At 51.1% G+C, this 214,243-nt stretch overlaps 12 protein-coding genes and 1 long non-coding RNA gene across 35 annotated transcripts in view; 7 read left to right on the top strand and 6 right to left on the bottom strand.

Moving 5' to 3' along the window:
• Positions 1 to 3,577, top strand: part of LOC106032128 (uncharacterized) — a 6,093-nt gene extending 2,516 nt beyond the window's left edge. Inside the window, exons 1-4 of one of the 5 annotated variants that reach the window (XR_010825135.1) lie at positions 1 to 204; positions 1,260 to 1,375; positions 1,496 to 1,615; positions 2,471 to 3,577. The exon at positions 1 to 204 is cut by the window's left edge and continues 2,516 nt beyond it. This is a non-coding gene — a long non-coding RNA (uncharacterized lncRNA). The remainder of the gene's footprint in view (positions 205 to 1,259; positions 1,376 to 1,495; positions 1,616 to 2,470) is intronic. The other 4 variants (XR_010825132.1, XR_010825134.1, XR_010825133.1 and 1 more) reach the window with 4 other exon arrangements.
• Positions 3,578 to 22,599: 19,022 nt separating this feature from the next.
• Positions 22,600 to 37,476, top strand: LOC106032129 (uncharacterized). Its single transcript, XM_066977768.1, has 20 exons — positions 22,600 to 22,640; positions 23,001 to 23,135; positions 23,383 to 23,512; positions 23,675 to 23,768; positions 24,617 to 24,767; positions 25,140 to 25,302; positions 25,786 to 25,911; positions 27,108 to 27,170; positions 28,542 to 28,664; positions 28,999 to 29,154; positions 29,851 to 29,904; positions 30,160 to 30,377; positions 30,670 to 30,746; positions 31,465 to 31,575; positions 32,155 to 32,241; positions 33,165 to 33,272; positions 33,455 to 33,576; positions 34,739 to 34,861; positions 36,235 to 36,277; positions 36,451 to 37,476. Exons 2-20 carry the CDS (start codon positions 23,030 to 23,032, stop codon positions 36,526 to 36,528), a joined length of 2,133 nt encoding a protein of 710 aa, XP_066833869.1. The 5' UTR covers positions 22,600 to 22,640; positions 23,001 to 23,029; the 3' UTR covers positions 36,529 to 37,476.
• Positions 37,477 to 38,081: 605 nt separating this feature from the next.
• On the top strand, positions 38,082 to 45,697 carry GNG13 (G protein subunit gamma 13). 3 transcript variants are annotated; one of them, XM_048061050.2, is made up of 3 exons: positions 38,082 to 38,133; positions 44,456 to 44,596; positions 45,473 to 45,697. In XM_048061050.2, exons 2-3 carry the CDS (start codon positions 44,499 to 44,501, stop codon positions 45,576 to 45,578), a joined length of 204 nt encoding a protein of 67 aa, XP_047917007.1. In that variant the 5' UTR covers positions 38,082 to 38,133; positions 44,456 to 44,498; the 3' UTR covers positions 45,579 to 45,697. The 3 variants fall into 3 exon arrangements, with proteins under 3 accessions (XP_047917007.1, XP_047916993.1, XP_047916998.2); XM_048061036.2 differs by lacking the exon at positions 38,082 to 38,133 and adding an exon at positions 42,613 to 43,309; XM_048061041.2 differs by lacking the exon at positions 38,082 to 38,133 and adding an exon at positions 43,319 to 44,291.
• A 336-nt stretch (positions 45,698 to 46,033) lies between these two features.
• On the bottom strand, positions 46,034 to 56,999 carry CHTF18 (chromosome transmission fidelity factor 18). Its single transcript, XM_048060950.2, has 22 exons — positions 56,817 to 56,999; positions 56,351 to 56,521; positions 56,074 to 56,215; positions 55,757 to 55,952; positions 55,540 to 55,629; positions 55,395 to 55,447; positions 55,098 to 55,233; positions 54,693 to 54,905; positions 53,909 to 54,006; positions 53,694 to 53,817; positions 53,414 to 53,541; positions 52,695 to 52,788; positions 52,520 to 52,618; positions 52,096 to 52,226; positions 51,668 to 51,830; positions 51,309 to 51,533; positions 51,055 to 51,204; positions 50,377 to 50,507; positions 48,773 to 48,917; positions 47,366 to 47,482; positions 46,702 to 46,759; positions 46,034 to 46,344 (listed from the first exon to the last, which is right to left on the bottom strand). The coding sequence occupies exons 1-22, from the start codon at positions 56,932 to 56,934 to the stop codon at positions 46,208 to 46,210; spliced, it is 2,919 nt and encodes a 972-aa protein (XP_047916907.2). The 5' UTR covers positions 56,935 to 56,999; the 3' UTR covers positions 46,034 to 46,207.
• A 99-nt stretch (positions 57,000 to 57,098) lies between these two features.
• RPUSD1 (RNA pseudouridine synthase domain containing 1) lies at positions 57,099 to 61,078 on the top strand. 3 transcript variants are annotated; one of them, XM_048060997.2, is made up of 6 exons: positions 57,099 to 57,181; positions 57,351 to 57,542; positions 57,620 to 57,743; positions 57,890 to 57,992; positions 58,073 to 58,174; positions 58,463 to 61,078. In XM_048060997.2, exons 2-6 carry the CDS (start codon positions 57,361 to 57,363, stop codon positions 58,861 to 58,863), a joined length of 912 nt encoding a protein of 303 aa, XP_047916954.2. In that variant the 5' UTR covers positions 57,099 to 57,181; positions 57,351 to 57,360; the 3' UTR covers positions 58,864 to 61,078. The 3 variants fall into 3 exon arrangements, with proteins under 3 accessions (XP_047916954.2, XP_047916945.2, XP_066833867.1); XM_048060988.2 differs by lacking the exon at positions 57,099 to 57,181 and having other exon boundaries at positions 57,198 to 57,542; XM_066977766.1 differs by lacking the exons at positions 57,099 to 57,181; positions 58,073 to 58,174 and having other exon boundaries at positions 57,212 to 57,542.
• Positions 61,079 to 63,240: 2,162 nt separating this feature from the next.
• On the top strand, positions 63,241 to 71,700 carry LOC106032197 (mesothelin-like protein). 3 transcript variants are annotated; one of them, XM_066977763.1, is made up of 17 exons: positions 63,241 to 63,448; positions 63,725 to 63,960; positions 64,200 to 64,231; positions 64,615 to 64,664; positions 65,286 to 65,406; positions 65,487 to 65,572; positions 65,980 to 66,106; positions 66,197 to 66,387; positions 66,477 to 66,567; positions 66,648 to 66,792; positions 67,321 to 67,505; positions 67,913 to 68,068; positions 68,224 to 68,357; positions 68,597 to 68,727; positions 68,904 to 68,998; positions 69,222 to 70,257; positions 70,995 to 71,700. In XM_066977763.1, the coding sequence occupies exons 2-17, from the start codon at positions 63,879 to 63,881 to the stop codon at positions 71,075 to 71,077; spliced, it is 2,745 nt and encodes a 914-aa protein (XP_066833864.1). In that variant the 5' UTR covers positions 63,241 to 63,448; positions 63,725 to 63,878; the 3' UTR covers positions 71,078 to 71,700. The 3 variants fall into 3 exon arrangements, with proteins under 3 accessions (XP_066833864.1, XP_066833863.1, XP_066833862.1); XM_066977762.1 differs by having other exon boundaries at positions 63,241 to 63,457; XM_066977761.1 differs by having other exon boundaries at positions 63,302 to 63,409; positions 63,757 to 63,960.
• A 500-nt stretch (positions 71,701 to 72,200) lies between these two features.
• On the bottom strand, positions 72,201 to 96,601 carry MSLN (mesothelin). The gene is made up of 25 exons (XM_048060951.2): positions 96,483 to 96,601; positions 89,189 to 89,658; positions 88,036 to 88,141; positions 87,660 to 87,745; positions 85,414 to 85,454; positions 84,801 to 84,822; positions 84,659 to 84,686; positions 83,655 to 83,826; positions 83,091 to 83,306; positions 82,815 to 82,985; positions 81,643 to 81,789; positions 81,440 to 81,489; positions 80,500 to 80,620; positions 80,092 to 80,177; positions 79,383 to 79,512; positions 79,061 to 79,251; positions 78,208 to 78,298; positions 77,592 to 77,703; positions 77,163 to 77,347; positions 76,217 to 76,363; positions 75,850 to 75,983; positions 75,122 to 75,249; positions 74,400 to 74,494; positions 73,615 to 73,804; positions 72,201 to 73,056 (listed from the first exon to the last, which is right to left on the bottom strand). The coding sequence occupies exons 4-25, from the start codon at positions 87,727 to 87,729 to the stop codon at positions 72,962 to 72,964; spliced, it is 2,622 nt and encodes an 873-aa protein (XP_047916908.2). The 5' UTR covers positions 87,730 to 87,745; positions 88,036 to 88,141; positions 89,189 to 89,658; positions 96,483 to 96,601; the 3' UTR covers positions 72,201 to 72,961.
• A 31-nt stretch (positions 96,602 to 96,632) lies between these two features.
• Positions 96,633 to 109,826, top strand: CIAO3 (cytosolic iron-sulfur assembly component 3). Of its 2 annotated transcripts, none has more exons than XM_066977764.1 (11): positions 96,633 to 96,786; positions 98,166 to 98,261; positions 99,619 to 99,762; positions 100,102 to 100,234; positions 100,600 to 100,734; positions 101,081 to 101,199; positions 102,260 to 102,389; positions 102,601 to 102,673; positions 106,428 to 106,565; positions 107,620 to 107,777; positions 108,418 to 109,826. In XM_066977764.1, the coding sequence occupies exons 1-11, from the start codon at positions 96,721 to 96,723 to the stop codon at positions 108,654 to 108,656; spliced, it is 1,431 nt and encodes a 476-aa protein (XP_066833865.1). In that variant the 5' UTR covers positions 96,633 to 96,720; the 3' UTR covers positions 108,657 to 109,826. The 2 variants fall into 2 exon arrangements, with proteins under 2 accessions (XP_066833865.1, XP_047916930.2); XM_048060973.2 differs by lacking the exon at positions 96,633 to 96,786 and adding an exon at positions 97,059 to 97,974.
• Positions 109,827 to 110,335: 509 nt separating this feature from the next.
• On the bottom strand, positions 110,336 to 115,450 carry HAGHL (hydroxyacylglutathione hydrolase like). Its single transcript, XM_066977767.1, has 8 exons — positions 115,261 to 115,450; positions 114,424 to 114,488; positions 114,198 to 114,315; positions 113,812 to 113,920; positions 113,570 to 113,673; positions 113,309 to 113,410; positions 113,144 to 113,223; positions 110,336 to 112,776 (listed from the first exon to the last, which is right to left on the bottom strand). The coding sequence occupies exons 1-8, from the start codon at positions 115,363 to 115,365 to the stop codon at positions 112,611 to 112,613; spliced, it is 849 nt and encodes a 282-aa protein (XP_066833868.1). The 5' UTR covers positions 115,366 to 115,450; the 3' UTR covers positions 110,336 to 112,610.
• A 685-nt stretch (positions 115,451 to 116,135) lies between these two features.
• HAGH (hydroxyacylglutathione hydrolase) lies at positions 116,136 to 127,756 on the bottom strand. 8 transcript variants are annotated; one of them, XM_066977548.1, is made up of 11 exons: positions 127,738 to 127,756; positions 126,740 to 126,781; positions 124,999 to 125,029; positions 123,394 to 123,575; positions 122,878 to 122,942; positions 121,213 to 121,330; positions 120,050 to 120,158; positions 119,296 to 119,399; positions 118,729 to 118,830; positions 118,172 to 118,251; positions 116,136 to 117,620 (listed from the first exon to the last, which is right to left on the bottom strand). In XM_066977548.1, the coding sequence occupies exons 4-11, from the start codon at positions 123,496 to 123,498 to the stop codon at positions 117,521 to 117,523; spliced, it is 783 nt and encodes a 260-aa protein (XP_066833649.1). In that variant the 5' UTR covers positions 123,499 to 123,575; positions 124,999 to 125,029; positions 126,740 to 126,781; positions 127,738 to 127,756; the 3' UTR covers positions 116,136 to 117,520. The 8 variants fall into 8 exon arrangements, with proteins under 8 accessions (XP_066833649.1, XP_066833648.1, XP_066833650.1 ...); XM_066977547.1 differs by lacking the exon at positions 127,738 to 127,756 and adding an exon at positions 127,105 to 127,207; XM_066977549.1 differs by lacking the exons at positions 124,999 to 125,029; positions 127,738 to 127,756 and adding an exon at positions 127,191 to 127,269.
• On the top strand, positions 127,419 to 128,682 carry FAHD1 (fumarylacetoacetate hydrolase domain containing 1). The gene has a single exon (XM_013174962.3). It carries the CDS (start codon positions 127,591 to 127,593, stop codon positions 128,260 to 128,262), a length of 672 nt encoding a protein of 223 aa, XP_013030416.3. The 5' UTR covers positions 127,419 to 127,590; the 3' UTR covers positions 128,263 to 128,682.
• Positions 128,683 to 131,070: 2,388 nt separating this feature from the next.
• Positions 131,071 to 145,047, bottom strand: MEIOB (meiosis specific with OB-fold). Of its 5 annotated transcripts, none has more exons than XM_048060963.2 (16): positions 144,881 to 145,047; positions 144,433 to 144,541; positions 144,094 to 144,203; positions 143,266 to 143,338; positions 140,103 to 140,160; positions 138,607 to 138,738; positions 137,779 to 137,851; positions 136,850 to 137,045; positions 136,443 to 136,543; positions 134,710 to 134,762; positions 134,528 to 134,623; positions 134,031 to 134,132; positions 133,421 to 133,574; positions 132,900 to 133,083; positions 132,299 to 132,385; positions 131,075 to 131,750 (listed from the first exon to the last, which is right to left on the bottom strand). In XM_048060963.2, exons 4-16 carry the CDS (start codon positions 143,332 to 143,334, stop codon positions 131,640 to 131,642), a joined length of 1,416 nt encoding a protein of 471 aa, XP_047916920.2. In that variant the 5' UTR covers positions 143,335 to 143,338; positions 144,094 to 144,203; positions 144,433 to 144,541; positions 144,881 to 145,047; the 3' UTR covers positions 131,075 to 131,639. The 5 variants fall into 5 exon arrangements, with proteins under 5 accessions (XP_013030422.3, XP_047916920.2, XP_066833644.1 ...); XM_066977543.1 differs by lacking the exon at positions 144,881 to 145,047 and adding an exon at positions 144,636 to 144,760; XM_066977544.1 differs by lacking the exon at positions 144,094 to 144,203.
• Positions 145,048 to 163,777: 18,730 nt separating this feature from the next.
• On the bottom strand, positions 163,778 to 194,169 carry HS3ST6 (heparan sulfate-glucosamine 3-sulfotransferase 6). Its single transcript, XM_066977727.1, has 2 exons — positions 193,646 to 194,169; positions 163,778 to 164,525 (listed from the first exon to the last, which is right to left on the bottom strand). The coding sequence occupies exons 1-2, from the start codon at positions 194,014 to 194,016 to the stop codon at positions 163,907 to 163,909; spliced, it is 990 nt and encodes a 329-aa protein (XP_066833828.1). The 5' UTR covers positions 194,017 to 194,169; the 3' UTR covers positions 163,778 to 163,906.
• Between the last annotated feature and the right edge of the window lie 20,074 nt (positions 194,170 to 214,243).

Raw genomic sequence — 214,243 nt, 5'->3', positions numbered from 1 at the left:
TCCATCCATCTTGTTTGCCAGCCCCCAGCATGGAGTCAGCCCAGGGGAGCACAGGGGTTGAGCAGGGCAGGAGCCATCCCAGCAGCTGAGATGAGCCGTGCCCGGTCTCGGTGCAGCAGTGCCGGCAGGAGTCAGCATGGGCAAGGAAACGAGAAGCTTCCAGATGATTTACCACCCTCCGTTTGCACCAAATCCATTCGCATGGTAGGTGAGGAACAGAAAAGGGGGTTGGGGTCCCTTTGTGCTGCTCTGAGGCGCAGAGCTGGGCTGTTTGGGTGCAGAGCTGGGCTGTTCGGGGTGCAGGATCCGTGCAAGCCCTGCTCTGACCCTGGGGTCGTTTCTCTTACCAGGCCGGGCTCCTCCACGAGACCACAGCGGTGCCCATCACCCGGTGGGCACCAGTGTGGGGTGGCTGGGCTGCCAGCACCCCGCTGTCCCTGCCCTAAGCCTTTGGCTTTTGAGATTTTGCTGTACTTGGTCGCTCGCCCTGCCTTCATCCCTCGGGCGCTCGGGGTTAAAGTGCGTTCAGTCAGCTGAGGCCGGTGCCGGCCATTTCTGCTTTCCAGCATGACATCAAGCAAACCTGAGCGTGCGAGCTGCTAGCCAGCAGAATGGTCTCCCAGGGGAAGGAAAGGTGGAAGCTAAAACGCTGAAAACTGGGCTGCAGGGAACAGCCTGCACTGGCCAGGAGACAGGCTGCATGATCTAATAGGTCTTTTCCATTTCTCGCTCCTGTGATTCAAGAAGTTCTGTCACTAGGGATTTTTTTAAAAATAGCCTGGATGAAACACAAGACGGTGGATGGACAGATCGGTCCTGCCTTGGCCTGGGGACAGGTTGCTCTAACAGGACTTTTCCATCGCATTGTTCCATCATTAGTCAAGACAAGAGGAGAAAAAGGAAACTGATAAACACAATAGTAATTCCATCCAGCATTTGCCTTAGTCAGGTTATTATAATCCTGACATCATGTCTTGAAAAGAAGACTGGAAATAAATCTCCAGCAGATAGGATCTGCTCGCGGGGGACGAGAGGTGCGCGGGGCTGCAGGGAGGCAGGAGTTAGGCACCGCCGGGTCCCCCTGCCCAAAAATCCTCCTCTCGGCTCCCAGCCCCGCACTGGGAGCAGGTGGCTTCCAGGAGAGACCTAGCTCCTTCTCCTGCCCGTGCTTTCCTGCTGAAAGCACTTCGCCTTGCAGAAAACAACAACAAAAAAAGCATTTTCTGAAGGTGTTTTCAAGGTGGTTTCTCTCCTGCCAGGTCCCGCTGGTTCCTGGAAGTCCTGGCTGCTTGGTGGAGCTGGCGCAGGTTGCCTTCGTGGTGTAAATCAGGGTTTTTAAGGCCCTCTGCTGCTGCAGGTGGGAGCAAGCCATGGGGTGAGGCTGCCCTGAGCTGTGTCCGAGCCCACAGAGCCCCAGCCCTTACAGACCACAAAGGTCCTGGTGGAAATCGCTGTTTCATGGAGACAAATGAAATATTCTCCCTTTTTCCCCCAGCAGGTCTCCGTGAATGGAAGGTCTCAGTCTGGAACTGATTTGACTCCAGTCACCAGAGCCGCTGCTACCAGGGATTTTGTAAGAGTCTGCAAGGCCTTTAATCTCTTCCCCTACAAATAGGTACGATGTAAAACCCAAATCCTGACCACCTCGTGGTTACGAGTCCTGCGGCGCTTCCTGCAAGAGCCAGGAGCGTGAGCCCCGGGGTCCTGGCCAAATTCCAGCGTGGGAGTTTGCCTTCTGCCCCTGGGTTCCTGCAGCTTCAGCTGTGCCGGGCTGCATCCTCACAGCAGCCCCTGTGCTGTGGTGTTGTGCCCTGAGAACGATGCATTTCATTATTTATTTATTTATTTATTTTGGTATTTGTTCTGTTTTTCTCAATTAGTTTGTTTAGCGAGTTAGGTTTTTTTTAGTCTGTGGAAACATGCTCCACTGCTTTCCTGCAGGCAGCCCTTCGCGGAGCTGCCTTCCTGTGCTCCTAAGGCTGCTTCTTGTCGTTCTGATGCAAAATCCCAAATCAACTCACACCTGCAAAAGAGAAATCCAGAGCAGGACACGCAGCCCTGCCGCACCCTCCAGAGGTCTGGCCACCTCCAGCCCAGGAATTGTCCTGGCTAATTCCGACCTGGCACAGGGCCGAGTGTTTATGAGTTGAAATGTGGAAAAAAAAAGTTATTTTTTTTAATTAATTTTTTCATTCAGTTCTGCCTGTTGCTTGAGGAAGAACACCGCGGCCTGCACCCAGCACCATGGGAAGCCGCAGCATGTGCAGGGAGCCTCGCTCCTGGCGGGCAGCAGTGCCCTCTAGTGCGGCTGCACCTGCTAGGTTTTTGGGCTTTTTTCTTGGATTTTGGGGTTTTGTTGCTGCTGTGGTGGTGGTGGGTTTTTGTTTGTTTTAGTAAGGGTCATCATCACATCTGACTTTTTTTTTTTCTCCCCCCTGACCCACTGAACCTCTGCAAATGCCTCTACCAGCACCATGCCCCAGGGAGCTGTGAGCATCCCTGCACCACGCCATGACCTCGTGAGCACCCAGCTGCACCCGCCGGGAAGGCCACCTGCCTCGTGTCCCTCCTCTAGCTCAGAACCGTGCCTGGGGATGAGAGGGATGCGGCCGTCAGCCCAGCACCACTGCATGCTCACGTCCGCCCCATCTGGGCTGTGTTCTCCTCATAGCCGTACTGCTCGCTGCAGGGTTTTCACGCTAGCCGCAGCCAAACAGCATTATATTCTGCTGAGGAAAAAAGTCTGCGTTTTGGGACCACTGGAACAATCCGGCAGGAGGGCGTTAGGTGCTCCCGGCGCGGCACCCACAGGGCGCAGCGAGCAGCGCCGGGCTCGCGGTCCCTCTGCTCTCCTGCCCGGGGTGACGGGGAGGTCTCCGCGAGGAATTTAGGTGCAGATGTTTAATAGCGCCGGGACACGTGAAGTCTTGTTCGCCTTCACGGCTATCGGTGCTGCTCAGCCACGCACGCGGTTGTTTTCCTTGGCTCTGACAGAGAAATGCGCTCCTCGAGGACTTTTCATTAAGCAAAAATTTATGAGAGGGGATGAAAATTATGTTTTACTGTCTGAGGTCTCAGTCAGTGCTGTTTCTTCAGACGTTTTAGTAATTCGTCTTGGCAAGGACCTAGAAAGTGTCTCCAGTGGAACAGAAAATTTCACTTGGATGCTTGGAGTCGCTCGCATCGGCCGGTCCCGTCCCCAGCGTGGAGCGCTGCCCGGATTAACGACCTGCCCCCCCGGGAGCCGAAACAAAAGCGAAACACCTCACAATTTATGTCCAGTGAAAAATAACGTGTACATGATGTAAAGCGTTATTGGGATTTGATGCTAATTTTAGTGGTCACCTTGGCTGCGTTTGAGGAAGTTGCCGGCGCTGCCAAGAGCAAATTTACCTGATGATGAATGAGGAATCAGAGCATAAAATAAATAAATATCAGCAACACCTCTTTTTTTTTCCTGCTTTTTTGGCAGATCGGTGTCATCCAAGGTCACACATTTGTGCATTAGGAGAACTACTGCCAGAGCTTAGCAGTTTAAAGTCATTTCTAAGTGAAGAGCAGCATCTTTAAGGGCTGAGTCTAAAACAGAAAGTCCGAATTAGAGTCTCCCAAAAATTCTTGCCATTGTCTAGGTTTTCACGGAAGGTGTTAATCTTCTTTCCTCCTTGTGCTCCTTCTTAGGCTTGGAAGCAGCTTGCTGTGAATTTCTGCAGAAATTCTTTGTTTTCCTCCTCGAGTCCAGGGCTGAAAGCACCCACGGCAGCCCCGACCTGGAGAGGAGCAGGGCAGGGTGTCCTGCAAGGGAGGTCAGGCCACGGGGTGCTCTGGGGCGACCCTTGTTCTCCTCTCCATGGAAAGACCTCTTGAAACGCTGGTTTTCTGTGCTCTCAATGGAGAAAAGGAGGATTTTCTGTTTGTTTTTCGACAAAATGCAACAAGTCGCAACAAGCAGGAAAAATCTTTTGTTTCCATCAGCGCTTTTCTCAGACAGAGCCCGTGTCCCAGCCAACTCCAAGAACAAACTCAGGGCTGGAGCCAGGTCCGCCGAAGCGAGGCAGCAGCTCCCGCCGAGCAGCGCGTCCCAGGGCTGCCTGAAGCACCCCGAGGTGCTTCGGCTCCTCGCTGAGGTGCCCTGCCACTGTCGGAGGACAGACCCAGGGCCTGGGGGAAATACAGCCATCCCAGCGTTTTTATGATTTCTTTTATTACTTTGTCTTCCCAAAGCAAACCAGGAGGGAGGTCAGGAAGAATAAGCGTTTTCAGGCTCCCGGCGCTGCGACGACAGAAAGCAGACCTCTGAACGCTCGTTCCTCTGCGAGCTTCCAAAAACCAGTGCAAACCCTGCGCACGTCACAGCGGCAAAAGGGCTTGCGAGCAAAACCAACGCGAGCCCTCCTGAATAACCCCCGCTCCTGGGGATCAGAGGGCGGCAAGTGTCACTGCCCTGGCTCCCAAGCTGTTGCTAATTACTGAAAGCATCCCTAAAAAAGCAGGAAGCTCCCCCGTTAGAAACCACAAGCCTTATTTGCATGTAGTACCAAGCATTCTGTGGTTTTGGAGACGGCCTTTCAAGATTTTTTTTTATTTAGTTTTTGTGGTTTTTTATTTTATTTGTTATTTTTTTTCCTCTCGAAGAGGATGCGGGAAGGAGATGCGTAGGGTTGCCGAAATAACGCAGCCTACGCAGGGAGGCAGAGGGGAAGTTTGCGCTGCGTTAAGCAGGTTCCTCGGTGGAGACAAGGCACGGCTGAATTTATAGCAACCCTCAGAAGAAAATGATAAATGGAAGCTGTAATTTTTATTGGGGAGGGGGACAGATCGTGGGTGAGGGAACAAAATAATAAAAAAAGCATAAATTAGAAGCGCGGCTTGACGGCTGGGAGTCGAAAGTGTTTGGCTCGTATATAAAGTGCGTTTCTTGTGGAACATGATCCAGCACAGCGCATGGAAATTACCTGCAAAAAGACTTTCTATTAAGTCATATTACTGTGAACTCTCTCTACAAGGGCTCCGAGGACGGGTGCCCCGAGAGGCACTGCTGCTCCTTTGCTTCCTACTGCTCCTGACCCGCGTCCTACAACAACCACCTGCCCTCGGCTGGCCCGTGTGGTGCTGCTCCGGTTTGGCACGTACATATATTTAATATAGACAGGATGCAATTCATAGTGCACGGCCAGTGCACCTTTTAAGCCCAGTACAAGCCCAGAGGGATGCCCTGTAGTTCTCCTCTCTCTCCTTAGGAGAGGTTTGGATGGTTTGGGGGCAGCTGCTTGTTCTTGCACTCATCCAGCACAGCTGGGTGCTGGTCCCTGTCCTATTCCAAGTGCCCTGGGCTGTGGGGCAATGCGCTGCCTCTCGGAGACACTGGTTTTTAACCAGGAAAAGATGCAATGTGCCATGAAGCAGCACTGCAGACGGCTCCAGGACCCTCCACCACCAGGAGAGCGCAGGAACATCAGTGCCAGGACGTGGGAATGTCACTGTTGGGCCACAGAAACGTCACTGCCAGGACATGGGAACGTCACTGCTGGGACACAGGAACGTCATTGCCAGGATGCACAGCTCAGAGGTTGCCCTTGCCCATCCCAATGCCAGCAGGAGTTTGGCTGCTCACGGACCCCTCAGATCTGGGTGCCGCTGGGATGTGCACGACCTGCAGCAAAGTCATCTGCGAAGTCTTGCCTCGGAGAGAAGCGTTAAACCAGGACAGCTCCTCCGCGCAGGGAGGGTGGCAGGGGGCAGCCTGGAGGAAGGCAGGAACCGGAGGCTTTGGTGGACCCACAGGAGAAACGGCAATGCCACAGAAAGAGGCTGAACACGAGTGGGAAGGGGCCGAGCAGCTTTCCATGACACATTTCCACCCACCACACATTCTCAAGGAGCGGCGGCCTCACAGCTCCCCAGACTTCCCAAGTCTCGTCCTGACAGCCAAGTTTGTCTCTAAACCTGACCGGTTGCTTTGGGTTTGAGTCCATCTACCGATCCCTTTTTGATGCCAGAAGTGCTTCCCTGAGCCAAATTTCCCTGGTAATTGTCCTTTGGATTAGTTTGGAAAATTGCATAAGCCCTGGGTTAGAGCGGGCTGCGTCTCTCATCCGAGTGCCTAAGGCTTCATGGGGCAAAGACTAAAGAGCTGTGAAATGCAGAGATATAACAGATGTTGACATGTAGTGAAAATACTAGACGCAGGAGCCTAAGATAATAAATCTGAAAAATTAACACGTAGGAGAACGAAAAAAGGAGCAATATGTTTTGGTAATCATTCTGAACTGCTGAACCCTTCTCCTGCAGTTCAAAAATCTCTGGTATTAAGCAGATGTCATTCAACCAATGATTAACACATTACCGAATTTCTCCAGTCGTTTAATAAAAGTTTTACATAACATGCAGGTAATTGCTTCCAAATGTCAAGGTAACAATGTGGGCTTCTATGGATGGCATTGTTTCCAGCGTCAGGTGAAAACCCCGCTTGGTGCCGTGCTATCAGGCGAGGTCCCACTGCGAAGACCCCGCGCCTGGCCAGCTGCTTTTCCCGTCACTCCTCCTAAAGCAGAAACAAAGAAACAGTCGGGGAAGATTAAAAGCCTTCGATCTGGTAATGTTTTCTTCCCTTTGAATGTCTGTGCAGGCAGCAAGCAGGCCTCGTGCTCCAAAAAGAGGGCACGGGCATATGTCTTCTCCGTGATTTTATTTTATTTTTTCTTTTTCTTGCTAGATCTCATTGCTGCTGGATGCAAGTAGGTAGTGGAAAAGAGCAGGGTGCACGGGATGTCCTGGCAGCAGAGATGGGTGATGCTTCCAGGCAGCCCACAGGCTCGCAGCCACCCAGCCCATTTCTGCAGGAGCTCTCTCCCCATCCCTGAGCCCACCTCGAGCTCAAAACCTGCATTTACCCACCGTGGGAGCAGGAAAATGTTCATCCCAACCAGGTTATTTGCCCGAGAGCTGTCCCCGTGTACAGCTGGGGGTCTCAGCACCACTGCAGGGTCTCGCTTGTTATTTCAGCATCACTCACAGCGAGGTGTGAGAGTGATGGATGCCCAGGGATGGGGGAGCCTGACAGGCTGCAAACTGTGTGCAGACTCTGCGAATTGCTGGCCGGTGGCTTTCCAGGCTGCAAATTAGCTTCCCAAATTATAACTGGAGAACAGGATACTGCTAAAACAACCCATCTGTCGCGAGATGCATCCTGTGTTTGTCAGAGGCCGGTGTAGCTCTGTTGAGAACAGCTAGGGGTGGCTGTCCAAAGTGCATGTCGATGCCACAGCTTTGACGTGACGCTTGCTTTTAGGAAACCTTTAAGTGATTTGTCCTGCCACGGCAGGTGGCACACAGTCCTCCTGCTAACCAGCGTCTGCACTACGGGTCTCACTGCTGCTGAGATAGGCAGGGCTGAGAAAGCAGGATTGTCTCTGGTCTTGTGAGCAGAGGAGTCCTGTCCCGGGTGCAGACGCTGTCGGTGCAGTGCTCTGTGCCAGACCTGCAGGAATAGGGCCAAGTGTCTCCATCTCTGCGTACTTCAGCTGCCCAGCTGCTCCTCCAGGTGTCCTGCAGCCCCCTGAGCACCTCACAAGGCAACAGATACCCCTGTGCAGGGGGTATCCCACCCTGAATCCCACCCTGGCTTCCCTGGCAGGTGGGTTTCACCCCCTGGTGACCATTGCCTTGGGTCTCTGAAAATATATATATATATATTTGAAGATAGGAATGTTTCATCATTGAAGTAATCTGTTTGTTTTTTTTTTTTTTTATCATTTCCACATCAACTTTTACTGTGAGTGAAAAGCCAGCTCTTTTTGGCGCTTGTTCGGTGTCTTTATGAATGTGTAAAGATGTGCTTCTCGGTTCCTCCTGGCCTTACAGGAGCAATTCAGCATCCCGGTGCTCCAGCAGTGGCAGCTATTTGCTCTCAGCTCCCTGCACCATATAGCTCACCAGAAGGCAACCCCCCCTTGCCCACCCCACCCCATGGCCTTCAGCTGATCTAACTCATCCCAGCCCACAGCCCCCGACCTCCGGGGAGCGAGGACAGGCCAGGTGGTCCCAGCGATGGGAGCAGGATGGGGCGAAGGGGGCGAAGGCAGGGTAGAGCTGAGGGAAAGGGCTGGTTTGCTGCCCTGACCCTCTGGGGGTGCTGGTATTGCTGACAGGGGCACAGGATGGGCACAGTGCAGCCCCTACCTGGCTGCAGAGCGGCCCTGGCCTTTCTGCTGGCCACCGCCGAGCAGCTTGGGGAGCGGGGTGGGAAGGCCTGGCAGGAGGTCTTTACATCGCTCGATGTCTCTGTACTGAAAAGCAATACCTGCTGAGATTAAACCGCTCGGCCTCCTTCCCCCGGTCTCCAAGGCAAACATAGACCGTTCTATTCATACCCACAAGAAATACATATTTCAGCATTTGGTTCTTTTTTTTGTGCGCGCGCTTTGTTTTATCTAGCGCCACGGAGCTTGGATGTCTTTTTCAACTCATATTGTGCTTTGGATGCGGCCTCTCTTATTCAGCCCTCTTGCTGCCTTCATGAAGAATAACAGCAGCAGTTGTTTTTTCCCCTGCAGCATGGGCTGCTGTAAACCGATGGGAACCTTCTTGCTGAAGGAGGACAGAGCAGGCAGGACACTGCCATGGCCATTTCCACAGCTGTCCTGTAGCCCGGGCAGTTTGGCTTTCCCAAATCTGCACAAAAGCAACAAATTATCCTGTAAAACTTATTTTCTTGATTTCTGTTTTTCTAAGGAGACAGGCCCAGCTTGTAAACTTGGGACTGACATTTGCTCCTTCTCAAATGGGCAGCCAGGTCCACGATAGAAGCCGTGGCACTGACATCTCACAGGGGTCTTCAGATTCTGCCCCTCTCCCTCCCTAAATACGCACCTGAAGCCTCCTTTTCCTGGCTGTGGGAAGTCCGTCTGGGGGGCTTCACTAAGCCCCCATCTCGTGCAACCCCTCAGCAGCTGTCAGAAAGCCGAAAACCATGCAAGGACATTTCTACTGATCTTCCAGCTGAGGAGGGACAAGAGCTGTGGGCCCGAGTGCCAGCACGGAGTCGCACCGTCGCACCATCGCAGCCCTGCTGCTGTGGTGGCTTCCAGTGACCGTGAGTGATGCTGGGAGCAAGAACATCTTGTGGCAACATGTTGCCTTTGAACCTTGGGCTGGGAATTACGGGTTTTAAGGCATTTGAATTCTGTGTCTGAAATCTGTGACTCGTCTCATGCCCTGACCTGAGAGAAGGGACGCTTTGGGGTGGCCCCGTGAGCAAACCAGGGCAGCTGCGTGGGACCTGCGTCACTGCCTGGGGATAGCACCTGGGATCCATGCCCGAAAATGCCCATCCCAGCTCCAGCTCCCACCAGCTGTCAGTAGGGTCAGTTGACGTCGATGCACCCAATGTCTGAGACAGCTGAAGGTCCGGTTCTTCATGGCCAGGTGAGCACCCAAACCTCTTCTTTTTTTGAGATGCACCCGCTTCTATTTGTCTGGGGCTGCGTGCCTGCACAAAAGCGTGTCCAAGGCTCCTCTGATTCTTGCCGCCTGCTTGCACGGGGCCAGCTGAGGGGTGGCCGGTGCCATCCCCACCAACAGGCTGCCGGTCCTGCCCGCCGGGCAGCCAGGGGGGAGGCAGATGGGGCAGCGGTGCTCCGGCCCCACGCGTCTCAGCTGTGCAGAGCACCGAAGACAAATGAACTGCAGGAAGCATTTCCTCTGCCGAAGGCTCGCGCTCGGGAGGTTTCTGTTCACAGCGTAGGTCAAGAGTTGAAAAACGAAGAAGAAAGGAAAACAGATAGGAAGATCCATCTTCCCCTGTAAAATCCCCAGAGCAGGGGGCACTGGGAAGTCATTTTTCACTGAGCTGAGAGCTGTTTCTGGCCCTTCAGCAGACGTTATTCTCTGCTCAGACCTCATGTTTTGGGACATCCTCATGGGTGTGGGAAGAGCTGGCTCTGGGGTGAACACGGTGCCGGGAGCAGCTCAGGTCAGGCAAGACAGGTCAGGTCTGGCCCCAAAACGGGCCTTATAAAATGTTCCTTGTAGTGCCTTGGGATGAGGGAGGAATTTTCCCTGCAGGAGGATTGTCCTGGGCTCGCCAGGTGCAAGACGCTTTGCACCTTTCTCTTTGCACCACGCTTCCTTGGGATTTGGGGCACCTTGGGGCCCCACACACGCTGGCAGTGGCTCAGTTCCTTGGTGTGCAAACATTTTAAACTAGCCAGGACTGAGATGCAAGGAGGAATGAGGGGCTTGGATTTGCCGGCATTAATGCACAGGTTAAGAGGGACAGCTTTTAACAGGGAAAATCCTCTGCAACAAGAGGAAGGAGAATTTCAGTATGGTTGAAGCAAATCTAAGTAAAATTCCTTTCTGGAAGGAATTCAAGAAAATTATTTTCCTTCTGTGTTTCTGTCTCTCTTCTTCTGGCTTATAAAAACACCTTGGCTTGGATATTACATCAACTCTGCCTTTTATTAAAAACCCCTGCTCCGGTTGTGCAGATATCATGCTGCTACATGAAAGTAAAATTTTATGACCAGAAGCTGAAATTAGGAAGGAAACTTTTTGTTGTTGTTGTCGTGGGCTGGATGCTGTGGGTAGTCGTGGGGGCCTGTTTATTTTTGTTGTTTCTGAAAGGCAGCCAGCCCTGGGGCTCGGCACTCCGGGCTTTTTGGGGGTGTTTGCTCCAAGCAGGTGCTGGCAAGAGGCAGCTGTGCCCTGGGCCGTGCGAGGGGCTGGGTGCTGGCCTCCATTGTGGCTGCTGTCACCTTCAGGTGAGCAGGGTTTTGGGTTTTTTTTTTTGCCATTTCTCACCTTAAAGGTGGTACTTCTGGTCGCCCATGAATTCCTCCCTCCCCTGCTAAAAAAGTAGTATGTATATAAGGGTAAAAAGTAATGTTTTAAAGGTCATCCTGTCCTTCCCTCTTGGGTCAGCTGTAGTGAGCGTAGGGGGCTACTACGTCTGGAGGTGCTTGGAGCAGATGAGTTGCACGGGGTGAGATGAAAGCTGCAGCTCTGAGCTGGGTGTTTGCTTCTGGCGTGGCCATGGCAGGGCAGCTCTGCAGCCCCAGCAGCCACCCCTGCAGCCCCCGCTGTTCCCCAGCCCCCCCAGACAGGCTCAAAGCCCCCTGGGCTGCTGGGACCAGCTACATGGGGCCGCTCCACCAGCCTGGTGGTGGCTCAGAGCTGGGGACCTTTGCGGCACAGCTTCAGCCGCAGCACCCCGGGGATGAGGGGACGCCTCGGGGGACTTGAGGCCTCGAGGACAGTCCCTGCGCGTGGCCAGCTGGGAGCGGGGCTGGGCTGTCCGGAGACACCGTGGCGGGGATGGGGGATGCAGGTCAGGCCCAGCGGCCCCTCCGTTTCCTTCCAGCCCCAACGTCTGCGCAGCCGACTGCTGCCCTGGGAAGATTTACGGAGCAGCAGTAAGTATTTCACCAGCTCTTTATTAATAACGCGGCAATAAAAAAGGTGCAGCCTTTCTTCCCAAGGACTCGCAGAGCCCCTAATAATCCAAGGAGGGATTTGGCTCCCCCCGGTAGATGGCTCACCGGTGGGCATGCTTTACGGCCCCTTTGTTGGAGAGGGGCTGTCCCCCAGCATCAAAGTGCGAACTGAGGCTCGGTGATGGGCTACCCCATAAATCTCTCCTCCCTAATCCTTTCCTTTCTACCATTTGCAAACTGGGGGAGGTGGGGGTGGACTGGACGAGGCAGGCCAGTTTTAACCCTTTGTGCTTTTGGGGATCTCCTCCTCCTGAGCAGAAGAACCATGCGTGTGAGAGGAAGACTGGTGCGTAGCCACCTCGTAGCAGCAGGTAGTTGTGTTCTGCAATTAAACCCCAAATGACAGCTTAAAGAGCTCCTTTAAGTTTAATAAGCCCACCACTGTATATAAGAAATAAATCTGGCTGCATTACAATCACTTCCAACTACTTAAGCAATAAATGCAGAGCTCTGCTCTTACTCACCCATTACGTGGGTAGGGTTGCTTCGCTCCTCGCTTGGTTTCCAGGGCTGGGATGCCAGAGAAGGGCCCAGCCCCAAATTCGGAGACAAATCAACGCTGCGGAGACTACAGGCCTGTGGTAGGGAGGTGGGGTGATCCGGGGCTTTGGTTTGGGGCCACTTGGATCTGGGGCCAAAACTAAACCCTCGTGGGCTCTGTGGAGGCGAGGAAACCATCCGAGTCAAATCGCCAAAATCTCCTTTTGCTTTGTGGCTGGTGATGTGTCGGGCTCTGGAAAGATGTGTGGCATCCTGGCTACTCAGCGCTGATCCTGGAGGCAGAGGTGAAGGAGGACCTAGGTGAAGAGCAAGAGGAAGGATGGCGATTTCGGTCTGCAGGTGTTTGTGCAAACAGTTTCTTCAAGGGCAGGTTTTGCAGGCGGGACTGTCACTGTCATGTTGTGGCACCAAACAACTTCTTGGTGGCTTTCTGCCCTCCCCGTGCCCACTGGAGGTGGGATCGGGTACAAGGGCCACCAGTGGTCACCCGAGACTCAGGCAGAGTCTGGCAGCAGACCTTGTGCAGCATTCAAGCTGCCACACCGGGCTTCCCAACCTCTCCTGGCCCTGTTACCCAAAATCTGCCCAGCGAGGGACACCTCCGCGCCCAGCAGAAGCAGGAGCCAGCCCAGAGCAGGATGGAGCCACGAGGGGCTGCTGCGAGCACCTCGTCCCCTGCTCCCTGCAGCTGCCGACGTCTCCATCCTCCAGGCGCTGCAACGGTTGAAAAATGAACTTTGTGTCCGCTTTATCATAAAAGATCCTGGGCTTTTTAAGCCCAGCTTTATAAACAGTGATGAAAGGTCCTGCAACGGGCAGAGGTCTGCTTTTGAAATTGAACAAATTGTCGTTTTATGGTTCCCGTGTGGTGGGGGGGCTGTAAATCTCCCAGCATTTAACGCATCTGTTCTTTTCCAACCACGCTACCAGCATCTCGAGGAGGACAGGGAGAAATATCTGACATTTCCTGACATCGGCTGCTCTCACGGCCCCCGGGAGCTCCTCGGGAAAGTTTTTAAAGTAATATTTATGGATGATCATGGTGAATCAGGGCCTGAAAGGTACAGAGACAGGACTGGTGTTCATTAACATTTGGAAACTGTGCACTGAGGATTTCCCTGTGGAGGGGCAAAAGGAATGGAGTGAAAGTGAAATAGCTTTCGAGGTAATCCAGGTCTTTCTGAAAATTATTGTTGTTGGTAAAAATCAGAACCGTATTTTGGATGAAGAAAAAAAAAAATACATTTTGGGGATGGTTTCCCTTAAAGTGGCTTTCTTTCTAAAAGGCCATAATGAGTTCCTTAGCAAAGATGTTTGTTCTTACTGATATATGGATACACGGTTGGTTTTGGTCTTTGTTTCATACACATCTCCATATTAAACCAACAATATATCTGCTCCAGCTGATTACCTAGGAATAGCTTCCATTTGATATTTTTTGATATCCCTCGTTGCCACAAACCATTTAGTTTCCACTTGATAAAAACATCCTTAAAGCGTTGCTTTAAGCCGTCTCACACCGGCTTGCATGTGATGTTCTCCGAGGTGAACTTCCACGTCTCGGTAAATAACAGATCTTTGACGGAGACTTGTAAAATCCCTCGGCGGTTACTCAGCATTAATTACTCGGGTTTTATGAACAGGAAAACTATGCACCGGAGGACGGCTGGTTTGGTAGAGCGCAAGTGGAATCAGGTCCGGGGGTTTCGGCTTTCAGTGCATTTTCCTAAGGGCAACGGCGGTGCCCTTGTAAGTCAGTTAAAAGCCTCCCACAGCCCTGACTGATAACACGGAGTCCCTAGAGGTGAGCCAAGGTTTGTCCTTAATGTATTTATGTAAAGTGTCTTTGGAAGGATTTATTCAAATGAATGCAGGGAGGAGATAAGGCCACACGTGTCCTTTGAGCTAGCTGTTTCTTTCAGCACAATGTCTTGGGGCTTATCTGAGTGTACCTAAGATCAGAATTAGCCAGAGAGGGACAAAATTAGGGGATGTTGGCAAAACAACATACAGATTGCTCCGTAATCCCCAGGGTTTGAATTTCTCGGGACTTCTGCTATGTCCCTGCACATCCTGCTCCCAGCAAGGACCACATCCCACCTTCACAGCACACCAAGTGGCGGCATCTCTGGTGGTCCTGCGTGGGGCCATCGGCAGCCCCGCAAGCACAATCCCCCAGCTAGGAACTGCTCCTGGCCCACCTCTGCTCAGCTCTGTGAGCTTGGCACAAGGCGAGGAGCGCAGCCTGGGCAGCCCACACCTCTCCCTGGGGACACCGGGGCCCCGGGGAGGCGGCGGGGAAGCAGAGGAGGGGTGCTGTGCCTGGTGCTTGGAGCTGCAGCTGCTCTGCCCCATCCCCTGGGAGCAGGGTGGGTTTGGGACACAAAACCACAATGAGTTCAGCAGCAGCACAACGGTGGGGCCATGCCCAGCCGACCCTTGCGAAATGCCACCGAGCTCCCCGGCTCGCGGCATGCCGCGCCGCCGCTCATAGCCCAGTGCTGGACTGTTACCACAGGCAGCAAAAGAAAGGTTTTTTTTTTTGCTTTTCAGTGACTTCATGAATCCAAGACACTGCCAATTCTCTATCATCTGCGGCATTTAAAATGTCAGCACCTCCCTCCCAAATGGAAATGGAGTTAAAGGTCCTGCGCTAGCCTGTGCCCCTTGCTCCGCTCCTCCTGAAGGACTTTATAGCAAGCGGCCAAATCCTGCCCCTCTCTGTCTCTGCTGAGCTGAATTGTGTTTGCAGAGTGCTGGGGCCTTGCCGAACCGCAGCCAGGTTCGGGCTGCCCCTGGCCTGTCTGTCCCCAAGGTATTCAACCCCATGGTAGGTGCCGTAGCTCTTTGCTCACTGCTTCCATGTCTTCTTCCTTCCATGTCTTCCCAGCACCTCCCTGTTAAAAAGAAGCCTCCATCTCTCCCCCTTGCTTTCTTTTTGCTGAGACTCTGCTTGGAACTTGCGTAAAGCTTGCCCAAAAATAACACTGGCCGCTCTCCCAGCTGTGGGCGTCGTGACTTCTGTGCAGGGAAGGCTGCGCTCTCATTCGCTTCGTGGCAGATTTCGGTCAGCTTTGGCCGCCCTCCATCCTTGCTGGTACCAAATTTACAAGGTTCCTCCTTCCAAGCCTTTCACTCTTCTCCTGGGCTTACCTTTGCCTCGCTGAGGCCTTGTCTCTGGGAAGCTGCGGTGTTTTCTTGGCACAGCCACCTGCGAAACGTGGCACAGACAAACCAATAAAACCAGCCAATAAACCCCGCGACGTTTCTTTCCTCTGCTGCAAGTGGCCAAGGCAGCGCCGCTTCCTTTGGGATGACATTACAGCACAGCAGAGAGGATGAGACTCGGATCCTTTCCTATTTGGTTCCCGGCCATTGGATAATTTTTCCACCGGTGCAAGAAGAGGAATTTTTTTAAAGAGAAAATAGTTACAGAGACAGCTGCCGCGGGTGCTGGCGGGTCAGCCTGGGGTCCCTGCTCAGGTACCAGCCTCTTGGGCAGCAGTTGCTCATCAAAACTGGAGTGAGAGCCACAGGCCTGATGCCCAGCTGATGCTAATTAGTCAAACTTTTATCATTTTAATGAGCTCGACATGCACAGATCACCTGCGATGGTAGCTCACTCGCATGCTACTGTGGAGAGGTGTAATAGAGAAGAAGGGTGCTTTGTCCCTCTCAGAAATCCTTCCTCCTTCTCAAAAAGGCCAGCCAGTGCCTTTTGGGGAGGGGGAAGCCTGCTCCTGGCCACAGCCCTGCTGGGGACAGAGGACGTCCCCCGAGGGATGCAGGCGGAGGCGGCAGGGGACCAGCCCTGTGCCCTGGTCCAGCCCTTGGCTCTGCCCTGCATTAATTTAAAATGCTGTGAAGTGAGAGGGGTGGGGTGGGGAATGCTGTCTAAAACTTGTTCGGAGCCTTTGCTGGATAAATCCCCATGGAATTTAATTTAAAGGAGCTGACACCAGTATGAACCATGCCAGTACCACCAGCTCTTGAACACGTCCTACCAACTGCCCGCAGGGCTCTTGCTTTCGTATTTAAAGCGAAGACCAAAAGCAGCTACAACTGCTTAAGACCTCTGTGCAAAAAGAACACTTTTTTCATCTTTTCACTGCAGAAGGAAATAGCATCTGCTGTAAGAATCTGGGACGGACAGCACTTCTCCCAGCCTGGCCGCAGCAGAAGCAGCCCGTGAACCAGCGCGGAGCCTCGTCTGCTGGCCCCGCAGGCTGCAGAGAGCCAGGGCAGAGGGAGAAGGGAAATAAAGGACAGACTTCCAGGAAAGGGAAGAAGACAACCCTGTATTTACAAGTGTGTACCTGTGCTTAAGCAAAGTCCCCGAAATGCTACTGGAACGCAACGCCAGGCTGCTTTATAGTAAAGCAAGCTCCGTGAGGTTGTGTGTCTGCTCGTGAGCTTCAGCTGACGAGTGACAGCTCTGAAGAGGCAGGAAAGTGGTCAGGAGTAAGCATGAAACATGTAAGATTGCAGAATTCAAAAGGATAAACAGTATTTGATACCTTATTTATAGGGCACCACAGGGGAAAGGTAAAGGTTTCAGAAAAGAAAGAAGCACTTTAATTTTATCTGGAGATTTTCCAACAATAAAATCTAATCCATCATTCTCTCAGTGTGACTGCTCTTAATGAAAATTTAGAGGCTGTGACTGAAATTTAGAATTCACAGGGGATACTATTAGGAAGATGTCTAGCAGCTATGCAAAACCTGTTATATCATAGCCCCTGCCAAAGGCCGGGGGAAGAGTGGGGTGTGAAGCGGACAGCTTTGAATTCGGCGTGCCGAGGCCGAGCGACGCCGAGCCTTCCTCGCCGGGCGGCAGCGGGGCTCATCCCAGGGCCCAGCTCACCGGGGCTGTGCCGGCAGCCAGGCCTTGCCGGTGCCGGGCAGGGTGGGTTTCCTCTTTACCACTTGGGCTGAGACCCTCCAGGTTCATTTCGTGCCGTGCAGCCTGGCTTGTCGGCGGTTATTTAAGACGTGCAGTGCCCGGGAAGCACGAGGACTGGAAGGAGCCCGAGGGGAAGGCTGGCCGTCTCTAATCGTTCCCAATCCTCTGCACTTTATTTTTAATCAAAGCAGATCACTAGGCTGTTTCCAATAGTTTTTAATGGGCAAAAAGGAGCTTCGATTATAAAGACAATAATGGTAAATTATTTAAGGGCCTGGATGTACATCATGAATCAGTTTAATACCAAAGTCAATGCCAATTACTCAACTGATTCAAAATGAGACTCCATCACAAAATGTTAAATCACAGGATAAATCTGTCCTAGGAAGGGCTTTAGTAATCAAAATTCTCTCAAAGCAGAAAAACCTTTTCTAAAAGCAGGGGGAAAAAAGGGTTACAGCTTAAGCCAGACATTATATAGTAATGCCAGATGTTAAACAGTTGACTTAAATTATTGGCAGCTATCAAATGCAAGATACTAATACTACTGGTTGCAGAGCTATGCCACCAAGTTTGCAATCTGTGGAATGGGCTTAAATATTCCTTTAATTTTCTGCCTATGGATAATAAGCAATTTGGATTAGCTTCCGCAGAATAATAACCTCCTAATTCTCAGCAGATGAGTCTAAGCCTTCTGCAACATCAAAAAACCAAGGCTGTGCTTAATATATAACCTTTAATGGCATATGTTTTTAAATTATACGACTCCACTGGACGTGTGTAATTAAGCACAAGAAATGCCTGTAACCACTCTGCTTGCCTTGCAGCAAGGAGAAGGCACCTACGTTGTCCCAAATGCAGAACAAAACTAAAAATCTGTTCCCAGGTTGGCACTCAAAGGAAGATGTCGATCTGCACCCCAAATTGGCCATTAAAACACCCATGTATGCAGTCCCATACATCCTGGGCATCCTGCAGCAGCCCCCACCGTGGCGTCCATCCCTGGCTGAAGGGATGGGGACCTGGGGACGGCCTCGTTCCCCGTGCTGCTCAGGCTCGCATCCTTGTCCAGTGTTTTGTTCTCGCCCTGCACTGGGCTCCAGGATGCATTACAAATAAATGAAGCAGCCATAGCCGGACCTGTTCTCCAGCTGTTTGCTCATCGGTGTGCATTGTGCAAATTATAAAAGCTCCCCAGCATGGCCACAAGGCTACACATCCTGTGAGCTTTTGTTTTGTCTTATTTTTTTTTTCCTTCCCTGAAAAAGAGCTGCAGGCACTTGTGCGCTGGGCACGCTCCTGGTGCTGCACCACGGGAAGGTCCCTGCGGGGGGCTGGAGGTGGGTGGGACAGTGGCGAGGAAAGGGTCAAAACATCCTCCTGGCTGCGAGCAAAGGAGGAATGTTGGCAGGGGAAGCCTTGCCACAGGAATAAGAGGTTGTCCTGGCTGTTCAGATTACTCCACATGGGGTGAGTAAAACTGTCGGTCGGACTGAAGCGTCTGATATACAAAGGGGAATAAAAACTCATTAAAGGTCTAAAAGGAAACCCTATTAAAATACCAAATATAAAACGGAGGAGACTCGATCACCCCAGTGCTAGAGAAGTGTCAGAGCTTGAGCGAACCTGGCTTTTTTTTTTCCTGAAAGCAGAGGAAATGTGTTTTGTGGAAAGCCAGGTGGGATGAGGGGCAGGTAGGGTGTCAAAGAGCACTGATAATATTTCAGGGTCTCGCTAGGAGCCTGGAATACGAAGGGGATTTATTCAGTTTTCGGCAGGGAGGAGAGTGCTAGCAGATTTTTGAAGGCATTCCAACGCTGTTCATGTTCATCTGTTTCTTAAATCGCGAGCTGCTGGCTGCCGTGGAGGGGAGCATCTCCACCTCCTCTGTCCCCACCCCGCCGCCGGCAGCGACTCAGCGCGGCTGTGTCCCCGTGGTCCCCCTGCCCTGGCCCGCTGGGGTCCCCCCAAAAGCCAACAAACCGGACCGCTTTTACAGGGCCCGAAATACCCCGAGAGCAGTCCTTCTCATGGCATCTCGTTTCTGCTTTATTTGATCTTGGGGAAGGGAAGAAATTACGATGGGAAGGAGCTAACCGAACCGTTTTCTTCCAAGCATGAAAAAGCCAGGTCATCCTGTGAGTGCTGGAAGCAAGGGAGCCTGGCTTCCGACAGACTCGTTCCTCATGGCTGATGGGCTTAAAAACCAAACAGTATTAGGGCTGGCCCCCTTTGTAGGGGACACTACTTCTCCGCTGGCTTCTCCTGCGTGGGGACATGGGTTGCACACAGGCATGAATGCTACCAAGGCTTCTCCACGGATGGGGAATTTTGCCCCACCTCTTCCCAGATTTGAAGGTTTTGGATCAGGGTTGAATTCAGGAAAGGCATAAACCGAGGGTTCCTCCCTCACACACACACACATCTCTTATCACTACATTTTTGGGACTTCTACCTGCCGTCCATTTGGTTGAAATCAGCACCAGAGTTCAGTAATTAGCGGGGGTTGCATGTGTATGTGGGCTGTCACCACATGCATCTCATTTCCTCACAAAATCAGGGTTCAAGTAAAAGCTTGGTCTGCTTTAGACAGAGGTATAGAGCTGCTAACGCACAGTGAGGCTTGTTTTTTTTCAGCCCTGCCTCTTGGACCCTAGCTTTTGGAGAACAAGGATGGCTCCCTCCCACCTCAGTGACTTCTGGACACAAACAGGGCCCGTCATTCACTCACGCACACGTTATAACCACGTAAGCCTTGTTTCCGTACGAAACCCGAGCAGAGCTGCTGCCACACAGCAGAGGACACTTCGTCAGCCCATTGCAATGCTCCGAGGCACTTCAAAGATCAAGGGGAGGGGGGACCGCCTTCAAGGCACCGTGGAAAGTTTGCCCGTAACAGAGGCGACGACTCTGCCGAGACGCCAAAGGTAGCTGGAAAGGACCGCAAGCCTTTTCCCAGCAGCTCCGTTAGGAGAATCTCTTTCACAGCTCTAGCACTGAACATCCTTTTCGGGGCCAACAAGCGCGAGGGGGAGTCAGCTCGCAGTGCCGGCACGGATCTGCGGCACCTTGCTCGGGCGCAGCAGGCTGATGGATTAGCACTCATCCAAGGGGAATTGTAGGTCTCAATCCTCTGAGCCTTTTCCAGCCGACTGATCTATCCCAAGCCTTTCATCAGATACAAATGGGCCTTTGACTTTCAACAGAATGAAGCAGCAGTAAATATAAATGGGACGTGAATATATATATATATTTTGAATGGATGTTTTAATGGTCTGTTTGCTCTACAGCTCTGCTGTTGCGGTCAGAGAGGAATTCCACCTCTACTTCAGGAGCCGGAGGTAGAAATCCATTCCCCTGGTCCCCAGCAGCTCACTCCCACTGAGCTGAAGTCTTCTGCATCTTCAGTTATTCCTTGACCTGGTCCAGACTGGTCCATTCCTCCCTTAATGTTTCACTTCCCAACCTGCTGCTAATTATTGCCTATATTCCACTTCTTTATTTTGAGGCTACCAGTTATCCCCAAATATACACCTATGTAAATTTTTATTCCCATTCCGGACACCTGACAAACACGAGGCCACGCTGTGCCAAGCCCCAGCAAGCAGCAGACCAAGGTTCCTGCTGCCTTTGCACAGAAAGGGCAGGGACAAGTGCACAGCAAAGCAGTCAGTGCTCTGAGGTGATGGGTAAGCTACGTCTCTCATGTGCTAGAGATAAAAAGAGAAGAATACATTTGCATTTCCAGGTGTGTTGGAACTGAAATGCATTGAATGCCAGCCTAAATCAGTGGTATTATACAGTACTCTTGCTGTGGCCATGGGAGTTCACCAGATGCTTTCTCATTGTTCTGTCTTAACAGAGGATGGGGAGTTGTGTCTGGCTTATGGGCTCAAGGAGCAGGAAAGCTGTCTCTTCACCCCAAATGCAGAAGTCACTGACCTACAAGATGAAGACCATGAAGCAGAAGCCTGCGGTGTCAGTCCCAGACTGAGAGCTTTGCTAGGTCTGGGCACGAAACGCTGCGTGGCAGAGCAGACTGAGCTGAGGCGATACGAAATTTAACCAACATACTTTACACCCACACCACTAAAAATAGGACACCGACGCCAACTCTTCATCTGGAAAGAGAGGAAACACCAGTGTTGCTGTGTTTTGGATGAAACACAGCGCTGAGTCCTGACCATATTTGGCCATAAGATCATCTCCCAGGACTGCTGCGGGAGAGCGGAGTTTTCAAAAACTTCTGCTGGCCAAGTGCCAGTTCTGCCTTTATTATTTCTCCTTGCTATCTCAATACTTCATTTCATCACCTAAATTGCTGTGTTGAGTTACTCTGGGCTGTTAAAATGCTGTCATGCTACAGAGGCAACTATGTGAAGGAAATGATGGCTCCACAGAAAGTGCTCCAAGCAGCTGAAATCGGGCCACCTATTTAGGTGTCGGGTTTAAATTTTTCCTTGTAAGCACAGAAACTTGAAACACTTTGCCCAAATCTGTTGAAAGCTATGAAGACATTAAAGATTATTCATGAAATAAATATTCATTTGCAGGAAGGCATTTTTTTAATGCATTAATATTTCAAGCAGCGTGTTGCAATGTGTGCAGCCTCTTACAGAAAAAGGTAATCATATTCCAAGTGTTGTTTCAATAGCTTTTATTATTAACAATACCAGAAAAGTACCACATTTTTATGAATTAATGGCAGTTTCAGCTTAAATTAAAATACTTCCTAGATTTTCCTTGTACTATTAACTACTAGTAATGAAAAATTTCCATTCCATGGGTATGAGTCCTAAAATGCTCTCCTAACAGGTTCTGTAATACCTTCAGTTTGCTGACAATTTTTAACCAGCGGTACTATGTTATGGTTGTCCTGAAAACATGAAAAGTGTGCTTATTTCATTCACAATTACCCTGTCTGCTTTTTCCCATAGAAAAGGCGATTACTTTGCCAACAGCTTATGAATATATTACAGCTTTACATCTTCAGCTTCCCGTGTATCAGAATTTCCACTTTTGAGGCACTTTCGGTCCCACCGGCTGATGCTTGCCGGGGCCTCAGTGTGGAGCTCTGGTACCATCTAGCGTTACTGGGAAATCCCAAACATCTGCTGGACGTGGGCCTTTCCTCGCTGATCACCTGCTGGGTTGGCAGCAGGAGAAATCTGCCGTGAGATTTTTCCAGAAACCTGGCGATGACCGGAGCAGCAAAGCTCCGTGAGCAGCTGCCATGATGGTGTATGCTGGGCCTGGCTGGAAGGGAAGCGAGTCTTTCACTGTGTGTGGTGTTTGGGGCCACATCTGTGGGGTTCAGTCACGGAGACCCCCAAAAGGAGACACCACGGGTGTCTTTAAATATAAAGTAATTAAATTAGATCCAAAAGGAGGCTGCCATAGGCGTGAGAGGCAGCCTCCCCTTCTCCTCCTACAAGGCCTAGCACACCACAGGGCCCTGCAGGAGCACTCCTTGCCCCAATACCGGTTCCCCCCCCTTCCTGTGAAGGACGAAGGCTTTATTTCCACCCCGGGGGCCAGCCATGCCCCCAAGAATGAGGCACACCCCCCCACCCCCCCCGCCCACACCAAAGATGGCGGCCCCTCGGGGCCCTCCCAGCCCGCTGTCAGGGCGGAAGTAGCGCCCGGCGGCTTCAGGGCGGGCTGCCCTAATAGGGTCGCCGCCTCGGAAGCGGTTGTAGGTTCAAAGAGTGGCGGGGCCCGGCGGGGCGCTGAGGAGCGCGGTGGGGAGCGGGGGGACACGGACGGGGACGGGCCGTGAGGGGGCGGCCTGCGGGGGGCGACTGGGGCCTGCGGGGGCCGGAGCGGTGAGCGACGGTTCCGACGGCCGTCCCGCCAAAGGGGGGCAGCTCCCGCCCTTCTGTGCCTTTTTTTTTTTTTTTTTTTGTTCCTCCCCTCCTTGTTTTTGGCGTCGTTTAAAATTTGGGTGGAAAACGGGGAGTTTTGGGAGCTGCTGGTTGTGGTCGGGGTTGGGCGTTGCTGTCCCTAGGGTGGCTCGGAGGGTTCGGGGCTTGGGGTTGGCGTTTTGGGGTCTTTCTGAGGGAAGCGGGGGCTAGCTTGCTGTCCTGCTTGCTGCCAAACAGCGTGGCGCTTCCTTCAAGCTTCGGTCACCATGGGGTCCTCAAAAGGGGAGGAGGAGGAGCAGGGTGTGATCCTGATCAGCGACGACGAAACCGAGAGCACACTTGGGAATTCGGTTCTGTTAGTAGACCCGTCAGGTAAGTACTGGGATCTTCTTCGCCTGTGAAGTTCTCCTTGCAAGAGAGGTCTGTGAAAACCTTTCCTACCGCTCTTTGGGTAGTGTTTTCAAGTCTTTTGTCCCAAGCCTGTGTGCCATTTGCGCCATATGAAATTATAAGAAAACTTGCATCTTAAAAGTGTTTTAAAGAATAATTGTCAGTAGCTGATGACTTTGTTATCCAGTTGTAGTTACCTTTCTACTAATTTAGACTTTTTTTTATACAGAAAAGACCGCTGTGGAAGAGGAGAAAACTGAAGAGGTCGTAGACGAGGAATGTGACCTCATGGTTACATTCTGTAAACAAGCAAATGTGATGCCCCACGCCAGATACGACTGTACGATACACCCGTTTGAGTATGTTCCCTGATGTGGAGGACGATAACGGGGGTTTCCTTTCCTACATTTAATCCACCTTGTCAAGTAACCTTGTTAGCATTTTAACAGCTAACAAACAGAAAGAGTTGGGTAAGGTCACAACCAGCTTTGTAAGTAATGTTCTGGTTTTTAACTCTGCAGGAGAACGGAATGTGATACGTGCTCGCCTCTTGGAAAAAATGCTGATTTTTGCAGTCAGTGCTACTGCTACATTTGTGATAAACTAGCTTCTGAGGTAAGGAAGAACTGTAGTTAAAAAAAATGCACAACTTTGAGTAAACTGAATTCCTTAAGTCTTTAAAAGACATCAGTCTTATTCACACTAAAACAATAAACAAAACTTAAAATTTGATTATTTTAACAGTTCCTCTCCTAAATGTTCATCTCAGTCAGCTTCACAGCACTACTAACACATGGCCAGTGTCTGGATTTATTTCTGGTACTCCAGTAAGTTGTTGGGGTAGATACTCATTTGATAAAAACAAATGTACCTCCTGTTTTCCTTGGGTACATGGTGTATTTCATGGAATCATTGCACTAAATCGGACTGATTCTCACTGCCCTAGACAAAGGTCAAACTTTAGATGTTCCTAACCAAAGTAGGGGGTGAAGTAGGGGGAGCATTTTTTTGGGTTGTTTTTTTGTTGTTTTTTTTTTTTTGTTTTTGTTTTAGGGGGAGGGATTTTGCGTATCTGGCTTGTTTTGCTTTTGTTTTTTAGAATTCAGCAAACTTTACTTTGAGTAAAGTTGGCCTAAACATGCAAAAACAATGCTCTGTTACCAGTTTACAATGGGGAAGGTGTGAACCCTAACTACCTGTAAGGTGCTCACTAATGAGGGTAAACCTGGGGGGAAGAGGGAGGGCCTGTCTTTTTTTCCTTCTTTTAAAGCCACAGTAGCAAGCTATTGCCATATTGGTCTCTTGCTTCAGCTGTCAGAATACCTCTTTGTGGCTTTGACTAGCTGTATAAAGCATTAAATGAATTCTAGTCCTTCACTAAGGTAGAGGAACAACTTTTTGTCTGCTTAACTTGGGATGAGGAAAAAAACACTTTTCCCTGTCTTTCCCTTTTCATGAAATAGTGCCAGAATTGGACGACCCCTTCCCTCTGTCACTGCAATGCACATAACAAAAGCAAATTCTGGAAGGACCAGCGTGATTTTGCCTTGGCTGGTGTCCTTGTAATGTTCAAATTGGAGCTCATGGAAATAGATGCAGACCTTCGGCATGGTGGTAAGCACAGTGCACTTATACTGTCTTGGGAGACCTGTGGCTCGATGATACTTACAATCTATGAGGACCGCTTGTTTGGACTGCAGCTGTCCTTGCAAAGGCTTGGTGAATTATTTAGGTAGCAACTTTTCCCTGCTACCCCCCTCCTGGGCCATACGCAGACCAGACAGATCTGCAGGTCTGTTTTTTTGCTTCCTGCTTTTCTCCCCCTGGAAGAAGCACCGAAGCATGCCTGGCCATTAAGATTGCATGCAGGGGATTTGACAAATATTTCACATAGGGTACCTCTGAATGTCTTGCTGTTTCTCTTAGTTTTTAGTTTTGAAGAAAATTGATGCACTAACAGTTTCACATCTCTGCCTGCCCTCCTAGGAAGTCTTCTAATAAATTTTATCCAGGAACTTTCTGTGGAATATAATAAGTATTTGATTGGAGAAAAATTACCTCCCATACAACATGAATGCTTTTGTCTCCCAAAGTTACCTCCTGGCCAATGCAATATCTGCAGATCACGCAACCCGGAGGTTGTATACAAGTAAGTGACAACAGAACTAGCAGTACGGATTGGTCAGTGCAGGTTTGCTTTCCTTTAGTTACATGCTAGTTAGAATCATGAGACCTGAGATAGCAGAAACAACTGAGGGAACCTAACTGGTTAGTGGGCAATTAAACTACATCCAGTTCAATTCAAAAACTCCTTTAAGTATATTTTTAAATATGACTCTTGTGCTATGTGAAGACAGTTGCTAATATTCCTCATTATAACAATTTGGGAAAGCATGAAACTGAAGTCAGTATTTTTACTAATTTGTCAGGATTGGGTTTAGCTTTTACTCAGTGGTATATGCCTTTGAAATACTGAAAGTAATGCTTTGCAAATGCCATGTCACCATGTCGTAGATTCTCAAGGAAAGGCAAGTTAGTTTGCTTTCCAACTGTAGGACAGTCGTAATTGCCATTTGTTTACAAAGTATCTCGTTCCAGACACTTTATCTTATGGACTGCTTAACTTTCTTAGGTACTCTGGAGTTTTTGCACTGGTAACAAGATTTTTAAATCAGTCAGAAAGAGAGAATCCTAAAGCTGCTGCTGTCATGCTCCTGGGAGCAGCTAAAGAGCTAGCCCTTCATAAAGACCCTGCTTTGTAAGTATCCGGTTCCATATCTAGTGTGTGATCTTTGTTTGCTCCTCAAAACGAGGAGGTTAAGTGAGAGAGTTCTGGTTTTCCATTTATTAAGGGTAGGAACAGTGTAAAGGTCATAGCCCTGGTTGCAGCACAGCGAGAGGAAAATGAGTATGCGTGAGGAAGAAATGAGCCTGACTGCAGGGACGGATTCTGGGGAACAGAGAATGATAAAGGTTGCGTGTGGGAGGAAGAAGTTGCATGGGATTGAGTCGTGAGGGAGAGAGATGATCTCCGATGAAGGAATTTGAGATGGGAACTGGAAGCGGGGAGGGTAACAGACAGCAGGTGGTGGCAGGTGGGAATCAGTTCTAAGGGAGAAGGTAAAAGGCAAGGGAGCCTTCCTGAAAGAAATGTGTGCAAGTTGCATTATGTGAGGAAACATCTGCTTCTGAACTGGAAGGGAGGACGTGACGTTTTTCAGGTAGTAAGTCTTAGAGCTGTCCCATAAGTCTGGTGGAAACGGACCTGTTTCGCTGGGAGGACTGAACAATAAATAAACAGCACAGTGTTTAAAGTCTGTTTTTTATTTTCATGTTTATATTATGGCTGGTTCATACTTGATTGCTGTCTGGCTTGAGCAAGGTCCTGGAACTTTGCTTAACAGAATCTAAATATTTTGGAGCTAGAATTCAAGGCTTCTTAAAAGCAGCAGTAAATGTGGTGTGGATTAGTTCAACAGGCCAGAAACAGCAGCTCCTCTGCAGTTATTTTTGAGGAGTTATCAAGGTTAGAACCATTGTTTGGGTAGGTTTCTCTGTACACTTACTGTGAATCCCACAGGATTCACCGTAGTCACATGGGATGTGGTTCAGCCCTCTTGTGGGCTGATACACAGCCCTGTGCATGCACAGGTGTTCCTGCAATGATCTAATGCAACAGGTTAGAAGGTTAGGTACTGCTTTCCTGTGTCTGGGCGGGAGGGGTTGTGCTTTAGTTGGTTAGGTACTGCCGAAAAACTTAAATCTAGAAAGTTTTACGCTTCGATCACTTGTTTTGTCAATTTGGAGTGATTATTAGCATGATAGCTCCCAATGCTTTTTAAGAAAAAAGTGTTGTCTAAAACAGTTGTGTACAGAGAAGGTGAAAAGGCAGGAAAAAAGAAAAACAATTAATTAGTGCTTTTCTTTCCCCCACCCCATCTGTGCCCCTCTTAGAAGCTGGCAGAACCTTGGTCATATTGATTCGCTAAAGCTTGCTGTCCCATATTTGTTGCAAAGGTAAGACTTATCACATATGCTGAGATGGCAATGAGACAGTTCCTAGATGCAAGCATTCTGCTTACGCGTGAGGTTTGAGTGCATGCTTTAGCTTTTAAAAGCCGTAAGTAAACTTGCACAGCTCTAAAATAAAGGTATGGAGTCTTAGGGTTCTGTAGCACCAGGGAACAGGACCTAAATATACTATGTTAGGCACTGGTTTGTTTGAGCAGAGTATGGAGAGCTGGAAGCGTGTGTGAAGACTGCAGATGTGTAGGGACAGACAGAAGAGTGTAAAAGAACTACACACACCAGTCAGCCTGATAAGCAGGGACCTCAGCATGCTTTCATATTCTACGATTGTATGCAACAGATCAGGGTTTTTAGCATCTCTGCGTATTAGTCCCTTTCTGTGAAGGACAAGAGCAGTATCTGCCTTATTTAGAGCCGCATAAACACTCAACCCTTCTTTGTTGCCTCAGAGGAGACTAACTTGATAGTGAGCTCAAAGCCAAGAAGGTGGATTACTTTTAGACTGTAATCTAGGAGTGTTCTGTAGGGCCAGACCAGAAGATGGTGTTGGGTAGCTACTTGTGGTTAGTAAGCCTAAGAGTAAATAGCATCGGTTCAGAATCAAAACAGCAGCCTTGTAGTCCTCCACTGGGATGGAGTAGTCGGGGATGTAACATAGTGAAGTTCCCCCAGAGGTTAACGAATGAGGACATCTCACTCACTTGGCTTAATTCATTTCTCATTTTAGCTTTTCACCTTTAACCTCAAATTCACTTGCAACAGAAGGTTAATGAATTAAGAATTAACTTTTTTTTAGGAGCACTCAAAAACAATTAATATTCTCACCTCTATGACAGGTATAACCTAAATCCTATATCAGTTTTCATTTTAAATGACTATTCTTGAATTTATTAATTTTTTACTTTAAAAGAACAGTAAAAGGATTTTCTTTGCCTCCCTCCCCCAGTTTCAAAAAATTAAGCTCTTCTTTGTGTCAGTGTGTTAGCTTCAGTTTTCAGTCAAGACAAAAATGGTTTCACAAGCTTTGAAGCTGCCAGGAGCTCAGGTTGATCAGCTTCCTTATCGAGCTTACAGTACATTGCTGCAATGTTTCTTGCACACTCAGCGGGGATCTTCTTTAAAACATAAGACCACAGAATACATGCTTTCATTGATGTTTAAAATTAATAATATAAAAGCAATATCTGTATTTACTGCAAATCTTAACGCACAAGCTTATAGATCCAAACTGTCTGACACTTAACCAAAGAAATCTGTATATACTCTCTAAAGTAGTTTTCCACAGGATTTTTTTTACAAGTTTAAATAACAATTCTATTTAACTTTAGCATTTTATTTTTATTTTCCTATTTAAAACAGGATCACAACACAACTTCAGAGGATGCTGGTGTTGTGTGACTTCCCAAAAAATTTATATGAGAAGTTTATTAACTTTTTCCAGTCCATTTCACTTCCGTGTCACTGTTTTGGCTTCTCAAATAGGTATGTTCTTTTTGCTTTTTGTTTACAAAATATATTTTCATACAGTTGGCTGGTTTGAAAACAGCTTTATAGAATGGTTCTTTCATTGATGGTGCTGGAGATGTGTGCGTTTTATTGGAAGGTTTCAGTATTAGCTACTTCATATCCTGTCCTTACCATAGTAAGAAATTGTTGTTTGATGCTATTGCGAAGTGCATATTGATAATTTTCTTTCTTTCCCTCAAATTGAACTGTAAACTTCAAATGTTTTATTAGTAAGTCTTCACGTTACTTAAGGGAAATATTTTGTGGCACACCAACAAAATACACTTAACGTTTCTTTTTGTGCTTCTAGCTTGAACGTTGTGCCATGGGATCATGTCTTGCTAACCACTGTTCTAAAAGGCCAGAACACCACTGGACAAAGAACACAGAAAGGAAGAAAAATATTTCTGTGGGAAGCGCTTCCTGTCATACAGGCTCGAGTGGAGAAATTAGTAGACAAAATGAAGTGAGATTGGTTTAGTCTTGTTTTGTTTTTTTTTCATTTTATAAATTCAACTTTGTTATTAACTGCAATGTAGTCTTTTCCTAACATCTGTAGCAGTCTTGCATTATGGGGAAACATGCAAAAAATAGATATATATTTGAAGCTGCTCATTCCTATTACTTCTTATCAACAAAGCCATTACTTTTTGAAGTTGTTCATAATAGAATCGAGCCATTTGAACACTTCAGGACCTGAAAGGAATGTTGAAGTGGAAAATTTCATTGTTTCTATAATCTCACTAGGTTTTAGATGTTGATGTTTAAAATGTGCTCTGTTTGTCAAAGGCTGACTAGATGGAAGACAGAAAAAAACAGAAAAAAAGGTGTGTTCTGGTCTCTGAGTCTTCTGTAGTTTCTATTCAAAAGAATATAGTCCACTTCAAGATGCTCCTGTTCTCAGCCTCCTGTTTTATTTTCCTAGAGTACAGAGATGATCTGTGCATAGCTCCTTAATTCAGGTATCTGCTGTGTTCAGAAGTGGCTTTATAGAACTTATTTCCAACAGTCTCTCTTCCTGCCAGTTGTATTTCCATCCTATTTTTGCAATATCTCTTACGTGGGAAGAACTACTGTTTTGCTTCATTAATTGTAATATTTGACATGTACACAGCTTAACACTTCCTTTCTTTTCCTACCCACTTGTTTTTTCTCTCCCCAGCTATAAAGAAGTTGTTCGCTACCTGAGAGCTGTGAAATGCAATGATACCAAAGGGTAAGTAGCTATTTTTGTTTCTTCGCCTTAGGTTTGTGTCCCAGTCTGTCCTTTTATTCAATGTCTAATAAAATGGCAGAACGAAAAGCAGGATTTTGGCAGCTGGTTACCAAGTGAAAATAATACAGTACTGCAGCTAAATTCTGCCTTGTTGGATGTAATTTATTAGTTTTCAAACTTAATCAGGTATATACATACACATTGTAAAACTTCCAGTGAACAAAAATCAAGTGTTCGTTCACTTCTTTTTTCCAGGTTAAGAGACCTTCGAGATAAAATCCCGTTCTATTTGTGTAAAACTGGAGACTTCCTTGATGCTGCGCATTCTCTGTTGTTTCCCGTCAATAGCCTTGCATGCTGCACTGCCTGTCGGCTAACACCTTTTCAGTTTGAGGCCTACCTGAAGATGTTCAGAACAGGCAGTGTCCCCACTGGAAAGGATATTCAGGACCCTGCGCCCTGGATTACAACTGGCAAGTGTAACTTCTTGCTTTCAAATGTTTAGAATCTTAATGATAGCTTTTATTTTAATAACACTCTAAAATCTAAACTTCATTCAGTTTTTTACAGTTTTCTAGGATAGCATGTAGGTTCTGAATAGAAAAACTACAGCAAAATATTCTAAAAAATAGCTGTAGACGCTTTGTTTTTTTCTTCCTGTTTCTGTAGAAACCTATCTCTAACTAAATTATTATCTTGGTTTTATCCATACCCTGTAGTTATTCGGGCAATAAAAAAAACATCTTGGATTTTTTCTTCTTGCAGGGCCTCCGTTGAAGGATGGTGTTCTAATTAAGCAGGCGCTCAAACTCCTGTTCAGCAATCTGTCACTATACAGGAATGTGAGTCTGCATTAAAACTTTCTGTGCCCCATTGAGTGGTTTTGTACATTATCTGTTTTGTCCAGTTACTTCTCCAATGAAAGATTTACTGTCAGGACCCTTTTCTCTGAATACTTCATACCTTCGTGAGACTTTTGTTTTACTTGTGGGGCTTTTGATCATTTAAAAAGCCTTGTCTGGGGGAGAGGAGAAAACAAACTCTTTTCCCAGATAATAGTTCTGCGCTCTGTCACAAAACATGTCAAGTTTTGTAAATGGTCCGTTGATTTAGCTGGGACCTTTCTGATAAAATTATGGCAAATGTTGTATGTATGCAGTTCTTGTAAATTTACTGAGTTTAGCAGTATGCCAATGTAATGATAATCAAATTTGCTATATGTATACGTTCTTACTGCTATAGTTATTTACAGTGGGGCTGTAATGATCACACCAGCAGCATGTCTATTGATGGGCAATAGAATAGAAATAAAACAGGTGAAAAAAGCCTCTCTTTACTACAGGTGAGGGAAAATAGGTGGGCTGCTTTGCAACCTGACAAATGAGGTTGGGAAACCCCAAGCATTAACATGTAATTTGGGTGTAGTTTTGTCTGGGTATTCCATTAGAGAGAGGAAGAAGAATGAATGCAAGTCTGCGTGTCAAGGGGACTTATTCTGATTGCTAAAGCTTGCTAAGCGTGGATTTGACTTGGTAAAACAAACGTTCTGCTGTGTTTCAGCCTAAATGCTGGAGTTCCCTCATCATGATTTTGGGTAGTAGCCGTTTGCTAGAAAAAAGTGGGCACCTACATCCTCTGTCCCTGAAAGAGCCACCGCTTGACTTCCAAGAGGTAACTGAAATGGGGCTTTGAGATGGAAGGATCTGTTGTCTTTGCTGGCTATACATGACATAACTGGATGTGGGCATTGCCTCATCCTTTTAAATACTAAGGTTAATGTTACATTACCTCATCAAATATTCTTATGGTATGTGCCAAACGTAATACTTTGCAAAAATTGTGATTTGGGAATATTAAATGCAACAGAGAATAGATTAACTCCTTTTGCAGCTCAATGCTGAATACTAATTCTATATTGTTTAATGTTGAAATGAATCAGACAACAGCAAAATGGATAGGAAAGCCGTTTAAGAAAAATGTGTTCAAATAGTCCTAAGAGACAGTATCTGGGTGTTTTCTTGACAAGAACAGAAATAAGTGTCTGCTAAGCATAGTAGGTTAAAATGATGATATGTTTAGTTAGTGTTGCAGAGCCTCAGCTTTCCTTGCATATGCTGTTGAACAGTCAACTGCATCTGTAAAAATGCTGAAAAATAAGTAAAAGCACTTTAAAGGAGATTGTCTTGGGCAGTTTGTTTGTAGAGTAGCTAGGCATCCTCTTTGATTTGTGACTCCTTACTTCTTTTGCAGGGGGTGCTGGCTGCCAGTGGCAGTCTCTTGCAGGAACTGAAGGCAAAAGTTAATGTTTCTTTACCACCTGCTATTTTCTCTCCTCAAGTAAGTGTGCATCTGGCAATAAGGAAATTGACAACTTGGTTTATAGCTCTCAAAGATACTGCAGTTGTATTATTATGAAAAGCTTTTAAGGGGGCTTGAAGATTTTTGGGAAGTGGCATAAGACTGTTGTTCTTCACATAGTCTAAAGGTTAGAGCAGGAATCTTGGAAGGTAAGGAAATTATTAGGGCCTGTTCTTTTCTGACTCTAAGAAAATCTTCAATTCAGGAGAAATTTAAATTCATCGCTGTCCAAATTTATGCATCTATAAAGCGAAGGTTGGTAATCACTGATTCTGTATTAACCTCTCACATAGAATAATCTCGTGTTGTTTGATTCAAATTAGAAACTATCCTTTGCTACTAACAAACTTGTTAGTTACTTGTTAGTAAACTTGTTTAGCAAACTTGTTAGCAAACTTGTTTGCTACTTGTGTGTGTCTCAAAACTCAGAATAGCATGGAATTGCCCAATTTGTTTTGAACAATGGTTTCAGGTGTGGAGCATGTTCAAAAGTGGCTTGAAATGGGTTATTTATTAAATACAATCACCTATCTAAGGAGCAATCTTACTCTGTTTTACCTCTCTTGAGGAAACTGCAGTTAGGTTATTCTCCAAGTACGTGACTCCTGGGCCAGAGGTTTTTTCCCCTTAATTCTTCCACTTCTGCTTGACTGTGATGGTATGAGACTTCATGTTTCTGTGAGGACTTTGAAAGCCCCAGGTGAAACATGCTATAGAAACAGAAATACTTGTTTTATTCCCCATCTTTTGGTCATTGTAAGATTCTTCTGGATGTCGTGTCTGTCATCCAGCCTGTGTGCTTGGAATGGTATTAGTGCTGATTTGTTTGGATGTGATATGCAAGTAGTGGGAAAGCAGACTTCTAAATACATGTCTCTTCTTGTGGGTATCTCTTCCTGCAGTTACACCATGAGGCTTGTCTTATTCTCGCAGTGCAAGCAGTACAACAGATGCTTTTCTGTGATCTCCCATTCCTGACTTCCTTCCTAGAGATAGCCCTGGCTTTTGGGGTGAGTCCTAGATATTGACCTCTATTCTAAGAGATTAAAGCAGATTATATTTAAAATCTGTGTAACACCAACCTGGTGTTGTTCCCCTTAAGCTTTTCTGACCTTTAATTTCTTCTATGTATTTTTTTAAGAAATGATAGACAATTAAGTTAAATCAGTGCCCTTATTTTTTATTTTCCCAGAAGAACTTCTGGGCTCTGAGGCTGTTATTGGATCATCTTTCGTATCAGGAGCACATTCTCCATGGCACTGTCAATCTGATTTTGAGAGATCTGAGTCGTCAGAAAGCAACAATGCTAAAACTGTGAGTAAACACTTGCTTCCTGAAATCTGTTTATGAAAACATTAACGGCAATCTCGAAGCAGTAGCATTTAGCAAAGATACAATCCTTAGCTCTTTGAAAATGGCCAGCCTAGTGTTCTAAGTCGAGAATGCAAATAAGATGCTAGGAATCAATGGGAAATAATAGACAATGGAACGCTTACATAAATGATGCATCTGTTTTGAATATTGTGCGTGATCCTAATACCTCTTCTTCTCAAGGTATAGAATGACCTCTGTGAGAGGAATTGGTTAACTTGACTCAGCCATCGGAGTCTGGAGTTATGATAACGGGTCTATAAAATCACGCTTTCTGTGCTGAAGGTGACCAGGGAATAATTGTTCACAGATCAAGAACCAGGGGGCTTAAAAGAAATCTAACCTGGCAAAACAAGATGGATTAAGGTTGTATCACTTGGAGGAGTGAATTTGGATGACAGAGAATGTTGTGGAAACAAAAAGTATATACGGACTGAAAAGCAATTAAGCAAATTGCTGTAAGACTCAAGTACAACCAGCATGAAAATAGCACTCCAGACCTAAGGAGGTGGTTCTTGAGCTGTTGAAGATAAGAGTGTACTTAGACAACAATTAATTTCCTTCAGATCTGTATGAGCTAGCACTATTCCTTATCTGTTCCTTTAAACAAGAGGTATCTAGGGCATCTCCTTCTGTGTGTCTGGTTTGCAGAAGGCCAAAATAAATATCGCGGTTGTTGTAAAGGGAGGATACTGAGCTAGATGGGCCATTGACCTGACCCAGTGCAGCTGTTCATATAGCGATAAAGCTTTGTAGTACTTCTTAATAAGCAGTAATGCTTATTGGCCAAGTAAAGGTACATCTGGAATAGCTGCAGCAATCTGAAATCTCTTTGCTTGATGGGAACCCCTATCACGGTGAAATAGTTCCAGCTGAAAAAAGAATGCCTGGTCATGGTATTGCTATGTCTACGTAATAAATGTATTGTTAATCAGAAGGTTTTAAGTGGAAATTGTGATTTTTGCATGACTATAGTGAGATGCTACTATTTTTAAAGCAGATTGAAGTATGAGAAAGTAGCATCAAGAGAGAAGCAGCGCAGATATTGTCTTTTGTCTTTGTTGTTGAACAGGTATGTTCTGTGTTTTGGTTTTATGTTGTTTAGGTGGCAAAACCTTGGTCCCCAGTATGTGGGTGAATTCCTTTGCCTGTTCCTGACTTGCAGACATAAGAAGATGCAATCTATCGGTCTGTTCGCTCTGAATATAATTACAGAAAACCTGCATGTGTAAGTGTTAATCTTTATCATAGCCAAACGGCAAATCATTATACATTGCAACAGTGCTGGTAGCTTTCACTTAATTAACAGGCTTAACTCAAAATTAATTACTGGTTTATATACTTCCTTATTATTAGCAATGGTAAAGGTACTGAATGTGATAGTTTGAGTAGATTTGAAATTATTCTGTGTTCCTGTTCAACCAAATGGCCTTCTAACTTCCCAGTGCCCTATGTTCTGTCTGCTCTGTGCAACCGTAACCAGTCAACATATCATAAGGTGCAGTCTCGTTCTGTTAGTTTAATGTCACTGTCATCTCCCTTCATTCTATTTAGGTTTATAAAACAACAACAGAAACCTTAGTTGGAACTTAGACCCTGGACTCTAGGGAGGTATAATGTTGCATAAAACTTCATTTAGAGAAAATAGTTCAAATTAGCTCAAAATGTATATTGTTGTGTATCTGCCGGAGTACAATGGGTGTACAGATGTCAACGTTTCTCTTAAACTTGTAAAAGATGTTTCACGTGGTGGTGAGGGAGTAAATCCCTTTTAAAAACTAGACTCAGGAACATCTGGGCACTGTAATGCAAACTGAGGACAGGATTAAGTTTGTGCTCGTCCCTCTTATCCTGTTTTAAAAAAAAAAAAAAAGACTATTTGATCAGCAGCACAAAGCTGCTGGAGTGGAAAACAGCTCTGAAAATGTCTGAGTACTATGTTTAGATTACAAATGATGATAAAACACTGATAAGTCGCTATGGAGACCACTAGATATTCCTAAATATAATCCTTGCTCTCCTGGGTTGTGCAGGAAAATATTAACTTCTATCACCTTACATCCTATAATGTATTGACATAATAGTTTTAAAAAGAAATGACTCAATGCTTATATACCAGAAGGCAGAATAACTGCCTGCTCTGGCACTTTTAATTCACACGTAGCAGATGGCAGCAGAGTAATGTTGAAAATTTACTTTTTAGTAACTCTCAAGTAGAAATCACGAATACGTGAGTTAACTTACCTTGTAAAATGCTTCCCCCCCCCTCCCCCCCAAGCCTTTGTTGTATGTATCTTAGGAAATAAAAGTCCTAACTTCACTCAGTTGTTAAACATAACTCAGCTCATATAAAAACTTGCGGTTCTAATAAATGCCTCTTTTTATCTCATATTTTGTGAGGTTTTACAGTACGCTCTAGCAGTAATCCAAGAGAATCTGATTAGATCCTTTCTGTTATGGTCTGTCTTTTTTTTTACTGTACATCTGATGCTGGAGTCCTCTCTATTTGGAAGCTGAATTGTTAGTGTGGCTGAAACTGGGGGGTAGGTCTGTCCCTGTGGAAAATGGATTAAGAATTACATATCTAAATCTGTTTTTCAGGTGTCCATGGGCAAAACACCTTTGCAGATTCTTTCACAATGTAGTAAGTATCTTTGTATCTTAGAATTAACAATAAAGCATATAAATGACAAATACATCATTGATATATGATGTATTTGATATGTGATAATTGATAAATATTTGAAATATTTAGTAATGTCATTTATTGTAAAATTGATAAATTACTTATGTATATTATCTTTTTTGTCTGCACAGGGATTAAGGTATCTGCCCCTTGGCACTGCAGCTCATCACGAAGTCTCAAAGTTCATAAGCATTTTTGAAAAACTATAATTTGCCAAAACTTTCAAGCATATTTTTCAACTTGTATTGACTGGACATATCTCTTGCTGGGTTCTTCATTTTCTGTTTTGTCATCTCTTCCCTCACTTAAAAACGTTCACTTAAGAACTGACCAGACAAATGCAAAAATTTTAGATTTAGGTGGTGAATAGTGGCTGTATTTCAGCAGATATGTTCTGGAAATGTCCTTTTTTCAGGCATGTGTATTAAGCTGTCATTTAAAGAGGCAAGAGCTATACACTGTAGGAAGAGCTGGCCTACAGAGAGATGCTGATCTGAGGCAGCGGATGCAAGAGGTATGAGAGGAGAGAAACACGGACAAAACAGCACCAGAAGTTTTTGCTTTTGAGTTGCACAGATGTATAGTTGTGTTCTGGGTGAGAAAGCTGCAGCAGAGCAACTGCTAAGAGAACAGTTAGAAAAACTTCTCCAATGAGGAAAATTGCCTCTCCACAGGTGTACAACAGTATACATTAATGCTGTTTGCATTCCTTGGCTTTCTTTAGTGCATAATTATAAAAATAAACCACTCTTCAGTTAGTGTGGGTCAGCCTCAAGCTTTCTTATTTGCTGCAAGAAATCAGAATCAAGAAAGCCATAGCCTGTTTTTTGTACTAAAAAAAAAAAAACTAGTTTTTTGAGGTTGTCTGATTGTGGGGCTTTTTTATATTCTACAATAGGTGACAAACTGGTGCTGATGGCTGTCATGTTTGGTTTGTTTTTTTTTTTGAAGCCTGAACTGTGAAGGTAGAAATAGAAATATTTCTAGCCTTGTTATACTGTTCTTTGCCCCCTATCTGCATTGGTTCGGCAGTTGGGATAAAGTTGTTATACTGTATTTTGTTATCCAAAATGAGTTATGTTATTCAAGTCTTCCACAAAAAAAATACATGCATCTAAAATTACTTGAGGTTTAATAAAACTTTTGTAGAAATCACACCATGTTGTCAGTTCTGTGAGTTTGTTTTGTTGTTTTTCTTTGTTGTGTTTTTAAGCAGTTGCTGTGCCTTTATCTCGTGCTGTCAGGGGTCAGTAAAGTCCCCTGCTGCAGGTGAACGTGGTTCTGTTGGGTGGCGGCAGGGGTGGCCACGTGGTGTTTGTTCTCTTCTGGCCTGGGCCCGTGCAGCGTGGTCTTTCATCCTGGTTTCCCAGAGAGGTGGGGTTTTTTTTGTGTGTTCCTAATGCTGTGATCTTTCTCACCCCATCTACATGAGTAGAAGGCTTCCATTCCTCGTGTAACGGAGGTGGGGAAGGAGACTGTAACAGCTAAGCTTCTTTGTAGTCATCATTCAAGGTGTCTGGGCTCTCCGCAGCGCCCTGCTCTACAAGCCTTCCTTTCCAGCCCGCGGTGGGGCTGGGCAGCCTGCGTGGCGTTGCTCACGCTTTGTTTCACTTCTCTGCAGATGTAAAAAGACAACTGCAAAGCCAGGTAAGCCATCGCAGCTTGAAGTGTGTGGGCTCCTCGGTGCCATCCTGTTGGTGCCTGGAGCGGGGCTGGGCAGGGGAGGGAGCGGGAGCAGGTGAGGGCAGTGCTTCCTTACCCTGCACAGTCTGCATTTACCATCACCAGGAAGGGCAGGAACTGCTTCTACTGCAGTAAGTAAATAGCATGTTTATTCATTATTTATCTGCAGCTGAATTTTAATGAATTATAGCAGCAATGAGTAAAGCCCTTATAGTGAGGATTATACTCCAGATAATGATATAATCTTTTATGTATGAGAAAATGACTTTCTCTGCAGATTAGCACTTGACTTTGTAATAACTGTACCTGTATATCCAACCCCTGCCCAATCAACCACAGCAGAAAACATCTTCCCGGTACCCTGAGACTGACTAGTGTAACCTCAAAGGTAAATTGAAGGCTTTTTTTTTTTTCCCTGCTTTGCTCCAGGTATAATTGAGTTGAACAGAGCTCATTAAAAATTGAAATCTATACTTCAGAGTAGAAAAAGTGCATCTAAAGCTGTCTGATCCAGATACTGTATTTTAGCAAACAGAACTCTGCTGTTTTGGCAAGAGTACATACAGCTGATAGTGCCAAACACTAAGTAGAACACTTGCAGGTAAGCACATGCATTGAAAATAAAATTTTGCCTGGAACTAATGAAATTGTTTGAGATTCATAATGTTTGGAAAGGGAATGCCATCGTTCAGCCCAGGAGAGTAAGGTGCATGTGTGCTTGGTTGTGATCAGCAGACCTATATTGAGTTTATCAGGGTAACATTTCTAAAATACGTGGCTAATAAACTAATTGTTTAAAAACTTGTCCTCTAGTGTAATATTTAAGGGGAGGAAAAAAAAGTTACCTTGTGCCAGCTATAAACTTCTGTTGTTTTTACTTGTGCTCTGGGGCAGTGGTGCTGCAAATCACACTACCCTAAGCTCCCCCAGCATGGCTGGGCTATTTCTGGATCTGAATAGAAAATGCCAAGTGGGACCCCACCACCTCAAGCCTGACATGAGTAACTTCATGCTCAGGGTCTATTGGTATGAGAAAAGGGCAAATAGGTGAGTTCATGGCCAAGGAGACAGTGGAGCAGTGAGGGCACAGGACCAACCCCATGTGCGCTGCTTCGTTCTCCCTCTGCTTCCCAGCCTTGTCTCTGCTCAGTGGGCTGGGAGAGAGCTGGTGCTGTTTCTGCCAAGGACACTAATTAACCTGCTAAATGAGTTTATCCCTTCAGAGTGTGAGTGTGTACCGGGGAACTGAGCTATCTAAAATACCCTTCCAAAGAGAGCCTTAATTAGCAGCCTGAGCTGAGGGCAGACCCCTGCTTTCTGGGGGGTGGATGGGGGCTGGTGCCTTGTTGCTGTTGTGGGACTTCGTCTTCTAGCACTGTGCTTGCACGTGTTGTCCTTCCCTGGGTGCTTGTGCAGCACCCGGCTGTGTTTGACAGGCACAGCATCCCTTCCCTCCTCTCCAGGTCTGCAGACTTCGGGCTTTGGTCCTAGAAGAAGCCTAAACCAGGCAGCAGCTAAATGTGGTTGCTGCCACAGTAGCTCCATGTCAAATGTCCTTGCCCACTCTCCCATGCCCCACAGCAGGCTCCCTGCCACATCCCCGTGTTCAGAAAGCATCCTGGTGCTGCTCCATCCCAGCGCTGACCTCACATTTGCCCACATGGCTGAGATAGATCCCATCCCTGCTGGCTCCTAGCGTGAGAGCACAAAGCTGCCCCTTACCTTCCTGGCCCTGAGACACATTTCTCCAGGCTCCAAACCCTGTCTGAGATGAGGGGTTCATGGTATTTTCTCCTTTCTTACCCCACACCACAGGCTGTGCTGGGCATGGGCTGTGTCCCCTCCATGTGGGCTACTGATGACACTGATAACGAAGGGGTAAAGTCACTGCTCAGCCACCTCAGGACACCACCGAGGAGTAGCTTTCTCCCAGCTGCCTGCCAGACCAAAAATACTCCATTTTAATAACTGGACTAAGCAAAGTTAAAAAAAAAAAAAAAAAAAAAAAAAACAGCTTGTTGCTGGCTGCCAGATTAACAGATGGCTACAATCATTAATATTGCAAAACTTCAGGAGTTCATAATTCTTTAATCTACAAAGCCAGGCAGGGTTGCTAATGCGAGCCCTGCAATCTGCTGCGTGGGGTGGGCACGGCGGGGGCTGCGCAGCCGGGTCCTCAGTGGGCGCTTGGGGATTTGGCACATGGGGCGCTTGTCCTGCTCCCTGCCCAAAGCCTGCCAAGAAAAGGTGCCAGGGTGACCATGGCTATAGGAGGGGATGAGCTTCAGGGCCCCCTCGGCTTTGGGATGGTGTCGATGGCTCTGAAATTCGCTGGGCACTGCCTGTGCCATCCCTGGCAGCTCTGCCCGGCCCCGCTCAGCCACCGCTGCAGTCAGATTGTGGAAAATCCACGGAAATCCAATAACCCGTCTCCAGTGTCATTTTATCTCTAAACCCCAGCCTTTCCCATAATTGTTTGGAGGCAGCGCTGGGAGATTACGACTGATGTCAACAGCTAGATAATCTGGGGGCCAGCACGCCGTATCGCTGACCTCCTTCAGGCGGACGGTGCCATTTGCAAAAAGCCGGGCGGCGGCGACCCAAGGAGGCCACCACCACGGAGCCGTTCGCGGAGCACCCAGCGCTGGTGTCCCAACAAGCACGCACAGGCACCGCTGCCTCTGGGCCACCTCCTGGTGCTGCCGGCTCAGCATCCCACCGCCGGCCCCGGGCGGCTCCGTCCATCGATCGCTGGCTGCAGCATCCTCCCGGGGCAGGGGAGAGGAGCGGTGAGCCCATTAGGAGGCCGGGGAGGCCGCTAGTGCTATCGATCTTCGGTGGAGGCTGCCCGCAGAGGCTGGGGAAGGGCCAGCAGAGCGTGGCCAGCCTGGCTGCGGGCGCCAGCTGCATGCAGGGAGCAGCGAAGCTTTTGGGACAGGGCACCCGGGTGCCTGCAGGGGCTTCTGCCCTGCCAGAGGCATCCGAGGTGCAGCCTTTGTGTAAGAGAGAGATGGACAGCAGCAAAGAGTAAAGTTCTTATCATGAGGATTAAGCTATAGATAATGACACGGTCTTCTCCATACAAGAAAATGTCTTTCTCTGAAGAGTCACACTTGATTTTGTAATAACTACGCCTTACAGTATATAATAACGATAACTATCGTCTAATAATGAGGATTAGAATCCATGCCCAATCAACCAAACATCCTCTATAATATATAATACATATTAATTATACTTTACGTTTTATTATATTTATATCATTTTATATGCTAAATCGTCTACTATATTTCTAGTGTATATATTTATTTCATATTTTATTATTCACAGAATCACAGAATTGTAGGGGTTGGAAGGGACCTCAAGAGATCATTGTGTATATATAAAGTATATATACAAGCGATTATTGTATATATATATATATATTTTTTTTTTTCACCTCCCTTTCCTCAGACGCTCAGGCCAATGCAGGGAATTTGCTCCCTGAGCCCCCAGCACGCAGGGAACCCCCCAGCTTGGCAACACCGGGCTCATCTCTTTGGGGTGGAATTGGGCAGGTGCAGCAGAGCAGGAGGCTGCTGCTGTGCTCGTGAGCTCAGTCTGGGACAAGCTCCAAGCCGGAGCTGTGCTGGCCGCCCCCCTGGCAGGGTAGGGGTGCTCCCCACCACCCCTGCCAGGGGACACCTTTCTCGTGCGTGGCGTTAAGAGGTCAGCACAGCCTGCAAGGTGCATGCAGGGCTGGAGACACAAAGCGTCGGCAGCGTCTCGGGCTGGTGAGAAAGAAGTTGCTGCATTCACCCCCCTGGAAATGTTCCCTCTGTGCATGCAGGGATGTAGGAAAGGCAAACGGTGTCTCCCAGGTCGCAAATACTGGCCTGAATGGGTATGGTTTTTGGGGAAAAAAAAAAAAAATAAAAAAATAAAAAAATAAAAGTAAGCAAAAATGTGCTTGGAGTGCCATATGGCAGAGGAGGTGATCGGCAGGCACCAGGCTCAGCACACGGTTTTGTTTGGGGGTCCCTGCTCACCCTGCGGCATCGCCCTGCACCCCCTGGAGCACCCCATGGGCGTGCGGCCCTGCTGGGTCCCCTGAGACCAGGACACCTCGGGCAGGCGCCTCGGGCTGGGGGAGCAGCTCCTGTGGGTGCAGGAGGAGCAGCCCAGGACTGGCACAAAGGAGGGCGCTTAGTGCCCACGCAGACTGCCCTGGGGCAGGGCTTGGGCAGCTTGTCTGTGTGTTTTTGGTTTTTTGTTGTTGTTATTTTTTTTTTTTAAGCAGCAAAAAAATGCTGTCATCATAGTTATCTACTTTTTTTTTTTAATGGTTGCTTAATGTGGGTGGGTTTTTTTGTTTGTTTTGTTTTGTTCTGTTTGTTTTTTCCTTTGCGGTTTTGCTTTTGCTTCAATTACGGTGATTTTAATCAGTTAACAACACTTAGCGTTGCTTTATCTTTTTCCTCCCTGTAAGTTACACTAATTGCTGCTTTTTAATGCTGTTGTTCAACTTGTGCTTCCCCTGCCCTTCACCCTGGCCAAATATTTAGTTTCCAACTGCTCAGCTTTTGTATTTTATTTTATTTTTTTTTATTTATTTTTTTTTTTTTTTCTTCTTAGTAAGCCATCCCCATGTGCACCCCTGCAAATCCCTGCCTCCTGGCCCTGCCAGCACCAGGAAAATGGGAAGGTGCAAGAAAACCAGGGGCAGCGCAGAGCCACCAGCCAGGGGAAAGCAATGCCGTGGGTCTTGGGGTTTACATATGGGGAAGTCCTTGCTGATGGCACCCAGGAAAGCTTTGCAAGGATTCAGGCAGGGACGTGAGCAGGGATGCGGGCAGGGATGCAGGCATAGACATGGGCAGAGATGTGGGCAGGGATACAGGCACAGACAGGAGCAGGGACACGGGCAGGGATGCAGGCACTCCCTGGGGTGCTGCTATGTCCCAGCACTCGGCCCACACGTGTCCCCCCGGGGCCCGTCCATCCCTTACAGCTCAGCCGAGGCCGGGGTAGCCCTGTTTCGGCAGCACGGCCGCCGCAGCCCCGGTACCAGCACGCTGCCTTCGTCCCGGAGCTCACGTTCAGCGGAGCCAAATCCCCCGGGAGCAGCGGGGGGGGGAGGACGCTCTCATTATCCGGCTCTTGCCCTGTCGGAGGCAGCTGGACGGGCCGTGCATTAATAGATTACACAGAGGATTTGGGCTTGCTGACAGCGAGGGCAGCGCTAGCGGGAGGCGAGGCCAGCGCAGCTTGCCGAGCCGGCGGGGACGGACGCAGCCCCCGCTCCTGCTAACACCTTTTCCAGCCGAGGTAGGTGGAGAGCTCAGCTGTGGCCGTGGCACTGGGATGCTGCTGGGATGGCTGGAGCGGGGCCGGGGATGCTTGTCCACCGGGAGAGCCGCCGGAGGGAGCGGGAGCAGCGGGGAGGCCGGACCGCGGGCGCGCAGGGATGCTGGGTGCTGGGTGCTCACCCTCCTCCCGGCCGTGCCGGTTATTTTTCCTGTGGATGCTCAGCAGAAGCGCCGAGCTGCTGAGCCCTGCCCTGCGTGGGGGCTGAGGCTGGCCCGGGATGCGGGGTGTCCCTGCTTTGGTCACCCCGGTGCAAAGCGATGCTGCCGGGTGGGCCTGGTGCTGCTCTGTGCCGGACAGAGCACGGCCCCGGGCTTTGCTGGGGTCATGGCTGGCCACGGGCAGGAGGAAACGTCCCCTTGTGCCACCCGTCCCTGGGACAGCATGGGGAACCAGGGCTCATGCAGCTGTGGTCACAGCTTGTGCCCGATTGGGTGCTGTGCCTCAGTTTCCCCACCATGTCCCCACTATTAGCTGTGTTGCTGTGGGGTTCTCGGTGCTTTGCTCCCCTCACCCCCACCAGCCCTCCCCAGGGGCCACAGGGCCTCCTTCCCCAGTGGATGGTGCCACTCGGTGCTGCCCTTGGGGGCTGCTGCAGCCCAGGGGTGAGGCTGGGAGGGGGGGGGGATGGATCTCACCCCAGCCCCAAATACTGGCTTGGGGGGGGCTGCAATACATCCCCACCACACACCGCAGCCCTTTCTCCAGGGCTCTGCAGGGCCAAAATCCCTCCTGCCCCTCGCTCAGGGCCACAGCCAGGCAGGGGAACGCTGCCCCCCGCCCCAGAGAGTCTCTGGTTTGTTATTTGCACACACCAACAGCCAAATCACAGTCAAATCCAGCCCGGCTCTCCAGGGCAGGCTTTGCATGTGCCCGCGGGCTCAGCGTGGCTACAAGAGCGCGGCACCGGGCACTCGCTGCTGTGCCCGGCCGTGCCACCGAGGTAAGTGCAGCCCTCGCCTCCGGCCGAGGCAGCAAAACCTCCCGAAATCTCTCGGAGCCACAGGTCCACAATGGGTGGGATTGGGAACGTCCCCGGGAGCTCAGGGAGCACGGGGATGGGGCGGGGGGCAGCCGGGGACACAGCGCGGACACCCTGCCTTTCAGCCCCCGCCACCGCCGCGCCGAGCCCCCGCCGAGCCCGGGTGCCATGGACGAGTGGGACCTGCCGCAGTGGAAGAAGGAGGTGGAAAGCCTCAAGTACCAGCTGGCCTACAAGCGGGAGATGTCCTCCAAGACGATACCCGAGTGAGTGGGCATGGCCGGGGAGCGACGGCGGGGCTTCCTCCCCCTGCCCCCTCCAAATCTCCTCCCCAAACGATTCAGAAATCGTCCCCCCGCGGTCACCCAAGCCCCAGCTGCTGAAGCCTCGCCAGACCCCCCCCCAGGTGCTCGTAACGCCCCATGCCTGCTTCTCTCAAGCTGCCCAAGCGGCCAGGACGTGGCGGCAGCTGTAGGACCCCTGGGTCTCCCTGGGAGCCCCCCAGCGCTTTGGGCTCAGCCTCTGCCTTGTACCCTCTCCTGTACCCCAAAGTGGAATGAGGTCCAACCCCATGTGCTCTGAAAACACCCCCATACCCCGTGCCATGCACGCTGCCACGCACCCAAACGCTGCCAGGGCAGCGGGGCTGCCAGGGGGCGGCTGGGGGCTGCAGGACCAAAGCCTGAGCTGACTGGGGAGGGCAAAACGGGGCTGTGGGTGTGAGGGTGGGTGCCCAGAAGCTGCAAAGCAAAGCTGGAAATGAAACCTATAAAAGCAGAGTTGCAAAGAGGCATTTCTGCATGGCTTGTGCCTCGCTGCTGCCCACCACGAAGGGGCTCGGCCCATCCCCGCGGCCTCCCTCTTACACAGTGAGGGGGGGAGAGGAAAAGGGCGACCTGAGCACGGTTCACAGGGCAGTGGCGAGGCCGGCAGCACACGGCAGCCACAGGCACTGGGGACAGGAGGCAGCTGATGAGGTCTCGGAGAGCTGGGGGCTCCGGCCTGATGGCTCCCACAGCAAAACGCTGCCCTGGGCCCACCGTGTGCAGGCCTCGCTTCGGTGCGGAGCAAATCGGGGAGGGTTTGTGCACAGCAGCCCCAAAAAGCCAGGCTGTGTAACCCCCCCCCAACCCCTCCTGCAGGTTTGTGAAGTGGATCGAGGACGGCATCCCAGAAGATCCCTTCCTGAACCCGGAGCTGATGAAGAACAACCCCTGGGTGGAGAAGGGGAAGTGCAGCATCCTCTGAGGGCCGCGGGCCGGCAGCGGCTCGGGCCCGCCGGGCGCCCGGCCTAACGGTGAATGTACACTTTTTTATTAGGTAGCTTCCGAATACGACTAACTGAAAAACCCTACCCTCATCTTGTCTTTTTATTTTTAGTAGTGAAAGCGTTTTCTTTTTTATATGGGGTGCCTGGGAAAAGAGACACGGGGTGGGCAAGGTGAGGTGTGGGTCGAAGCAGAGGGCTACAGGAGGAGTGAAAGTTTCTCTGGGGATGGGCTGTGGGGGGCAGGTACAGCCTTCCACGTGCTTCTGCCCCCCTTCTGTAAACGTGACCGATTTTTCAACTTGTAAAGGAAAAAAAACTTTTATAAAACATTTACAATGATTTTACTCTTTTGTATATTGTAGGCTATGCAGTTTTGCAGCACAACAGGCAAAATATGGCAACTAAGGGTTTATAAATGAAATAAACAGCAATATTTCAAGATTTTATTAATTTTTATATTTTATTTTTTTTTTAAACAAAACAACTGGTTATTAAAAAAAAATATCAGCACCACCTGCACCCGCTCCATTCAAGGGTGAAACAGCTAAAAGCCAGCTTATCATTTCGCTCCTCTCTCCGGTATTTCCTAGGTTCCCTCTGGTCCCTGCTAGAGCAGGTCCTTGATGTAGAGGTTCCTCCTGACCGCGTTTGAAACCCCTTCATTAAATCGGAACCAGACGTCGCTGTTGCCCACGGCCTTTCCCATCTGTCTCTCGACTGAATCTTGCTCGGAGGGCTGAGGGGCTGCAGGGCAGGGGACGGGGAGGAAGACTGGGGGTAAGGAACGTGGAGGAACTCCCCCCCTTTATTCTCATGAGCCCCACCAAGAGGGGAGCTCACACTGCACACAGGGAGGGTTGCAGGCGCACAGCTGATGCCACGACTCAGCTCCCACAGACACTTGCAGGACCCCATAACCCTGCTCCCCAGCCCAGTTCATTTCCCAGTTTCCCTTTCCCAGCCCACCAACATTCCCCCAGGCTGGGGACAGGGCTTAGGGACAGAACACCCAGCTGGGGACCCGTGCACGTGGGGTCCAAGCACTGCAAATACAGGGACCCCCGGCAGCACCTGTGGGCACCCCGTCCCCCTGCCACCTACCCGGGGCTGTGGACACCCTCTGCCGCAGAAGAGGCCGCCCGAAGAAGTCAGTCTCAGGCTGTGAAAAACAAACAAGGCGGGGGTCAGCGCAGCCCCGCCGGTGCCTGCTCCAACCCCCGGCGCAGGAGCAGGAAGCCACCGAGCAGGAGCTGAATGCAAATCCTGCGGAAAGGGCGAGTGGCCTTGGTAAAACGCAAACAACATTCAAAATCAGTAGGAAAAGACAAATGTTAGGGGTTGCTGTGTTAAACAGGGTTTTGCTGAGGGCTAAAGTCTGAAGTTCAGTCCAGGACAAAGGGCAGTGGCACGGGACCAGGGCAGCCCCGCGGTGCCCGGCTGGTCCCTGGCGCTGCTCCGGCTGCTCCCCACCAACCTCCCTGGCTGCAGCCAGATGGGGTTTGGGTGCTCCGATACAGGAGTACGTGGGCTGTGCTGAAGGCACTGCCACATCTCCTGTCCCCACGATGGATGGGGCCTTCAGGGGGTGGGCTGCAGGACCCACCTCCCCAGGCACCAATATCCCCAGGAGCAGGGAACGGAGCAGCCACAGGGGTTTTGTGGCCACATGGCTGCAGGAGAAACACCCCGGGGACACATTGCACAGCCCGCTGATGGGTAAAGGGCCCTCCGACCTTACTGCTGATAACTGTGGCCCCCCCCTCACCTTGTCCTCCACCGCTGCCCTCCTCACGATGTGCTCCAGGCGCTGCTGGTGGTTTTGGGGTGCTGCCGGCCCCATGTCCCCGCTCTCTGCTGGCTCACCGGGGCCTCTTGCTGGCTCCTGTGGGGGGAAGACCGCTGAGCACATCCCCTCTGGGCTGCTCCTGGGTGCCCAGACCAGGGAGAAAGCCCCCAGCTGAGGACCTCTGCCTTTTTCCTTCAACACACCCGACTTCAACAAACACCCGACTGTTCCCACCTGGGAAACGCAGGAGGGTTTCATGGGTTTTGTTACAGATATAGTCATCTTTATGCTGTAGTCTGGGGTCTATTTGCCGCCTATTTGGATAACAATACTTTGTTGTAAATGTTTTTCATCATGTTGTCTCCCAGCAGCAGCTCCAGATTAGCCCAAGGCAGCGCTTCGGGCACGCTGTGTGTGCTGTTCCTTTGCTTGGGACTTTGTGGTTGGCACCGCATAAACAAGAAGCCTTCAGAGATGTTTTTACACCATCTCTCTGCCACAGGTGTCCCCTGAGGAACTGCCTCTGCTGCAAGAAGGGGCTCCCAGGGATCCATTATCCCCCTGGCACCAGGGCAAGGCAGTCAGCAGTTACACAAACCAAACCAGGGCTGTTTCTCAGCCTCCACATTTGCCCACTTCCACCTTCTCCTGCCTCATGCCCACTGCCCCGTGCAGTGGAGGGTTTTGGCAGTGGGCAAAGGAGCTCTGCTCCTCCCAGGGTGGTCTGGCATCCTTGGGAGGATCAAAGTGAAGCGACGGGAATGTGCAGGCAGGAAAGAGCAGGTCACCTCCTTCACTGATGTGTATAAGTCACAGCCAGGTCAACTAAAATTCCCATCCCTAGTTAGAGAGGTTAAGGGTTTATAGCTTATACTCGGAGTGAGTATTTCCAGAATTCATACAAAAAGATGAGCTGTTTGGGCCTGCCACACGCAAGGCTGATGTGCTGCCCCATGCCTGCTGTCAGCCCAAGGCAGATGTGCAGGGGCAGGGGGGGCAGGCAGGCTGCGGGGACCCGGGGGGGTTAATCCTGGATTTCCACTGGCAGAGCAAAAGCCATCAGCCTGTGTGTGCCTCTGCTGCCATCAGCAGGCGGAGGCGGCTGGTAGGGGCAGGGGCGGTGGGCAGGGGCATTTTGTAACCCCACACTGTGGGACGGGGGGACACAGCCGAGACGAGACGTCCTCCCAGGCCCTCTCCAGCTGCAGTTGGGCCCCCTAACAGGGTCTGTGCATGCACTGACAACCACCTCCTGCTTTGGGAAGACCCCTTCCCCACGCCAGCCCTAAGGACTTCATTTATCCCCATCGCCCACCTGCACCCCAGGCGACGGACCCGCCACCACAGGCGCCCTGAAAGCCCACCCCTGCTCTCCCCCTTCCCTACCTCGCTGAGGTTTCGCGCCTGCAGCAGAGCCTCCATCCTCCTCATCTTTTCCAGCTCGATCTCCCTGGCGATGAGCTGCTTGGCCTGGTAGGTCAGCTGCTTGCGAGCCGGCAGGTCCGGGAACCGGCAGACGTCCTCCACGTTCCTTCAGCCGCAGCCAGGTGCACGGGGGCAAGGAGGAGAGAAAATAAATCCATCACCGTGCATGGCGAGACCTGCAGCACTGCCAGCCCTGTCCCCTTTCTGTCCCACCCCGGGGCACGTTCCCCACCGCTGCCCTCCCAGCGGGCGCCGGCAGCGTTAGAAGATGCCCGGCGGGCGGTGCTGGACGTGCAGACCCAGGCTGCTCTGGTACAGCGCAGCTGAATGACAATCCCCAGGAGATTACACACTTTTTAATCTCGTTTTGAGTGCAAGAACAGGAAATTACACAGGTTTGTGCCAAACAGACTGCCCTGAAAAAGCCCAAGCCACAGGGTCGCAGGTGAGGCACAGGCGGCAGCAGGTTCCTTGCCATGAACCAGGGGGGGCCGCAGGGAGCCCCCCCAGGGGGACGCAGCCAGGAGCGGGCATTTGGGCAAACCAGAGCAGTTTGGTTCTTAACGGGGCTGGCACATCAGTTAAGCCTTTTTCGGCACAGTTAAAGCCCAGCCCGAGCACCCGTCTGGTTTCCTTTGTCTGCCATTGAGACCATTCCGTGCTTTATTCACGTTCGGTATTATTTCCCTTCAAATAATGGGAACGCGCTCGCATGTCAGATGGATTTGCAGCTGTTTAGAAGTTAGCTGTCAAATCTGCTATTTAAAAAGTCATTTTTCTTCCTGTGTTTCCTCACATGGTCCCTCAGCTGCCTTTAAAGAGCAGCAGTAGTGACAAGGCAGCACCAGAACAGGCTGCTGCAGGAAAAGCAAACAGTGCAGACACCGAGCTTCCCTGCAAAACCCAGCTCCTGTCCTTCCAGGTACTGCCATCTCCAAAACCACTCTGCCTATATACTGCAACAGAAAACAGCTTGTGACAGCTCGGAGAAAACAAAAGGTTTTGCTGTTAAAACAGCTCTGTTTGCCAGACACTGGGACATTTTCGAGGGGTGCCAGCAGGACACGGCACCTCCCTGCAGCACCAGCCATTGCTGCACAGCACACCAGGTGCTGCTCCATGCTGCTCCAGCACCCTGCCGGCGGCTTTTCGGAGCAGCCGGGCTCGGGGGGCAGGAGAGCGATGCCTCGCCGCAACCCGAGCAGGTCCCGCAGGCGTTTCCATAGAAAAAAAAAAATAAAATGCTTCACTGTAATTAGATACAGCGGCTTGATTTAACAGAGGCTAATTTCTGTAATTAACTTTGTACCAGGAAGACATTAGCTTTGCTCCTAGCTCTGGTCGGGTCTGTATTATTTCACCAAAGCCTCGGGAGCATTTACAGCTCAGAAGATCCCTAAAACACAGCGAAGACTCAGGTCCAGCAATGGCAGGCTACTAACGCACAAGTTCATCACATGAAACCAGGAGAGCGCACTCATTTTCTCGTCCTGGTACAGCACCCACGAGCTCCTGGCTGGCAGAAAGAGGACTGGGCAGAGGTACAGCAGTCCCTCGAGACTTACGGGTCAAGCTTGTAGACGTACTGGCCCTCGGGCAGGCGCTCCTGGTGGTAGGTGAGGTTGTAGGCCAGCATGGTGCTGATGAGGTCGGCGAGCTGCTGCTTCTCCTTGAGGCTGTAGAGCTGCGTGTTCACCTGGGGAGGAGAGCGGGGCCCACCGGGGAGGTGAGCAAGGGGAAAGCGCAACTCGAGCTATCTAGAGCAGCTTCGCAACACAAAAATAACCCAACGCAGGCTTCTTGTCTCAATATGAGAACAGATAGCGAACGCCCGTGAGGATACGACTAGGGAGGAGAGAAGTTCGGTCTCCTATTAGGGACACCCTGTGCTTCAGGGCAGGGGAGCCTCCTGCATCAGCCCGAAGGGTGACTGTGCCAAGGGAGCAGGAGTGGTTCTGGTTGAACCAGGCCTCCAAAATCCTCACTTGCGCCAAGCCCCCAGCCCCAGCTCCTGGAGGTGCACCCACAGCCAGGTGTTTGAGTGCCACATCCCCTCTGACTTCTGCATCGGGTGCAATTCCAAACCAACCCTGAACTGGGGACGCAGAGGTCTGGGACATCAGCTCAGCCCACACCAGGGCAGGGCAGCGCAGGGGACGTGTCCCAGCCCCCCTGGGAGCCACTCGCAGAGGGGACCCAGCACCCAGGACCAGAGCAGCCAGAAGGGGCCAGCAGGCACTCACTGGCCGGAGCTTCGGGGTGAGGATGTCCAGCAGCAGGCAGAGCACCTCCAAGACGAGGGACTGCTGCCCGGTGCGGCTGCGAGCGCTGGGCGTTATCCCCGAGACCATGGACACGATGAGGTTCTGCATGTGGTTCTGCTTGGCCAGGGCCTGGGGGGAGACAGGGCCGGGACAGCTCAGCCTTGGCCACGAGCGCAGGTGCCCCACGGCTCCCCGCTGGAGCCCAGTGGCCACTGTGCCCGCCCGGGGCTTGCCTCATGCTGGCTGCTGGGGTAAGCGAGCCGGGGGATGCTGGTGGCCGCGAAGAGCAGGTGGAAGGCCACGGGCAGGAAGGGCAGGTAGCGCATCAGCTGGAAGCTCTGCCCGTGCAGCACGGCCCTGCTCAGCATGTCGGAGAAGCCCAGCCACTCCAGGGCCAAGCACACCGAGCTGAAACTGGAATCCCGCAGCTTCATGTTCAGGAAGTTGTCGTACAGACCCTGCAGGCGGCCGGGCGAGAGCGGGGTTAGAGACCGGCAATGGCCCCATCTGAGGATTTTAAGCCTGGTACCCCATCCAAAAGGAGCACGGACAAGGACTCACACGCCTGGCTCTCCCCTCCAGGCTGCTCTACCTGGGCGAGCTTCTCCTGCTCCCCCGAGGAGCTGGCGAGGTGCAGGACGCGGTGGAAGCGGTGGGAGGACGCGTTGAGGCCAGCCTTCGCGCCAAGGTGCGACAGGTCGTCCTCGTCCGCCAGCAGCTGGTTTGGCAGCGTGGGGTCCATCCCTATCCTGTGCCTGAGGAGAACAGCAAGGACAGGGCTCGGGGGGCCCGGGGCACGTGCAGAAAGTGCAGTGCTGGATGGACCAGCAAGGAGTATTTGGACCCTTTTAAACCAGACCAATATCAAATTATTGGGCGCTAAAAGAGCATCTAGAGTACATAAATTTGCTGAAACCAAGCCTGGTCTTCAGCACGGTTCAGGTTTCTCCACTGCAGGTCCTGCAAGCAGGGCCCACAAAGCAGAGTGTGCCAGACAGACCTAACAAATTCCCCGTTTACCTTTGAACCCGTGGGAGCTGGAAGATCTCTTGCCAGATGGAGAAGAGCCCCTTGTTTTGGTCCTTCAAGCCGATCTTCATCGTCTGCACCATCTGCACGTTCAGCTCCTTCTGGCCTCGGCCGTGCAGGAACTGCAACACAAGCAGGGGGCTGCGTGCCGCGCAGGGGGAGAGGGGCAACGGGAGGAGAAAGGGGGTGCCAGCAGTAGCTCTGCGGTGCTGGGAACAGCCCGAGACAAAGGCACCTCGTTCTTCCTCACACTGTAGCAGAATCGAGGTTAAAAATAACAGCAGGGACAGGACTGACACTTTAGGGACCTGCCTGGAACACAATTTTTCCCTTAATCCCCATCTGAATCCAGATCAGGTCAAGCAAAGCAGCAAGCCTTCATCCCCCCGCCGAGACCTCCCGCTGCTACAAATACCTGCAAGGTGTTTATGCACGAGCGGATGTCGTTCTCCGTCTTCTCGCAGAGAGCCAGCAGCGCTCCCACGTCCGCCCTCATGCCCTGCAGGAGGGCGATCTGAAGGGAAGGGAGGTGAGCGGGGCCCCGGCCGCGCAGCCACCGCGCGGGGAGAGGAGCCCGGGGCCGCACGCACCTCGCCGAGCCGCTGGGCCAGCCGGGACGGGGCCGTGCGGGGGAAGCTGAGCAGGAAAGCTTGCTGCCGCAGCGGTCTGAGGGCTGGCACGAACCTGGAGAAAGGAAGCAGAGGGTGTCTGAGCCCCCCCCGCAGCAGAAGAAATCCAGCCACTAACGCTGCCCTCCGAAGAAACGCGGTGTTTAAAAGATGTACAGCGCTGCACGTCGGTGCACGCGCCAACGCTACCGTACCTGGGGCTGTTTGGCCTTGAGAAGAGAAGACTGAGAGGGGATCTTATCAATGTTTACAAATATCTTAAGTGTGGGAGACAGAGGGATGTGGCCAGCCTCTTTTCAGTGCTCTGTGGGGACGGGACGAGGGGCGATGGCCACAAAATGGAGCACGGGAAGTTCCGCACCAACATGCGAAGGAACTTCACAGTGAGGGTGACGGAGCACTGGGACAGGCTGCCCAGGGAGGTTGTGGGGTCTCCTTCTCTGGAGATATTCAAGGCCCGTCTGGACGCCTGCCTGGGCAGCCTGCTCTAGGGAACTGCTTTGGCAGGGGGGTTGGACCTGCTGATCTCTGGAGGTCCCTCCCAACCGCTACAATTCGGTGATTCTGTGTACATCCACACCTAGCCGAAAGTCACACCAGCACCCGTCACCTCGCTCGGGGCAGGGGTTTCAGCTCCCCACCCGTCCCCTTCCCCTCCCCGGAGGACGAGCAGCACGCACTGGTCGTTGCAGATGCAGACGATGGGCCGCAGCAGCAGACCGCCCTCGCGCCGCCTCCGCCGGCCCGGCGCCGCCTCGCCCTCCGCCTCCTTGCTGTTGATGATGTTCAGCAGCACGCTGATGGACGCCTTGGGGAAAATTAAGGGACAAAAGGGAACGAATGCTTGCTGTTCTGAAGCAAGAAACAGGTAATAAAACAGAGCAGAGGATGAGCTGCTAAGGGGGTTAAGAATTAAGCAAGAGGTGGCCAGATCCAGGCTGGGCAGCGGCGAGGGCTTACGGTGGGCGCGCCGTCTATCTCATCGATGATCAGGCAGTTGGGCTTCTCGTCGGCGCCCAGCACTGACTTCATCTGGGTGGCAGCTTCGATGCGGGTCTTGAAAACCTCCGGGCTGCGGTCGTCGCTGCAGGAGAAGACCGTGGCGGGAGGCTCGGTGCGGCACCACCGCCAGCAGCTTTTGGGGCCCAGCAGGGCCGGGCAGAGGCGAGCCTCACCTGGCGTTCATCTCCACCACGTTGTACCCCGCGTGCTTCGCGATGACGTGGGCCAGCGTGGTCTTCCCCAGGCCGGGCGGGCCACAGAGCAGGGCCACCTGCGGCACAGAGGGGACAGTCAGCCCCTGCACGCCCCTGCGCTGGCCGGGGCACCTGGAGGGGCACCGGGAGCAGGGAAGGTCGCTGGAGGAAGGGGAATGTAGCAGGAGCTCTTGGAGGTAACAGTCATCCTGGCTAGCAGGTGCACCTCTCATGCATTTTGTAAATTTATAGAATGACAGAAAACGGAGAATAAAACCCCTTCCAGAATAACACTCCCGAGAAACAACACACTTACATTTTTAGCATCTAATTTTTGTTTCCCTGGTTTTTATATCCTTTCACTGGATACGTTGAAAAACAGTCTGGTAAAACAGGTAGTTATCTCCATTCCTTTTACTGTTTCAGCACCATTGCTCTTTTCCAGATGCAGAAACTCTTACTCAAAGACATGACGCATTAGCCCAGACCAACCTCTGATAAAAAGGGCACTTCTTTCCTCTACCAGCCCACTTAATTTGGCTGGAGAAAGTCTCTTCAAACCTGTTCCCCTCCCCTTGTTATTACATTACTTAAGCTGAAACAGCAGAAGAAATGAGAAAAAAATATATTTCTAAATGGGAAACGGAATCAATTTTTTACTGGATCTGTACTGGAAAAGAAGAGAAAAGGAAGACCCTGCTGCTCACCACGGTGGTGGGGTTAGGAAAGGAGGCTCACCACAGCTGCGTCCTGGCCTGCTCACCTTGTATTTGGGTCTCTTGTGCTGGTCCAACTCAGCCTCCAGAATCTCCTCCGTGAGCTGGGCCTTCGTCTTCCACTTATTCTGCTGCTCCTTGGACTGTCTGAATGGGGGATGAGCCTCAGCGCTGGACTTTGCCTTCTTCACGGGCTTCTCCCTCCCGAACACCACCGTGTCCCAGAGCTTGAGCCACTTCAGGAGGCAGCGGTTTGTGTACTGGTGGCAGACAAGAGAGCGAGCAGTCACACAGGGATCTGAGGAGCACCCAGTAAGGACAGGCACAGGGCTCTGCCCTTCACGGCTTAACGCCTGTGTGGCGTGCACAAGAAGCAAACCCAACAACCCGCAGCATTAAAGGAGAGCTACAAGTGACAACCCCCCCGAACCTCACTTATCCTAGGAGCTCACATCATCACTGAGCAGCTCCATGTAGCGCCGGGGAGTAAACTTGTCCACCCAGAGGCAGTGCAGTGCGGACTCCTCCTTGTCTGCTGCCTCCGCTGCCTCCTGAGGCTCCACGGTGTCGTCACAGGTCTCAAGGCAACTGCGAGGAAGGATTAACGCGTCCCAGACCACGCAGGGAGCCAGGGCAGGGCTGGGAACTAAACCCAGCCTTCCCAAGCTGAGGATGCTGGGGGCAGACCCACGAGAGCATCTCAGGGGCCACATCTGAGCGCAGCAGGCCGGCTGCTGCCCACACCTCACCTGTTTATTATCTCCGTCAACTGCTGCGACGCCTCCAGAGCGCGCCTCCGATGCTTGGGGACAAACAGGGCGAGAGGGGGGTCAGGGACAGGCTGCTGACGGGGCAGCAGGGGCCAAAGGCTGGCAGGGCAGTAAGGTGCGATACCTCTTCGTTCACTTGTTCCTTCAGGTAGGAGAAGGGGACCCCCAGCAAGTGGAGCGGCCTGCGTGCGTTCCAGCCCAAGGAGTCGGGGAGCTGTGAGAAGCAGAGGGCACGGCGATGCTCAGCACGGATGTTTGGTGCTTCATCAAAGCTCCGCTCCTGAACCAAACGGACGTCGCAGAAAGCAGCTGAGCAAGCCTGGCCTCCAGACCCCCCTCACCTCCACTCCTGTCCTGGAGGGATCTTCCCTCACAGCCATGAAGACCCTGGTGCCTTCGGTGGACGTCACGTTGATGTAGTCCTCCAGGATGGGCGGCCGCTTGAGGACCCGCTTTGGGTTCTTGTGGGAGGGCGGCGTGATCTGCAGGGGCACCATGCCGCTCACCTCCAGGCGCTCCGAGCCGGACAACAGGCTCCTTTAGCGGGGGGCGAGACGAGGAGCGCTCAGACCCCACCCAAGGGCAGACCCACAAGGCTCTCTGAGCGAAACACGGTGACAGAGGGGCAGCGATGAAGCCGCCAGGGGAACCGGCCAACCTGGCAGCCTGGGGAGCTCCCAGCGCCTCTGGGCCAGGCACGAATGTGGCGGCATCCTGCAGGACATCGGGAACCAACTCATCGTCCGCACCGAAGTTCAGCTTCTTCACGGCTTCCAGCCGCTGCCGCTTCGGCTTAGGAGCTGCGTGAGATGGAGGGAGGAGAAAGCTGTGAGATGCGGCACGGACCGAAGCCCGCCAGAGCAGGCTCGGGTGCAGCAGGGCCCCATAGAGCCCCCAGCACACCCCACAACCAGCACCGGCCCAGCGAAACCTACTGAGGGCCACGGGCGGCTCCGGGGCTGGGGAGGGCTGCGGGGACCCACGCAGGGCACACTCCTGGCCCCTCTTCCTGGGGTTGCCCCCCCCGGCCTGCTCCGTCTCCTCCAGCGGCTGCCTCCTGCTCCGGAACTGGGAGATTTTGTGGCCGGCAGGCGGGGACGGGTAATCTGCGGGGCGGCGCGGAACGAGGCTGCTTGGGGCTGGCGGGCACCTCCGGCTCCGTCCGGGGCAAGCCCAGCGAGGCCACCCGGAGCTGGTGTCCCAGCCAGCGGCGCTGGGACGGCTCCGGGGACGGCATCACACCTCCGGCACGGCCAGAGGGAGCCTCCTGGGCTCCGGTTCGTGCCCGCTGCCTCCCGGCCCCGCCGCCAGGAGCCCGGCCCCGCAGTCGCAGCCCCCCGGGGCCGCTCCCCGCTCCCCGCTCCTCTCCTCCCGGGCACCGCGCGGCCCCGGCCCCGGCACCTTCCAGCTCGGCCAGCACCTCCAGCTCGGCGGCGAACCGCTCGTAGAAGTCGTCCCCGGCTCCATCCCCGGGGCTGTCCCCGGGCCCCTCCACGGGTCCCTCCCCGGGTCCCTCCATGGCCCCGCCGCGCCGCGCCCCGGGGCCGCCCGCTGCCCGCCCCGAGCTTCCTCCCGCCGCGCCGATCGCCGGCACGGCCGCTGATTGGTTGCGGCGCGCCTCTCGGCCGGCGGAGGAAGCGCTGATTGGCTGCGCCGCGCGGCGAGGCCGGAGGAGGAGGCGCTGATTGGTTCCGGCGCGATCCGCGCTCGGCGCCGAGGTGACGCGCTGCGGCCGCTCCGCCCGGCCGGGCCGGGCCGCGCCGCAGGTGGGCCGGGAGGGGGCCGCGAGCGGGGCCGGGGCCGCGGGGAGCCGCGGGGAGCCGCGGGTCCCCCGCCCCGGGCCGGGCGTGCGGGGCTGCGGCGGGCAAACGGCCCCGGTGCCGGCCCCGGTGCCGGTCCCGGTGCCAGCCCCCAGCCCCGCTGCTGTCCCCGCAGGGCGCTCGCCATGGAGCCGGGCACCATCGACAACCTGTGCATCCTGTACCAGAGCCCCGACTTCATCGTGGTCAACAAGCACTGGGACGTGCGCATCGACAGCAAGATGTGGTACGAGACCCTCACCCTGCAGAGCCAGCTCAAGCGCCGCTTCCCCGAGCTGGCCGACCCCGACACCTACTACGGCTTCAGGTGAGCGCCGGGCCCTGCCCAGGGCCGTGCGGCGGTGGCCGAGCGGCCGGGTGCTCCCGCCTGCCCTCTGCTCCCAGGTTCTGCCACCAGCTCGACTTCTCCACCAGCGGGGCCCTCTGCGTCGCGCTCAACAAGGCGGCGGCGGGGAGCGCCTACAAGTGCTTTAAGGACCGGCTGGTGACCAAAGCCTATCTCGCCCTGGTAAGCGCCTCCCAACAGCTCCTGCTCCTGGGTATCTCACCGTGCTCACTGTAGCTTGGCCTCTGCTTGCTCATCCCGGTGCTGCTGAGGAGTGAGTGTCGGTGCTGGGCTCGCCCCGTGGGCTGCCTCGTCCCGTCTCCCTGCAGGTGAGGGGCCACGTCGCCCAGAGCCGCATGACGATCCGGTACGCCATCGGGAAGAACACCACCGAGGGCATGACCCACATGATGTGCATCGACGGGACCGAGGGTGAGCGCCCTGCCCGCGCTGCCCCCGCCGCCCTCCCCCGGAGGGCTGCGCAGAGCTGACCCCTGCGGATCTCGTTGCAGGCTGCGAAAATCCCAAGCCCTGCCAGTCGGAGCTGATCGTGCTGGAGCACGGCTCCTACAGCGGAGACCCCGTGACCAAAGTGCTGCTGCAGCCGCTGACAGGTGGGAGCCACGGGGCGGCTGCAGCGGTGGGGGCTCCATGGGGGCTCACCCAGCACGGTGCCTGTGACCTTAGTGCAGGGTGCTGAGGCTGGACGGGTCCTGCAGTGGGACCTGCGCTTGCAGCCACGGGGCTTGGCTGCAGAGTGGCCGCGTGATGCAAAGCAAAGACTAGAAAGGGCCAAGCAGAGCTGGTTGCTCGTGGAGGATTTGAATTCTCTGGCTGGGGGGCACTAATGCCACTTGGGAATTGGGTGATAACCTGTGTTCCTGCTCGTGCTTTCCCCCCAGGGCGCACCCATCAGCTCCGCGTTCACTGCAGCGCCATCGGCCACCCCATCGTGGGGGACTTCACCTACAGCCAGAAGAAGGACAGCAGCCCCTACAGGATGATGCTCCACGCCTACTACCTGCGCATCCCCACCGGCAAGGAGCTCATCGAGGTCTGCGCGCCCGACCCCTTCGTCACGGCGATGGACAGCAACTGGGTGCCCCAGCACGTCACCCACCGGCTGGACGACACCATCCAGGAGCTAAAGGACAAGGCGATGCAGAAGGGGGAAGCGGAGGAGAGCCAGAAGGCCATGCTTGAGGACAGGGGAGTGGAGGTGCTGAGCAAAGCTAAGAGCCCGGAGACAGAGGAGCAGCGAGCCCGCTGTGAGCAGTGGCTGGCCGAGTGGGCGCTGGAGTGAGCACCAGCCACGTTCCTGCATTTCCAACCCACTGCTCCATTTTTGTCCCGATGGGTCCCAGAGCCCAGCACTGACTCCGCATCCGCACCTTCCGTATGCCGTGGCATCCCTCACTTCTGGGGCTGGGATTAGGCAGGTTTTAGCAGCGATTAGGATCGGTTTATTTTTTTAACGTACCCATCACCCATCTGGCCACCGGACGCCCCTTTCCTAATTGTGTGCCTAGCAGCCGTCACTGCGTCACGCGCCAGCTTAGAGTGACCCCAGAGCTTCACAGCCCTGTGCCGGGGCTGGGGCACGGCCGCTGGCTTTGCCGGGAACGTGGAGGGCAGCTGCAGAGCCCACCCGTGCTGGGATCTGAAAGGCAGCCCACCAGGACGTGCTGGGTGCAGCCGCGGGATCCATGAGGTCTGCGCCCCCCGTTCCAGCCTCCTGCGGTCAGCGGCAGGGCCCCCGGTGCAGGGGACGCGCTGCCCACCCCCTCCCCACCCCCTCGCTGCGTTTTTTTAAAGGCTTATTGAAGATGGATGAGTTGATACTAAGAGATTTTAAACTTTTTTCAGGTTTTTATGAGAAGAATCTAGTCTTTTAGCAGTTCTGAATCCCGATGGTCCCAGAGATGCGCGTATTTTTAGTACTTCCCTTGTATTAAATTTGCCAGCGTCCCTCAGCTTTTTCTAATAGACCCCACTATTCTTTCTACTAGCGTTTCCTTTTCTTAGCGCCCACCTTTTTCCTGGGTGTGGAGGTAACTCCTGGTGAGACAGATCAGAAGATAGAAGCTTCTTTCTGCTTTACCCTGACGAAGGGGAGTAGTTACCACGTTTTGGTCCTACTGCTCGACCGCCTGCCCGGCGGGTCGCTGCGGGGCTGTTGGCACTAGGTGGTGCCGGAGACAGGCCCTTTGCTTAGGCTGTTTGTTAGGGCTCTGGAGCAGCGAGCGGAGCGGATGAGATGGCTGAAGCGAAAAGAAAAGCTGAAGACTGCTGCAGGCAGCGGGAAGGAGCTTGTCTCTCGCTTTGGCGCTCAGGTTTGCAACGTGCCAAGATTCGTTTCTGCAAAAACGCCCTTGCTTCGCCGGCCAGCTTCGTCCTGCTTTGCTCTCCAGTTTCCACCCCGCTTCTCTGCAGCCCTGGGAGAAAACGAAGAGAGCAGATCAGCTTGAGTGGGATGAGGAGAGACAGCGCGTGGGCCACGGTGCCTGAAGGGACTGGAGCCACTGAAACGTGCTCCTGCGCACTGAGCGCCAGAGCCCCGGGCACTGAGCTGCACGTGCTGCAGGTCCCACCGGCCCACGAGAAGCCCTGGTCTGTGTACAATGCGCCGTGTAAAATCTTATACAATGCACCTAGCCAGTGGGTGAACAGAGCAGCCCGAAACCCTGCTTGGGGTCTTGCCTCGCACGTGGCCCTCACCCTGCTCGGCGTGAAGCTGCTGGGGGTCCGGATGGGTGCACGGCTCGGGCACCAAGTGGGCACCGAGCGGGCACCGGGGGCTCGGGAGGCGCCGCTGCGGTGGCAGAAGGCTCGCTGGAGCCACCTCCTCCCTGCCAGCTACCATCCCCACCTCCAGGTGTGGCCGGGGAAGCAGCCACAGGCGGGTCGGAAGGCTGTGAATGGATGACATGAACTGTTTGCCAAAGAATTAGCGTCAGCGATGTGCCCGGCAGGGCCCAAAAGGTTACGGGTGAGGTTTGCTGCCTCGGAGCCAGGATGCGCCCGTCGCGCAGGTCCTGCGTGGGGACGTCCCCGCTGCCACTGGTGGCTGCAGGGGCAGGGGCTGCCCTCGGCCGCGTGGGGACACGCTGTGCCCCTGCACACGGGGACGGTCACGCAGAACATCACGGCCAGGGGCTGGCACCCAGCATTCACCTGGGAGCACCAGAGGAGCCCCTGCATCCCGCCCCGTCCGTCGCGTGTTGCACTTTTACTCGATGTTGCAGGAACCAGAGAAATCTGTATTTTCCTTACCCAGAGAGGGGCTCACCAGAGCCCTGCCCCTGCTCTCCCTCGTGCGCCGGTGGGCAGTGCTGTCCGCACTCACTTCCACGGGGCATTTGCTGCATCTTGTGTGAATCCACTCGTGCATGTGCGGTGTGGGGGGGGTTGTGGTCGGGTGTGCGTGTTTCGTGACATTCTGTACCTCTGGGAGTAACCCTTATTTGTTGCGTGTTTGTGGACATCACCATAGTAAACCGTCACCTCCAGGCATGGCAGTTCCCCCTGTGGTCTCCTCCTTCACCCCGCGCGCTGCCAGGCGAGCCCAGGGGCTCTCAGGAATGAGCACGGACCGGCACAGCGGGGCCGGCCCCGGGGCTGCAACCCGGCCAACCTGTCCTGCGAGCACCCACTTTCGTGCGGGCACCGGCTTTCATCCTCACCCTGGTGAAACCCCCCTGGCCGAAACCATCGGGATTATCCGCCCAAAAGCCCTCCCGGGAGGGCAGAGGAGCTTGGAGCAGCTCCGCCACCGTGGGGGATTCGGTAGCTCCCATGCAGGCGGTGAGGATGCACGGGGAAGGTTGGGGCAGGTGCTGCTGCCTGGCCCTTCCCCAGCCCAAACCTCGGGCCCCCTGTGCCACCCCACAGTGCCGTCCCCAGAGATGGGGTCCCCAGGGATGGGAGCAGGGAGGGTTGGTTGTCCTCGCTTGCACAATTCTTCCCCGGGGACCTTTTCCATCTCAAATACCCGCGGTTCCACCCCATTTCGTGCTCTGGGTCCCAGCCATGGCACTGGCATTGGCACCGGTTGAGCCCCCCATGTCCCTGAGGGCATGGAGGGGTTTGGGACCCCGGGTGCCACCTGGGGCTCTGTCCCCTCCTGCACACATGCCCCGGGGTGGGCTCAGCCCCCTCTGGCCTCTCCCTGCCGCAGCCGCCCCGGCTCCTCTTCCCCCCCCCGCAGCCTGTGGCAGTGTTATGCCAGAACCAGAACTCTGCGTCACCCAACAAAAAGCACCTGACTGACAACACCGGCGGCTGGGGCTGTCCCAAACCAAACAACAGAGGTGGAAGGGAAGTTTCTCCTAAGTGCTGAAGAATGCAGACCTCTGGCAAGGACGGGCGGGAGCAGCGCAGCCCCACACTGCTGGGGTCCGTAGGGGTCGTGGGGAGCGCTGCCTACAGGCGTCGTTTTCCGGTGACACTTTTACATCAGTAGTTCATTCCTCAGCTTGGCGCAGCTGGAGAAACAAAGATCCGGAGAGATTACGTGCAGCTGTCAGGTTGTGAGCCTCTAGGGTCGTAGATCTGGCCACAGCGGGTAAGCAGCCGCCAGGAGCGGGGGCTCTCCTGCTGCCTCCCGACGCGGGAGGCTGGGGATGCAGCGTCCCCAGCGCTGCCTGCCAAAATGCAAAGGCCCCCAGCACGTGGGGGCTGTGGCCACCTCCCGTGATGGGTCCTGCACAGCCCCCGAGGTTGTTTCAGGGCCAGGTTTGAGCCCCGAGCAGATCCCGTGTCCGTGGTGCCCTGCACAGGCACCCACGGTGCCCTCACCCCTGCTCCCCACCACCGGCCGGGAAGGCTGGGGCGGTGGCCCCCTCCTGCCAGCAGCCCCACACAAGCAAGTTTCTGTAATTGCACCATTCCAGCAGCAGCTATTTTTATCACAGATCCTTTTGAAATAGAAACCAGAAACCCCTGCCAGCAGCTGCCCGAGCCCCTGTGCTGCGGGACCGCTTCACCGCCTCGGGGACGGGGGGACACGGGGGGCAGCGAGCACCGCATGGCCCCACAGCGAGCAGCCCCCAGCCCCAGCAGCACCAGGACAGGACCCCCACATCCTTCGAACAGGAGCTGCAGGGAGGGGAGCGAGGTCCCTCTGCGAAGGCTGACGTTCCCCAAAATGCACCCAGGGGCAGGGGGAGCTCCCACCTCACCGGGACGGGCAGCTGGACCCCGCCGCTGCCCAGCTGCCGTCTCCTCCCGGGGCTCAGAGAAGGTCACAGGCACTGCATTCGCTGTCTTGCGTCATCATTTCCCTCTGGCTTTTCATTGCATCTCCTTGGAAAGGCTTCGCTTCCTCTTTTTCTGCACCTTTTTTCATGTGCTGGATGGCATCACGGAGCACGACCAGAAATTCCGGGGAGAAAACTGTAAGAAAGGAAACAGAGATTGTCCACCACCAGGGCAAGAGGTTAACAGTGAGGAAAAGGGGTTCTGAGCCCTTACCTGAGGACTGCTGTGTTCTGAACCCCAGCTGCCCCATAAAATATATCCCTGAGTAGCTCAGGGGTTGTGGCTAACCCGGAGGACCTTTGTCTCCATGAGGAGCCCAGGAGCCGCCGGCCCAGAGGCATTAATTCATTAGCCCCAAAGTTCAAAGTGACCCTTTACATAAATTTAAAAAAAAAAAAAAAAAAAGGAGGGGAGAATGAAAACGGGGAAAGGAAAGAAAGCAACTTTACAAAACACTGTTGAGAAACTGCCTCCGTCACACCCCGTTTTTCAGAGCGCCATCCCCACCCCGCAGGAGATAAGGGCTGCACCGCTCCCCGGCGCTGCTCATCCCTGGCGGCTGGCGCGGGGCAGGCGGGCTCCCGGTGCAGGTGGGGGGCCTGAAACCCACGGCAGAGCCAAGCTCCTAGGTCAGCAAGGTAATTCTGTGCGGTGCTCCGGTCTGCTGATCCAGCTTCTGGAGCAGGGACTTATTTTCTGTAGGGGGGGCTCTCGGGGTCGGGATGCCGGGGGTGCAGCACCTGCTTGTGCGCCCCCACGGGCTTCGTGTGGGGCTGACCGCCGCCTTGTGCTGGATTTCTCCCCGCCTGCACTGGCGTGGCCCCGTGCAGAGCCAAGGGACTGTGGGGAACCCGGCTCTGGGTGCCAGCAAGGGCATCTCCTTACGGAGTTCATTTTAATAACAGGCGGAGAACGAGATCTGTCACCCACTATACAGGATTCAGAAACCTCCCGCGGCTGCGCGAGGACCTGTGCAGGCAGCACCGGGGCTCAGCTCCAGCCCCAGCTCCGGACGGAGGCAACCAGCACCAGGACCCCGCGGCCGCAGCCCCCCGCTCGATGCCCACCTGCAGACGAAGCCCCGGCGCAGGCAGGATGGTGCTGGCGGCCCCCGCCCTGGCCACCCTCGTCCTCAGCCTCCGTGAGTCACCGCCTGCCTCCGGGCTGCGCTCCCCGGGCTCTGCCATCAGCAGCCACGGCTGGGGGAGCTTTGGCCAGCCCGCAGCTGGCTCCACAGCAGGGCCCGGCATTTACTAAACATTGCTAAACTGGGAAAGGAAATCTTTCCTGCTTGTAAAGCTGGAGCTGCTCCAGAACAGACCCCCATCACCTCTACATGCGCTCCTGCCCGTTTTATAACACCGTCTCGCTTTGTTGCAGGATTTTCCACGGGCCTGGCACAAGCCGCACCGGTAAGTCCCTGCGGGTTGTCTCAGGGGCTCCAAAGGCACGGCAGTGGCCCAAAAGCAGCAGAGCTGTCACCATGCCCTGGCCCCATCCCCATCCCGGCTCTGCTATGACCCCACAGTGCTTGCCCACAGCTGCCCCGCAGCCTCCCCGTGCTGCTCCCAGTCCAAGGGAGGGGGTCCCAGGGGAAGCAGGGGCAGCCCCGCTGCTGAAGGGTTGGTCCCCGACCTTGACACGGGCTCTGGTGGCTTTTGCACCTGCGCGTGACCTGGAGCATCCCCAGGGCTGCGGCTTGCGGGCACAGCAGGCAGGCTGGGAGTGCTGCCCGGCCCCGGCAGATTTCGGGCTCCTTGCAGCTGATGTCTGCCTTTCCCCCCCCCCCCCCCAGGCTGCCCTGCTCTTCGGCACCGTCCTGTCCGCCACCGAGCCCTTTGCCGAGTAAGTACCGGCCCCTGGCAGGGCTCGGCGAGCGCGGGGGGCGCAGGGTGCGGCCGGGGGTTCCTGGCTGGGGCGGACGTCGCATTTCTCCCCGCGTGCGTCACCACCGCCGTGACAGGGAACTTGGGCTGGAGAAGATTTAAAACCTTGTGCAGCCAGTTCTGGTACTGGGCTAGGATTTCAGCTGCATCATCTTGTGTTGTCGCACAAACAGACAAAAAAAATGCCGTTCCCTTTACCGGGCTGGTACAGGCACAACAGGAGCCTCCCCTGGGCCAAAATCCGGGCTCTGCTGGTTTCTGCCTTACCCACAGCCCGGGGCACCCGCACCGCCCCAGGCTGCAGGGGGGACGTGCCTGTGGCTGTAGGGCATCTCCTTTGTCACGGCATCCCTTTTGTCACGGCATCCCTTTTGTCAAGGCATCTCTTTTGTCAGGGCATCTCTTTTGAAAGGGCATTTTCTTTGTCACGGCATCTCTGCCCACTTGCCCCACGCAACCACAGCCAAGGCAAAGGGGAATTTCCCGAAGGGTAGAGCAGGTTCAACCTGCCAGGGGGGGGAAGAGGGAAGGGAGGACACCCAAAAGAGGGGTGCGATGCAGCTGTACCTGCCCGATGCAGCCTTCCAGCCTCGGTCCTGCAAGGATTGCGGTGCTCCCAGGCCCACCGCCTGCCTGCTGCCGCCGTCCTCGTGCTCGCCCGGGAGGTGCGGAACAAAAGCGTGGAGCTGAGCAGCGCCCAGGTGGGCAGGGGGGGCTGCTGGAGTGGGGGGGTGGGCTCACACCTGCTCGGCGTGGTTAATAAAAGCGTTTCTTTGCCCAGCTGTCGTGCCTGGCCCGGCTGCTCGCTGCCAACAACCTGACGGCCAACTTCAGCAGCTACCCGCCTGACCTGCTGCTCTTCTTCGAGTGAGTACCGAGGGCGTCCTGGTGCTCCTTGGGAGCTCCGCGCGGGGAAGGACGTGATGAAAACCGCCTGCTGCTGGTGGCACCTTTAGACCAACACAGGGCAATCCCAGCCCCGCAGACCCCCAGCCCCTTCCTCACCCTGCTCCTCTCCAAGGCCAGGCAAAGCAGCGTGTGGCCGCACCACGCTGGCTGCGGCGTGGGGTGTGCGGGTCCCCCATCCTGCCCAGGGCAAGAGGAGACCCCCAGCACGGGCCAACGCACGAGCTCACCCCATGCCTCTCGTTGCTCAGAAGGGAGGGACGCCTTAAAACAACCCTCCCCACACCCCCAAAAAGGGGGCAGCGCGGCCTCTGTGCCCCCGTTTCCAGGCCACCCCTCCCCGCACCGCTGACTCTTGCTCCCCGCAGTGTGGCTGAGGTGCGCAGCGAGACCTGCGAGGAATTTTATTCCCTGGCTGCCCGCGGGAACCTGGAGCTGCTGCCCCGGGGCTCAGCACGGCGCAGGGCAATCCTGCACGGGGCTCTGGCCTGCGTGGTGAGTGGGGGCCGTGCCGCGGGCTCTGCGCTGGGGATGGTGAGGGTCCCCCGTGCCGGGCATAGGACGAGCACCACGTCCCTCTCCCAGGGCGCGAGCAGCTCCCGCCTGCGCCCCGAGCAGCTGGGCAGCCTCGGGGCGCTGGTGTGTGACATGGAGCCGGACACCATCACGGCCTCGGATCCCGGCATCCTGGAGAACCTGAAGCTCTGCACAGCACTGACGGGGGCTCAGCGGGGTGCTCTCAATGCCGCCCTTCTCGGGGGCGGCACGGCGTATGGGTGAGGAGCCCCCGCTCGCCGGGCGGTGAGCAGGAGGGAGGGGGGTTGTACCTGTGAGGATGCTGGACCGTGCCTCCTGTCGGCTGCAGGGATCCTTTGGGCTGGGATTTGCAGACTCTGCAAAGTTTGGGGCCGCTCGTGCTGGCTTTGAACCAGACCACGCTGAGCCTGGTGGCCAAGGTAAGCCGACCCCAAAGTGCCCATCCATCGGGGCCAACCCACGGCCGTGGGACCCAGCACCCTCTGCCCTCCCCTGGCAGGCGGCGAGGGAGGCGTTTGCCAGGAGCATCGCGGCCACCTACAGCAGCCAGGGGTGGTCCCAGCGGGAGAAGTCCCTGACCCTCCTGAGCGCCCTCGCAGCGGCCTCAGCAGCCTCTCGCCCCCGGCTGAAGCGGAGCACAGACCGTGAGCCTTTCCCTTCACTCTGGATCCATTCGGTTGCTCAAAGCTCGTGGGGTGAAAAACGCCCCCAGGGAGGGGGAGAGGACAGGCAGAAAGTGGAGATTGCCCATAAAGGAACCGGGGAGATGGGGGAAATGTGGGAAATGTTCCTTCCGCATGTTGGGGGCAGCGGCGGGGGGACAGCGCTGTGGGACCTGTGCAGCTCGCGTGGCTGTGCTGTACCAGAGAGCTTTTTATTGACTTTAACAAGACAAAGCAAAGCGCACATGGCCTGCAGAAACATAAACACGTTCTCCAGGAATAACTTTAAAACTGACGAATGAAAGCGAATAAGCCACAAGAGTGAGAGGGAGAACTGGGGGACGGGAAGCTGACCACAGTCCCGCCCTGTGAGATGGTTCGAGCAGCATTATTGCAATAACCTGCCCGTTCCATAGGGCTTTTCTGGGTGGCTCTGAGGCCCCCATGATGAGATCAGGGCCAGGTGTAGAGGGAAAACGCCCACCCCTAACTTGTCCTCCCCACCTGCAGGCTGCACGTCCAAGCCCATCACCCCCAGCACCCTCTCTGACAGCCTCCTGCTCATTGACTATGACACCCCCGAGCAGTTCTACCTCTGCCTGAGCGTTCTGGTTCTGAAAAACAGCCTGGCACTTGTGCTGGAGCAGCCGCTCACCACGGACTACCTCCAGATGGTGAAGAAAAAGCTGCAGGAGGTGATGGATGAAGCAGGGCAGGGGCTGCTGCACGGCCCCTGGTTGGCACGGTTGGGACCGGGGTCTGGGCGCTGCTGGGAGCAGGAGGTGCTCACTGGGGGGGCTGGTGCTTGGTATGATGCCCCTTTGTGCCCCGCAAAGCACCAAGGAGTTTGGGGGCTGGGGACGGCGTGGGCAAGGCAGAGCGGCAGCAGGGTGGGGAAACGGGTGGTGAAATGAGCTGGGTGAAGAATGCGTGGCAGAAAGCAGAAGGGTGGTGTTTGTGCGGACAGGGGTTTCTCAGTGCTTGTTGGGCTGCCGGAATTTGCCTTGGGATATGGAGAGCACCTCCTGTCTTAACATAGACATCGAGAGAAGCATCCCCCGTTCCCGACCCTCTTTTCTGACCCGCCGGCCTGGCCGTACAGGTCTACCCCGCGGGGATCCCGGATGACCAGCTGAGGCTGCTGGGGCCGCTGTCCCGGCAGTACACGGCGCAGGAGATCAGCCAGTGGCAGGTGACCTCCAGCGACACGCTCTGCGCCCTGCTCAGCCCCATGGACGGCGCGTGGAGCGCTGCCCAGGTACCTGTGCTGCCGGGGGACATGGGGGGACGGCTGCTGGCAGCAAAGGCAGTGCCCAAGCATGGCACAGGGGGGTTTTTGCAGCTCGCACGCGTTCCCCCCAGGAGCGTTTTCCTCCTCCAGATACCCACAGCCCTGTGGATTGTGTTTTCCAGAAGCAGCAGCTTATCGCAAGGTACCTGGAGCTAGGGGGCAAACTAACTGGCCCCTTGCTTCAGAAAATCGGTGGGAGATGCCTGTGTAGCCTGAGTGAGGAGCAGATCAAGAAAGTAACCCCAGAAGCAATCGGGTAAAGCACTTCATAGGGGTATTTGTCAGTCCTGTTTACAGGGGTATTTGTCAGCACCTGGGATCGCGGGGGAGGAGGGCAGAGGGGCGGCGGGTTCCCACCTCCGTTCTGGCTCTGCGATGTCCCCCTGTCGGCTCCCGCCTGAGCCAAACCACTTTTCCCCCCCAGCCATCCAAAGGGCTTTTGCTGTGGTTTGGGTGCTGCCCCCTGCTCTGACCTGTGACCCTCCCTTCCCCCAGGAGCGCCGGAGAACTGGACGTTTCCTCTTGCTCTCAAAGCAAAAAGGACCAGCTGTACAGGACAGCCCGGGAGGCCTTTGCTGGCCAGGCTGGCACCAGAGCCTATTACTGCCAGATCCGGCCCTACCTGGGTAGGTGCTCCAGCCTTCACCTTCCTCCCCACGGCAACAAGGCATGGGGATGTCATCCTTGGTTTGGGGGGTGGGGGGGGTTAGACAAGGTAAAGACATCCAACAGCCACCAGAGCCTGTCTTGCAGCATTGGAAGTGTTTGCAGGTATTTAGGAGCCCCATATGCTTTCTTCAAGGCGGAGCTCCAGTAAAGGACCTGAAGGACTTGGCTAACGCTGGCATCACCATCAGCATCGACACTTTTCTTGCCCTAAATCCCAATGAACTGCAGGTACGTTCCTGGTGCGCTGTTGCTCTTTTCCCTGCTGAAGGGAAGGGCCAGTCAAGGGCAGAGCTGTGGGGCTCAAGGCTGCAGTCCCATCAAATCACCAAGGCTTTATTTTTTACCTTTTTGTTCTTTTTAAAGTTATTCCTTGCTCCGCACCCTGTTAGAAAAGCACTCTGTGGCAGCGTCGGCTGTGGGGCTGACCAGAGGTGCTGTATGCGTATTGCAGAAACTCAGTGTCATGGATGTCAAAAACCTGCTTGGGACAGACGTTCAAGAACTGAAGAAAGCCGAAAATCAGACCGCCGTGCTTTGCTGGATCAAGAAACAGTCCCAGGAGGAACTGGACCGAATCCTGGGAATCGGCCTGCACGGGGGGATGGAGGAGCCCAGCCCCACGGGGACCACCACCCCGCCTCACCCCACCACCTCGGCCAGTATCGCCCCCACGACCACCGCCCCCACCACCACCGCCCTCCTCGCTTCCCCCAGCCCCATTGCCACGAGCAGCCGCCCTCCTAGTACGCCAAACACCAGCCCCAAGCCCCCCACCCCAAACGCTGTCAGCCCGACCCTCCCTACCAGCACTGCCCCACGCGCTTCCACCCCGCGGCCCAGCACCGCTCTGGGTCCCGCTGCCACCCCCACAGCCCGGCCTGCTCCAGCCCCCAGCTCCATCGCCCCATGCCTCATCCACCAGTCCGCCACCCCAAAGAAGACCACCACCACCCCGGCTGCCACCCTCCTCACCACCATCCTTGCTGCCACCAACCCCAGTGCCACTTCTCCGAGCTCTGCCCCCACCCCAGCTGCCACAGGCAGTGCCCCCCCCGGCACTCGCGTCACCAACCCGGCTGTTAGCACCCGCGGCACCAGCACCCTGCTGGTGCCCAGTAACGCCCCAGCACCCGGGGGCACCACCAGCCCAGCTCCCGCCACCCATACCACCACCATCCCGAGCACCACCAGTGCTCCCAGTGCCCTTGTCCCAAAGTCGACCGCTGCACCCGCTGCCACCACAGCCACAGAAACGAACCTTCCCCACAAGCCCACCCCAGTTCCCAACACCACTGTGTCCACCCAAAAGGGTGGCAGCTCCTCAACGGTCAAGACTACAACATTTGCTTGCAATGGTGGCCCTCCGGCACTTCTCGGACCCTCTTCCACCACCTCCAGCAGTGAGAACACCAAGAAAACACCCGCGGGTGTGCCAGAGCCACCAAAACCAACCCACGGTGGATACATCAATCTGCAACCCGAACCTGGTAAGGCATGTTAAGAGTCAGGAAAGGCTTAGGAATCGATGCCAAGGCAGAAATCTTCACTGACCAGAGCAGCTGATCCGCCTTTTTCCTTGCCAGCTTCAATACTGGCATGCTGCTGTCCACAAGAAACCCCAGATAGCTGCTGGCACGTCAGGTAGCAGTGTGTCTCCACAGGGCCTTATAGCCCCTGGGTCTGCAGCATACTGCCTTCAGATCCTGCAAGTCCAGCAAGGTGCATCTTAAGAGGTCTTGTAATGTTCTGAGAGCACAGCAGCCCTCAGCTGCTCTGCAGAAAGCTGGAGAAATTGCAGCAATGCCAGTGCTCTGCTTTATTTTTCACAGGGCAAGGATACAGGCCTTCCGTATTTTAGCTGCACATAGTCTTCTTGAATAGGAATCACTGTAGAAGCCCTAAAATCTGAAGTCCTGTATCCTGACAGAGCTACTTCAGTAGTTTTATTGACTCAGACAGATTTACTCCTGTTTCACATTAGCAAAATTAAGAGGAGACTCAGTCCTCCTGACTGCTCATGGCAAGGTGGTATTTGCAGCTGGGGTGCAGGTTCCTGCCTGAAGGTACAGGGTATGGCCAACGTCACAAAAGGCAGAAAAGTGTTGTCCTACACATGCAGTCCCCCAGGGTACCTGAACCCCAAAGCAATTCTACAGCCCTAACAGCTCACATGTGCTACTGATATGGATAATCCAGTTACTTCTCATCTGTGTTCTCTCTCCAGGATCAGGATCCAGGCTCTCCACCTGTGTGGTGCACATACTGATCACAGCCGTGGGCTTATCGCTGCTGCAAGGGCTTCTCTGACCCTACACCACCACCTCTAGCACCATGCTCACTAGATCCCTACTTAAAATTTTCACCATTCTGCAAAATAATGGTGCTGGCAAGCTCCCTGCTGAAACACAGAAACTCGGGAAAGTAAAAGAGTTTGTCTGTTTGCTTCCAGCAAGGAATTTGCTCATTATTTTTGAAGCTGGGAAGTGAAAGGAGGACAGATGATTTTCCATCCCAAAGCAGCCCAACAGATAATTACTACCTAGATGCTCTATATAGTACAAGTATCAGTAACATTGACTGAGCTGGCAATGCATTAATGCTGACAGCGGGTACAGTTCTGACAGCTTCACTCACACGGGGTGGCGTTTTACTTCTAAGCAGTCCCACTGGGAGCTGTTGAAAACAGTGGGAAAACTCAGGGATTCAAGTTACTGGCCACTGCAAGATAGGTAAAATATGGCCCAGGAATGCTGCCAGAAAGCTCGGCCAGAAATCCACTAACCTGCATTTAACTTGCTTCAAGAACGTATGAGACTTTTGATCAACATTTGTTCAAACTACGCCAAGCCTGATTAGAGGGAAGATTAACTGAAGATAGTTTGTCTTGATTACTGTTGCAATGTTATATAATAAAATATCAATCAACCTTTTTTTTCTTCCCCTAATCAAATGTGTCCTTTGATGTGTTTAGTGCTTTGTTGTTTGTTTTTTTGTTTGTTTGTTTTGTTTTGTTTTTTCTGGCTAACAAACCTGAACAGTTTCCATTTCTTTTGCTCTGACTTCCTTCCGTCTTCTCTCATAGCCCTCCTGCAAGCAAGCATTTCTCCCTCCAGCTTGCAGACCTCACCAATTTAATTCTTCACAGGCTGAGAAGACTCTCACATGTCATTTATTGAGTGAGTCAAGGCATGAGGAAACAAATCAAGATTTCTATTAAGGGATCAGGATTTGGGGAAATGCTGTTAAAAATGTGGGCTGCCTTACCTGGAATCCCATCCCCTTCCCTCCCAGCCTAGGTAGTGCCCCAGCACCACTGGATGCAGGCAGTGGGGAAATGTCTCTCGCCACCCCGAAATCTGCAATGATGGACAGACCAGTCACTCACATTCTTTTTCTGTAAACCACAGACAATAAAAATTTATAATGCCTTTGCAGGAAAGAAAAAGGGATTTCAAGGGCTAGATTCTGACAAAGTACAGTTTGCACTGGGGCTTTTTCAGACAGAAATCCCCAATGAGTGGAAAAATTATGCTGAAAGCCTTATACAAAGTTCTTACGCCCTTCCCGTGAGGAAGCTGAGAACAGACTCAGCCCTTAGATTTGAGCCATCAGCACCAAAGGAAACTAACAGACCTGTCTGGGGCTCCTGGACACTTAATTTGATCCTATACCTGCAGACAGTAAGGTGCAGGCAGTGCGAACGAAGAGAAGACAACAGCAACTCATATTTTGCTTCTGGCATTTTTTACTTAGTTCCACCATTTCTTTACAACCAGCCGGGAAACTTTACTCCCACTCAGAGGTCCTGGCAGTGTCGAGAGATCAAGCTCTTTGAGAAATGTAATTGTTAACATGCAGAACAGCTGATTCGCTCACCCTTACACCCACCAGGGTTACACAGTAAAATATTGATATTGGTTTTGTTGCAGCGATATGGCTGGGTATTACTTGGGCTTGGTCTGTACAAAGGGAAAACAAGATCCTGCTCTGAAGAGTCTGAAATCTTCCCTTCATATAGAACACTTTTTTTATTATTATTATTGATTTGAAAGAGAAAAGCACCTAGCAATGAGCACCAGGCTACGTAGCAGTTGCCTGCTAGCACTGAGTCCCCCTTTATCCCCCCCGGCCTGCCTCAGAGCAGGTCACAGGCTGGTCCCCCTCATCTTGCTGCCTGCTGAGGGAAGATTTTCAAGACAAGGCCATTGTCATCAGAAAACTGAGAAGCAGAGCAGGCAAGAGGTGGGCTGCCATAGCCACAGTGCCCAGAGCGGATGAGGATGGCGCTAGAGGAAAAAGAGAGAGGCATCAGTGCAAAGAAACCAACAATTGAATCATTCCCCATGGGGAGAAGATCCCTTTGTGCTACATCTGGGGAAGATCTTTGGCTTTCTGACTAGGGCTTTCTAACTGGTAAGCAGCCATCATCCTTGGCAGAACTGAATTTGCTTCCCCCCCATGCTGGGAGGCGAAGGGAGCAGGTGAGCACTACCCAACGTTTTAGAGGGGCTGGGTGGCAGGGCAGTGACACGTGCCACTGGAAGGGGTCTGCAGTAGCCCAGACCAACAGTCTCTGCTCTCCTGGACACACGAGTAGCTAGCAGGACTTTCCAAGGCCTTGGCACAAGCACAGCTGAGAGCAGGACTAGAACTGCTTGGCGGTGCTGCCCAAGGCAACCACCTCAAGCAAGGTCCTGATTCAGGGCCCACATCAGCCTGGTGCACTCATTTCTCTTACAGACGACCAAAGGCACCTCATTTCCAAAAGGCGATGTTTATCCTTACTGTGGCCCCAAAATAAATATTTAAAGCACAATGATCAGAGGCCCTAACATACTACGTACGCTGAAATTGAGGTGTGACGACGATCATGTAGCCTTCTTGTGTTCCCCCAGTGAGCCCAATGCCCAGTTTATCCAGTTCTGCTTGTTTCCGTGTTCGGACCCACTCCTGGATGGGAGCCTCGTTCTGCCATTTCACCAGATCACGAAGATTTACCCCCAGCAAGCCCTTAACTTCAGCAGGCGTCAGGCTCTAGGAGAAATCAAACAGCAAGACTTACAGCTGTAAAGGCAGGAATGGCAACAATACCTCTGATCAAGGAACTGGTGAAGATTATGTTAGCCCAAGTGTTAAGAACAAGAAAGACAAATTCTAGTGAGTAGTTTCAGTTGGAATAATCTTGCCTTAGGTTAGGGGAATAAACACAGTGATTCTTCAAAGCCTCTTTCTGTTGTCCTCTCATGACACATCTCCTTGACCCAAGTGAGGGCCCAGTCCTTGCCCAGGTCAGTAGGCTTTCTTCCAAAATTGATGATAGTACTGCTAGCACTCTTGTTAGAAAATTTGTCACATAGCTGTGTACTGTAGCCTAGTGGAAGGCTCCTACTACTGCTCTGAGAGCTTGGACTAAAGAAATTCCCCAGTGAAATTGGGTAAGCATCCATGTATGACTCCAAATTAAACTTCTTCAGAAGTTCCAGGTTGGTTCTCCACTTTCCACTAGTCAACCATCGCTCTGAATGTGATGGAATGACTCCAGATTTACACCAATGGACAATGCAACCAGAAACAACCCCTTGGCATGACATATATGCAAGGAGTCAAACAATGTCAACATTCAGCTCACCATCAAAGAATCTCTTCTTAACTTTGCCAGAGTATCAACTGTCATGTTCACGTTGTCCTTGCTTAGGGCTCTGAGATCCACACCAGGAGCACCACCTGTGACCAAAAAGAGAATGTTTTATTCCAAGCATGGAGATCAGCCCTCAAATTAGCAGTGATGTGTATCTGTATAGACTGGAGCTACAGTGACGTCTTCTAAATTTATTAGGCTGGGGCTGCTAAAAGAGTAAATTCCAACTGCAAAAAAAATATGGATGCTAGTTCATTTTGTTGCAGGGTTTTATGATGTTGGCCATTAAATCAATCTGCATCAAAGCCAGATGCTAGATGGAGGGGGGAAGAAGAGTTCACTCAGGCTGTGAATAAATTATTGGGTTAACAGGAAAAATCTAAGTTTTGTGACATGGGGAATGGCTGTGAGATAAGCATTAAGCATGAGCAGCTGGATTTCCAGGGGACCTACCAGACCTTACCCATCCCAGAAGCCCCGAGTCTGATTTTCCCTGTGGCAGTTGGGCAATTGATTTGGGGAATTTTAAATCAGGTACAGATTCCTTCAAGAATATTTAATGCCACCTACAAGTTGGAAAAGGATGTGGACCCTCCAGAACTTTTAACAGTTTGGCTTTGAAAATTCCCAAATCTTAAGATGGTATTTGATCCCCACTCAGCTTCTGGCTACGACCTCCCTCTTTCCCTGTAAAAGATTGTTCTTTTACATACCTAGATATGGTTCAATGTGCGTATAGTAAGACGGTAAATTGTGCTGGTCTGAGAAAGCACGTTTTGCTTTAGCATATAAGATGTCTTTCGTAAGCTGTGAACAGGATGAAAGATTCAGAGAAACCAGTCTGTAGAAAAATGAATATTTAGGAAGAGTTTTTATTATTTTCAATGTGAATAAATTTTGAACTATTCTGAGTATCTCTCTGGGCTTCTCTACACAGGACCTCCTCTCTACACAGATTACCTCCTCTTCCATATAACCCTGGGTATTTCCCAGTAGATAGAAGAGGTATGGAGAGAAGCTAAATTAAAAAAAAATAATGAGTCGGGCTACTGCTCAATATGATATGTTTTCTAAGTAATGATGGCTCTGATGGTGTACTGATAAGTTTGTGTGTTTGAAAAGATGTAGTTATTTAATTAATTTCATTTAGCAGTCTTTCAAAGGAAAGTAAGTGTCATCAACTCTGTTTTGCCTTTAAATAAAAGCATGCATGCAAACCATGTTTTTTGTTGTCACCTGATGTACAATAAAAAAAAAATTGATTGCAAATTGGAGCCCTTCCTGGCAGAATGGAGAACAGCAGGCTTTTAAACCAGGACACAAAGCACGTACTGAGTTGCTTCCTAGATTTCCTTTCACTGAGTGCAGAGAAACTAAACTGAACTTGCTGATGCAAAAGCGTTTTTGCAAGCAGCCAAGAGCATCACAATATTTGACTCACTTCAAGCTGTTGGAGTCTATCATATTCAGCAAGGTTGCATTTAGAAGGCACAAGTGTTTTCTATCAATTGCTTTCAGTGCAGTGGCGTCCAAGGGATTTCCCAAGGCAACATAACGTTCAATCAGTGCAGTAGCCTAGAAACACAATTATTTTTTTTCAGAAGTTAACTTTAGCCAGAATCTATGGTTTCATCTTCAAAAGAAAAACAAATGCAATAATTACAAAAATAAAACCAAAACATTTTAAATCTACTTGTTTGGACTTCAAAGATGGACCAACGATCTTTGAAACCACTAAGCTGGTTCTAAACCAGCAGTTCCCAAACAAGGAAGCAAACCTAGGCAGAAAAGCAAATCCAAATCCCCACCTGTTTTTCTTTGGACAGACGTTCTAGCAAGAAAGCCAGAGTGTTAGGTGAAGTTATCCTCCATCTTTTAATTTCCTCCACGGTGGCAGAATTAATGAAGAGGCCCAGTTTGGAGAGTAGACTGTCAGGATACCCATCAGGGTATGTCTGTGGAAAGACTGTTGTTATTGCTACGAATGCTCTTTATCATGTCTATGCTCTTTGCAAGATTACTGTGGAAAAGCCTAGAAGACCTGCAAGGAAGAAGAATCAAAGCCAGTGAGATTACTTGAGCACATCTGTCATGCATTTTTCTGTATGATAGCTCAGGCAAGCAGGCCCCAGGGAGGGAACAAAACCTGCAGCAATGCAAACTGACTCAACAGAGACCTGAGTGGAGGTGTACCTTGAAGCGGTGAAGGCTAACCAAACACTGGACAAGCAGCACAGTCAGCAGATCAGAAGTGATTATTCCCCTCCATTTGGCTCTTGTGAGACCCCATCTAGATACTACATCCAGTTTTGGACTCCTTGATATAATAAAGACTTTGACGAAGTCTAGCAAACACTAGGAAGTCTAGCAGAGGTCCATGCTGGCTGAGGGACTGGAGGCACAACATAGGATGTGGAGTGGTGGGGCTGAGGAAGCTGGTTATTTCAATCTGAACAAGAGGAAGCTAGGAGAGGATTTAATTACCATCTTCAACTACTTACTGGGAGATTATAGGGTGAATGGTACCACAGTCCTCTCAGAGGTGCATGGTGAAATGATAAGGGTCAACAAGCAATGAGAATTCTGAACAGGTATTAAGAAAAATCTATTTTCACAGTAAAGGTGGTCAAACATTGGAAGAGGAGTGCAGAGAGATGGTGGAGTCTCAGTCCTTGGAGACACTGAAACTCAACTGAACAAGTTCCTAAGCAATCTCATCAGTGAATAATTTGGCATTCTTCAGCCTGGCATTACCTGATCCAGATTCTCCTTCAGCACAGCCAATTGCTCTTTACTGAAGGCATAGGTCAGGATCTGAGAGAGGTGATTCTCCAGAGAGACATTCTTCAGGCAAGCACGTAACTCTTCAGGTGTATACATAATAGGCATCAGGTCATCGTTAAGAACTGCCTCTGTTATCTTCTTGTCATCTGGGCAACCTGTTGAAGAAAGTATTAAATATACTAACGCCACTGCCCCTTGTTAAATCCTTTTGCTTCAAGCTTTGAGTGCTCCCTTTATGGAGATAGACGGGTATACGTTGTTCCACCCTCCCCCTGGGCAACCTACCACCAAGTGCTTCATAGCTCAACTCAGACAAATTCAGGGAGTCCCACAGGCACTGGGGTCAACCCCGATACCAGGGGGAACACTGCTGTTATGGATCAGAGAAGGCTCCCATACCACTAGCACGCTTGTGCCTAGAAGGCAGGATTTCTTCAACAATAGTGGCCAGCTGTTCCCTTGACAAAGGCGAATCGTGTGCAAAGTTTTTCAGCCAAAGAGTTAAAGCATTCTGCAAAGAAAAAGTTTAATCAGGAAGATTTTTCCAATTTTGGGTATATCATCAGCATAATAAGTGATTATTCACACAGGTGAGAAGCCTTATTGTTGAAATACTATGGGCAGCTAGACTTCTGCTAGCAGTTTAGAGACGTTTCCTTGGTTTGCCAAAGTCTAATTTCTAAATGCTTAAACTCTGCCGTATTCCATGCCCTGTAAATGATTTTAACTCCTCACAAAGCTCTGTATATAGTTAATACTGCTTTCTACCTCTGGTCCTCTTCTGACAGTTATAGGAAGAAGATTACAGTGATCTAGGTTGGCAGTTGCAGGCCATCTGACTTGATTAATCCTCACTTTTCATAGACCACCTGGCCCCTTTGTCACCATGTTTTTAGATGAAGACATACTAGTGAAAGCATGAACAACTGCTGTCAACAACCCCTGTCATACTTCTACTATACTGCAGAACCTAGGAGTGTTTTCCAAACTTCTCACACCCCTGTGAGTAACCCACCTTGGGGATCTTCTGCAAGATGCTGTGATCAAATACAGGAATCAACCCACCGAGCTCATTCAAGGTAGAAGCTGACCACACTGAAGGAGGCCTGCATACAAAAATTAGCATGGATTAGCTTTCAAGGATAAAATTAAAAAAAAAAAAAAAAGGAAACTTAAAAGCTGCCAGCATTACGCCTTTATAACATTTTAAGTTAAGAAAGTAGAAGATTTATATCTTGAAACTTCTCAGTCACTTCCTGTTACACCAACCTTAATTCCAGTGGAGCAGAAGCAACTGTTAGTAACATGAATAGGGGCAGCTGTATAAGAAAATGGCATTTAACAAACACATTATTTTCTTAAGCATGAAAACCAAAGAATATCTACTGCTCACTACTGCCCATTCAGTGCCAAGACCTTAGATCATTTGACACAAGAAGGAAAATATTTTGCCTCTTTGGATGATGTCTCTTAGAGACAGCAAGGGACTTATTAAGCATCTGGCAGTTTAGGAGGTGGAAACAGAATGTTTTCTGAAAACCGTCAGCTGACAAGCAGCTACAGCCCACCTGTGTTCATCAGGACCATCTCAGAGAAGTTTGGTTAGTGAAAAAGAGACCACAAAAAAATGGTTTTATAACTACAGCAGGTGAGACACAGAAATGACTATATATTTTTCAGTTGAATTCCAGGCTAAATTTTCAACTGAAAGAAGTTCAAATAAAACAAAGTAAAAGGCCCAATGTGAAATTTAAAACAAATTATTCACATTTACAATCAAGCTGGTCAGCTGGAGTTCACTTAAGTATCAATAGGACAAAGGTGTTTTCGGGAAGTGTTTTGCTGATGCCAAGAAGACAAATGCATACCCAAATGTAGTGTTACCACTGCTGATCACACTCTTAATAGCCTCTTCTTGATCAGGCAGGAAAGATTCACACTGGCTTAACTGCTCCAGCAAACTCCCACCAGAACCTCTAATGTATTCTTCACCCAGGTCACAGACCAGATGACCCAGAATCTCTGCATTTTCCTCGTTCACTTGTGTTCCAGAAATTTTCTAAAGTAATACAAGACAGAGGCATTAAATAGAACTGGATACCACTGTAGAAGAGCATTCTTGGTCTTGTTGACAGCTGACAACCCCAAACTCTCCACAGCTTTGAGCAGAGTTGTCCCCTGACCACATACCAGACATGCTAGAGCTTCCAACAGCAGCTGTTTTCGCTCAGACGACTCTCTTTGCAGAAGATCAAGATTGGCTTTCCCAACACTAGCAAAGTACTGCTTACAGCTTCCTGTTCCTGCGTAGTCTGAAGGGCTAGAAAGACAAACACTCTGTGAATTTTGCTGGGTGAGATCAAACAGTTGGACAGCTCTGTTCAATACAATGTCTTCCACACCCACAGTCTAAACTCCATGTAGTTTTCTTCTCAAAGATTGAAGTCCACATTTTTCAAAAACTCTTTTTCACCTTAAGGACTCTATTGTGAGACTCAGCCAAAATTGTGCAAGATTTGGATACAGAACCACACAGGACAGCTACTGGAACAAAGAAATCCACTCTTGTCTATTTCATCTGATGCTGTAAGGGAAAAGCCCCCTCAGAGAGGCTAAAAAGTACTAAAAAGCCATGGTGGTTTCACATTAAGACAAATATCTAAAAAGACCTTCATTCTGTTTTACCAGTACAAAGGATGATTAAATCTGAAAGGACCTTAAAACTGTTTTGAAAGCTTTCCACAATATGATTTATTTATTTTTTTCCTGTAAGGATGCCTGAACAAATTGGAAATTTATGTCAAACATGAATTGGTCACTACCAGCTAGCTTATAAAGTCATGCCTTTTTTTTCCCACCAATGCCTAATACAACAACATGAAAACCATAGCACATTTACCTTAAAAATAGCAACAGGTCCTTAGGATAGCTATCTAAATCCTTGGGAATCCCATGGAGCGTCACCATCTTCACTAAGCAACTCAGCTGAAAGGATACCGGAGTTTATATCAGAGAAAGAAAACAGCATGAAAACACAGGAAAAAAAATAAACATGAAGACTTTACCCGACTCTATAGAAAGAAAGAAAAAGACAGAAATCGGAGATTTTGGTTCCTGAGACACCTAGCCAACTGGGTTTTGACTTCACCTCCCCCTGAAGAAATTCAAAACAGTGTGATCGAGACCCAAGACCAGTTACATTTGTTCTAGTCCCTTAAGCTGAAAGTATTCTTGTTCTTGCTGAACAATCCTAATTTATATCTCAATTGCAATATCAAATGCAGCATTTTGGAACACAGGAACTGACCTGGTCTTCTCCTAGCTGGACATTCTTCTTCTTCATGGCTTTGGCCAGCTGCTGAACTCTTTCTGTTCCTATTTCATTGGCAACTGCGCATGTGTAGCCTTGGAGAACTGACTGAGAAAGCCTGAACATTTACAGAAAGCAAATCAGAGGTGCGAGAACTTCAGGAGAAAAGTCAATGATGAGCTCCTATATATACACCATGACAAATATGACAAGCATAAATCTCTCCCATCCTTAAATCTTAACGCTCTCCAAATTCCATCCACTCAAAATTGCTAGCCTTGAATTTTGTAGGAGATCAAAAAGCCATCAGTGCTTGAACAAACATAGTCTGGAGACTCTCTGCAGCAAGCAGTACTGCTGTACCCTGATGTACAAGATCAGTCTCCTCTATGTGCTTTCAGTACGTGCCTCACATCAGAACAGAAATGGAGCTGTGCAGATTCTCATCACAGAATACAGTCTGCATGACCTGGGAGAGCTCAGGGAGAAGTCCTAGATGGAAAAAACTGCTCTTGTGAAATCAGCATGACATGGGTGTCAGTTCAACTGCTTTTCCAGATGTGTGTCAAGGTTTTCATCGTTTTTCTTCTCAGATACAAGAGCTGACAACAGACACTATTTAATCCCTGGAAGAGCATATGACTGACACACTATCTGACTAGAAATGCCTTTCACAGAGGCAGTCAAGAAGCAAGGTTCCCAAGTGCAGTCTGAGCCAGCAGCATAGTTTTAGAAAGCAAGTCTGGCTTACAGGCACATTTTGCAGCTAAAACCCTGGTAGGCCTTGCTGCTACATGCCTGTGTTTGTGTTTGCATGGTATTTTCCCATCACTTTCTATAGATTGAAAATGATGGGACAGCCATTTGTGACAAAGGAAATATGGATAACACAAGCAAAGCAAACAAGGAGAACAGAAGGAGAGTAAGAAAACACTACCTGTTGAAGTCAGGCTCTCTCTTTATCACGTCACTGAAAAACATGGCAGCCTGTGGAGCAAAGCCAGATTGATAGTGGTTTACCATGCTCTTCTGCAACATTCACCTGTATTTTCATACAGATTTGCAGAGTGGTCTCATAGCTCTGCAATGTCCAAGGCTGACACTGAGGGGTGAGAAGGACACCAGCTTCTAGCATGTTACCTGTTCTCGGGTCCACATTTTTCTGTTGAGATCTTCAATACTGGGCTTCTCATCCTCAAACACAAGCAATGATTTTGGGATGTAACTAGCCAGAGCATCAGGGATACGTTTAACCAACTCAGCAGGGTGGCTTACACTGGAAGAAACCTTAAAACAAACAAACAATACATACATATATTCACATATATACATAAAATCATTCCAACACTGTGGCTAAAATAAACAATGTCTGTAGAAGAAATGAAAATTCAGAAAGAGGCCATGGAAATTCCTCTGTTGATCACCTGGGCATTTGTCAAAGACCTAATATGAAATATTTCCTGTTTGCCACATGCATCAGACTAGGAGAGCTGCATGGAGCTAACAGTTGAGGCCCTGATGAAAGGGAATGATTCTGTCTCTATCACTTCCCCGGCTCCTGCCTTTATGCCCTAAAAACCTTTAGTAGGTCAGAAAGGAGGGACACTTCTTCCCTCTCTGACAACCCAAACAATAACTCAGCTCTTGAAGGCACGTTGCAGAGCCTTCTGTGGTGAAGGAGATGTTACTTCCCTAAGGCATCCCACACAACCCTGACAGCCCCGTTGCCCCAGCACATGCTACAGGCTATACCAAACACAGGTCAGTGGCTTTCCTACAGGAGGGAGGACGAATAACAACAAACTCAAATGCTGCACATGCAACTTGAAGGTTAAAGTCATGGCTGAGAAAAGTGGGAAAAGAAGTCCAAGACCTGTACAGTCACACAGGGAAATGGCATAGCGCATTGCTAGAGTCTGTCCTAAACGGGGCTTCCTGAGAGCAGCCTTCACTTCTCACACGGTCTCACCCCAAGCCATGGCAATAACCTTTCCCTGACAGCATCTTATGAAGTCCGTGGGGAGTAGTTTCTAGGTGTACCCTGTAGAAAAGCTGTCTCTTCTGACCCAGGCCCTAAGAGGCTTGGCAGGTCACACTGGCTGGCAGCCAAGGACATCTACACAGGTCCAGGGATAGGGACGTGGGATGCCTGTCCTGCTGCACACTCCGGTTAGCAATGACAAACACCCCCGAGGGAATGCTGTGTGTGTGCAGGTATGTGCCAATGCCTGGCCCCAGGTAACCAGTGTCCTTGGCTGTGAGCCATGGGAGCTTTGCTAATTTGTGACGTCCACAGAGAAAAACAATTTCACCATTTCCACAAATGTCCTTTTCAGAGCAGGGGGCAGGGTCACCAGCTGCTGGACAAACTCAGGCAACTTAATGGCTTCCAAGATCACTTCTGGAGGGAGACTTCGAAGCGTGCTGCTGCTGAGGCCAGCCACCAAGCTCCCTAGCTTTGCCAGGCTCTGTCCATCTGAAATCTGAAAGGTAATACATGCAGGCATGAGTACACAAAGGGCCAAACATCATTTGTGCAACTAGCTATACCGGGTGTAAGGTGCATTTCTGGACCTCAACCTTTGTACCTGATAGCCAGAGCGGAGCAGTTTATTGATAATAGCACTGGACTGGTCAGCATTCCAGCCACGAACTTCACCCAGGGCAGGAAGAGATTCCTCAAGGTCTTCATCACTTATTTTATTTTCAATGTCAGATACGGACAGCCCAACAGCAACCTGGCCCAATTCACGCAGGATTGCAGGAGTGAAATGCTCAAACTTGCTCACCAAGGAAGATGCAACCTGCAGAGGTCCCACACATACAGAAAAGAAAGTCAGAAGAATCATGAGATAAGCTTATTGGATCCTGCAGCCTTTGGATGTCTTAAATCACCGGATTTTCTGCCTCAAATTTGTGTGATGATGCCTGTTGATGGACTGCCTCTACCACTGAGATTTGCAGATCGTAAAACACCAGCCAGACACCACAATAAAAAATAAATAAATAAGAAAATAAATAAATAAATAAGCAAAATCCCAAGGTGAGCTCTAGGAGTGTATATGGGAGGAGGCACAAGAGTTGAATCCTCAATTCTCAAAAATACTGTCTAGGTGAATGAAGAACTGAGTTGAGGCTGGACAGCAGGTTACCTGCAGTTCCTCTGTTGTCAGGAAGGAGGGAGCTCTCTCTCTATTTATTCCTCTGTGTGTTGCTTTCAACTGGCAGTTCTTAGTGATCCTGTGGGCCAAGCTTAAAGCATCGTCTCTGCTCAGGTTGTTCACTGCGGAGGGGCTCAGGTAGCAAACAAATCTGTCTGGGAGACTGCAGGTGGGAGACAAGGAGGAGAGGTTACCGGTCTGATAGGCAGTGACTCTGATTTTTCCTCTTTTTGATCTTTTCCAGTGCATATTTCCCCTGATTCATTTTAGCTCCGATGATGCTCCTGTTTACAGCGAGCACAGCTGTGTCATGCAGAACTGCCCAGCTGCAGGATGCGCAGTTGGTCATTCGCTGCTGAACGGCACTGCGTGACAATCCTTTCTCAATGATTCTCATTTCTCACTGAATATTTGTTCATTCAAATAGCAGCAGGACAGCTATTTGCTACCCTCCAGGAAAGGGTCCGGCCCACCCGTTAATGCCAGGCAGCCTTAATGACGCATAGCCCAAAAAATGAATGCAGAAGAGCAAACGAACAACCCCGATGATAATTATTTGCTGGCACCATTTGGGATCAGGGAGAAGGTACTTGTAAACTGTTTACCCTTAGGTAGAAATCAAATCAAATGAAGGTTTGAAACTGACCTGTCTGAGTCCTAGGCCCCCATCACCAGCTAAGCCAAGCTCAGCACTGCTGCCAAGGTTCTTGGAGCAGTAAATCCCACCTGTGACAGGCTGTCTGGCACATCAGGGACTTGCCCTGCCTTTCTTTGCCCTGCACAGACACTGAGCCCCAGGAAACCATTTTCCCTGTGTAGTTCAATCCAGCAAAACAAGGGCTCTCCCTGCCCAAAGGCATCTCTGGGACTCTGCAGGGAGGAAGGTGCTACACCAGGTTTCAGAGGCTACCTGCCACCCGAAGTGACATCCCCAACAAACCAGTAACACTCCCCAGGGAAATGGTGCCAAGGTAATTTGCTGACGGTTCACATACCTTTTCACTGAAGCACACACGGCAGTTTCTGATTTCCCAAAAAGAGAGAGAGAGAGACAAAGATAAAGGCACTGTGATAGGAAAACCTATACAGAGCCATGTTTGAATCTTCCGTAGGGAAATTACTTGGTAAGAGACTCACCATTGACAGGGAAGCTGGAGCACTGAGCAGGGAGAAAGAGAGAAAAGAGATACCGGTGTAACTGCAGAGTGACGTTAATGCAGTGTTATCCGTGATCATTTCATACAGAGAAGCACGGACGCTACAACCATTTGTACTTGGATCTGGCTTGAAAACACACAAATACCTACATCCAAAGCTCCTATCCTGACATGTTAGGTAGGTGCCATCTGCAAAGTTGATATCACTGCTGGTTTTGTACTTTAAACAGCCAGAACGTTCAGGGTTATGCAAGTCCTCCCATCACTCGGGCATCAGGCCCACGGGATGGACTGCTCCCAAGATCTGAGTGCGGTCAGCGGGCGCCACCTTCCCTGCAGCGTCTGGTGATGTGCGTGCGCCGCAGCCCTGCAGAGGCCTGGAGAAGCCATCCCCACTGTGCTCAGCACTTGGGAGACACCACTCAGGGGAAGGGCAGTTAGCACCCACCTCCCTCACAACACTCCGGATTTGGTTTGTAGCAGCTGGTGCCCATCAATGCCCTGCCGTCAGGAGAAACCACGCGGACCACCAACCCACACGTGCTTTGCAAGTAAAGACATGGGTGACACTTCAAACACAGAGTTTGCCTTACCAGGGATGTCTCAGCAGAAGCTGTATCAGCTGCCAGCCAACCTGGAAGACAATGTGATGTGATTTAGCAGCAAATGCAGGACAGAGGTTCATTCTCAGTCCAACCCCCAGCTGGCTTAATAGGTCCTGAACCTCCCTCATCTCACTGCATTATTCTGTTCTTCGTTCTGGGCACAGCATTTCACAGAATCATTTCTGTCAGCTGTGGCCAAGCCTTTGTTGTTTTTCACACCTCTCCTGCAAAGTCCTTCACTGGATTAAAACCCTCCAGCGCTGCAGGATTGCACAGGGCGCAGGCAGTGCCCGTGTGTGCCAGCCCTCGCTCCAGCCCTGCCTAAGAGCTCGGCAGGGATTTACTAAAAGAAACCAACCTGTCACTGCTGGCTCTCGGCAGGTCTGTGCAAGCGCTCCACTACACTACTCTTTGTTTCCCAACAACTTCCCTACTCTACACATTGTTCCCAAAGTAAACTGACATCTCCCCTCCCAATACCGTGAAATTCAAAATATGGTGAAATGTGAGCTTAGGAATCAAAACAGCATGCACAAACTCAATTCTCCTTGGCATTACTATTATTTACTTCAGATTAGAAGCCTGCCAAGCTCAGCATCTCTTGTGTACAGAAAAAAAAAAAAAGAAAAAAAAAGGTTAAGACAGGGACTTCCATTGGTTTGTGACAGGACAGAACAAATGACTGCAACAAATGCTACATGAAACCAGAGGCAGGGAGAGGGAAAAGACAATGATTTAAGCTCCTGAGGTTACACTGGAGGGCTGACAGGCACGATTTGGGTGGTGCCGAGTCACTGCCAAGTTGTTTTTGTCCATGTACTTCTCACACAGGAGTGTTCTCCCTTCTGGGGAAGAGGGAGAAGATCCCCAAATGCTGATGTACTGCGTGGTGTTGTGACCTGTGGTTCCTCCACACCCTCTGGCTAAAAGCCTAGGCTGTGCAACACCAGGACAGTCCCAGTCAAACCCATGGCAATATGTGGGCACAAATCAATGGGATGGGAGACCCTTATCACTGACCTGCGATGGGGAAGGGGGAGGAGATGGAAGGCAGTGGCTTACTGGGTGTGAATGTGTTCTCCAGGCAATAACCCACATTAAGAAAGGGATTGTAAAACAGCTTGTAGGGATGGATTAAAGGAGTCCCTAATTAGTGTAACAGCTTTTTTGATTACTACTTGCTACACCTTCTTAATTGTTTAATTAATAGAGAACTGCCACTAAGTAACAGGCAAAGGAACCATACCCATAGGTGGCCAGGTGCGTTCCTCCAACCCTAACATACATTAGATTTACTCCTAGATAAAGTCCCAGAGGAGTTACCAAAGTAACCAAGAGCTCAGTGCCAGAGGCCATGCTTCCCTGCTTGCAGACAGAGCTGGGACTGTTTCCACCCATAATAATTATTTCCTCCTCACCTCAGGATTGGACCTTGGAAAAATATAGCCAAGCCCTCTGGCCCCAGCCTTGGAAAGGTCTTACACATATGTTTATCTTTAAGCACAGAAATCATCCCATTGACCTGAAAGAGCAGTGCTCAGAGATCCGTGTGGGAAAGGAGGAAGAGGAAGATTGGCTTCTCGTTCTGCAAGATCAGGGAGGCCCCCAGCTCACTACCACAACAATCCTAATTCTATGTAAGGGCTACAGACTCCTCTTGTGTCATGAATCATCAAAGATATGTGTTCACAGCTCTGGAAACAAAGCTGTTCCAGAACACTGCTGTCACTCCCGTGCCTTGTTAGTGCCGAGGCACGGCAGCCGTAAGGGACGGGACCAGCTCCGTCACCCACAGGCATTACTGATCTGCCAGTCTTAAAAACAATTGCATTAAGAGCCATTAACTTTTACAAGCAACCTGTGTACTTCTACCGGACAGACTTCTTTCCCTGTATAAGATGTCAATATAAAATTGGAAAATCAGATTTTCATCAGGGTTTCCCAGAGACACCTACATATCCCAAGAGAGGGAGCAGTGAGCAGACAGCTCTGCAATGACGGCAGGAAAATGAATTCCAGTTTTGTACTTCCATTCTGTTTGCTACAGAAACTAATATATTTTGGTTCACAGACACAATAATAAGCAGGACTAAAGGCTGGGGATTTCAAGCAACCACCAAAGTAATGTTCAACGGTATTTCAGCACAATCTTCCCTTTCGAGGGCTATCTCAGCTTCAGCTGTTTGTAAGGAAAATCCTCCCAGGACACCCGTCACCTTCACAGTAATACTCACCAACCAAAAGGAGGAAGCCAAGCCGCGGGAGCAAGGGCAGCATTTCTGCAGAGGTCTTTAGAGTGCCCATGCACACAAGGAATCACCTTATTTCAGCCAAGAAAGATCAAATACGAACAATACTTAATTATAAAAATAAAAATAGGAGAGTTGAAAGGTGCTCGTTCAAATAACTATCTTGCAAGCAAACTTACACATATCAACACACTTCACAAAACCTATCTGAAACTGGATCCAAAGCACACAAAACTATTGAGGGTCTGCTAAGTCTGGCAAAACACTTCATTACATGAGATAATTCAGTTAGTTAAGCTAGATTCCTCTCTGGGAGAAGACAGTATCAGTTTGCAGAGCCCTGATTACCGGTGGCACTCACCTTCCAGCTGCTGGTTGCTGCGTCCTTCATGTGCAGGTCTCCAGTTGTAGAGGGCTGCTTTTGACTGAGCAAACCAGGGTGTGTCTCCGGCTTCTCAAAACTACATCTGAAATTACAGGATGGATTTGGAGCGCTGGACACACCTGTAAGTCCTTGAAGATGCAAATGTTCAACAGTACAAATAAATGTGTGTTATTTGCTAATGCTTGCCATTCCCTAGGACACCACAGGGAACGCGGAGCCCACAGCGAGGCTGCGTAGAGGGACAAGGGCAGTGAATAGATGCATTCCTTCCTTGCCCTGCACAGGACCCATTTGCCATTCCCAACAATGTGAATTACAGCTCCAGAATTGTACTCCCTGAGATCCCTGTCTCCCTGTCACCAGGAACGGCCTTTCCCTCAACAAACATGCAAATTTACTAGACCATAACGTTATGGGCTTTCCAGTCCTGCAGGCTGCTCTACTCCAAAAAGCAAACAACGTTCTTTTTAAAGAGCTTGCATTTGGTTATAAGGGATCTGTGTGCAGTAACTGCATGCAGAGGAATGCCATGATGGGTTTGCCCTGCTCCCTTGGCTGAACAACACATGGGGTTCCCCATGACCTCCCCAGAATGGCACATCAGCAGCCAGGGGGATCTCCTCGATTGAACTTGTGTTCTCTCTCAGCTAAAGGTCAGTTGTAAGGACTTCATCAAGGAAAATGTGGCAAGCAAAATCTGCAATAAAAATGAGACCTGCTGCAAATTCCAACAAGGAATGGACATTAACTTATTTTTCATCTAGTTCAGACTTCATTTCTCTGACCCTTAGAACCGAATCCTCAAGCCACTAAGAAATTGCCCACAGTAACTCTTGATTTCTCTGGATGCAAGTGAGTAATTCTGTGTACTCAGATTTGAAAAAATCTTTGTTTGGTCACTTTATTGATGCTTTTCAAGAGAAGTTTGGAAAGCCAGTTGTGTCCCAAACTCCGGCTTGTCCCATCATGCCCACCTACAACTCAGGTGTTTGTGGCAACACGGAGAAAAGCTGGTGTTGACTCACGGCACGTACCCAAACCCCTGCTCCCTCCCCACTCCCAGCTTTCTTAGCACACTTAGCATGTTTATCAGCTATTTTGAAACTAGTACAAGAATACTGATTCATACATGTGGTTTGTCTGACTCAGAAGTCCAAAGGATGCCAAACATGAAAGCAACTCTCTTCAGCACCCATCTAAGCTACCTCTATCTACGTAAACTCGAAACACGTAATTTTATAAATAGTCAGCTTTGTGGATTCCCAGTTCAAAGCAAGAAGACTCTTCTCCAGAAAATCCAAATGAAGTCTCCTTGAGATGGATGGAAGAACCTTCGATCAGGCTTCAAATACCACAGCTTTCAGTGCCTTGTGCCTTTTGGAAAGACAGCATTGCACGCAGGCTGGCCAGGAAGGGGGATCAGATAGGCACGCATTGCTCTGGAGCCCTGGTCGTGCTGCTGGAGAACTGCAGGTCCACAAAAGAGTCCACGAAGAAAGCAACGAAGAGCACATGGCACAGCATGCCTCTGCCATCTGCAGCCAGACCCATGGCTCTTCACCAGGGTATCAGGAGGTGAATCAGAAAAACAGGGAAGAGCTGAAAAGCAGAAAAATCAACAGTGAGCCTCGGCCGTGGATGAGGAAAACAGGGGAGGGGGGCAACGCAGAGTGTCAGGATTTTCTGCTTATGTTAGCCAGGAAATCATGCATACCTAAAAAGTGTGCAGAGCACCCTCCCGTCTGGGGAGAGAAACTAAAGTTCACAAAGGCAAGGAGGAACTTTCGTCTGTAAACAAACTTATTTTTCTTAACTCTGTTCACAAGGTGGCTGAGCAGAAGTATCCAGTATCTGGCATATGTGTTCATACCAAAGAAAAATTCAGATTATTACACAGGATAAGGCTGGAGATGATTTGTGGTATTGTATCTGCTTGAGTAAGAATAAATAAGAGCTGCAACCTCCTGAAATAGGCTTCCAGCTAGAGGGTTTGGGCTGTGATGCCACCTCCAGCCACACCACCCCGTAGCACTGGATCAGTTGGGCCTGTTGCAGGTTTTCCTGCACTTTCTGGATGCCAGCCTGCCCCAGCCTGGGACACAGCCACAGTAACGCAGGAGGCTCAGCGCTGCTTTCAGAGCAGGATAAGATCCCTGTGATGGATGGCCAGAGAGGAGAACATCACAACCTCTCACAAAGTGACACGACTCTAGAAAAGCAGATTTTATGCCATAATTCAATGATAACCTTCATGCTAACCAGAGAGGACGTGGTCTAGGAGCCTCACTCCTAAAATATTTTTAGCAACATGCAGCAATTCAGATAGCAACTGTGACTAAGGAAGAATTTGCAGCCCGCACCCGGGCAGACAAGTCTTTCAGGGGACAGAGCCTAGCACACCCTCAGCTACCACCTCCCCTGAAGCAGAGCTCTCCCTGTCTCCCTGTCATTAATTTCATTTGCACCACGTTCCCTTCCTAAGCCCTGCTTTCCCCACCCTCTATGAACCTTTCTCATTTTGCAGCATCAGGCCTCTCAGGTCTCTTGCAAACAGATGGGAACACAGTGCACACAATGGGAACGCTGGTAAAGCTCCCTCTTGGTGGGAGACAACCAGAGATCTCCTCTCGCCCAAGAAGCAAAGAGCTGGAAGAGGTCTCAGCCCTCCCCTTGCGCCATGGTGCAACTGCAAATACCTGGGCTGTTACAGGTGCATCCAGCCTGCCATTGCATAGGCATGTGAGGAGGACTTCAGAGCTCACTTGTAAAAACAATCACTTCCAGCTCGCTGCAATTACTGTGGAGACCTCCTTCTGCCTGCTCTTTCCTCTTGCATTCCTCCCCCTCTGTTTCCTGAAATGGGAAATAATCCAATAGCCTTCATGTCACCTCCCTCTCTTCTCAAACGCATGAATTTCCCTGTGATAGCAAGTGGGGAGTGGAGCCCGGCTTTGCAGCCTGATCTCTCATCGCTCACACTGAAGGGTCAGGGCAGGAGGGAAGTCAATGAAATCTGCAGAGGGTGGGCAGGAGCAGGCCAGGCCTAAGCTGCAGTTTGTACCATGGAGAAACGAGTCGGCACATTGACAACCCTCTTCTCACCCGGCCTGACTCTGCATGTGGAGCATCAAGTGCAGCTCACGAGTTCTTCAGCAACACCAGATGGTACAAGTGGTTGCCGAGGTGTTCCTGCCATGGTAAGCCAGGTGGCAACAGGCAGTAAATCTCCCTCGATCCCAGCTCCACCATGCACGCCACACACCCCGTTCAGCCCCAAATCATTGGACTTCCCCAGAATGACAGGGCCTTTGCGCTCTCCCAGAAAAGCCAGGGCTCCCATCAGTTCGGTCCAGCACCCTGGGGCAGCAGAGCCGGGGCAGCAGGTAGATACTCGCACCACAGGTGAATCCCCATCAAAGAGGTCAGAAGGTGACAGGCACAACGGCAGCTTTTAGGAAGATCTCCAAGGGAGACTGGACAGAGAACCAGAAAGTAAGGTAGATAAGGTTAAGTCTCAGCCTAGAGCAAATCTCTTTGGCGGGGCAAGGAAAGGCCCAGCTTGCTGTAAGAGTCGGGTGAGCTGTGTGAATCCCTTGTAAAGGGCTGTGTCTAGAGTTGATAGAAGGGATAAAGACAGAAGTGATGCAAAGCCTGTGGCCTAAGGTATAAACAGATCAAAGCCCACAAAAGTGGTGTTATAACACAGTCATCACTTGCACTTAGCTCTTCTGTTATCCTCCCAGTACAGATCTCAGACTTACTGGGACTTGGCACACAAAGGAAGACTCCCCAGTAACTGAACTAAGCCTCCGCTAAACCTCTCCTCTCCTTATCTCTCTAGAAATGCAAACAAGGAAATAGTGCTAAATAAACGTCCACATCTGAGAACTGTGATTTCATTGATAACAAACCAGGTATTGCTCCATTGCTCACTGTTTCCACTGCAGAACTGTCCTGCCCTCGCTCCTGCAGCCCTGGACCACAACCACCGTCACTATTTGCTTCTTGCAGAAAAGAAAGTCAAGAGGCCTCTCAAAACATTTGTCAGAACATCTCTTGCCTTAATGGTGGATCAGACTTAAAGCACTTTGCCTGGAGCAATCCTCCAGGTCAGTAGCCCGAAAGGTTCTGGGTTAAGGCATTTTTTGAAAGCTCTGTCTTGCACGTAGCCTACAAATAAGGCTTTCCACTTATACTGTTGGTCAGTGACGGTAAGAAGACAGCTTTAGCATAAATAGGCAGCTATGATGTCTGGCATCACAGCCTTCGCAGCACAGAACGTTTTGGTTCATTTTGGCTCCATAGCCACCTTTCTCTGCACATCGATGGATTCAAAAGGACCAAGCAGAGGCAGTTCAGACTAGGAGAGGAGCTGACCCTTCACACAGGCAATTAAATTGCACAGCTTTGTCTCAATAGGTGGCAGATGCTAGAAGTGACCATTGGTTCAGAAACCAACTGTACAAAAGTTCTCCGTTCAGATATATTACAAGTGCAAGTGTGGTTTTGATTTGACAAGACTGATTCTTATCGCAGAGAAGATCTTCAGAAGAATGCGTAAGCACACAGGTCACATCCAGCTATGTGACTTGGTATTGCGTACCTGCTTGGTAAATGTCAGCTAGAGATTTTTATAAACAAGGCAGTATTTCGCTCAATACACAGCTTGTCTCACTTCTGCTTGCTTAAGCATTCAGTTACAAGTAGGGAACGTGAAAATAAACATCACTGGTTTTGAGATGTCACTGTGCCCACACCTACACATGCCAGTGGGGTCACAAGAACCTGACTCTGAGGGTTTGTGTCTGACATCTCATGCAAGTCACTTGATCCTCACCCCCCACACTAACAAACCTTCACTTAAGGCTATTTCTAAATTGCCAAGGAGAAGACAAGAAAGTCGAGGGTCTCAGAGACCTGCCTACCATCAGACACGTGGGCTCCTTCGCCACCTCAGGACTAAAACTCAGTCCTGATCTGTTCCCACTGCACCAACTCCAGAGCAAACCCTGCTCTGGCCACTTTGCACTGCCAGAGCTATTCTCTGCACACTGCTAAAGGAAGTACCACGGAGACAAATAAATAAAAAGGCAGCAGAGATGAGAGAGAGTTGGGATAAAAAGGCCAAACAGTATCAAATATCAGTTTATAGCTAGAAGTACAACTGAACCTGCATGCTAACACCTTGCTAGAAGTTTACACAAGAGATTTTGCTTATTTTCTACCTCTCTTTCTTCCTTATAATCATATTTGTGTCGCATGAACTCAAAAACCACCTATATTTAACACTCACACCTCCTGAATTAAAAACCTAAGAAAGCTAAAAAGGAAGTACTCTGCAGTCTGATTTTCCTCGCTCGGCAAGGTTTCTGTTTGTGTTGGTGACTGACTGGTTGACCTAGAGAGCAGAAGTGGTGTTTAGCACTCCCCTAACCCTACCTGCTCACCAATTCCCTAACCCTACCAGTCACCAATCAGCAGCTGCCCACCAGGGCCTGGTCTTGGAGGCTCTCCTGACACATCAGCAGCCAGCAGTCAGAAGCAGGACCAGGCTTCAGGTAAGTGACATTGCTGGAAGATCCCATTTCAGCAGGAGGAGGCTCAGAGCTGACAAATGCTCCGAGGAGCCCAGCCCAGCTCAGGAAGAAGCAGGGTGTTACGACACCGGCCCCTCAGCCATCAGTTCTGGCTGTACCATGGTGCTCAAGGCATTAGAAGTATTTGGCATCCAGCACTCTGGAAAAGTGCTACTTACGTCGGCTGCTGTGCCACATACTCACAACTCCCATGTCTTTTGGGCGAGCAGATCCTCCCGAAGCACATACCTTCTGTAGTGCCAGGCATGAAAGGGGGAGTATTCCCACGGTGAGTGCCGTGGGTGTCCAGCAATGCTTCTGCCCATCTTGCCTCGCCACGAGTACCATCAGCACTTGGACATCTCTAGTATGCACTCAAGTGCAGCAAAAAATAGCTATAATTGACAGGCACTCCTTATTCTCAAGGACAAAGAAGCTCTGTTTCTGTATTTCATAGCTTCAAGAAAATGGTCTCCTGTATGAGTCAGCTGCCTGCTAAAAATCTTCACGTGTTCTTAGTTGCTTCCCCTTACAACAAGGCTGATACCTTGTGATGTAGCAGAGCAGTCTAACCTCCCTCTCTTCTTTATATATAAATACACAGATATACATGCACAGGTGTGTACACAGTAACCTACAGACGGTGACACCACACACTGCCCTAGAAGAGAGGGAAAAAGAGAGAGCCTGCCTAGTGAAAGTCAGAGATCCTGCTCAACCTGGAAAGCCTAACTCAGACTGTAGCACGACCGAAACCCATCCCTCATTCTTCCTAAAACCCATCAGCCAAAGGCCCCCAGCCTTAAAAACCCTTTTAAAGTAACTTCTCACACCCATGTGCAACGCCCTGCAAGGGATTTATTTCAGCTCCCGGTCTCCTGCCTTGCCATGCCCCCTGCAGTGAGTGCTCTGTAAGGCAGGCTAGGGAGCCTTAATCCCTTTATGCTGCACTTATGTGTCTGATGAAAAACAACTTCCATGGGCCAAGGGCTAGATATAAAATATTTGGCATTTTATCCTTAGCCATGAAACCAGCTGACAGGAACAGAGTTCAAGTGGATTACCTCCTTTTCTGTGTTGCTCAGGCACTGACCCAGCTCTCTGCTCATAGCAAGACCATCTACAGCCCCTCAGCCATCCAGATGGTGCTGGTGCTAATTGGGAATGAGGAAGAGCCTCTCCAGTGCCTTCCTAAAGGACTTCAACACTTTTGTCCTGAAGGTGAGTAATCCACGTGCCTGCAATAATCAAGTCCTTGGGAGCACAGCAGGTCAGAGGTGAACTCTCAGACTTTGAACTCCGGGAACCTCACGGCCAGACATAAAGTCAGTCTGGAAGACGTGTCAGAAAGGAGTTCCTCCTGCTCCAGCATGATTTGATCTCAGTCCAACCCTTACTCTGGCTTAACTTCTGTGCACAGACCAATGTAAAAAAGGTTCTTCCTCAGAGGAACTTTGGGAAGCACACCCACCAGTCCAACCTAGAGCCAGGATGTAAACAGCAAGGGCTTCGCTATTGCTGATCTGTGGTGACCTATTAATGAACAAAAAGTTTTGGACCAGGCCCCTAAGCTTGTTAACATCCATTAAATCATGTGTGTATGAGTGAGAAAGACCTTCTCCTGCTTGTCCTAGCTCTGCTGAGCTGAGGCTCTTCAGTTAAGCAGAGCAGCCTGAGCCTGCCCCAGCCTTACTTTATACATAGCATGACCACTCTGCTGACTGCTGTAACAAAAGCAGTGGCTGTGGGAGTGTAAGAGAGAGGAAATCCAAGCACCTGGCTTGCTTTGTTGTCCAACTCTGCCGACAAAAGAAAACCTGAAGTGCCAAGGTCAATTCCCTAACAAGGCCACTGTTGGGCCATATTCCCAACTTTTATTGTTAAACGGGGAGAGAAGGAAGGGGAGGGGAGCAGCGAAGAGGAGGAATTGCAGTTACTTTGCCAGTTTTTCCTTCACCACTTTTCCTGCTTAGCTTCAACATTCAGGGCTTTCCAACAGCTCTGCTCATCACCTTCAATTTCTTCCTCCTTCCTCAGAGCTCTGATTTCCTAGGAAGTGCTAAAGTTCAAGACATGATGCTAATGAAGGCGGCTGAGATTGTCTTCCCACAAATTCCTGACATGTCCCTGGAAGACACATCTGCGTGGCTGCACAGGCTGCGCATTTTGCTCCCCAGTGTGAAGGAGACAGTGCTGGAGCTGCTGCTGCCCCTCAGCATGCCGTGCCCGTACTACCAAGCTTTGTAAGTGTCTGCCGGCAGGGCTGCAGCTCTTTTAGCCTTGTGCGGCTGTGGGGGCAGTCGCTCTTGCACCAGCTTTTATCGCAGAGAAATAAGATTTCCATTTGGTGTAGTGATTTCCCGTCTCAAAGTGAATCAGAGAGCAGACCAGACCCTGCATCCGCAACAGGACAAATATTAGCCACTCTTCTGCTGGCAGCTAAGCAATTAGTCACAGGAAGGATGCCTAGATGCATCATCCTTCAGAATATGCTGTGTGTGCGGGTCTGTTTTATTTACAGGATCAACATGCCAGGATGCAACAACCGGGACTGAAGACTGGTTGCAAAAGAATCTGGGAGAGATGTGTTCAGGAGCTAAAGTAAGTGTACGACAAGCCTTTTACCCAGACATTGCTGGAGTCTATGCACTGAATAGTAGTAAAATTAGCACCAGCTTCCAAGCAAACCGGATAGCTTCCTGGGCTTTACACTGCAGTAATGAGCAAGGACAAGATGCCCGCGGTTCCTCACAGCGGCACCATATCCTAAAGCAAGCATCATCTGGGGCTTATAAGGGAGAATTCTAGGTCTGACCCATGTGCAACATCAGGGGGTGAAACACACACCTGTATTTGGATCTGCATCTGGAGATACCGCTGTAGGACTTTAATCAAACAGAAATAAACGCAGCCCAGCACGCTTCTTATGGCGCCGACACCCCAACCCTTTGGTACCACACTGCAGGCCTGCGCATGCGCGCCCCTTTTACGACGCCGCGCCGCGCTTGACGGCAGCGTGGCGGCCGCCTTTTGCGGCAGTGTGGCAGCACCGCCCTCCGCGCGGCTGCCGCGCTTGACGGCAGCGATGGCGTCGCGGCTGAGCGGGGCGCTGCGGCTGGCGGGCCTGGACGACTACATCGCGCCCTCGCAGGTGGGCCGGGGGCGGCTCGGGGCCGGGGGGGCGGTGGTGAAGGCCGGGGGGGAGGTGGGAGGGAGGTGGCGTCCTCCAGGCGCCGTCAGGGGCCGGGGGCACGGGGGGGGAGCGGCCCCCATGGGTGCCAGCCGCCCCTATGGGTGCTGGGCGTTGGCAGGGCTGGGCCCCGCGGCCTGGGCCCAGGGGCGCTGCCACGGGCACCATGCCGCCCTAAAGGGTCACCGAGCCGCCCTAAAGGGTCACCGAGCCACCCCAGAGGTCACTGAGCTACCCCAGAGGTCACCGAACCGCCCCAAAGGTCACCGAGCCACCCCAAAGGGTCATCAAACTACCCCCAAAGGGTCACCGAGCCACCCTAAAGGTCACCCAACCACCCCAAAAGGTCGGCCTCTGCCACCCCTGGCAGGGCCGGGGTCACGGGGGCAATGAGCAGTGCAGCAGAGGCATGGAGTCTTCTTACCACAGTCTTCGAGCACCAGCAAAAGCACAAAATCCCAGATGTTTGCTGATAAATAGAGCAGAGAACTCCTGAATCTGTGGAATGGGATGTAGCAAATCCCATTAACTCTCCCTGTAATTTGTGGGTTTCCCAGTGAAGTCTCCCACGTAAACGATGTGACCCACTGCTCGGCTTCAAATAGAGATCCGTGCTTGATTTATTCAGGGAGCAGAAGTGAAGAATCGTAGAGACTTGTGCCTGCAGTCTCTGAATCTGGCAAAATTCAGAGCAAAAACGTAGTAAGGTTGGATTAAGTTAGGAGTGATTCTGTTTAAAGGTGTTGGCAGAGCAAGGATGCTAAAAGGCAAAATGATTTGTAGCTGTGGAAGTAGGACAAGGAGTCATAAGGTGCGTAAACAATAAAAATCGCACAAAATGTGAAAATACCCCTGAGACTTCATCACAGAACAATACAGAAAACTGGAAGCTGTCCATCTGAGGTCGTCAGAGTCCTTTCGACATTGCATGAAACTTCATTGGCACTAGCCACATGTTGACTGTAGCAACCACGCCTCCGTCGGTTAAAATTCGCAATGAAGGCTGCACGATCATCTGTCAGATTCGAGAGAGGAGGACTTTGCAGGCAAGGCTCCTGAAAACACAGCTGTGTTATTTGAGAAAGAGCACACAAATTCTCCTCTGGATTTGGTATGATGCTGAAAAAGTGTTCCTTCTGTAAAAAAGGGGTAAGCGGATTTTGCTGGTACGTTTTCCCTTGGTGGTTATAAACACTGTAAGTATATCCTGCATTGCTTAAAGTAGAGTAAGAGGCGTTCACTCTGGAACAAGTCTTTGGGTTTGATCGTTTTCGTTTCTTTGAAACCAGCCTTCCACACTTCATTGCTCATCTCGTTTTGGGGTTTTATTTCTCTTTCAGGAATGTATCAAGCCTGTAAAGGTGGAAAAAAAGCCTGGAAAAGCAGCAGCTAAGATCAGAATTGAAGCAGATGGGAGCTATTTTCAGATCGGTCAGGTATTTGTGATTTTTCTTTATTATTGTGTAAAATATGAAGAAAATGCTAAAGTATTGTTACATATTAATAGTTGTAACCTATTTAAGTACTTCAGAGGGGACCAAGATGTAGTAAGTGTTGCTTTTTTCATCAGCATTCTCACATCTGTTTTCCAAAGTCCAACTTCTTAATGATTACATTTTACAAGTAATAATTCTGATCTTGTGTCTATCATTGTGCTCTGAAACATTGACATTAAGTAGTGGTGATTTTTAGTATAAGAGCAGATAAGCTAAGTCTTTTTTGCCATCAATTCTTAAGCATTAATAATTCCTGGATTATTTGAGATAATGTCTTTTTTTATTGCCCTATTTCACACGGTGCAGTGTTACTTACAAAGAGATTCAATTAGATTAGATGATCTTTTAACTTTAAAAAAGGGGGAGCAGGGGATATAGCACTTCTAAAGGAGCCTGATTTCTTATTAACATTTTTAATTTAATAGACCCTAATTGCTCCATCTGTGTCTGACTTTATTGAGAAATGAAGTTTAAGGGAGAGTCTCATTGGAAAAATGACTTATTCAGGTCAATTAGTATGAAAAATATTTCTTTCCATTGCCGTACCACACAATGATACTCGGCCATACATTTCCCTTTTAGTGTCTGTGTAAGTTTTGCACACAAAATCTGCAGAACATTCAGCATCGCCTAAAAACATTAGCAAGTTGTAGTTGTAACACGATTTCTTCAGCAGGAGTGAAATTCAAGACTCCTGTGAAGAAACAGCTCCAGTACTATTCAATAATACGAGCTGCGTCTGATAGAGGTGGTAAAGCTGTTGTGCTTCCTCCAGCGTAATGTTCAGTGCACTGTGGAGGTTGGTTCTTAAAGGCTTAGGATCTCTGTGGTCTACAGTTCTGTGGTTAAAGTTGCAGCTGCAATCTGTAGCATGTCAGCCGTGGCGGCCCAGTCTTCAGCCACCCACAAGCTGAAAAACTAAGCAAGACAGGCCGTATTAGCTCCTGGGAAAGTATATAATTTCAGTGTTTTGGAGCAATGTCAGCCCACCGGATAGCAGAAATAACTGTGGCCTCAGCAACTGTTCTGTATTTGCTGACAAGTTCATGGTCTTGCTAAAGTTTATCCTGAAGTTCCTCAACATGTTTGCGTGGGTATGCCGAATAATCACATTAAAATCAGCAGCCTTCAAAGATACAGGTCTTTCTCCTTATTTTACTGAAAAGGAAATAAATAAACAAACCAGGGGGGTAAAAGGAGCAATATCTTTGTTACTAAACAGAGTAAAGGTGAGAAACTGCCACCCTGCCTAATTCTCTATTGGGATCAAAACCAAGTCTAATCTGTTTCTTCCTAGGATGGAGAAGCACAAAAACTGGAGAAGGCTAAAATTACTCTGAACGACTGTTTAGCTTGTAGTGGCTGCATTACATCAGCGGAGAGTGTGTTAATCACTCAGCAGAGCCATGAAGAGCTCTGCAAAATACTAGCTTCTAACAAGGTAGGTGACAAGACGGGGAGGTAGGCTGCAAAGTTTTAATAAGGTCTTAATAGTTTGCTGTGATGCGTCTGCAGAAGCATGTTTGGAAACAGCACGCACAAAAATTAGTTTCAAAGATGGGAAGGATCTGAATACGTTCTCGGTGCAGTGTGGTGCATTTTCCAATTTTTTAGAAAGTAATCATAGGTTTGGAAATGTCCTTTTTGTGTTGCCAGCCTATATTAGTAACTTGGGAGGTAAACTAGAAGATCCTTGGTGAATTTCTAATGTGCTACAATACTGCATGAGCTCTATTAGTACTGTCTGAACAGGTACTTTTTTTTTTTTTTTTTTTTTAAGGCTGCAGCTCCCAATGAACAGAAGTTGGTGGTGGTTTCTGTTTCACCACAGTCCAGAGCTTCACTAGCTGCGAGATGCAAATTGAGTGTTCTGGAAACAGCAAAGAAGTTGACTGCATTCTTAAAGAGTTTAGGCAAGTGTGGTAATGTGTTCTGTTAATCACAGGTGGGACTGCTGGGATACATGTTAGGTACAAATTTCATGAGCTCACAAGGGTGATGTAAATTAACCTCCATCTGGGTTCATAACATTATGTATTTTGCATTAAGCTAAAATGCAAGCATTCTGCGTTTTCAGTCACAAAGTAAAGTTGGAGTAATGGGGAGAAGGAACTTTAAACGATTCACATTTCTCCTGTGACTTTTGCTCTTGTCTATGCTGACAGGCTGGGGAAAACAGTTCACTCGCAACTGCAGAGGTTGATAGCTGTGGATATGGTGTGCAGTTTGTTGCTTGTATCTTCCCTGTAAATTTTAACACGTGTGCTGTATTGCCTAGGTGTGCACTACGTATTTGATACAACCTTTTCAAGAAACTTCAGTCTGCTGGAGAGCCAAAAAGAGTTCGTAAAACGCTTTCGAAAACAACCTGAAGACAAAAAGGCTTTGCCAATGCTAGCTTCTGCCTGTCCAGGTATGGTACTAAATTAGTTACGGAAATAATAAAATGGCGTACTAAAGTACATCAAAACAAGAATTCAGAAAGCTAGTCAGAAAAGTTCACATGGATAAATTTACTGAGAGGATTACTTTCCTCTCAGTACAAAGAGATCTTGGTGCTAATAGCAATAATGGTCTATGCAGCTGCCTACTGATCTTTCAAAAATGAATTGTTACATTTCCTTTGCTTTTTGCACTGAAGTGAGTCTGAAAATGGTTATTAATGGGTAGTAAGTCTGGGGTTGAGGGGCTGTGGGCACAGTGAAGGGGTGCTTGTTTTTTTATTTATTGCAGCTGTTTGCTAATTAGACTCTCCTCAGGTTGGATCTGCTATGCAGAGAAAACCCATGGCAGTTTCATCATTCCTTATATCAGCACCACCAAGTCTCCGCAGCAAGTCATGGGCTCCTTGATAAAGGGCCATTTTGCAGAACAGCAGGTAAGGTCTATTGAACAATATCTGATATATATATATATTCCTTTGTGTTTTACAAGAGAGCTTGAAAGTAAAAAGTTGCCTTGTAAATTGCTAGCAAAGGCAGCATCTCTCTCACTTCCACATCTGGTTAGAAGCTGGCCACTGGGCCAGTAGCACTAAGCTTAAGCTTCATGGAGTACTTAAAACCTCTCTGTATTATTCAGGAAGGCTAGGGAATCTGATTTTTCAGTGTGCTTGTGCTGACATCTCAAATACCACTGTGTGGTATTTTCATGCTGTTCACAGTTGGTGAATAACTTAAAATAAATTAACCTAAGACAAAACTTCAGTCAGTGCATACGTGCAGATCATGTCTTGTCTAAAAATTGCTTGTTCTTTCCCAACTTAATGTTCTGCTTCAGTTTGACTTAGTTTTGTTCTCAGTCTTTAACCTTTGGAATCTTTCCAAATGTAAATTTGATACTTAAAGACTAGAGTTATACTAATAGCCCAGAGTTGTCCAGCAACAAAATTAAGCACCGTTTCTGATTGTATGATTTATTGTCCGTTAACAAGCAGTGGTTTAACGCTTGCATTAAATAATTGCTGACATCTGCATACTTGTTACAAAAATTGGCAGCTACTAAGAATATTTGGCACGAGATAGCGAAACAATGGCCTTGAGTCAATGACTTATTTCCTCAGCTTGTACTTATTTCTTGGATGGTCCTGAGTTTTTTGTCCAACTCTACATTATTTCTCAGTTATTGATGCAGGGGTTTAGTAGCGTGTTAGAAACATGTCATGTAACTGAATAGGATTTCTCCGCTGATTGGATCATCTGCACTAGCAATAGGTGGTGGTGGGGAACTGTGAAAGACCATATTGTTGACACTTGCTACGAAGTAGAGTTGGGTTCTGTGAGAGAGAAAAAAAATATATTTTCATGTTCAATAATCAAGAGTATTTCCAGAGGCATGGCAGCATTAGTTTCTTCATTCTCATTTGTACTTGGAAAACATCTTGCACAAGATAGGTGTGATATTGACCAATCCAGCTACATTGCTGTGTCTTTTTCCAGCACTTAACACCTGACCAGATATACCATGTAACAGTAATGCCCTGTTATGACAAAAAGCTAGAGGCTTCAAGGCCGGACTTTTTCAACCAAGAGTTCCAAACTCGTGACGTGGACTGTGTAATCACCACAGGTAAGAAGAGCTAGAGACAGTCTAGATAACTTCTGGACTGGTTTTAATAATCTTTTTTTTGGTGGTGGAGGAAGTAATGCATGGATATTGCTGTATAATTTCACTTCAATAATACAAATCGTGTCCTAGCAAAGACTGCAGATATATGCTTAGGTATTGATCTGTAGGTTGTTTTCCTTTATCCCAAAAACATGCTGTGCTTCTGTTTTAGGAGAAGTGCTAAAGTTACTGGAACAAGAAGGAGTATCTCTGTCAGATGTAGATCCTGCTCCTCTGGATACCATGTAAGAACAAAATCTCATTTGTACCTTTCAGGCATGTTCTTGTTCATCCACTATTCATACCAAGTTCTTCAACGTAAGTTACCTTCTGCTACTGTTCTGCTGTGTACAAGGCTGCACGTGTTTGCATTTATTTTTCTTGCATCACTAATTTTGAATCGGTACAATTCTGCATGAAGTACTTTAGCAATCTGTGACAAATTTACACTTTTGGAGCACCTGTAACTATTTGCTAGATTTTAGTAGTTAAAGGATTAGCGATTCTCACCGTAAATCATCAGGATTGCTATAACTAGCTCAGTAAGAGTATAACAGCAAAGTAATTGTGCAGAGAAGTACAATTGCATCACAGCCATTTCATTACTTTTACTCACAATATAACCGGTGGTATCCTATGAAAATCTACCTGCATGCTCAGAGGAGTGAAATAATCTAGGTCAGTGATAAAACAGTTCGCTGAAACAACGCCTGTTATTGCACTGTCTGCAAACACACGTTTGCGTGTGTCTATTTGTTATCTGAGCTACTATAAGGATTCCAGTATTAAAGCATAAAAAAAATATTTAGATCACTCAGCTAATCTCTGGGAGTCTTTATTTGCAAAAACATGATCTTAAACATATGCAAACCAGATGAGACTTCAGTTGCATTAACTGAAAACATCTGGTTAAGTGACAACTGCAGAGATCTAAGAGATTATAGAAACATTAAAATCGCATTTTATCCCTCTAAGTTGACATGCAGTAGTGGTTCCACACTGATCATTAAACCAAAGCATTCTCTTCATCAGTTTAGAAGAAATGTCTCTGTAGCGCTGTGTGCCAAATAAACACAGTACATATGTAGCAACCATTATAAATTTTAAAAGATTATTAACAATATAGTTCAGACGTTTACAGACTAAGTTTCTAGGAGAGATTTTCATACCCCAAATATGCAGCAGATAGCACATGAATAGGAATTGGCACTTGTCTGTTTTCAGTTGTACCCTTTGCAGATACAACACTTGTTTTGAAATGTAGTTTATTTCTAAATAGGATTTAAGACTTTCTAGTACAACTAAGTGCCATGGGCAGCTTTTTCTCAGGAGTCGTCTGAACAGCACGTGTACGTTGACAGAGCTGTGAACAGAAGCATCCTTACACGAGGCCTGTTTCCCAGTTTAGCTTTTACTGTTGTGAACATTGGTCGTTCCTGTGCTTCTGGAAAAAAAAAAAAAGAAGAATGTGAGAGAGATTGTCTACTGCAGTCTGATCCCTCTTATTTAAGGGATACTTTCAAAAAGAAAAAACATCGTAAATGAGTTTTGTAGCTTATACAGCTACTTCTGCACTTTTAGGTAAATTTAAAACGTGCATTCAGAGAACCTTGGTTACCACTGATCCGTAGCAGAAGGAATATTTCCCAAATAATACACTGAATCAGTTCTGTAGAACTCAGTCTCTCATTCACTTTGCTCAGAAGGACTTCCTTAAGGAACTTAAGGCACACCAAGCCAGTAGTCACTCTTTTTTCATTTACTGTAATTGATCTTGTTTCACTACTATATCTGCCTTGAAAGACATGGCGATATAAATAATATCAGGTGATGCATAGCTGGAGTACTGATAAAACTTTAGGAACTGAGAGACTGCATAGCATGGATGCAAACATGTTTTTAGTGCTGCCATTAAACTTATATATTGAATGAGTTTACATCAGCGTATGCATATGCATGTAAAGCATTTTGGTAGCACAGATGTATTTGTGCATTCTGAATTTATATATTATTCCAGTATTGCCTTTTTCTAGCATGGCTCATGCACAAATTGCTTTCACATCAAAAAAATAAAAAATGTCTTCAGCTGTAATAAACGTCTGCATGGCTAATTCCCAAAGGTACAATTTCAGAAGTTGCCCATGTAAACAAGCACTTCTGTTCTACCTGTTTTATTGCTATCCTATTAACAGAATATCAAGGAGGAAAAAAAAACATTCTGAAGTGTTCGGATTCATTTAGGAAATAACATTATGGAGGTGTCAGTTATAACATACAACAAAATGTCTAATTACGTGATAAAAATCTCTGGCTCACTTCTTAGGAGTACATTCTGAGCACTAGGCCTCATGCTTGTGGTGATAAAGTGCTTCTATAACCTTTTGCTAGCTTTAACTTACTCAGTAAATTGACTGGTTACAAACTGCACGTATTCATCAGAACTTGGAGCATTAACATAAGCAGTCCAATGGCTGTTGTTCTGCTTTATCCTCCAGCACGTGGAAAAGCCCATTAAGAGGTTATTATATTTGGCAGCAAGAACGAGATAAAGTGCCAGAAATCTGAGGACTTTTGCTGGTATAACTGTTTGCTCCAGGCCAGCACCGAGGCTTACTGGCAGCCTCGTTTTAAGGGAGTAGCAGTACGTGAGGCCAGACACACTGAAACATTTCATTAATGAAGCTCAGTTCCTGTAAACAAGACCAAATTAAAAATAGTTTCTGAAGGTGATTACGGGCTAAAGTGTTGCCTTCTGCAGTTCTTCTAAAACTAAGATTTTATCGGCAAGAGGCAACATCTTCGATTTGACTTGAAACTGCTTGGCCTGAATTCAAGTGTTTTCCCTCCTGCAGCTGTTAGTAGGAGAATGCAAGTGTCACTGCCTGATGAGTGCTTATAAGCATACCCCACATTTTATTATTCTCTTATAACAAAAGCTATTGTTGTGGCTTCCATCTGGTGAGCTGTTTTTCAAGAAACATTATCTTGACCTCTAAGTACTTGTGTTTTAGGATATCAGTGAGATGGACTTATTTGTGCAGAACTTGAATTAACAGACCTTACGTTAGCGCAGTTATTCAACACCAGAGGCGTGTTGAACTAGAACCAGGTTCTTGCTGAGGACAACCACGTACAGAACAAATGCCCTGGCAGTGTTAGGTTTGTTCATCTTTATGTTCTGCAACTTTGATAGCCGCGTGAAACCACAGCAACACAGGTTTCATCTCTTCATGCTTGGACAGACAGCACTGATACCTCCCTGAAGCGTTCTCTGATGTCCTGGCAACTACATATAAGTACCCATTTTCAAAAAAAAGTGTTGTAACAGAGAACTAGAGAGCTTTAAATAATGAACTCATTCTGCTGATTCGCAGAAAAGCTTTATGACCCATGTCTCTTGACTGACTCTAGATAGTGTTCTCCATGAGAAGCATAGGCTGCACAGATCCATACCCCCAGTGCTTCATTATTTCCCTCCTCCCATTTCTAAGTATAACCCAGGATGTTTGTAGAGATATTAAACAGGAAGCTAACTAAAAAATGCACTCGCTTAGACATCTCAGGTAATTGCCCTCATAACTCAAATGTTCCCAAATGTAGTTTTGTTGTGCGAAGATTAAGTTGGCAGTGGGGTCAGGTCTTACAGGGGCATGTGACAGTATTTCCATTGAGCTTGACCCAAGGGATGTTAGACAGCATAGAGTTAAATCTGCAGGGCACTGGAGCTATAAATAGTCTCTTCCCAGGAGAAAAGGAAAGGCTAGGAGTTCAAAGGGAGCCGGTCTGTGGCTTGTTCTATTGCTTTTGAATTCCCTGGATGAAAATTCTGCTATCAGAGAACCTCACAGGACTAACAACGTGATGCTTCTATTAGGAGCACTGAAGCTGTTTTAGCATCGGCATAATGAAACTTCTGTTTGAAGGAACAGTGGGCTTTGTGCTGGCTGTTCTATTTTGTCAGAGAGTCCCTTAAAACTGCTTCTTTCTTCCTTTCCTCAGGTTTAGTAGTGCTGCAGAAGAGGAACTCACTAGCCACTCAGGAGGTGGTTCTGGTGGTTATTTGGAGCACATATACAAGTATGCAGCCAAGGAACTCTTTGGAATTCAAGTGGATACAATTCAGTACAAACCTTTAAAGTAAGAAGTTTAAAGTTTTTACAGAAAGCACTATTTTTATTGCAATTCTGTTTATGCTTTATCTTGCTGATGGGCCGAAACTTTCTCTGCAATGTTAAACATTTTACTTCGAGGCATGGGAATTGGCTTCTCACTCCCACAGTTGCTGAGCAATAAATCAGCCAGCACTCCATGCAGCCTGGCCCTTGGAGACTTCTAGCCCCTTCACCACCCACACATTTTATTTTGGCCCGATGGATTTTCCTAGTATCAAGTTTCAGATAATTTTAGAGCAACTTAGAAGTCAGAGCTCACATGGATCTGAGTTGTCTCACCTGCAGTCAGGCCAATAATGTAGCTTTGTTACTGATGTAGCTATTGTGGAAGAGAAAAAATCTCATGTCAGGATTTTGGAACTCTGTTTTAACAGTGTTATGGTAGGACAGAAAACAAGTCACTTCAGTTTGGGTATAGAGGCACATTTAGCTGAGATTCCTGCTTGCCTTCTAGGTATAAACTTTATGTGCCACTTATAGCAAGTTACTGCCCTGATTAACGATAGGATTCTCTGGTGTAGGAAACAGAAGGAATATAGAAACAGTTCCTCACAGTCTCAAACGAAACACTTGATAAAAGTCAAATTACTTACTACCAGGAACAGGTATTTCCACTAATGCTAGGAGTCCGGAAGCCTTCAATGATAGCTTCCTCCATGGTTTTATGACCCGCTACAATTTAAGTTTCCTTCAGTAGCCTCGCTGATGTGTAAGTTGGCTGAAGCCAGCTCAGGTGGCCTATCACAATGAAACTTCAGTTTAGGCTCCATTTGATTAGGTTTTAAGTATTTATTCAATACGGGTGTTTTTCAGGAAACTGAGTTGAAGCAGCAGGTCCTCAAACAGGATCTGAAAAGGATTTGTAAGCTAGCTCTGCCAACTGTTTTGCTTGGGTGGCAAAGAACTAGGACAGCTTTCTCAAATAAGACTCTATGAAGAACTTTGTTTCAACACAGGCTTCTTTGAAGTTTAAAATAGAAGTTAATTTTGATAAGACATTCTCTGCTCTTGTTCCTCAGAAACAAGGACTTTCAAGAGGTGACACTGGAGAAGGATGGAGTAGTTCTGCTCCAGTTTGCTTTGGCATACGGGTTTCGAAACATACAAAACTTAGTGCAAAAGTTGAAACGAGGGAAGTCACCCTATCACTACGTTGAAGTCATGGCTTGTCCATCAGGTAAGGCTGCATAGGGATTTCACTATTACAGTCTGTAGCTGTAGGAAGCCATATGAAGCTGTAACTAAAATGTGAGACATCAGCAGCTTCTCACATCCGTGAATATTGTGGTGAAGTCTTCAAATTCTTAAGATGGGATAGTCATAACATGGGATTTCAAAGGGAACATATATGTTTTCCACCCAGAAGCTAATAATTCTTCAGGATTTAAGTAATTACAGTTAAATTTCACATTGAATAGTAAATCCAGAACATATCCCAAGATATTTATCTTACCTTCAGTTGAGACTGCAGGGCTGGTTTTCTTCCTCTGTCATCAGAGGAGGGGAAAAAAACAGTATCCAACCTAGGCAAAACCAGCCCTCCTTGCTTCCTCTTATCTCTGTCTCCCTGGCACTTCCCAGGAAGCCCTGGAGCCCTGTCACAGCTGGGCTGAATTAGCATTGGGTCACACCAGGCAATGAGTTCCCCTCTTGGGCTGCTGCCTGCCCTGCTGCTGTTAGATAATGGGGGCGTGTTCTTATTTCTGCAGCTGTTCACAGGTGGAAAGTAAGCTTAACTGTAGTTGGTTTTGTTTTCCTGATAAAACTGCAGTAATTTCTAAACTCAGTGATATTTTCCTACTTTTTTTTTTACGCAGGCTGTTTAAATGGAGGTGGTCAGATTGAACTGGAAGGTGAATCCAGCAAGGACTGGCTCCAGCAAGTTGAGAAGCTGTATAATTCTCTTAAGACTGAAATTCCAGAGGAGAACCGGACTGTAACTGAACTGTATGAGCAGTGGCTGGGTGGCACGGAGTCAGAAAAGGCTGGGAAAGCTTTGCATACGGAGTACCACGCAGTGGAGAAGACAAGCACCGGATTTAACATCAAATGGTGAAGACTGATGCTGGAAGCAGATCTGTGAAGCCCAGATAAACTCAGTGCCTTTTAAAGTTGATTGTATTTAAGATTCTCAAGAGACAGCTAAAGCTCTGCGCCATCGCTGGTGAACTGCACTTTCTGACTCTCCTTGGGGAGAAGGTAATGTGCATATAGGCAGGCAATACTAATTCCTACAGCTTTATAATTATTATAATGATGTGAATAAAAGACAAACAGTGACTTAAATACATGTTAAGAGAAGCAGTAATGTATCTTAGCCTCTACAGTCTTTAACGACTAAATCTGCACTCCCCTTACAATCCTCTTCCTAACAGAACTGACAAATTTAAGGTACTGAAGGATTTGGCTTGCAGTAGACTGTAACCTGAGATGAGCTTTATGCTACCTGAGAGTATTTCCCATCCAGGCTTTGCTGTATTTTTCACAGCACTAAGTTTTATGGCTGTCTCTTTTGGGACATCCTCGTTTAGTTATAAATGGTCTAATTAGACCTTGGGTTTTGTTTTTGTGTTTCTCTGCCCCTGACTGGATGCCCTTGAAGTCCAGCTGCAGCATCTCTGCACTGGCAGAGGGGGGCAGGTACCAGCAGCCTGTAATCATGTGAGAAGCATCATCTCTAGGGCTGTTCTGTGGCCTGCTGAAATGTGACTCGAATGAATGTTTAAGAAGAAAAAGCTGTGTGTTCTTTCCTTTAATTATAACAATCGTCCGTAACTGGGGACAACTACATCTCTCTCTCCATAAATACATGGAGATACACACAACTGTCACATCTACCCTGGCCTCAGCAGCCAGTTACTGATGAGTAATATCCTTAAACTCAGTAAAAACAGTTTTTACAGTGCTTCAAGTAAGAATTTATTGCCACTTTTCTTTTTGACAAAAGTCCTTGGTGTCTTTGAAAGGTGTTAATTTATAAAAGGTCATAGAAAAAGAAGGCTATGGGATGTAATCATTATCACAGCTTACCAGAACAATCCAAGAGGTTAGCAAAAATACATCTGATTTAATGTGGTGCATTACAATGCTTTGCCAAAACACGTGTGGATGTGAACTAGATTTGGTCTTTTGTTACGGGAGATGATGTGTGCTTGACTTGCTATCTGTATTTTTACGTATGGGTGTTTTCAGAATTATTTACAGAAAAAAAACTGTGAATGACTAACTCTGTTTTGGCCTATTTAATCTGAATGTCGTTTCATGGAGTGACAACACGTATAGGAAGGGGACAGTGGTAGTGGGGGGAGTTGCAGCTTTACCTTAGTTCAAGGTGAAGGGACACTGGCAGATGTGGAATCTCCTCGTGACCGCTGTAGCTGCAAGTGACAATGAACTGAAAAAATCACATTCTTGCTTCACTTAAATATTTCCCCTTTTCCGAGTTCCTTTCTGCAGAGTCATTCTTCATCACGTAGCAGTGAAGTAGATGAGAACTGAACACAAAGCTGCCCTTTTGCTTTCTTCCTTCAGAGTAAATACAAACAGCCAAAGCTGATTACTGCATCTAGCCCAAACTGAACCCTTGCCCAGACCCTCTTCAGAGAGAACCCGCACTCAGTTACTGCGCGCCTTGGGCTCAGGGCTGGCAAAAGGCAAAGCTGCCAGACCTTAACCTGCTTCTCAACAGCTTCTCTGACACTTCCCTGTGTCCTTCTCAAAGCCTCCCAGCATTCATTAGAAGTAAGCCAACAGTGTAAAAGACAATTTTAATGTTTTTTAATTAAAAGCTTTACATATTTTAGGTGTTGCCGATCAATTAGTGAATTCACAGTGTTCATAAGGCAAAAATCTCCCCCCGTTTCCCCCTCCCTTCCCTAGTCATACACGAGCAAGTTGGTAGTTGCAGTGAATGCCCTTCTCCATGCATAGTTCTGTAACAGTGTTATGCTAAATCATAACATTTTTATCTACAGGAAGAGATACCAGTGCTAACGCAAACTAAGTCCAACGTGCTGAAGTGCTGAGACCATAAACTTTGTACATCAGTGCAAAAGAAACACATTCTGTTTCTGTTGAGAACATGCACATCCAGCCAGAAGTGCACAAGTAAAGCTGAATTAGCTGCAGATTAAACAACTGAGGATTTGCATTTTGTCACCTCCAGTTACCAGGATACCAACGTGCACCTTACTAAAGCTGTCAGAGGACTCTCCACCCAGAACGTACCCAGAGCACAGCTCCCACAAACTCTCCCAGGTGTCTGTTCTTGCCATGGTCTCAAGAACAGCTCCAGTTTCACCCAGCCTTTGGGCTGCATGCTGCTGTCAACACGAGCAAACCCCGTGGCAGTTCAGGAACCCTCCCACATGCACCCAAGTGCGTCTTCGCTCCCAGTATAAATAATATTCCACAGGCACTCCCCAGGTAACAGATGCCTGTCAGGGCATCACCTACAAACTGTACCATTGCATCTGAACTGAGTAACTGGGAGGCAATAGTACCGAGGCAACTTGTGCAGCAGGACTGACTCTTCCCTTCCTGTGCAGAAGAGTAAATTCTAACAATATAATTAAAAAAAAAAAAGGCAAAAAAGAAAACCTTAGTCAAGTTTCTAGCAAGGGAAAAAAAGGCCGTAAATCAGGCTTCAGTGGTAACAGCTGCAATTCACAGTCCACACACAACAGATCCTGAAGTCAACTCTATTCCAGTGTTAGGAGCTATAAAGTTTGTAATCAGTGCTGTTTAAAAGGACACCCCTGTAGTATGGGGCTGTGGGGCCAACTCCTGTTTGCTCCTTTCTGTTCTCATTTAATCTGCATGAACTAGAGGTAAACTGAGCAACATCGACACAATTAGCCACACACACATTGCACAACTGAAGTTAAAAAAAAAAGAGATTTGCGTGACTGCCCAACACGGAGCAACCGGCCCCAAACCAGACCCATCGGAGGGATTTTTCACAGCTATTTACAGAGCTACCTCCAAGCCCTATTTTTCCCTACAAAACTACGTTACTCAGTTTTGTAATACAACTCACCACCACCTGCAAAATAAAAGCTCTACACATTTCTCAGACTTAAAAAAAATAAAATGAAATACAGTACTGATTTTGCACAAACTGAACAATGAGGGCTGCAAACAAGAGGCATAAGAGACCCAGCTGCTCCCTCACTCTTATTCTAGAGGAAAGGCGAGGTACACGTAAGTTTCATCCAGTATTTTTCCAGTATTCTATCTTGGGGAAAAAAAAAAAAATGTAATGGATCCATAGCAGCATGTTGTTGCTTGCTGCCTAAAAGCTCTCCCACCCTGAAAAGCACTGTAAAAAGAGGGGTTTAGAGCATGCTCTCCTCCGTGCCTGAGCTCCACCTGAATGTATCCTGCAAGGTTTAAGCAATTTGGATGGCTCCGTTAAATCAGCAATTGCCTTAGAAACCCCTAAATGATCTCCTACATTGCCTACAAAAACTAGAAAGTAAAAACAGAAAAAAATACACAAACCACAACGCAGGCAGGGTTTCTGTCAGCCCAGCTCTGAAGTCCAGCGGCTGCTGCTGACCTCCAGCTCGACACCCGGCAGCTCCTCCTGCGCGTCCCCAGGGCCTCGAACCCGTCCCTGCCCTGAGCCTGACCAGGGCACGGGGATGCCCGAGCGGAGCAGCACGAGGCAGTTGGAGGAGGCAGAAGGGTCTGGAGCCTGCTGAGCGCTGCCGGTCTCCCCGCTCCCCCCAAACGCCTCCTCACCCTCTTCCAGCAGCACCCACGTCCCGGCGGCGCAGGGCTGACCGGCGCGGCTGCTCGCTGGAGGCAGCCACACGCTTCCAAAGCTCCCGAGGGCAGCAGGAGCCGTGCTCGGCGCTGGAGGGAGCGACAGCAGATTGGGCTGAAAACGAGCAGGTTCGGGACAGGAGCCCCTTCCCAGCGGCGAGGCCCCTGCCACCACCGGGACGCTGCGTTTTGGTGGCCGTGCCCACGGCCGCACCGGGGAGCCGCCTGCTGCCACCGCGGCTCACTTCTTCTCCAGGAAGGGGCTGAAAAGTCCCCAGTCGAAGGCCAGCACGGCCTGGGGATGGGGCCGCTCCTTGGGCTTCTTGAAGTTATCCTTCTCGGTGCGGAGAGCCCTCAGCACCTCCACCGGCTCCGTCTTGCCCGTGAATTTCTGCACGGCCTCCTCCCTGCAAGGGCAACGGCTCCGCTGGGATGGCGGGGACAGGATGGGGACCCAGCTTGCCACCGGGACAGCGGGGGGCACAGCCTCATGCTGGGGGCACAGCCTCATGCTGGGGGCACTGCAGGCACGCAGGGCTGGTCTGCAGGTACCCTGCGGTGGCAGCGCGGGACCCCACATGCAGGCACCCTTCCCTCCCTCGGGGCTTGGGATTCCCACTGCCCAACAAAGCCACTGGGAGAAGGGGCGATGCCGGAGGGAAAGGGGGAGCAGGTCTGGAGCCGGGAGCAGCAGGACAGGGATGGATGCTGGCCCTGTTTAGGGGCTGCCCCGTGCGGGGCCCTTTGTGCCCTCAAGTTGCCGGATCTGCTTACGTGACCCGCAGGAAGGGGTTGTAGAGGAACTCCTCCTGCAGCGTGGAGGGCACTGTGGGCAAGTCCTCGTCATCCCGCTGCTGCAAGGAACCAGATGCATCCAAAAACCCGCTGGCACCCAACACCCCAACCAGCCATCACCCCCACAGGGGCACAGACACTTACTTTGGCCCACGCAAGTTTCTTCTTCACTACTTCGTTCTCCGGTTCCACTTTTAAGGCGAACTTGAGGTTTCGGATGGTGCACTCGTGGCCGCAGAACACCTTCTGCAATGGCATTGGAAGCACCCGGCGTCACACAGGCTCCTGGTGCCGGATCCGACCCTGCTGCACCCCAGTGCATGCAGCCCTGGGGATGGGCGCTGCCACCCCAACAGCCCCCCCCCAGCATTTCACCCCCCCCAGGCTGAGATCCGGGGCGCTCACCGTCTCCTTCGGCAACGCCCCCAGCACTTGGGTGAGGTTGGTGTACATCTGCTCCGCCGTCCCCTCGAAGAACTTCCCGCAGCCTCCCACGAACAGGGTGTCACCTGCGGGGACACGGGGCTGGGCACGGGGGCGGACCCCAAACCCGCGGCCGGACAGGGGTACGCGGCAGATTTGCCCCACGAGCACGGGGTGGGCATGGGGTAGGCGGCGTGGGGTGCACGGCAGCGGGGCGGGGGTACCTGAGAAGAGAGCAGGGGCATCCGGGGAGCCGTCCTCCCACATGAAGTAGCACATGTGGCCCGAGGTGTGGCAGGGGGTGAAGAGGCACCTCACGCGGATGGCCCCGAACTGTGGGGAGGGAGGGTCAGGGCCATGGCCAGGCACGCTCCGGGCTCACCGCGGACCCCTGGCCTCCCCGAACCCCCCTGTGCTGCCTGCCCGGGGCCCGGCGGGTGGGGAACACCAAGGGGGACGCAGCCTTTGGGGTGCCCCAGCGCCATCCCAAACATGCCGGGAAGGGGACAGGGCTTCTCCCCGTGGTCAGCGTGCCCACCCCACACGAGCGGTGCCACCTCTGCACCGCCCCAGGGGCTGCACGCCCGCAAACACCCCCAGGGCCACGCACCGTCAGCTCCTCGTTGGGGGCCACCTTGTGCGTCAGGGCCCCGATCCGCTCGTCGGCGCCGTACACCCGCAGCCCGGGGCACAGCCTCGCCAGCTCCTCATTGCCCCGCGCGTGGTCCCTGCGCGGGGAGAGGAGGGCAACGGGCACCGCTGGGCACCGCTGGGCACGGCCACGGCCGCAGCTACGGCCACCGCCTGCACCCCGTGCGGTGGCCAGAGGCACTTACCAGTGGTGGTGGGTGGTGAGCACGGCTCGCAGCACCACGTCCTCCCTCCGGACGATCTCCAGCAGCTGGAAGGGGCCAGGAGAAGCAATATGGTGAGCGCAGGAGGTGATGAACGCCCAATGCCCCGCACCCAACGCCCCGCAGCCACCCAGCAGAGCGCGGCCGCTCTCGGAGCAGCCGGCACCCAGCGCAGCGCAGGATGGGTCCCGCACCACAAACCGGGGGGCCCGGCGAGAGCAAAGGCACCCCGAAAACCACGCACGGCGCTGGGGGGGGGCTGCCAGGGGCCCAAGGCACGGCTCAACGCGCGGGACCCATCGCTCAGAGCAGGGCAGGGGGTGCAAAGGGGCAGCTCCCGGGGGGCTGGGGGCTGTTTTGGGGCCGGGGTCATTTTGGGGCCGGGGTCATTTTGGGGCCGGTGGCGTTCCGGGCCCATCGCGGCCCCCCCCCCGCTCCTGCGCTGCAGCCGGGGCTCGGCCGCCTGGAGCCTCCCCGGGGAGCCCAAATTCAGCGCCCCCAGCTCCCCCCCCGCCCCCCCCGGGGCTGCCCTCCCGGAGGAGGAAGGAGACGTGCGAGCAAGCGGCGAACGCTTAAAAAAAAAAAAAAGAAAAAAAAAAAAGGAAAAAAAAAAAGGAAAAAAAAAAAAAAGAGAAAAACAAAACAAAAAGCGCCGGCGCCTGCAGTGCCTGCGGCAGCGGGGGGGGGGGGGGGGGGGGCACACACGGGGGCGGTTTGGGGGGAGCGATCGGGGCCGGTGGGGCTGGGGGGGGGTCGGCAGGGGGGGGCCGCTCCGGGCAGAGCCCCCCCCGGGCAGGGGAAGGGCCCGGCGCCTCTCACCCTTTTGGGCACGGCGGCGTCCACGGCCACGGCGTCGCGGGTGCGCTCCTCGATGACCAGGTACATGTAGTTGTCCTCCAGCACCGACACCACCTTCACCTTCATGCTCCCGGGCCCGCCCGCCCGGACACCCCCGGACCCCCCCCCCCCCCGGCGGCGGAGGCGGCCGCTACCTGCGGGCGGGGCCGGGCGGGGAGGGAGGGGAAGGGACGGGAGGGGAGGGGAGGGGAGGGGAGGGGAAGGGCCGCGGCGGGGGGGAGGGCGGTGTCCACGGAGGGGGGTGGCCAACCTCGTCCCCTTCCCTCCCTCCTTTTCCCTTCCCTCCCCTCCCTCCTTTTCTTCTTCCTTCCTGCCCTCCCTCCCCCCTTTTCCATTTCCTTCCCTTCCCCTCCTTTTCCTCTTCCTCCCATCCCCTCCCTCCCTTTTCCTTCCCCTCCTTTTCCGTTCCCTTCTTTTCCTCTTCCTTCTCTTCCTCCCTTTTCCCTTCCCTCCCCTCCCCCCCTTTCCCTCCCCTCCCCTCCCCCCCTTCCCCCCCCCTCCCTCCTTTTCCCCTTCCTTCTCTCTCCCCCTTTTCCCTCCCCTCCCTCCTCTTCCTCTTCCTCCTCTCCCTCCTTTTCCCTCCCCTCCCTCCTTCCCCAGCTCTCAGTGCAACACAGCCACAGGGCAGGGGGCAGCTCCTCTTGCAGCCACCGGTTCAACGCAGGGGGTCATCGATCCCTCGGCTCCCCCCAGGAGATTTGTTCTCCGTTTAAAATAAAAATACAGGCTTAACAAGACCTCGAATAAAGCCTCAGATGTTCCCCAAATGCCTACCTGCTGCCCAGTGGGATTTGGAGGAAAGCTGCTACAAGGTCGCTGACTTTAATCACCAGTACAAAAAAATAAGAGTTTAAGAGGCCGACTTTTTTTCCAGACTGCCCCACTGTTTACAGCTGCGTTTATTTCCTCAGTTGTCAAACAGCCATCAGTACAGTCATGCTTAGTTGTAGCAGCACAGCATTCAAGTTAAGGAGTCAGTAAAGTTTTAGGTACCATTTTTCTAAAATACATAAAATTTACCTTTCTTTTTTTTTTTTAAAGCAAATAAGGAAATGGTGCTACACCAACCTCCGCTCCTACACTGCCACTCAGCACGCTCTTTAGAACAGCAGACCAAGTTACAGAGGTGAAATCCAGGTGCTTGTGCGCTCCGTCCTGGCATTACTTACCAACCAGCGTGCGCTAGAGAGAGAAACTGGAACCAAAATTGTTCAAATCTGTTATTACAGTTTCAGCTGTGAAGCATTTGTTTAAAAATCTCTTGTATTTGAGCAGATCCGCAGCATGCAACTGAGATCAAGAAACGAGGAATTTAATACACCTGGGAGGAAGATGCATTAAAGACAGATGCCAAGCCTATAAGACACTTATACACTAGGTAAGTTCTTTCTTCTCAGGGAACAGCAGACAAATTCCTTCTTCGTGGTACTAACACAAGTAACACACAGATCACACCCACGAGCAGGAAGCAGGTGCATGCAAGCAGGCTTACGTTAACAGGGAAAGGGCATAAGCAACAGTGCAATCCCTAAGCCAGCATGCTGCTGCCTGGAAAAGTTACTGCGATCCGTGACAAGGAATGTCAAAGAGAAGAGGAGATCCCTGCGGAACAGCTGGACAGTCCCAGCGTGCCATTTGAAGAGTCAGGCCACAGCATATTTTACAAACCATGCCCTAAACTGGCTGCGGCAGAGCAGGTCTGTCACTGAGAGCGGTTTTAGTAGAGCCAGAAGTGACGGACTTAGAATAGTTTAAGTAGCAGCATGGAAGAAAAGTTTCTATCTTCAGATGGCAATGCAGTTAACTGCATTTTGTCCCTGTTTTAAACGGAGACCGAATACCTTCACGTAAAACAGCCCCAATCCCACTGTCTGCATTCACATTAGGCGCCTACAAAAATAACAGGAGGTTTTTTCCTAGGCCTCAAGGCTTGGCCCTTCCCTACCCCAGCCTCTGAGCTATGTACCAAAGCTTGTAAAATGATCTGCGTGTGACATGTGACAGTTTGAGAGCCAGCAATAAAGGGATAAATATTCTTCATTATAAATATGCTGTAGAGTATCTCAACAAGGGCAAAGTGCTTTTTTTTTTTTTCCTCAATCAAAACAAAATAAAAACCTAAATAAGACTGTCTCGACCACAACAGAACGTTCAATTCCTAAGACATCTGAATAATCTAAGTTGCTGTGAAACTGACAGTAAAGTGACCTAGGCAGAGTGCTCAGTCCTTCGGGACCCTGAAGTTATCCTTCTCTTTTCTGATGGCTCCCATTGTTCGGATAGGATCCGTCTCCCCGGCGTGCTGCTGAACTGTCTTCTCCCTGCCAGGAGGGAACGCCAGGGACAGTAAATGCAAAGGCTGGAAGATAAAATCTCTGATATGAAGTCACTACTGCCACATTTTGCCTGTATCAAGGGGATATGTTCTGTTTAAGATCAAGGACTCGGGGCTTTGGCGCAAGCTTATCAGCTCTCTTGGTTTAAACACTCACGGGCAAGAGGAAGTTGCAAACACTTTTATGCCTTGAATGGCATCTTTTTACTGCGTCTGTCTGCCCAACCCTCTGTGATGAAGGAACATCATTACACAATAAAGCTTGTTCTAGCTCCTGAGTCAGGGACTTCAGCACTGGCAGAGGTGCTCGCCAAAACCCTTCATATTTTACTGCAACCACCTTCTGCCAGGACAACGAGTACTTTACCTTCCTTACTCTTGGAATGCAAATGCTTTAAGGAGAGTCTTGAGGGCACTGAACAGGAATGTATGAAGCAGGAGAGTAATTCACACTTAAGGCTCTTTCTTCACAGACCTCATCCTTCCCACGTCCCCCCTTCACCCCAAGCCAGAGGGACCGTTCCCACCCCTCCCTACCTCACTCGCATGAAGGGGTTGTATGTGAACTCCTCTGCGATGGTGGAGGGTATGGTTGGCTCGCCGCTGTCGTACTTGGCCTAGAACAAGGGAGAGATTCCTGCCTGATGAGGAACGTTTTGGTGAATGAGGAACATCCCGTGTACGAACCGTGATGGGTTAGTGTTGCACCAAATTGCCTGAACTGCTTCTCAGGCCAGGCCCTTTGCAGAGCCACACACAGTCAGACAAGGACCGAAGCACACATGGAAAGAAAGACCTGGGTGATAGCTTTCGTGGGACTCCCACATGGATGTGGACAACCAGCCTGTAATTGTACCAAGGAGTTCTCAGGGAGGGTCACATCTCCACAGGATAGCAAACTGTCTCCTCCGGGCCCCACACCCAACCCTGTTCCCCAACACATCGCTCCCCTGAATGCACAACCAAACTGCAGCTTCTCACCGGTATCTACCTTCCCTGAGCCCCACCATTGTCCCCTCTCCTCTATTTCCTCAGAGTGGCTCTTCCTGCACGAAAGCACACAAGAAGCTTAGGAAAAGCATGAACCAACCTACCTTGGCCCAAGCGAGCTTCTCCTGGATAGTTACATTATTGGGTTCAACGTGCCGAGCAAATTTGAGATTGTTGATAGTGTATTCATGACCACAGTAAACTCTCTAGGAAGAGAAAGGATGAGTTACACGTGGTAACTCTGAGGGCACAAAGGTGGAGTGCCAAGTACCATCCTCAGCGTTATTGTACACAGCAGGAACAACAGAGTCAAGCCCCCAGGATACACCGTACTCTCTACTAGAGATAGATGCAAAGTGCTGGGAGTTATCAGCCAGTACTATGTGTGAATTTAACACTAAGCCTGATAAAAGAACCAGGGCATCCAAGCTCTCCAGCCTTTGTTTCAAAAAGCAGACTACTTTCCCCACAGAACACAAGCGTATTTGGGTACCCATTTCCTTCTCAAAGGACTCCAGCTATTCAGCATCAAATACAATTCCTGAAGTAAGCGTGCATTCCTTCAACACGAGAAATTGTCTCATTGAAAAACAGTATTATTGGGAAGATGGTTTTTCTGATGCCTGTAGTAGTTTCTCGCTGGTTACCTTACTAGCATAAGAGTTTCATACCGTTTCAGGCTCCAAGCTGCCCAGAATCTCAATCAGTGCTCTGTACATTTCCTCTGGGGTTCCCTCGAAGAATTTCCCACAGCCAGCCACGAACAGCGTGTCACCTGCAAGCAAGGCATGACATGGCATCAGGACCAGACAGAACATTTCACACCCAGATGTGAACACCCTGAGGGCTCGGTCTTGCCATTGCTGTCCTCTCTGCAGCCCACACTGCTCTGCCCTCACCAGAAAGGCACAGGGACGGCCAGGCTTTACTGCTGCCCCACACTGGCTCGGTGCTACATAAACCCACACAACAAATGCCTCTCTAACCTAATCTCAGCTTCTGATGCAGGAAATCCCACAGCCTCACCATGCCAGAGCTTCCCTACCTGTAAGTCTGCTCTCCGCTCTTGTCCCTTCTACAATGGACAATGAACACTTGTCCTCTTTACTGTGAGGACAACAAAAAAGCAACAACCAGCTCATTTCATTGAAAAAAAAGTGCTAGAGGTAGGACTCATCCAGGGCTCACTCTTGATTTTGCTTGCAGGGCGTCCAGCAATACTTTACGGAACTAGAGGAGTTTCACCGGTTTCATCTACAATTACTACTAGGTAGCTTTTGGTGCGGGGACAAGGTGTGGAAGTTAAGTTAGCTGCACGGGTAATAAGGAACAAATGGACATCCAGAGTCAGGAGCACACAGGCAGAGGGGTAGCTTATTTCTTCGCAACACAGACTGCCGGCGGTGTAACCTCCCAACTCCTCACCTGTAAAAACAGCAGGTGGCTCGGAGCTATTTGGCTTAGTCACATAATAACAGATGTGTCCAGAAGTGTGACACGGCGTACAGAGGCATTTCACATTAAGAGATCCCACCTGAGAAGAAGGCAGAAGACTGGAGCTTAAGCTACTGTTTGGTAGCATTTGTACGATTAGAAAAGAATTGCAACTATTACAATGGCCTAGTAGTCCTACAGGCAAATTCTCACGTAGCTGGTCGGTAAACATCAGCTCTTTTCCTGAGAGAGTCCAGCAAAAGAGTTTTATGGCAAGGACTTGGAAGGGAGCTGTTTCCTCTTAGCAGGTGTTGTTACAAAGGGAACTGCCAGATTCTTTCATTTGCATGCAGAGTGACTCAGCGTCTGGTTGGCAGCAAGGGAAAATAGATCTAGAGCCATACAAAATCCTAAACAAAGTTAATCAAGCGGAAAAAGCTCCAAACAAAAATGAAGCTGAAGGGTAGAAGTGGAAGACGCTCAAGAAAAGGGAGGGATTAAACACATTCACGAGGATGTTTACCCCACAGCCTTAATTTGTGCACCTTCCCATGTTCTTCTGTGCTCCCTTCTTTGCTTCTGACTGCCCCACAAAAGGTGCACTGCAGGAATAGCAGTGACATTCATGCCAGCCTGCAAATTTCATAGCAGTTTATGCAATCTGCCAGCTCATCTATAAACAGCCGCGTTACAACAAGGTTTGCCACTTTAGCTCTGGAAAAGCAATGCAAGGCAGCTAGCCCTGCTGGCCCACTTTCTCTTCTCCCTGTATTTCAGCCTTCATTCAGAGAGCACCCTTTGCATTTCCTCAGTGCTACCCAGGCTCTAAGTGGAACACAAGCCCTGTGCTTTCACATTTTGGCTCTGACCACCCCAGTTAAGGCAGCTGTCAAAGAGCAGACAGACACCCAGCATGTCCCAGGCAACACACGTGTCTGAGCCATGCCAATGTTACCATGAGAGAAGTCTCACCAGCTAAAAGGAGCCGGAGGGGCTGTGGCTCATAGGGCAGGAAAAGGGGGAAAGATGTAGCTAAACCATCAACTACTTCTGAGAAACGTTAAAAAGGTAAAACAGCCATGACCACACCAGTCCGCCTCCAAAGCTGTGACAAAATGGAAGATGCCCTCAGTCCTACAGATCACTCCCTTTACCTTGAGCGTCGTCAGGTGAGACACCTTCTGTGTCAGTGCTCCAACTCTGCTGTCCCCGCCATACACGCGCAACCCCGTCTCCATCTTAACGAGCTTCTCGTTTCCTCCAGCATGGTCCCTGGAAGGTCAGAAAAAGGGATTTTGGTAAGGATGAACACAAATTTATCTTAACTCATATTGCAATGGTAACCTCCAAGTGATCATTTCTGATCAACTAGTCTTACAATATCCTGACATCTAACACTGTCCTCCTATCCAAGAGCATGCTACATCAGCACTAGTGGAGATAGTTTCTTTAAATGCCAGTTAAGTAAGGGCTGGTGGCTGTAGAGCAGCACGTTCAGGAAGGATTTCGGAACAGGACCTTGGTCACTGTCTCTCCAACAACCCCCTCAGCTTCACACCTGGTTGGGGAACACCAGCCTCAGAGGATGAGAGTCACCTCTCCAGTAACTGGGGCGCTGAGACACTGAGATCACTGCGATAACAGTTATCAATTCAGTGGCTCCACTACGACCCATGGGAGAGGTTACTCAGGTTCACCACTGCAAAACTGCTCAAGCAAAACATTCATCTCTACGTCCCTGGCAGAGTTAATCTGCAACCCAGGTAATCTTCCCACAAGTGCTGACTAAGTACCGTGCCGCAGAGACCTGCCCCAGCAACTCAGCGTTGCACTCCCCAGCTACCTACACGTTTATTCCACTGACCAGCTAAAAGAAGTCAGCATTTTGAAGGTTAAAGGCTCTAACACAGAGAACTCGTAGTCTAAACAATGTGCCTGGCCATAGCAAGAATTACTCATAGGAAAGTCTGGCTTGACTCCAGGCACAGGAAGACTTCCCCATCTTCGCTGTGCACTCGGCTACTTCATACGGATTTCTCTGCACTTCACTTCCTCCTGTACTCACCATGCCTCTGGACCAGGTAAGGACCAGACTGTCCTTCCGCAGAGCTATTCAAAGAAACAAAAAGCAGTTGGGATAGCCTGGGCATGTCCAGTCTGCTAGCGCCTGGACATCTTCTAGGAGAGATCTTGACATACAACTTCAAAGCAGCCCTTTACCAACCTCTGATTGAGGGAGTGTCTTCCTTTGCCTCACAAATTATTTCTCCACCGTGCTTCTGAGTCTGTGCTAACGTTTGATCAGTCGTAGCTCCAAGCTGTCTGGTCAAATAAGCAGGCAGGGAACAGCCAAAGCAACTGTCCCCCGCGGGCACACAACGGAGTGCTGATTTGAGCCATCCTCTCTTAGAGACTTCTCTTACTCCATTTGCCCCTTTTCTACATTATAAAGGAAGGTTTGGGAGGACTGCCTGCTCCAGCTGAGCCACCAATAACACGAGTAAGCATCACTGCCAAAGCAGTTAAAAAGGAAAGGCCCAGAGATGCAAGGATGAACTGTCACCGCTGGCGCCTTTCTTGTTTACTCCTGTCCTCACATCTGCACGCTGAATCCAGGCCCACCGGGACACCCAGGGACCCGTGTCCCTGCACAGTCGGTATCCTGGTGTCAGACAGACCGAGGGGCACTGCCTGAGCTCTGATCCTCCCCTCACACCTAAGCTCCTGACTAGAGAAATCTGATCCAGGAGAGAAACAATTATTAACTGCTTGTGCTAACGCGGAGGAAAGGGGGATCCCACTACAGCAGATGAAGTTACCAGTGATGGTGTGTGGTCAGGACAGTGGTCAGCTTCACGCCATGCTTTTTGACTGCATCCAAAACCTGCAGACAGAGGCATGAGGAGAGCATTAGAACTCACACGAGGCAGCTTAACAGCACACCTGGTACCTGTGTGCAACCACTACCGGGTTTGAGAGCCACACCTGCATGCAAACACCCCAGCAACTCCGCAGAGGGCCCATCCCTCTTCAGGGAGTCGTTACAGATCAGGACACAAGGTCTCTGATCCTGCCAGGCTCAGTCCCATTTCCTCTTTTCTGCATAAGAGCAAACTAGGGGAGGGAACAAAATCGGGTCAGTAACTCTTGAAGTCAGGGAGAAGCTGTCTGTGCTCAGAAGCTCGGTGAAGCTTTATCTGTACATAGGAGAGGCCAGCATTTCCTGCCTTTCCCCAAGCCTGAGTCAGCCCGTGACTAACTCCCTCGTGTACGTGGCAGCCTGGAAGCACCTCCCAGGGAAGCAGCCCGCTCCTGGGGGCAGCAGACGGCATTACCTTCTGGGGCTGCACGGGATCAACTATTGCGGCCTCCTTCGTCTCCTCATCGATGAGGAGGTACATGTAGTTGTCTGTGAGAGCCGGGAGGAGCTCCACCTTCATGTCGGCTTGCGTGACCGTCTTCGACTTCCTCTGCTCGTGCTCTGTGTGCAGGAAGACAGCTCGCAGCCACACGGGACCTGGGGAGCCAAAAACAGCCAGACCTCAGGAGGGGAACGAGGGGGACACAGCACAGCAGGTCCTGCAGCCAGGGAGAAGGGCATGCACAGCCCAACCTGCCTCCTTCAGAGGAAGAGGAGAGCGGCTACCACGGGACAAAGCGTTAGTGCCTGGCTGTGTCACCCTGTGCCCCGCGGCATGGGAGGATCTTGGTGCTCTGCAGCTTCACAGAAGAGGGATGGGACTCTGCTCCTGGGGATGTACTCATGCAGGCAAAGCACTGTACCTCGACTGGAGAGATTTCAAGGGGCAGGAAAGCAGAACAGAGAGGGAGCGCTTGGACAAAGGTCAGCCGGGGACCATGACTTTGCAAAAAAAAAAAAAAAACAAACACAAAATGCCATGTTACAACCAAAAGGGGAAAAAAAAAAAAGGAGAAATATAGACACTGTTAGAACAGAAATACGTGGTGCATTAATTGGGGAAATCACTTCTTACGTAGCGCTACAGAGAGAGGGGAGGTACATGGAGGGCCAGGCTCCCTGTCTGGCAGATACCAGGCATGCACTGCAGGAAGGGTTCTCACTCACGGGCTACCTTGATGCAACAGCAGTGCTTCCCTATTTGCTTTTGGTTAAATGTTTAATCAGATCCAAGTAGTAAATCTGATTCCAGATGCAAATAACCTGTGCTCCATTTTTCCCCACTCTTTAACTCACAGATGCACAGTTCTTAAAGAAACAACCGAGTCATAAGAAGCTCTGACATAAAAAAAAGGAAGGAAAACAAAGACAACAAGGCCTTCCACTGCCAGCAATCCACAACCCAGGCCTGGGTCCATGCACATGCAGGGCGAGAGGCACGAGCCTCTACAAATCACACACCAGTTGTCTTTAACACCCAAGGCCCTCGCATGCCACTGAAGGTGCCTGCATTGCTCCGAATCGGGCTGGCTCAGCTCCTGGTTCATTTTGCACCACTGCCTCCAGCCCAACGCTTGGTGCTCAGTAACCTCCACGGGTGCCAAAGGGAGGGGTCACCATGCTCTAATCGGCCTGGCCCACTCTCGAAACAGGTCGGTCCTGATAAGAGGCAGCTTCAGGGAGCTGAGGCCCTGCAGGCTGCCTGCAGCCCACCCGGAGCTCCGGAGGCTGACGGACAAACAGCGCTGCAAGGCCAGGACCAAAGCTCCCAGCTGTGCGTGCCGCTGCAAAGCCAGGCACAGGGGTGGCAGCACCCCCAGGGCCCCTCCAGTACCACTGCCCTGGAACATCTTCCCCTTCTGCATCCACTACCTCACCTGCTTGTACTGGAAAGGAGGCATGGAGGGGAGATGGTAGTAAAATTAAATGCAAAAAAAAAATAATCCCAAGGCACAACAGTGTAGGCATGCTCTGGGTATTTGATATGGAAGGCACACAGTGTTAAAGAAAGCATCCATACCTGCCAAGTGGTCCTTAGGAGCAGAAAAGTCCTTTCAAAAAAAAAAAAAAAAAGAACAGAATAACAAATCCTTACTATTCCTTGATAGGAAAAAAAAAAAATTGCTCCTCAACTGCTCTAGCATAACATGGAGCGCTTTTCCTTTGGATGTAATCACTCACAAGAGCTACGTTTACTGTATGTTTGTTTGCACAGTAGATGCCAACTGGAAAATAAAAAAAAAAAAATCAAAAGAAAACACAACCCTAGCTTGAACTCAAAGGAATTATTCACATAGTTAAAATGCTTTCTTCCTATGAACCGTTTTTAACCTTGGCCGTGATCCTGAAGACTCTTTGCATGTTTAGCTCACAATTCGTGCACAACAAACAAACAAACTACACCACATACGGAAACGTTTTCTGAGATGCGATTTGAACAAAGGAAGGAGAAAGCATCCATGCAACGTGAAACTCATTCTGATCCCCATCTGCAGCTGAGCTGCACCTCTGCAGCCTGCCCGTCGGACGAGCAGACCAAAAGCCCTCACGCACACCCAGCACCGCTCGGAGGAGAGGAGCAGGCTCAGCCCCGGCTCTGCTCACGCCAGACCCCCAGGCAGTTCCTAACCCCTGCCCTGGCCCTGCACCTAACGAAACGCTCTCGTTTCGAGATCACTGTGCTGCGCGCAGGGCTACTCCAAAATCAAGGTCCGGTAATTTCATTTTCGCTCGTTCTGCGCCACATCCCCGCTGGCTCGATGCCTGAAGCAGAGGTGACAGGGGCTCGCGGAGCAGCAGAGGCCTCTGGATCGCACGCTTGGTGTTGCGGAACGGCTCGTCAGCGCGGCCCGACTCGCCGAGAGGAAGGGTTCGCACATGGGAAGCATTAATGTTACCGCATGCACGCTCGAGGTTAGGGGCAAGCAGGCAGCAGCGCAGTTTAATAATAGGTTACTGCAGCGAAGGGGTGCTTTATACATTTTCTCCACGGTATTTTTGTTTTACTCTTTTTTTAATTACAGCAAAGAGTGGAAAATTGCTCTTTCAAATGTAGCTGTCACAGACACGAAAGTGACCGCCCATGCATCCCCAGACGTACATCCCTGCGTTGCCACATAATTAGAAACACCACGTTCACTTTTTTTTATGTGCTCTGCACGCAGATATTTTTGGACACCGGGCGAGCCCGTGTTGGCTGCACACCCCCGGGGAACGGCGGCTCGCCTTGCCCCTGCTCCCCGCCAGCAGCCAGCCCGGGGACCCGTGCACACCCTGCAGTGGGGAAATTCGGTCTGCCAGCCCCTCGGTTTGCTTGTTCCCAAGATAGCATCAGGGTTTCCAAGCCGGGCAGTAACTCCCAAGGATTTTTGCTCACGAAGGCCAGGTCTTAAAGCTGGAGTGATGCAAAAGGCCTCTGGCAAGACTCGCCCGAGACACTGTCAAGCCCCAGCCCAAGCTCCAGTTCAAAGAGACGCTTTCAGAATTCAGGCCGCAAATTTAAATGCACAGCCCAGGCTTTTTTTTTTTTTTTTTTTTTTAAAAAACGTTACCGATACAATTTCGCGTTGAGCTCAGGTTAAAATTCCAGCTCCCAGCCCGCTGTCCCCCAGAGCCATAACCAGCACCCGTGGCAGTCCAGAAACTCCAGGAGCCCTGAGATCAGTTATCAGTGGGGAGAAGAAAAAAAAGAAAAAAAAGAAAAAAAACAAAAAGAAAACCAACCACCACCAGAGACAGGCTCCAGCTAAGCAGATACTGACCTACTTGGGGCTGTGAGTCAGCTTAAAAAGCTCTGCGCACCCCTGAGTGGGCAAAGGAGAAGAGAAACCATCGTCAAACTCGGCAGCTCGCCGGGGCTGGGGGGGGTCCGCAGGCGCCCACGTCCCCCCGGGGCCGGCTGCGGGGCCGCTGCGCCCCCCAGGCCGCCAGCCCAGCCCCGGAGCAAGGGGGACCCCCCCCGGAGGAAGGGACCCCCGGGAGTAAGGGGACCCCCCCGAGCAAGGGGAACCCCCCGGAGGCAGGGGGACCCCCCGGCCGCCCCCCTCCCGAGGGCAGCCCCCGGCCGCCCCCCGCTCCGTGCCCGCCGGGGCAGGTGGGCTCCGGGCGAGCCTCCCTCCCCACGTACCGGCTCGGAGCAGGGCCCCAGCTCGCAGGGCGGTGCCGAGGCTCCGCCAGCCCCCGCCGCGCATGGTGCAGGCCCGGCCCGGTTACCTTCGCTCCCCGCCCCGGGAGGCGGCGGCGGCGGCGGCAGCCCCGGCCCCGGCCCCGGCCCCGGCGTACAACGGGGGCGGCGCTGCTCCCACCCGGCCGCCGCCCGCCTCCTCCTTGCACGCCCGGGCCAGGCCCTTTTTTTTTTTTTTTTTTTCCTTTTTTTTTTCCCCAACCGAGCCGTTTGCCAACCCCCGTGGAGGGGCTGGGTAAGGAGGCGGGGGGGGGGGGGGTAGGCGGCCTGTCCTTGGGAGGGAGCAGGCAGGGGAAGGAAGGAAGGAAGGAAGGAAGGAAGGAAGGAAGGAAGGAGGGAGGTCGGAGCTCGCCGTTGCAGGCAGGGTTTGCGCCTCCGGGCCCGGCAAGGACACCCCAAGGGCATCCCGGTGAAGGAGCCGCCGAGCCCATGGCCTCCTCCCGGCCCCTGGCCCGCTTCTGGGAGTGGGGCAGGAACATCGTGTGCGTGGGGCGCAACTACGCCGAGCACGCCAAGGAGATGGGGAGCGCGCCGCCCTCAGAGCCCCTCTTCTTCCTCAAGCCCTCCTCCGCCTACCTGCGGGAAGGATCCCCCATTCTCCGGCCTTACTACTGCGACAGCCTGCACCACGAAGTGGAGCTGGGGGTGGTGATCGGGAAGAGAGCCCAGGCCGTGACCCAGCAGGCTGCTATGGAGCATGTGGCAGGCTACGCCCTGTGCTTGGACATGACCGCCAGGGACACCCAGGAAGAGTGTAAAAAGAAGGGTTTGCCCTGGACCTTGGCCAAGGCCTTCAACACGTCCTGCCCGGTCAGTGAATTTGTGCCCAAGGAGAAGATCCCGGACCCTCACAAGCTGAAGATCTGGCTCAAGGTGAATGGAAAGCTGAGGCAGGAGGGGGAGACCTCCTCTATGATCTTCTCCATCCCCTACCTGATCAGCTACATCAGCGAAATTGTCACCCTGGAAGAAGGGGATTTGATTCTGACGGGGACTCCCGAAGGAGTTGGGTCTGTGCAAGTAAACGATGAGATAGAGGCTGGGATAAGCGACATCCTGACCATGCGGTTCAAGGTGGCACAGCAAACGCGGCGGTCCTAACCGAGAGCCCGGCTGGGACCCCTGTCTGTGTAGGAAAAGGCCTTTTGGGGAGTATCTGGTGAACGAAGAGACACACAAACTGTCCCGTGAATTAAATTTATATGGCCTAAGCATCTACTGGACTGTCAGTTGTCAAGGACACGTAGCGCATGAGCTCTGAAGACCTTTGGCCAAAACAACCCCATTTCCATGGAGGTTTCAGCCTCCTCCGAGGCTGTACAGCGGAGGCCAGGCCAGGAGTCCAACCCAGCGTGGGGCAGCTGGTTAATACCTAAACGGTACCTTGGAACTTTCTGTGCAGACTGTGCTGGGAGATGAACACAGGGCAGGAAATGCAGCAGCAAGACTCTCACTGTGTGTGTGCGCCCTTCTGTTCTATATATTGCCTTAAAATAAAAAATAAAAAGTGAAACATTAAAATGGTGATGTATGGAAAGTGCTCTGGGATCCTGGTAAGGACTGCAGCTCTCCCCTTGGTACCTGCTTGTTAGCAGGAAGGCTTCCATGTCCTGGCTCCCAGGTCTCCCATATACTTGGCTTCCTTGCACAGAGGTATTGAAGCAGCAAAAACGTACGTACACAACGAGAAATAAAAGTTTAACCTGAGGACTGGAATCCACCCAGGGTGTGAAGCTACATGCCCTGGCAGCTGTCAAGGTGGGGTCTTCGCAGCTTGGTGCTCCAAGAGCTGGCTCATGGGCAACAAAACAGCAGTCAGAGGTGCTCTGCACCTGGGTGCTGTGGCCCATCATCACTGGGGAGCTGCAACAAAAAGAGCTGTGATGAAACGTGGAAAAGCCTATGGGGAAAGGTGCCTTTGCAAAGCACTGCATATGTTTTCATCATTACAGTGAATAATCTATAAACCCATAGATATCTAGGGTTTTAATTAGTCCCTTAGTAGGCCACCACTTTGAAAGTAACGCTTGGGCATTCTCAAAGCCTAGGCTCACATGTCACATGGGGTGGGGGCTCCTTTCAGTGGTTTTATTTCCAAGATTGAGGATTTGGGGTTGTAAATAAAAATTAGGAGCTAAGGCTCACCCATGCTATATAAAATCAAAGGTGCACATGCAACAGTAAATCAAGAATTACAGCTTCAGAAAGAATCTCTCTCCTCGGAGTACTCTGCAATATAAAGATGTTTTCACAGGAGTTTCATGATTCCTCCATGCATTTTTCAAGTGTACAAATTAAAAGAGGATTGCTTTCCCTCCCACTCCAAGGAGCGTTATGCAGCAGAAGTGTGCCAGATGCCTGGCAGATTATTTTCTTAAACTAAACTTTAAATATACTTCTAAAAGTATAATAATACAAAAGATAAAGAAGCTCATTGGTAAAGATCACCAGTAAACTTGTCTTTACTTTCACTGATTTAAATATGCTTTATCAAAATCTAACTGCAGCAATTACCATTACTTACATAACACAGTGCAACAGTTGAAGGTTTTTTAAAAAATATTTCCAGCTGTTAAAAAGCCACGTCCCGTTTCCAAACTCCAACTGATCTTACATTTTCTACCAGTTTACATGACAGTGAGCTCTCTTTCAAATCAAAGGAGTGACGAAACAAGTTATAAAATATTAATAAAAAAACTCTCCCCATGAACATCAAAACTTACCACTTACCATTTTCAAAGGCTGCACAGTTATCCAATTTCTGAGAAAAACAGATGGATTTTTTTTTAATAATTGTGAATGCTGAAGCGAAATGCTGAAGCCAGATCTTAATAACTGCTAGAAGTTTTGTTTCAAAATGTACATTCGAAGTCTTACAGAACAAATTATGGCAGCCCAAAGACAAGTACCTCTGCTAAAGAGCAGCATGCTCCAGTATACTGCCAATCATATGGTAAAAGAAAGGAGAACATGTTGTATAACAAAACATGTATTTTTTTCTATCACTTTCTGTTTTGCTTGTCCAGCTGCATGCATCTTAAGCACATCTCTGCATGCCCAAACACCACCAGGTACTAATCCTGCCAACACACACACATCTCAGTTCTCTGCATTTTAACATCAGCCAATGGCTTAAAGCGTGTGTAAAAATTTTTTATATGATGAGACCTTATAATAACTAAATGCTGTGAACATAATTCAGATTTTACATAAACAACGCTTAAGGAATCAAGGCCAATTGAAATAAACATTCAGCTATTGCTTCTGAACAAAACCAGCCTCTGCCTTGTAGAAATCAAAATGTTCCTTGAGTCAGTGGGAACGCTGTGCTCTGAATTTGTTGCAAGTCAATGAAAAGCTGGGCCAAACAGCAAAGTGAGCAAACTGAGCTGGTCTGAACAGGGAAGTTAGGGTGAATAATTCTGACGGAAGAAGGATGAAACTCACTCTCTTTACTGTTTCCTTTCCTTTGTGCCTGTAAAACATTACTGTCTATGGCAACAGCAACAATGCACTATTTGTAATTTGGTCTTAAACACTGTGTATCGATTGCAGAGCTGAGTTGTGATTAAAATTATTGGAAGCATTCAACACTTTCCAGATGTAACAGCTAATAGTCTGCAGTTGTTTATTGCTGCAATAGCAGAGATGCAGTGACCCAACACATGCGATATTTGTACATTTAAACCTTTGTTCTGACTCACAAAAGTGCAAAGGTACAATGTGAGTGTAGTGATTGTCAAAATTCACTGTTTCTGCCATCGCTTCCTTTCTGCCATGTTGTTTAGACAAAAAAAAATACCTGGAGAAAGGCAAAATGTACATACCTGGGTTCTTTATGTTCAGCTAAAAACTACTGTGCTGGGGAAGAAGAATCACTCTCTTTTCTGCCACCTACAGTCTTAACTTGATTTGTTGATTGTCAGGGGTCCCTGGTAATTATTAGTCTGTTCTAATAAAACTTAGCCTGTCCTGAAGAAAAGCAGCCTTATAAAAATCTTGTCTATTTCCAACTCACCTCAGTTGCCAAAAGTTCCGTGTTTGGACTTAACAATGTACACCACAAACACAGACAATACTTGAAAGGGGATATACTTTTTTTATTTATTGGAACAACACGGAAGTAACACAAAAGTAGCATAGCAGTTAAACAAAGCTCAAGAGATTTGTCTTGTATGATTGTTATTTCTGGTTTTTTTCAAGTGTTTTCTGAACTGAGTGAAGAAAGCTTCTACTTCCCACCCCCAAAGGGATGAATTCACCAGAACTAACTTTTCTTAGGCCAAGGACTTAGTCTACTTTTCAAAGTACAAACACTCGAAAAAAATATCACCACAGAAGACCACTTAAAACAATTAGTAATGCATATTCCTTCTCTACCATCAGAACATACTTAGCAAAATACAACAACAACCTTCTACCTCTAATAACATAGTGAGGAAATGGTCTTTTCCCAGCTGTTATCAGTCCACATGGTTTCATCTCTTTCTTTTTCCCAACAAGCTCTGACTTGCCTCTGTAGGGTCTGCCAGTTTGCATGAAAGTATATTCACCTTCAGACCAGTTCTCCAACTGGGTGACAAAGTGATCTGTAAAAATAATTCAAGGTCTTTGTTGTTGTTTTTTTCTTTTTTTTTTTTAATCTGATTTATAGTATTTTGATATATATTATTTTCAAATATCACACAGCATATTTAATTGACAGATTTACTTATACGTATTTTACTTTATTTTAAACGTGAATACACAGATTTTATGTTATATACCTCTTACTATTGAAGTAAAACACTTTCATTATTTCCTGGAAATAGAAGCAGATGGTGGAGGAGAAGGAAGAGTAAGAACAGTTTTGCTAAGAAGGATAACTTTATAAACAGGAAGTTAATTTAGAGTTGTCCTAAAACAGGCAGTTCTATGAAAAAAAGGAGTCCAGTCCAGTATAAAGCATGAAATAAATAATAATAACGTACATTTCTTCCTGAAGAGACATCATCCGATGCTGAAATTATGACAAAAACTACTTACTTGGAATACTCTATGTACAAAAACCAATTCTTATTTTGAAAAGGTCAGCAGAACTGACATACACTACCTAACGGGAAACAGCCACTTTTTGAAATTAATATTAAATACCAACTTTAAAATAAATCTTGCTTCGCTCCAGAAGAAGTTGCCATTTCAACGCAGTCTTCTTCTCTTCTGTTAGGGTGAGGAACTCATGAACCTGTTAATAACATGACATCAATGAACGCTACTTCAGCATATAACTGTAACATCACAACAAAATGATGATTAATTTTAAGCTGTATTTTTTCTCTTTTAACATAGTGTTTGCTGTGATACACATGCCTAGACAGTCAGATTAATCACAATAAATTACAGGGTTTTTGAGAATCAAAGTTAGGGAATTCCAATCGTGTTCTCAGAAAAGCGTAAATTAATTTAGATAAAGTGGTATTCTGAATAGGGTATTCACTCTTACATTTAACGTCTCTTCTTATTAGGAGTCAATGACTTCTAAGTTTTGACTTTTAAAAAAAAACACATGTATGTATATATATCTAAGTATAGATACATATCCATATGTACACAGCTTAACCACTGTATGTATATACATACACACACATATATAAATGAAGAACATATGTATATATGAAGAACAGTCAGATGAATTTGCAATTTTCATCAGGCTTCACAGCTCAGATCAAATAAGAACAACCTCATTTGTTTCTACTTACAGTGCAGCCTAATGTTTCCTCAGCTACGCAGTCAGACAGGTAACAAGAGTTAAGAGTGCCTGTATGGTCTGTCAGATTAACGAGGATGTCAAAGCTTGCAAAAGTTGACTCTGAATTTGAAGAGATGTCACCACAGAAAGTGCATGTGTTTGACATTTCATTCACCACAAAACGGCATATTGAACTGAAACACAAAGATAATTAAAGCATGTATGTAATTCCTCCCTGCTTGAGCCTGTTCTTTAGACAGATTTCCCAAGAGACTCTTAAAAAAAAATTAATCTTCTGCACTCAGTCCATCCAAGAAGAAATGGCCTCTTTTCTCTAGGACCAGAAAGTCCTTCATAAAGCCAGCTCCTCTTTCTTGCTAATGCTGAAAAGTCTACGCAACAGAAATTCATGTCCTCCTCCAAAGCAGTTTTACTTCTTGTCCAGAACTAGACTAAATATTGTTCTAATTTGGGCCAGGGGTAGCAGGATAAACACTTTTAAATACAAACTTAAAAGAAACAGTTGCTTACCATCTGTTCCGAATAACTTTAGATACATTATCATCAATGTCCAATGTAGAAATGTAGCCATAAATAATGCCAAAGACTGGTTCAAGTTTCCCATCACTCTGTAAAGCTTTTTCTTTCAGCTGCTTCACAGTATAAACGTTAACTATAGTCTCCACTAAAAATTTAAAAGACATGTTTGGTGTCTGAGAAACAAACAACACAGAAGATCAACAACAGAAGAAAAGGACCTCAAGGTAGTGAAGAACAGAGGATTTAATCTAAAGCATCAGAAAAGCCCCGCACACCTTTTGCAGCAAGGTTATAATTAAAGGGGAAAAAAAAAAACTAAAAGAAAAATCAGGAAAATCTTAATCTTTGTATCAACCCAAAACAAGTTGATCAAAAGTTGATCAAAACTTTCCCTCTCCATCTTTTCTTACTTATTAAAGCCAGAAAAGAACATGTCAGTACACAAGCCCACATAGTCACCATGCCTGAAGATACATAAGTAGTAACATAAGGGATAGCTCAGTAACATCCAAACTTGAAGTACTCAGGCAGGCTACACAAAGAACTTGAAATTTCAACTGCACTGCGAAACTACAGTATCTAGTTCAGTGTTTTAACTTACAGTTAATGGATTCTTTTGATTGCTCCTCCATTTTATCATGCAAAGCTCCTGATTGTGCACTCTCTTTTATGAAGCTGAAGAGAACACTTGCTTCAGCAGTTTCTTAAAAATATATATATATTTAAGTTACAAATATATGTAATATGCAAAAATAACAAATATATTCTGTAACTTCTTAAATTCTGGTAGCACTATCATGTCTCTTAGATTTAGCCAAGGGATGCTTTTCTGTTTTGTTTTGTTTTGTTTTTTTTTTCTTTTACCATTAGTCATACATGGAATATATGAAGGCTGCTTAGATTTTATATATATATATTATTATATTATTTATATGTATATGAAATGGAAGCCAAAAACTTGGTCACTATGTAACAGACAAGAAGCAGGGAGCTTTCTGAGGCAAGCTTGTAGAAGAAATCAGGTCTCCAATGGATTCATTCATGCTTTCTAGTCTACAATGATTACTAATACCAAAGCAATATGTCAATAGCTCTTACCTGGATTAGTTGTAATAATGGTCTTTGATATCACAGTTGCAGTCATACAGTTCCTAAATTTGTCAAAATTTATTCTCACATCTGCTGCAAATATTACTGGGCACGAAATAAAAAATCTGTTACTTTAGAATATGCATCACATTAAGAACTACAGTAAAAACATCAAAACAAGAACATTATACCTGTTTTTCGTGGGATCCAACTTTGTGCAAGCTGGATAGACTCATTATCCCAACTAAATCAAGAGAAAATAGTGGGTCAAAACATTTCTGAAAAAGCACTAGAACTGTTAAGTACAAAACAAATAATACAGTTATAATTAAACTGATCAAAGAGAACAATTCGCTTATTACTTGCACATGCAAATGAAATACTGCATATATCCACGTGCATCTAGTTCACAGCCAGTAGGATGATTTAAGAATGATCCAATACTGTCCCTATATTATCCCATGCCAAACAGAATAAAATAAAAGGGCTATTAGGCTGTTCAAAATGATTAAATGTCACACACACTTGGAAAAATCCTATATGTATTTCAAAGTTTTGACAAGTAATTTCTAATCAAAGCAAATCAGAAAGAAAGTAGCTGCTTATCATCTGAGCCTTTTCTGTGGGAACAAGCCAATTGCTCACATCACTAGGCCAGATGTTCAGCCAGCTTTCCAACACTGGAACCCTTGTAAACTGTGGATAAGCCTGGAGTGAGGTCAGTGCTATGGCTCAAAAATGAAAATGCTTGATAAAATCTCAAGCAGTTCCTCTTAAGTTTGGATGGCAAGAATACTGCCGAAGCACAGCTCTGTTCTGTTTTTCTCAATCCCCACAAAAAGGTTTCAGATATTTACTTTTCATCTAGTATTGCTCAGCCACCTGTTCACTGATGGCCTCTGAAATATCTTCACTATAATGCTGTTGCTCAAGGATTTCCTCAAATCTTTGACTCTACCTATAACTCTGTGAAAGAGCAAAAGGCACTATTTAAGATAATCACAGGAACTCCACCTAGTCTCTCCTGAGGACTGCTAAAGCACACAGCTCTGTATCACTACACACACCAGCACTAGAACAAGAATAACAGAGCTGTTGCCACTGCAAATTAACACTGGTGGCAGCTCAAGGGCTAGAAAACTGCACACCATAGATAATTACTAGTGTTCACGAGCATACAAACACTCTGCTAAACACTACGCTGACTGACAATACAATTTCCAACTCAGACACAGAATGCAATGCTGCTACCTTGCTACTTTTACCTAGGGAACAAAGGTCATTTTAACCAAGGGACAGCAAACTGAGTGCAAACGAATACCCACATACCCTTGCATGTAGATAAGCCATGAGTTTATTGAAAAAAACTATGGGCAAAATGCAAATGCTCCCGTGTAAACAAATATCACATGCATAAATTGTATGGACATTGTCGTGTTTGTAAATGGGATACAGTTTGAAAATATGGCCAAATAGTATCAAAATATTTCTGTGATATTTTAAACAAAACAAAAAAAAAAGGAAAAAAAAAAAAACACCACCTATCTCCACTCCACTTCTTAATTCTTCTCGGCTTTAAAAATGAAGCATACTCCTCTTCCCCCCGCCACTAGTTTGTGGAAGAAATGAACTGCCCTTGTACCTCTTTTTAAATCCCACTTCCTGAATTAGTTCTAATTTCTGAATAAAAAATGTAATTATTTGGAATTAAGTTTCATTTTGGCATCTGTGAGCTAGCAGTTTGTCAGTACATCATACAACTAGACAATACATGTAAGGTTACTCTACTATCTCTGTTTAATATATGTTGCTGCCTCATCACAATTGCTACACAAATACCACATTTAAGACTACTGTAAAGAGTATGCATTCTTTATCTACTCTTGTATGAATGTGTGTATTTTAGTAAATTAAAACATTTTACCATACTATTGGAAAAGACATCTCTGTTTCATCATACAGCTTCACTTCACATCTCTGACCTTTTCTTTTGTCTGAAGTCATAAAATACTTTGGCTCCCCAACCTTTAGAAAGAAAGAGACGACACTTTTATGAAAATCCATGTTTTGCATATTTGCAAATTATCTACTGCTTGCACATGTATGATTTCAAAAAGGCAACTTCTGTAGGACATTTCCATTCCCTTAATTTTCTCCCTCGTGTTGTAGATGAAAACTTTAAGTAGATTGTACTTCAACACAGTTGAAATGACTGCCAACCTAAACAATCAACACTGATTCCTGGTCACTGAGTCCCAAAATCAATATTCATGCTTAAGTCAATTAAGATAGCCATGCTAAGTAGAAAAACACCGTGGCACCTTAACTTACTGACATTACAGCTGCAAGCACATTAAGGATTCTTCCATCAAGGCTTTGTCCATTTGCAACGATATCACCCAGTGAATAATAATCCTGAGGGTCCTTGACAGGCAGATGCAACAGAGAAAGTAATTTGATGTCCATTTCGTAACATGAAGAAGTTTTCACCACTGAATGATTTTCACTGAGCAGTAATTTGTAGCAACTAGATAGTAAGCACAGAACAAAACCAAGTCACATTTCACTTAATCAACAGTCTAAAACGTTAATTCACATGGGAAAATAATTGCTGATTTTCTCCTTTGTTTTCTCAAATGATATATATAAATTCCAACTTTTCAGTAATTTTTAAATATAATTTTAGAGCTTTCCTCTTATGGAAGATTTATTATTGTGTACTTAATATTTACTTAGAATTGAAAAGCCAGCTAGCAATGCAGAATACATATTTCTAAGCCTCTCAGCTCTTAACAATAACTAAAAATAAATTCTGAAATGTCTGTAATCTAGGTAATTGAGAGGTTTTGGCATTGTGACATAGTAAGACTACTACAGTCAGACTGGATTTGATAGGAGGTTTTCAAAAGAAATAGCCCAAGGAGTTTAGTAATGTTTAAAACGCACTGTTAGCCAATTGAAATAAGGTATAATCAATATATTCTGGATAAAAATATTTTACAGAAATGCAGTCTACAGCTCTTTTCCCCAGTGAAGATTCTACCTGACATTTGTTCTATTACTTCTTTCTTTTTAGCCAGAAAGTAAGTAGTGGGTGTAACTGCTATGGATATACACTTGCTACAAAGCTTAAGAGATGAAGAGTAAGCAAGACCATAAAACTTCTACTAGTCGTATGCTGCTGCAATCAGCTGGCAATTAAAGAAATTATTAACTGTGATCTTACTGGAAAGATCTACCAGTCTACACTTTAAATTTACCTAGGAGTTACAGGGTTGAATTTTTCTTCCCTTTCTCCTTCCTTTGACTGGACTAAAGGATTTTCAATTGTAACTGCAATAAAACATTGACAAGTTATGTTAAAAAACTGCAAACAGATACATACAAAGAGAAGTAGCTTTTAAAATGGTTGCTTCCCAGGTTTGATATGGAAAATAACAGATATGTGGTACAACTACTGTTAAATACTTTCATACTGAAAACAGTGTCTGTCCAGACAGCTCACATTATAGCCAAAGTCCCAAAGGAGTCCTCAAGACATTTAATGGAAATAAAATGACTAAGTGTTCTTGTGTGCATACTTTTCACGAGTTTCATCCAAACATTCTGATATAGCAATCGTGGGCAGCAGAGGTTTTTTTATTAACTTAATATACAAGCACAGACTGTAAATAAATAGGTTGCTGTTGTGTTTTTAATGGACAATCACAGTAATACCTCTAAGTAATGAAAACAACAACAAAAAACAATACTGAACTACTTTACAGAGTTTATTTTTCATAATTTGTAAGAACTGAATGTAATGTAAGAGTTTAGACCCACTCAACTATAGGTAAGTTCTGGGTGGCTGCATTCAGTGGATTTCTATCTGGTCTCTTTGTTTACATATTTACTGGTTTTGGATTTAAATTCTAGATATTTTATTCCCTTCCTCTTTATACTTAACTGAACAATTTGTTTCCAATTAGACTGTTTTCCAAGCCCTCAGAGAAAAATATAGTAAAACCACAAACACGTAACACTGAATTACTGGGGAAAAAAAAAATCCACATTCAAACAGAGACGTTAAGAAAAAAATTCCAACTTACCACAGTCACCAACTCTAAAGCTTTCTGAAAGCGATCTAATATATTCTTCTCTGCCCCAAGAACTAACATTGATAAAATAAGCTGGTGAATCACGAATAGTGAAACCGAAGGTGTATCTTTCAGACCCAATGTCTGCAAAACCAAACAGTATTATTAGCATTCAGTTGCACACCTTAGTTTCAATCTGGAACATACGTATAAAATCTGTATTAGAAGGTTTGGCTAGATTTTGTCATGAAGAATTGACATCCGCAATCTGGTGAATACCACTAGAGGTCAGCAGACTTTTTGGTAAACACATTGGTGTTCATGAATGGGGACGGCTACAATTCCTACATAAACTGTACCCGTACCATGCTATCCACATACGCGTATCACTTAACTTTAGGCAGCACCATATAAGCTTACAAATTAAAGAACTGTACAGTACAGCATTCAAAGCAGTCATCCTACCGAAACACATTAACAAAGGTAACTCATCAGGCAACGTTATAAATGAGCGTATGAACTAGCAAAAATATTCTAGTAGGAAGGCAGTCTTTCGACGGCTGTGCCCATGTATGAGAAGACCGAGATGACATACACAGCTGCAGATTACAGGCAGTATTACAGTTCAGATAGTACCAAGGGGTCTAACTGAATAAAACAAAGGGTTTCCAGCCCTATAGAAGTTCATGATTAAGAGGGTATCAGTGAGAGTCAGAAACGCTGCGCTCCCTTTTCCCTCACAGCTAATTAACAAGCTTTCCATGGATCATACAGCAGCCTGCAACATGTTATTTTCAAATTATCAGTAACAATTGTAGAGCCATCTGCATACAGTAAGCGCAACCTGGCTGTAGTTCTGTGGAGGCATCCACATGAACCACCCCATTTCTCAGCTATGGAGAATTGCTTCTCATGAGGATGACTTCCCCCCAAAATTCACCACTTGAGTAGGCTCAGTGATGACAGTACCAACAGCATAACTGAGCCCCTCACACAGAGCTGGAACGATTGTGGCCGGAGGTGCTTCCTAGCACTGTGTTGTCTCTAATCTGCAGGTACATGATTTCAGTTTCCAATTAACAGTGTATTAACAATGTATTATTCCCATTTTTTTTCGTGAGAAATATTAATTTGGTGCTACCCAGACCAGAAATTACTCATTTCACTCAAGATATCTCCTTAACATTTCTAAGACAGCATGAATATGAAGAATTGACTCCAACAGTATTTATAGTAGTAGCGTGTTCAAAATGGTAACCATCTTCTTCAGATGCTGAAATACTTCCATGCTGGAATTTTTTAGAATGAATTCTAACTGATAAGGTTTACCCAGACTAATGCTGCTCTCTCCTTGTTTCCCATCCCCCACAATTATTTTTTTTTCATTTGTATTCCATACACTTTACACTAAGAGGTCTGTTTATCATTTAAATATCGATTTCAGTCATACATGCCAAATTATACCACATAAGAAAATGAAGTAAAAACAGTTAAAAAAAAGACTCTACTTTTTCTGTCTGGAAAGCCTCTGACATCTGTTTTCCCAATAACCACACCGATTACATTCTAAAAAATAAAAAGATTATAGAATACAAGTATTAAACACAGATGTATATGATGAATTAGATTTCATGGACTTGTACTCTACTGATGATAATAAACATATTTCTGACTGGTAATCATTTTAATCTATTTATTCCACATTACCATATGAACTAAGGACTAAAACATAAACATACAATTTTACTTTAAAAAATGTGACTAAAAATATTAAAGGAAATACATCTGTTTCTGTTTGTAAAGACAATGAGAGGACAAAAGTTCAACCCAAAACATTCATAATTTTGTCTGTTTACAGTATCCTCTCCTCAGGTAGGCAGTGATGTTGTTGTTGATGTAGAATAATATATAATATGTATTATAATATGTATCTATGTGGTATTAAAAAAAAAATCTCCTCAGCATGAGAGAAGAGCACAGCAGTGCTAGTTCAGAAATTTAAGAGGTAAGCAATGAAAGCCAGTATGGTAACAAAGCCTGGAAGGGTGACTGTCACTGCAACACAGCAGAAAGACAGAGGTGGAAAGACAAGGCTCTGAGGCTACAGAGGTTATCTTCGACTTCTGACTTTCATAAATAAGCATCATACACTCATTTCTCAGCAGATTACCGTATTTGCCTTAAGTTCCCAAGGGTACTTCAAAACACGAAGTGTGCCACATCTCTTCCACATCACACACGTCCAAGTTTACTTGCAGTACTCTGTGACTCTCTTGTTCCAGCAGGGGAACCACAGCAGTCAATCAGTAAGGGACAGTTTAGCAATTTAATAATCAACACATGCTGAATTTTCTATCTGTTCACAAAGCAGCACAACCTGACCAGCTCCACTACAACTGTACAATATCTGTACGTGCTCAAAAATTAGGTCTCATGTTCCCAGTTTACTCTGAATCACTAGATGGAGCAAGGTAGCTGTGTTATCCTGCACTGATGGACATAAACTCATTAGAAGGATGGATGTGGAAATAGTGTAACATTCTAGTTCTTCCAATCTTTTTATCATAGGGTATTTTCTATCTATCCACAATATGTAATGAATTAGGATTTTTTCTATTTTTAGTTTTGCTTCTTTAAAAAAAAAATCAATTAAATCAAACTACAGCATACCCTGTATCTCACCACTGGCATGAAGAACTGACATTTAGGATGACTTTTTACATAAACTATCCTGATGTAAAACTGCAGTTTCCAAAAGAGACCTCCACTATCCCTGCTGCAAATTTATTCATCATTCTTATGTTAGTACTAGGGCTGCACAGCAAGCTGGCAGAAGGAAGTGATCTGGCTGAAAACTATGGGGGGAGAAGGGGGTATAAAAACTTTCAGAGATCATTTCCTTGATCGAGTTTATTGTGCAACTACACAAGCGTTAGTTTCACCAGAAGAGGAGGAGTGAAACACGCCTGCCACAAGGGAATGGGCTGCACTGCCTTTTTTGGCAGAGCATTGCTTGAGACTGCTCAACCAAATCATGAGACTACAGCATTACAACACTGCAAGCTTCTTAGACTTTTAAAAAAGTCTTTTTCACTTTTAAAAAATTAACTTTTAAAAAATAAACTCCGAAGTAAAAAATTATGACATTTAGGTACTTTGAATGCCAAGAGCTCAGCTGTTTTAGGCTGGTCAGTATGTGTTTAGGAGGTTATCATCAGATAATGGTGAGTTATTGTAAAGAAAGTTGCTGTGGTATTTTTTATTATTTTTATTATTATTATTATTAATGTTTGCTAATTGCAATACTCAAAATTAGTTTTATTTATAAAATAAAAGCTTTTAACTGAGTTAGTGAACCATTGTATTGTGAGTAACTGTGAGTGACAGATTAACTTTGCTGGAGACCAGAAGTTTATAAAAAGTTGGAAAAAGCATGATTTCTCTTTCATATGTTTAAAATAAATGGGAAAAAAAAAAAAAAGTGGTAAACTGTGCCCCTCTAAACAAAAAGCTGTGGCAACAGGAAAACTTGTTTTCAGCTCCTCACAATGCATCAGGTCTTCTATGGGGGATACAGCTCCGCAGGCATGCATCTACTTTTCCCTACGTGGAGAGATGCAGCTGTAGCAGGGCACTGCAGCTCAGCTGGCAGCATCCATTTCGAAATGCAGCTTCTCTGTTTTGTTCTCCAGGCACCACCTCCCAGCAGTACCAAACATTTAAAAACACGTTATCACTGGTGGGCTATAGAGAGTGATGGGTGGGAAATAATTAAGAGAGAGCCATGTAGCCTTCTCCCTCTTGTATTAAAACAATCTTGGATACCAAAGAATGAAAAACTGGGTCCCCAGACTTTCTATTTTTAATTCAATCATCTAAAACCCAAAGGAGAAAAACATTGAGTTACACTGCACACCTTTTTGTTCAGCCTTTACTTCTGTGATAATAGTCCTCATTTGTATCAGGACAACAACAACAAAAAGATCACACATGGGCATCCAACATCTGCATGGAACTACTAAGTACAAAACTCTGCTGTTTGCTAAGTTTACTTTTTGGTTCATCCTACTCTCCCATACTCCCACAAGCAAAGTTCTTTGCACCTTAATAGCCTGACAAGCACAAAACCTGCTTTTTGTTCTAAAGAAAGAGAAACAATACCATTTGATGTGTAATTGTGAGACTTTTTATCCAGTTAAAAGACCATACCATTCAATAAGATTTTTGTTTGAATAATTAAGGACTACCTTACTTAGCTTAGTGGGATTGAGCACACAAGTAAAGACTGCAGGACCAGGCCTTATGTTCATAGCTTGTTGTGAAAGACTATTGTAGGTTACAGATGTATTGTGACTACATAATGCTGACTCTGTACATGCCTTTACTAATTCAGAATCCATTTAAAACATTACAAAGAAACCTCTGATACTTTCAGACATTGAATTGTCCAGTCAATATCTGTAGTTGTAGTATCCACATATTATGGACAACAACAGCATCAATTTTCATTTTCCTGGTTTATGCACAAAGAAAGTAAGGTACTTTATATCTAACAATTATATTAATGCTATTAGTATCTAAATACATGTCAATTACATAATTCTGCAGTAATGTAATACAGCCATATACAATTTCACTTGAGAACAAAAGTACTATGGCACTGAGACTTACAGGACGAGCAAGATTTGGATGCAGATCTGAAAGTGCAACAAAGTCCCGTGTTGAACTGTAATAAGCCATTTATCTGTAATTTGAGAAAATGAATTTAGATTTTTAAAAGATCTAAACAAATCACTTAAAACTATTCATAAGGAGAACAACAAGCATTTTTTAATACAAATGTTTTGACCTAAATAGCATGTCTTCAATAAAAGCATTTCAAGCCATCTAAAGTAGAAAATTCTTCATTGTTTGTATTCGGCTATGTAATAGTCATGAGTTTTACTATGCTATCTGTGCTTCCCAAACAAATGTTTGGTTGGTTGGTAGTTGTTGTTTCTGTAAAGCATTAAATAACTCCATTAGCACAGGCCATGAAAAAATATTTACTCTCCTTCTCCTGTCTGGGAAATCCAACCAAATTCAATAAGGCAGCTTGGATATGAAAGGTCATTTACATGGAAGGAAATAAAAGTGCTGCATTGAAAATCACCTTAGTTGAATTTCTGGATTTAATATTAAACTACTTTAAAACATGAGTTCATCCCTTCTTCAAAAATGGAAAAGTTTTGAATTTATTTAAAAAAAAAAACAAAACAAGTCAATTATTTTCAGGCTGCCAGTGGGCTCACAGGCCCATTCCTGTGAGCTACCAATGTCCCCTCCATTGATGCCAAAATTGCGCCACGGCTGTTTTGTCAGCCTCTCTGAACGCCTTTCATTATTTCAGGATTTCAGTTCCATGGCTATGCTCAGAGACATCGCTGATATTTAGCGAACAGTTGTCAGATTTTACTTTTTTTGTAAAAGGAACCATCGAGTTATCCAAACGTTAATAACCTTTAATATTGGAGAATTGCTGTTGTTTTCAGAGGACACCCACTCCAAACTCTTTAACAAATATCTTGCATGGCTTTTGCTACCTGTACACCTGGCACCCTGCGTGAGAACTGTTAAACACTTCATTAGTCATTGGTATAACGATCTGTTGAATACACTAGAAAAGTAGACAGGCTATAAAGCAGTTATCTGAGAATATAAAGTGATTTCTCTAAAAGAGAATTTAAAACTAATCTCTCACAGAAAGATACTCCAAATTTGCTTTATAAAAACTACTTAATCTTGTGGCTCTCAAACCTGCTGCCATCCCATTACATGGAAGAACGCATGTTCACTTACGTAGGAAAGTCAACTATCCCTCCAAGGCACGTCAATATCCTTGTCTCAGTTAAATATTGTTAAATGATGTACCTCACACCACGACTGAATCAGGTGAAAGACAACAGCACTGTGAACACATGGATCAAAGGACAATTAGAGAGGCTATTAAAGATTTAAAGCGCTTCAGGCCCCAAACAGGGAAGGACAGTATCCAGTTGTACCGGTCGTTTATCCTCAGAGGCACGAGCTAAGCTCCCGGGGTCAGCGGAGGGAACCTGCTCTTAGCACCTGCTCAGCACCACCCAGGATCAGACCCTCTTCTGAGGAAAAGGAGAAGACAGAATCCAGAATAACTAAAACCATTGAAACCTTAGTCATGGCCATGCCATGCCATCCCATCCCAAACCGGTGTCTGGCAGCAGGTGAGCTGGCACCCTCAAAGCCTGACACCAGAGATTTTTCTTACCACGGCCCCGCCGGCTGCTGAGAGGGAAACAGAAGGCGGGAGGGTGAAGGGGACCGGGAGGGGACAGAGACACAAAATGGCGGCGGGCGCCATGGGCGGGAAAAGGCCTTCGCGCCCCTCCGTGTGTGACTGAGCCTAAAGGGCCAGCTCTGGGCCTCAGGGAACAGCTGCCAAAAACAAACAAACAAACAAAACAAAACAAAACTGAGAAATTTTAAGTCTCAGGGCAAACGCTTTAACCTGCCTGGCCAGTGGTGAGCAACCTAGGGGCACCAGCCCGGAGTACGGTGCCATCACATTCAATTTCAGTCAGAGAGCTTGGCTGAGGGTGCAGAGCTTGTGTTTCACTTCACAGAATTATTTGTAAATGTTCTTATTTGCAGGGCTGAACCTGGTCCACCTCCAGTCCATGGCTGCAGCCCTAGCTGTAGCAAAGGGCGCTCTTACCAAGCTCCTCGAGTTCATGAAGCTGATGAGGCCCAGGAGTCAAAAGTCAGCCTCGTTCTGCCACAATTATAAATGCAAAAGACACCAGCAAGCCCCAGTAAATTTCAGAAAATTAGAGGAATGATTCCCTGTGGCTTTTTTTTTTTTTTTTTTTTTTCCCTTTTTTGTGGTAGCTCCAAGAGAAAAAAAAAAATGTAGCCTGCATTTCATAAATGAATTGAAATTTATGTTTTAAGACATTATTTGTATTGATTTGCACACAGCATTCCTGGGTTTTCAGGCCATGCAGAGGACTGAAGTGGGCCATTTTGTCCATTTATATTGCATTATAAATTTTTTTTAATCGATACTCTTCACTTCTGTGTCATAAAAAATTCTACTCCTGATCAGTAATTTTATGACCTCAAGGTCATAGCTATTGAAGTTTTTAGTGTAGCCTGACAAATTCTCTGTGTTGGTTCTGTATTACAGGATCTTTCATTTCTTCAATTAAACAGCTGAAAATGGATACCACCTGTGCTCTCATATTTATTGTGTCACTAAAGTCCATGATAATTACACCATGCTGATGACAAATGGCATGCCAGAGAACTGACAGCCTGGGTTCTCAGGTTTTGTAGGTCACATTTTATACAGTACGATCTATAGATCTAACTTTGTTCCATAGGTTTGAAGTCTCCAGAAAAGAGAAAGAACATGTGACCACAGGCCATTTTTCTGTTAATTCCATTGTTTTCACTACCTCAAGCTAATGAACAAACAGCAGATAACAAATGTGGTGATGGGACCCTAATCAAGTGGGAAAGAGAATTTGTATGCTAGCTGGAAAATGCTTCTGGAGGTAGATGCTTCATTCTTACCACCATGACTGCAAGGCAAACCAAAAAAAAAAAAAATCTGAAATGATATCTGCAGGGTCTGCACTGCTGCAGAGGGTGATCGAGGCAGAATCACGCCCTGCAGACTTGCAGGCATTGGATTTGTCCAGCATACAAGCAAGGTTTGGGTGGGACATGAGCACCCACTTTGCTAAACCGAGCAGGGATTCTGCACCACTGCCCTGGCATGGGCACCACTTTCCTTAGGTTTTGTCCCATTGAGCTGCTTTTCTCCCACAGGCACAAAGGGCAGGTGAAACCCGAGGCGGCTGGTGCTCCCGGCCCACGGCTGAGGCTTTGTTTGGTCTCAAAGCCGCCAGAACAAGGATGCTGTTGTGCACCGCTCCTCCACACCCCTACAGCCTCCGGAGATGGTTAACAAACATGTGCTTTTGCCTTGTGGTCTAGTCCCGCTCCCTGCTCTCGTTTTCAGCACACCTACATTGTGAAAAAAGGCTGCAATTTACTTTCCCGTGGTAGCTCCTGTTGGGAAGACATTCTCAGGTGTATCTAGATGCAAGGAGCATCACAAAGGGGTGCACCCATCCAGCCACAGGCACAAAGCTGCTGGGGGAGTGAATGCGAGAACAGAATTTTCACCCTGGAAGATGTGATTAGGTGCTGAATTTCTAACTTGCAACTACAGAGACAAGAATACATTTAATTGATGTACCTGTCTCACAGTGATTCTGACTTCTGCCATTTGTCTGGCACATGTCACAACAGGGGACAGTCAGCAGTTCGGACTCCTGTAGGTTACTGTAAACAACTAATGTCTTTATTAGTGCTAATAAGAAACAAATGTCTTCTAACCTGAACGTCTCCCGCTAATATGCAATATCAGCAGCTTCTCCAAGTGAGAATTTTTTAAACAGAGATACTGAAGAGAGATTACAAAACCAAAAGTTACTTAGCTTTACTCAAGCTTTTCTCCTCAACTGACCTCAAAGTGGTCTTATAAAAGAAATCAGCATCATTATATCCATTTGACAGTTGAAGAAACAGAGGCAAGAGAAAGACCAGGAGCAGTTTCCTGACGGCCAGTTACCACATGAGGATCCCTGGGCACATCCAGCCCAGTACGAGCACCAGCCCCTGCAGGAGGGTGCCAATACGGAATTAGTATTTTTCTGATCTGGTGCTTGATCCCTGAGTGATTTCAGCTCTCCAACACTTTAGCAGCACTCAGCACTCTGACGGATTCAATCTGTGATTAGCAAAGACTTCCAGTGCACAGCTGCAAATTGAATGGTCCCTGCTAATTAGGACTTCATGAATGGATTTATTTAAGTTACACTCATTGGCATGGTCAAGGAGAGCAAATGCCATTTTGTAATTCACTTAGCGATTTGTTATTTGATGATCACTACTGTTTGCATGCAGGAGAAGCTGTCTCTGTCCAGCAACAGGAAGGACATCTCTGAAATTATCTTCAAAAAGATTTTCAGAGCTTGAACATATCAAAATATTTGCTCTGCAAGTTTTACACCGCCCACAGTTTTTACAGAGTGGGCTCATTTAACATTTATACACTCTTAGGACAAATAGAATCTGTAAGATGAAAAGGGCAGACCCATAATTTTATGTAATTGGCCTGACTGAATGCATTAAAAGCCTCAAGTTATTAAAGGTATTCTCTCTTCAGCGGCTTTAGCTGATACCTGACCTGGATGAGAATGGAGAATGCTGATGAAGTAATGATGGACATCTTTAGCAGAAGTAGTGCAGGTGCTGATGCAGCCAACAGGTGCTCAGTGTGTTGAGGGATATTTAATCTAAATTTCTCTCCGTCATGCAGTATGTCTTTGTTCATCGCTCGCTTTGCCCTGCATCCCCCCAGTCCTGGTCTGCAGCACTGGACTCATCCCTGTGCTGTTCCAGTGGGATTTCCTCACTCTGAGGAGTGCTGCAACCTCCTGCAGCCCAAGAACATGCGCTTTATTTAAAAAAATAAGATAAGGATCAATCATGGCTGGTTTCAGTGTAATCTGTGCTAATTATAGCTGATTTGGTCAATGGAAGACACCAAGACTTGAGGCTGGTGCATCTGCATAGCATCAGTGCAAGCGCTGCTTGTGTGCGTGCATAAGCAATGGAGCCCTACATCTCAAGGGCTTGGAGCGGGGGTGCCGCTGGCTCTCTTCTGCCCTACTGCTGACAAAGAAGAAAAAAAGCCATCTTGAAGGTGTAAAGCTATTTGGGACATGTAAGCGTTCCCCTTTCCAGCTGTCCGGGAAGGACAGTTTTGAAACAACAGATGCTTGCAAGACATCTCCTTGTTCTCCCTGGTGAATTCACACGAAACTCCTTAAAACAAGATCCAGCTTCCCCCTTGGGCGGGGAGTGAGCAGCATCTGGAGGGCCTGAGCGCAGTGAGGTCCGTGCTGGGGGATGGCAGCAGGGCTCACCCTGCACAGTCGGCCCCAGATGCCTGCTCACCAGCAACCTCAGTTCATAACCGTTTCAGCAGTAATTAATCCCTTCTGTAACACTCTCACAATGATGGAGCAGAAACGTCACATAACGTGGGCAAGCCCAGCAAGGAGGCCAAACCTTCAAGGCCAAAACATGCTGTGAAACCTACTCACATCAAGTGACCATTGCAGAATTTTAGAGAAAAAAAAATACAATCTAAGACCTCTGGATAATCACTGTGTAGCTGGTATATTTTCAGCAGTTTGCAAATAAACATATCTCAGAACTAATCCTTCTGTGCCTTTGCTATTCCAAAAAGCCCAAATAAGATGTCCATGTAGGAATTCACTGTTTGAAAACACTGGCACGTAGTTTTCTTTACTTCTGTCTTTGTCCACACAATATTCTACCTTGCTTTTCTGCAGATCAGGCTTTAACTGCTGAGGACTTTAGAGAAATCACTCTGCTCTTTAGCTTACCTAAAACTTCAGAGGTGAAAAGAGCTTCTTTGTGGAGCCTCTGAGCAGTATGAGAGCACCCAGGCTATAGAGGATAGCTTCTCCCCTGCGTAATTCCAAATAAATTGTGAGGTCAGTGAAATTACTTGGATTTTCATCACTTTCCCCAAGACCAGAACTTCCTCCTCCCTCTATGAGCAAACAAACGATGAATATTTTCCAACAAAACGCTATGAATTCAAAAATACAACAATTAAAATTAGTTTTAGTGACAGCTCCCTGACATTGGGGAAGAATGCTTTGGGAGGAAAAAAAAAAAAGATATTTAGCATTGGTTGGCTGCCGTTCAAACATTTTCAGCTATTGAAATCAATGAACCAAACCCAAATAAATTATATCTGGATTTCAGTTTGAGACACATGATACTCAACAATACCAATTAGACCATACGGGATGGGAGTCTTCCAGCAACAAATGTGGGGCAAAACCCTTCCAAACTTCAGCTGCTTCAGTTTCCAACCAAGTGTAAAACTCAATCCCTTTTCACAATGCACGAGCAGTTCATAAGGAAGAAAATTTAGGATGTAAATCTCAGAGACAGATGGGGATGGCTGTAAGAGAAAACTGGAATCATAGAGTAAATAACATTTTTTCCCCCACCACAGAATTCAGTGAACAGAACATCAGTGAAATGCAAACGATCTGTCCAAGCTAAACTTTCCAGCAAAAATATACCTTTGATCTCCTGGCTGAGCGCTTGGCCCCGGCACTGGTGGCATGGCTCCCACTGCCTCCGAGGGCCAGGACTGCATCCAGCCCGTTCCTATAGGTAATGGTGTGTCAACATTTCCACGGTAAGCCTGGCTGCCTGTCAGCCAGCTAGTTAGAAAATTCCTGCAGCCCGACACTGACATTTTCAGTTTTCATTTGCTAGAAAAACAAAAACTCCCCCCAAAGCCTTTTCAGAGTGCAAAGATGCAAGACCTGATCAAAACAGGACTTTATCAAGAAATTTTCCATAAAGAAAATGAACACTAGAGGTCAACCTAACAACTTGTCCCAGAAATATATATCCCTGGAATAAAACATTACAGACTTCTTCTGTATACTGTACACCTCTCTAACTACATCCAGATTCACTGGCTTGGCAAGGCACTTCATATCTAACAAGAGTTTATTCTATTCTTTTGAATTTGTTCTCGTCTTGCTGTACATTAGTATTTCCTTTTCTGGAGCTTGCCTGTATGATCGCTGTCCCAGTTCACATGGCTCACTAATGTACTTAACTACCCGTTTATGAAATGAAAGGGGAAATTGGCACTTGTGTGCGTAAATACTGGAGGCCAAATGTGTCCCTGCTGCAGCTCCGCTGCAGAGGGTCGAGTTGGACTGGAGATGAACGCAGAGACAAAGGGGCAGCCATCCCCACGTGGATGAAAGCCCATCTCACTGGTCCTGGTGTCTGCTGGATAAAGCCACAGCCTCAGCAGCAGCAGGGACCTTGCGGAAAATTGGGTTGGACGTGAGCAAGGAGTTTGTGGCTTTCAGCGTTCAGTTCTTTTTCAGTTCAGGCCAGGCATCTTCCTCTCTCTTCCCTGCTCCTCGTAAGAGAAACAGCATGTAGAAATAACATGCAGCCCTGCCAGCCTGCTTCCATTGCGAATCCCCCGCTCCCCTCTTGTTGGGCTCCTTTCTCAGCCAAACTCGACGGGGACACCAACGTGGAGGCTACCTCCACCGAGGAAGCTAAGGGACATTTAAGATTCAAAAAACAAGTCCAATGGAAGTGTGGATCCAGCAAGGAGTGTGCTAAAGCAAAAAATTTCTCCCAGGGAGTCACTGGGACCGCTGGTGTGCTTTGCACTAAGCACATATGTGAGTGCTTTGCTGAACCGTGGCCAAATGCAGTTCTTCTTTATGACTGCGGGCCAGATCCTGTAGCACTGAGTAACGCCGATGAGTAACATTCATTCACACAAGTGGTCTCTGTGGAGAAGGGCTGCCAAGTCCTGGCCCTGTATGATTTTCTCTTGAGCAAGCAGCCAGAGCAGAGCTCCATATGGCAACGCCAGTTCCTCACTCAGCAGCTTGCCTGCTGCCAGCTCCGTGGTGGAAACACCCCAGTGAGGTAGAAACGTTCCAGCTTAACCTCCGTGCTACAATTACCTTTAAAAAACTGCCAGATGAATTCCTTAAAATTCTTCCAGGGAGTTTCTACCTGATGCGGCTCTGTGTACGACCATGGCCAGTGACGCTCTCCTGGGCAGCGCCCGAGCTCTTCCTGGGGGAAGGTATCTCCCAGGGCTTGTCCACAGGGTCTCATCTCTCAGCACCCAGCTTCCTGGTGGCCCAGCACATTCTGAGGCCGCTGCAGATGTGCTGGGCTAGCAGGACAGGACTCTTACGCTCCTCTTCAACACATCCCTAACGTGGAGCCTAAGCTGGTGCAGGGACACATCTCTGTGATGGTGCTTTCCAGTTGCTGCAGACACAGGAGGGATTTTAGGAGGGTCATGAGAGTGGCTGGGGTCGTGGTACAGAAATAGACACCTCATCCCACCGTGCAGCCATCATGCATTAAAACTCTTGCTCCAAGAGAGTGAAAATTGGGCACAGCTGAATGGGAAACCTCCCCCCACGTTCATCTCAGCATGCTCCCAGAAGCTGCAGGGCTCTGACACCTCGCCTCTGGAGATGTTCTGGTCAAATGCACAGAGGAGGTGCTGCCCTTCCCCAGCACCCCTGAGTGCCCACGGGGGAGATGCCCGACTTGGCCAGCCCCGTTGCAGCAAGGACAACGTCCAACCAACCTCCGCTCCCTGCCTCTTGGGGGGGGGCACATGAAAAACATCCACCTGCAGCCCCAGGCTGGGCACACCCTGAGGCTCTTCCCGAGGGCTGACAGCAGCCGCAGCAACCAGCCCTTCCCACCACAGAGACATGGCCCACACCAGCCCCAGCACCTGCTGGACCAGCCACAGGGACCCTCCACATGCTGTGGGGACCCTGCGGTAGAAAACAACAGCCACCCACCCAGGAACCCGCACATGTCCCGGGTTCTCCCCAGCCTTCACCACCCCCTCGTCCAAGAGCCATGCGTGCGATCACCGGTGAAGGTCCTGAACAGGGACCGACATTTCGTTAAGGTCTCCAATGATACTGGGCAGAGTGCCGAGGAGATGGACCTGCCAGAAATGATCGGCAGCACTCGGAGAGGAGCAGGGCTCTTGCGTCCCTTGTCACCAGCAGCTGCTCCCAGTTACCTCCGACACATCCCTCGGTGCCATCGCCCTCCTCGTGGGGGCTGAGCACACAGCAAGGCTGGGGTGAAAAAGCACAACAATACCCAAGCATTAGGCGTTACCCAGGCAGGATCGGGCCCCACCGAGGCCAGCAGCAAGCTTGGGTAATGCTTACGGAGACTTTCTGCATCGCCGCACCCTCAGCCTCTGTAGCATGTGCTGTTACTGCCAAATCAATACGTGAGACTTCTTGGTAAATAATTGTGTCAGTGGGATGTTAATGGTGCACAGTGCTCGTGGTGTCAAGACTTCTTTTTTTTTTGTCAGCAAAGCAAAGTCATTCATTTTTCTCCCCCTTCCCCCTCCATGAGCCTTCCGAAACGCACAAAATGGGCTCCAGACCCACCTCCTACAAGGAAATGAGAACCAGCCCCGGAGGATCACCCAGCAAGAAGCCTCTGTTCGGAGATCTGACGCCTCTTCAAAGCTGGGGGAGCAAATGTGCTCCTACCTCCGCTGATTTATGAAGAACGTCTGCGTCACCGATGCGGGGGAAACGGTTAAACGCTACCAGAGGGAAGGGGAGCCGGGCGCTCGCGGCCTGTGCTTGGGGGCTGCACTGCATAGCCAACTATTTATTATGCTTTGTTTCCATATAATTAGCTCTATATTACATTCGGGAGGAAAACAAACAGCCTGGTGGCTGCGGCACATGCTGCTGGGTTGTGTGCCCCTACCAAAACAAACACTGGTGTGCCCCAGCCGGAGCGCCACAATGGCAGGCGGGGCGTGCCAAAGGCAGCTCTGAAATCGCACACAGCAGCAGCCAGCCCAGGTCCCCACGTGTGAGGGGACTCGGGGAAAGCAGGTGGCTCTCCCCTGCTGGCAGGAGATGCCCAGTATCGCCTCTGACACAGGGAAGCCAGCACACGGCTCCTCTGCCTGCCCGCAATCAGCTGGAAAGGCTTGGTTAAACGGGGGCAGAGCTGCACAAAGCTGCTCCTCCTCCCTTCCCTCTGTGTTGGGAAATTCAGGGTGTAAATTGCTCGCTTTGTTTTTAATTTCTGCTGATGCCCCGACATTATTTATGCTCTTGAAATACACCAGTAGGCACAAATATAGCACTTCATTCATGAAATACATCCTACTACCTATGCTAATTATCAATCGCAGCAGTAAATAACTCCAACAGGCACAATTTTCCAAATGAGTAGAGGACGTGGCTGAAGGCTGCCCATATGCCAGGGCCGGCAGGATTGCACCAGCAGGGCCGGTGAAGCAGCTCCTGAAATGCTCTTTTTTCACACAAAGCAAAGCCAAAAAGGCCAGCGCAGCCCCGGGTGGGTGACAGTGACAGCTGTGCCCTGCGCTGGCACAGGGCTTCCAGCCAGCCCGGCTAGTGCTGGGGGGACATCCATGGGGAAAGAGGACGCAGCCTGCCCTGGGATGCTCCCAATTAATGCCAGAAGGATAGGGACGGCCAAAAGGTAACCACTCTGCCCTGTCCAAGGGACACGCAGCCACACCAGGAGCTGGTTCCCACAGTACCACGCACTCCAGGAGAGCCCAGAGGCCACTGCAAGAAATAAAAGGTCTCTATGAGAATTTTTTTTTTTGGTTTGATTTGACCATGCTGGAGAAGAGGAAGGCAGTACATAGCCCTGTGTATAAGCAGTTGCTTGATTAGCATAGTTAATGCCTGTAGAATTTATTCAATGTCTGAATTCTTGCACTTTTTCCAGGGAAAAGGCAACGGGGAAATCTGCATAACACCATCCATGCAGAACTGTGTCTCAGCTGTCCCAAGTATTTCCCTGGAAGCCCTCTCTACCCTCCAGTAAGAAAAGGGACCCAGGAAAGCCAAGTGCTAGGCTGGATAGATTTAGGGTTGCTATACTGGGACCCATTTACCTTGGCTCAAAGGTGAAGCAGCACCATCCTCAAGGACAAAAGCTTAACAAGTGGGAGGATCTGAAGCAGACCTTGACCTAGTCTCAGTCACGTAGCTGCACCAAGCCAGGCGAGGTTGATTTATGGCAGCAAGAAGGCAGTTTCAGAGGCACCCAGAGCATGCCCACCCCCCCAGCACCTCACAGCACCCCCGGCTCATCGCTGCAGGACGGGGCTGCTGCAGCAGCACCCCCAGCGGTGCTGCCAGCTCTGGCCGTGCTCATCCCGGTTCATTCTGGGGCAGTGTGTGTGGGCAGGGTGGTACACAGCGTGAAACAACAGGGTGCTTTCAGCAGCTCTAGCATTCACCCCGGGGCGAGCGTGATACCCAGGCAGCCTCTCACCAGGGCTCGGCTCCTTCCAGTTTAGCTGGTCCCTGTTCCAGAGGGCTGAGCACGGTCTGAGGCACCGAGGAGACCAAAGTGGGATCCCCGGCTGCAGGAAGCACAAACCCACGGCCTCAGGGGGTTAAAACCCACGTGGTGCCCAGCAGGAGCGTGGTGGCAGGATGCCCCGCAGCATCCAGTGCTGCCAGAAGTCGCCGCATCCAGGCAAGTCCCCACTGCGCGCTGCTGCCTGCGCACACCAAAGCTCTTTGCCTCCCCTGGGATCCCCCAGACGTCCTCTCCTGCTCCTCAGAGGGAGGCAGACAGCAGCAGACCCCCACCAGCCCCACTTCCGAAGCTATCCTCAAACAACACCTGCCCATTCCCACCGCTGAGAAACCTTTCGCATTTTCCCGAGGAGCTGCAACAACCCCAGCCTCCTGCAGAGCCCCCAGCTCGCTGCCAGGGCTGAGCCCCCGCTGCCGGGGATGCTCCTGTGCGCCCGGGGCAGGCGGAGACCAGCACCCGCTGCGCTCCCCAGCCCTGCAGATAGCCAGGGGAGCCGCTTCACCTTGGCTCCCTCCCCAGCCAAGAGCCGTTTGCCAAGCTCAGGCTTGGATCTAGCGATAGACTTTTGTGCTCTGGCTCGTAGATCCTGAAAACAAGAGCTTTAATCATTGCTTGCTTTTATGTGCCGAGAGCCAAAATTGTCTTGTTAAATACAGTAAGCGATCAGTGCTCGCAGTAAAGAACATTTCAATGACGGCTTGTGTGGGTAATTATTTCAGGCTTGCCTTTCTTCCCCTCTTGAGAAAAATTACGGAATGTGGAAATTATTGCGAAGCCTCTCTGGACCTCGAGCCTGTTCTGCTGTCTGCAGGCGCTCACTCCAGGCAGCTGCAGCGACGTCTGTGTGCCTGGCCGGGCACGCTCCTGCTCACTGCTGGGCACAGGAATCGGTCCCTGGGCAGCTGGCACCAGGACCATGTCCCCTGCCAGCAGCTACAAGAGGCGCCTTGAGCTCAGATAGGTCTAAATGACCCTGATTGTCCTAGAGGCAATAGGAGGCTCTGCTGTACCAGCCTTGTCCTGCCTTGTGCCCAAGCTCAGCACATCAGCACAGCCCAGAAAACATTGATTTATTGTTTTTTCCTACCACTGCATCCCTGAGCAGCCTTCAAGCCATGCTTGGGAACCTTTGTCTCACCCTTTTCTCCCAGCGCTTCTCTTTCAGCCCCGTTTAACATTACAGTATTAAAGTTTCCTCTTAGCTTTTATTGTGATTTTTTTTTTCCAAAGATTAAGTAGCACAGAGGAAGGTGAGGCAGCCCTGGCACAAACAATGTCACTAGAGCCAGCAGAGCGGGCAGGCTTGAACCAGAAGCATTGCAGTGAGACCAGGGTATGCAGCAGCCACGAGGAAGAGGAGGAGGATAGTGCTCAGCTGTCCCGTTGCTCATCCCCAGCTTTGATCGAGGGACAATTGTGGGGCTGGGAGAGCAAGCCGCAGCGATGCTGCCTGCTCCAGCAGCCGGGGGCTGTTTTGTGGAAAGTTCCTTTTTCCAGCATTCTGATCAAAATATCCCTGGCTGCTCACTCACAGCCAGGGTGGTGCAGGGGGCTGCATCGCTTCCCGCTCTGCAAACACAGCCCTGGGGAGTCGCAGCACGAACACTTCTGTGCAGGTTTAGGTGCAAAACAATCTCCCCCCAGCTGGCAGGTGGGCAAAAAGCTCATTTCTTTGAGTTTACTGCAGATGGGAGAAATGGGGCAGAGCCATTAGCTCGAGCAGGGGCCCTGTCATCACCCTGCGGACAGGCAGGGCTGAATGGCACAGCTCCATCACCCCATGGAGGGAACAGCGTGAAAACTGCAGCAGAAAGGGCCCCTCAATACATTTTTCCCCCTCTGCGACCAGACCAAGATCAGAGCAGAAGCCTTCCAGGGAGGACTCTTAACACATGGCTGCATCTCCACGTGTAAAACCTGCTGTGCTGGCAGATCCGAAGGCAGCGCAGCACCAGGTGCAAGGAGCCTGCAGAGAGGGGCTGAGCACCGTCAGCAAAAGCAGATGTGCCCCGTGGTGGGCACAGCCCCACGGCACCAGCCCGAGAGCAGCTGGGCACAGAGAGGCACCCTGGCTCTGCCTGACCCGCTCGGCACAACATGAGCAGCTGCACCCCAGGGGAGGCTGCAGGACACAGGGCAGGCTGCTGCTGGATTTGGGGTCTTTGAGGCGATACAAAACCATCCGTGCAGCCACGGGTACAGCAGACCAGCAGGATTTGCCTGCTACCAGTGTTCACGCACCCGCACCGTGACCACCTTGTTGGACAGGCGAGCTCCTGCACTGCAGTCGTTACCTGGCTCCAGTGCAGCTGGGACCTCTCTGCCTGTCCCCGAAGGCTCCCCCCAGCCCCAGGGCTGGCTCCTGCACCCACCCCAGAGCCAGACCCAGCTCTCCCAGTCCCCCCAGCACCCCAGGCTTTGCACTCCAGGTGCAAGACCACATCCTTCCCTCCCAGCACCGCCATCCCCCAGTGTGCTCCTCCACACCAGAGCCCCGAGTCTCCCGGGACACCACAGAAGCTGCACTGAAGACATTTGTGTGCTCCCCATCCCCTCCACCCACGCACGGCCCCGCTCCTCAGCCCCGTTTGCCGGGAAGGCGTGGGGGGGGGACGCGGCACCCGAGCAGAGCCAACAGGAAGGGAGGCACTCCTGAGGAGCACTGCTTCTAAACCACTCCAATATGGCAAGGCAATGGTAACCAGCTGGGAGAACGCTTTAAAGACCCTTAATTAAAGGCTGGCTGTTGCACAAGCCCCTTTTCCCATCCCCACAGGAGCCTTTCCCAGTTTCCCAGCCTCTCCCCCGCTGCCCTCCATCCCCTGCACTTCCCCGCCGCCGCCTGCCAGCAGCGTGCTGGGGCGCTCAGCCCCCGCAGGCAAGGGAAGCTCGTACTCACAGCACAAGGGGGAAAAGTGAAATATTCTGTGATTTTCAGGCGTGGATGGAGGCAGCAGCCGCCTGCCGTGCAAAGCTGGCGTGGCCATACCAACTGGGTGCTGGGACCATCAGCTTCGTCATCTTGCTGTGCTCTGCACCACTCCTCACCCCCCACGGTAAACCAGGGGAAAATGGGGCTGGATGAGGCCCTCCAGCTCCATCACTTGCCTCTAACACCAGAATCCAGCTGCAGCATCACTTGGTGCCATGGCTCGAGGCAGCCCCGATGGCTGCAGCTTCCCCGCTCCTTCCCCTGCCCTGCTCTGTGTCCCCCAGGCGGTGGCACTGCCCGGTCCCACGTGTCCCCCTGTGCCCACACCTGTGGGAAGTGATGGGGGGTACACAACAAAGGCCTGGGGCTCGCCTCCCGTGGGGCAGAGCTTGCTAGAAAGACCCCAATTCATTCCTTCTATTGATATAAATTGATGGATTAAGCTAGGCACTGCAGGGCTGTTTCTAATCAACGCTCCCCAAAGCTGTTGTGCTGCCAAGGGAAAGCGCTCAGCCTGTGCGAGGGCGCAGAGCCCAGCGGGGCCGTGCTGCCTCTGGCCGGGGTCTGGCCCCTCACCCACCGCGACCACTGGGGGAAAAGGGACGCCACGAGCCAGGGAGCCCATCCTCTTCCAGGGGGATGACCCCGAGCACCCCTGAGCGAGGTCACCGAAGCATTTAAACGTGCCCCGAGATGGAGCTAAATCCCCGCAGGAGGAGGCTGGGACTGGCACTGCTCCTGGTTGAACGCACAGGCAAGATTTAAGATCTGAGCAGAGAAGCAGCTTGGACTTTCAAAATAGCTCAAAGAAAACGTGTTTTGCCCCAAGAAAAGCAAATAAGCTCGGTCGAGCTGGTTTCCTCACAGCAGTGCCACCATTTACACGCCTTTCACGCTTGCTCTCTAGAGCTGTGGGGGATGTGGGGGGGGGGCTCCAGCCCTCGCTTGCAGCAGGACCCCCAGACACTTGCGGTGGGGACGTGCCAGCAGCGTGCCCTGTCCCAGTTTGAACAGGAACTGATCCCAGCAGGTTGCTCCCAGATAAATCATTTGGTTAATTATTTCAGTAAGCAACAACTTTCCTAAAAGCACTTAGCTGCCTGCTCGCTCGCTTCCAGAGAGGCTGAGCACAAAGGCAGCGTTTGTCTCACCCTAATTCCAACTAACCCAGGGAATAACCTCACCCACGGTCGGGGCACAGGTTGAGCCAAAGCAGCCCAGCTCCCTCGGGGCTGGAGGTGAGCGCCATGCTCTCTGTTTGCTTTGCACACCCGCGATGCTGGCTGCACCTGGTGGTGCCTGTGCCCACATGTGTGATGCAGGCTGCACTTCACATGGCTTGGAAGCCACCGCAGGGCACGTGGTTGCAATTACAGCGGCCTCTGCCTCGGCGTGGGCATTCTCTTTTCTATTGGGGAATGTGGCATGAGATTGTTCCATGTGTTGAGATTATGTCAGGATGGAAAACAAAGCAGCAGGCAAGGGAGCTGGCAGGGAAGGCAGGGTGCTCTGAGGGGATGCATGGCCTTGTGAGGGCTCCCCTCTGTGCTGGGTGGGTAGCTTCAGCCCTCCCTGCTCCACCTTTACGTGTATTTGAGTTCTGGTAGACCCAAACCCCATCGCTGCCCCCATCACACACTAACGGTGCACCAGCAGCCCTGGGGTGAGTGCTCAAACCCCCAGGGAGCAGCAGGACTGCCCCACGGGACAGGGGCAGCTCCTCTCACAGACCTCGGGCACAAACACGGGAAACCTCACAGACGCCCAGGCACCCAGAGGTGCTCCCTGCCCATCGCTGTGAGCAGCCACACTGCCCCATCCCCAAACCCTGCCGGGGCAAGCTGCCCTACACGCAGCACCAAGCACAGCCGGCCTTCTGCCCCCCTTACCGGGCACATCCTTCCCCGATCCAGGACACCTCCTCTGCCCCCTGCACAGCTGGGGCAGATCCTGCAGCAAGGAACCAGCCTCCTTACCTCCTGCATTTATAGCCCGCAGGTGCACAGGACCCCAGCAGCACCAGCCCCACCTGGGAACGCAGCCCCACACGCTGCAGCGGGCAGGGAGCGGGCAGATGGGGGCGTTTTCAGGGAAAAGCATGGCTTTCCTTGTCAAAGGTTATAAAATGTGTTCCCAGGGCACACCGAGATGACAAGTGTAATTGCAAATCAGCTCTCCTGGATCTCCAGACCTACACAAAGGCTGGAAAGTTTTAATTACTTCCTTGTGGAGCTTTTTTTTTTTTTTTTTTCTTCCTCTTCTCTCCTCCTAAATTTGGAATAAAAGACGAAGAAAAATGCGTACATAAAAATTTTGGAAAGCTCTTGCAACCCTGCTCTTCCTGGCGTATGCAGCAGCTGGGACAGATGGGGAGGCCCAGGGCACAGGAACAGCAACACTTTGGAGAGTTACTTTTAAAAACAAAAATTGGTTTAGAAATGGGAACTGCTTAACTGAGACTGGGAACAAAACTTCTTTTCGCACTTGGCAGCCAAGGATTCTTCTGTGGATTTCCATCCCCCTCTTGCTCTGGCACTTCCCCCGTTTAACATCCACTGGGACCTGGTACCCAAAAGGCATTTCTGCAGCTCTGGCAGCAGAGGAACTTTGCATCCTCCCCGGATTGAGCAGACATGGACATGTAGCTCAGAAGTGCCTTCCCCGAGCAAGAGCCAGCAGTGCTCTGGGGAACGATAGCTGCCGGTGCGCTCCTGGGGTCTCAAGCACAGACTTCCAGCACCTGCCATCCTGTGGGAAAAACATCATCTTCCAAACTCCTGGTCTTTAGCAATCTGAGATAGACATAAAGAAGGAAAAAAGTCACAAACACACCCACACGGAGCTGTTTTCCCTCCCCAGTCCACACCAGCACCACGCAAGGAGACATGAACACAGCTCTGCCTATAACTTTATTCCATCCCAGCCTGGCAGTGGCAGCAGCTTCTCCACCGCCTCCAGCCCACGTCCACGGGCTGATCCTGGTGTGTACAGAGGGCATTGCAACGGGGGGCTCAGCTCACCTTTCCTTAAGAGCCCACCTGAGATCTGCTGCATAAACTCTACCAAAGAAGCCAAAATAAAGAGGCAGTTTCTCTTTCTCGGCTCTTGGTGCACACAGGGTGTTGTGCCTCCACCAAGGTGGGAGCTGACACTTTGAGAAAATCTGATTTTTCAAAAAATCTGACTTTTCAAAAAAATCTCCTTTTTTAATTAGGTCAGTGCTGCCAAAGGCCGTTTCTCCTCTGGATGGACATGGGACATGCTGCACCAGCACGCGGTGGGCTCCCCGTCCTGCTGATGGTCGGCACCCGCCTGGCCGTGGGGAAGGACACGGCACAGGGCCACCACGGCTCCGATAACAGCTCCGACTCGCCCATCTCATCTTGGCTTTCACCAGTGATCGTCACCTGCCCTCAGCAGTCTGGAGTTCCCCAGCTTAGGGCTAAAACCGTGCGCACGCAGAGAGGCCACCAGTGCACCACCAGCGCAGCACGATGGATGCTTCAGGCTGGTCCTTCTGCCGGACACATTGCCCCAACACCATCATGGGACCCCGTTGCCTTGTGCCATGGACAGCACCGATTTCCTGAGCTGGTGCCAACCTAAAGCACGGCACGGTGGAGAAGTGCCTGGTGACCACAGGGGATTTCAAGCAATCGCTGCTCTCAGAGCGAGATCCGGGCGATTTCATCCCGGGCACCTTCCCCCTGCCTGTCCAAGGCCACTTTTATTGTCTTGATGTGATGAAGTGCGGGCTTCACCTGGACAGACCCACAAGTGGCTCCTCTCGGAGGCAATGAATACAAATACTTGACCTCATGAGCCGTGGGGCAGCAATTAGTTTAAGCAGGGGGTTTGTGTAACACTTCAAAAGTCTTAATCCGTGCGGTCAGCCCTGGCACGGTATTTGCCAGAACCTATTGAGTAGTCTTAATGAGTCTGCAAAGCAAGCTTTCAATACATTTTGGGTCGCTTCAGATGCTTTAAATGGCATAGTCTATATGGTATTGTGTGGCTTTAGAAAGGCCCGGGCTTTAAAAAAGTATGGCTCCCTTTCACAGGACAGACAGAAACCATCTTTAGAGCCGGGACCCTTAGCGTTTTGCATATCAATACGGCTCGGGCTGAATGCAGTCACTCAGCTGGGAAATAGGATCACTATCAGCGTTTCCAGGCTTTCACAGGCACTTGGGAAACTTTAAAGCCCTTCGTGGAGAATAATTTGGTCGAATATCGTGGCTGGAAACAAAACCTCGGCCGGCAGAGCGCGGTCCCTCGCGCCGAGCTCGCGGGGCGCTACGGCAGGAGCCGCGTCCGGCCTTCATCTCCTGTTTCTGCTTCTTCAAAACTTCCCCAGTTCCTGCCTTAGAAGCCCACGGGCTTGTGCACCACAGCCCCGGCATCTTCAGCTGCTGCGGAGCTGCTCACGGATGCTCGCAGGGATGGACACACGGAGAGCCGGTGGTGCTCTGCCCGCAGGAACGGGCAGCTGTACGCGTCCGGTTCCCACATCACGTCAATCCCACTCGTGTCACTCGTCCCGTGCGTGTCGCTTGTCCTGGCATCGACCGGACGAGCCCAGGGGCTGAAAGGGGCAAACGTGCTGACCGCACACCGGCACGGAAAGTACGTGCCGGCTCCAGGGGGCATGAAGAGTGTCCCGGCAGCCGGGACACGGGAATGGGGAGAGCTGCGTGGGGCAAGGCACAAGGTGCCGGCGTAAAACAGCGAGGGAAGGCTCCCCTGCCTGCCGTGCATCCCAGGACAAGCGGTACCCTCCGCATCCATCGCCCCCATGCAGTGGCGGAGGTGCTGAGCGGTTCAGAAGGGAAGGCGGCGTGGAGGGACAGCCAGCGCGGGGATGCGGCACGAGGGGCAAACCACAGCCAAAGCCTATTTGCAAACAATGCGGGGCCCGAGGGCCCTTGAAAACACGTAATTAGCTCATTAAAGAAACAAATACAAGTCACTAATAAGATATTAAAGGTTAATTAAATGTTTTCCCCATATTTAATTAAGGGAAAACTAGTTAATTCAGACTAAACTAATTTCTGCAGCCTCCCATGATAGCTCTCTGTGGCTGCAGATTTCAAAATCTATTGAGATAATTGAACCCAAAGGTCAGAGTTTGGGGCTTTTGTTTGCTCTGCTTGGGTGAATCTGGGGAAGCAGGGATTTTTATCCTACGGGTAAGAAATGCCCCGCTTCATCATCTGGCTTACTCGAAGAGCATAGGAAGGTATGTGATACACAGCTCCCCGTCCCCGGCCCCAAATCTGGCACTTATTCCAAACTACCACCGTTAGTTGTTGTCCTTAACTAGGGAATTCCTTCAGACGATTCCCAGTCTGCAGAAAACACCCCGTGCTTTGGGTTTGCTGCTTTTGCCAGCCTCAGCCCCACGGCAGCCGGCGGCTGGCCCCAGTGTGGATGATTGCCTGAACGCAGCCCCCTGGGCTGGGAAGGGGCTGCGAGCACAGCTGAGCACCCACCGTGCCCCGGCACCAGCACCCCTTTTTTCCCTCTTTTTTTATTTTTTTTTTGCACATAGGATTGTTTCAGCAGAGGGGATCTGCACCCAGAGCTTTTTCAGTCTTGACCAACACTACCAAACTATCTCACCACGTCCAGGAACAGCACGGCTCCGTATTTAGCATTTTGGTTTTAACAACACTTCCATCAACAGAACGTGGAAACTGGGGAAAATCGGTGCAGGGAGGAGCAAGCTCATCGCAGTCACCTTCACAGCCCTCCTCCCACAGATCTCACCTTTAGATATGAAAACCAGACGAGGAACTGATGGGAAGCACAGAGGCTGACCTTGCAACCAGCAAGGAGGGAAAAAGCAGCTGCCATCAACTGTCGCAAACATGTACCTATAATTTATAGTCTAAGGCTTGACACTGCTCACAGTAAAATCAGTGGGTAACCCTCTGAAGGAAGCACAGGGGCTCACACGTTATTAAATAGAAGTTATTTTTGCCACCTCCCTTGCTGGAATGGGCACAGGCAGAAGCCCCAGGGCAGGAGCAGCCCAGCCCCGGCTGCGTGCCCCAGGGCTGGTTGGCCCCCGGCGCTCGCACGCCCGTGCACCCACACCCTCCCTCTCGCCACCAGCACGGCCACAGTTAACATAGATTAGCAAGATTTATATGGAAGAATATTTAATCTGGTCAGGGGGAGAGGGGTCATCTGTGTTTTTATTTCTTAAATATTTCTCTCTACTCCGGAAGGGTCCGTTTCTGGCCGGAAAAGGTCCGATATAAATTAGAACGAAGGGAGGAGGCTGCTGGTGGCCCCGCGCACGGCTCAGTCCCACCCGAAGTCCTGCCCTGTCATCTGGTAAAACTTCATGTTGAAAGGTCTGTAAAACTCCTGCAGGCGCTGCACCACCTGCCCGTCGATTTTGGGGTGCGGCCGCCCCTTGGACTTCCCCAGGCAGCGGGGCTTGCTGCTGCCCTCCGGCTTCTTCAGGCAGGGAAAGCCCTTGGTCTCGTTGAAATAGAAATGCTTGTCCGTCACCACCCTCTTGAGACCCAGAAAGTCCTGGACGCGGCCCATCTCCCCCGCCGGGTCGCTGACGAGCCGCTCCCCGCTGACGAAGAGGAATTTGGAGAGGGGGAAGTACCGCAGCCAGTTGTCCAGGTGCTTGGCGTAGATCCCGATCCTCACCGCGCTCCAGCTCGTGTCGATCAGCCCCGTGCTGACGTTTTTGAAGGCCAGGGCCTGGAAGCTGGGGATGGTGGGGTTTTTGGAGAGCGTCTGCGTGTAGTCCGAGATGGCGCGGGTGACGGGGTTGCGCACCACCACGATCAGCTTGGTGTCCCGCGACATGTTGTAGATGCGCCGCGGAGCCTCCTTGGTGACGAAGTAGCTGGGGGTCTTCTCCATCGTGATCTGCCCCTCCAGCGTCCGCGGCATCAGGCTCCTGGGGAGAGAAAGGGGCACGGTCAGGGCTGGCGGCTGCGTGACCCTGCCCCGTCACACCCCGTCGGTCACCTCCTCGTCCTCAGACCCCTTCCTCGGAGCCCCCCTGACCAGCTCGCCCCTCTCGGTCCCCCCAGGCCTGTCCCCAGGAAGGGGTTCCCCATCGCTGCCCTGTTCACACCCCACCGCCTGTCCCAGCTTGAGACTGGGGAGGAACGACAGCTCAGTGGGACGCTGCAGGAGAGGTTCCTTAGAGCACCTCGTGCAGGGAACCCGACTAAAAGCGACCCAGCTGCCGGGGTTAAAAGCCCCCGAGAGCCCTGCAGGGTCGAGGTGCCGGTGTGATGCACGGTGTGGAACCCTCCCACACAGCACCCTGGTGCCGACGCAGGACCTGCCCCAAACCAGGACCATGCAGAGGCCCCCCTGTGCCGTGCCTGTTCCCACACGGGGACATTTTTTGTCCTGGCCACGCCACAGAGCACACCAACTGCAGATGCTCACACGCTCCGTAGGGTTGCAAAGAGAAAAGAGGAGGAGAGGTAAGCCTTGACGTGGGTGTGGGCGCCCATTTGGGCGGGCAAAGGGATGAAGGGGTAACCTGGGGGCCTGGCACAGCCCCAGCCCCCGGCCCTGGCAGCAGGGATGAGCACCCTGGGGGGCTAAGTCCGGCCACCTCGAATCCAACCCAACCGGGATGCAGAAGCCCACCAAGGCTCCCACCTCCTCCAGACAGCAAGCAGTTAAGGCCAGAAAAAGACTGTTTCCTTTAAAAAAAAAAAAGAGGCAGAAAACCTCTCAGGGCCCAGGCATTGTGTTGTGTAAAATTCGCTGCCCTGATTGTTCCCTTGTGCACTTTAATGAGGCATTAATTGCTGGAGAAATTACCCAGGCATGTCATAGGCATGTCACCCCATGGGCTGAGGGCTCAGGGGGGCTGCGGCAGGGTGCCCCCCTGCACCAGCACAGCACCTGCCCTGAGCCCCCCATGTCCCCCTTCTTCTCGGGGGTGGACACGTCCCCTCCGGGCAGCCGGTGAAGAAGGGGCTTGGTTTGTGCAGGACTGAGCCCACAGCGGGGTCACCTCGGAGCTGCCCGGTGCCCGCCCCAGCAGGGACAGGGAGGGATGGGGTGGCTGGCTTCTAGAGGCTGGCTTAGTACGTGGGGAATGACCAAACCACTTCTTCTGAAGCAGGAAGTGCCCATCCACCCGCACACACGAATACAGAAGCACAGCCCCCCCCCCCCAAGGGCAGGTGCTATTTTACAGAGGCACCCGGCAGTGACACGGCGCGCAGGAGGTGCTGAGCGGGTGCCTGCGTTCATCCAGCAAACGCACGGCCACCTCCCCACACCAAGACTGCCCGGCCCCAAATGCCAACCGTGGTCAGGGATAAAAAACCCCACGGGCAATCCCCCCCCGTGCTGCTGGAGCTGGCAGCGCTCTGGGGATGCTGATGGCTCTGCCCGGACCCGGTGGCACCGCTGGGCCGTGCCTGGTCCCCAGGCGGGGACACGCAGCAGCCTGGGCCACGCTGCCGGCACGCCGGGGCTCTGCCCAGCAGCACGTGGTCCTTATGTAATGGGAAGAGGCTTGAGGTTTGGGGAGGTTTTTTCCCCTGGACGCAGGAAAGAACACTTTATTAAAAGCATTTGCGAGCAACGCTGGGCTCCGCACAACTCCGTCCCCCGAACGAGAGGCGAAGCCACTTGCGGCTTTATTTTGTTGGATTTTTTTGGACAGCGACAGCACTCAGAGCCACCTCTCGTCCCCAGCCTCACCGGCCACCAGCAGCGGCGGGGCAGCCTGCACAGCCTGCACAGCTGGCTGGAGAAGCTCCTGCCCGGCAGGTCGTTGCGTTCCCCTGTACCTGTAACCCCAAACACATCCCAAACCCAAGCCCACGATGCCACTTTAGAGCTGGTTGGGGGATGATGGACACAGGCACCTCCAGCCCAGCTCCTGGCCAGCCGTGTCCCCGAATGTCCCCAAAGTGCCTGCGCTTCCTTGGGACGCCGCTGGTGTTTCTGCGCAGGAGAACGACTTCCCACGTGCTGCTCCAGCTCTCAGCACACATGGGCTTAAGACCTAAATCCGTCACTGTCCCCAGTGTGCAACAAAATGCTCGTTATGCAACATTTGGGAGGACGCCCTCTGAGATGCCGGAGAGCCCACGTTACACTGAAATACCGCTTTCCTCAGTCTGTGCTCCACAAGCAGGTGCTGGTTTGACCTGAACTCAAGTTCTGCTCTGCTTTTGTTAGAGGCAGAGCTTTGAACCTGCTGCAGCCGCCACCACCGAGCTCCCTGGGCCATCAGCGGGGATGCCCTGAGCCATCTGCACCCATCCTGGCATCCGCAACCCTAAAAACTGATCATTTCTTACAGCACGTGAATAGCAAATTGAAAGAAAAGAAGAAAGGAGGAGACCCAGACTGCTAGGCCAGGTGGGTTTTACCTCCAGGTACAGCGCAGTGCGCCTGGGTGGCCACAGAAAAAAGTTAACGGAAGGTAGGGTTTTGAGAAAAAAATCACTAAAACATTTAAAGTTCCCAGATCTTCTGTGCCAACACATGCCGCTCCATCTGTGCTGCCAGGGGTTATTTCTAGGAAAAAAATAAAATAAAAATACATCCCTGCCCAGAGCTCTCCCTGCGGACTGGGGGGCCAGGTCCACCAAAACAGGACAGGTGCCTGGGCCCCACCTGACCCCCACCCTGCCGCGGTGATCGTGAGGAATGATGCCAGCCTGGACACCCCAAGAGAAGCCTTTCCAGAAATACCTTCCAAAAGCTGCTTTATGCCCTCTCCTTCCCCGCAGGAGGGCAGCCAGGGCTGACAAGCGGGGTGACACATGCCTGACACCACCGGTGCCTTCCCCGCACGCGTCCTGCCCACCAGGGGCTTGTCAGCACGCAGGAGCAACCCAGCTTTAATTAAAGCCAACCACGCCCTCCTTAGGCTTAAGGAAAATTTAATTAAAGTAGAATTTTTAATAAAAGCCCACACCGAGGCAGGGATTCCCAACTCCACACCACCGGAGCAGCAGCGAGGGCTGCACAAGGGATGCGGGGACCGTCCCTGCTGGGGACAGCGATGCCCCACGCAGACCCCCAGGGCCATAAGCAAAGCCCCTGCACGGCAGCGCTACCACGGACCCTCCACGGGGCTCCAGCACCTCTCCGGTTTTGTTGGTGCTCAGAGAATGTTAGGAACGATGGCTGCCAAACAACTGCACGACATGTATCTTCTGCACAGCTCCGGCACACGGATTCCCGGCTACCTACGAGATAATTACGCTATTTCACATTTTCATTAACTCCCTAAGAATTACCCCAGTTAATTATTGATAAGCTCTGCCTGCCTCCGGATCTGGCTAAAACCAGCAAATGAAGGGCAGGGCTCCTGTTGTGCTCCACTTTAGCAAAAGCACTGGAAACTTTAAACTTGGAGCTAATTCTTGTTGACCTTGAGGTTGCTCCTTGGGCGCACCAAGCACTGCCCAAGGGAACGCGGCATCGCGACGGGGGAGCACCCGGCAGCCTTCGATGGAAGTTGTATTTCGAGAGAGACCACGCGCCCAGGAGGAGGGATAAAAGTCCTGCTTCTCTATTAAGCCGATAAATTTCAATTTTTGATAAGTATCGAGATGACTGGCACTTGAAAGGCAGCGGAAACAAGATTTCCTGTGTGGAGACGTACAAGACGTGGAGATGTACAAAATGTGCCGCGGGGTGCTGGCACATGGGGCTGTCGGTCCCTGGTGGCTGAGGCACGCTGCCGAACCTGCCTGGGACGGCACAGCTCTCATAGCCAGGGGGAAACTGCGGGTTAAGGCTGTGCTCCCGGGGGCCCTCACTTAGATTAATTACCTCCTCTCCTGAGGTAGCGAGGTGCAGTAAGTCACAGCCCTGATAGCAATGCAGAAAGCTGCACGAAATACAGATTAACAGCCATAGCAGGCAGGTAATCAGAGCAGACTTCAAAAACCCGGGCCGACATAACTTCCCAGGGTTAATTGGTTGAGGATTCCTCAGCTCCGGGATGGTTTTGCCGGAGACGGAGGAGAACTCATCCCAGGAACGGGCTGAGTGTAAAGTAATGGATGCGCCTGCCCGGGACAAGCTCGCTGATAAGGAAGGCTCCAGCCCGACAGCCTCCCACGGGTGATGCCAGGCAGCATCCTCGGCACGGCCCAGCCCGTGCCAGGAGTGAACAACGGCCCCGAAACCCAGAAAAACCACGGACGTGGGTGATGGGGGCAGCTGGACCAGGCCTTGCAGGTCCTGCATTATCACCCACCCCGTGGAAGGGAAAAGGGGGAACAAAACCTCCCCATTATTATTAAAAAAACGAGCACTGACAAAAAAAAAAAAAAAAAAAGCCACCGACAAAAGCAAGTGAAAGGCGAGGGGATTTCTGCCGGGGTGGACATGGTTGAGAGCTTTCTGCAGCGCCACAGACAGCGCCTCTTTCAGGGCGCTCAGCCGGGAAGGCGAGGGGTGATGCCGAGGACAAAACCAGCAGGATGGGCGCAGATTAGGGTCGCCTTCCCCAGCCCCGGCCGGTGCAGGCAGGGGGCACGGAGCCGCGGGGACACGGGGGACACGGCACCCCCCGGACAGCAGGGTGACGGCCTGCCCCACGGGCTCACTGGGGCCAGCACCTTTTTGTGCAAATGTAAAACAGTTTGGAACCGGAGAGGGGCGAGGGCCGGGACAGATTTATCCAGACTTACCCTCTGCCCGCAGACACCCCTACCACCCGGATCTGCATATGAATCGCCCCGAAGGCTTATCTCACCCGGCGGGGACAAGGCGGCCTTTGTGGTGGCAGCAGCAGCGGCTATGAAGTTGTTAAACTGGAACCAGTTAGCGATACTCTCAGATACTGGGCTGCTCCGTAAGGCAGCCGGGATAGCGGCACCTCTGCCGGAGAACGGGGCGAGAACACGTTAAGGGCTGGGACATCGCAGGGACAGACCCAGCCGCACGTCCTCGGGCACGGAGCTGCAGCAGGACCACGACTGCCAGGGTTGGATGGGGGCAGCCACACCGGACCCCCAAGTCCCCAAAGCAGCGCCTGTCCCTGCCCTGGTCCCCTCCACCACCTCCTCCCGAAGCATCTGTTGAACCTCCGCACCCCGACAAGCCGCCCGGGAGCAAATTAGGGCCGCGGCCGCGTTTGCTCCTCATTACTGCGCTCTTCCCCTCGCCTTCCCCGTCATCGCCCCCTCGGAGGGGCCGGAGGGGCCGTCATCGCCCCCACCGGCGGGCAGAGCCCCGCGGCGCTTTCCTTCCCCGCCTGCCTCCATTATTTTTGATTCTTTCGCCGATTCAAAAATGTGCAAATGAGGCCACAGCTTCCCAATCGGGCCTGGCCATGAGCTAATTGGCTTTAAGCAGGGAAACCTGAATATGCTAATGGGGGCAGTAACGAGCCCGGGATGCGCCTGGAAGGGGAGCCAAGCCCTCGGCTCACCGATCGGCTGACTCGAGACACGTCAATTAACAACAAGGAAGATAATTTATTAATGCTCCTTTGCATCCCCCCCCCCCCGCCCTCTGCACCTAATTACAGATTGATACAAGAAACAACCCAGAGGTTTGCTCCGTTCAGCCCCCAGCACCCGCAGCGGCCCAGGACCAGGCTGAAGGTGCTGAGCTAACGCAGAGGACCCGCGGCTCCTCCAGCCTCAGCGATGGGTCCCTGCCTGGTGCCACCCGGGCCGGGCAGCAGAAGGGGCTCAGGGAAGAGCCAGGAGCTGGGGAATGTTGTGTTTGGCTTTCCGACCTATTTAGCATCCTGTTCTTGGGGATGTGGAGTGATGGAAAGGGGAGAAGCCTGAGGCAGCATTAGCATTTCTAATCAAGTGGCTGCTTTTACGAGTCACCCGACACCCGGTTATTAGCCCCCGATAAGAAGCAGGGCCGTTTCAGAAGCCATTCAAAAGAATAAATCATGTCCCTTTTGCAGGCTACAAAACCATCCAGCCCTCTGCACACCCCAAGTCTCAAATCCTGGCCATAAGAAGAGGAAAAGGACGTTCGCCCTAACACCATGGGGCAGCTACAGCCCCCCCGGCACGCACGCCTGCTCCCCTCCACCGCACTTCATCTGCACTGGGACCACGCTCATGTTTATGGCTGGGAATTGCAATTATGGGCAGCTCGAGGCCCTGAAGGTTTTTGAGCGATTACGGTGTTTTCTTTCCGTGGTTATTCCAGCGGGGTCATTAAGGCCAAGAGGGCTACTGGTGAATACACCCAACGCATACCATTATGGAGAGCAGAAACCAGAGACAATGCGAGCGCAGCTCTGGCCCCCGAGTGGCAGTGCTGGATGCAGCCGCTCAGCGCAGGGTGGGCAGGGGGTGCTGCACGGGGTGCCCCAAAACAGTCGCTCCTGCTCGCAAGGCCGGCTGCTTGCACACACACGTGCTCCTGCACGTACACCAGACAAGCACTGAGAGCTGGCCGGACGGGGACGAGGATCCAGCAGTGCCACCCCGGGCAGGGCCCTGCAGTGCCACAGCAGCACGGGGACGCCTGCAGCCCGCGGGTGCCACGACCAGAGAGAGACCGGGAGGAAAAAGCTCCTCCGTTCCCTGCGGCACTTCACGTGCAGCGAGCAAAGACGCCTACTGAACATCCACCAGTGCCAAGGCAGCTGGACCCGCTTTTACAGTTACAACGGGTGAAAAACAGAATAGCAACAGGAATCCCCCCCCCCCCCCCCCCAAAAAAAACCACCTCCAGAAAGAGCGGGCAGGCAGGTCACCTGCACGGGGACCGGGGACGCTGCGGGCTCCCTCCGGAGCGGAGCGCGGCCGCAGCGCCGCAATTAGAGCCCTCCCCGGCGGCTGGCTCCCCGCGCCCCGTTGATTCCCGGCCCCGGGGGCGCAGGGACGGCCGGCGGCAGGTGTCTTGCCTGTGACCCGGGTCAGCCGAGGGCTCTGATCTCCAAATGACCCTGCCCAGCAGTGAATATGCGTACCCGCGCTCAAACAGCTTGCAGATGAAGGAGCAGCAGACTGGAGATGATTTATTCAGGAATTAAAGGTTCAGTACCCCTTTTAAAGGCCGAGCCTCGCCACTGTCAGCCTTCATTGCACACAATTAAAGGGGTTAGCTGCCTGGGCCCGCCACGGCCCTCCTCCCTTGCAGGGGAATGAAATAAAACAAAAACAACCCCTCCACACGCCCCCACCGCCCCACAGCCCCATCCTGCAGCGTACAGTTTGGGGCACGACAAGAGATTTGCAAACTCAGCCCACGAATGGTGCTGAGCTCAGGCACGGGACGGTGCTCTCGCTCTGCCTTCTGCAAGGACGGGGAGGTGCAGACCCTCAGGAACGGGTTTTCTCCCCTCTCGCAGAAGGGGAAGATCGGGGCCTCGGTCTCTGCTTGCTATCCCTGGCGCAATCAGCGCAGAGCTCGTTCCAGCAGCACAGCACCAGGGTGCTCAGCACCAGGCGCCCCAGGTCCTGCAGGGTCCCCGCAGCTCCCAGCAGGCAGTGCCTCGCTGTGCCAGGCTGGAATTGCCCTCCAACACCCGAGAGAGGAGATAACAGCAATATCAGGCATTGCCCACGTTGTTTTCTTCCCTTCAGAGTTCGGCGAGCTGACCCGGTGTAACTGCGGGAGGGGAAGCATCGCTCGCGGGCACAACCAGCAGGAATTCAATGAAAAGCTTCCTTCCCTTTATAGCAGAAAAGGAAGAAATCCGCTGCCTGCAGCGGCTGCTGGTAATCTCTTTCTAAGGCAGTAAATTTTCCTGCAGCTACCCCAGCAAGTAATCCAGCAGATTATTACACCTTTCAGTGAAATCAGCCGTTTAAATACGCTCTCCCCTGGCCGTGCATCTTATGTTTTACGACCGGCTGAAGATACCCGACGGGCCGGCTGAGAGCAGTGAAACAAAAATTATGCTCCGCTGCAAACTGAGCGGAGGCACCGGTGACAAATCTTATGCCTCCGGTAACCGGGTCCTTGGGCGCTCTAATAAATAAGGAAAATTTCCTCTTAAAACTCGGCGGGGCTGCCAGGCTTGGGGCTGTGCATCACCACCGTGAGACGCCCAGGGGAGAGCAGGAGGGCAGCACGAAGCGCAGGGGGGGGCACGCACCCCAGGTGGGCAAAGCACAGCCAGAGTTTACAAAATCTTTGCTTACAATTACAAATAAAATAACACGCATATCAGTTTTGACTAAAGTATCCTCTTGCAGCAATGGGCTGATCCTTCCTGGCTTCAAGAAGGAAATAAAAAGACCACAAAATCTCAGTTTTTCAGCTTTAAAGTTGCACGGTTCGTGTCTCCCACCCGAGTCCTGCTTGCACCCCAGCTCTTGCCGGGTAGCCCAGGACAGGGCCGGCAGCTCCCACATAAACGGGAATTCCCCAGCATCCTGATGCCAAAGCAGGTGAAAGGAAAGCAGGCGTGCACCAAGAGCCAGCCCCGGGCACGCAGGGAAAAAACAGAGGGGAGCGCATCCCTCCCACGGCACCGCTCATGGGTTAACCTCTCCCTGCAGCATCGGCTGCCCTTGGGAGGGGAAAGACAAAAAAAAAAACACGCCGATTTCCCTATAATTTTGCAATTCTGCCTGCGGGGCCTTGGGGCACTGCACGCCCACGAGCCTCACTGAGCAGCTGCAATAGGGGGACAAAAAAGGGGCAAAATCCTCAAATGTGCTGGGTGTGCCCGTCCCGCAGCAGCACAGGGTGCGGCCGCCACGGCTCCCTCCGCGGCCCCGGCATCGCCGCAGGTGCGGGACCAGCGGGAGCGCAGGCGAGGGAGGAAGAAAGGAGGAATTCACACGTGTCTGCCAGAGCGAGACCTTCCTGCCGGCCGCTGCACCGACAGATGCTTTGATTTGATCAGCAGATGCTGACGAGGCATCAAGACAAGTCCCCCGAGCCATGAATAATTTCGCTGCCTTCGTGTTTATTTGATCTCAGCGTGGGGCTGGCCGGCGCTGCCGCCCCATCCGGCGCTCTGCGCCCCGCTGGGGCTGGGAAGGGTGCTGGGTGCTCTTCCCCCGTGCACCTGCACCTCCTGCACGGCTGGGGGGGCACGGGGAGCATGGCATGAACATAACTGAGCCCAGCGTTTATTTATTCTTAATTTCTCCTTTTACATGGATAGAAATGGGAACTCTGAACCCGAGCAGAGGGCGGAGGCTCTGCACCAGGGCCACCAGGTTCTGTTGCAATCACCCAGTCAATGCTCGGTAGAGCGCAATGAATGCATTTCTGAGTAACTAAGCGGCCACAGCCCGCCGTGGTATGGCACAGATCCACCCACCCGAGGCAGCCTCCGGACCACAGCACCCAGGGAAGCGACGGCCAGGGCTGGGCAGCGGTGCAGGACCGCAGCCAGGCCAAGGCAGCACGAGGAAAATGCTGTGGGCAGAAGGGATGGAGAACAACCCTCACCGAGGTCTCCCCGAGATGCTATCAGCTCCTCTCTGGGCGGCTTTGGGTCAGCGTGGGGCCACCTGCAGCACATGCAACCCTCACTGTGACACGGCCGAGCATCGGATGGGGACAGGGGGTGTGGGGGGGACAGCATCTCCAGCCACGAGCAGCCCCCGTCCCGCAGGGCCCTCACCGCCAGCCACTGCAGGTGGGGAGCATGCCCTGGGACTACCCAGAAATGCAAGCATTGGCAGGGAAAATAAGGATAAAAGAAATGTGCAGGTGGCCGCAGGTGCAGCCCCGCACATGGGACGCAGCGGCAGTGTCCCCGGTCCCTGTGCAGAGCCCGGCGCAAGCGGGCGTTCTCCTCCTCAGGATGAAACCGCTCCGTGAAACATGAGCAGGCTCCGGAGACGGGTTAGCTAATCTGGTGTGGAAAAGCTGTCAGATTTGGCCAAGGGACAGAGCCAGCTTTATTTATTTTTTAACGCAGTGGGTGGTGTGGGGAAGGCTGCTTGGAAGCTTCGTTCAGGGTTAAAAAAAAAAAAAAAAAAAGACAAAAAGACACAAGACCTGCCTCTTCAGCAGGTTCCCTCCTAATGCCTAAGGGAGGCCAGGCCGGCCTGCAGCTGGGAACCGCTGCGTGCACAAAAAGCCAGGGGGAAACAACCCGGGTGGGTGCCCAGAGGCTCGTGGCCAGGGAGCACGGCAGTGAGGGCCCATCTCGCTCCTCGCCCAGCCACGGACAGCAGCTCTTCTCCGTGACACAGGACCGGGGTCTCAGAACACATCCGCGCTGGTCCAGGGCTTCCCCAGGGCTTGGAAGCCCAAGGCACGATCTTACGGGCCCTGTGTTAAACCTGCACACCCTGACCGAGGACCCTGGGTCCTACGCCAGTAGGTAAACCATAAGCAGTAAAAGCTGCTCACACCATCTGTATTTTCAACTGAGCAAATTCAATTGCTTTAACTGATGTGATTTTAGTACAATTACACTGCCCACAGCACCTTCAGCGTCCAGTCCAGAACTGCAGCAGGGGGATGTGACGAGTTAGAAGTCAAAGAAGCTACCAGTGAGGTGAGAGCCTGCCCGCTGCCGTAGGAGCGATGCCCTCCCACCACCAGCGTGCCAGTTTTGCACGTGGCAACTCCACCGGTTCCACTTCACGGAGACTTCTGCAGAAATGCTCTCCCGGCTCGGCTTCCCGCTGCTGAACAAGCGCTGGTCCTGTTCGAAGCTGCAGGTTCAAGCTAACCGCCAGCCGCTCTGAAACGCATCCAGAACTGTCTCATTTCTACCTACGAAAACATAAATCAGTCCTCGCTCCTGGACCGCAGCCAGGCCTGAGGTCTGCGGCGAAGCCTTTGGGATCCATCGGGAAAGTTTCCCGCGACAGCTTTAAGCTCTTTTGGCCAGATCCACAAAGGTATTTGGGAACCTAACGCTCACGGAGATCGCCGGTACCTGAGCACCCAAATCCCCCCAGGAAGGTGATCTCCGGCAGGCAGCCGCCCCGGCCTTCCTGAGAACACCACGGAGCGCCGCGTTGGGTTTTGAAGCAGAAGCTGAGCCGGTGCCTCGCTTTGCCCTGTGCTTCCACGTCCCCCGGCCCTCTGCATCCCCAGCTTGCTGGCCAGCATCCCCGCGCACAAGGGACCGCGTGCCCCAAACCCATCTGCCACTGCACCCCCGTCCCCGGCGGCGACGGGCAGCAGGACGGGGCAGGAAGCCAGGAGACCACAACGGCCGGGTGCTGCTGCCAGCAGCTTCCACAGCCCACACCGGAGCCCGAGCTGTAGGACTCGGCCCAAGGGAGGAAGGGCACCACATCGGTGCAATTACCTGGGTTACGCACATCTCCGCGGGTGCCTGCCGTGCCCACCGCCAGGCTGGGTTCGGTAGCTGGCAGATGAGCAGCACCAGCTGCGGCTCCGGCTCTCGGCGGGGCACGGAGCAGGTGTGGGAGCAGCCCCGCGAGCGGCTGCGGTGCGGGGAACCGGGGCTGCTCGCCCATGGGGGGAGGCAGCAATGCCGCAGCTGCGCACAGGCAGGGGGTGCACGGAGACGCGGCGGTGCCCCCCCCAGGCGTCTCCCCAGTGATGCCCCCGACACCTCGAGCAGGCGACGGCGTGGCTGCTGCATCCTCCCCGTTTGTGAGAAGGGCATCGGTGCTGCGGGTCGGAGCCTCTGGCCCTGGCTGTGGGTTCAACAAGGGAAGCTTTGAGTTAAGCCCTCACCCCATAACAGTCCCTGACCCTGCACCCAGGCAGACCCTGCGCCCTGCAGAGCCCGCGCTACCTGTGCGAGGGTTCGCAACAGCTCAGGGCTCGTGGGGCTCGTGTCCCCTCCCCGCCTCTGTCAGCGACAAACAATCCCATCCGGGCTGCCTGGTGCTGCTCTCGGGCAGAACGTTGTCATGCTGCCACAGAAAAGCTCTTGTTGGGATGGAAAACGTATCCAATTTTCCACAAAAATGAAAAAAAAAAAAACAAAAATCCCCATCTGTGTCAAATTTGTAATACAGCCTCGGGGAAGATGGGAAACAAATTTAGCTCTTTTTTTTTTTTTTTTTTTCACTATCAGAAAAAGCCCCGTTTCCTGGCAAGGAGCGCAGGCGAGCTTCGCCCCGAGCGCAGCAGTGCCGTGCGGGGCCGTGCCGGGGCCGAGGGGCATCCCGCATCACCCACCTGCAGCACCCACCGAAAGGAAGGGGGAACCAGCCCCGAGGGGCTGCCCAAGGGCTCCCCTCCCTCGCAAGCTGTTGAGCCTCTTCCCTGCATCCACGGGACTTTTCTCGCCCACCTGCAGCCCGTCCCACGTGTGCCAACAACCGCTCCCTCCACGGAGAAGCCTCAGAAAGGCAGCTGAGCCCACAGGGGTGGCTCGGGTGGCCCCCGGGCTGCATCCGTCCCTCTCGCCTGGCACTGGGGGGGTCCTGCTGGTCCCCAGTGCAGGAAACCCCTGCCCTCCCAGCCGGGCTATTTGCAGGTCCCCAGCCATCCCAAACCAGCCCAGCAATGGGGCCTGGGGGCTCCACCAGACCCCAGCAGTGGAGCCAGGCTCTCGGCCCTCCCCACGTCCTCCCTTCCCCGGGAACAACTGGGAATTCTCTCACAAAGCATTTCGGCACTGGAAAAGCATCAGTTTGTGGCAACTGGAGCTGTTTGTGGGAAAGGACTGGATCTTTATTATTTTTAGCCTGGCTTCCTAAGGAAATGTGGCTTAAGCAATCACACGGTCTGTCTGCCTATCCGCCCGCCTGTCTGCTGGTCTTCCCCCGGCCGCGTCTGGGGGGAATGCCCACCGGCCCATTCCAATCTGATTTGATGGAGAAGGATCAAAACTAGGAATTTTACACATTCCCAGGAAAAGCTGCGGCCAAGCAGCAGCCATGACCCTGACAGCTGCCCTTGGCTCGGGGAAAGGCAGCTCCAGCACGGCCCCGTCAGGAAAATCCCACCAGGAAAGCGCTTTGCTGGCCTCATCCCATGCACAAGGCACGGGCGAGGATCCCAGCACGCCCAGCCCCACGTCCTCGTGCTGTCACGGTCCCCAGGGGCACCGCAGCTCTGCCCAGCCCTGCGGGACCAGCCCTGGGCAGGAGCAGAGCTGGCAGCAGGGCACAACACCATCTCCATCAGCGGGGACAACACGTGCGAGCAGGATGGACTCGCCCGGCCCTCACCCCTGGGCAGAGGAGCAGCAGCAAAGAAAGGGCATTTCTTCACAGCCCACAAAGCTTTGGGAAGAGGGAACCTCCAGCGGCACAGGAATTCAAAGGCCACATTATTTGCTCCCGAGTTATTATGTGCCATCATGTGTACTCAAGACAGTCTTAAGCCTTCAGAAGCCGGTGGCCAGCGGAGCAGCGAGGGCTGAAGCGCAGCGAGCTGTCAGCAGCAGAAAGCTGCTATTCATTTGGCCCCCATAGAGGAGAGGAGCAAATCCTGCCCAGCCTTTTCCACTGGTGCGGGGACAATAACGCGTATTTCATTTCACTTGGCCTGCTTCCAGCCATCAACTTTTACGTGCTTCCAGGAAGCGAGGGGCTGACTTTTATTTCTAAGTTTGAAAACCTTCCCAAAGGCCAGCACACAGCACACATTGACCTCCCTGGTTTTTTGGTGTTTTTTTTTTTTTGTTATTTGTTTTTTGCAATATCCGAGCTGCCCGTAAATAAGGCATCTCCCCAGGACAGGGCTGGAGGGGCACGGGCGCTACGGGGTGCTCCACAAGTGCTCAGCTCTTCGCTCAGAGCCTGCAGTTGTCACACCTCAATTTATCAGCAGTGATAATAATTATCGACAAAGACAATAATTTATCCTCATGCGCCAGAGGCCCCTCCCGGCTCAGGGCCGGGCAGAGCAGGCTCGCAGTGGGCAATTTGGATGGTGCTGGGCTCTGGTGGCAGCAGCACCGTGGGACGGGCACAATCTGGGACTTGCAGCACGGGGACGGAGCACGCAGACAAACCCGATGCGGGTCGATCCCGCATCCCAGCGCCGGGCATGCAGAGCCCCAGGACACGCAGCGCCAAGGCCTGCAGGGAGAGACGGACAGACAGTGCTCAGCCCCGAGACAGACCCGTTTGCAGCCGCTCAGCTCCAGGTTTCCATCCCCTGCTTTGTCCTCGGATGGACGGACGGACAGATAGACCCGGACAGAGCACCTTGGGCACGGAGCTGCAGCCCCGCAGCTCCTGGCTCAGAGGCGAAGCCGGGCTGAGAGCTGAGCAGGATGCACCCAGTACAGCACCCGCCGCCGGGACACATCCTGCTCCAGCATGAAACTGAGCCCGGGGAAAAAGCAGTTCGGAAAAGTCGCCTTACTGTGAATTGATTTTCCTTGTTCTGTCGGTAGCTTTAAAGGAAAAACAGAACAAACAAAACAAAACAAAACAAAAAACACACCACAAAGCAACACAAAACAAGACAAAAACTTCTTTAGGCATTTCAGAATAGTTTCTCTTAGTTATCACGAAAATTTAGCTCAGAAACGTGTTGGGTAAAACGTTCAATTCCCCACAGCCTAGAGAGCCTCATCAAAAATCCATTTGAAGTGTTACTCTCAAATCCCTCATGGCAATGGGATATTTTAAGGTCAGTTAAACTTATTATTCACTCAAGATTTTCTTTCAGGTTCCTGCATATTTTAAACAGATTTTCCCCCATCTCTAACCCAACTGTGTTACAAAACCCCTCTCCTTTCTTTTTTTTTTCCTTCTGAAAAGAAAAGAAGTTGTCAAAAGAAAAGATACTAATCAGAAACAGCTTCTGAAGTCTTACAACCCACTACAGTTTGTACTTGTTACCAAAAAACATTGATGCTCTCTCCAGATCCCTAAATCCCTTGACTTTTAAAATGTTGAATGGAGCTGTGCTTGAAAAAAAAAAAAAAAAAGAAAAAAAAAAGAATTAACTCAAATTTTTTTTTTTCTTCTTTGCATTTCATTTTCCTTGAAACACAGTTTATATGATTTTTTTTTTCTCCCTCAAATTGCGCAAGGAAAGTTCCTTCAAGAACTGCAACCTGCATTATTTTTGGAATACTTCAGGTTTCCACCTTATTAGAATTGCAGTTTCTGCTCCTATCATGCTCTTCATCTCATGGAACACTAGGACTTATTATTTTTTAAATCGCCATCAGCCCCGATCCCAGTTTCTCCCCTCTGCAGCGGGAGGAGCACACCCCTCTTCCAGGGGCTGGATCTGGCCCTGCGCAGACAAGCTGGGGCTCTGCACCAGTTCCACAGGCCCAAAGTAACAAGTGTTTTAGCAAAAATACGACTGCTTTTACAAGTGGCCACGGAGAAACTCTGCAGACGATTACAAGGTACTGAGGCAGTAAAAAGATCAGCGTTCCCCTGAAACACAAATGTCAGTTTTCTGCTCAAAAACTTCCTGGTTTTGAAACACTAAATTCAAGGTTTTCCTTAGAAGTTCTTTGCTTTCTTAATTTGTTAAAAATAAATAAATAAATAAATAAAAGCAAAATCCTGCTTTGGAGAAAATGGGGCTTTTGACCACAACAAGGCAAACCGTACAGCGACCCGGACTGAACCTGCAGCTCCTGCCTCACCCCAGCACCTCTCACCTGGAGACCGGCACCATAGGGAAACACACCTGCGGTGGCACGCGTGTGGGGACAAGCCGGGTCCCTTTCTGTGCTCAGCACCAACGGCACGCCTGGGCTGCTGCGCAGGGCACAGCGCAGGGCTCCGCCACCCGTACTTATACACTGCCTGTAGCTCCACCACCACCACTCCATGCTGCAACGTCTCCTCTCCTGGTCCTGCCAGCAATACTGCTCGGCCAGCATTTTCCATCTCATTTTGGCACCTCAGGATCTACTTGGAAACCCAGGGAGCCAGCCAGTGGCTAACCTCACAGCAGGGACCAGGAGGCAGGTTCCTGTCCCTGCACATCCCCCCACATCCACCTCCTGCATTACTTCATCCCCCTGCTAGTAGGAAAGTGACTCAGTGGGTCCCGAGGACCCATCCCCAGGAGCACTGTGAGCACCTTCATCTCCAAAGCCCTCCAAACGCATCCCCCCTCCTCCCTTTCCCCACGTAACGCGTGGTTCAGCCAGTGCCAGGGAGATGGCACCTGGTTAGAGACAGTTTCCAACCCTCTCCCAGGAAAGACGACGGCTGCAATGTGATCGGTTTGAGCCAAGCTCCTCTGTCGGGTCACGCGTTTGGTAGGAGCCAGAGGAGAGGCAGCGAGTACCAGAGCCAGCTCTGCTCCCGTGCGGCAGCTGGAACAGCGCCTGCTTGTCCCAGGGCACAGCTCCTGCGACTTTGGTGTTTGGGGCTGCCGCTCCAGAGCCTGACTTCAACCCAGCCAGGTCGGCGTGAATTGGATGCAGGACGCCCCCCAGGCACTGCTGAGCTGGTTTTGGACCCGTTAACGTACGTGGGATCGGGGAGCCACGAGGCATTTCCAAAGCTCCACCTCCCAGGCACGGAGGAGACACCCTCACAAATCACTGGCTGCTCCCTGAAAGATGCTCAGAGGTTATACCCCAGATAATAATTCCATAAATTTGTGAAGGTCACAAACAATATTAAATGTTCTACGTGAAGCCAAGAGTAATGCAGCCAGCACAGGAGGCAAATTGAGCAGAGAGGAAAAGACTGCAAGTGCCCATAATCTTGCTCTAGAGAGCAAAGAGTTTAGAAATTATTAAACAGTTCCTAGCATTTCCAGCCATCTGGCCTGCATTTCTCCATTTATTCAATCAGACATATGCTGCTTTTATCCCCACAACTGCCAGCTCTCCCCTGTGCTCTGAAAACATGTGCATCCTCCATCCTGCTCGCTGTCAGCGCAGCACAAAGCACAGGCTGTGCGTTCCGCACACAGCGCGGGCTCCTAACAAGTGAACGTGCCCATCACAGCCACTTCCACCAGCACATTTCTCCCACTCGTACCCGAAAATCAATGTTTGCACAAAAACAAGGCAGCCTTGGCAGACTGAGATGGAGTTTTGAGTTGGAAACCCCACTTGTGCCAAGCAGCAGCAGGCCCCCGAAGGCCGCAGCACCAGGTCTGGCAGCAGGTGTAGAGAAGCAGAGCCCATGAAGGTTCCTGTGCCATTCTCCTTGGGGACATCACCGCCTGCTTATGCCAAAGCACGGACACGCACCGCCCTGCTGCCCAACCACCCTACGTGCAGGCCCTGCAGCACACTAACACATGCAATAGCGTGCCCAGGCCGCCCCTGCTAGGTGTAGCCCCACAGAACATTTTCTCTGACCAGCCCACCCTTCGGACCTCTCACTTCCAGCCATGATTTCTTCCCTGTAACGAGCAGAAGACGTGTCCTGGGGGATCAGAAGCCAGAAGTGCAAACAACAGATGGAAAGGGACAAGGAGGCCTGTGGCACCGCAGGGCAGCGCCAGCAACGCAGGATCCTGCTGCCCAAGCCCATCGCGGCCCTGGATACTACGGTCTTTGGAGGGCAAGAGGAGTCCCCACAGCGTGCTCAGGGACGTCTGCTCAGACCCACGAGCCACAGGGGCTGTTTTGGAGCTGCAGCCACCACTGCTCCCTGCCCAGCAAGGAGATGGAGCTGCCGGCTGAGACCAGGCCTCGCTTGCTGACAGACACCCGCACGCCAGCCCCAGCTCTCCTGCCACCTGCGCCAGGCCTCTCATCCTGCAGCCAAGCACTTCTTCGGCTTCATGGGATGCCACCGCCACGCCGGCAGTGCCTGCACATTCCTCCTTCACGAGGCTTCCCCGAAGGCCGCCCCTCCAGCAGGAACAGTGCTCTTCGAGCCCACGGCAGGGCAAGGAGTGAATTACGTTTGCTCACACACTGTCCAGGGGCTTGGGTATCAGGCCAAGTGTTACCAGATGTGCAGGGATCTCTGTCAGAGCGATCTGCAGGCTCGAATGCCTGTTTGGATATTTAATATGTTGGTATCTGGGGTGCGAGGGTCAGAGCTGGGGGTTTCAATGCAGATGTTACACATCTTTTCTACTCTTACCATCACCTTTTAATAACACCATAAATCATCAGGCACTTCTCAGGTGACCACGTAATTGCTCATTTGTGTATCCGAGCAAGCTTATCTGGCCTCTCACTCCTTGCTGCCATACAAAAACTGCCAGCAAAGGAGACCCGCTGGGAGCAAACTGCAGCTACGGGGCTTTGCGTGCCCCATCTCTCCTTCAGCAAGTCATCTCCTGGCATATGTGCTTCAGATGCATCGTGGCAGCGCAAGAAAGAGACAAGTAACTGATACGGGAAGATTAAAAAAAGGTTGGATCAGTCTGTTCCTAATGTGAGCCTTGCTGCTCGCAGCCCTTTGATTGCAGCAGAAATAAAAGATGGAAATTCACTGGAGGCAAAGGAATTAATTAAAAGGAGAATAAAGGAGCATCGGTCTGTTGGAGTCCTGGCATCAATTCTGAGACTAGTTTTGAAGTGGCAACAGTTTTACTTGTTCTTTAAAGTTGTTCCTCTATGTCCTGCACGGTGACTTGGGGAACTAATGTGCAGCACGTGCGGTGCCTTTTGCGAACAGCCTTCGGGGACGAGGCGGCTCAGTCGGTGCAGGGCCCACGGCCACAGCACCCAGCCCCTGCCCTGGCAGCCTCCCCCTTCTGCGTCCAGCATCCTCCTCAAACCCCGGAGACGAGGAGGAGTTGCAGAAGCCGTGTGCCTCTGCGAGGCCTGTTCAGGACCTTACACCACCATCCGGCACTGCGCTGCTCCGAACTGCTCGCTCCTGCTCCGCGGAGAGGCACAAAGCATGGTGGAGCCACTGGTCGCTGGCGCTCATCTTAGGCTTGTAAGCCGTCTCCGGATGGCTTCGTAACTGCATGAAATAACTGCAGAGGTGCTGCTGTAGGTGAGAAGAACGCTAAGCACCTTCAGCTCAATCACAGCTCATGTTCCAAGATTTATGGGATTGTCTTCAAACACAAGTTTGCACATACGTACAGGCTACGGTCCTTTACAGCTTTCTTCTGGTTTCTGAGCCCTCGGGTTTCTCACCTTCGGGACACACTCGCTTCAGGCAAGAACTGAGGCTCTCCCCCACCCTATGACTCCAGGAGCTATGGCTTTAATGGTACTTCTCCTTTCTGTCATGAGCTTACCTCCAACTTCAGTTGAAGCAAAGCTTTGAGGGCTGTTTTCAGATGGTCTAAAGCCAGCCCTTGATGTGACTAGCACATAAAGTCAGCCTTAAGCTCCTTTCATTTTAATTAACGTTTGCCTAGAAACAGGCTTAGAAGAGATCTTGCCCTAACAGAGTGTTTTATGCTAAACTGCTTTATGCTATTAATCACTTGTTCAAGTTTCACACTCTGTAGTTCAAGTTCTACAAACCTTTTACGCGATAGAGACCTTAGAGAGAGCCCTGGTCTGTCCTGCCCTTGCACACTTCCCAATACACTCTGAAGTGGAGGAATATTAATTTGGAACATACACAAGACCAGAACTGAACAAGGCAGTCCCTTGTGACCCACGGAACAAGAGCGGCTCAAACCGAGAGCGCTGCAGGCGAGGACGAGGCGGCCGGGCTCCACGGCGCCCAGCTCCGCGCCAGGAAATCAGGCGGCAGCGCTCGGGGACCCGCTGGTGCAAGGAGCCAGCCGCCATCTCCGGCATCCCACTGCCAGGGTGCCTGGGGCCAGGGATGCCCCTGGGGTCTCCGACAGCCCGGGCAAGAACCAGGCTGCGTTTCATGCCCGGGGATGAGAAGCAATCAGCCCCTCTCCAGCAACGGCACCTCGGCGTCGTGGCACCAGCTGGGTCCTGCCTTGCCCGGACCAGGCGCTGGGATGCTCCCAGCCAGGCCCTTCCCTCCCTCACCATGATGCAGAATGCTGCCCTGGCAGCACCACTCACCCTCCCTGCAGCAGGATCAGGCCCTGGGGACGCCCCCCTCCCTTCTCCCGCTGGGAGCAGCCCAGACCCTGCCCGGCGGCCCCTTTGGGAAGGGCCAGCACCAGCAGTAGCTCCACATCCCGGCGACAGCTGAGCGGATGCAGGTTGTCACACTGGGTCTCTGACACCGCGGGGGACGTTCAACCCCCTTCCGGCCCCCAAAACAGGCTTTTCATGGAGACAAACGATCCCTTCCCTCAACAAAACCTAAACTCTGAGCCCAAAGCACTTGGCAGCGACCCTTTGAAATTTTTCCTCATGGCTTGCGTGGCTTAGGAACATGACTTTCTGCAGTATAAAGGCAGCCGGAGGAAGCGGCCGATGCTCTTGTTGAAGAATAATCATCCCTCCCCGGCTGGTGCCAATCGCACGGAGCCCCCGTGGAGCTGTCACTCGGAGGGATGGCGCTGGCAGCACCGCACGGCACCCGGCTGCGCCGGCCGGGGACCTCGGCAGCTATCGACAAGTGCCAGCAGTGAGGGATGTGCTGATGAGCCCTGATCAATGCACAGTGAAGGAAGCCCCTTCAGCAGCCACGGCAGCCCCAAGTGCTCCCAGTAATTGGAGGATTTCTTTCAGCTTCACTGTTATTGATGTTTTTCCCCGTCAGGGTGCCAGCAGGGTACGCTGCCACTCGGGGCTATGGGAGAGCTGAATGGCACAAGCAAGGTTGGTAACAGTGGCACGGCACACAGAGCAAAGCATCCAGAGGGAAAAGCAAGGGAAACCTTCAGGGCACCGCCAGCAGCTGGAAAAGTGCTCCAGCGTTAGGAGAGATGCTGGAGCTGCTCTTGCTGCTTTGGGGTCCGGCCCAAAACCTGGCTGCACATGGCCAAATAGCATCCAAGGAGCTATGTAAAAATATGTAACTCTCACATTGGACCAGACACACGGCAGATATATTTCAGTGTCCTGACCTGTGGGTACAGAGAGGCAGGAGCAACAAAAAGGCTCCTGGCACCACCGCCCTCATTTACAGCAGAGAAAGGGGACTCTGCCCCCTGGGCCCCAGCTGGTCACCACCTTGCCGTGCCATGGCTTTTGCTCTGTGGGCTTAATTTTACCAGCAGCAGCAGCAGCAGATCCTGCCCTCGGCCGGGCGCATGCAGCTCAGCCCCCAGGACCAGGCTCTGGGATGCCGTGGGCTCTGGAGCAGCAGGGAGGTGCAGGAGGGCTCCGGCAGCATGGCTCTGGCACCGCTGCACCCCGGCAGGAGGCAGAGCCGAGATGTGGCCCCTGGGGACAGGACCCAGCACGTTCCCTGTGCGTTCCCATCACTCAGCGCCCGCTCCCTCTCCTGCACAGCGCGGTGCCTGTTGACAGCGGCTGCTAGCTCACAGCTGGGCCGGCCCAAGAGGCGCGTGGTGGCCGGGCACGAGATCACAAATTCTCCAACACAACTGCCCAAATGCCCCCTATGCAGCCACGGGTGCACGTAGGTGTGCATGAAAAGACAGAGCTGTTCGCGCTGCTTAGGGACCGAGCAATAAATCAATAGCAAAGTGGCCAGCCCTTCCAGCAGCAAGGATGCTTAACAAGGTCGCATCCTTATTCTCTCCAGACTAATGAGCGGAGATTACTAATAAGACCTCGGTGACAAGTGGATGTATTAATGTAATTCACTCCTGCCTGTAATCAATTTGCTGTGTTAAAATCCGCAGCTCCTTCTGACACTGAGATCTCCCGTGCCGCCCCCAGCCGCCACGGGGCTGCTGGCTGGAACGCGGAGCCGTGTCCATGCCGGGCCGTGACATTTTGTGCAAAATCACTCCGAGAGGAGCCCAGCTGCAGGAGTTCAGTGCAACTGGTTAGGAGATGCAGATTTCAAACATTTTGCTCCACATTTCAGACGTGAGCAGCGTTGGTCAGAGCGCTTCGTGCGCTGCCGTGCTGGGCGATTCGTGGCAACCCCGGCTGCCAGGCGAGCAGCGCGCGCTGGGGCAGGGATAGATGCTCTTTTTGGTCTCTGGCTCTCCAGCACCTGGCAGGTGGCAAAGCCAGGGCTTCCTGCACACAGTCATCGCTCTGGTCCGCAAACAGCAGCAGTCCACGGGGTCAGGCATTTACAACCCGTACACGGGGATCGCTTGCACGTTCAGGCTGGGTTAGCTGGACACGCTGCCTCCGTGCCCCAATGACAGCAGAGTGGTCTGATTGACTGCAATATTCACCATTTGCATTTCAAATGACTCTTCAGATCAAGAGTGACTCACTTAAGAGATGCATGAATAATTTTGAAGACGCTTAGACTCCTGTGATCTGCGAGCTGTCCCCACCCGGAGGGAGCAGGAGGCCAAATTGAATTAGCTGCTGTGAATTTTTCGCCAAGGACCATCCCCACAAAACGTGAGCACGCGAAATGTGAGCAACCGAGAGCGTGCTGAGTCCTGGGCAGCCACACTGCGAGACCAGAGAGTGCGTTGGGGACCCCAGCTGCAAAACCAGTCCCTGCCTGCACAGCACGGGCAGTGCCCCACACACTGGGAGGCCAGAGGCGTGATGCCCGTGAGCTTGGGCAGAGCCCCAGTAACGGAGCGGTGCAGGATCAGGCCTCCTCCTCTGAGCCCAGCTGCAGACAGCTGCCGTGTATTTCTCGCGTGCAGCCACCACGATTTTCAAAGCCCTGCAGAAAGCTGTTCACAATATCCCTTTTCTCCTCACTCGATACATTTATAAACAAACGTGCCAGAAAAATGCGGTGGGAGGAGAGCAGGGGCTCCCGCAGCACCGCCAGCCCCTCGCCGCGCCCCCGGGCACAGGCGCTGGTGGCGGAGGAGCTGCAAGGGCTGCGAGCACCCCGGGCACCCCGCAGCCGGCTTCTCGCCGCGAGGCTGGATGCCTGCAGGAACCCGAGCCCACCGTGGGGCTCAGCCCTTCGGCCACCCCCGGGCAGGGAGCAGAGCGTTGTCCCCGCTGTCGGCTCTCACTCCGGGGCAGAGCACGGCCCTGCAGGAAAGAAACGGGAGCATCGGGCTGCCGCCGAGCAGCTCTGTAAGCAGGCGGATTTCCAAAGCCCTTTGAAAAGCCATTTAGAGCTAAGTCCTGGTATTAAACCTGGCCTTTCATTAGTCAGGTTTTCAATCTCTACCGGAGCCCGTTTCAGTGAAAAGTTTTTTAAAAGGTCAGGAAGAAGCTTTTAAGCATATTTGCCAATTAACTATTGTAACTCCCTCCTCGACTGGATGCGAGCTGCCCGCTTCCGTCTCCAGGGACGGTAATTACTGTTTGGTAAAAAGCTTTGAACACCCCTAAGTAATAGTCTCTCCTTGCATAAAAGCACCCTAAACCCCCTGGCCTTTTCCACCTTCTGTCACAATCCACATCTAAAAATAATCTGGAAGAAAAAAAAAAAAACAGAATGCTCTTAAGAAGAAACCCCCGTGGTGCTGAGCGAGGCTTCGCTGGGTGTCGGCACAACGCGATGCACGCTGCAGGGCACGCCGCTGCCACAGGGTTCCGTGCAAGGTGGCCAAAACAGGGGACAATTTGCAATACAGATGGGGGCCTGGGGACCCTGCCTGTCCCAATCAGGGTGGGTAGGAAGCACAGCAGCCCCCCGCAAGGGGTGCTTGCACAGGCTGCCCCTGCAGCCCCCCGGTCTCATCTGGAGCACGGCCAAGGCCGCCAAAGCCCCACATTAGCACCCCAAGCCCCTCACATTGCCACAAATGCTTTTCCAGCCCTTCGGCAGTTGCACTCCTAAAAACCCATCCGCTTCCACTGCTGCCCATGAATATTTCTTCCATTCAGCTTCAAAAGCTCTCTGGAGTTACAAGGGGGTAATAAAAAATGTCCACGTTTACGTGCTTAAATTTCCAGCCCCCGAGGTTACAAAAGAGTAACTGGGGAACCCAAGGAAAAGGCCGTGACCGAGGAAGTGTTTTTCAAAGACACTGATTCATACAATATTCATTTTTTAAAACAGTTCCAGGATTTCTAGGTGCCCAGCCCTATCTATTTATTCAAGCAGCCTGGGACAGCAACGCTGGCATACTTGAAATCTTTTAGAAACTCGGGTTACTTCTACACACTCCAGTGCACAGCATGTATATAAAACCACCATTTACTTAAAAGAGACAGCACCAGAGAAAGAATTCCTCAGTCGGGAAGACCGCGACTCGTTACACTCCACGAGTCACAGCGTCTATCAGAAAACCCGGGGCCAAGACCAACACGCAGCTTCAGTCGCTTGCGCCTGGCGCTCTCTCCGCAGCACGGAGCAGCCAGCCCGAGCTGAGCCTCGCAGCATCAAACCCCGATGCTCAGACCTGCCCGCACCAGCGAGCAGCACCACACCGGCTCCAGCAGGATGCGGGTGGGAGCAGAGCCCGGGGCTGGTGGCCAGCGGCAGCCTGGAGCTGGTAGCCAGGGGTCCCTGCTGCTCCTTGCCCAGCGCGCGGTGGGCCAGGAGAAGCTCCCGAGGCAGCAGGAGCCCAGCCCAGCCCCGCTGCCCTCAGTGGTGGCTGCCTACGAGCGCTTTAAACGTTTTCAAATGTTAATTCCTCATCGTGGCAGTAAAAGCTATTTTTAATCCCACGTGAAAGCACTTTGCGGCAGACCTAAGTCTGCACGTATCACGCAGTGCATGCGACGCGCTGCTGCGACCAGGCAGCGGTGGGACGGGGCACGCGGTGGCGGGGCCGACCCATCCTGCTGCTAGCACAGCGCCTGCTCCCTCCTCTCGGCGCAGAGCTGGGGCTGAAGCATTGCCTCAACAGCCAGCATTACGGCAGGGACACAGAGCCCCGTACACGTGGACATGTTTTTCTCCATCTAACGACAAATCTGAACTATCTTGCATCAAATAAAGCACTAAAATATCTTCTTCGTAGCTAGAAAATTGCAGCTTTTCCTCAGCTTTCCTGCATTTTTTTTTCTTTTTATTTTAGGATTGCTCTTAATCTTTTAAACATGGGGGTGAGGACAGAGGAAGCGGATACGAAAAGGCCCTGTTTTGCAACGAAAACCGAAAAAAGAAATGAGAGATCACAAAATCAGAGTAGCAAACCCAAGAAGCGCGCTCCAGGACTGAGTTTCTGCAAACGCACGAAGGAAAAACAAGGGCCACTTTGAGGCGCAGAGTGCTGAAACGCGAGTCCATTAGGAGAGCAGATTAGCCGGTGTCAATGAATAAAGATAATGTCCCGGAGCAGCTCTCAGTGCATCGCCATCTGACTCCTCGCAAGATCCCTTTGTCTCTTGCCACCTATGTGTTTCTTAAACGCGCCTGTGAAAAGCTCTGCCTGGAAGGGGATCCGAGCTTCGTGCCAAAACGCAGCCTGGTGACTCCCGAGTAGCCCCCACGCCCGGGTTTTATTCAACAGCTTGTGCTATAGAGTGTCTTGATCTGTCTGTACAATCACAACACACACAAAACCCCCTCAAGGCATCTACTTAGCTCTACTTTTCAGCTGCCAATAACACTCACAGCAAAAGTCAAAAGAGCAGCGCCGGAGCCGCGTCCCTTCCCTGCCGCTCAAAGGCTCCAGGGCTGCAAGGTCCGGAGATAACAAAGTCTGGCTCAAGAAATCCTGGACGCCTTTCAAGAACGTTATTAGCTTCCATGAATGGGCTCGAAGGGGGAAAACATCGCATGCGGCAGCTTTTGCTCCCCGTCCACCTCGGCCAGGCGCACACACATGCTCCCAATCTGGGACGCCCTCCGCGCAGCCCGGCATCCACCGGCTGCTCGATGCATGCACAGAAGCACAGCGCGAGCGTGACAAACCACATGAAGGGTTCCTCCCCCCGCAGCCCCCAGCATGCAGACCTGCATGCGCTGCAGCCCGTCAAAAGGCAAACCGAGGAGGAATCGTTGCAGCCGGCCGCAGAGGAGCGCAGCGCCGGGCTGCTCGGCAGTGCTGGCCATGCCCACCCAGCTGCGTGCCGCCGCTGCGGAGCTCGAGCCTTAACGCTCACATGGAGGCATTTGCCAACTGTTACCAGCAAACCCACACTGGGTAGATTTATTACGTCTGCCCCAATGTGGAAGAAAATGAGGAAGGGATTGCAATTCCTGTGAAATCCAGCACGCACCATCACGCAGAGCGCAGCTTTGCGGAGCACAACGCCAACAGCCGCTTTCGTGCGGCACGCTGGGCTCGGCGATGCAAATGGCCACCGGGAGCCCTGGCCCAACCCTCCGGCTGTGAGGCGCTTTCTTTAGATATTGGGTAAAAACAGGAAGAGGAGACGGGGAAGAGAGGACTCAGATCATAAATCGTACAAGGAAGTACAAGACAGAGCAAAGCTGCCTGATGGAGCTGCTACCACTGCAAAGATTCAGTGGACGGAGACAAGGGAACTTTGTATGAGCGACAGCAGAGCGAGTGCTCGCAACGTGCATTCCCCCAAACTTCCTTTCATGCAAAACCACATCCGCAAAGACCATTCCCTGCACCGCCTTCATGCCCCATGCCTGCTCTCGTCCCCCCTTCCTCACGTCCTTTTCCCAGCAGCACCAGAACCGCAGGGGCTGCGCTGAGTTAGGTGCGGGACAGACGGACGCTGGTTGCGGGCACAGCCGCATCGGGCGGCTGAGTGGGAAATGAGGCTGGTTCTGGTAACTGGGAAGGCAGTGGGAGGTTCCCAGCTGTGCCCTGACACGGGCACCACAATGAGAAAATGCCCCCAGCTCCGACCCCAGCCTCCACAAGCACCACTTGGCTTATGGCTGTGGCAGCCTGCAGCCGCTCAGCCCGCTGCAAGCACAACTTTTCTATATCCACGCAAGCAAGGGCAGGATCAGCCCCGTGCCATCACACCGAGCACCGCTCCACATGCTTGTGATGAATTTTGAAATACCACCAGGAAACGTCTCAGGTTCGGTTCTTACTTTTGCCTTTGCCCACGTTGCCACAAAGCGGAGGGGCAGCCAGCCAGCGGCGAGGGGCACAGCACCACTCCAGCTTCCCCGGCAGGACGCTCGCGCTCCCAGCGCCGCTGCACAGGAGAGGAGCACGCCCACGGATATCCCTCCCGTTCTCTTTTTATTTGGGTTTACCCCAAGCAGCACCGAGTGCCAAAAAAGTTAAAACACTGTTTTGCTTCAGGATAAAATTTCACTTCATGCTTGGATTATCCATTAGGTAATTTATGTTGCAGGCTAGAGAAGGTGTTTAATCTTCTTATAATTAGCTAAACCGATAGTAACTCAAGGAATTTCAGATGAGATGCTTGCTGCTTTTACCGAGTATTTTCGTCATACCAGCAAAATGAACTACTTTAAAAAAAAAAAAAAAAAAAGGGAGGGTTTTGAGCTATTTCAAATTTAAATAAAATAAAACGCTCCAGTAAGAACAAATGGTTTCAGTCAGTGACTTACATTATAATGTAAACTACTCGGCACCCACAAGAAGATACTCATTCCACAGAAGCAAAATCCCTATGGGATTAAACTATGAAGAAAGAAAATTCTGTGACAATATTTCTAAGTTGTTGTTGTTGTTGTTTTTTCCTTCTTCTCCCTTTTTTCTCCTTACATTGACTTAAGACAAGCAACGACCTACAGGTGCCTTCAGGCCAAATATCTTGGCATGAGAAGCAGTTGGTGTAATTTTGGTTTCCTAGCACATTCAAATATTTTAAAAATGTTTACACCACTTTGAGATAATCATTGGAAAAACCTGAACTTCTGTCCAACTTCTATTTTCCTCCACCCAAACACACCCCAGCTTTAAACATTTAGCTCTGTCTGGCTTTCAAGGGGAAAAAAAACCCTCAGTATAGCAGGATCTTGTAAGAAGACAAAACAGGAGAGGCAAGGAAAAGAGGAAACTCTGAAAAATTGTTGTGCATATGATTGAAAACACACGTGCTCTGTGCAGAGCTAAACCAAAACATCTAATAATTTTTCCCCCGACTAGAAAGGATGCAACTTCTTCCCAGCACACGGTACGCTTCCCTGCATTGCGTTTGGCTGCACCAAAAATGTTCCCTGCTCTGTTTCTCCAAATTTACCATAGCCATATAGAGAATCATCTTATATCATCTAGCTGCTTCCAGGCCGGGCTCCCTGCGAGCACTCAGAGCACTGAAAACTCCCTACGCAGCAATCCCAAAGTGAGTTTTATTTATTCTTCTCTTGCCACGGTCCATCCTGCAAATGCCTCACCGGACTACAGCAAACGATATGAAAGCGTTCGATCTTCCGCACTTTAATTACGTGCTTGCGGTCATTAAACTCCCATCCTGCCAAGCAAGATCTATCTTGTAATCCTCACCCCCCCAAAATTAGTTATCATCATTATTGTTCCTAGCGCGCCGCAGATACATATGGAACTGAGAAATGAGCTAATAAATCACGGCAATATTAATACAGTCATAAAAATAAGTGTGCTACTTACTGCGTTTGAAGGTGTGTTAAGTCAATAACTTTACAGTCCAGATGTGGTCTTACAGAGCCGAAACTCTGCAGGTAAAATTACCACTAAAATTACGCTTCGCATTAAGCGTGCTTATTTTTCACAGGTTATTATTTTGGCGAGCATTGCTAAGCTGCATCCTTCCCCAAAACATAACGAACCATTAAGCACACGTAAGAAGGAGTATCCCTGCGGGGTTTGGAGGGAGCCCGGTAGAGGAGCAGGAAGGACAGGGAGAGCTACTCCTTTTATTGTTTTCAGATGTTTCGCGAGAACACCGCAGCGCTTTTATAAATCTGTACTCTTGGACTGTCTTCAAAATAACGGACCAGATTCTTTCGCTGGCTTCAAGGGGCTTAGCGCTCCGACGAGGTTTGGCCGGCCACTTTGGAGTTGGCCACGATAGGGGAGTTTAATGGACAACACATGCACGGTAGCCGCTCTTCCGATGCTTTATCGCCCGAAGAGCTCAATTCCATTGAAACCCTCAAAACTAAACAACTCCCTTGAATCAATACAGCTCTGCCCTTTGACACAAGCAGCCCGGGGAATTCAAGCGATACTCTTTTACCCTTCCCCTCCCCGCGCCAGTTCGAGGTTTCAATGCCAAAATCCGCCGGGATCAAGCCAGGTCCCGCGAGCGGAGCTCCTGGCTCCCTTTAGTTTTAGAAACTGAGATTTAAGAAAAAACCAAAAAACTCCCTAAAGGAGGAAGTCGGCGGGGTGAAAGCCACGGGACGGCTGCGAATAAAGCGGCAGGGCCACGACCGCAAACGGGGGGGGTCACCAAAAAAAGCCAAGCACCCGCTGCCCAGCTCTCCGCCACCTGCCCGAGGGGGGGGGGGGGGGGGGGGGGGGGGGAACAGGGGGGCCAGCTCCGCACCCCCCCGTTCCCGAGGCTCGGGGGAAGGGGGGGGGGGGGGCCGTTACCTGTACCAGCGCAGCCCCTTCTCGTAGCACCTGTCGAAGAAGTGCGGCTCGGCGCCCACGGCGCGCACCCCGGGGTGCACCCGCAGGAACTCCAGCAGCGCCCGCGTCCCGCCCTTCTTGACGCCCACGATGATGGCCTGCGGGAACCGCCGGCTGCCGCCGCCCGCCGCCCCCGGAGCCCCGGGCCCCGCCGCCCCCGGGGCCGCTCCGTCGGGGAGAGCGGCGGGCGGCGGCAGCAGCAGGGCGGGGGGCAGCGGTTCGCAGGGCCCGGGCAGGCAGTAGAAGAAGTAGGTGAAGAAGAGGATCATGGTGAGGAGCAGCGAGGCGCGGCGCCCCCCGACGGGTCCCAGCAGCCGCCCGCTACATCCCATCGGGGGCCGCTCCCGGCGCAGCCCGCCCCCGCCGCCGCCGCCGCCGCCGCCCCGCCGGGCAGCGCATCCCGTGCGGCCGCCCTGCCTGCCCTGCCCTGCCCTGCCCTGCCCTGCCCGGCCCTGCCCTGCCCTGCCCGGCCCGGCACGGCTCGGCTCGGCTCGGCTCGGCCCCGCTCCGCTCCGCGCCCCCCCTGCGCGCTGCTCCGCGCCCCCCCGGCCCGTCCCGGCCCTCCCCTCCCGCCCCCCGCGCACCGCCCCCCGCGCCCACCCGCGGGGAGGAGGCGGGAGCGCGCGTGGGGCGGCCCCGCCCGGGGACGGGGCTCACGCGTGGGGAGCCCCCGGGGAGGGCAGAGACCCCGCCGGGACAGCCCCCGCCGGGAGCGGCGATTTCCCAGCCGCTGCTTTTTTTTTCCCCTTTTTCCTTTTTTTTTTTTTTTCCTTTTTTTTTTCCCCTTTTTCCTTTTTTTCCTTTTTTTTTTTTTTCCCTTTCCCTTTTCCCTTTTTTTTTCCTTTTTTTTTCCCCTCCTTTTTTTTTTTCTTTCCCCTTTTTTATTTTTTTCCCCTCCTTTTATCATTTCTGGAGGCACACTGCAGCTGCTCACACCCGGGAGTGGGGTCCCGGTGGGGGCTGTGCCGCTCACACCCGGTGCTCGCCATGCTGGGAGCCCCGAGGCCCGCAATTAGCAGCCGGCACCCCCGGGGCAGCGCTAATTGGGCTGCGCGGGCTCTGCTGCAAGCGTGGAAAGGCAGCCAGCATGCGCGTATAGTTCTTGCTTGGGATGGGAGGAACCTGGGGTGCCAGCCCTGCACCTGGCGAAATGCGCCCCAAAGCAGCAGCTCAGGTGTTGCACCCCAAAATGCGCGTGTGAAATGAGCAGTGGGGTGGGGGCAGCAGCAGCTGGGGAAACGCCATTCCCCCATCCCAAAGCACCAAGGTGCCAAGTGAACCCCAGCGGTGCTGCAGCGCAGGTGGCACACGGTGACCCTGCAGCAAGCGGCTCTGCGGGTGGCATCCCTGGGCACTGCTGGCCAGGCCTGGGCCTCGCGAGCAGCAGCGGCACCGTGCCACTTGCCCCTGCCCTCCTGGCAGCACGGACCTGCAGCAGACACAAACCAGCCCAGGCCCGGCCTGGGGGTGCCCCTGGGGGCCGTTGTCCCCCCAGCCTGGCTGTGGCTTCATTGAAACGCTCCAAGGATCTGCCCCGGCACACACCCGAAATGCCGAGCCTCACTTCCAGCCTTGTGATAAAGCCTTTTTTTTTTTTTTTCTCTGAAATCAGCAGTGCCTTAATTAACCTATCAATATAATTAGCTCTTTTTATAATTAGATCCCCCGAGTCTTCCAAGAGATAGAGCATCACGGGGAGGGGGCGAGCGCGGCCCGAGACCTGGGGGTGCAGAGCTGCGCAAACACCGCGGCATCGCCACCGAGCAGTGACAATCCTGTGCGGCGGCGGCACAAGCGACAGGCTGCGCGGTGCCACGGACACCCGAATGCACACACCAGCACGGTTGGGTGGTGGCACAATGGCAAAGCCGCAAGGTCGCCCGGCTGCGGGACGGGGCTTTGTGCCCTCTCGTGGCTGGCGCTCGCAGGAGGCTGCGCGGGGGCTGCCTGGCCCGTGGCGCACGGTAGCTTTTCAACAAGAGGAAATAAACGCTCGGGCGCGACGGAGAAACCTTCCAATTCACAACACGAAGGTTCCCCGGGGAAAAACGCGAAGGGAAGATTGCGACGAGGAAGTGAATCTGTTATCGGGAGCAGTTTGATAAATAAAAACGCATCCAAAATCTTCCCCGCGACACTTGCCAGCTCTTGTTGAGTTTACGTAAGTGATTAGAAATAGGAACTGTTTCACTCCGGGCTAGAGCTGGTGGGAATTTTTCCAGCTCCGTGTTTGGGTTGGGGGGGGAATTGTTGTTGTTGGAAAATGCCAATTTGTCAAAATGGAAACGTTTGGCAGGAATATATGCATTTTGACAAAATTCTGTCTAAACACAGCCAGGGAGGCTCAGGAAAGGCAGGTGGGGGAGTGCGGCACCCGCACCGTCCTCATCCTCAGCCCAGGGAGGATCCCAGCGGGCTGGGGATGGTGCAGCGGGATGGTGCGGTGCTGCCTTTTGGTGCTGCCTCTTGGCACCGCCCGATCTGCCCGCTGCACAGCAGGGCAGGGCCCAAAGGGCAGCGCCTTTTCCTTGCCTGCCCGCCAGGCTGGGGGAAAAGGCCTAAAAGGTGACCTGGAACTCGGTGCTGGGGCCGGGAGGCTCAGACGATTGAAGGCAACAAGCACTCGGGAGTAACTTTTTCAGCAAAATTAGAACATTCAAACTGACTCGAAACAAAATCGGTGGGTAGCAATTTTCAGCTCTTTGAGATTTCTTCCCAATCTGTCATTTCAGTATAATTTTAAATTGAGTAGAGGAGCTTTTTAAGGACAAAACACTGCATTTTTGGGGACACGCTTTCAGGGTCCTGTGCAGGCAGTGAGCCAGGAAAGGGCCTGGGGGTCTCGGTGCCAGCATTTCCACAGCCTTCAGCCAAACAAAGGCTGTTCTGAAATGAGCAGCTTCGACGTCCCCGTGCGCAGTGCCACTGGCTGGCGGTGGTTGCAGTCAGCGCAGAAGGCTGAGCGGGATGCGGGATCCGGACCGGGCCCCCTCTGATCTCCCGGCCACCTTGTCTGCCGGGATGCTGCCTGTCTTCTCCCTCCGTTAGCACTTCTTCATCTGCGGCTCCGATAACAAAACCCACCGGAGAGCGCCGCTTTTCAAGAGTTTCCCGATCGTGTTGAAAGGTCCCTGCCGCGGGTGCCCAGCTGGACGGGGCCGCGTTTGCCAGGAGCAAGCCATGCCACCACGATGGGCACCGATGTGCTCGCCCCAAGGAGCCAAACCTGGGTGGAGGGGAGCCTCCCCACACCCCAAGGGCCACCGCGGGCACCCCTTGGGCACAGCCGGTCCCCAGGGCCGCACGAGAGCCGCCGGCTGCCCTGGCAGATGCAGATGAAAGTGTTCCGGGCTGTCACCGGCGTTATGGATGGGCTGCGAGCGCTCGCGGGGAGCATCGTGCAGACACTGCGGATGTGGAGGGAGCCTCCACGCTTCCGAGCCCTGATTGATGAGATGCGAGGGCCGGCCGCTGCACTCACTACATCACCACTGCCTCAACCTCTGCCAGGGGCGAGGGGTGTTCGAGCCCTGGAGATGACTGGCTGCACGGAGGAAGGGAAGGGTCATCGTTCCTGGGGCCAGGCAGACTAACCGGGGGTCCCAGGGGAGATGACTGCAGGCTTGGCAGCTCCCCAGGGACTGGGGGACTAACGACAGCCCAGGGGGAGCCGTGGCACTGTGGCTGTGCATCTGCATGGCCAAAGATGCTCCATGGATCGTGGCCGAAGGAGCTTTTAGCGGCTGTCAGTGCAGAAGAGGTGAGGGAGACACATCCCCGAGCTCAGGAGCTGCCACCAGACATTGTGGCGCACATACGTGTGGTCTGAATTGTTTTTTTGGGGGTAGGGGCGGGCTCCTCCTGACCAGGTGCATTGGGCAGCCCTGTCCCATGGCCATACCCGCCAGCATCCCTGAAGCATACCAGGGATTTATCCTGACACCAGAACAGAGCAAACTCCCAGGGCAACATTCCCCAAAACTGCCCGTGCCCCACGCAGGGGTTCACCTGGAGCACCCTCCACCAGCCCTCGCCCCCATTTCCCCTTTATTACAACCTCCCCTGGAGCCCTTGGACTCAAGCAGCCGAGGTCCTTCACAGTCCACGCAGAGCAACATCAGCACGGCGCTGCGTGAGCTCGGTGCTCCCCTCATCCGTCCTTCCCCCAGCCCCGAACCATCTCCTCTGGGCAGGACGGGGTCCCGGATAGCGGTCGGGGCATCCCCACCCAGCCCCTTCCCCTGGGACCTCCCCGGCCCGCACAGCACGCAGGCGGGAGCTGCAGCGCGGGCGCTGTGGGTCTCCTGAAGCTCGTTGTTACAAAGAAAGAAAGAAAATGGCTCAAGGGATCAGCGGGGATAAAAAGCGCTTTAGAAACACAGGAGATCATTTAACAGGTCACCTCCGCAGCGGAGTTCGCCAAGCTGATAAAGGCGAGTAAACTTATTAAAGAGCGCACAGCTTGATTCGAAATGGCTGCTCCCAAACAGCCAATTACTCAGGGCCCTTCCAATCCAATTAGGACGGCTGTTTCCCTGATTACGGCGGTGTGTTTTACAAATACACCCGGCTCCTCGGGTTCAAAGAGCAAGCCAGAGAAGGGGCTTGGTAAGGGGCGAGGCGGTGCCTGCAGCCAGGAGAGGCTCGGGGAGGCAGAGCCCAGACCTGTGCCCCGGGACGCGGATACGGATGGGGCTGGGGATGGCTGAGTCCTGCAAATAGTGATGTTTCCCAGAAGAGCAGCCCCATGCCCGTCCCTAAAGCAGACCAGGCCAGCTAAGGAGGCGGGTTACGTCTCCTTGGGGGTGTTCAGGTTGGGGATGGACCCCTGCAGGGTCCCAGCAAAGGCCACCCCTGTCACCAGGCTCAGCCGCTCTGTGGCATTACTGAGTCTTTCCCCAGGGACCTGGGGAGTTTTGAGTTTTGCCCTCTGGGCATTGTAAGTGTCCCGACCTCGAAATAACAGCACGGGGGGATTTGCCCTAATCCTTCCTGTGGGAAGAGGCAGCTTTTACAGGGAGAGACCTGGGATGGCTTTGCAGGAGCTTGGAGCTCATTAGGGCCAGGCCCTCGCTGTTTTCATGGACGTGAGCACAGGGACTGTCAGGAGGATAAAGGAGGAAAGAACCATGTCTCTTCCTCACCAGGATCAAGGGTGCTACGGTGCAGCAAACGGATCTGATCCTGTCCAGAGCAGGGGTGTCCCATCACCTGGGGTGAAGGAGACAGCGCGGAGCTCATCACCGCGGCCACTGGGAGGCTGAAAATAACCCGCAAACTCCGATCTCCGCTCGAGGGGCTGAGCGGGGCTCAGGAGGCAGAAGGGGCCACACGGCACACGTCTGGAGCTGGGCTGGAGCCACGGCTCCTTCTCCTCCGCCGCTCGCTCAGCGCCTGCGCCACCGTCCAAGCCTTCACCGCAACCGCTCCAACGGGTTCGCTTCAAAATACTGGCACGCGGCCACCTCTGGGGTGTAGCACAGCCCCTGTTATTAAAATGTGTGACAGCAGCTCGAGATGGAAAGTGAAGTTGTACATTCTCCATCTGAAACTCCGTGAGGAATTTCAAGCAGGGGAATGCAATTTCCAGCCTGGAGGAGAGCCAGCAGCGCCAGGGCGAGATTTTTCTTAATATGGTTTTGCAAAACTTGAACGCAGAAAATTGCCCGTAGCTATAGCAATACCAGCGAGCTGGAGACAGCCCCGCTCGGGGAGCGTTTACACAACAAAAACACCCCCAAGCTGCCTCTCCTGTGCCACGCTCCGTGCCACCCGTTCAGTCCCTTAAATCCTGAACGGGAACGCGGTGCTTCATAGAGGGCAAATCTGGTGCTCGCAGAGTGCCCAACGCAGGAGGAGGGTTATCCTGAGCCCCCGGTGCTGTCCCAGCTCCCTCCAACAGCCCAGGGTTCAGCTCCATGTTGTTCTCTCCAAAACAGCCTTTGGGGTGGTGGCAGGGCAGGACGGGGGTCCCAGGGGGGTGGCCCCATCCCCGGGTCCCCGCCGTGCCCGTGCCCGCCCAGGATCCGCCGCCCGCCCGCAGCAGCGCAGAGGCAGCTGGCTCCGGGCCATCCGCGGTTACAAAGGGAGCCTGCCCCATATTTCTGTTTTTGATTTAAATAATCCCAATAAGGGGATAAAGCAGCCAAAACCCACTGATTTTTTTAAAGCTTCAATTTAAAAAATAATACATATGAAATGTGCGAGTTTTATGAGAGTAGGCAGAGCTGTAGGGTATCAGACGCAGCCCTTCCTACCCAAACCTCTGTCCCCAGGACTCCAGCTATTAACTGTGCCATCCAGAGCCCTCAGACATCCTCCACGCAGCTTTCCAGCCGCACCCGGCCCCATTTTCCTTCTCGTTTTTTCCATGCAAAAACAAACTCGGGCTGACTGCAATTACTCCCTTATTGGTGCCCTCCTGGGCGAAGACACAGCAGTGACAACAGTTTGACATCACGCTGGAACTGCACAAACGCGGGGATTGGGGGAGGATAACGCACAAAGGTGCTTTTTCTGTTTGATTTGCTGTTCCCCAGCATCTGGTCACACAGCTCTATGGGAGCAGCGGGATTTCTTTATCCTATGGAGATGTATGGGGAAAAAAAACCTACCAAAAGGAGCTGGCAGCTCACCAGAGGACCCAGCCATCACACTGCTGGGTGCCCCAGCCTGACAAAAGGCCATTTCCAGCTGAGAAAGTCACCTCCTGAAGACACCACGTAGCCAGACCATGAAATATCACTGTATTTGCAGGGGAAATACTGCTGTAGCCAAAGCTGATGGCGCGGGAGCGCATCCAGCTGCAGCCCAGAGATGTAGTGGGACCTTCAGTACGGTGCCTGGGGACCCTGGTGGGGCATTACGGGGCATCTACAGCCCAGACAGCCCAGGGACAAGGCGGGCTTGGTGCTGGGAAGGCAGCAAAGTCCCCACGGGTCTCCCAGAGCCACAACTTGTGGGAGAGCCCGTGGTGCCTCTGCCTCTCCCAGACGAAGCGAGGCTGGCACAGGGTCAGGCTCAGACCCCACTGTCAGCCCCTTGTTAGCAGCCCCCCTCATCCCCCCGCCGTTATTTCTGCCTGTCTGCAGCGTCAGCCCGCACGGCGAGCGGCTGCTGACTGGCCGGGGGTACCTCGACAACTGCTTACCTGCTCTTTATGAGCTTAATAACTCAGTGGAACCATAATTATGTGTTCATTGCCGATCTCATTTAGAGTTAATTACATGCCAGATAGATGTATCTCTAATGTGCTTGGAAGCATCCCAAAGAAGGCTCTCAGCAGCCATCGATCTGCACACGAGCACAGGTACTCCTTCTGCCGGGTGTTTCAGCACCCGGAGCTCGTCGCAGGTCTGCACCTCCGGCATCACCCCTTTTGGTCAGGGGGGGGGAGATGCAGCAAGAATTTGGCTCCAGGCAGCCCCAAACCCACCACTTCTGGAAGCAACTTGGGCTGGATGGGAGGGCTGGATCCCATCCGGGCACCTCCGTGCCATAAAATACCAGCAAAGCTTGCGGTTTTGGGCGGTAGAGGTGGAGGACTGTGCCCTCACCACCTGCAAAATCAGCCCGTGAGCGCGCAGAGCTGCTCTCCGTCAAGCAAAGTTTGCTCACGCCAAGCCCCAGCTGGTGAGCCCCGCACCGCTGTGCCCAGCCTCTGCGGGAACCGGCTTTTTTCAAGCAAATCAGTTCACAAGTTTCCTCTTTTTTGAAAAATAAATAATTAAATAAATAAACGTTGCAGTGGGGGTTGTTTTGCTGTTCGTCTTGAAACAAAGTGTCACAAGGTGCAGATGGCCACATTTTACGAGTCTATGAAACTCTGGCGTGCCCGCTGCTAATTCCTTGCCCAGGTGGGGGGTAGCTTTCATTTGGCTCTAATTCAGCCAAATTTTCAGTGGCCAAACAGAGAGGAAGGTGTGGGACCAACAACGGCAACATCTGGAGCAGAGCCGAGCCATAACGAAACATGAAGCTTTAAAGAAACGTCTCAAATGCATCGAGGAGAAAAAGCAGCGTTGGAAGGATTCCCCGCTGCCAGCGAGGGGGCAGGCAGCCTCCCAGGTGTCGTTCTGGGGTACACGTGTGCAGCCTTTGGAGACGGGCAAAAAAACAGCATGGTGAAGGGGGAGGCAGCAGTAACCACTGCATTAAACCCTGGCGGTTGCACCCCCAGACCCAGCAAAACACTACGGGCAACACAGATTGCAGAGCTTAATTTGAGAAAACCTAAACTTTGGTAGTTTTTCAGTAGTAGCAGAAGAAGCCAACTGAAACTTTGGGTCAGAAACCTGACTTTTAGCCCCCACTTTTAGCCCCTGGCAATACAGAGCCCTTTTCCCAAGAAGCCACCTCAAGAGTGTTTCAGCCCTGCACGCGGGCAACGCGTTCTCTTTGTCCGTTTTCATCGCCTATTCCAGCCTTAATTCTGTAAACCCCCTACGACAGCAAAATGCTTTACCATTAAGAACAGCTAATGAACACCTAATGAATCAGGTAATGAACACAACGATCTCATACCCTCGTTCCCCTCAATAGCCACATGCATCATGCGCATCCGGAATTGCAGCTGCAGAAATCAAAGCCCGGGCAGTCGGCGGGTGGTGCCTGAGCCATGAGCCAAGGGGAGAGCTCCGGGTGGGCACCCAGGGTCCCACCTTGCCGGTGGCATTTTGGGTGTCACCTGGGAGTGACAAGAAGCTAACGGAGAGGCATTTCAGGGAGCCCTGCTGCCCGCTGGGTGCAGAGGACACGGGTCCCCGTGGACTGCCCTGCCCTGCCCGGTGGGCGAGGGACGGTGCCGTGCGTCTCTCCTCATCTGCGGCGCACATGCTGGAGCAATCGGCCGGGGGGAGGGCTGGAAAGGCTCCAAATAAAAGAGGGCGCAGGGTACGCCTGCGCTCCCGCTGCCCCGGGCTGCAATACCTTTCACACCAATAAAGTGCAGGTGCTGGGGGATTGCGTGCGCCTGCCTGCGCGCCTCAGTAGCGTTTGGATCGTGCCTCCGGTGCCCGGCCCCCTCCCGCCTCACACGTGGCGAGAAAAGGCTTGGAAAAGGCTCTGTTCAGAGACAAAAGCCTCTCGGCGAGGATCCCCTTTCCTGGTGACAGTGGGCATCTGGTTCCTATAGCGCAGGCACCCACATGTGCTGCCTGACCCCACAGGCCCCCTCTCCCCTCCCCGCGACGCAGGTTAGCGCGCGGCGCTTCGTGGCCCCGCTGGGAAGGAGCGGGGCTTTGTCTGGAGCCGGGCCGACGACAGGAGCTTTCAGGGAAATCACCCGGGCCCTGGCGCGTCTGGGAGAAATGGAGCCGGGCCGGAGCTGCCGGTAACCTGAGGCTCGTCGGAGTGAGCGAGTGGGGGCAGCAGGGGGGCTCCGCTCCGCAGGCACCCGCGGGACCACGGGACCGCTGGAACAGCATCGCCCTGTGCGGGCCCCTGGTATCGACCAGTATCCCATGGCAGGCTGCAAAGTGTTACCCGAATATCTGGGTGCTCCCCTGAGAAGGGGCTCACGTTGGAGGGGGTGCAGGAGCATCCCTGAGCAGCTCGTTACTGCCTGCGGCTGATGGCACAATGCAGCCCGTGGGTGCAAAAGGGCCAGTGGCTGCACCGCCACCCTCCCTGCAGCACACAGCCATGCACGGCCCTGCCCTGAGTCTCCCACATCACCCCACTCTCACCTCCTGAGCATGGCTAAAAAAATACAAGAGAACCTAAAATCTGAAATGCTGGCAGTGGGTTTTAGCATCACACCATGGGAAGAAGTCCGGACACACGGCTGGCCGGGCCAGCACCCCCCTTCCCTGCGCCTGGGGCTGGGTCCCTGCAGCAGCACCAGGAGGGGACCAGAGCAGCCCAACACTGGGAGCAGCATGTCCCCGTGCTGCTTCTGCATCCCGGGCTGCCAGAACGGGGCCAGAGAGCAGGACAGATGGGACATACAGCCCAGGGCAGGGGTGAGCTGCCTGGTGAGCTGGTGAGGTCTTTGCTCAGCTCTGATACCAGCCCCATGACCCAGGGCTGAGCAAGCAGTGGTGCAGGGGATCATCCAGCTCAGCATCGCAGCTGGCTCCAAGGCATCCCAGAGCAGTGAAATCAAACTCAAAACACCACTGGGATGGTCACTGGCCAGGCAAGAAGGAGCCATCTCCAAGGCCTCTGCAGAATCTCCGTGCTCCATATCACTACGCAGCGGGAGGTGGATGGAGATTTCAAGGTGTTGGGTGGGAACAGACCCGATGATCCCTAAACCCTGGGGCAGAGGGACAGTTCTTCTCCCCAGGCATCAACAGCAACGCCCACAGGGTAGCACTGACCTGCCCGAGCACTGCAGAGACCAGAGGGCACCCCAGAGCGGGGAGCCCCGGCACGGGGCCAAGCCCCAGCCCCTCTCGGCCGCCCCCGCAGCAGGGTCAGCCCGTGGGAGCCGCCATCCCCGGGCTCATGTGGATGCCCCCTGGTCATTTTTAACCTCAGATCTTTGGCATTATTAACAACATACGTGTGGGGCTCGCTTACCCTATGGGATAACATCTGGGGGTTATTCATCACGGCCACCGCAGGCTGCAGCCCCCCGCGCTCCCCGCGGAGTGGGATGGGTCACATCTGAACACCAAGCCGCTTGATGTGGAGTCATTAGCATGCACAGACTTCCAGCCCAATTACTTGACAGATGAAATCAAGATCCGTTGGCCTTATTGTTTGCATCTGGAGGGCCGCATCCGCGCACACTCCTCCTTCCTCCGGCCCGGCCCCGCTCCCAGCCTGCACCGGCGCTCGCTTCATCTGGATGTCGTTTAACGCCGCTCCGCACATGGGAACGTACCGAACGCACCGTAATAACGTCAGCCCGACACAACGGCAATTATCCACAGCACCTTCAGAGAAGAAAAAATACCCCACGGCCTGGCCCTTCCTCCTCTGCCCCTTCCTCCTGGCGGCACGTCTCACCGGAGGAGCTTTGCTCCGTTGGTGAGCACACAATGAAGCCACGGTGGATCAGGTTGTGGCCGTCCACAGCTCAAGCTTCGCAGCCAAGCCGCTGCTATTCTGCCAATGGATTTTACACAGAGGAACAATTCGACCTCATTTCTACCCAATAACACAATCAACAGCGTTGAGCTTGCTGTAAAAGAAAACCCTAATGGTGCGTCGGAACTATGTGAGGAGCTGAAGGCAGCAGGCAGGTGTGGGAGCATGGGGAGCACCCAGCAGCGCGCCAGCTCAAGCAGAAAGCCCCAAATCCCGGTAATTACGGCCCAGAAATGCTGGTGTGGGGCTGGGATCGCCAGCACCCCTTGCACCTTGCTTCAGCTGCACCCCCAGGGCCTCTCCTTGTGCTGTTAATTGGACAAGAAAGATTAATTCTTGTCACGTATTTTCCTCCCGTGCTTTGCTGCTCTGGAGGGCCAATGCTTTGGGGAGGGAGTCCCTGTGTGGCTGCGGGATGGGAACCTGCGGGATGGGAACCTGCAGTCCCTGCGGGATGGGAACCTGTGGGATGGGAACCTGCAATCCCTGCGGGATGGGAACCTGCAGTCCCTGCGGGATGGGAACCTGTGGGATGGGAACCTGCAATCCCTGCGGGATGGGAACCTGCAGTCCCTGCGGGATGGGAACCTGTGGGATGGGAACCTGCAACCCCTGCGGGATGGGAACCTGCAGTCCCTGCGGGATGGGAACCTGCGGGATGGGAACCTGCAGTCCCTGCGGGATGGGAACCTGCGGGATGGGAACCTGCAATCCCTGCGGGATGGGAACCTGCGGGATGGGAACCTGCAACCCCTGCGGGATGGGAACCTGCAGTCCCTGCGGGATGGGAACCTGCGGGATGGGAACCTGCAGTCCCTGCGGGATGGGAACCTGCAATCCCTGCGGGATGGGAACCTGCAATCCCTGCGGGATGGGAACCTGCGGGATGGGAACCTGCAGTCCCTGCGGGATGGGAACCTGCAGTCCCTGCGGGATGGGAACCTGCGGGATGGGAACCTGCAGTCCCTGCGGGATGGGAACCTGCGGGATGGGAACCTGCAATCCCTGCGGGATGGGAACCTGCGGGATGGGAACCTGCAGTCCCTGCGGGGCAGTCCTCACCCCTCCAGGTGACAAACCATCCTGCCGGCACCCAGGGGCCCGCCAGCACGCAGCACGTTGCTGCGGGGACAGCTGTGGCTGCCTGGCCCTGCGTTCAGACACCAGGAAATGGCGTGCCGCAGGGGGCTCGGGGTGGAAAATGCACAGAGTGTGGGCAGGAGGGCGGGGAGGGACGGCGGGAAGCGGATGCGCAGAGGCGTGGGGCTCCGGATGGCTCCCGTGGGGCTGGTTAAGCAGCGACAGCCCCGGCTGCTGTAGGGCACCCCGGGAGCCACCTGGCACCGTCCCCGGTGGAGGAGCCGGTGACCCTGGCACGGTGCCTGTCCGGTCCCAGGGCCAGCACGGAGCCGCAGCGGGGACGAGCGGCTGTGCTGGAGGCAGCACCGAGCGGCAGGAGGAATTCGGGTTTCTTTTTTCCCCTGTAACCCATCTGTGCTTAATTTCTTTGGGGGTTTCACTCCAAATTCTTCAGATTCTATGGCAAATGCTTTGCGGTGCTTGGTTCGGCTCGCCTCCGTGGCTGCCTGGCTCGGGGCTGCCTGCAGGCAAAGCAGAGGGAAGGGAAAGCACCGACCCTGCAAATCCCCCGACACAAGCCCGATGCCCAGCCAGCACCTCCAGCAGCAGCCCAGAGGCAGCGAGAGCCTTTACTGGGGCTGTGGCAGCAGGGGACAACACGGCAGGGGGCCACATGTGGCTGGGGACCACGTGGCGCATCACCGCCCCCAGCTTCACTTCCAGCCCCCCCATCCATCCCTGCACGCTGTGCTCCACGCAGGGAGCAGAGGAACCCAAACCCTTGCTGATCTCTGCAGACACCTGGAACAAGCAGCGCCCATCCTGCCTGGGGGACGAGGCACAGCCCTGCTCCTGCTGCGCGCCCCGTCACCTCCCGCAGACCAGAGCTATGGAAACAGGAGGCGGCTGGAGGCAGATGTCAGCCTTGCGAGAGCGCTGATGGGAGGTGTTTCTGTTTGCTCCTATCATTTGTAGCAACAAATCACTTGTTTTGTCCTAATTTTGCAATTACAGACTGGTAGCTCTGGGCTACAGGCACATGCAAATGCCTCAGTCTGGGGAGCAGAGCTGTGCAACGCGCACCGCCCTCGTAGGGAGCGGCAGCGTGGCAGCGCACACCACAGTCACTGCTAATTAGCCGCTAATTTTACAGACTTCTTTATGGCTCTGCAGTCATTTACCCTTCCCAGTGGGCTGGAGCCCTGAAGCCAGAGCTGCCAGCAGGGCACCGGTGTGGCTCTGCCACGTCTCCCCAGGGACAGCGCAGCCACAGCGCTGGGGCAAGGACGGGTGCCAGCCCCAGCCCCATCCCCAGGCACCGGGGACAGCCGGGGAAAAATTCCTGAGCCCGGTGGAAGCCAAGCGTAGGGTGGCCACAGCTCCCACGGGCACTGCCCTGCCTTGGGGAAAGGGATCGGGAAGCACTTATCTCTGCTGCTGTGCAAAGGAGAAATTCAGATCCTGCACAACACCAGGTAAAAACGATCCCGCGCCAGGAGACCAGCCCACACCCACATACAGGTTCAATCTAGGCACAGTTGTGAAGGTTTAAGTGGTGTCTTGGCTTGACGTGGGCTGTCTGCAAGAGTAAGTTTCCTCCCCAGAGCATACATCCAAACCTCTGTTTTGATAAGTATCAGGATACCGTGCTGGCCTCAAATGGAGAAATTAAACGAATACCTTGCATATTTTGGCGACTCACGCACGTGAGCAGCTGTAATTGAAGACACGACCTGTCTCGCCCTTCAGCATGTATTGGCAAATTACAGCTTCTCATTACTTTCCTCTGTTTCATCTATACCCAGGCAGAGATGTTCATCTAAACCCAGCTAAAACCTGCACCCTGGATGGGATGGGGGCACAGGGCTGCGCGCCTTCCTGGGCAGCTGCTCCCACGCAGAGCAAGCTGCAGTTACCCAGAATCGATACCAATCACGGGCCTGGGGATTGGATTTTTGTATTTTCATTGCCCCCCAGATGCCGTTTGCAGCAGTTCCTTCCTTACAGCGTGGCGGAGCAGGAGCAGTGCATCGTGCCGTGCCCGCTTATTGCACCTCCGCGCTGCGCGGGGGCTGCGCAGGAAGAGCGGACAACCTCCAGCATTGCATCTGAGGAGCCATCAGTTAAATGAGCTATTTTAATTAAGTGCAATCTAAGTTATGCAGTAATGTCAGGAGGGATGATAGAAAACACTCCACTTGGCCTAGTGAGCAGAGGAGGATGTATTTCATGAGCTTCATTAGCCCCTGACCCACCACCGACCTCGCCCCATGTGCACGTTTGCACACTCGCGTGCACGCTGCGCCCACAAGCCCCACTCGGCTCAAGGCAGACCCCGCTCAAAAAAGAGCCAGCCACCCCATTTCTGCCCCACCGTCCGAGGTGGGCGGGCAGGAAGCACCACGGTCGGGGTTAACTCGTCTGGACGGGCAGCAGGGAGCATGCTGTGCCGGGACGGACGGACAGACGGACACGGGACGTGGCTACGAGAAGCAGGGCAGCAGCTCACCTGCTCCGGCGCTGCCGAGCGCTTCCCGAGCACTTCATCCCCCGTCGGAGCCTAGATGCTGCGCCTGCCAGAGCCGGTGGCTTAGATTAATCTGAGCTTAACTGGTTTGATCTCTTACTTTGAATTTTATGGCTGCGAGGTTTTTAAAGCTCGGAGATGTTAATTTCCAGCAGAACTGTCGTGCTGCTGGCAGGCACCGCCGTGGCCATAAAATACCATCCCTGACTCAAGACGTCAGAGGGGGAACAAAGATAGACCGTGATGCAGAAAAGATGCACACATTTAAAATAATCTCCTAAGAACGCAGCACAGCCCTGAAGACACATGTCTGCAGCTCTCTCCCGAGCTGATCGTTTCCTCTTTAAATAGCCTGCGCCGCTTATTCCTCCTGGTGGCTTTCCAGTCTCTATTTCGCATCCAACGCTGGTGCAGCTTACTGCCTCCGTATTCCAGCGGCCCGGGGGAAGACCCCTCGATGGGCGCCCACTCGGAGGTGGCCCCTGCACCCGGAGCAAGCGCCCGCGGCCCTGGAGATGATGTGGGGTTTGCAGAAATTCTTGGCAGTCCTCCCACAGCTTCCCCTCTCCTGAAATTAAAGGATAGAGCTGCAGCAAGCCCTCCATCTAAATTAAAACGAGCTATATTTACTGTTCATACTAATTGAATTATATTAACTCCAAGCTAGATGATAAGCAGAGCCGTCCCTCACAGTTCCTGGTCTTAATATGTTTTGCATTCAGACAAATGCACACCAGTGTGCCACCGTGTTCAAAGCAGAGGAATTTGGTCCTGGGCTATTTTCCTGCTGCTTTGACAAGGTTGACCGGGAACTTGTGGTTTTTTTTTTTTCTTTTTTTTCTGTGGGCTTGATTGCACAATGCAAAAGTGTTGGTGAGTCCAGTGCAAGCCCTGCAAACCCCTGCGGGCTGGCACAGCCCCTGCCCCAGTGCCGTCCCCGATGTCCCTGCCAGGGAAAGGCGGCACACGGCCAGGAAGGGAGAGATGCTGCTGTCCCCATCCCACAGCAACCCCCAAAGCTGGGGCAGAGCACCACAAACTGACAGGACAGAGATACCAGGGGGAAAAGGAAACATGCTATCAGCCTAATGCCATCAAGATGAAAGTAATTCGAAAAACTTGGTCAGGAGGCTTCAATAAGACCCAAGGACCCTGCCAAGAGTCACACTTCCTATATTGAAGTGCATAAAAGCTAGACATGTAAAACACGGAGAAAGCACTGTCAGGGTAGGCCAGTGCCAGCCAGCAAATATGTAACAGTGGGAACATGAAATATTAATCACTGGTGCATAAAACAATAGGAAAAACCTGCCTTTTCGGGCAGCCATCAATCCTCGCTCAGCAGGGAACATCAAGAGACGCTAATACCATGCAGGTTCTGCTTAAATATTTGCCTTCCTTAATGCTCACGCAAGAAGCATTTGCTTTGAAGTTGAAAATAGACTGTAAATGTCTTTTGTGTGAGATGAAACATGATAAGACATGAAACTAGGAGGCTAAACTGTAGTTAATCACGGTGGTTTTACAAGCAACAAATCATTACCGCAGACAGTGAAGCGCAGTGCTTAGAAGCGCACGCCGCATGGCCGGGCAGAGGGGAGAGCCCGGCGTGGGCATCGCCGGCTCTGGGGCACGGCACAGCCGGGGCATGGCACAGCCGGGGCACCCGAAATGCCACGGGAGCCCTGTGCCCCCCGGTGGGACACCCAAACCCTGTCCTGCTACGTCCAAGGTGTCTCCACGGGTCCCCAGTGCCGCCGATGTCCGGCGTGCCCCACAAAGCGGCACGAGCGTGGCTGCCTTCACGTTTTCAGGCAAAAGTCAAATTTCTCAGTGGGCCGAGGTCACTGGGGGGCTTGGGATCTGCTGCTGAAAGCGGCGGCCGTGGGGCTGTGCCAGACCCTGCAGAAGGGGAAGGTTTGCTCCAAGCTCCCCCCAGCAGTGCTGGAGCGATGCTGGCGCACCCCAGAGCAGCTTTGCTGGGCGCCTTGGGGAGGGTTCCTCCGGCAGCTCCATGCGGGGGCACAGGATGCCCACAGCTCCCCTGCACCCCCACGGCCCCGCTGTGAGCCGGGAGGGACGTGGCACAGCCCGGGCAGACTCTGGGGGAGACCCATGTGGGGAAAGGCACCCCCGAGAAACCGGGATGCGCTTGGGATGCGGAGGGAGCCCAGGGATCTTTGGGTGCTCCGTGGGGAGAAGCAAGCAGAGGCGGAGGCACAGGACCGGGCAGGATGAGCGGCAGCCCCATCGCCGCATCCTGGCACAGCCGGCAGCACGCGCAGCATCCCGGGACAGGTATTTCACACATCAAAAATGCGGATTATGATTAGCAGCGATGTGCACTTGGGAGCGTGAGATAAGACCCCAAAGCAAGCGTATAAGTATGGCTGATTAACAAATAAACACTCGCTAATTGCCTTAAAAAGTCAGATCTCAGCAGCCAGGGGAGAAGAAAAAATGATTTAAATTTTCCTTGGGCTAAACATTTTTCCGTCGAGCTCAGACTCGCTCCGAGTGTTTCCAGTCATTATCTCCCTAATTAACGCGCGCCGCAAACTGAAAACAAATTTCCTCACCTCGTGGCTTGGGAAGGTTCACTGGGATTAAGCAAACTCCACGAAATAGGTCAGCGATTCCCTCCCACCAGGCGAGCGACGGCTGCCGGGTGGGAGGCAGCCCGGAATAAAGATAGATGAAGTTATTATCGGCAAACGAAGTGAAATAAGCCTTTAATTTTCCCCAGCTGTTGCTGGATGTGCCCTATTGACAGGTGTGCTCTTGGGATGGGCGCTGGCAGGCGAGCTGGGGGGGGGCACCTTGGCTCCTTACGGCCCCCTGCGTGCCAGGGAAACCAGCGGGGTGCGTGGGTTTGTTTTTTTTTTTTTAATTTCCCATAACTTTATTTTCTGCAGTTGACACCAAACCAGCTCCAGCCCTCGCTGCAGTTTTACGGCCCCGCAAGGAATTGGAACAATTCCTTTTAAATGAAGTGGTGTTCCTAAGTGCCTGCAGAGCGCGGTACCCAGTGGGCTGGGACCCTGCAAAGGGTCAGGATTGCAGGGGCAACCCAAACCCGGCCTTGGCCCCCTCAGCAGCACTGAGCCCCTTCACCTGGTAGTGGCCAAATTGAAATAAAACTGAAAATTTAAGGTAAAAGAAACCCGTTGCAGGTGGAGGGCTCCCTGGGCAGCCTCCTTGTTCTTCCTGTGGCACTTGCTCGAAAGAATAACGGTAATTAGAGCTTCCTAATGCCTCCAGGTCATCTTCTTTTTCCTCGCGTAACGTAATTTCTATAGGGCTTGTCGTCTTTATTAGGAGAATTAATCTGAATCTCACTGTGCCCTGGCCGCTCGGCTTTCCACCGGAGCCACGCTGAGGAGGGTCAAAGAGGCAAGTCCACCTCATGTCATGCAAATAAAAAAATTAAAAAATTAAAAAGCGAGGTCAGCTGGAGGCTACGGGGGAGGAAATTAATGATTTTTTAAACAACCAGGGAAGTTTACGTCGGCCTGCTAACGTAATTCAATTTCTGCCTTCAGAGCCCTTTATGTCATTAAACCCACGTCGCCAATACGGGGCCTCTTTTGCCCAACTAAGCAAAATCTTCTTATTAAGCCAGAATTGACATTAGCGCAATAATAAAATTAGGATTAATGGCGGGGGAAGGGCTGCTCCAGGCCAGCCGTGCAGGCAGGGACGGCCGGCGCTGATCCCCTCGCTGCGGGGCCGGGGGACCCGCGGTGCCCGGAGGAGGTGGGGAGGCCTGGGGGGAACCTGTCCCTGGTGGGCCGCGTCCTGCACCCACAGCACCGTGCCTGAAGCCTTCGAGCCTCCCCTGACAGGCTCTGCGGCATCAGCAGCTCCAGCCAGAGGTCGGGAAAGCATCTCATCCCCGGGAGGGCATCCTGGGCTATTTATTTATTTATTTATTTATTTATTTATTTATTTATTTATTATTTTTTTCCCCCCTTTTCTCCTCTTTTTTTCCTTCCCCCCCCCTTTTTCCCTTTTTTCCCTTTTTTCCTTTCCCACGCTTTTTCCCTTTTTTCCCTTCCCCCCTTTTTCCCTTTTTTTCCATGTTTTCCCTTTTTTTCCTTTTTTCCCATTTTTCTCCTTTTTTCCCCATTTTTTCCTTTTTTTATTTTTTCCCCTTTTTCCTTTTTTTTCCGTTTTCCCTTTTTCCTTTTTTCCCCTTTTTTCTCTTTTCTCCCTTTTTCCCCTTTTTCCCCTTTTTTCTCTTTTCTCCCTTTTTCCCCTTTTTCCCCTTTTTTCTCTTTTCTCCCTTTTTCCCCTTTTTCCCCTTTTTTTCTCTTTTCTCCCTTTCTCCCTATTTCCCCTTTTCCCCCTTTTTTCTCCCTTTCTCCCTATTTCCCCTTTTTCCCCTTTTTTCTCCCTTTCTCCCTTTTTCCCCTTTTCCCCCTTTTTTCTCCCTTTCTCCCTTTTTCCCCTTTTTTCCTTTTTTCTCCCTTTTTCCCCTTTTTCTCCCTTTTTTCCCATTTTTTCCCTTTTTTCCCCTTTTTTTCCTCCTTTTTTCTCATTTTTTCCCTTTTTCCCCTTTTTTTTTTCTCTTTTCTCCCTTTTTCCCCTTTTTCCCCTTTTTTTCTCTTTTCTCCCTTTTTCCCCTTTTTCCCCTTTTTTTCTCTTTTCTCCCTTTTTCCCCTTTTTCCCCTTTTTTTCTCTTTTCTCCCTTTTTCCCCTTTTTCCCCTTTTTTTCTCTTTTCTCCCTTTTTCCCCTTTTTCCCCTTTTTTTCTCTTTTCTCCCTTTTTCTCCCTTCCCCCTTTTTCCCCTTTTTTCCTTTTTTCTCCCTTTCCCCCTTTTTCCCCCTTTTTCCTTTTTTCTCCCTTTTCCCCTTTTTCTCCCTTTTTTCCCATTTTTTCCCTTTTTTCCCCTTTCTTTTCCTCCTTTTTTCTCATTTTTCCCCTTTTTTTTCCCTTTTTTCCCCTTTTTTCTCCCTTTTTTCCCATTTTTTCCCTTTTTTCCCCTTTCTTTTTCTCCTTTTTTCCCCTTTTTCTCCTTTTTCCCCTTTTCCCCTTTTTTCCCCTTTTTTCTCATTTTTTCCCTTTTTCTCCTTCCCTCCCCCCCCCTTTTTTCCCCCTGTCGGCCCGGGGCGGCTTTCCTCCTGCTTGCCGGAGGGGAACGCGCCGCCGCCCTCTGCTCGCGCCCCGCGCCCCGCGGGAGGCCCCGGGGGAAGCCGCCGGGCCGGGAGCCAGCCTTCAGCAGAGCCTTGGGAACACCGCGGGCACCCTCCCGCGGCCGCGCCCCGAACTGCAGGCAATCCGAATTGCCGGCAATCCGAATTGCAGGGGGGTGTCCCCCCCCCGTCCCCTCCCGGTGGCACCTGGGCGCTGGGAGAAGGCCCCAGCCCTGCCCCGGCCTCCGGGCCTCGCTCGGGGGCACCAGGCTGAAGGCACAGCAGCGGATCGGGGGGATTAATTAGCTGAAAAGTGGCTTGGAACTCAGGCCGGGATCTCATTAGCAATTAGTGTAGCGGAGCCGGTCAGGTGCTGGGTCCGCCTCGGGACAACCGGGCAGGAGGCAGCACCGGGGGGGACAAGGGGTCCAGCAAAGCCCAGCTCAGCCTTCGGCCTCCATGAAGCCGGGAAGGGACCTTTGGGGAGCCGGGGACAGCAGAGCTGCCACCAACAACTGTGGCTTCCAGCCTCACGTATGGCTTCTTACAGGGAAACTGCTGAGACACTGCTAAAACTCACCCCTTCTCCCCAGAACTCCCTGCCACAGGCCATGATTTACCAAGAACACGCTGAAACAGCCTAAAAGCGCCTGTAGTTGAGCTGAAATTGTGATTTAAGGATAAAGAAAACCTTCCGCGGTTAAAGTTTTGACCCTCACAAAGCCCAAAGACTTCCAATGCATCCGCATCCTCCCACCCAAAACCCAGGGTAAGACACAA

The sequence above is a fragment of the Anser cygnoides genome, chromosome 15, assembly GCF_040182565.1.
Source record: "Anser cygnoides isolate HZ-2024a breed goose chromosome 15, Taihu_goose_T2T_genome, whole genome shotgun sequence".
Taxonomy (NCBI): domain Eukaryota; kingdom Metazoa; phylum Chordata; class Aves; order Anseriformes; family Anatidae; genus Anser; species Anser cygnoides.
This window is presented reverse-complemented; position numbering and strand designations above follow the sequence as displayed.

Bases quoted from the DNA above. Each gene is read 5' to 3' on its own strand.
- CHTF18 (XM_048060950.2), bottom strand. From the start codon at position 56,934: ATGGAGGGACCCGGGGAGGGACCCGTGGAGGGGCCCGGGGACAGCCCC. The intron at 55,630-55,756 runs GTGAGGGGGGTC...TGCTTCTCACAG, and splicing joins CCTCCAGGACAGGAGTGGAG to CTCCCCGACTCCTTGGGCTG. The intron at 48,918-50,376 runs GTAAGTCTCGAG...CTGCGGCTGAAG, and splicing joins TACGTCTACAAGCTTGACCC to GAACGTGGAGGACGTCTGCC.
- RPUSD1 (XM_048060997.2), top strand. From the start codon at position 57,361: ATGGAGCCGGGCACCATCGACAACCTGTGCATCCTGTACCAGAGCCCC. The intron at 57,543-57,619 runs GTGAGCGCCGGG...CTCTGCTCCCAG, and splicing joins GACACCTACTACGGCTTCAG to GTTCTGCCACCAGCTCGACT. The intron at 57,993-58,072 runs GTGAGCGCCCTG...ATCTCGTTGCAG, and splicing joins GTGCATCGACGGGACCGAGG to GCTGCGAAAATCCCAAGCCC.
- MEIOB (XM_048060963.2), bottom strand. From the start codon at position 143,334: ATGGCTTATTACAGTTCAACACGGGACTTTGTTGCACTTTCAGATCTG. The intron at 137,852-138,606 runs GTAAGTTGGAAT...GTTTTATTGCAG, and splicing joins CTTTAGAGTTGGTGACTGTG to TTACAATTGAAAATCCTTTA. The intron at 134,624-134,709 runs GTATAATGTTCT...TTTCGTGCCCAG, and splicing joins TTGGATCCCACGAAAAACAG to TAATATTTGCAGCAGATGTG.
- CIAO3 (XM_066977764.1), top strand. From the start codon at position 96,721: ATGGCGTCGCGGCTGAGCGGGGCGCTGCGGCTGGCGGGCCTGGACGAC. The intron at 99,763-100,101 runs GTAGGTGACAAG...TTTTTTTTTAAG, and splicing joins AAATACTAGCTTCTAACAAG to GCTGCAGCTCCCAATGAACA. The intron at 106,566-107,619 runs GTAAGAAGTTTA...CTTGTTCCTCAG, and splicing joins ATTCAGTACAAACCTTTAAA to AAACAAGGACTTTCAAGAGG.
- FAHD1 (XM_013174962.3), top strand. From the start codon at position 127,591: ATGGCCTCCTCCCGGCCCCTGGCCCGCTTCTGGGAGTGGGGCAGGAAC.
- HAGHL (XM_066977767.1), bottom strand. From the start codon at position 115,365: ATGAAGGTGAAGGTGGTGTCGGTGCTGGAGGACAACTACATGTACCTG. The intron at 114,316-114,423 runs GTAAGTGCCTCT...CTCCCCGCGCAG, and splicing joins CTCACCACCCACCACCACTG to GGACCACGCGCGGGGCAATG. The intron at 113,411-113,569 runs GTGAGCGCCCCG...ATGCCATTGCAG, and splicing joins GGGCGTTGCCGAAGGAGACG to AAGGTGTTCTGCGGCCACGA.
- MSLN (XM_048060951.2), bottom strand. From the start codon at position 87,729: ATGGGCACTCTAAAGACCTCTGCAGAAATGCTGCCCTTGCTCCCGCGG. The intron at 81,490-81,642 runs GTAACATGCTAG...TTTGCTCCACAG, and splicing joins AAATGTGGACCCGAGAACAG to GCTGCCATGTTTTTCAGTGA. The intron at 76,364-77,162 runs GTAATGCCAGGC...GTCTTTCCACAG, and splicing joins TGAAGGAGAATCTGGATCAG to ACATACCCTGATGGGTATCC.
- LOC106032129 (XM_066977768.1), top strand. From the start codon at position 23,030: ATGGGGTCCTCAAAAGGGGAGGAGGAGGAGCAGGGTGTGATCCTGATC. The intron at 28,665-28,998 runs GTATGTTCTTTT...TTGTGCTTCTAG, and splicing joins TGTTTTGGCTTCTCAAATAG to CTTGAACGTTGTGCCATGGG. The intron at 32,242-33,164 runs GTAAGTGTGCAT...CTCTTCCTGCAG, and splicing joins CTGCTATTTTCTCTCCTCAA to TTACACCATGAGGCTTGTCT.
- HS3ST6 (XM_066977727.1), bottom strand. From the start codon at position 194,016: ATGGGATGTAGCGGGCGGCTGCTGGGACCCGTCGGGGGGCGCCGCGCC. The intron at 164,526-193,645 runs GTAACGGCCCCC...TTCTCTCCCCAG, and splicing joins AAGGGGCTGCGCTGGTACAG to GAGCCTGATGCCGCGGACGC.
- HAGH (XM_066977545.1), bottom strand. From the start codon at position 127,168: ATGCGCGGCGGGGGCTGGCGGAGCCTCGGCACCGCCCTGCGAGCTGGG. The intron at 120,159-121,212 runs GTAAAGGGAGTG...CCTTCTTCTCAG, and splicing joins CTCACCTGACGACGCTCAAG to GTGGGATCTCTTAATGTGAA. The intron at 117,621-118,171 runs GTAGGGAGGGGT...CCCTCCTGGCAG, and splicing joins AACCCCTTCATGCGAGTGAG to GGAGAAGACAGTTCAGCAGC.
- GNG13 (XM_048061041.2), top strand. From the start codon at position 43,609: ATGCTGCCGGGTGGGCCTGGTGCTGCTCTGTGCCGGACAGAGCACGGC. The intron at 44,292-44,455 runs GTAAGTGCAGCC...CCTGCCTTTCAG, and splicing joins TGCCCGGCCGTGCCACCGAG to CCCCCGCCACCGCCGCGCCG. The intron at 44,597-45,472 runs GTGAGTGGGCAT...CCCCTCCTGCAG, and splicing joins TCCTCCAAGACGATACCCGA to GTTTGTGAAGTGGATCGAGG.
- LOC106032197 (XM_066977763.1), top strand. From the start codon at position 63,879: ATGCCCACCTGCAGACGAAGCCCCGGCGCAGGCAGGATGGTGCTGGCG. The intron at 66,568-66,647 runs GTAAGCCGACCC...CTCCCCTGGCAG, and splicing joins CGCTGAGCCTGGTGGCCAAG to GCGGCGAGGGAGGCGTTTGC. The intron at 66,793-67,320 runs GTGAGCCTTTCC...CCCCACCTGCAG, and splicing joins GCTGAAGCGGAGCACAGACC to GCTGCACGTCCAAGCCCATC.